Source organism: Peromyscus californicus, unplaced genomic scaffold (genome assembly GCF_007827085.1).
Source record: "Peromyscus californicus insignis strain IS unplaced genomic scaffold, ASM782708v3 Scaffold_7__1_contigs__length_154581171, whole genome shotgun sequence".
Lineage (NCBI taxonomy): Eukaryota > Metazoa > Chordata > Mammalia > Rodentia > Cricetidae > Peromyscus > Peromyscus californicus.
In genome coordinates, this window is record NW_026294595.1 from 7,480,394 (window position 1) to 7,766,806 (window position 286,413).

At 49.8% G+C, this 286,413-nt stretch overlaps 6 protein-coding genes, 1 long non-coding RNA gene and 1 pseudogene across 9 annotated transcripts; 3 read left to right on the forward strand and 5 right to left on the reverse strand.

The window, feature by feature from the left end:
* Positions 1 to 205: 205 nt before the first annotated feature.
* Positions 206 to 33,634, forward strand: Fibcd1 (fibrinogen C domain containing 1). The gene is given in 8 exon segments (XM_052725389.1): positions 206 to 420; positions 7,009 to 7,125; positions 7,127 to 7,483; positions 11,062 to 11,221; positions 11,560 to 11,696; positions 25,248 to 25,344; positions 29,749 to 29,928; positions 30,387 to 33,634. Coding segments are annotated over 8 exon segments (1,380 nt in total). The 5' UTR covers positions 206 to 348; the 3' UTR covers positions 30,647 to 33,634.
* On the forward strand, positions 32,716 to 38,130 carry Qrfp (pyroglutamylated RFamide peptide). Its single transcript, XM_052726503.1, has 3 exons — positions 32,716 to 32,841; positions 34,897 to 34,989; positions 37,729 to 38,130. Exons 1-3 carry the CDS (start codon positions 32,716 to 32,718, stop codon positions 38,128 to 38,130), a joined length of 621 nt encoding a protein of 206 aa, XP_052582463.1.
* Positions 38,131 to 42,937: 4,807 nt separating this feature from the next.
* Abl1 (ABL proto-oncogene 1, non-receptor tyrosine kinase) lies at positions 42,938 to 164,796 on the reverse strand. Of its 3 annotated transcripts, none has more exons than XM_052726602.1 (11): positions 164,107 to 164,796; positions 71,496 to 71,669; positions 70,749 to 71,044; positions 64,050 to 64,322; positions 55,567 to 55,651; positions 55,076 to 55,253; positions 53,190 to 53,374; positions 50,831 to 50,983; positions 49,494 to 49,583; positions 48,815 to 48,979; positions 42,938 to 46,184 (listed from the first exon to the last, which is right to left on the reverse strand). In XM_052726602.1, the coding sequence occupies exons 1-11, from the start codon at positions 164,240 to 164,242 to the stop codon at positions 44,494 to 44,496; spliced, it is 3,426 nt and encodes a 1,141-aa protein (XP_052582562.1). In that variant the 5' UTR covers positions 164,243 to 164,796; the 3' UTR covers positions 42,938 to 44,493. The 3 variants fall into 3 exon arrangements, with proteins under 3 accessions (XP_052582562.1, XP_052582563.1, XP_052582564.1); XM_052726603.1 differs by lacking the exon at positions 164,107 to 164,796 and adding an exon at positions 88,440 to 88,572; XM_052726604.1 differs by lacking the exons at positions 70,749 to 71,044; positions 71,496 to 71,669 and having other exon boundaries at positions 164,107 to 164,266.
* A 701-nt stretch (positions 164,797 to 165,497) lies between these two features.
* On the forward strand, positions 165,498 to 169,883 carry LOC128102649 (uncharacterized). Its single transcript, XR_008215475.1, has 2 exons — positions 165,498 to 165,613; positions 169,398 to 169,883. It is a non-coding gene; the product is annotated as an uncharacterized LOC128102649 (long non-coding RNA).
* Positions 169,884 to 171,337: 1,454 nt separating this feature from the next.
* Positions 171,338 to 183,174, reverse strand: Exosc2 (exosome component 2). Its single transcript, XM_052726605.1, has 9 exons — positions 183,038 to 183,174; positions 181,578 to 181,679; positions 179,260 to 179,305; positions 179,052 to 179,141; positions 177,354 to 177,419; positions 176,541 to 176,609; positions 174,483 to 174,659; positions 173,337 to 173,465; positions 171,338 to 172,412 (listed from the first exon to the last, which is right to left on the reverse strand). The coding sequence occupies exons 1-9, from the start codon at positions 183,157 to 183,159 to the stop codon at positions 172,332 to 172,334; spliced, it is 882 nt and encodes a 293-aa protein (XP_052582565.1). The 5' UTR covers positions 183,160 to 183,174; the 3' UTR covers positions 171,338 to 172,331.
* Positions 183,175 to 190,412: 7,238 nt separating this feature from the next.
* LOC128102602 (40S ribosomal protein S12-like) lies at positions 190,413 to 190,811 on the reverse strand (annotated as a pseudogene).
* Positions 190,812 to 196,064: 5,253 nt separating this feature from the next.
* On the reverse strand, positions 196,065 to 212,771 carry Prdm12 (PR/SET domain 12). Its single transcript, XM_052724234.1, has 5 exons — positions 211,853 to 212,771; positions 209,870 to 210,060; positions 208,334 to 208,489; positions 199,882 to 199,993; positions 196,065 to 197,678 (listed from the first exon to the last, which is right to left on the reverse strand). Exons 1-5 carry the CDS (start codon positions 212,073 to 212,075, stop codon positions 197,263 to 197,265), a joined length of 1,098 nt encoding a protein of 365 aa, XP_052580194.1. The 5' UTR covers positions 212,076 to 212,771; the 3' UTR covers positions 196,065 to 197,262.
* A 23,362-nt stretch (positions 212,772 to 236,133) lies between these two features.
* Fubp3 (far upstream element binding protein 3) lies at positions 236,134 to 283,925 on the reverse strand. Its single transcript, XM_052723086.1, is given in 20 exon segments — positions 236,134 to 236,245; positions 236,681 to 236,808; positions 237,768 to 237,839; positions 239,698 to 239,771; positions 239,894 to 239,913; positions 239,915 to 239,966; positions 240,207 to 240,280; positions 241,032 to 241,192; positions 244,522 to 244,663; positions 247,631 to 247,731; positions 248,272 to 248,374; positions 250,120 to 250,224; positions 252,557 to 252,655; positions 254,030 to 254,192; positions 256,055 to 256,112; positions 257,378 to 257,449; positions 257,786 to 257,835; positions 260,318 to 260,351; positions 269,769 to 269,874; positions 283,755 to 283,925. Coding segments are annotated over 20 exon segments (1,707 nt in total). The 5' UTR covers positions 283,839 to 283,925; the 3' UTR covers positions 236,134 to 236,236.
* Positions 283,926 to 286,413: the final 2,488 nt, after the last annotated feature.

A 286,413-nucleotide genomic window follows, 5' to 3' on the forward strand; every position in this document is an offset into this window, starting at 1 on the left:
CGCGTGCGCGTGCCCGGGAAGCCGCGGGGAGCAATAAAAGGCCCTGAGAGTCCGAGACGGAGAAGACGCGGAGACTGAGGCGGGAGGAGGAGGAGGGCGGAGGGAGGAGCGCGCGGGAGGCGCGGGAGCGGGACGCGGGGACGGCGCGGCGCGGGCGGCTCTCGGAGGCTCGCGCCCGCGCGCCCCGCGCTCACACGCGCTCACACGCAGCCTTGCTGGCGGCCGCCGCTCCCGGGCCAGCCCTGGTCCCCGGCACCAAGGGGGCCTCCCGCGCGCGGCGCACCGGGTGCACCCCGCGCCTCCCTCGCGCTCGGCCGCGCCCCGCGTCCCCGCGGGTCCTGCGGGAAGATGGTCCACGAGCGGTGGAAGACCGTGGGCGGCGCGTCCCAACTTGAGGACCGACCGCGCGACAAACCGCAGGTACCCACGGGCACGGGAACGGGTGCGGGGGCCGGAGTTTGGGGAGCTTGGGCAGGACTGGGGGGGGGCACCTGCTCTCCTCCTCCCTCAGAGGAGACTTGAACTCGGGGATCCCTGCAGGAGGCACTCGCTGCAGCCAGTCCCCACCCCCATCGGAGACCCCCGTGCTCGCTCGTGCAGAGGGAAGAGAGGACCTGTAGTTGGTTGTGGAACAGCCCTTCAGTTGGGGACAGCTGACAGATGATCCGCGTGCTGAGTCCCGTTCGCCCACAGCCACAATGGGCGTCCTCCCCACTTGCCAGGAGCCCCGCACATCCTCCCGGGCTTCAAGATCAGCCCCCCACCCAGGGCTGCCTCTCCCCCCACCCCATCTCTCTCTGTACCGAGACACCCAAACCCAAACCCAATAGGGGACCAGAAAACATTAAAATCCTGTAAGAAGCCTGAGCACTGTGCTTCTCCGACTTTAAGACCAGGAGAGCAAGGCTCAGAGAGGTCCAGCTGCCGCCTGAGGCCACGCAGCCCTGCAGGGATTTGAACCCGGGTCTGCCTGCTCCTCTCTCCCTACTGCCTCTTCCGGGACAGCGAAGTGTCCCGGCTTGGAGGGTGCCCAGGGCTGTGCACTGCACCGGCTGGGACAGAGCAGGGAGGGCCTACTGAGGGGCCGGGCGTCCCGCGTCTGAGGCAGAGGAGTGGCCGCAGGTCCTGCCCCAGGCTGAGCCATCAAGGGACTGGGATAGACAGGCATGCTGAGGAGGCCATTCGCCAAGGAGAGCAGATAATGGGGCTGCCCGTTTTAAATTTTAAATTTCTCCCAGACAGATGTCACTGGGGAAGGAACAGCGAGGGAGCCAGCGTTTGCCACCAGAGAAGGAGGGGGTGGCCAAGGCCCGCCCCTCACTCTTCAAAGCTGCAACCTGCTTTCCTTCCTGGAGTGACACTGGTCTTGCAAAGCCCTGATGCTACCTCACTTCCTAGTCAGAGGCTCTTTGCAAGTATACATTCCCACACCACAGGATCAGAGAGGTTGAGGAATATGCCCAAGCCACACAGCACGCAGGCCAGAGAGCAAGGACTCTACTGTTTCTAACCAGTCCCTTTCCATGCCCTTCCTGGGTGGTCTGTCGCCCTTCCTAACTGTATTCCTACCTTCACTGTGACCCCAGTGGCAGGGCCCTTCCTGCTGTGATCTTAAAGAAGCAGCAATAACTTCAGGCATCATCCCCAAGGCTGCCCTCCTTTGGTACCTTACTGGTCCTGGCTGCTTTTTCCCCTCCCTGGGCTCTAGCCCACTTCTAGAGCTGTGCTCTCTCATTTGATTGTCACACCAGGCCCCCAACACACTCCGATCCAGGGACACCCTACCTGTTCCACACAGGGCTGCAATGAGGCAGTTTTGTTTAAAGCATGCCCCTGGCTCTAGATCCCCCAGTGCCTGCCCTAGGTCCCCCTGCCCAGGTTGTATTCCTTCCCAGAAGCCCAGGTCCGCTGCTTGATGCTTGGCCGAGAGGAATATGGGAGAGGAGGGATGGGGACTTCTGGGGGGAGTCTGCTACAAATGGGACTTCAAGGTGTCCTGGGCCAGTGTGGCCGCCCGGGTTCTGCTGCCCCTGGGGACCGGCTTCCAGCTGCATCAGGCAGAGCTCGGCTGTCTATGCTGGGTACAGGGTATCAGATACCCCTTCCATCATCAAATAGTGAGCCAGTATGCACCAGGCTGGGTCTTGTGCCTACTGTATGCTTGGACCGGAGGCCAGGTCTTTCCTGTGAGCAACGTGGAGAGAGTCGGGGTGGAGGGAGAGAGGTGTACCTCCGCTCTCTTGGGGCCTTCTCCTCCATTCCGGCTTTATCGTGGTCTCAGACAGGCCGCACGATTCTTGCAAGGTTGCTGTTTCTCGCTGGTGCATCTGTAAAATGGGACCGACCGGCCCCCGTCCTTCCTTACCTGAGCTAACAAGGGAGTTGAGTGAACTTCTGGTGTGTTTGCACCCCTCAAGGTGCAGTGCGCCCACAAAATGGCTGGTTCCCCAGCAGCCTCCTCTTTGCTACCAGGGTGGGATCCATGCACACTGCTGTTCCCCCGGGAGGAGAGCTGACCGAGGCTGCACCCCAGCACCACACCCTTGCCTCTCACTTCTCTTCACAACACCCTAGGAGGCCAGCAGATATAATAGATGAACCACTCCTCTCCCCCCACCCCCCCACCCCCACCCCACCCCACCCCCGCCACCACCACTCCTCAGGGACCAAACCAGTGACCCGAGCAGACTGGGCAAGGTGAAGGGGAGGGGGCCTGTGTTCTTCCCTGAACCCGCTGCTCTTCAGAGCTTAGTCACTTGACTGGGGTGAGTGGTTCTCACCCTTCCTCACGTCCAGGTATGGCCACTCCTGGAGACCTCCTTGGGCCTGCTCCTCCTGGCTCTGTTCCCGAACTGTCTCCACACTGGATGTATGACCTTGGCCAGGGGACTGACTCCAGCTTCATTAGGGCGTCTTCCTGTCCCCTGCACAGGATGGGTCTTGTGTGCCTTGGGGCAGGAAGATGCTGCGGTGATGTTCAGAGAAGACTCTAGAACTGCACATTGGCTTCCGGTCCTGGAATGTCTGACAGAAGTCACCCTGAACCATCTCCTTGGAGGGAGTGGTACCTTCTTGCTGAGGGGACCCCAAGTCACCTTCCAGCAGTCAGCCTCCCAACCATGCCCAATCCTGTCTTTCAGTTATTTCAAAACTTCTAGAAACATACCAGAAAGCAAGCAAGCTATTCTGTTTGGGAAGTCTTTCCTGAGGTCTAACCTTAATCCTTGCCGAATTTAATTCACTCCATGGCTATTTATGGAGACCCTACATCACACCAGGAGATGCAGCCCACGCCTCAGGGAACATGGAGTCCCCTGGGGACAAACCCAAAAGTCAGGCACTGCCACAGGCCATGGTGACTGCCATACAAAAATGATTTCTCTTTCTTCTCATTCAGTAGAGTTTGAGAGGTCACCACATCAGATTTGGGGTGAGAGAGGAAGAGACCACTGGAGCCCCCCCCCACCTTCAACTGTCCCTTGAGTCGGCATGGCCTGCCTGAGGCTCCTGGGCCTGGCGGAGGTGGGCAGGGAGAGTCCCATAGAGCTGTTGGTGACATTTGGCTGAGAGGGGCCTGGAGGGGTGTGAGGGGCCAGTGTCCTGTCTGCTCTTTGTTCAGGCGGGGGGTGACACTCAGTGACTGAGGCAGGTGGTGAGGAGGAGGCCAGAATCTAGGGGCCCTTCACAGACACTCGTGGAAACCCCTTGCCAACAAAGTGAGAGCCAAGCCAAAGATTCCCTGGGGAGTCCAAGTTTAGGTGTCTCGAGCCTCTAGGTGGGATGGTGCAGACAGCGCCCACATCATCTCCATCACCTTGGGCACCTTCAGTGGCAGCTCCTAGGACCTTCCAGAAAGCCGGAGCACCCCAGTTCTCCAGTGCAAAGTCAGCAACATTGGTCCACCCTAATTGTAGCCACAGCCTCTGGCTGAGGCTCCCAGGACGGGAAGCAGAGTGGCTGTCTCCTGACACCCCGCCTCCCTGGCCCACGAGAGACCTCCTCATTCGGGCTGGTAGCCAAGATAAGGCTCTCTGTCTAGGACCCATGGGACTGGGCCACCAGGGAAAGCAAGACGGGGTGAGTGCCATATGCAGGGATGGGGGTTCCCAGGTCCCTTGGTATTGACTCTTTTTTCTCCAGATACCCAAGTTGTTCTCAAGGGCTGGTGACTCCAAAAAGCATACTGGACAGACAAATGTCACCTCCCAATAGAGGTGTTCTGGGAGGCTCCTGCAGGCCCCACCTAGCCTTCCATTAGACAAGCACTTAATTTTTTTTTCAATTTACTTTGTGTGGTGAGCATCAGGGTCACGTATGCCACAGCACATGTGTAGAGGTCAGAAGACAACTTTTAGGAGCCGGTTCTCTCCTTTACACGGTTCCAGGGATTGATGTCAGGCTGCCACGCTTGCCGGCGAGCGCCTTTACCTGCCGACCGCCTCACAGGCCCAGCCACTGACCCCTCTTGCAGGGGATCAAAGACATCCCTTTAGCTGGGAACATGGAGGCCTTCAACCCCATCTCCTGACTCAGGCTTCAGGTTCCTTCTAGGCACTCTTCCTTGTCCTTGGGAGGCTCTGTGCTGCCTCCCCCCACCCCCACCCTGTACGGGAGGGTTGGGGTGCACCTTGCTCTGCCTGGCCAGAGACTGATTAATAAGCTCCAGCCCGAGGCACAGCGCTGGCCGCCTGGCCCAGGCCCCCTTATTATCTTGGGCGATTTCTCTGCGAGGCACGTAAGCCGCAGCCTATAAAAGCGAACAGCTCTTCATCTTTAAAGTTGATCTCTAAAGACTAATTCTCCTCCAAGAGCGGCCTGCTCCATCGCTGAGCTCCCATGCCACACTGGCTCCAAGGGACCCTGCAACTCCCTCCACTCTCTCCATCTCTGTCCCCTCAGTCCCCACTCCCCTGGGAAGACTTGTGCCCAATCCGTCAGGATGAAGTCCTGAAGACCCACTGGGAGATGACGAGCCTCTCTCCAAGCTGAGGGACTTTAAGGCCACACAATCAGAGGACGAGGCTTGGAGATGCTCCGGGCAAGGTGTCTCCTGATGGGTCAGAAGTGAGTGTGTCGGGCACCTGGCTACCAACACAGCTTTGTCCCTGCAGCCTTGCTCAGCAGGGGAGGAACGTTGGGGGACACTCAGTCCACAGCCACCCGGCTGTCTCTAACACATTCCCCCCCAATCCTGTGTCATGCTGGGATTGGGACTTTGCTCCCTGAGCCTCAGTTTCACATCTGCACAATGAGTTGAGCAGCGGCCTTCACGGCAGGGGCTGCTGAAGGCTTCAGAGGAGGGGACATGGTGCCTGGCTGAGGGATGCTGCCGATAAGGACCTGTGGGCTGCTGGCCCGCCTGGGGTCGAGGGCTTGGTACAGCCTGGGGTTGCCTCCATTCTGTGTGTGCCCTCATAGAGAGGAGGTAGCTCTGTCTCAGAACCTAAGCTCTGCCGGGAGGTCCTGAGGCTCTGTGGTGCCAGGTGTCCCAGCTTACCCCAAAGGCATGGCCTGGCCCACCTGCTGTTTCTGCTTCTGTGTGTCCATCCACAGCACCGGTGTCCATCCACGGCACCGGCCAGGACTCAACTGTGCCAGGTGGTCAGACTGGGGCCCCGGGCGGGTTTCCTTCCCATGGCTTACCAGTCCCCGGGTCCTCAGAAACCGTGTCCTCAGCCTTTGTCAGAGATCCCAAGGGATCATGTCCCCAGAGAGGTTGAGAATTAAGTCATGGACACAAACTCCCCTGGAGGGGACATGGGCTCTGAGCAAGAGTCCCTGAGCCTGGCTCGTGGGGCTTGCTGTGAGTGGAAAGGTGATGAAATCTGTCTTGAGAAGCGCTGGGGGAGGAGCCCCTGCAGGCTGGGGGAGAGGCAATCAGGGAGGGCTTCCTGGAAACGGCCAGCCCTTCACCCCAGCCCCTGCTCCTCTCCTACCAAGAGACTCAGGAGTATTGGTGGTATTGGGATTTGTGGCAGGGAAGCAGCTGCTTCTTAGTAAATGTCTAGTAAATGCGATGGGTGTTTTCTATATGGCTAGGAAAGCAAGCCGGCAGTCAGCTACACCATAAGATCTTGCCGTGTGTGAGAAAGGGAAGGTGTCCTCCCAATGCAGAGGACACACAGAAATAACGCTCTGGGTGGAAGATAAAAACCACCTCCAGATGCTCTGTGCACATTGATCATGAGATAATAAAAGCCACTAATATTTATTGCAGAAGTGTAACGTGCTAGGCACGGCTCCAGGGCCTTTAATACACTAACTCATTTAAAGAGGCGTCTCAAATTCAGGAAGTTGAGAATGTAGGGGCAGCGTGTGTGTGAGAGTTGAAATTTGGTTATAGGAGGTGCCTAGACGATCCCACCCCCCACCCAGAAAGCAGGAGCTTGGGGCCCAATCAAAATGCTTCTAATTGGCTGTGTGACTCCGGGCAGGCCCCTTGCCGTCTCTGGGCTCCAGTTTTTCCCATGTGTAAATGCTCAGGGGCTGTGAGTGACTTGGTAGAATGAGTGAGTCTCCAAAGCATTTGTCACACAGAGTCATGGCACCATTTTTAATTACAAGTGACTCTGTGACTTTGGCCTCAGTTGTCCTTAAGTCACTGTTAGGACAGCTTGGTGTAGCAGCGACAGCCCTGAGGCCGAGATTGCCCGTTATGGGAGGCACAGTACCTGTGTTGCCTCAGCCCTTCTCCACAGTGGCCTCAGAGCTAACTGCCTGGCTGTCCTGCCCTGTCCTGCTGGGACCCTGCTCTAGGAAAAGAGGGCTCTGTGCAGGTGTGGGGAAACAGAGTTCTCCTCGGCCGCTCCCCTGCCTCAGCCTCTCTGCTTTCCCTGCCTGTCTGTCTGTCCCAGGGTTGTGTGCAGCTTTCTTCTGGGGTCTCTTCCCTCCCAGCCTCCAGAGCCTCACTGGGCAGAGTCACAGGCGTAGGCTGGCCTCTAATACTTGCCTTTCTTTCTCCTGTCTGTCTGTCTGTCTGTCTCTGTCGTGTCCTGGGCTGACCTACAGCGACCAAGCTGCAGCTACGTGCTGTGCACGGTGCTCCTGTCCCTCGCAGTACTTCTGGCCGTGGCTGTCACGGGCGCAGTTCTCTTCCTGAACCATGCCCATGCACCGGGCACGGCCCCCCCCACCCATCGTCAGCACAGGGTCTGCGGGGGCCAACAGTGCCCTGGTCACCGTGGAGAGGGCCGACAGCTCCCACCTCAGCCTCCTCATCGACCCCCGCTGCCCTGACCTCACTGACAGCTTCGCCCGCCTGGAGGGTCTGCAGACCTCCACGCTGCGGGCACTGAGTGAGCAGCAGGCACAGCCGAGGCTGGATGGTGCCTCCGAGCTGCTGGACGCACTGGCTGACCAGCTGCCCCGGCTGCTGGCCCGGGCCTCGGAGCTGCAAGCTGAATGTGCTGGGCTGCGCAAGGGACACAGCATGCTGAGCCAGGGCCTCAGCACCCTGCAGAGCGAACAGGGCCGCCTCATCCAGGTAAGAGTGGCATCTATGTATGCCTTCTGGTAGAGGATGTCTTGATTTGAGGGGTGGGGCCACCGGTCCCTGTGCTGAACATGTAATGTCTGTAATGTCGCTAAGGCTCCAGCCTGGGCCTCGTTCTTTCCAGCTGTGGAGGGCTGTGTTCTCACATCCATGACCAATATCCCAACCCAGCTTTCCTTCCACACACTTTCCTGGTAACTCTGCAGCCTTGTAGACCCAGCACTAGAGGGGCCGGCCCCCAGGCCCACTGAGAGGCTGTGAATTGCAAGTCAGGCAGGCATTGCCTCTCTGCCCACCCCCCTATCATTAGCTGCAAACGGAGGGAAGGAGGGGTGAGGCTTGCTCCCAGTCTCCTGCAGTGAGGAGCTGCACCCCTACCCTAACCCTTGTCACGGCTTTGTTCTGAGCTGCCCACGGCTTTCCAGGGATGCAGAGCCGTCGAGGGGAACTCAGACAGGCCCTTGGCCTCCCAACTCCTCCCTGCCCACCCCTACCAGGTACCCAGCCAGGTTCCTGCAAAGTTCAAGGTTTTGGCCTTGGCTCTTCCACCAGCCCCTCAGCACCAGCTAGATCTCCTGGAAGGAGGAGGGACCCGGGACCGCCTCCTTTGCGTCCCCTGGTTTCCAGAACAAAAAAATTTGCGGCTTGGAAAGCGGTTTGCTAGTGTGTCTTCAGTCCCTGCCCAGCCTCCAGCCCGAGGCCGCTTCACCTCTCCGACTCAGCCTTCGGGCTAAAGTCGACCCATCCCACTAGCCATCCCAGCTGTTTCTATGCGCCTCTCATCCAGACACCCAAGGGGACCAGGCACTTGGTCACCCATAGCTCGTGAGCGGTTACCCTCTTTCCTCCCCTTGAAGACTGCAGCTGGAGAAATTATAGCCCTTGTCACTCTGTCTGGGTGACTGACGGGGTGATGGGTCCCCTGGGTTGGGGGACATACAGCCAGCTTCCTGCTGCCCCTCCCCCGGGCCCATCAGCAGAACAGGAGATTGCCAGGCTCTGGATGACAGGAACCCGACTCTGCCTTCCCTGAACTCAGCCTTGATGAGCTGGCGACCTACGTCCCTCTGAACTGGAATGTCCCCCATGAAATGCAAGATGGATAGTATCCCCAGTCTCCAGGGCAGGAATTCATCTGGTACAGGACCATCCGAGATGTCTTCTGTCCTTCTGGATCATTCAGAGACAACCGGCCATGTCCCCTTACCCAATCTTGCAGCCCCTTCCCACAACCCTTGGTTCTGTTCCCAAAGCCGCGATTGCCAGAGGTCCGTTACTCCCAGAGGTCCGTTACTCCCAGAGGTCCGTTGCTCACTGGCCCAGCAAAGGTCAGCAGTTCTGTCTGTTGTCTTGTGGGGTCCATCTTAGCTTTGGGCGATCTTGGGGGGATCACATCCTTTCTCTAGGTAGGTTCTTCCCACCTGTAAAATGGGGGGGGGTACCAGGCCAAGCCGGAGGGGATGCCTTGTTCCTGACTGCGCAGGGCTCAGCCCGCATGTCAGCTCCATCTGTAGGCTGTTCATAGGCAGCCACCACTGAAGACCTTCTGTGAGTGGAAGTGACGGTCCACTTCCCCAGGGGCAGGTGCCTTTTTCGACCCATTCTGCAGAGGGGCAGACTGAGGCTCAGTGGTGAAGGGGCCTGGTAGAAGCTCGGTCACTGCTAAGCCTCGCTGGAAGCAGCTGCCCTGATTTCACGGCCTCTGGTCGCCGCCAGCTCCTCTCGTGATGGTTTGCGCGGCTCAGCGAGCAGAGACTGACTCCCTATTAATTCGGGGCAGGTTTATGTGTTTCAGTGGTAATCATTTGCTAGTTTAAACCGAGGTCTCCTCTGCCTGCCAGGGAGAGGGAGGGGCCAGGCCCGAGCTGCTGAATGTCATGGCCATGGTGACTCAAAAGGATGGGCTGTGCGGTGAGATTTACTGAGGGGTCTTTGCTACCCCCTCATCAAGGGCCGCCTGTGCCCCCGCAGGGGCTCCATGGAGCCTGGCCATAGGTCGCTGTGGTAAGGGCTGCAGGCTCCCCCTGTCCACTGCAGTACTCCTGGAGACCACTGAATCACCTGCTCAGCAGAGGGGAAACCAACAAGGCCTAGAGCTTCGCAGGGCCCTGCCTTCGGACGAGCCGAGAATCATATTTTGTAAACTGCTGGCTGGGTGTATTTCTTTCTCTTTCTCCGATGGGCTATTATCTGGCGAGTGACAGGTTCGGTGAGCAAGACCAGGCTCACTCCGTGCTGCCTGCTGCCCGCCCCTCCCCCTCCACTGGGCCCCATAGCCTCCTGAAGCCCAGGGTGAGGATGCAGGGGACCCCCACACCCTTCTGGCAGCCAGCACAGTGAGAGGTTCCCGAGGAACCTACGCTGCTCTGTGGAGCTCCAACCCATGGGACAGGGATGGAGGGGAGGAGGGGAGGGGCACGTGTTGCCTCACAGAGCTGTGGTGTTGTGGAGAACAGGTAGTGATGGTCCACCCCAGAATGACAGACAGGTCCCCATCCTGGTCTGCAGACAGGGTAGGGAGGGTGTCACACAGCTGATGGGGGAGCCACAACCCACTCAGGGAACACCACGGCCTGGCGCCCACCCACACCTGGGTTGGTAGTACAGTGGTTGCTCGCTCCTTTCCTGCCGTCTGCCTTGAGGAGGAGGGATGAGTCCTGGTTCCCAGGTGTTCTGGCAGGGTCTTTCTCCTTCTAGACTTCAGATTCCCTCTGGGAACATGGAGGTTACAGTCTCAAGTCCTGGCTCTCTGAAGCACGATGGGGCCCTGTGAGGTGAGGGACAGCAGGCATCTATGGAGACTCCCTGCAAATGGGGGGCGGGGAAGGCACACCGTGTTTGGGGCACCCTTGTTTGGGGCCCAGTTTGAACGCAGTGACTCATGCCCAGGCTCTCTGTCCTTCCCAAGACTCAGGCCCGTTTTCCCCAGTGCAGGGGACCACCCCTGCCTTAGCCTCCTCATGTGGCTGGAATACCCCAGGAGGGTGAAGCAAGGACCCCACTGGGGCCTGATGCCATGCTGGTGCTGTGTGTGGTCACAGGTCCCCACAGGAGCTAGGCTAGGGATGTGACGATAACTCATTTCTCTCCTGACAACCAAGGCTTGCTAGGTTGTGGAGTGTGGTTCAGTGGGTAGGGCTTGCCTGTGAAGCAGGAAGCCCCAGGCTGGGTTCCCAGCACGTATTGAGTCTGGTGTCACTTGTCCGTAATCTCCACACTGGGGAGGTGGAGGCAAGAGCCATCAGAGATTTAACGCCAGCCTGTCCACGTGACACCCTGTCTCAATGAAAGAACGAAGGCGGGTTCAGGAGGGGAGCTGGTTGGTGGGTGATCTCAGGCTGATGTCTGGGGCTGCCTTTTCCTGCACTGCCCCCATCGGCTGGGCTGGATGCAGAGAAGTGGCCAGGCCTCCACCAGTGCCCTTGACCTCTGAACCCCTTAGAGAGTGCTACTGACCCCTCAAACTGCCGTGGACGTGACCCTGAGGCCAGGGAAGCAGGGGTGGGGGAGGCTCTCCTGGCGGGGGCTCCCGGGTCTGTGTCCCCTCTGATGTCTTCTGTGCTCTGCAGCTTATTTCTGAGAGCCAAGGCCACGTGGCTCACCTGGTGAACTCCGTCAGTGATGTCCTGGAGGCTCTGCAGAGGGAGCGGGGGCTGGGCCGGCCCCGCGTCAAGGCTGACCTTCAAAGGGCCCCTTCCAGAGGAGCCCGGCCGAGAGGCTGCGCTAATGGTGAGTGGCGTGGGCTTGCTTTCTCTGGGTGGGTGGCTCTGGTGCCCAGTTCCAGGGAAGAGGGAGTTGTCTACCACCTGCCCCTTGACTCTGGTAGACAAGCTGCTGCTATAGAAACGGACTTCCTGTGGGCCAGGTGACTCAGAGCCTGACCTGTTGAGACATGAGCCCATTTTCCAGATGAGGAAAGCGAGGCCCCACGGATTCACCCGGGGCTGAGAGTTCATGCTCTCAACCTCAGGTGGACAGGGTTGTCAGAGAGAGCTGGGGACCTCTTTGGAGGGAAGAGATGACAGCGTCTGGGCCTCCGCCACGCTCACGTGACTCTCTTGTCCCAGGCTCTAGGCCCCGGGACTGCCTGGATGTTCTCTTGAGTGGACAGCAGGATGATGGTGTCTACTCGGTCTTCCCCACTCACTACCCAGCTGGCTTCCAGGTCTACTGTGACATGCGTACTGATGGCGGAGGCTGGACGGTGAGTCTGCCCTGTGCGTCCGTCTGTCTGCAGAGGCAGCCCGCCCAGCATGCTCGGCCTAGCTCTAAACTCTGTCCGCTCCCTGTAGACACCAGGGGAGTCTGCCCTCAGGGAGCAGGAACCAGGTAAGAGGCACCATGCTCCTGAGCCCTGAGCCCCCACACCTTAGTTCTCAGGGTGTGTTTCGGAGCGGGGGGTGAGGCCTTGCGATGGAGATGCCCAGGGACCTGTCACTCACGTGGACTGAGTGACGCCTCTTTATCTATCCGGGTAGGTACACATTGGGGAGGCAGGAGGGGCTCAGCCCTGTACCTCCCAATGTCCGCCTGATTGGACAGTGGAAGAATGGGATTCTACCAGGCAGCAGGGACAGTGTAGCCACAGGTACCCTGAGGCTCCTCATAGCTGGGGGAGCTGGGGCATCCCTCAAGCCTGACCACCCGGCTGCGGGAAATAGAGGCTTGGGCTCAGCAAAGGCTCTGACGTCTGCCGGAGCCACTGTCGGGGAATAAGACAAAAAGAAGCAGGGTGTGGCTTTGTCCCAATAACTGGGCTGTTCTCGATGAGATCTGAATTTCACAAATGTTCACATATTCCTCAGTACTACTCAGAGGACATCAAACAACCGGCAGCAGGCAGGCACTGTCCCGTGCACCGTGACCTGCTGTCCCGGTCTAGAGCTGAGGGTGCTGCAGGAAATGAGTTTGCAATTCCTTCCCCACGCTAGGAGGGTCGCTGGGAGGGTCGCTAGGAGGGTCGCTAGGAGGGTCGCTAGGAGGGTCGCTAGGAGGGTCGCTAGGAGGGTCGCTAGGAGGGTCGCTAGGAGGGTCGCTAGGAGGGTCGGACCGCTCAAGAGCCTCCCAGGCTCCTTTGCACCATTGACTACTGTGTGCAAATTTAAAAATGCAAATCCCACAGTTTAATCCCAGCAGAGGCAGAGGCTGGTGGATCTGTGAGTTTGAGGCCAGCCTGATCTACAGAGCTAGTTCCAGGACAGCCAGGGATACACAGAGAAGCCCTATCTCAAAAAACAAAAACAAAAACAAACAAAAAAATTAGCTTCACAATATTAGAGCTATATAAACCAAAAATAAATAAATACAATGCAAAACCCTCTTCCTTTATGCAGAATGAAGTGCTGGGCTTGGCCTGAGGAAGCCTTGCTCTGTTGCTGGGTTCTCCCGAACAGTGGGGCACCCACTGTGCATTGCGGCCCTTGCAAGTGTTGAGATGGAGAAGCCGCTGCCCTGTCCGGTCAAGGGGCTTAGCATGTGAGGGAATCAGGCTGGAAGTTGTTGTGGCAGAGGGGCAGCCTGGGGGGGCGGGGGGGGGGGGCTTTTGAGCACAGGCCATGAAGAGCAGGTGACATTCTCAGGGCACAGAGTCACCTGGGGTGTGTGGCACAAGAGGAAGTGAGGCTGAAGTCAGTGACAGGCACGGGGGGGGGGGGGGGGGGGGACGGGGGACGTGGCGGGTGCTGGGGAGGGAAGGAATGAGGCTTCAGCAGTGGTCTGACTGTGTTCTTGGGCAGAGCCGGGACACTCACTCAAGTGTCTGCAGATGTGGGTGGAGTTCAGTTGACAGGATTGCCTTCTGCTTAGGAGGCAGTGTGACCTATATATAAGTAATACTTGGGCTCCGCCATCTATTGACGGGTCTGGCAATGATGTGGCTTTTGCTGTATGATCTTAAGTAAATTGCTTCAGTTCTCTGAGCCTCGACTCTTCACAGATTTTTTTTTAATATCTTATTAATTTATTTATTTATTTTAGTTTTTCAAGACAGGGTTTCTCTGTGTAGTCCTGGCTGTCCTGGAACTGGCTTTGTAGACCAGGCTGGCCTCGAACTCACAGAGATCCGCCTGGCTTTGCCTCCCAAGTGCTGGGATTAAAGGTGTGAGCCACCTCTGCTCAGCCATTTTTTATTTTAACTCTGCACTTGTGTGTATCCATGGAGGCATGTGCATGTGAGTACAGGTGAAGATGCATCAGATCCTCTGAGTTAGAGTTACAATTGCGAGCCACCTGATGTAGGTGCTGGGACTCAGTCCTCGCAAGAGCAGTTCAGGTTCTTACCCACTGAGCCACATCTCTGGCCATAGCATTAGAGCTTTTAAAGGCACGCACCAGAGTGGCTGATAGGAGGAAAGGGATGTGCTGGAGGGAGACGGGAGCCTGGAGATGCCGGGTCAGGGTCACTCAGCCAGGAACACTTCCAGGCCAGGCTGGGCTTGGCCTGATATGAGCTCCAGTGTCCCAGGCTGCTGCCACGAGGCAGTGCTAGACACTGTGGCTTCGAAGCTGCCCAGCCCATAACTCGGAGTCACCTCCCCTGATGGGGCGGGGTCACATTGCCGCCCTGGAACCCGTGTTTAACAGTTTTAATCTGGCTGGGATTCCCCTGCACTCAAGCCAAACCTCCAAAGCTGAGGAGATACAAAGTCAGCAAAGTGCCTGCCCCGCGAGCATGAGAGCCAGCATCCATACCCAGCCCCACGTAAAAGCCGCATCTAGCCGCTCAAGCCTGTAGCCCCAGCTCTGGGGGGGTTGACAGAGTTCCCGGAGCTTGCTGCTCAGCGAGTCTTGCTATCACTGAGCTCCAAGCTCAGGGAGAGGCCTTGTCTCAAGAAAATAAGGTGGGGTGCCATTGAAGAAGACACCTGAGGTCACCCTGAAGCCTCCATAATCACAGGCACGCACACGAGCACACACACACACACACACACACACACACACACACACACACACACAGCCTTTGTTTGTTTGTTTATTTATTTATTTTATTTTTGCTTTTTGAGACAAGACAGCCGTGGCTGTCCTGGAACTCACTCTGTAGATCAGGTTGGCCTCGAACTCCCAGAGATCCGCCTGCCTCTGCCTCTCAGTGCTGGGATTAAAAGCGTGCACCTCCACGCCTGGCTCATGCATAGCTTTTTGTTAAAGAAATTGCACAGTCCACTTCTGTGTTTTTTGAGGGTAGTGAGGGTTCTGGATCAGGATGACCTGGAAGCCGGTCAGTGTCTTTACCATGGGCTGACCCTAGGGACGGCACAGGCCACCACAGTAACCCGGATGTTCAATACCACTCCACCTCACGTCAGGAAAGAAGGCTGCATGGTTCAGGGAGATACAGGCCCAGCAGCTCCCACTGTGGCCAGCCAACCTCTCTTCATGTCCCTGACCTTGGCCTCACACAGACTGCTTCCATTGCTTACCCAAGACCCTTGGCATTGCTATTTTTGGTGTTTGAGGTCTAGGCCGATGGATGGCCAAGGGGGGAGTTTAACACAGCTGAAGTTACAAAGCAGAAGGGGTGGGGACTTGCAGGAATCGGCTTTGAAAGGGGTCGGTGTCCCCAGCAGAGGGGAGATGGAGATATGGGGGCAGAGTGGGCGAAGAAGGAGCGTGGCAAAGCCTGCAATTAGGAGCCAGTCTGAGTGCAACCAGGGATCCCTGGAGACCCCGAAGATGGACATATCTCTAAACTTGTCTTCAGGCTCTAGGGGAGAGCTTTTAAATGTACCGGATCCGTGTCTGGGGTTAAAAGCTCTTTTGTTTTTCTAACTGCAAAGAGGCTGAGTTATGGCCTCTGCCTCTGGGCTCCCTAGGCAGGCCCCCGCCAGGCCCAGAAATCAGATTTAAGGGTTAGGCTGGGCTTGTGCCTGGCTGAGGCCCTGCCATGCCATGCATCCGTCTTCCACTCAGGCTGACTTGGATCCAATCTCCTGGGAAGTCAGTCAGGGTCTGGGCCTGGTAATTTCTTCGGCCTTGGCTTCAGGGACGATTAGCAGGGATGGGTGAGGAACAGTGCCTTTACTTAGACCCGATGCTTGGATGCCTGAATGGGGGCTCTGCAGGAGAGGTTGGAGCGGTCTGCAAAGTGCTTGTGTGGCTGGTAACTGTTCATATCCATTTGGCTTCCGTCAGAAGCAATCTTCCCCCAGATGCCTGCGGGCACCTGTCAGGATCACCCCCCTGCCACACAGAATCTCCTGGATGCTCAATTGTTGTTTGGGAGGGTGCTGGTCTCTCAGGCCATCCATCCCCATTAGGTTCCCCATCAAAACTGCCCAGCTTCGGGCGCCAACACTGCGTGGTCATCCCCAGCAGACTGATGCTGTGCCGGGCCCCAAGCTCCTGAGTGGACTCCTCAGTCACAGCCTGCGCTCCGGAGGCTGGAGTGGAGAGGATAGGGCTCAGTCTGAGAGGCACGTTGCAGCCAGAATACCACTTCCTGCCTGGCATTACCCTATGCCTGGAGATGGCAAGAGGTTTGCCTCTGCTACCCAGCCAGCCTAGCCAGGGAAAGTCCAAGCCTCCTGAGGCCAGTCAGCGTAATTAATTGCTACTGAACAATTAACTGAGCACCAGCCACAGGGAGCCAGCTGGAACTGAGGCAGGGTCGCTCTCAGCTGGGAGGGCAGATGGACTAGAGAGCTGGCTTGTGTCGAGGCTGAGGGTCACTGGAGAGGCCCCGATCTTAGTCTAGAGCCCTGCTGCTAGAGGGCAAAGTGGGGCTCAGTGGGAGCCGCAAGGCTTGTTCAGGGTCTAAAGCGGCCTCAGACTGCGGGCATACATGATGTAAGAGGTCTGAGTCAGGACTGTGGGTGACAGGCCATGGGGCTGCGCTCTTCCTGGGGCTCAAGTGAGTTCTCATTGTCACAGGGTTTCCACAGGGAGGGGTGCCCCTGACAGGGAAGGTGGAGAGGTACAGCGAGTGGACTAAAACTGAAGCAAGAATTCCATGGACCCTGAGTCCTTGCTTCTGGAAGTTGGGGGTGACATGTAGGAGCAATGCCACTTGGGGCTCTTTGGGGTTGGAGAGACCTCAGAGCAGATGGGTAGACGAAGTTTCAGGGTGACCTTTAGGCTCACTTGGCCCCTGACGGTGACTCAGCCTCTTTGAGCTGCCCCATGCTCACTCCGGGGGTGGGGACATGGGGTGCAACATCAAGGACACTGCTGAACTTGACACCTGCCCCTGCCCCAGAAAATGAGCAAGGGTAGCCATGGGTGATCTTGTGACCCAGATCGGAGACCTTCCTCACTAGGCCCAGACCAACCCTTGCCATGTCCTTGGAGGCCCCTCTGAGCACACCCTTCCCTGTGCCGATCACAGGGTACCACCTGCCCCTGTGCTTCCTACCCCTGTCCTGGCCAGGGCAGGAATTGTGTCCTCTCATATCACCTGGCTTGGCACAGCGCCTACACTGTCCCCACACCCTAGCACTTCTTAGACAGTGACCTTCCCCTCCCTGGGCAGAGGAGAGGGAGCTGGGAAGGGAAGGAAATCCTGGCATTGCCAAAGCCTTACCTTTGTGTAAACATGGGTGAGTGCCACATCTCCAGCAGGGACTCAGGGCACACACCCGACCTGACTATTGCACAAGTGTGCACACACACACACTACCCCACCTGACTGTTGCACAGGCACACACATACATATGCACACACACACACACACACACACACACACACACACACACACACCTGGCTGTTGCACACACACCCCACCCCACCTGGCTGTTGCACACACACACACACACACACCACCCCACCTGGCTGTTGCACACACACACACACACACACACACACACACACACACACCACCCCACCTGGCTGTTGCACACACACACACACACACACACACACACACACACACACACACACCCCACCCCACCTGGCTGTTGCACACACACACACACACACACACACCCCACCCCACCTGGCTGTTGCACACACACACACACACACACACACACACACACACACACACACACACACACGGCCGTTGCACGCTGACACCACCTGCTCTCCAACCTGCTCCACCAGGCTCCAGCCGCTTTCCCAGTGAGCGAGCGAGCGGGGTCATGGGTTCAGATATGCCTCTAATTGGCTCCATAGAAGAGGAAGCCCCCCCTTCCCCCCCCCCCCCCCCCCGTCTCTTCCCTCCTCCATGGGCTGTGGGGCAGGAGGAAAGTCCTGCCCTCCCCGTGCAACTTCAAAGGAGCCTGGCAGGCAGGCAGTGCCGAGAGAGATGAAAAGCTCCGGGGGACCCTGTGCTGGGGAGGCCAGCCCTCCTCCCCTCAGGAGAGCCAGTGACCTGCTGCGCCATCAGTGGGCCACAGAAATGTCCCCGTGCTGCTGCCCAGAGCCCACCCACCTCCATAGTGACTGGAGACTGGTGCCCGCCCCTTCCTGTTCTCTTGATCTGCCAGAGGCAGCCGCCTCCACCTGGAGCAGGTCACTTTCCCCGACTCTGGTGTCCATCAGGTAGCGCAGTGTCCGTGGGACACCACACGTGAAACGCGCAGCACAGCACTTGATAAATGGCAGCTCAGAGCAGTGTTTTGCCAGAGTTGGCAGGCAGTGGCTGCCAAGCCTGGGAAATGTGGCAGGGTGCCAAGCCCGGGGGTACCATTTCCAGTCACAAACAAGGAGTGGGTTATTTCCTTCTGGACCCAGCAGCTGATTTTGGAGAGGCAGCTGTCAGACCTACTGTGCGCCACCAGCTGGCTTGGGGGTCAGCTGTCAGACCTACTGTGTGCCACCAGCTGGCTTGGGGGGCAGCTGTCAGACCTACTGTGCGCCATCAGCTGGCTTGGGGTCAGCTGTCAGACCTACTGTGCGCCATCAGCTGACTTGGGGTCAGCTGTCAGACCTACTGTGTGCCACCAGCTGGCTGGGGGGGCAACTGTCAGACCTACTGTGCGCCACCAGCTGGCTTGGGGGGGCAGCTGTCATACCTACTGTGTGCCACCAGCTGGCTTGGGGGGCAGCTGTCAGACCTACTGTGCGCCACCAGCTGGCTTGGGGGGGCAGCTGTCATACCTACTGTGTGCCACCAGCTGGCTTGGGGGGGACAACTGTCAGACCTACTGTGCGCCATCAGCTGGCTTGGGGTCAGCTGTCAGACCTACTGTGTGCCACCAGCTGGCTTGGGGGGCAGCTGTCAGACCTACTGTGCTCCACCAGCTGGCTTGGGGGACAACTGTCAGACCTACTGTGCGCCATCAGCTGGCTTGGGGTCAGCTGTCAGACCTACTGTGTGCCACCAGCTGACTTGGGGGGCAGCTGTCAGACCTACTGTGCACCATCAGCTGACTTGGGGGGCAGCTGTCAGACCTACTGTGCGCCACCAGCTGGCTTGGGGGGGACAACTGTCAGACCTACTGTGCACCATCAGCTGGCTTGGGGTCAGCTGTCAGACCTACTGTGCGCCACCAGCTGGCTTGGGGGCAGCTGTCAGACCTACTGTGCGCCACCAGCTGGCTTGGGGTCAGCTCTCAGACCTACTGTGCACCACCAGCTGGCTTGGGGGTCAGCTCTCAGACCTACTCTGCGCCACCAGCTGGCTTGGGGGGCAGCTGTCAGACCTACTGTGTGCCATCAGGTCATGCTGACTTTGGTTCATCTTCAGGAACAAGGAAATGCCTCAAAGAGGGGAAACACGGCTTAGGAGGGTTTCAGGACTTGTCCCAAGTCAGGAAGCCCCATGATGTAGGCAGAACCTTCCGGGGAGTCAGGGCACATTTGAGGATATCCCCAAGTTCTTTGTTCTTGCAAAGTAAGAGTTGAGCTTTTCCCTGGCTCCTCCTGTCTCCGCTCCCAGAATCACCTACTGGGCAGGCCTGGGAGGCTGGCTGAGGCCCCTGCCTGTCCCCAGTCAGCAAGCCCCTCAGACCAGGAAAATGGAAAGTGCCCCCTCCTGAGGACATCTAAGGTTTAGGGACCACCGCTGCCCCAGGGTCATGGCCTGTGGGGGAGCACCCTTCCACCCTCTGCTTCTCAGTGCCAGTTTCTTCAAGCAGCCCAGTGTGCCTCCCTGAGCACAGCAGTCCCCACAGAGGGGGTTTCCAACTGCTCAGAGCGCCCCTGAGCCATGCCTGAATGCAGCACCACTCTGTGTGTATGTGTGTGTGTGTGTGTGTGTGTGTGTGTGTGTTGTTTGGTTTTGAGACAGGGTCTCATGTAGCCCAGGTTGGCCTCAAAGTTGCTGTGTAGCCAAGGATGACCTTGAACTTCTGGCCTTCTTGCTTCCAGCTCCCAAGTTTTGGGATTTCTGGAGGGCGTCCCCCTACCAGGTGCTGAAGAGGGAACCCAGGGCTTTGTGCACGCTCAGTAAGCACGCTATCAACTGAGCTGCGTCCCTGGCCTTTGAACCAGCACTCTGATTCCTCACGTAAACTTTGGGGATCGGGGCTGTCAGAATCTCCATCTAATAGATGAGGAAACTGAGGTGCAGGCCTAAGAGGTTGGATGCAGCTGTGCTGTGTCTGCAGGCCTGTGTGTGCCTGCTCTTGGAACGGACAGCTCTCTGAATGCTGTGCTCATCCACGTATGCCAGCACCCAGTGGGGTCAGTGGCAGCCATGATTCCAGGGGAGAAGCCGGGACTTGGGAAGTGACACTGAGCTGAGTCTGTAGTACTGTGGCCCCTAGGTGCCACCCTAGAATGCTCCCTGGGACTGAGAGACAGCTGGACTCACAGGTATGCAGGCTGAATTTCTCATCCACCGGGCCACAGGACATCTCCACAGGGAGTGCCCTGCCATCTTGTCTCTGGCTACGTCAGACTCCAAAGGTCACCCACACTCCCAGTTTTCATCTCACCAAGGGCTAGGTGGGAGCCCACCCCTGCATGACTGTGGTGTGAGGCCTGTTCGGTCTGCCGGGTACTTAGGATACCAGCTCTGTGCCCTCAGTACTGCTGCAGACATGGAGTGGGCCAGGCAGGGTTACTTTGCAGCGGAGACTCCACAGGCCCAGACTTGTGGAGAGGGAAGCTGGGGAGGCACCGCGGTGCTGATGTGGCCCTCTGGCTCTGCTGATGCTCACAGGACAGTCCACTGCATCAAGGGCGGGTGCTGATTCTCCTTTGAAATCGCTCAGCACTGTCTGCAGGACCATGTGGACCACACACTTCCTTGGCAGAGCCCCTGGGTGGTACTTCCAAGCTGTGCCAGTGGCGGCAGGAGGCCGGGTTTTAAGAATCCGAACCAAGAAAACATGTGCTGTCTGCCTTCCCACTCATGGCACCGGCCCAGGAGGCCTCGGCGTCGGTGAGTGTTTCTCTGTCGCCTTCCAGCCGGAAGCCAAGTGAAGCCCAGGAGCTGGGCCAACACCCACTGCAGGCCCAGAGTTGATCAATAACTACTTTGCTTCTGGCCTTGGCTTCCTCAGCCTTTGTCTACCTGGGAAGACCGGGGCCGAAGGAGGGGAATGGGCACTCCGGGCTGGTGGCTGGCATCCTCCTGCCCAGCTGATCCTTGTTCTCTAATTAAAGCCTGCATCCTGTCGTTGTTACCAAAATCCAGCTGATTTTCGGAACTCTGAAGCCACAGCTGCAGTTTGCGCTGGGCCTCAGAGTCTGACGAAACACACTCATGCGCCCAGCACCCTGGTGCTGTCCACCTGGCCTGCTGGAGCCACATGGACTTCTCAGGATGTGGCAGGCCACATAGTGTGCTGCCATGGGTGCCAGCGCGAGTTCAGGGACACTCAGGCATTCAGTGTTCGACCTGTGGCTTTCGTGGCCCTCGGCAGAACCCAGGAACCTGGCTGCAACGGTTCTTAAACTGTGGGCCTGGATCCATTGGCAGGTGGCGAAATCAATTTCCTGGGTTGCGATCAACGTAGCTTTTTTAAATCAACTAGAGTGGAGCAGGAGAGGGCACAGTGGGAAATGGCGCGGTCTACTTAGTCCCCGCAGCCTTGGTTTCCAATGTAAACTGTGCATCTGAGTGTGTGGGGGGGAAGTGGACTTCTCTGAGCCCTGGTCCAAAGATCTCCAAGTCCCATCTCCAAAGCCATGGCAGGGGTGTGTGTTGGCCCCTCAAGGGGTGGGTCATAGTGTGGCTCAGTCCAACTGCAATGCCCAGGTCGGCAAGTGCTAGGGTTTCTTTGTAAGTGTGCATGTATGTTCATGTGTGTGCAAATACATGTGCACATGTGGAGGCCGGAGAACAATGTTTGATGCTGTTCTTCAGGCTATGTGCACTTTTTTTTTCCACCATGCAGCTGTGAGTGGCCTTGAACTCACAGAGATCTGCCTGCCTCTGCCTCTGTGCTGGGATTAAAGGTGTGTGCTACCATGTCCAGTTTATAGCTTTTTTTTTTTAATTTGAGAATTTTTAAATTCAAGCTTGCCAAGCAGGAAAGATCATCCATCCAGCCCCAGGGATCCACTGTCTCTGCCTCCACAGTGTGCGTCCTCACACTTGGCTTGGCTTTGTGTATGTGTGTATGTACAAGTGCATAGTGCATTCACATGGATGTATGGGTGTGCATGCCAGTGCTTGTGATGTAGAGGCCAGAGAAGGACACTCTTGCCTCCCACATTACTGCCTCAAGGCAGGAGCCCTCACTGACCCGGAAGCTTGTTTCTCCTAGGCTGGCTGGCCACTAAGCTCCTGGAATCCACCCGTCTCTGTCCCCTCCGACACAGTGACTAAAGGGGCATAGAACTATGCCTAGTTTGTTACATGGGTGTTGGGGATTTGAACTCAGGCCCTAGGCTTGGAAGGCAAGCAACTTTGAACTGATCTATTTCCCTAGGCCAACACTATGGTTTCTTCAGGACCAAATCTAACATGAATGTTGGCCATTCTTAATTTGGTGTCTCTTTGCTGGATAGAAAAGAAGCAAGAGGCCCTGGTGGGCCCAGATGTGTGCGTCTGCCCCAGGTGACCATTCAGGTGGAGTCCATGGTGGACAGGGGAACAGCTGTCCCACAGTGGTGGGACAGTGGCTGAGGATGTGGGTGGCTACCTTGTCACGGTCTCTGCTTCCGTCTTCCATAACAGACAGAACACGGAAGAAACACAGAGCCCATCTGTGCCGGAGGAGGGATTTGGTGAACAGCAGGTGCCACGGAGGGAAATGATGGGCTCCGCACCATCTGATCTGGTGGCCTGGACACTCTTTTCTGTGCCCTTTAGGGTTCGGGAAGGGCAGGATCGGGCCAAGCTCCAGGAACTATAGCTCGGGACTCTGAGGCCCTGCAGTGTATCTGAAGAGCAGGCTGGACCCGGCCCACAGCTCCGAGCTCTTTGGGGATGGAGCGCAGAACTAGGGGGCTCCATCCAGAAACCTCAGTGGTCCCTCAGCCTTCCAGGAAGAGCTCAGCTGCCCCCCAGTGCGTTAAACTGCACTGCCTGCAGCCAGAGCTGGGCCTGGCTGCCTGTGGGAGGCGCTGTTTCCTCTCTGACGTCCCTCTCCACACCAGGCCTCTCTGTTTAGTCTCCACTAGGGTTTCATCTCCTGGGGGGAGGGGGGCTGGAAGCCTGGCGCCCCACTTCCCATTTCACATTGGGCAAAGCACTAGAAGGGTGTCCTTTGTGGAGGTTCTGGGATGCAGAGCTTTCTGTGAGGGGTAAGGAGGAAGGACAGAGCTGAACTACACAGGGCTCTGTCTCCCCTGCAGGAAGCTGTGCAGGGCCACTCTTTCTCTGCTCTGTGTCCTGTGTGTGGTGGTGGAGAGTCTCTGGCACACCAGCTCTTCTCTGAGGGCAGTCTGGACCTTGTGCCGTGGACTGAGTTTCCCCAGAGACACTGGCTGGGACTGTGTGCATGAAAGGGTGGCAGCAGGCATGTGCACAGGGGGTGGGTGGGGAGGAGACGCGGGGCTGGCTTTTGGAAGAGAGAGCAGGGTCGGAAGGAGAGGGGGCAAGGAGACCGGCCAGGCCTACAGTGCTCATGTTTATCCAGCTAGCCCCGGCTGCACAGCTGCTGGGCTCGAGGCTCAGGGGATGCTGCCAGCCCAAGCACATGTCACAGGTGACAACACAGGTTTGGAGAGGTGAAGGCTATGCTACCAGAGGTTGCTGTGCAGCAGCCAGGTTCTGGAGTCCAGACCCTTAGCAACTCAGCTCCTCCACTTGACCTGGCTGTGTCCCCCCCGGGTGGGGGCCTTAGGGCCTCGGGGAGGAGGTGGGCCTGCCAGGGGCTTCCAGCCTGCTGCTCCTGCTGATCTCCACCTCCTCCAACAGAAGCAGGTTCAGGCTGCCTGCCGCCTTCGCCTTCCGGAGGGCCTAAGCTTCTGCCAGGATTAAGCCTTTCAAAGGGCGCGTGCTCAGGGTCCCAATGTGCGGCCGTCAATACGGCTCTCCACACCGCTCAGATCTCCCCGGCCTTATCGAACTTCCTTCCATCCAGCGAGTCCCTCCTGAGGACTTGAAATTTCAGGGCAGGACCAGGTCGGGGCAGTAGAAAAAAAGTGTCATCTTCCCCCCAGCCCGTGACGTCAGAGCCGCCCAACTGCCTGTGACTGACGTGTCCCTGGGGACCTGGTGCATCTCGCGAGCAGACGCCGCTGCTCCGCCCGGGCACCCGGGCGGTTCCGAGCTGCCGGAACCGGGCTGCTTAGTAATGAAAGTGGCAGCCAGAGCTCTGACATCAGACGCAGACACAGATGGAGGCAAGTGGGCGCTGCCTCTGCAAATGAGCAGGAAAAGGCTTGTTAAACAGAAAGGCGGCGTGGGCCAGGCGGCCCCGAACGGGACTGTCAGCGATCGTGTAAATACCCGTCAGCTCGGCCGGGACCAGCACCGTACTTATTTCAAGGCAATTTAACCAATGGGACTCCACACTCCCAAATCGAGAATGTTATTAAAAAGAACAGGCGGCTGGGCGCCTGGGCGGCTGGTTGGTACCCGAGTCACACCGAAGCCTGCTCTGGGCTCCCGGGCATCCCTCGAGAAGTAGCTTGGATTCAGGGCTCCCAGGCCACACACCCCTGGGTTCTGCCAGGGGTGTGTGATCTGGGGAGAGGGGCTGTGTGAGAGGTGGGAATCTGGAGATCAAGTCTAAGGTGAGAGGTTGTTCAAAAACTTGAGAATGGACTGCACATGGTAGTGTGTGCCTATAATTCTAGCATTTGGGAGGCTGAGGCAGGAGGATTGCTATAGGCTGCATAGTGAGTTCCAGGACAGATGAATACAAAGTAAGACCCTGTCTCAAAAATAAACAAAACAAACAACAACGCCTATAAAAACCCCAAGCACGTGCCCATCCCCCCTCCCATTTCTAACTTTCTTTGAGTCTTTTAGTTGAGACAGCATTTCATGAAGCCCAAATTGACCTTGGATTTTTAGTGTAGCCACAGATGACTGAACTCCTGCTCTTCCTGCCTCCGCCTCCTAGTGCGGTGCCTGCCTGGCTTAGACAGAGACGAAACCCAGAGCTCACCCAAGCCCTCTACCAGCTGAGCCACAGCCTCAGGCTCCTGGAAGGACTCAGCCTATCCTCCCACAGCAGAAGTGGGCTGGGCCTGGGAGCTGAGCTGCCCCGCCTGCCCACCGTGGTGACTCCTTCCTGTGGGGGACATTCCAGGGCTCTGTGGTGGGTCAGTCCGTCCTGCCTCTGGCCAACGCAATCTCCTGAGACCCTGGTCTGCTCCAAGCCCCAAAGCCAGGAGCTGTTGAGGGAAGTGGAAGTCCTGGTCCCCACTTCACCCACCCCGTCCCCACGGGCAGCCTGTGGGGAAGGGCGGGAGCCCAGGGGCTGGGAGTCCGGAGGCAGTGGGCTCCCATGCTTTGCCCTTCTCCTTGCAGGTGTTTCAACGCCGGGAGGACGGCTCAGTGAACTTCTTCCGAGGCTGGGAGGCATACCGGGAGGGCTTTGGCAAGCTCACAGGGGAGCACTGGCTGGGTAAGTGTCCCCGCGCTGGGTGAGTGTCCCTGCGCTGGGTGCATTCCATGTCTGCCTTCCTTGCCTTTTTGTAAATGGGTTCCATCCCAGTCTCAGGAGGTTCAAACGATGAAGACCATGAGAATAGAGCCAACTGAAGAACGTTATACAAGTGGGTCTGTGGGCAGGAGCTGTTAAATATGACAGGGAAAGCTGGGTGGAGTGGCCCTAGCACCCAGAGGCAGGAGGACCCCGGTTCCAGGCCAGCCAGACGACATAGTTTAAGGCCAGACTGAGCTCTGTAGTTCAAGACCAGCAAGAAAAATAAAAACAAAACCTACTCATGATGGTTCATGCCTGTAACCCCAGCACTAGAGAGGCTGAGGCAGGAGGATTGCTGCAAGTTTGAGTCCAGCCTGGTGTGCATAGGATTTTCAGTCTAGATGGTGCTACATATTAAGACCCTGTCTCAAAACAATAGTAATAATAAACCAAAATGCCAGGGAGAGAAGTCAGCAGATAAAGGCACTTGCCCCCAAACCTAATAATTGTAGTTCAGTTCCCAGGACTCCCATGTGGAGGAAGAGAACTGGTCCCTCAAGTTGCCCTTTGATCTCCAAGTGCCTGCGGAGATGCAGACTAAACAAATGGGACCCTGGGATGGGGGAGAGAGAAGAGGCTGATGGGGGATGCCCAGGGTCCCCAGTCCCCTGCACACCAGTGACGCTAGGTCAGAAGCAGGGAACCCTGACCTGTCTGGGGACCATCTAGGAGCTCCCTGCAGTCTTGGGTCACTCCAGCCGTGGTGTCAGGAGGCCCGGGGATAACAGAGGCATTGCCCCACCTTCAGGGCCAGCAGTGGTCATGCTGGGGATGCTGAGTGTGCAGCCCCAGTGCATGGCCAGTCCACCCGGGGCCGAGATCCTGGGTGGAGGGTCATTGGTGCACAGCGGCTGTCACTGATGCCCCTGGGGGTGTGGAAGGCAGGCCCCATGGTGGGTTGGAGGAAGATAGGTGCTCCTAAGTCAGCAGTGTGCTGTCCTAGGGCATCAGCTAAGACCACGTTCCTTGACCGGGGGTCTAGAAGGGCAGGACCCGCCCGCCCACCCTGGTGTCATGAGGAGAGGCTCCACACCGTTTGGACCACAGTCAGAGTTTACTGAGAGCTCATGTCACACATCAGTCCCCGGGGCCTCACACCAGCTAGCAGGGCGGTCCTGTTCCCATCACCCCCTCTACAGACGATGAACCTGAAGATCAGGAGGTGGGGCCACAAGTCCCATTGGATGTGCGGGGTCTGGGGAGCCCAGGGAATGTGGCATGCTCGATGATATTTTAGGAGAAGGCGCTGTGAAGAAGGACGGTAGGAAATTCCTCCTCACCCACCCCAAGGCAGATACGTGAAGGCAACCATGGTGGCAGCCAGTTAGAGGCCCCATCCCTGCTTCCCACCCAAAAGCTTGGATCAGGGTTGGCGCCTCACTGCTCGGTGGCATCTTAATTGAAATCTATCAGCAGCTGCACAAGGTGGGGAGGAAGCATTTAAGCAAGGCTTTGATTAGCTCTGCAGACGAGAGGAGCCCTGACAAGAATGTCAACTGTGAGGTTCTCAGCCTCTCCGTGGCCTCACCTCTGCTTTCCTACCCCCTGGTCTCCGTCTCACTGGGGGCTTCCTCTGGTCCTATTGACTTACGGATGCTCTTTATATACTGTGGATACACGCCACACGTTTGCTTTCATTGATTTACCTCTTAGCTTTCTTCCACTATGGTTTATCTCCTGAAATTTTAATTTTTGTTTGTGTATGTGGAGTGGGTGTATGGATGCTGGTAAGTGTGTATATCTATGTGAAGAGTGGGTGCGTGCGTGCGTGGTGTGTGTGTGTGTGTGTGTGTTTGTGTGTGCGCGCTTGTGTGTGTGCCTCTGTGTGTGTGTGTTTGTGTGTGTGGTTGTGTGTGTGCGCGCACTTGTGTGTGTGTGCTTCTGTGTGTGTGTGGTTGTGTGTGTGTGTGTGCTAGAGGTTGACCTCAGGTATCATTCCTCAGGCACTATTTACCATGTTTTTTTTTTAATTTCATTGATTTGTTCTGTTTTGTATTTTTAATTTAATTTTATTTGTTGCCATTTATTGTGTGTGTATATGTGTGTGCACACATGTGTGTACCATGATGTGTGTGTGTGTGTAGGTCAGATGATAACTTATGGGAGTTAGTTCTCTCCGCTGTATTGAGGGATTGAATTTGGGCCGTCGGGCTTGGCGCCCAGCACCTTACCCACTGAGCCATCTACCCGGCCCTTCATGTTTTTGTGCTGTGTCTTAGATTCAGTTCTTTGAGCCTTGGAATTCCCTGGGGGTGACTGTGTGTGGCGTAGGGTCCTCTGTCACTGAGGGACAACTGGGCTGCAGGGTGGCTTCCAATCCACTGTTTAAGGATCAGAGACATGGCAGGCAGAAATCCCAGGTCGGGGAGAGCTGGAGCTTCCTAAAGATGGAAGGAGGCTGAGGAAGCGATGGGAGAGAGCGCTAAGACAGAGGAGTCTCAGAGGCCCGGGCCACTGCCAGGCAACTTGCCCAGCAGCCCCAGCACAGGCACCAGGAAGGTGCACCCAGCTCTGGTCTTTGGGACCTGGTGACCATGTAAGATGGGAACGGGCGTCTCTCAGTAACCCCTGGGGCTGTCTCCATCATACCCTATTCCTGGGACATTTCCTGGATAAGGCCTGAAGAAAAGTAAGAATCTGGGCCCTTCTGTCTGGGTTTAAATCCCAGCTCTGCTGCCTGCCTGCTGTGTGATCTGGCCAGGTGACTCCACCTCTCTGAGCCTTCCTTCTCTGCCTATCCATCAGGGGGTCACTGTGCCCGCCCGGCTGCGTCCTTCCCCAGCACCAGCAGGTTCTGGGCAGCGGGTTCAGTCACTGGCCATGCTGAGGCTCTGTAATTAATCATCTTCTGGTGTTGCCTGATTGATCACTGTGCAGGAGGTGCTTAGCATGGTGCCTGGCTTCAGGTGGGGGCGGTTGTCAGCGTCACCTGCTGCCTGCACATCTGTCCATCAGCCCTGTTCACACAACAGGTGTGCAAGCCATGCCCTGAGAGAGAGCAGCTTGCCTTGATGCTACCAGCCCTGGGGTAACAGCCCAGGCAGGGAGGCGGGATGTGGTGGGATTGCCTGTTCTCGAACCCTACATCCTCCAGGTCTCTGGGTTGAACTGAGTCGGCAGCTCTAAGTGGGGTGCAGGGGGAACAGGGATCCTGTGATGGGCTGTAGGTTGCCTAGCAGAGGAGACCAAGGCTGAGCAGGGGAGGGTCCACAAAGCTTCTGTGCACACAGTAACCCAAATACTCGCCCACGGGGAGGGGCTGATGGAACACTATAGGCTCTGCGAACCTGTGAGGCGTTTAATTAAATGCCCTCTTAATCAAGAGTTGATCGTGAAGGCAGGGAAGTGCCCTGTTTGTGTGAGACCCTGGGATGGCCCAAGGGCCAACGAGCAGGAATGTGGGAGGGAGGAATAGAGGCAGGGAGGAAGGGGTGGGGTGGTAGGGGCGTGCAGAACCAGGACCTGGGGACGGCAGGAGATGCAGTCACCACCTTCGCTCTGTGAACTGAGAAATATTTATTGAGCACATGTCATACCCGGTCCCACTGTGCCAACTGGGGTCGCAGCAAACACTGGCTGCAGAGTTGTGTTTAGGGAACTAAACTGGCAGGGAAATTCACAAGGAACCAGCCAGAACCAGAATGATGAATGTTGAGAAGAAAGGGGTGCCTGGGTCGGCATGGGAGGCCTTCCCAAGGCTGAACGGAGAGGTACCAGGTGATGAGGGATAGGTAGAGAAGTATGCAAAGGCACAAAGGCCAGGCTGAGAGAAGGGAGCCACCACCCCATCTGAACTTCAAGTTCTGAGCATCTCTCTACCAGCTGTCACCCTGAGACACCTACAGTTGGGGGGGGCTGTGGGGATGGCTCAGTCAGTAAAGAGGACCTGAATTTGGACCCCCTTCCCATGTAGAACACTAGGTGCAGTGGCATGCGCCTGTAATCCTAGCGCTGAGGAGGTAGAGACCGGGTGGGGGTCGCTGGAGCCCTCTGGCCAGGCAGCCTAGCTGAGCTCCAGGTTCAGTGAGAGAGCCTGTCCCAAATGTAAGGTGGAGAGGGACAGAGGACACTTGACACTGATACATGTGCATGAGATGCCAACACACGCTTTGCTTGGAGAGCACAGCCCGACATAAAGTGAACACAAAAAACGAGACGTGACAACTAAGTCTCCAGCTTCTGCCAAAAGCACTCCTGCAGAGGGAAGGAAGTGGCTGGGAGCACACACTTGGCAGGTGTCGGGAGCACAGGCTCTGTCTGGGCGGGAGGGGTACCCCCTGGGTCCCTTGACTTCCTCCGTCTTTTCCCCTCCCCCCTCCTCAGGGCTCAAGCGGATCCACGCCCTGACCACGCAAGCAGCCTATGAGCTTCACGTGGACCTGGAAGACTTCGACAATGGTACTGCCTATGCCCACTATGGGAGCTTTGGTGTGGGCTTGTTCTCGGTGGACCCCGAGGAGGATGGGTACCCACTCACGGTGGCCGACTACTCAGGCACTGCAGGTGAGGTTCACAGTGCAGCAGGGAGAGCTGGCCAGAGGGCTAAGCCCCTCTGACCTCTGGGGTCAGGGTCTAGGCCACAAGTCCCGTCGAGTCCTCGCCCTTGCAGCCCTATGGAGCCTGGGTAGTTTCCACGTTTCACAGAGTAAAGAGCCGAGCCCAGAGCTGGAGCCAGGGGATTCCTGGGGAATCCCTGTGGGGCCACTAAGTTGTAGATGAGACCTCTGGGCTGGCTTTCTCCTCTCCGATAAAAGAATGGGCGTGTCAGAAAGCTGGGAGGAGGGTGGAGGCCGCCTGGACACAGAACAGCAAGAAGGTATGCACATGGTTTGGGGTTGGCAGGTGAGCTGCCCGGGCCCAGGTCCACACGCACACCAGGCCCACACGGTTGGTGGACAGGGTTCTGGGGCCTGTGCACACCTCTGCCCAGGGGTTCACCCCTGTGTGCACCTGCCCTGCAGGTGACTCCCTCCTAAAGCACAGTGGGATGAGATTCACCACCAAGGACCGGGACAGCGACCACTCGGAGAACAACTGTGCTGCCTTCTACCGAGGAGCCTGGTGGTACCGCAACTGCCACACATCCAACCTCAACGGCCAGTACCTGCGTGGTCCCCATGCCTCCTATGCTGACGGCGTCGAGTGGTCCTCCTGGACTGGTTGGCAGTATTCACTCAAGTTCTCGGAGATGAAGATCCGGCCGGTCCGAGAGGACCGCTAGACTGGCACACGGCCCATCACTGGTGTCCTCTGGTTATGTCCAGTCCCCACACATCTCACCCCATGCCCGCTCCATGCCCGCTGTTGCAAGAACATTCTCTGCCCACCTGTGCATGGCCGACCTGCTCTTCTTTAGGGGTGGCTTAGGGCCAGCCCTTAAACTCAGCTCCCGGAGCCAGTGACAACCCCTTTGCAACTAGGTCCCTATTTATCAGCTGACATGATTTCGTTTCTACCAGTGGGACTAGCACCTGGCAACCCCAAATCCCACTTGCCCCAACTTTGGTCCCCATGCTGTGTCTGATGCCTCCTGGCAGGGCAGCAACCCCCCACTTTTCCTGACTTTGTGAGAACATCGAGAGTAGGGGCCAAACAGCACTCTGGACCTCTCCAGCAGATCAACGCGGAAGGCTCAGGCCTTCAGACACCTGCCTGCCCGCCCTAGCCCCACTCCCTCTGGGCCTGGAGACCCCACTTCTTATCAGACACCCCCAATAGCTGGGGCTGAGCATTGCTTGGTCTTGTCACCTTGTGGGCATCTGGCCTGAGACACAGCTGTCTACAGAGCCCCAAACCCCAAGGCTGAGGCCAGCCCCCTAGGCTGCCCTTCCCTGGGCCTCCGCAGAACTGAGAGGTTTCTGTCCTGGCTGCTTTCAAAGTTCATCTGCTTTTTCCCACTCAAGCGAGGTCTACCTGGCCTCCTGCATGGCGGCCATGGCGGCTGCCCCACTTCACGTGCCTCTGGGGCAGGGTGGGACTGGTCTAAGCCAATGAGACCCTCTTGGGGCGGGGCTACACGAGGCTACAGTGCTTTGCTAACCCCGGTGGACTGCCTCTAGATCCTCCCGGAAGCCAGAGAGTAGAAGCAAGCAAGCCCTGCCTGCGACTCAGCATGGCCCAAAGCTGCCATCTCTGCAGAGAGGCTGCCCCCTACTGGTGATGATGGGTACTGCCATCAGGACCTACCGGGGCAGGAGGCTGAGGCACCAAGCAGGTTGGGCATCGGGACCTGCACCCCACCATTGCCCCCTACAGGTGATCTCCCAGGAAGGCAGGCTGCAGCCCCAGCCCTCAGTTGTGGGAACTTTGAAAAGGCTGGAAGGTAGGATGGCAATGCCCTCTGGTAGGAGGGCAGGCAGGCAGGCAGGCAGGGACCCCGCCCTTCCTTCCGCCAGACTTGTAGCAAAGCCTGAAGCCCACTGATGGACTGTGCTACCCGCTCAGTCCCTCACGTTGGGCCTCGGGTCTCAGTGAGAGTCGAAGCCGTCCTCAGTACTGGACAAGACCAGTTGTTACTTACTTGGTCCCCAGCTGGTGGTAAGGAACGTGGTTCCAGTCCAGAGTAGCCAGGGTTCTGACGGGACAAGGGACACACAGGGAACTCTGCCACCCCCGAGGCCGCCGCCGCTGAAGTAGCTTCTGCTGCCAGCCGCCTCTGTCAGCGCGGCTCAGAAGTGCCGGATGCTTTCTGATGTGTCATCAAACAAACCCCTGTGAGTGCGATGTTAACGGATTCACAGATGCCAGTGTGCGGCAGGCGGCCTGGGCTCCGGGCCAGGGCTGGGCTGCGGAACACAGGGCCAGCTGGTGGACAGGTGAGGGGTGACATGCATTCCTGTCTGGTCACACCGGAGCCCTTCAGAGCCCAGCCACTGCTCCAGGGACACCAAGCCCTCCCCAGGCCAGGCTGGTGCTCTAGGGAGTGTGGCTCCAAGTCCCTCAGCGTGGCGAGAGGCCAGCCCGACAGCCCTGCCTTCACCTCCTGAGTGTGCACCCCCAAAGGCAGATGGGAGCCTGTCCCTGCACCCTGGGTCACAGCCTCCAGCCCTGGCTTGAGGAGTTCGCTGGTCTGATGTCTGTGCAAGATGGCTGCCATCTGTGATCAGAGTGCCCACAGGAAGCAGGAATGCTGGAAAAACTTTGGGGGGTCAGGTTAGGTCCAGACCTACTTTGGTTTGACAATGGAATTGTCAAATTGACCTGAGTGAGTCCCATGATGTCACTTGGCCAAGCCACACTGCTCTCCTTCTGGGGCAGGGTCTCCATGCCCCACACTAGGGTCTTGGCAACATGGCTCTTTCTACTTGCAAACCATCAAAACCTCTCTCCAAGCGCAAGCTGGCTCTGTGGAGTCCACCGAAGGCCTCAAAACTGGCTGCACCTGTGCCACGCCAGCGGCCAGCTAGCCAGCGTGCAGTGAGTGGACAGCGCCTTGGTTCCCTTGCGAGCCTGAGCTTGTGAGAGATCAGGTTAGAGCTGTGTGCCTCTCCCGTGACGTCAGTGGCTCATGTGAGTGGGGCACTCGTGTTGGTGGGCAGAAGTGGCGTCACCGGTGTCCATCTCTTCCCTGCCTCCTCACCCTTGTCACCTCAAGCCTGTGGGTGGAACACGGGAGTCTGTGGCCACGGTCACTGTAGGTCCTGGCCCCCAAGGAGCACTCCTGGGAGAGAGCAGGGCCTTGGATGACCAGGAAGTGTGGACAACAGTGTGACCTTCCAGCTCCAGCCCAGATGTCTTGGCCCTGGAGCAGGAGATGTGGACAAGGGGCAGGGTCAGTGACCATGGCTGCCCTGGTCCCCGTCCTGTGATCTGAGGAGCAACATCCTGGCAGAGACTCATGGAGCTCAGAACTGTGATGAAGTGACATTGAGCCAATGGTCTGGGGGCCTCGGAGAGCCTCAGTTTCTTCATCCGCCTTGGGGGAAGGCTGCCGGCTGCTGTGATGGCCCAACCATTGGAGGGATCCATAAACCCAGAGGCCTGGAGTCAGGCTGCTGTGGAACTGGGGTGGGGGAGGGGTCCAACCTGAGGCTAGCTGTGATTAGTAGGGCAGGTGTGCATGCCGGTGGGTCCAACCGGGCCCTGGGGCTGGGGAGGAGCTCTGAGGGTCAGCGAAACAGCCCCATGGGCAAATGGTGTGGGGCAGTTGGTGGTGTGCACTTGGTGACTTGTATGTCCCTGTCTCCAATAAAGTCTTGTGTTGACCCCACTCCAGCACTCCTGTAGTCCTGCCCCACCCCATGTCACAGCAGAGCTAGGAGTGTTCTGGGACCGCTCTGCTTGACTCAGGGGTGGCTCTGTGCTCTCAATGAGTTACTGGCTGAGCAGAGACAGCCAAGCCTGGCGAGCGGCGAAAGGTAAAGCCTGCTTTCTGCATCCAGCAGGGCTGGTCTGGGAGTCTGGATCTCATGGATTCACCTAGGCCGACTCGCTCTATGCATGCCACTGGTGTCTCTCGGTGGTGAATCGTCCCTACAGGGGATGGGTCCTGGGGTTCTGAGGAGTTGATACTCCGAGGAACTAATTAACAGTCATTTATTCCTCAAATCAACTTGATGCTTCAACTTGAGGCCCAAGTTATCTCAAGAAAGTGTTGATTGGAGGAAGCGCATGGATGGAGGGAGACAGCAGCCTGGGGGCAGCTGGAGAGGCATCCACCAGGTCCCACTTTCTCCACATCCTCCTCGTCCTGTCCACTAAGCAGCTCATTTTGGGTACAGGGCTGGAGGGACAGAGATGGGAGTGCCTGGAGATAGGACTCCTGAGCCAGGACACAGAAACCCACGAAGATTGTGTCCACCTGTCTCCCCGTGGGGGCACACGGTCTAGGTGGGGGCATTGCCCATCTAGCCTGTTCCCTGACACCATGAAGCCACTGTGTGATGCTTCCCTCAGCTGGACCACTCTGGCTGTGGCTCCAAGAGCCATCTGGATAGGTCATACTGACCCAGTCTCATGGAGCTTTCCAGAGCTATCAAGGGGCTTGGGGACACGCCACCAACAAGGCGCAGTGCTGAGGGAAGAGAGCTCCCCAGGGCTCTGTGAGGAGACTGGAGAGGGCCTGAGTGGTGGTGAATGCCTGCGGGGTGGGCATCCTGCTGGTCATGGCTCAGTGGGTCCACGTGACCTTCGTGACATGAGGACTGCTGGGACATTATCAACTTCAGAGGTTCCGGGCTGCCTAAGATCATAGCTGGATGGACTTCCAGGCTGGGTCCTATTCTGAGAGGAATCATGTAGCTACATTCAGATGAAGCCAAGAGCCTGAGGACTGGATCAGTGCTTGGGAGGGCACAGCCCAGAGTGGCTGCCAGGAAAATGCCCATTCACACCCAGTCCCAGCCCTCACTCTGTGAGAAGCAAGGACAGGTCCACAAGTCAGGCTGTAGGTGATCTCAGATGAGTGGGTTGGGGCTCTGTAACCCAGGGAGCCTTAGAACCTTCTGGATAGTCGCTTCCTGCTCTGCTCAGCCTCTGACCTTGGTGAGGCCTGTGCTGCTGGATGACACTTGTCTGCACCCTCAGCTCCAGCCTCCACACCACACTGCCCTGGGTATCGGGCTGGTAAGGTCCGTAATGGCAGACAGCGGCTGAAGAAACGGGGGCTCAGGAATCAGAGAGCCCAACACAGGCAAGAGCCCAGGCTGTGTGCCTGGAAAGTGCTCTGGGAGTCTGACTGGGCCTCAGAGCCAAGACTTTGACTAAATCAAACATCTGTGCTCGCTTCCTGGCCTGAGGGGCATGGCATGACATGGGAAACCAGTCTGAGCTGAGGAACAGGTTGGCCACCAGGGGACCTGTCTGCAAAGGGTTCCAACCTGCCACACAGCTGCTGAAGCCTCAACTGGAGGTAGGGGACATTGTCATTAGTCACCAGAAAAACTGCACTGAGTGGCGGCCCTGGAATGGGCAGTGGCCAGACACCCGTGGGCAGCTTCCAGAGGGTGTGTTTGGTAAAAGCAGGGTGTCATGGAGGTCACTGTGAGAACAGCACCCAGGCGTGGACTCAGCGGAACAGAACCATGGTGTGTGGTGAGGGGTTGGAGGTGACAATCGCCATGTCCTCTCAGCAGACCTCACCACCTACCCTATGCCTTTGCCAAGGTCCACGCCTGGCTACCGTGATGCCCTGTCTCCGAGCCACTGTGGCAGCTACAGGGGAGGTGGGTGTGATCACGCTCAGTTGGGGTTCGGAAGGGCGGGCCCTGTGGCTTTATGTCAGGATGGGTAGCCAAGTCTGGGGTATGGATAGACATTAGGTACAGTCCCGCCATAGGGCTGGATGGTGAGAGACAGTGCACTCTCTGTGGGACAGACTAACAGCGGTGTTAGAGCTGAAGCTAGAGAGGGGCCTGCTTAGTTCTGGGGTCTGTCCCCTGCATCCCTCTGAAGCAAAAAGTCCTGTACAGTTTCACCTCTCCTAAGGCTTCAGAGAGGCTGTCTCACACACCAGCACCTCCTACAGAGGGACTGGTATCTGTGACACTCCAGCCCCCACAGAGTGAGGAAGGTGCCTCTGTAAGCCTACCCTCTCTGGAGGGAGACCACAGGGCAGCACCATCAGGGTTCTCAAGGGTGGGCACCGATGTCTCCAGCCAGGGTCTGCCGGGTCTGTGTCCACAGCTCATGGGTAATGATGCCCTCTCCAAAGGGCAGTGCCTGCCACTTTTATCAGACCACATCCTGTTTACATTGTGTCTTTGTCCTTGGCCCACACGGCCCCCGCCTTCACCACCAGCAACCCTAAAGGAATCCTAGGCCCAGGAATGCAGAGCAATCAGGCAGGCTGGGGCCATGACATCAGGGATCTGCATAAAACAGACCCCAGGGCCATGCCTCCTGGACCAGGACCCACGCAGCTCTGCCTGGCACCGGGGCCCTCCTGAGAGCAGCCCACAGCACAGTGAGTACAGCAGGAAACTCTCCAGGTGAGCTGGGTGCAGGCAGGCACAGCAGGAACCACACAGCGGGCAGGGCGGGTTGTGGGAGACCCCCAGATTCACCCTATGGGAAAGTCCCACCAATTCAGGTCAGCCCTAGCTGCCAGCTAGGAAGCATTTATCTCCGAGGATAAAGAATATTCCTCGGTCCTCACGCACTCTGTAGGAAGAAGGGAGTGATGCTTGCCTGTCCCCTGTGGGCCTGAGGAAGCCCCCATAGCAGCAGCAGGCTGGAGGCTACTGCAGCCCCTGGGGACCAGGGGGCTTAGCAAGCTGGATTTGGGCAGGAAGCTGGGCTGCTTTTGTTGTTGTTTTTGAAGCTTTCTGGCTGGGCTCACTTCTTTGAAATGTTTTCAAGGGAGCTGTTTCTGGAAAGAACGCCTCTTCCCCTGCTCCTATTCCAGCTTCAGGGGGCTCCTCAGAGGATGAGCCAGCCCAGTCTGGCTCACCCATGGTCATTGCAAAACAGACTTCCTCTGTGAGGGAGGGGGACAGTTCCCAACAGGGCAGAGGTGAGGGGGCCCCCAGTGACAGTGGAGAGCTATGGGGATGCAGAGTAATGAGGGTACCTTGAACTCGGCCCCCTCCCTCATGAGGCAAACCCTGCGCCTCTGAGCCCGAGGAATTGAGGGTGGCGCTGTGACTGGTGGGCTGGATGGTTGCGTGCAGGAGGCAAACATTTCCTAGAGGCCTGGTACACCAAGAAGTCACATGGACATTAGATCCGAGCCCCCACTCTGTCTGGCGAGGTGCAGTTTGCTAGACAGACTACTGTGAAGATAAGCCCATTCATGTGGGTAATCTTTAGCTCAGAGCCTGTCCTGTCCAGTGAGCTCAGTGGGTGCTGGCTGTCCCCAGCCTTGTCACTGGCTCCTCCCCAGGTAGGTGACTGAATTACACAAGGACCACCAGACCCATTTCCCCCTCCCAGGAGCAACTTGTCCCCGAGTTAGGGAGACAGTGGGGTTTCCCAGCAGACCAACTAGACCTATTCATTATCAAGTTGAAAACACGACTGCTTCTCACTCTGCCCGCGGCCCCAGAGTCAATAATTATAATAGAAAATTGAACCCGAACGCACACAGCCCTCAGGGCCACCCGGGTACCTCTGCAAGCCAGCTGGCAGCCGTGGTATTCTAGTACTGAGCCACGACGGCAGGCAGCTCCTTGGCTGCAGGTGAGTGAGAATAAGCCTAATTGGTACAGCCAGCTCCTGCGGTGGCTAAGAAAGGCTGGTCTCCAAGGCTAAGCTGAACCAGCAGCTATCCCTCTGAAGGCTGCCAGGCCTTGGGAAACTTGGGGCCAGGGCCTGCATGTGACCAAATGCTGGCCACTAACCCCCTCCTCTCCTTCCTCCGCTCAGATGAGGAGCCTTCACTCTTTGCCTTACCTCCTCCTCCTGCCACTGAGTGCCTGCTTTCCCCTGCTGGACACAAGGGGACCCACAGACGTCGGTGACATCGGAGCCAGGATGAGCTGGGCCCACCTGGCTGAGGGACGCAGACCCCACTCAGTGCGAAGTCCTTCCCCGTGGCTGAGAGTACCACAGCCACAGGCCCTGTTTGTGGTGGCCAAGGAACTGCAGGCCTTACGCAGGGAGCACACCGGCTTCCGCCTAGGGAGGCAGGATGGAAGCAGCGAGGCTGCTGCGGGGTTCCTGCCCACTGACTCAGAGAAGGCCAGCGGCCCCCTGGGGACCCTGGCGGAGGAGCTCAGCAGCTATAGCAGGAGGAAGGGAGGCTTCAGCTTTCGCTTTGGCCGCTGAGGGCCTTTGTGGACTCTGCCTGTCTTTCCTCTGTTGCCACCGTGTCCCCACGTCCCCCAAACCCCAAGGACCCAGGCCTGGAGAGAGCAAAGGCCTGTCATAATGAATTAGTGGTAGATAGATGTGCGCTCGACTTTTCATTTCCAACTTTGCTAAAGTGAAAAACTTGGGTGGTGTTTAAAAAAACAAAACAAATGAACAATCACCCACCCCCCCCCCCCCCCACACACACACAGGAGAAGAGCAAACGTGTCCTGGTTAGTAAGACGAAGTGTCCTTGTCCCAACCCATGACTCAGGCTGCTCTGTCTCAGCCCCCTCTTTCCCCATGGTCTGACTGGAGCAGCCCCCGGCCCCCAGGGGCAGGGCACTGGGCTGTGAACACAACAGGTCTGGTTCTGTTGTTCATTGGAGGGCAGGTGGGCTGAGATTACAACAGGAAATCAAAGTTCTGACAGTGCCCCCAGGGACGCTGGTAGCTGACATCTGAAGTGCCACTGTGAAAGAGCACACTCCACCGTGTATAGAACGTGGGTCTGAAAGGTCCAAATGAAGGGGAAAAAATAGCCCGTCCAAACACAAACCCAAGACAGAGCGTGTGCTCTCCACCCCATTAGCACAAGATGCCTCTGGCAAGGAAGCCCTGCAGTGGGCCGCAGCGGCACCAAGCTGCCCTTCCGATGGCCTGCCCGTCCCTCGGCAGCCCGCCCCCTCTGGCGACTGGCCTCGTCCATGGTAGTGTTTGCCAAGCCAAGGGCCTCATGGGAACGGAGCTCGTGGAAGGGATGGTTTTCTGCTAAGCAAGGTTGAGTTTCAAATACTAAAAACTAGGACTGTGCTGTGTGTATCTTGAAATAAAAGTAACCACCGCAGCATCATAATGGAATGCCGGCCTCCTCCTTCCAGGTCCTCTGGGCCTCAGAAACTTTTCTTGAGTTCTTGGAGCCTTTACTTTGGGGAGATGGAAATCAGGCTGTCTGTACCCCGTATACCTCTCCTACTAGCCCCTTAATTGGCAGCTGGGTGAAGGTACAGGGAGACACGGCACAGGCTGTTTCCTCTTCACTCCCCTGTTCCTTACCTATGTTTCTTAGAATAAGGAGGGGGGGGGGCTGACATCTCCACCTGGCGGGGCGGGGGGGGGGGGGCTCAGTCTGGGCTGTGTGCAGCCTGGGGCCAGGCAGAGCATCCCTTTCAAAGGCTGCTGAGTCTCCTACATCCCATCCCAGGTCAGACACACCCGTCAGAAGCAGCTCACTCCAGGGCTGGCTGTGACTGCTGAGATGAGGACTTATATTGATGTTTCCATGGCAACATCTCCCCTCCTCCTTGCCAGTGGCGGCTTGCCCCTGTTCACAATTGAATAATTTTCCATTGAGCTGTCACAATTAATTGGTAGATTTTTATTAGCCTTTTAGAACCACACTGGGCCAGGCCCAGCTTGGCACCTCACAGTATTCCGGTGTTTTCCGTTCTATTGGTGACTTACGTCCCCAGTAGCAGCTCTCAGTCCTCAGCATCCAGGAAGCCACTTCATTAAGGCTGACAGATCGGAGCCACGAGAGAACTATGTTGACTGGGGGGCAGGGCTGGGAGGTGAGGTGAGGAGGGAGGCCACAACCAAACACCCGACATTGGTACACAGCCGTCCCCAGAGCCCACACGAGGCTCCCCTGGGCCTTGCATGTGTGTCCTAGGCTGCAGTCACAGGGACAAGGCGAGGGCCCCAGAATCTGTGAGGCACATTTCTCTGCCTTCCCCACCATCACAGGAAGACGTAACTGAGGCTGTGTCCAGCAAAGGGATGCGGCTGCTCCCTGCTAGTGTGACACACTCCCTGGGTCCGTGTCTGTGAAGACACTCCTGAGACACAGGCGACTGTGGTCCCACCCAGCTTCTGTGGGGCACTAGCCTGGCTCAATCCCTCCCCTGGCTCATCCATACACACAGGAGACAGGCTGAGACAGCCAGACCACCAGCCGGGGCAGAAGGGTCCCTGGCAGGGCCCCGGTCCTTCTCGTCACTCTTCAGGTTGTATCCTGCCCGTGAGGCCGAGGGACCTGCACACCCTCACTCTGTGGGTCGGTGCTGGCACTCCGGCTCCAGCCCTCATGCATGGTAGGCAAGCGCTCTACCAGCGAGCTGCATCCCAAGCATGGCAGGCCCTTAATTTAGCAGGATTAGATTAACCATGATGGAGAAGACTGGGATGAAGGGGGGACCTTCAAAGGAATGAATCTGCTGTCATTACCTTTAATCATTAAAAGAACCAACAAAGCTATTTTTTTTTCCAGTTTGCTTGTACATTGGAGCTCAATAGCCCTGAAAATCAGAATACTCAGACTGCTAACGCATTGATCTGCTAAACCAGCTCGCCTATATGGTGCTAAACTCCCTTTTTAACCCCCTGCCCCCAAGTTTCCCACGCTCTAGCAAGGTCTAGGCCCTCTTCTGTCCTCTTGGGAATGAGGAAATCGCTCCTCTCCAGACTGGGGAAGGAGAGGCTCCGGGAAACATCTACCCCGAGGCAGACTCAGCCCCAGGCTGCTCACCGCTGGCCTGGCATCTGACTCTCAACCCAAGAGCTGTCTGTAGCTACTCACTGTATTTATTCAAGCCACAAACAAGAGCCAGGAATGGTGCGTGCTTATAATCCCCACCCTCCGGAGGTTGAAGCTGGAGGATCAGAAGTTCAAGGCCAGTTTCGGTTCCAGAGTGAGATGGAGGCCAGCCTGGACTAATGAACAAAAAATGAAAGAAAAAGGCCAATCTTCCCTATGGGCGTGCACATCTACAGGTTATTAGCTGCTAAGATGTGTGGAAAATGTCTGTCCATATTTTTCTGTTTGGAATACTATTTAAATGCTTAAGGAAGGAAAAAAAGAGGGTTTGGGGATTTAGCTCAGTGGTAGCGCTAGGCAAGCGCAAGGCCCTGGGTTTGGTCCTCAGCTCAGGCGGGGGTAGGGGGTGGGGGTGAAGAAAGGCCAAGGACAGCTAGCTGCCGGTCCTCACTCGCTCCAGTACCAGAGACACCACAGGAGATCCACAGACCCAACCATGAGTTTCTGGTCACCCTGTGCTCATGGTCTGTAGGCACAAGTCTCAAAGCTCCCGGGGGAACAGAATCCCAGAGGTGTCTGATTGCAGAATCGACATTAGCTGGACCAGGGTCCAGGTCAAGAGGCTAGGTCAGGGATGAAGGCAGTACCAATGATGGGGTGTGGCTGGGGGTGCTTGCTCTGCCTGGCCCCACTTAGTGTCATCTGTGCAAACCCAGACTTAGAAATGGCTTCCCAGGGGGCTGATAGCGCACTAAGGTGCTTGCCATGTGAGCAGGAGGACCTGAGTTCAAATCCGCAGCACCCATATACGCTGGGTGCATGTCTCTCATCCCAGCCCTGGTTGGGGGTGGGCAGTGAATGGTAGTAACTGAAGAAGAGACAGGTCCCTGGAGGTCACTGGCCAGCTAGCCAAGCCAACTGGTGAGCCTCAGGCTCAAGGAAGACCATCGCAAAAATACACTGGTGACTAAGGAAGACACTTAACATTGACATCTGTCCTACACCCGCGCGCGCACACACACACACACACACACACACACACACACACACACACACACACACACACAAGGCGGGGTGCGGGGACGGACTTCCCTAGAACACTGGAGTGGGACGGCATTGATTTAGATCTGGGCTTGTGAGGCCAAGCCAAGCAGCTTACCTTTATAGGTCACAGCCTGGGAGGTCCTCCGCTGGGCAGGATGCAGCTATCTGCACTGTCTACAAGACTCCCTGACCTGGTGGGCACATGCAGTGTGGCCTTGGCCAAGCCGCTTCACCTCTCTGAGCCTCAGCTGCTACTCTACGTCTCAGAGGACGGTGCCAGAGCTCAGAGGGACGCTGCAAACACTGCATGTGGCAGCAAGAGCTCAGGAGGAGGACTGTCTCTGCGGCACAGACACTTCCAGAATATGCGCCTATTCCAAGTGTAGGGACAGCCAGCAGCCAGCAGCAGCTGCAGCTGAGCCTGATGTGCAGTGATCTTTCTGCACCCCAGAACCGCAATGCCAACACAGCACGGTTACGAATCTCACCTCTGTGGGCAGAAGTCTGTCACTTCCGCCTCCCTTTTGATCTTGTGTACACACTCACACGTGCACGCACATTCCCCACAGTGCACACGTGGAGGACAGCTGGCAGCAGTCGGTTTTCTCCGTCCACCACGTGGGTCCCGGGGATTGAACTCAGGGCGTCCGTCAGGCTTGGCAGCAGGTGTTTGGCCCTCGGAGCCATCTTGCTGGCATGTGCAGAGGAGCATTTCTCTGGGCCACGCACAGCTATTAGATTCCAAGGAGCACCTGTGATCTAAGGTCAAGAAGGCCAGTCTTAGAAATGACTAAGTTTCAGGTGACACATTAGGACCTTGAGAGATAGAAGTATTTTATGCCCTGGGCCGAGGTGACCTATCTCACCCGTGGCCTTACATGAAGCCCTGGGAAAACAGGCCAGTAGTACTTGCCTGAGGCCATGGGGAGGACCCTGAGATGTAGGGGCGTGCCAGGGAGGAGTCACCCTGCCAGCAAGAATCTCAGGAGCTTATGTCTCTCCTACTCTAGGCCCGACACAGGACACTGCCACCTGCTAAAGGCTGACAAGAGCTGGGCAACTATGTGCCAGGGACACAGGGTGGCCCAGACATCCTGTTCGTGGATGGCAGCCACTATACTGCTTTATGGCAGCCAAATGTGCGGTGACCCTTTGGGACATGACGGGTAGCAGGGATGAATCACAGACCAAGCAATCTGTCAATACTTCTGTAAACACGTATTTATTTAAAAAATACTACAGAGAGATTTGGATTCAAAAACACAGAGTCATATACAGAAACAAAATGTACTGACTGAGAAAAAGGGATGTCACTGGTGTGCCAAAGGGGCACAGTGGCGACCTATTTACATGTCATTTATAAGAGAGCAAGTCTATTTAAAAAAAGTGTAATACCAAAGTATAATGTAAAATATAGTGGCACATCACGTCAGCAACGACAGACTGGTACCTTGTGAACGTGGTTTCAGAGTATGGGGGTGTCTGGCTTTTCAAGGCCGATGGCAGTGTGGCACCGCCTCCCCTGGGCTGCAGAAGAGCCGCTGGAGGCGAGGAGGTGATGTGCTATGAGGATCATCATCTCTACAGAAAAATACAAGCCGAGTCTAGGTGGTTAGTGTGGGACTGGGGCCAGCACAGTGCAGCCGAGTGGAGCAGGAGTGTGGTGGTGTCTCGCCTGGCCCAGTGCAAGGCCTAGGCAGGCGCCCCGCTCTTCAGCTGGCTGCTCTGGGTCACAGTCAAGGAGACACACGCCTGTCTCTCTCTCTGCTCAGCTCTGGTCCTGGCTGCTGGGGAAGGAAGCATGCAACTTGGCTGAGCCTGCGAAGTACCCCCACCCCCGCCTGTGCTGTGGCGCGCCTCCGGGAGCACCAGGCTAAGCACTGTTTTCGGTGCTTAAGCAGCAGCAGCAGCAGTTCTGAGGAGCAGCCAGGGCTCAGGAGAGCCGCAGGCCGGTGGTCCTTCCTGCCTATTTGTGCCTAGTGGTTGCTCCTTTCTGTGCAGAGCTTTGGAATGCTCAAAATCACCAGAAAACCAGACCCTCGTCATCAAGGCAAGGACCAGAGAGGATGGGCCTGACCTCAGGAGCAGGAGAGAGGAAGAAAGACTGCTCAGAAATTCAGATCTTTGGGGGCCCCTGGAGCCCTAGCCTTGGCCTGGCCAACCAGAGACTGCCACCCATGAAACTCAAGTTGCTATCCAGGACTGCAGGGCACACCACTGAGGATCTAAACAGATGACAGACCACACTGCCCTAGCTCTGTCTCCAGTACCCACCCACCCGGGCCCTTGGTGTTAGCACCTCATGACCCTCAAATCAACAGCTTCCGTCACATGAGGAAACAGTGAGCACAGCCTCTCTGGGACAGGCCGTGAGCATAGAAGGTTCAGGGACGGCCAGCACGGGACTCCCCTGCCTTGGGGACCAGGCGCATCAGAGGATGTTCTCCTGCGAAGACATGGGAAGGACAGTCCTTCTGAGCACTCCCAGCTGGCCTCAGAGCTGGGTCTGAGGCACTGGGCAGGGAGGAGCCTGGTGGCCTGGCAGGCCAGCTACAGTCTTTGGAGCAGGAGGCCCACACACAGGCACCTGGGCTGGGGAGGAAAGGTGCAGGCCAGCTGGCGCACAGGCCCGGGCTCTGCCTGATGCTTTGTAAAGCTCCTGGGCCAAGCTGCCAGCTCCCCAGTCCTCTGTCCCCCTCCTTAAGGGCACACAAGCCCCGTGGACTGCAGCATCTCTGGCTGGCATGCACTGGCTGCTGCTACCTCCGGACGATGTCGCTGATCTCCTTCACAGAGCTAAGCAGCTTGCTGAAGTCCTGTGTGGCAGCTGGGCCGCTGGAGGCTGTCGCAGGGCAGATCTGCAACTCTCGGAGGTTGCTCTCCAGCTTGTTGATGGCCTCTCGGAAGGCAAACTTATTCCTCATCTGCTGGATGGAGTCCACGTAGCTCACGCAGAATGTGTACAGGTTCTTGCCAGCCTCCAGCACGGCACTGTGGCTGGCCATCTGCTCTGAGTTCCGGGAGATGGCGAGGCACAGGGCCTCAGTGCTGTCCAGAACCACACCCTTGGTGATGGTGCCACTGGCGATGCGCTCGGGCGGCTGGCGGGTCTTTCGCAGAGACACACGGGTTGATATGAGGGGGGTGAAGGCGGCAGAAGATGGCTGGTCCCCGGGCAGGGATGAAGGCGCCGGCGCTGTGGGGGGTGTGGGGACTGGGCTGGTGGGGGTCCCTGGAGGCTTACTAGCTGACTGAGGCTTTGGTACGGATGGGGGCACGGGCTTTCGCAGTCCTTCCCCAGGCTGGCCAGCCTTGGTGGGGTCACTGTTGGCAGCGTCCACAGCCAGACCGGTGCACTTCAGCTTTGCTGCCGCCCCGGCCTCCGCAGCCACCTCTTGGCTGGGGCTCTGCGCAGGCTTTCCGGCTTTCCCTGCCGAGGCAGGGGGAGGTGGCGGGGCAGGCTTGAGCTTGGCCAGCCGCCCCTTGTCTCTCCCCGGGGACTCTGAGCTGTGCTTGTGCCTCCTTACTCGGGTCTCCTCAGAGGAGGCCTTGTTCAGGCCCACTCTGCTGCTGGGGGGTGTCGGCTCGGCAGTGGCAGGAGTCCCCAAGGCTGTGCTCTTGGTGGCCTCTTCCTTATGAGAGAGGCCAGAGGAAGGAGAGGCAGTGACCTGTCGACGAAGGAGTTTGGGAGTCAGGCTGGGAGGGCTGGAGCCTGGGCTGGACTCCATGTCCCTGAAGACTTCATCAGCAGCCTCCTCACTCTTCTTCACCAGCCGCGGAGGGGGCGTCACTGTGCCTCTGGCCACCTGCTCAGACCTGGTCTCACTGGCACGTTTCCGAGGCAGAGCTGGCTTTTCGCTTTTGTGCCCCCCAAAGGTGGATGAGTCAAACTGCTTGCCAGCAGATGGCAGGTCCCGAGGCAGTGTGACTGACCGCCACTCCGTGTCCCTGGCTCCGTGGGGCATGCAGGAGGCTGAGCAGGAGCGCAGGAATCGCTTGCTGGAGCTGATGCCGCTCCCCTCTTCCCCAGCGGCCAGGCGGCTGCTGGTCAGCGTGCTGGACTTTTTCCACAGGTTGGGAGAACGGAAGCCCGAGCTGCCTGGCTCCCGGAAGGCTCCATTGGGGACACCAGCCCCATTGCTGGCTTTTGGAGACTTGGTGGGCTCTGCCGCATCTGAGGGGGTGAGAGCTGGCGGCCCGTTGCTGGCTTCCCGGCCATCATCCTCACCAGCCCCTCTGCGTTCTGGCTGGCCATCCATCTCGCGGAAGGAGCTGCTGCGCTTAGGGGGCGTGGGTGCCATTTTCTTCTTCTTCTTAATCAAGGCGCTGAACAAGTTGGTCTTCTTGTCCTTGGGAAGAAGGCGCTCATCTTCATTTAGGGTGCCGTCTGGGGGCCCTCGCTCTTTCCGAGGAAGCAGTGGTGATACGGCAGGCTCACTGTCCAGCACATCTGAAAGAGAGAGCGAGAGTGAGGAAGAGCTCCCTGGAAACGAGGTGCTCACTCCTGGGGGGGTCCCCACGGCTTCTGCACCTCAGCTTTCATACACAGGCACAACAAAGCTCAAGTGCTGCCGGAGGGCAGACAGAAGACAAAGCTGTGGCTCTCACCACAGCTCGGTCTCATCGTTGGTATCAGCCATGAACACTGTCACTATCAGCAGGGACACAGGTCTCTCTCCCCAAACTCAGAGGGACAAGAGCCAAATGACCCTGCCTTCCTCATTCTGAAACCAGTTAAAGCTGTGGAGTCCCTCCAATGTCACACTCTGGTCATCGAAACAATGCCAAAGGTCAGACTTGCTGAGGCTCCTGAGGTGTAACCTGGAGAAAGAGGTCAGGTACCCCGTTGGGGCCCGACAACCAGCTGCTGTGACCGACAGGAAAGATGACCTTCATGAAACTTCAGGTGGGTATTTTTAAAATACGAGCGACAGTTCACAAAAGGCCTTTGTGCTATCAGGCTGGCTGTAGGAGGCTTCCCTCAGCCTGTCGGACAGAGATGGAGGCTGCGCCTGACCTAAGACTGGCAGGGGCACACATCAGAATGAGGTGAGCAGAGGACCACTCCACACTTTAGTCCAGCTGAAGAAGATGGATGAAGAGACTCTACTGGGTCACAGAGCCACATCAAGAGCACAGATGTTGGGGACACTTCTGGCTCACCAGGAGATGACCTACCAAAACACTTCACTAATGATACTGCTGGGAAGGACACACGTGCCTGCTCATCGCCTGCTCTGCCTAAGGACATGCGGCCATGGCAGCCTCTCTTCCTCACTGTCAACGATCAGACAGCATGACAACCAGCAGGGACGAAGGGACTGCTTGGGTGCCACAGCCTCCAAAAGGGTGAGGACGATGATTCAGTGCTTCCACAATCTGGACTCTTTTTTAAAACCACACACACACACACACACACACACACACACACACACACACACACACACACACACGTGTATGCACATGCCTAGCATACAAGTAGAGGTCAGAGGGTAACCCCTCAGGTATTAGTTCTTCCTTCCAACTTGGTTGTGTGCACCAAGCTAGCTGGCCCTTACATTCTGAGGGTCTCTCTGCAGGAGAGCTGGTGGTACAGGTATGTGTTAGTACATGGATTGTGCAGACTGGACCTCAGGTCCCGGCAACTGCTCAGCAAGTGCTTTACCTCTGAGCCATATCCTCAGCCCGTATGGAAACCTTCCAAACACACACCCTGGGCACCTGTGTGCGCTGTCCCTGTGCTGGACAGTTTTATGTCAACTTGATACGAGCTAAAGTCATCTAAGAGAAGGGAACCTCAGTTAAGAAATGAATTTTCCCAGTACTCAGGAGACAGAGGCAGGTGGATCACTGTGAGTTCGAGTCCAGTCTGGTCTATAGAGTGAGTTCCAGGACAGACAGGGTTACAGAGAGAAACTTTGTCATGAAAAACAAAAAACAAAACAAAACAAACAAAAAAAAAAAGGAAAGAAAGAAAGAAGGAAAGAAAATGTCTCCATAAGATTAGGCTATAGGCAATTTTGTAGGCCATTTTCTTAGTGATTAATGGGAGAGGATCCAGGCCATTGTGGATGGTGACATCCTTGGGCAGGTGGTTGTGGGTTCTATAAGAAAGCAGGCTGAGCAAGCCATGGGGAACAAGGCAGTAAGCAGCACCCCTCCATGGCCTCTGCATCGGCTCCTGCCTCCAGGTTCCTGCCCTGTTTGAGTTCCTGCCCTGACTTCCTTCAGTGATGGACTGTGATGATGAAGTGTAAGCCTAATAAACCCTTTCCTCCCAAGTTTCTTTGGCCATGGTGTTACATGTTGTTACAGCAACAGTAACCCTTTTAGGGACTAAGACATGCCCTAAAGTACTTTATGTGTCTCGTGGGTTTGACCATTCAACTTCTCATCAGTATGAGTATAGGTTTAAAATACAACTGTTTAAAAAAAAAAAACCAAACATAACTGTGGATTCTGCTGAGTAAATATCCCTTATGAATCTCTATCAGAACCAAACTCCTGTCTGGTCCCATTCAACCAGACCCACAGTCCATTAGCCCATGCTGGGAGCCCCTGGGAGCCTTTGTGAGTTCAAGTACTAACCCCCAAAACTGACTTCAGTGGGTCTGCAGAAAGCCAGATGCTGGCCCAGTGGTTACTCAGTGCACAGCAGGCATGCAGGAAGCTCCAGACATGACTGCTAATACCATCCCTGTACATCTCTAGACACCTCCTGACCCAGCCCCATTGTCCTAGCTGAACCTAGGAAGAGTGCAAAAAGACACTCCCGAAACTACAGGGACCCCAGCTTGGTCCCAAGAAGCTCTATACTGAGTGACTCCCAGGCTGCTCTGTTTGGCTCAATGTTGTTTATTGCAATGTATGTCCTGGAAGATGCCTAGAGTGCTGTGAAGAACACACGGAAAGGTGGGTGTGCTTCTTGGCAGGCATCCCAGTTTTTGCCTGTCTAAGCAACTGCTGAATGGCTCCTTGGGGAGACTGGCAGCACTGAGGAGGTCTGCTGTTCTCTGCCAGCTCCACTGATAACTTCCTGTTCACCTACTCTGGCTTGAGGGTGAGAAGGCATGGACATACCGCTTTCTCCCAGGCCTTTCATGTGGAGAAGCTCAGGGGTGTCAGGTGTGTCTTTCTGCTCGGCAGCTCTCCTGCAGGTCCTGGTCTTGGTGGGCAGCTCTGGGGCCTGCAGCATGCTGCCAGCAGCTCCTCTCAGGCCTCGTTTCCCCAGCTCCTTTTCCACCTCTGAGGATCACACACAAACAATCCAGCAGTCATCAGCAAAGGTGCTGTCTTGAAAGGGATTCTCTTTGTTTTTTTTCTAATTTATATATATATATATATTTCTTAATTTTTTTTTTTTGTATGTGTATGGGTGTTTTGCCTGCATGTATGTCTGTGCACCACAGGGTGCAGAGGCCAGAAGAGGGTGTTGGATCCCCTGGGACTGGGGTTGTGAGCCACCAACATCTGGGTGCTGGGAACTGAGCCCGGTTCTCTTAGTCACTGAGCTGTCCCTCCAGTTTCTGGGACTCTCTTTTTCTTAAGGTCTATGCAGTTAGAGAAAAGGGACACGGATGCTGTGGAAACAGCACAGCATTTTCTAGAACTCTGTATGACTACAAAAGACACAGAACCTCCCCTGTGCCGAGTTCTGGTCTCTCACTTGGCCTGGGCACTTTTACCAGGAATGAACTGAAGGCCTGTCTAGCCCGAATCCAACCTTTCAACACACTGCATGCCCCAGGAGGTACGTTACCATCTGAGATACTGGACTCCTGGAACATGGTTTCAAAGGCTTGGTGGATTTCAGCAAAGGAGGGCCGGTCAGAGGGATTCCACTGCCAACCTGGACAGAGAAGACCCATGTCAGAGCAGTGGGAAGCACTGCTAGCAAGCCAGAACTAGCCATCCCAAGGAGCAAGCCAGGACTAGCCACCCCAAGGAACAGTCTCGACAAGATGAGGCGCTCCAAGCCTGCTAACTGCTGATGTCATGGCAAGTTAAAATGCCAAATACTACTGTTAAGCTATATGTTAAGAATTTGAAAAGAACTGGGTGGTGGTGGTGCATCCCTTTAATCCCAGCACTCAGGAGGCTGTGGCAGGTGGATCTCTAAGAATTCGAGGCCAGCCTGGTCTACAGAGTGAGTTCCAGGACAGTCAGGGCTCCACAGAGAAACCCTGTCTTGAAAAACTGAAACAAACAAACAAACTTTGCATCAACAGTCCAGCTTCTAGAAATATCGGGGTTAAGTGCCGTGACACAAGAACACTGTCCCTGCCTTGTTTACAGCAAACACAGGACCATCAAGACGGCACTTGCTGCCAAAACTGAGATCAAGTTTGATCCCCGGGATCCACATAGTGGAAAAAGAGAACCAACTCCTGCCAGCTGCATGCTGTGGAATGTACACCCTCATAAAGAAAGAAATAAAATGTATTAAAGCAAACAGCTGTGTTAAAGGTGGGGAGCAGGGTGAGGAAAATCTAGATGTATGGGTGGGGGGCAGTGTCGCTGACATATTACTAAGAAGAAAAAGGTGAGGGAGTGGTCATATGAACACAGACAATAAGACCATATGCAGACACACACCACATGTAGATGCACACACACACTCACATTATGTGCACACCACTAGAGTTACATCACCTGGAACATTTGTAGCCAGGTGTGTAAAAGCAGGACCCAGGAATCTGTCTTTTAGTAAGAACCCAGGTTTGATATTCATCTAACCCTTTCTATGCTTAAAAAAATGAAAAGAACCTGGGCATGGTGGCACATAACCTGCAACCCTAGAACTTGTGAGGTCTAAGCAGGAGAGTCACTATGAGTTCCAGACCAGCCAGGGCTACAGAGTGAGATTCTGATCCAAAACAAAAAGCAAACCCAAAACTATCCCTCTCAAAGGCAAACGACTCCTATGTATGGTATCTGTACTAAATGCACTGAAAGGCACCCCACGGCCAGACTTGGAGTGGCTCGGGAGCAAGGCAACACTGCCAAGGACCCACTGAACGGCCTGCTGCAGACACTCGCACACTGTGATTTCCTCAGTGCCCACGTGCACTTTCTGACTGGGCTGGGGAGGCTCACATGCTCGCATGAGTTCATAGACCTTCTCCGGGCAGCCTTCAGGGCGCTCCATACGGTAGTCTTTTTCCAGCAGCTCATAAACCTGCGACAGGTCAATTCCTGGGTAAGGTGACATGCCATAGGTAGCAATTTCCCAGAGCAATACTCCGAATGCTGAAAGAAAGAAGGAAGAGGAAGACATCAGGGTACGTGAGGGGTTGGCCAGTGAGATGGTTCAGTGGGTAAAGCCTCACCAGCCTAAAGACCTTTCGATCTGGGAACCAACACAAAGGGGGAAGGAGAGAAGTGACTCCACAAAGTTGTCCTCTGACATTCACACACGTGCCAAAGTATGTATGCACACATGCACGCACGCACATGCACACACATGAAAAAATGCATAAGGCTTTTCCATAGCAGTGACATTTACCAGGTTCTCCATGACAACAGCCCAGGAAAGGTAGGACAGAGCAAAACTGTTTACTCACACTATACTAAAACATGTCAAAGGAGAGAAGGGAAAGGTGACCTCCTGGGGTACAGGGTCTCCCAGGTAAGTGGCCCACGGGCTAGGAGTCAGATGCCATGTTCTGCTCACAGTTCTGTGACTATGGAGCCGCATGCCTGTCAGGCCAGCAGTTGTTTCTAGGTGGGAAAGATTATCTCCAAGGTTTCTGCCAGCTCTAAATGGTTTGCAAAAATCTTGTGAACTCTCAAAGTCTTGATGTCCTTCTTCCCACTAACAGAACTAGGGGTCCTTAGAAAAACAGGTGATTTGGACCCGGGACAGGGAAGAAGCCTGGGCCCGCTTGCCGTTCCGGACAGCACAAACAGTACGGAGGACTACATGGCTGCTGTCGGAGGACAGGGGAGGAGTTCCCACTGGCCAAAGATGAGACACTCCACTGTAAAGGAGAAGCACCACAGCACAGATCATATCAGTGTGTCAACAAAGAGCTCATAGTGACGCCACACAAGACTAGCAAGTCCAGCTGCCACCACTACAGGCCACTGGGGAAAGCAGGAGCCAGGACAGGCAGCTCACTTGAACCCATTTTGGCACCAACTCTACCACTGGGCAACCAAGCATTGCCAGGCCTTGCTTTTGTTCCGGTGGCTAACTGACTGTGGAACGAAGGAGTCGGAGAACGATCACACGGTCTGGGCTCTGGTCACTAAGAGCTGCACACCACATCCCACTAGAGCAGTGGCTCCCCTCTTCTTCCGAAGGCTGGGCCCCTTGACTACAGCTGCTCACGCTGTGGTGACCCCCAAACCCAACATCATTGGGTGGCTACTGGGTCGCTGTCATTTGCTACTGTTTTGAACTGCAATGCAGCTATCTGTGGAGGTTCGCCAAGTGGTTGAGACCTGCTGCACTGAAGGGGAAACCACGCAGATGGATCAAGCGATCTAAGAGTACGCCACCTCCTCTGTGTATTAAGGGAAAGAAAAGTCAACCCAAATGTCATCGGCTCTCGAGATCTGACTTCAGATTCTCTAAGAGGATTGAAGCCAGACGCCTGATCAGATGACAGCACAGGGCACAGAAGCGAAGTCCAGACTCTGGAAAGGTCTAAGGGAAGTGACAGAGTCTATGAACAAACAGCAGGAACCAGTCAGTGATGGAAGATACAGGCCAGAGCCACACAGGACACAGGACTAACGCAGCGAGGGAGCCGCATCCGGCTCTCAGGTCAAACTGGGAGGGTAAGCACCGGATATTTGATAATATTCAGAAATCGGTCAAGCCTGAGTGTAGCACCGTGCTATGCTATAAGAGTCATCTGTAAGAAGCAAATACTGACGTGTTTATGTGTAAAATAATATGATGTCTGGGATTTAAAATAACAGGAGGCAAAGAAGTGGGTGGGCCACAGGGCTCACTACTCAGCTCACCCTCAGCATGACACGCCTTTAACCCAGCACTCGGGAGGCAGAGGCAGGAGGATCTCCGAGTTTGAGGCCAGCCTGGTCTACAGAGTGAGTTCTAGGACAGTTGATAAAAAGACACTGTATCAAAAACAAAACAAAACAAAACTCTTGAAAAATAAACACCAGGTGGCACTTGCGCATGAAGCGCTCAGAGGTTTGCACCCCAAACCAGAGTGAATAGCTCTCCTGTGGAGAGGGCGACTCTGGGTGCCTTCGGGGTCGATGCTGCACCATCAGGTCCACAGCTAATGTGGAATGAAGACATGAACGGTGCGACTCTAGATCCTCCAGAGGTCACTTTTGCTTCATTTTGAATACAAACAGAAAACAGGATTTTAAAATAAGCCAGAAACAAGAAAAAGGGTGTAGTGATGGGGGAGAGCTGGAGGTAGAGAAGCAGAGGGGAACCCCGACTGGCAAGGACTGCCCAGGACCTGGCCCTTACCCCAGACGTCCGACTTGATGGAGAACTTGTTGTAGGCCAGGCTCTCGGGCGCAGTCCACTTGATGGGGAATTTGGCTCCAGCATGGGCTGTGTAGGTGTCCCCTGTCATCAACCTGCTCAGGCCAAAATCGGCCACCTTCACCAAATGATTTTCCCCAACCAGGCAGTTCCGAGCAGCAAGGTCTCTGAGAAAGGAAAGGGCCATCTGTATGAGCTCCTGGCTGCCTCCCCAACTCTGCGTCTGTGACACCAACACAGAAAAGTCACGGGTGGTCCGTGGAAGCTTTCAAATGCCCTCAGCAAATACTGGTCAGGCTGCCACACAGCAACACAAGCAACACAAGTGGCAATGGGGGCAGCTCCTGCCCCATGACCTGGAGCATGTTAATTGCCTTGGAACTCAGCTACCTCACCCCTAAAATGAAGACAGTAACAGGGCTGCTTTGGGCAGCTCTGTGTGATAATGGACAGTATGTGCAGCGCTTCCTCTGATGCCTGGAGAATAACAAGTGTCACCTGTGTGCTTGTGCTGCTACTGCCCCACGCCAGGCACAGGGACAGTCAGCCCAATGCTCACCTGGAGAGACTGACGGGAGTGAGTCTCTGCCTGTCCTCTCTATACTTAGCAGGAAAAGTGAAACTGAGTCTGTTGTAAAAACTCCTTACCCAAATATGTTCTCTCCTTTCCTCCGGCTTCCTGATGCCTACCCAAATGTGTCTGAGAAACTCTCAGGTATAATCCACCTCTGCTCACCTCCTGAATCTTCTAGGGAAGACGGGGTCTAATCTTTAGTTCATGGATGTTAACCATGAAATCACAAGGCAACTGGGACCGGAGGAATGAGAAGATGAGGCAGCTTAGGACGACGGCTGCATGATGCGGCTTGATCGTCAGCAATGAGAGAGAAATTAAACACAAGAGCTGTGCCTGATAGGACTTCTGGTACGGCATTTTAAGTGTGTGAATGGAGGGGACAGAGCTGGCCATGCAAGGCAAGGCAGAAGTTGGAAATCTCAATTTGCAGCATCAGAGGCTTCACTCTGCTGAGCGACAGGAGCGTTTGGATTGGGCTCTTGTGGAGCAGAAAAAATCTGTCTTCCGAGGGGCTGCCAGCATTTCACACACACTACTTATTCCTGGCTATGAAATCTCATGTCGAGGTTTCACACTTGAGTTAATTGGGTAGGAAAGGTCACCACAGTGGCGTGGAGAACATCTTGCATGACGGAGTCGGGCCAAGCCCATCAGGCTCCCTCCTGCACAGGTTGTCACTCTGCTAGGAAGCCACTTCCACCAGCAAAGCATGCAAACCCAGATAATTGTGGCACACTTGAAGGTCAAAACACTCTGGGTTTTAAAAGCAGCAAAAATGCCTAGTTCCGGCTTGCATATTCTCTGCAGTTCTACAGCCATGGAAACATCCCCAAACCCAGTGACAGCTGGTGGACAATAAGACACAGAGAAAAGGAAGAAAAGCCACACAGTGAAACTAGGCCTAGGCCCTGGCTTCTACTGTACCCAGGCAGAGAGAGGTCTTACTGACTGAGCGCTGGACTTGGGGTGCATTGTTTCCGAAGGAACTGTGGCTGTCAGGAAGGGGGAAGGCCTTTTACAGATTTCATTTAATATTCACGAAGTCCAAAAGGGCTCAGAAATGAACCACTTCTTTCCTGGGAATTAGCCGCTCCACTGGCCCAGGCCTAGGGACTGAAGGACTTAGTCCCGCCTGCTGCAAGCAGCACATAGGTCAGGCACTTGTGTTTGCCTTCGTTTCAAGGGCCAGTGAGCTGCCAACACCAAGGTTGGGAGCTGAGCCATTAGACCCCACAGCTGGGTGTTCTGAAGCAGGGGTGAGGCTGGGTGAGGCTGCTTTGGCCAGCCCTACCTGTGGATGAAGTTCTTCTTCTCCAGGTACTCCATGGCTGATGAGATCTGTGTGGCCATGTAGAGCAGTACCACAGCGCTCACCTCTTGCCGGTTACACTCTCTCAGGTAGTCCAGCAGGTTACCATAGGTCATGAACTCCGTGATGATGTAGAACGGGGGCTCCCGGGTACACACCCCTGACAACAGGACATGGGGGCTTCAGCATGTGGCCCTGCTCCCAAGGGAAGGAGCCCTAGAAACGTCCAGCCCTGAAGAAAGGGCTTCTGAGCTGGGGAGCCGGCTCAGCAAGTAAAAGCGCTTGCCACACAGGCCCGCCCCCAGAACCCAGGGAAGGTGGAAGGAGCGGACCGACTTGTCTTCTGACTTCCCATACCCCAACACACAGTTCTCTGATTAAGAAGTGATGCTTGCTCAGCGCACGGACATCTGGACCAAAGCCCTTCACAGGCAGCTGCCCACAGCCCCTCTTCAGAGTCCGTGCTTGCTTACCTAGCAGCTGTACCAGGTTAGGATGCTTGATCTCCTTCATCACTGCAGCCTCCTTCAGGAACTCCTCCACCTCCATGGTGTCCTCCTGCAGAAGGAAGTTCACGGGACAGGTCTGTTTAGCAAGGAGCGCCTGCCTACGAGGAAGGACACAGCTTCAAGGGCTAATGCAAACAGCAGTGGCAGCCTACACTCAGCCTAGGCCACTGTTTTTGGTGACCACTGGCTACACTGCCCTTGACAGGCTCCATGAGTCTTGTCCTGGTGATGTGAAGAGTCCCGTGGGGCAAAGTCTCACCCAGGACATTATGGACTGGATGTGAAATGTCACCCAGAGGCTCATGTCTTGAACAGCTGTTCCCTAGCTGTTCCCACAATGGGGCAATTGTGGAAGGCTGTGGACCCTTCAGGAGGTGGGGCTTGTCTGGAATGAGTTCTCATTATGGGCAGGTCTTTAAAGGTTAGACCCAGTCTCTGGTTCTAGACCAGCTCTTCTCTTCCTGGGCTATGACCATGGGACTTGCTTTGCCACACACTCCTGAAACGTAGATCAGGCCACTCTGCCATGCCTTCCGCACAGTGATGGACTGAAACCCTTTGACACCATGAGCCAAACTGATCTTTTCTCCCTTACTGTTTGTGTCAAGTGTCCTGGCCCAGTGAGTGAGTCAGTGGGGCCGTGGGTCAGAGCTGCTTGGCATTGCTGCCCAGATCTTGTGTGAGGTCTTAGAGATGTGGAGACACTATGGTACTGTTTCCACAAGTACTGAGTGCTTCCGAATCCAACACCCTTAACATCAGAGAAGGAACAGTGTGAAGACTTTGAAATGGAGCTGGCTCGAGTCGCATTCCCAGAGTGCCTCTCGTCAGCAGAGGTAGCGGACAGACACTGAGCTGCTTAGGTATGCGGCAGCATGAGCACCTAATGAAGCAATCACCACGGACTAGGGGGTCAATCACCCGGGTTCTACACTGATCTCACCGCAGCTCTCTGACGACTCACAGAAGCATCTGTGTAGGTCACACAGTGCGAGGCCACAGACGGGCAGGGCAGCCTGCCCCTCTCCCACCTTTCCAGCTGAGTCTGAAGGGCTGTGCTCTATGCTCCTCAGCCTCCTTGCAACCTAAGCCACTGTCCTCTGAACCAACTACCACAAACAGGAACAGGCAGTGGCAAGTGGCAGGGTCTCCTTAGCTGTAAGAACGAGGCTCTGCAGGCAAGGAAGACAGCAGGCCGCATGCGGTGTCTGCAGGGAGTCTGTCTGTGTGGTAGGGAAGAGGTTTCTTGAAAATTAGCTTCCCAGGGCAGACAGCTCCACCAGACCTTGTGCCAAGTGTGTAAGTGTCCACACTGTCCCCGTGCCAAGTGTGGAACTGGCCACAAGCTTGGCACTGTGGCTGTTCCAGTTCCTGCCCTGGCAAGGGGAGTGACACCCCAGAGGATGGCGCTTCTTTCCTTTGATCAGTCACACTGAGAAGCAAAGCATGACCAATGCTGGTGTGTTGGTCTGTTATCACTAGACACAGGTTCCAAAGGACTAGACAGATGCGATTTGCCACTCTGAAACGTGAGCCGCTCTGGTGTCACCACAGTGTGCTGGCTGTCACTGCCCAAGCTAAGCAGAGGGCACTCATGCCCATGCTACCCACTGGCTGCCGGACTCTCCACGTCCCTTCTGTTTCCCAGCTGCTCAGCGGCCAGTCTGGCTCTGGTGTGCAGCACTCATGTTAAAGTTTGAACTCAGGTGTCAACGTTGCACTAACTGGCTATGACAAAGTCACTCTCCAGTGACGCTCTCTACCATTCAAGGCTTTCTTTTCTAATTCAAGTACCACAGTGCACCACACAGGTACATCACCTCAGAAATCTCACTTCCTGTGGAGCCATCTACCCTTTTCTAAAAGACCCATGATCATGAGGCACAACATTACTCCACAGCATCTTCCTACCCCACCACACACACACGTGCACAGGGCAACCATTGCTTCTGTCTGTCCGTATGCCTGTCTCCACCCCACCACACACACATGCACGGGGCAACCATTGCTTCTGTCTGTCCGTATGCCTGTCTCCACCCCACCACACACACACATGCATGGGGCAACCATTGCTTCTGTCTGTCCGTATGCCTGTCTCCACCCCACCACACACACACATGCATGGGGCAACCATTGCTTCTGTCTGTCCGTATGCCTGTCTCCACCCCACCCCACACACATGCATGGGGCAACCATTGCTTCTGTCTGTCCGTATGCCTGTCTCCACCCCACCCCACACACATGCATGGGGCAACCATTGCTTCTGTCTGTCCGTATGCCTGTCTCCACCCCACCACACACACACACATGCACGGGGCAACCATTGCTTCTGTCTGTCCGTATGCCTGTCTCCACCTCACCCCACCACACACATGCATGGGGCAACCATTGCTTCTGTCTGTCCGTATGCCTGTCTCCACCCCACCCCACACACATGCATGGGGCAACCATTGCTTCTGTCTGTCCGTATGCCTGTCTCCACCCCACCACACACACACATGCATGGGGCAACCATTGCTTCTGTCTGTCCGTATGCCTGTCTCCACCCCACCACACACACACATGCATGGGGCAACCATTGCTTCTGTCTGTCCGTATGCCTGTCTCCACCCCACCCCACACACATGCATGGGGCAACCATTGCTTCTGTCTGTCCGTATGCCTGTCTCCACCCCACCCCACACACATGCATGGGGCAACCATTGCTTCTGTCTGTCCGTATGCCTGTCTCCACCTCACCACACACACACACATGCACGGGGCAACCATTGCTTCTGTCTGTCCGTATGCCTGTCTCCACCTCACCCCACCACACACATGCATGGGGCAACCATTGCTTCTGTCTGTCCGTATGCCTGTCTCCACCCCACCCCACACACATGCATGGGGCAACCATTGCTTCTGTCTGTCCGTATGCCTGTCTCCACCCCACCCCACACACATGCACGGGGCAACCATTGCTTGCCTTTTTTCTTTCAGAAAAATCAGTGTGAGTATGTCTCCCCCTGCTGGAATTAGACTCGATTTAATTTTTTTATTGAAACTGTAACCTAGGTTTTTAACTACTGAAATTAAAAACAAAGTAAAGCCTTAAACCTCATTCTAACTTGCGACGCTCCTCTGCTTACTTTTTCAATCCATACTATCTTTTTGGAGACACTTTTCCCCTTTGCACAATAAAACAGAACCCCAATGGGCTGGGTAGAAGAAATGCTTAGAGGTCTGAATGTTCCTTCACCTCTTTGCCCTTGTGCTTGTTGGGGAGAGAGGGGCCAACTGCTCTGTCACAGGGCCTGACTGGCTCCACCCTCTTCAGAGGAAACAGGACCTCTAAGACAGTCCCAAAGAGTGGCTAAGAGGATGGCTTGTCAGTCACGCTGGCCAGGCTCTGCTGCTACCTGAGGCCCTGGTAACCTAATGACCTGAGTCTCTGTCTGTCTCTCTGTGTCTCTGAATGATCTTCTATGACCCCCCCCCCCATTTCTTCCTTCTTTCCTTTTTTAGACAGGATCTCATCCAAGCCCTGCTCTTCCTGCTACCTCCCAGGGGCTAGGACTGCATCTGTACACAGTGCTAAGGAGTAAGATCAAGGCTCTGTGGGTACTGGACAGGCACTCTAGGAGCTGGGCTACCTGAGCGTCTGAATTGTTTTCAGTGCTGGCCAGCAGGCATCAGGGGCATGCGCTCCTACTGCTGTGGCAGTTACCTCTGGTCCTAAGAGGCGAAACAAGCACCCTGCTCGTCTGGAAGACAGATTGGTTTCTAAGGAACACTGGCTTTGCTTTCCTTGTCTTCTCATAGACACAATCACCGAGACTAACAACTATCTCTAACAGGCTTCCTGGCCTCACCCCACGTGTGGGCATTCTACAGCTTAAGAGAGGGCACAACTTTTAGAAATGGCTTTGCTCATTGGGCTCTCAGGGCACTGGAGGCTAAGAACACCCTGGGGAGACAGTGGCTCCTCACTAGCCCTTGTGGTGGGAAACAGATGTAGAAGCTGAAGTTCCACATCTGGTTTGTAACTACCTCCCACAAAGAGCCCACAAAAAAGCATCTGTTCTCGGGCTGGAGAGATGGCTTAGAGGTTAAGAGCACCGACTGCTCTTCCAGAGGTCCTGAGTTCAATTCCCAGCACCCACATGGTGGCTCACAACCATCTGTAATGAGATCTGGCGCCCTCTTCTGTGTACATAATAAATAAAGAAATCTTTAAAAAAAAAAAAAAAAAAAAAGCATCTGTTCTCAAACATCAGAGTCACACTGATCTCCATGGCCAGCAGAGCCCTATCAGGAGCGATGAACTAGCCACCACGGTACAGCAAGTTCCAGTCACATGGCCTTTCTCCCTGGCACACAGCAATATGTGGAATCTGCAGTGTGGCTGCCAAATGTCAACATTGCTGCAGAATCCCCTTCCCTTTGGCTGTTTCTAGAGTTCCCCAATAAACCATTTTTAGGAAAAAAAAATATAAAGGCAGATCTGCTGCCCCTCAGGGAGACACAAGTAGTCTCTCAATGCTGATGGGGTGCAGTTAGGACCCCAGCCACCAACTGAGGGAGGGCTCTAGGTGCTCCCCTGGGTTCAGGTACGCTGCTGTGCTTTGATTCTTCCCACGTTCAGAGGCAACAGCATTGTCACAGCTGGATCCCAAAGTAGTCTTAACTCGTTTGAAAGACGTTTGGGATGTAACTCCTTTAAAAACCCAGGCTCCTTGTACTTCATAGCTGTCTTTTTGTCTGTTTGTGTTGTGGAATTATTATTTTAACTGGACAAAGATGTGCTACATTTTTTTAATGTTGCAGAATATTACATTAACTGTGTAAAGGTGTGTTACATTTGTTTATGCTGTATTTGTTTAATTATGTAAAGATGTGTGTTTAACGATGTAAAGATGTGTTGCATTTGTTTTACCTTGCCTGCCTAAGGCATCTGATTGGTCTAATAAAGAGCTGAACAGCCAAGAGCTGGGCAGAGAAAGGATAGGTAGGGCTGGCAGGCGGAGAGAATAAATAGAAGGAGAAATCTAGGCTCGAGAGGAACAAGAGGAGGAGGAGGAAAGAATGACAGAGACGCCTGGGGCCAGAAGTCAGGCAGCCAGACAGACACAAGAAGCAGTGAAAGTAAGATATACAGAAGGAAAGGAAAGTGAAAAGGCCCAAGGCAAAAGGTAGACAAAGAGAAAGAAGCTAATTTAAGTTTAAAAAGCTAGCCAGAAATGAGCCTAAGCTAGGCCGAGCATTCATAACTAATAAGTTTCCATGTTATGATTTGGGAGCTGTTTGGTGGCTCAAAAGAAAAAAGCCTGGTCCACGTTTGTTTGGGGTTTTGTTTTTGTTTTTGGTGTGTGTGTGTGTGCAATGCATGCAGATGTGCCATGGTGCACATGCCACAGCGCACTTCTACGGGTCAGAGAACAGCTTGGGGAAGGTCTTCACCTTCCTCTCTGCTGTCTGTTGCTGCACTGTACTCCAGGCTGAGTGGCCTGCAGGCTTGCAGCACTCCCCCGTCTCTATCTTGCCACAGCAGCATTGGGTTGCAGAGACATGCTACCCTGCCTGACTTCATTAGGACCTGGGGCTCGGCACTCAGCCCTTCTGCTTGCAAGGAAATGCTTTACCCACTGTGCCGTGTGCCCAGCTTAAGAGGGTTTTTCTTCAGCACACTCTTGTGTTGGGCATGAGGACACACTGTAATGCCAAGCAATCATGAGACTGAAGCAGGAGGATTTCAAGGATTTCAGACTTAACTATGTACATAGTAGCACGAGGCTCTCAAAACCAGAGCTACACAACAGCCCAGGGGCTGCAGCCACTTGCAGAATCCCACTTTCACTTAGAGTGCAACTACAGTTTCCCACCCACAGAGGTCAGCCGAGCGCCCTTCCCTTTTCCTGCTCTCCAAAGGTAGCAACCTGCCTTCCAGGCTGAATGGGAAGGGCTGGGCACAAGCAGGCCTTGCACCCCCTGCTGGTTAGGGACGTGAGGAAGCAATGCTCTGAGAATGAAGCTGGGAAGGCCAGCAGGATTCTCTGAGTGTTTCACAACTACAGCCAGCAAGGGGAGTCGATAGGGCAATGGTTTCCCAACCTGTGGATTTCAACCCCTTTGGGGTCCTGTATTAGATATTCATCCTATCGGATATTTAGATTACAATTCATAACAGTAGCAAAATTACAGTTATGAAGTAGCAACTAAATAATTCTGTGGTTGGGTCATCACAACATGAGAAACTGTATTAAGGGGTCACAGCATCAGGAAGGTTGAGGGGAATGGGGGAGATGACAAAAGAGTTGGGCTTGGGATCTGGGGTCCTGGGTTTGAAGTCTGGCTCAGTACTCCAGCTTCCACAGCCTTAATGGTGGTTGCATTAGTGCCTGGGCCCCTCTCTCGACCCCTGTGAGCGCTGAGGAGCTGCTGGATGGACTGAGCATATGAACACACACACTACTCTGTGGGCCTGGATTAGCACAGTAACTTGGCCATTCGTTTAGTATAATTCTCCACTTCTGTAGAAGAGATAAAGAGCCCAAACACTTTACTGCTCTATCTAACAAGTGGGTAACGGACTGCAGATCCTCCTCACACATGCAGGGCTGGGCAGTGGGGATGGTTATTGAGCAGTTGCACAGCATGTGTCTTGAGGAAACACACCTCCACAGTGGGTGCATGCCTCTCCCTGGTCAGGTGCAGTGCACGATAACTCCCAGCACCTACCTAACAACCCTGTCACTCTTTACCAACTGTGGCACACATGTTAATGGGCTTCTGGGGAAACTTGCTGAGGTCTTAACAGAAAGTACTGGAACAGATCCTCCTCCCGAATCCCTTCCACCGTGGAGAACTGCAGCACCGCCCATCAACGGGGCTTCCCAGCTGTGCAATCTCTGCCTCTTTTTAAACATGGTTTTCCACATTATTTATTTACCGTGGAAGAGCTGTCGTGGCACGTGTGCTGGTTAGAGGACAGCTCTGGGGAGTTTCTGGGAACCCGTTTCTCCTTTCACCACGTGGGAAGGGACCAACCTCAGGTCGTCAGGTCTGGCATCAAGTGCATTACTTACTGAGTCACCTTGCAGGCCCCCTCTCTCTTTTGGGGGTTTTCAAATCAGCCTTCCCTCGTTGCTGAGTCTCAGGTACCTTGGGGTTCCCTCTTCCTTGCTGGCCCTCCCAGCCAGTGACACCGTGGCCGGGTGTACTGGTCGTGGATCATCAGCACTCCCCCTCATGCTTTGCAAAACGGATGGAATCAGGTTTGCCCTGAGCATCTGGCTCTCAATGGCCCCTCCTCCTCAGCTGGGGCTTCCTGCCCCTCAAAGACCCAGTGTCTCTCCTGGCCTCTGCCCTTCCTCACAGCCACGACTCATGTTCTCCTAGCCACTGCAGCCATCACTGCCGCCTCCTTGCATGGCAGAGCCTGTCCTCAGCCACTGCCCCAACCCACTGTATTGCCATCATCAGTATTCTGTCCATTTCTCATCTGATGTGGACCACCAGGTCTGAGCCCTAGGGTTTAGCCAATAAATGTGAGCAACTCCATATGTGTTAAATTTTAAAAAGGTGAATTTGGAAAATATTCAAGAGTACTCCAGGCAATCCCACCTATGCCCCTCTTCCCCCAGCACTGGTCTGCCACAGGGCCAAAGGGAGGGGAAATACTAAATAACGGTGATCGGAAAGGCGCTTTTCCTTCTTCTAGAATTAAGGGATGCAGTCTTGCTCTAAACAATTACTTATGGCAACCGAAAATTCCAGCTTCCATTCTACTGTCTTTTAGAGCAAGAGCATCTTTTACTGTCAGATGCACTGCCTGGCTGAGGTGAGACACAAGTACACACTCAGGTCTGTGTTCCTGGCAGTGGGCAGCTCCGGACCATTCCTTGTTGGCTGTGCACAGGCTGTCCTCAGAGTCTAAAACAAGCAAAGCAAGCAATGTAGACGACCAGTAGGGGGCACTCCCACCACAGGGACAAGCTCAGACCACTCGGATGCAGGGAAGGGGACCTAGCCTCAGAGACCTTCCTCGGGAAACCACCAACAAATGTGACACACTGGTCAACAGTGAAGAGGAGCGTGGCCCCGGGATGGAAGGAAGGCCACAGCCCAGTGACAAGTGCTTCTTGGAGCTGCTCCAGGAAGAACTGGCCAAGACACTCCACACTTGCCTTTTCTATCAGCCCACAAGTCCACAGAGGACTCATCTCTCATGACTCTCCTTTTCCACTTCTTAACTGTCATAAGGCAGTGGCCTCCACATCACCCAACAAGAACAGAAAACAGGCTTTGAAAGAACGCTGCCATGGAACAGGTGACTCTAGTAACTAGCCTTTCCTGACTCTCAGCCCCTGTGGAGCCACAGACGGAAGATGATCAGCCTCACAACGGCCTGGGCCCAGCTGAGTCACAGCACCCCACCCCTACATCCTTCAGCCAGGCCCCAAACTCACCTTCAAGGTCTTCACAGCCACAGTCAGGCTGTACTTCTTCCAGACACCTTCATACACCTCCCCATACTGGCCTCCACCCAACTTGTGCTTCATGGTGATGTCTGTGCGCTCCATTTCCCACTTGTCATAGTTGGGGGACACGCCGTAGATGGTGGGTTTGTTGCGCTTGGGAGCTGGATAGTGGAGCGTGGTGATGAGCCCATCGGCCACTGTGGAATGATGGTGGACTAACTCAGCCAGAGTGTTGAAGCGGCTCTCTGAGGAGACGTAGAGCTAAGGAAGACAGAGAACACCCTCATTAACAGAGCAAAAACCCAGGGGAAAGGCTCTACATACAATTTAGTCACCCTTCAAAGCTTTTTCCAGCGGGGTGGAACTTACTGACACTCAAAAGCCTGAGGCATGTGCACCTGCCTCCGCTGAGACCCCACCCAGAACCCCCCAGTTTAACCTACAATGTACTACTTTTTTCCCCTAAGTAGCCCTGGCTGTCCTGGAACTCACTCTGCAGACCAGGCTGGCCTTGAACCAATATATTAGTTTTAATTAAATCTTTTGGTTATTTTGGTTTTATGTGTATAGGTAGTTGCATATGTATGTATGTATGTGTACCATGTGCATGCCTGGTGCTCTAAGGCCAAAAGAAGGTGTTGGACTCCCTGAAACCGGAATCACAGAGAGTGGAACTGGGAGCCTTTAGAAGAGCAGCAGCCGGTGCTCTTAACTTCAAGAGTCATCTCTCTAGTCCCTACCCTCCAATGTAAATGTTTGCCTGACTGTCCAACCTGAAGCCACCACCAGGGCAGATGGCAGGCAGCATCACCTGCCTTACTTTTCTGCGTTGTACTAAGTGCTGCTAGCTCACAGGTCTGTCTCCACCCAACAGAACCTAAGCTCCATGGGAGCACAGCCCTGGGCCATCTCGTCCATCCTGTTGTCCCCATGACAAGAAACTATTGCAAAATAGGTGCTTAATAAGTCCTTGTTGATGAATGAACTTGCTGACAGGGAAAAAGAAAACAACTCATACATGTTAAACAGTGGTCACAGGGTGGGACTGACAATGAGGCATGTGTCTCCTCAGGCTGCCTACCAGCTTGGGACTTGCTTGGTGAGGCTGTTTCTGTCAGCACCTTGCAGCCTTTTTCAAGATGGGACACAGGAAGACTCTTGAGATAGGGGTGCTTTCAGGCTTTTCTGAGAGCCACAGCACAGAGGACCTCCCAGGGAGCACTCTGCAGAGTTCTCATGCGGACGGACGGCAGAGGGGGGGCAGAAAGCACAGAGTGGGAGGTGCAGCCACCTCTGTCCCCCGCTGCAGTGCATGCTCTCATCTGCATGGTACAGCTGGGCTCCAGGCATGTCACTGAGCACCCTGACTTGCCCCAGTAGCAAACCCACAGTGGGGAGGTGTTGGACTGAGCGCTGGCTGACACTTGGTGAGACATGCATAGAAAGAGATGACGAACTGAGATACAGCTGCGACATAAGAATAGTTAGGGTGGGGGAGAGCCCAAGACGTACCGCAGGCACAAGGCCTTTGGTTGGCAGTTATACTGAGCACCACTGTCACCATGCTATGCATTCCCTGGAGCAGTATGGTGAGGTGGGGAAGCTTTATAGGTGTCGTCTCAGGAGATGCACAAGGTCTTCTTGGGAGCCCAAGGATCTCTGCACCAGAGTCTTCAGAGGGTGGTTAAGAAGAAGCCAGCCTGGTCCCTCTTCTTTCTCAGGTGAAAGTCTGTTCCTGCACATGCTCAGTGGACTGAAGACTCCACCGATTCACTGCTACTGGACCATGGACCATTACCAGGCTGTACCACACTGCTTCAAAGTACAGCTTTCCGTACCAAGAGCTAAATACAGCTGTCTCTGTATTAGCTGCTTCAAGTTATTTCATTATGGTAGTAAAATGCAGACACAATTATTTTCTGAAGCTTATAGTATTAGATCATGAAAACACTTTAAAGGGAGATAATCACATGGGGGTAGCTAGGGTTCAGTAGTAGATCTATGCTCCCTTCTCTGTTTGTTGAGGATATAAACACATTTTTAAAACTTAAGCAGGCCAAATTTATATGTATAATTCTACTAAAAAGTGCAAGACAACCAAGATTTGTCTAGAAATACCCCTTTTTCCTCGTGTGACAACTGTGGCCGAGCAGCAGGACCCTCAAAGACATGTACCCGGTGCAGTGGATGGGGTGGCATCACAGCAGCCTACCGTTAGCTTGCTACCCTCACCATGCTGGTCACAGACACAGTGTACTCTGCAGGGTTTGGGGAGGCAGCCCCCAGTCTCTACCACTCCTCAGAACGCCGTGACTAAGTTCATTTGCCAACCTAAAATTTACACACCAGCACTCATTACACGTTACTATTACAGCCAGCCCCTCAAGTGCAGTGTGGCTCCATTCACAGCCACGTTCCCAGAGTCACACTGTGCACTCTGGCAGCTGCCTTTTGACTGCTCTGGTCAGGCTGAGCACTGGGAATTCATGGTGCGCTCAGAGAGGAGGTGAGGCTAGTGCCGAGTGCCTGCACCGTGCTGCGCTGCCCTGCAAACACACGGCATGCCCAGGCAGAACTCTGTCTCTCCCTGTGAGGAACTCCCGGGAGCCGTGGCCCAGGACAGTGCCGCGGCCCAGGACAGTGCCGCCGGTGCTTTAGAACTGAGCCGGGCTCTGCAGAGGCGCTCACAGAAAGCCCTCAGGTTCCCACCCAGCTGCAGCTCCTCCAAGGAATGCCCACAGAAGGCAAAGCACAGATAATCCAGAGGCCCTGGAGCCAACGCTTCCTGCCGGGGCTCCATTCCGTCAACTTGAGCCTGTCACTCTGACCATGAAAATAATGTGTCCTGGGAAACTTCAAGAAGAGGGAAGGACTGCAGGACTCTTGGGAACTGTGGGAATGCACAGCTGTGGCTTGCAGGGGTAAGAATGAAAAGCAACAGAGGCAGAATCACCTAGAAGGCAGCCCTAGTCAAAACTGCTCTGGAAAGCACAGAACACAAAGAGAGGTAAACAAGAGCCATGAGGGAGACAGAGAGATCCTTGGGCCCCCAGAAGAATCTTCTGTATCCAGTTGTCGACTGATGGGCTGATTTGGAAATAAAATAGAATCTTTATCAGGCCCAGTCTGCCCCTCCCAGCATTCTAAGTGTTCCTTTAGCAATCAGAGAGGATTGCATCAAAGCCCTGCTTTGTGGGAAGCATTCTTCAGTATCGAGCACCACTGTCCCACCAAAGCCGTGGTTCCTCCCCATCCTGACGCCTGTCTCTCCCTCTGGAGACATGATTTCACCGGACACCACCTCCTTGAATGTGACCCTCCGCAGACAGAGCCTCAGCAAGGGCTGAGAAGTCTCCAAAGTCTCTGGGTGCCTGGAGAGCTGATGGGAGAACCTTCTGGAAAGGAGCAGAGGGCAGGCTGTCAGATGAGCTGCTGACTACGGGAGTGGCCTGAGGCATACACCAGCTTTAGACAGAGGGGACTCTACACTCCTCCCCACTCTGAGTAGTACTTAGACTAAGCTCAAGCTGATGAGCTGCCCTCAGACCCCACCTGGCCCTACTGCTCTGAGGCTGCTGATTAAAGCACTCAGGGGCCAAACAGTATGGCCTTGCTTAGTGTGGACCTCAGTGGTCACTCTGAAGCAGCCTGGCTTGCTCCACACAAAGAAAACAGGGGACCAAGCTGTCATCTCCAGAAACCCAGCTCCCAGGGAAAAGGTACTCTGTAGCCTGAAGGTTCTTTCAAAGGGCCACCAGCCTGGAGTCAGCTCCAGAATATAAAGAAAGACCTAGCACCAAGCTCTACCCACTACACAGCTGAGGCAGCCTGGCTCTAACTGTGAGTTATATGACTAGCCTGCCTAAATGAGGGAACACCAAGGGTGCCACTGATGAAGCACATCTTTGGGTGTTTCTGTGAAGGAATTTCCAAAATGGATTGGGTAGGGAAGACCATCCCCAATGAATTCGGACAGTACGTCCCATGGGCTGGTGTCCTGGACGGAATAAAAGGGGATGGAGAAGCCAGGTGGTGGTGGCACACGCCTTTAATCCCAGCACTCAGGAGGTAGAAGCAGGTGGATCTCTGTGAGTTTGAGGCCAGCCTAGTCTACAGAGCGAGTTCTAGGACAGCCAAGGCTACAAAGAGAAACCCTGTCTTGAAAACTAACATAAACAAATAAAATAAAAAGGAAAGAAGTTGTTTTGTTTTGGTTTGCTATTGTCTTACAATTTTTTTTACTATGTCACGCTGTCTGGCTCCAAACTCAGCAATCGTCCTGCCTTGACTTCCCAAGTGCTGGGATTACAGGTATGAGTGAGCCACCACAGAACACTGACAGAGGCAGGTCCATGTGTGCCACTCACTGGAAAACTCTCCAAAACACGCTGGAAAGGCAAGGAGCATCAGTGTGCAGGCCTCACCTGTGTGTCTGCACCATGAGGACAGAAGTGCTGGGTAAGTCCAAAGGGGCTGACGACAGCGGGCAAGAATGAGTTAGAGACAGAATTAGGTTTTATTGTAGTTAGTCTGTCGTTTGAAACCATGCACATACACTACATACAGATAGGAACAAGGCTGTGTGTGGCACTGCACACTTAATCCTAGCAGGCAGGAGGCAAAGTCAGGAGTGTGGCCACAAGCTTAAGACAAGCCTGGACTCCACAGTGAGTTCCAGGCAAGCCAGCAGGAAACAGCAAGAAACTCTCTCAAAAACAAACAAAATGTGTGTGTGTGTGTGTGTGTGTGTGTGTGTGTGTGTGTGTGTGTGTGTGTGTATAATGTGTGTATAAAATGTGGATGCATTAGCTGGGCAGTGGTGGCACACACCTTTAATCCCAGCTTTTGGGAGGCACAGGCAGGTGGATCTCTGAGTTCCAGGAAAGTCAGGACTACACAGAGAAACTCTGTCTCTCAAAACAAAAAACAAAGAAACAAAAAAATACATGCATTAACTGCAGTTCTGCACATAGAACCCAAGGTCATATGCATGCTAGGCAAGTGCTATACCATGGAGTCAGCCCCCTTCAAAACAGTTTAGATGCTGTGGTGGTTTGAATAAGAATGGTCCTGCCGGGCGGTGGTGGCACACACCTTTAATCCCAGGCAGAGGCAGGTGGATCTCTGTGAGTTGGAGGCCAGCCTTGGTCTACAGAGTTAGTTCCAGGACAGCCAGGACTGTTTCACAGAGAAACCCTGTCTCGAAAACCGCCCCCGCCCACACACAAAAGGTCCCCATAGGCTCATATATTTGAATGCTTAGCCACAGGGAGTGACACTATTTGAAAGTATTAGAAGGATTAAGAGGTGTGGCTCACTCTTTCGAGGAAGTGTGTCACCAGCTTCTCTATCTCGGCCTACAGATCTGGATGTAGCTCTCAGCGATTTCCCCAGCACCATGACTGCCTGCCACCATGCTTCTTGCCCTATGCTCCCCACCATGATGATAATGCACTAAGCTTCTGAAACTGTACACAAGCACCCCATTAAAGGTTTCCTTTACAAGAGTCGCCTTGGTCATGTGAATCTTCACAGCAACAGAACAGTGACTAAGACAGAAAGAAGTACATGCCATCTGTACTATGCAATCTGCCAATCAATCCTGTCCTCTAACAGAACTCGGTGTCGTGGAGAGGGGGACCCCAATCTTGGACTTGAAACCTTGTCCCTCTAAGCTCCCCCTCCTCTTAATGATGCAAAAATGTGGATGTACCATCTAAGGGTGGAGGTAAGGGTTAAAGGAGAGGAACTGCAATACACTAGTACTAATTAAGCCCTTCTCTTAGTGGACATTTAAGGAACAATATTCATGCAAAGATTACAAAATAACATGTTATAACAAAATTAAAAAACACATTTTGTGCTTAGAGACCAATTGGTGTACTTTAATGTGACCTCACAGGTGTCTATACCCACACTTCACCACAGGAAGAACAAACACTGGGTGTCAGGCCAAGGAGGTGCTGTCACTGGGACCTGCAGCTTTACATAGTGAGTAACTACTGTTGAATTTCTCTCACTGAAGCTCAATCACCATCACTATAAGAATTTACAAAAAGGGCCAGCCAGGCAGTGATGGCTGGCACTCGACTTGAATCCCAGCACTGAGAGGCAAAGGCAGGTAGATCTTGGTGAGTTTGAAACCAGTCTGGTCTACAGAGCGAGTTCCAGGACAGCCCGGGATATAAAATACAGAGACTGTATCAAAAACCAAAAGAACAAACAATGGATTTATGAAAAGGAAGAGCCTTAATGTAAGAGCTTCCGTCTGAGACCCAAGAGTATCCCTGTGGTTTTCAGAGAATCCTACATACCAAGACCAAAGACCTGTAATAAAGCTGACATTGGTGACAACCAATGGTCTTTTGTGAAGCTAATGCAAACTCTTGCTATTTACTGGGAAGACTCTTGAGACACTGTCTGGTTTGTTTGTATGAAACAAGGTCTTTATATAGCCCAGGCTGGCCCTGAACTTGCTATGTAGCCAAGGATAGCTTTGAAGTACTGATCCTTCTGTCTAGGCCTCTTGAGTGCTGGATTACATGCATGAGCCACCATACTCTGCTTGAAACATCCTGAGTGAGCCTGTTGCCATACCTCAATGGTCTGGGCTACCACCTGTGTTCCCCTCTGTACCCTCCGCAGCCCATCAGCTCACTGCTGGTCCCAGTCAGGGTGGTTACCCACCTTGCCATCAGAGGCGGTGTTGATCCTGTAGTGGTACACCCTCCCTTCATATCTTAGCGAGATGGACCTCTGGCCAGGGCTACTCTCACTCTCCCGCACCAAGAAGCTGCCGTTGATCCCGCTGCTCAGCAGATACTCGGCGGCATTTCGGGACACAGGCCCGTGATACCAGGAATGTTTCTCCAGGCTGTTGACAGGGGTGATGTAGTTGCTTGGGACCCATCCTTGGCCATTTTTCGTTTGGGCTTCACACCATTCCCCATTGTGATTATAACCTAAGACCCGGAGCTTTTCACCTTAGAGAAAAGAATCAAACAGATGTGTCAGTTTTGATGCCCGGCTTTCTTCTAACCTTTCTCTAGCACATCTTATCTTCCTGTTAGTCATGAGCGCAAGGGGGATAACTCTGCCTCGGCATCTAAGACTATACAAGTTTACTCAAAAGTTTGTTCCGATTGCAAGGAAACTTTGTAAGGAAAAATGCTTTAGCTTAGTGATAAAAGCAATGAACAAAACCCCATGTTTCCAGCCTGAGATCCGGGTGTCCTCTTCTGTAGGAATGTGGGGGAGCATGTGCACAGGGCTGCTGCCCTGGAGCCTCCTAAGGGTGGGCACTGTGCTCTGTAGGCATCTCTGCCCTCTCAGGGAGCAAAGGGCAGGCCAGCCAAGACACACACACACACACACACACACACACACACATACACACACACACACACACACACCCGCTTGCTGTTTCCCCGTTACCTTTAGTGATGCTGAGAGTGTTATCACCACTGGCCACAAAATCATATAGCGCCACAAAAAGGTTGGGGTCATTTTCACTGGGCCCAGCAAGAAGGTTTTCCTTGGAGTTCCATCGAGCTGCTTCACTGAGACCCTGGGGCTCAAAGTCAGATGCCACTGGCCTCTGCAGGGCTTCTGCAAGACAGGGAGGAAAGGGCAAATGAAACTGGCAGAGAATTTGGGAGACATGGGCTGAATTGTCACTGCTTAACATCTAGATATTCTTTGTTTTCCTGAGACAGGGTTTCTCTGTGTAACAGTTCAGGCTGTGCTGGAACTCACTCTGTAGACCAGGCTGGCCTCGAACTCACAGAGATCCATCTGCCTCTGCCTCCTGAGTGCTGGGATTAAAGGTATACGCAACCACCACCACCTAGCTACACCCATATATTCTAGGTATTAAAATTTTCAGTTTGGCCGGGCGGTGGTGGCACACGCCTTTAATCCCAGCACTCGGGAGGCAGAGCCAGGCGGATCTCTGTGAGTTCGAGGCCAGCCTGGGCTACCAAGTGAGTTCCAGGAAAAGGCACAAAGCTACACAGAGAAACCCTGTCTCGAAAAACCAAAAAAAAAAAAAAATTTTCAGTTTGTCTTTATCAAGTATTATGAAAGGCACTAAGTATTTTCATTCTAACTGATAATTCCTTATGGTGGTTTAAGTAAGAATGGGCCCCACATGCTCATATATTTGAATGCTTGGTTTGGTCCCAATTAATGGAACTATTTGGCAAGAATTAGGAGGTGTGGCCTCATGAGGTTAGCTCTGCCTCCTACTTACAGACCAGGATGTGAACTCTCAGCTACTGCTCCACCATATGCCTGCCTGCCTGCCTGCTGCCATGGTCCCCGCCATGATGGTCATGTACTCTGACCCTCTGAAACCATACGCCCCAAATTAAACACTTTTTTATGAGTTGCCTGGTTCATGGTGTTCTGTCACAGCAAAAGAAAAGAAATGAAGGCATTCTTGTTCCCAAATAGTTGAAGCCTTTAAATCCAATCATCCAGGCCGGCAAGGTGACTCCGCAGGTGGAAGCAATGGCTGCCAAATCTGACAAGCGGGGTTGGATCCCCAGGACACATGTTTTGGTTGGAGAGAACAGACTCCTGTAAGTTGTTTCTGGCTTCTACACACATGCCATGGCACATGCGTGCGCGTGCGTGCGCGCACACACACACACACACACTCACTTATATACACACACACACTTATATACACACACCAAATAAATGTAATGAAGTAAAATTCATTAACTCAATACAAATGTACTCAGAAATAGACATGATCCATCTCTATAGTCTACCGCTGCCTACCATATGGAGTGCACATTCTTCAAAGCACTTTTTTTCTTTTGCTTTTTGAGACAAGGTTTCACATAACCCAAGCTGGCCTTAAACTCCTGATTCATTCTCTCAGGTGCTGGGGTGGCAAGTCTGTGCCATTACAGCTATCTTAAAACACACATATCAGTGTTGATGTAACTAGCCAAGCGCTCCCGTCCCATCCCTCTCCATGCTGGCCTGAGAGCTCTCTACCCTCTACTTTGAACTGCTGTTCTGCTCCTGCCCCAAGACAGCTGTCCCCACAGCAAACTGCTCCTCTCCACCTTCCTGCTGGCTCCCTCTCCTCTTCCCACTCAGAGAGAGCCATCATCACACGTTTTTAACTTGTAAGGACCCTAACAAACAGTCTCTCGTGTTCTGAAATAAAAAAGCCTCCCTTCTGTGCCTGTCACATCTGAGGCTGGAGGTGACCAGCACTGCCTGCACTAGGTACGGGTACTGCTCATAGACAGTTTCCTGTTCTTTCTCTTCTTTACCCTTGAACTGTACTTCAACTGTCTAGGTCATCTTTGGGATAACAATTTGCAGAAGGGCTTTTTCTCAGAAGACCAATCTCATTCAGAAGGCATGGCAGTGCAGGGTGCTATGGAGTGAAATGCCAACTCCACTTAAGTGAAACCACCTCGAGAAATCAAACTTGAGAAAGAGCTTGGCCTTGAGAAGAATGGAAGACTTAAAATGAGCCCCACACAAATGGTAACGAAACAATCATCATGCCCCAGATGGATTTAAAGCACTACCCCCACCATCACTGCCCCAACTAGCACCATTTTCTTGGGCAGTAAAACCAACCTTGGAGATGAGTCTGACGGCATTCACCTAAAATAATAACAATGAAATGCCAGAAAGCTAAATATAGTGGGCCACCTGTAGTTCCAGCATTAGGGAGGCCTGAGGCAGGAAGAGTGCCTCAAATTCAAGGCTAGCCTGGGTCATGGAGAGAGTTTGAGGCCATCCTGGGCTAAGTGAGTTCCAGGCTAGTCAGTGCTAGATAGTGAGACCCTGTCTTGAAGAATGAAGGAAGGGAGGGAGGGAGGTGAAAACTGACGCGTGTAAAGATTCAGTAAGAAGCCAGCGTAAGTAACATAGGTTTTTCAATTTCCACTCTTTCAGAAGTCTGTCCTCAGGAGTTTTTTCTACAGGACAAACCTTCACTACTGATGACTGTCACCACGCTCAGTCATTTCATCTCATGCATTGAGAGCAAAGCTCACTTCGAGTACAAGAGTCAGATCATGTGGCCACCTCCTAGCTGTGGGAACAGAGAAATCCCAGGTCAAGCCTGTCCTCTGTCCAAGCTTTCCAAGCACTCCGAGTGTTCATGTGGTCAGGGGCTAACTGACTAACTGACCAAAAAGGCTGGTTAAGGAGAGATTTATTTTTGCTTTTGCTTTTTAAACTAATACATAAGACATGCAAACTGTACATTTTAGTGGCGTAACATGCAAAGTATATGAAAGCTGAAGGCATGAAACTGTGTGTGTCGTATATTCACATGTCTATGTGGGTACAGGCCTGTGCCAGAGATGCATGTTGGGTGTCTTCCTCTATTGCTCTCCATCGTAGTTCTTTGACACAGGGGCTCTCACTGAGCCTGAAAGTTCATTATTGTGTCTAGGCTGGCTGGCCGGGGAGCTCCTAGGACCCATTCACCTCCACCCCAACACTGGGGTTCTGGGCACATGCAGCCATGCCTGGCCTTCCCATGGGTGATAGGGACTTGAACTCAGGTCTTCTTGCTTTCACAAGTGCTCTTGACTCACTGAGCCGTCTGTCCAGCCCCAGAACCACTTTTTATCAACATGTGACCCTTTCCCCAACCAAGCACTGTCCTTGGGAGTTGAGTGCTATGACTAGAGCCTAAAATCATCTCCTCTAAGTCCCACCTGGAGACCAGGGCCGAGGTCTGCTGCAGAATCTTTCTAAGGCATATGGTCCGCTGTGGTCACTGCAAGTTTTCTTCCCCTAATTCTGTAGCATTTTTTTCAGTTCTGGCCTTTAGGAGTCTTCTTGAAATGCTCATCCTAACTTCCTAAAACGACTATTTTCCATGCTGTTGTTTTGTTAGTTTTGCATTCAAACATGGTCTGAGATGCACAGGCTAGAAGGAAACACAACAGTCTTTGGTGGGGAGCAGGACGGCAGGAGCCAGCAGCACCTGTGTCCAGGAGAGCATGTTTTTCCAGAGAGGAGAGACTGTCAAGTCAGCAGGTGGGGAAGTGATGCCTGGTAGAACAGCTCCTGTGGCCTTACAGAAGTAAACTGTCTGGCAGAGGAGTTCTTTTAAAGGATGATTTAATTTCTATTTATTTATTTTTAAAAATATTTATTTGTTTATTTATTTTATGTGCATTGATGTTCTGCCTGCACATTTGTCTGTGTGAGGGTGTCAGATCCCCTGGAACTGGAGTCACAGACAGTTGTGGGCTTCCATATGGGTGCTGGGAATTGAACTCGGGTCCTCTGGAAAACCAGCCAGTGTTCTTAACCACTGAGCCATCTCTCTAGCCCCAATTTACTTTTATTTTTAATTATGTATATGCATGTGTATTTGTGTGCAGATGTATTTACAAGAGTGCAGAAGCCATGGAGGCCATAATGGGCCCAGAAGTAGGTGTTGGATACCGTGGAGCTAGAGTTACGGGTGGTTGTGCGCCACCTGATGTGAGTTCTAGGAACTGAACTGGGGTCCTCTGCAAGCGTAATACGTGCTCTAAACTGTGGAGGCATCTGTTCAGCCTCTGGTAGAATATTCTTAACACAAGAGGACTCTTACATAACAAAAGTGGCTAAAAGATAAATCCTCACTATGGAAAAAAGTGAACAAGACCCATAAACAAACAATTCATGGAAAAATAAAATCATCATTAGACATGGAAAGTGTGTAAAGCCTTGCTAGGAATCAAAGAATGCCAAGTCTTCAAATCGGCAGGCCCTTCCGGACACCAGCAGGAGTGTGGGTGAGACACCATGATGCCTGGCGTTCTTCTACAGTGCTTGCAGCAGGGTGTGCACTGTGAGGCTGAGCGTAATGCACATCACCCTCAGAGATCACAATCTTTCAACATCTTTGGCAATTTATCCCAAAATACACGAACAATGACTTGTGTGCACCAATTTTAAAGATAGCACACAAAAAAAGGAAGGTCCAAAACACCCACTGATCAAGTTAAGCCAGGCTATTCTCCATCCATAGAATAGGACACTGTAAAGGCCACCTGGGATATTTTAATGTTTTCTTTTCCCCCTGATTTTTTGGACACAGGGTTTCTCTGTGTAGCCCTGGCTGTCCTGGAACTCACTCTGACTGGCAACAAACTCACAGAGATCCTCCTGCCTCTGCCTCCCAGTGCTGGGATTAAAGGTGTGTGTCACTAGCCCCCAGCAGGAAGTTCTAGACAGGGCTCAGTGGCAGAACACTAGCCTAGAATGTGCAGGCCCTGGGTTTGATCCTCAATACCACAAATAAATAAACAAAACACCCAAAACAACAATAACAAAAAACCTCTCTAATGGCTTGGTAATATGTTTATAACACATTCATTAAATTTTATATCTTGGCATATATAGTAATATCCCAATTTTATAAAAATTGAGGGCTGGAGAGATGGCTCAGAGGTTAAGAGCACTGACTGCTCTTCCAGGGGTCCTGAGTTCAATTCCCAGCAACCACATGGTGGCTCACAACCACCTGTAATGAGATCTGGCGCCCTCTTCTGGCCTGCAGTCACATATGCTGTATACATAATAAATAAATCTTTAAAAAAAAAAAAAAAAATTGAAAAAGAACCAAACTGTGAACAGCAGCTAACATAAGGGTGTGGGAGGATTACAAGTCTTTCAGCTGTCTTTACTCTTTCTCCTATATTATGGCTCATTTGTTAAAACGGCCAGGTTATTTTTATAATCAGCTCCCAACCCCAACACTAGAATAACATGTAAATAGAAGCCAGGGATGCTTACATAACAGACAATTTAGAATGAGCAGCTCTGGGGAGGGGCCCCTCCCCTCCCACTGTCCAGAAAGAGCATTTCTGTGTTTCCCTGCATGCCCCAAGCCAGGGCCAGCAGCACAAGGCTTTGGAAGGCTGGGCCCGGACAGGAAATGAATGCTGGGTCATGCATACAGAAGTGCTTTTCTTCTCAAATGCCATTTGACCCCTTCTATCAAACATTCTGCTCCATCTGGATTTGATCAAGTTTACATAACCAGGGGAAGTGGCCTGGAAAAACACCTGGAGAAAGCAGGACACAGATCCTGTCCAGAGGTGAGGAGTGAAGCGGGTCTGTCCCCAAGGCTGGGACAGAAGCTGACAATGTAGGTAAGGGGTGAAGGCTTTGTTAGAAGAGAAAACTGTCCTGCAGCTGCCCCTGATCCAACAGAACGGCCTCCAAGCCCTCTCTCCACCCCTCCTCCACCTTCCAGTCCTGGTCCTCAAGTTAACAGCCAAAGCCCAAAGGGAAGTATTGCTCATGCATGCCTCTGGATGGAGACATCGAGTGCAGCCTCGGTTCAACAACAAAACCTTCCAGCCAATTCCCAGTCCAGGCTGATGTCAAAACTGACTCACGGTGAACCGGTGCCAAGTTCCTTTCTTCATTTCATAGCCGACTATGTTCGTCAACCATAAAGATGAACACAGCTCACAAGGCCAAAGTTGCAGAACGCACTCAAATCTGTGTTGCTCAAGACACTAACTTTCTGCCAGTCCCACTGTCAGGAAACCACCCCCATCATCACCACCAAGCCCAAAAGCTTTACTCAAAAGAATGCCTCCAAGAGCTCCTCTTCTGTTGTCTCAGCAAGTCTTTGTCGGTAGTTAACCCTTGGACAATAACCTGCAGTGTGTGCTAGGATTCATTTTCTTCCCCACCACAAGCACTTTCTGCTGTGTCCCTCTGAATCACATTTTAAATATATTTGATCTGGATGTTTAAATGTGCCTGTTGTCCCCTTTAAGACCATTTGTTCTGTTGCTGTGAGTTACTAAGCATGTCGCCGCCCATCAGTGACACTTGGCAAGAGTTGCTAATCAGCCAGTTGCAGCACCAAGGATTGGTGCCATCTAAAAACTGCCTCCAAGCGACTAGAAAGCCCTGGCTCCGCTAGGAGGGTATCAGACTATTGGAAAGTTCGATAGGAGCCCTGCTACAAAACTCCCTGGGTCTGTGCATGATTAGCTTGTTTGGACAGTACTCTAGGAAAACGGTTTGGGTCTTTCGAGTATAAGTTAAAGATCGTTTAAAAAAAAATCCTTTTCAAGGTCGTGAGTCACTGATGAAAAATGTTTACAAAAGATTCTCGGATATAGCATATCTGGTCTAGACTGCTGTGAGCAGTGAGGGGAGCGGATGCTGGCCCCTGAGTTCTAGGGGCAGGAGACTTCACTGTCCCAAGGGGAGAGGAGACTTCACCTCCAGGAAAAACATCCCTAGGAAGCTCCTGCCTTCCTTTTGGCACGGTACCCAGGTCCCGTGGAGTGCAGGGCAGCCAGCTGCACAGCACTCACTGCTATCCTCCACCTTGGGCTCTGGGAGTCACTTCCGGATGGGGGAGGGGCAGAGCAGAAATGTGTCCCTGAGCACACAGTTGTTTCCCGTGCTCAGTCCCAGGACTGAACTTTAGCTGCTTTCGTCTTATTTCCTTGGTGTCCCCTTTGAGATTTCCTCTGGCTCAAGGAATCTCTGTAATGCACAGATCTGTAAAACAGACCCTTTGCAAAGGAGAGGGCTTCATGTTTTAGCTCCTCTGTGTTCCAGCTGATGAGGTCATGCTCAGAATATTCTCAAGTCAGTCTGTAACTGCCTCAATGCACTCTTCACAATGTGAATTTGGAGAAGTATTACTCCCACAATGTGAACTTGCCGAGAGCAATTCCAACCCTTTTGTAACTCAGACCTTTACATACAGTTCAGTTAAAGACAAAAACTACAGTGAACAAAACTCAGCCTTTCTATTACCCTCACACCCAGCACCTGAAACAGCGGGTCATGGATGCAGAAGAGCTAGCGTGGAGGAGAAGGTAACAAGAACAGAGCCATTGGTGGCCTCTGGGCTGCTCCCTGGAAGAAGCAGCTGGGGAGAACTGGCAAGGCTGTAAGAGTGAACACCCAGGAGGGGCTATGTCTCTGGGATGCAGTGATAGAATAGATGGGGTCTCCTTGGGAGAGGAGACTGGAGCCAGAGGCAGCATTCAACAAAGAAGAGGATTATCTAAGGCCAGCCTGGCACCCCGATCTCAATAGAAGCATGCTGCTTTATGAATACCTTAGCTAAGAGACTCTAGGGAGTGCTGTGTGAGGCAGCCATGGTATGTGGACACCTGACTTCTGCTGGAGACTGGTACTGTCTTCTGTTTCCTGTGTTTTTAAAGAAGCAAATGGCTGGTTCCAGCTAAAGGTTAGAGAAGCAAAGATGGTCTTCCCTTGCAAGGTCATGGGACCTCTGAGCCAGGACCTTACAGAGTAACAACTTCTGCACAGGGCTGCTGAGGCACCCAATGAGACCCAGAGACCAAAACACCTACCATGAAGAAGAGTCCTCTGGAGGCTGGTGTATGCTAGTGACCAGACCATATTATGCAACTTTCTCTTAAAACAGCCCCCCCAGCCCCCGCTTCTGGGTATTATGGCACTAAATGAAATAGGTCTCTACAGAAACCCCTTTTTGAGTTATCCCAACATTTAAGCATTTTCCTTGCAATCTTTCTATTATAATACACTTACCCGGTCAATTAAAACAAAATGGAATTCTCCCTGAATCAATGATCCTGTCAAACAGCCCAAATACCAACCTTTCTGAAGATACAATCCTTGTTTCCAAAGTAAAAAACAAAGGAATTTTGCCTCACCCTTTAAGAATCTATTAGCCGGGCGGTGGTGGCGCACGCCTTTAATCCCAGCACTCAGGAGGCAGAGGCAGGCGGATCTCTGTGAGTTCGAGGCCAGCCTGGGCTACCAAGTGAGTCCCAGGAAAGGCACAAAGCTACACAGAGAAACCCTGTCTCAAAAAAACCAAAAAAAAAAAAAAAAAGAATCTATTATTGGGGCTGGAGAGATGGCTCAGCGGTTAAGAGTACTTGCTATTCTTGCAGATCTGAGTTAGGTTTCCAGCACCCACATGGCAGGGGTGGGGCTCACAGCTGTCTGTAACTATAGCTTCAGATCTGATACCCTCTCTGGTCTCTGTGGGCACCTGCACATGTGTGGCATACACATTAAAAAATAAATAAGAGTAAATCATTAAAAAATTAATCTATTGGTTTGTTTGTTTGTTTGTTTGTTTTTTAAAGACAGGGTTTCTCTGTGTAGCCCTGGCTGTAGCTCGAATCTTAAGATGGTCTTATTAATAAAAAACCCGGAGCCAGATACTGGGATAAATACTGAAAGATCAGAGAGACAAAGGGACAAGCCACAGGCCACAGTCACTTCTCACCTCGCCAACTCCACAAATCCTAACTGAATGCCTGAGTTCTCAGTCGAAAAGGCTTTAGCTCCTGTCTCTTCACGCTTTATATACTTTTCTCTGCCCACCATATCACTTCCTGTCTCAACCTTCCTAATGCTGGGATTAAAGGCTTGTGACTTCCAAAGCAAAGGCATGAGATCTCAAATGCTGGGATTAGAGATGTGTGCCACCACTGCCTGGCATCTATGTTTAATCTAGTGGCTTGTTCTGTCCTCTGACCTTCAGGCAAAGTTTATTAGGGTACACAATATATCACTACATTTCCCCTTGTCTAAAATAATGAAAGGTTATAACTAATATAAGAAAAACTATATACAATAAGTACAATAAGTATATACAATATACACAGTCAAAAATTACACTAACAACGTCCAGTTCATGAACATTTGACATATTCAGAGAAAATACTCCATATTTTATCCTATTTTGGTGAGTTCAAAGTGTTGTACCTAACTCACTTTCTATTCTAACTTGCATTACCAACCCCAGACTATCTTTTGATGTTTTTTGAACTTACACACCTGGCTGTTCTGGAACTCACTCTATAGACCAGGCTGGCCTCGAACTCACAGAGATCTGCCTGCGTCTGCCTCTTGAGTGCTGGGATTAAAGGTGTGCGCCACCACCACCCAGCTTAAAAATTAATCTATTGTTAAAGGCTATAATTTCGTGGAAATGGCTGTAACTATTACTTAATTTTAGCTTTTATGATTATTATAATTTGGAGTGGGTTCTCTCCTTTGACCTTTATGTAGGTTCTGAGGCAGAACTCAGGTCATCAGACTTGCCTGGCAAGCATTTTATCCACTCAAGTCACCTCGACAGCCTTCTAAAGACTTTTTAAAATACAGACACCACCAGCTTCCCAAACCTTTCAGAGCATCTGTCACCCATACCCCTGTCAGCACTCTCTCTCTCCTTTCTATAGCACAGTACCCATCAGCCACCCCACCTCTATACTCTAGACTACCTGCCATGGAAGAGTCCTTTTGAAATACCAATCGTACTACTTCCTGCCTGTCACTGGTCAGCCACCATTATTAAGTGTTATCCAGGCAATGTTCAGACTATCTTGTGCCTGGCAAGCTGGGTGGCTGTTGGCAGCTTTTTAGACACTGCTTGCGCTTAAGCCTGCACGGGCCTCAGAAAATGCACTGTCAGTCCTATCCATGGCAGAGAAACTTCAGGCTTCTCCAAGGCCCTTCAGAGTCTCGGTGGGGAGCTGTATTCTCCCATCTTTCCACCCAGCTTCCCAGTCCCTGCTGCCTTACCTGACTGACCCTGACGGCCACCACTCACTGCCCTGGCAGACCCTTCCCAGCCTGCAATATCCTCCCGGCCTCCCATCTGCCACTGCACCTCCCTCCTGCCTCTGTACCACTGCCTCTTTACTGCTCCCTCCCCACACCTGAGCACTTGGGCCTGCCTCTGCCATCACACGTATAGAACTTCTTGTGTCCCTGCCGTGGGTTCTGATACAGACAGGCCAGATTAAAATCTCAGAACCCTTGTATCCAAGAGGCTCCTTCCTGTGCCTGTCTCACGGACACCAACAGCTTCAGCCTGCCAGACTCTCAGGAGGGGTCAGCACAGTAGAGCTCTGCCGGGAAGCTCAGATGCAGAGCCCTCCATGCTTGTTAGGTCAAAACTGAAAAGTGCACTGAAATAATCTGTTAGCCCAAACAAAGCTAGCAGAAATAGGACAAAGTGACCTGACCAGCACAGCCCAGGGAACACCAGGAGTTGTTTTCAACGAAACATAAGCTATGGCCAAGATCCTAAACAGTGTAGGACACAAAAATACATCTCTCTGTGCTTTCAAACCAAACAAGCAGACAGTGTGGTGCAGCCATGGATGTCTCTATGGACTGTTCCAGAAGTTCCTGCATTGACTGCAGACTCCAGATGTCCACAGTGAATCTGATGACCACACAAGGGTTTTTATCCTGTCTCAGACCATGTACAGCAGACTGAGAGCCAGGAATGGTGTCTTCTGGGTCCCTTGGGACCTGACTGAACTGGACCACCCACTGGTAGCCAACTCCTCTACAAAGTCTCACTAACCATTAGCATTTCTATTGGGTCACTGAAATACACGCGTGTACACACACACACACACACACACACACACACACACACACACACACACACACACACACGAGGGATTCAGGCTCCAAAAAGCCAAGTCAATTTTAAGATGCACTGTGTAAAACGTGCTACATCTTAGGAGGGGGTAGAGGTAGTGAACGTTGAGGCTCTACAGACTCGGGTGCGAGGTCCAGCTACTCCCTGTGGTGAGCAACAACTAATGACCCACGAGGAGGACTGGCACCACAGCCGACCCTTCAGCATCACCACCTTCCAGAGGAAAGACACGGGAGCCCAGGGAGGTGACGGCACCTGCTAGACTCTCCTCCTCGAGTTCTGCCTCAGCTGGCACCTATCAGTGCACCCATTTCCAGTCTCGTCTCCGTCCCTCCTGCTGGTCATTCTCCCTGCATCTCGGCCCATGCCCAGTCTCCCTTCCCTTCCTCTTTTCCCTTTCCTCTCCTGACTTGGTTGCCTTTGTCTCCCTATCTTCTCGGCTCCCTTTCTATTCCCTTTCTTTCCTCCCCCACTCTACTTCCTACAGGTATCTCTCTCGTCTCACTTCTCCACCACCATACTCAATGGTATGTGTTAGGAAAAGGGACTTGAGCATTTGAATAACGGTTCCCACCTAAGGATAGTTATATTCTCAAAAGAAAAGGGCTGGCTGGGGAGACGACTCACTGCGTTAAGGACTTGCCATGCAGGCATGAGGACCTGAGTTTGTGAACCTGGAACACAATCTGGGGCCAGCTGGCCTGTTGTACACAGTGCTCAAACAAGGTAGAAGGCCAGGACTGACAACCAAATCTGTCCTCTGACTTCCACCAATGCAGATGTGTGCAATGTCTATGCACATCTCTATGCATACTCACTCACGCACACACGCACAAACCACAAACATATTACGTACACACACAGAAAAAAGAGCAAGTAACTCTTTCTGTCACTTCTGCAACTACGACATCACCATGCAAGGAAACAGGGCCGACCTGCTGACCACTGTTAAAAGTGGGTAATATGTGCAAGGGAGTTCTTTACTATTTGCTTTTGATAATGGCGTCGGGGAACGGCATTCCCACTGGCTTATTCCTGTAATTTCAACACTTGAGTGGCTGAGGCTGGAGGACTGCTATCAGCTTGAAGCTAGCCTAGGCTACATAAGACCCTGTCTCAAAGTAAATAAATAGAAAAAAAAAATCTAAGGATACATTTTATAAATTGTCGTTTTATGAATTATGACTTTGAAGGAAAATTCTTCCAGTATCTCATTTGATCTTTCGTTCTAATTTTGCATGATGCATGTATGTGTGTGCGTGCCTGCTGGCGTATGTATATGGTAGGTTTTGTGGGGGACTCTTGTTTTGTCTTTGAGGCAGGGTTCACTATGTTGGCTGTCCTGGAACTCACTCTGTAGACCAGGCTGGCCTCGAACTCACAGAGATCCGCCTGCCTCTGCTTCACAAGTGCTGGGACTAAAGGTGTGCCTACCAGGCCCAGTATATATGTTTGTATGTGTATGAATATGGATGTGTGTACACATGTATATATAAAGATCATCCTCATAACCTTCCTTTATCAGTCCCCACCACCACCACCCTGTGCTGGGGTTACAAGTATGAGCACTAGCCTGGCTTAGTGAAAACCTGTCTATTCCCATTTTTCCATGTCTGTCTCAGACCAGTGATTATACCAGCACAATTACAATGACTCAATTTTTAAAAGCTCTGAGCAGCACAGGATTTTAGTTTGTAAATGCCTGGGGCTGTAGAAATATTTCCTCTGCAGAAGAGAAATAAGATACTAACCAAAAATCAATGGGAATGCTTCATGTACTATTAAAATATTCACCATGGGACTAAGGAGAGGATCAAGGAAGGGAAGATATTTTTCCAACTTAAATCTAAGAAGAGAGGGCCTGGAGATGACTCAGTGTCTAAGAGCACTGGTTACTCTTCTAGAGGCCCCAGGTTCAATTCCCAGCATCCACACAGTGGCTTACAGCCATCTGTAACTCCAATTCCAGAGGATCAGATGCCCTCCTCTGGCCTCTGCAGGCACCAGGCATCACATGTGGTCCACAAACATACATGCAGACAAAACAAGTATAAGATAATAATACAATTTTTAAAAATCTAAGAGACAAAGCATAATAATGGAATTTTTAAAAATCTAAGAGACAAAGCATAAGATAATAATGGAATTTTTAAAAATCTAAGAAGACAAAGTATTAGTTTTATTCAATGTGCATTTTTAAAATTTCAAAATAATTTATTAACAAGAAAAAGTATGGGTGGGTCTAGCTCTATTCTATCATTACTTCAGCCATCAGAGAAACCAGTAAAGCCTCCATTTTAGATTGCTAAAGATCTATTTATAATAACAACAGCTTACATTTGCTGGCTCTTGCTCCGTGACAGGCTCTGGATTGAACAATTTACATGATGTCTCTCAACAATGAGGTGGAAACTACTATGAGCCTCGTTTTATAAATAAGAGCATGTCAGCTCAGAGAGCACCATGCCTAAATCATCTGAGAGGATGCCTGGCTCCAGAACTGCATGTCTACACATCAGGGACCTAGGCGGGCGGGAGAGGAAGGTCAACACAGCTGAGGGTAGGAGGAGAGGCTGCTAGGGTTCAGAGGGGGAAGCTCAATGCTCCTAGGACTTGGAAGGGAGGCCCAACAATATCTGAGGGCACCAGAGAGCAACCCCCAGTTAGCAGAAACACATGCATTTGCCTCAGCTGTTTTTAAAGTGGTCAAAAGGGTTCTCACGGGTCCTTAAGCCAGCCCACAAGCTAGAAAGAGGAAGTCTCCCTGACCCGGACAAAGGAAATGGAAGTCAGAGTCACATGGGGGAGCTTCTAACGCCAACTTCTAAGTGCTGCCACAAAAGTGATCTAGTGGCCTTCCCTTGGGACATCAACAGGGCTAGTCTGAGAACTAGTCTGGGGTCACATACTGTCACATCATAAAAGCTCAATGATATTAACACCACCCAAAATGACAAAGACTGGTCTGCTAGGTGACAGAAAGAGCCCGGGATCCGCTTGTTCCTAAACAAGGGAAGCAAGTGATGACCTCAGGAGATTATTCAGAGCCTACTTCTAAAAGCACAGCAATGTGGCTGGCACTGCAGGAGGTACTGGCTGGACGATCTCATGCTGAGGAGCTTCAGAGTGGGCTCTTCAAATAAATGAGGGAGGTCAACCAGAGTTCACTTTGCAGCCAGCACAGACCCAGAGCCCATGGACCTCCCCACACCATGTGGATGACTACAAACGCGGTCTTTCATGTGCCCAGGGTTAAGGACTTGACAAGACTGGGGTTCCAAGTGGACCAAAGACTGAAACTGCTTTGGTCATTCTGAATAGATACCGGAGAGTAAAATCCCAGCATCACAAAGCTCCTTATAAACGTAAGCTACCTCTAGAGGGGCATGCTTTTTCTTTTAGAAAAACAAAACAGGAAAAATAGTGATTGTCTCTTGGGAGAGAACAGGAGGGGCAATTACTTTTCAATAACTACTCTTTCAGGATTTCCTTACAGGTATTTTTCTGTTTGCATAAACAAATGCTAGCAGCCCTGCTGCTTTATGAAAGTAGGTGTTTACCCATGCCAGGTGCAGAAGGGAAGGACTGGTCTAGGGCAGGTACTAGCTGGGAGTTTGTGAAGATGCTGTTGAATGAAGACAGTGTGTTCCACGAGACAAATGGTTGATCCACAGTTTGGGGCTAAGAGTGGACTTTCCAGGCCAGGCACTGTGGTGCAAGCCTGTACCCTAGGTGCTCAGCAGGCTGCGGTAGAAGGATGCCAGGTTCAGGGCCTGTCTGTGTTTAGAGACTGAGTTCATGGCCTGCCTGGACAATGTGGCAAGACCCTGGCTCAAAATTCAAAAGTTGGGAGGGGCCTGTGGATGTAGTTCAAGGCCCTGGGTTCCAATGCCCCAAACTTATTTTTTTAAAGTGGATTTCTTGGAGCCAGACGGCACAAGTTCAAATCCTGGCATCATCACTTGTTAGTTCTGTCATCTCAGGGATGTCACCCAACCTTTTGGTGCCTCAGTTTCTTACCTAACAAGATGAGATATCTAGTCAGTTAGTTCGTCTGGAGTGCACACAGTGCTTGGCCCACCACAGTCACCTAACAACTACTGCTGCCCTTGTCGGCCATGCCTTCTCTGACTGCTAGGCCCAAGGAGCAGGGAGCATGCATTTGGTAATAATGGAAAACTCACCATATTCAATTCCCTCAGACGCTGAGTGGGTGTTGATGAACTGATTGATTGACTTAGGATGTTAGTAGGAAAAGAAAAGCCTGGATTATTTCTCCAGATGCTGGCAACCGCTCTCATCCCCTGAGACAGACAGCACTTCCGTCTTTAAGACATAATTACTGAGCTGGGTTGATTCTCTCAGCTACAGAACAAGAATTCCGAACACAGTGAGCAGAAAGAACTCCTGGAGAGACACTTCCTGGAAAAAGCCTTACTGTGTGGACACTTCTTTGGGGCTTGACTTTAGAATTCACTTTAAGGCTTGCTGGAATAAGACTACAGATTTTTTTTTTTCCCTCCTAAAACAATAATTAAGCCAGCCAGATCTGCACTAAATCCCATTTTACCCTCAGGAACAAGCTGATACCCAGGCAAAGCTGTGCTGTGACCTAACTGCAGTTACAAAAGTCCATTCATCTCTGCCTCCAGCAGCGGCCTCAAAATGGAGATGATAGAGCCTCACGCTAACTGGATACAGATGGGAGGGGTGTGCACAGAATGTGGAGATGATAGAGCCTCACGCTAACTGGATACAGATGGGAGGGGTGTGCACAGAATGTGGAGAGACTTGGAAAAAGTAAGCAGTGTATTAACTGAAGATGATTCTGGCTGTTCAGATGCCAATTTTGGGGGACAAATAAACCAACTCCTCCCTCCAAATGTTAGACTCTGAGCTCATGCCATCCACAAGAGGCTCTTCTAAGGGATCTATCCCCTGAAGTCCTGGAGAGGGACAGAGTCCTGAGTACGGCTGTGGCAAAGGGGAAGCACACTCCACCTGTGCTGGATACAAGTTTGCCATGGGTTATGTGGGGCCCTTCAGGCCTTTGGGTCAGAGTTGAAAAGGAAAGAAAAGCATGTTAGAGAACTGAAGGGCCTCTATTTCTCCCTCATTTCTAGAAAGAGAAAGACTAGAAAACAGTAGAAATCAAGGTTGTTCTAAAATAAACTTGCCATTTTTCCTCCTATCTGAACTCCTACATGAAACAACCAGAAGCCCAGGCACCGTGCCTGTGAGTGCCTCTGCCCTTCCTTCTGTAGAAGGCAACAGTCCCCACAAGAGGTCAACTGTGTCCTAACAGGCTTGGCCAAGGCCCAGCCCCAGCCCCCTCCACTCATCCTCTCCCATCGGTCATCCTTTCGGGTTAGAACCAAACACTCAAGACCACAGGAAGGGAATCAGAGGGCCGAGAGTAAGGCAGGCAAAAGCAGGCTCTAAGTTTATGCAAAGAACTAAACATAAGGGGCTCCCCCACCAAGCACCAAACTGGATGCTCTCAAACCTCTGGAAATACCAAGCAAAACCATTCTGTTTCCCTCCTAAAAGGAGAAACTTCCCAAGACTTCTTCTTCTTCATGGTCTGCAGAAAGGTGGGGGTGGGGGTAGAAAGTTCACACGAAATTCTGTACCCATAAATGGTAGAGCGGGATCCCTTTGTACGCGGCACTTGGTGGAGGCCCACCTTTGTGACACATAATTCCCAGTTAGCGGTACAAACGTCACAACTTGGGCTCACGAGGACTCTAAGGCCTGTGGCTCTCTGGCTTTTTCAAACTTTCTGGGCGGGAGCCGCACCATGCGCTGGGGCCTCGCCAGCACCAGAGCCACAGCTCTCAGGAAGTCCGCTTGGATCAGCGAGTGCCCGAGGTGGCCTCAGAAGGAGGCTAGGGATCGGGAGTGCGCAGGACAGTCCTGGCGGGTCCCCCGCCCGGGCAGGGGTTTACCTTCCAGGTAGCAGCTGGAGGACGAGGAGAGCCCCTTCTTGGATTTGCAGCCCACCAGCTTCAAGCAGATCTCCAACATGGTCCCACGGCCGCGACGAAGGCCCCGTTGCCCCGCCGCCCCGGGCCCCCAGCCCCGCCAGGCCGCGCTCACCGGGTTCCCAGCCCTGCCTGCGCCCGGGCCCGCCTCCCGCCTCCCGCCTAGGCCGGTAACAAAGGGCCCTGCGCCCCGCCCCGCCCGGCCCTTAACCCCCTCCTGGCCAAGGGAAGGCAACAGCCCCACGCCCTCCCCAGCTGCCGCGTGTCGGGGAAGGTCGGTGGAAAGGCAAATTCCTCCTGAGTTACCAAGACTAGTGTCGTTTATATTCGGGGAGCGACTGTGATTACGCCTAAAGTGGGTGTCTGAGGAATGTGAACAGTCAGGGCTGGAACCCACAGGAATACCGAATACCGGACGCTGCTCCAACCATTCATTTAGACCTGGAGATGTGAGTTTAAACTTAGGGAATTCCGTCTCCATAGTGAATGTTCATTGTGGGCTGGAATGGCGGCCCTTCTTGACCTCATTTTCAGGAGAACTTTCCCTCTTTTTTTGGCGCCATGGGCCATCAGTGGCGTTGAGTTCTTACACTTTCCTAAACGCTAGCTAGAGGAGGTTACCAACAAGATTTGAACTAAGCAATAATCACAGCAGTGGCCTACTGGCACAGATTCAAAATCTAGATTGATGGGAAACAAGGACCCCAAACTACAGCCAATAATTTAATAAAAAGCCACCCAAGTTCCAATGACAAAGGGAAAATAAACTTATGAAAGAATGTTACATAACTAAAAATCTGGTCCACACCCTCTAGCACATGAAGAGCCGACCTGTACCAGGATGGTCCTCTATGAGAAGGACTCCCGTGTGCCTTGTCATCCGCAGGGCATGTACACCACAATCCTGGAGGAAAGTCAGATCATCACCCTGATTCTTCATGTGAAAACAGACATTCAAGAAGTTCACATGGCAGGAGCCGGAAGACATGCACTCAGTCAGGGTTTACCTGGCTCCAAAGTTTGGCCTCCTGATCAGTGAGTTAGGCGTCCCTCTCACTAAGAACCTAGCTTTCAAGCACTGGATAGCTGGATGTGTGAGGTTGTCATGACCTGTTTCAGAGAAAGTCTTAGTTAAGGGACTCTGGTTCCAAAAGAAAGAAAAGCTGGGCAGTGGTGGCATATGCACTCAGGAGGCAGAGGCAGGCGGATCTCTGTGAGTTTGAGGCCAGCCAGAGCTACACAGGGAAACCCTCTCTCAAAAAAACAAAGAAGGGGGACAGCGGGGACAGCCTACCCTACAATGCTGAGAGCCCAGGGTGTCTGGAACACTAGGCACAGGGAAGGAAGGAGCAAGGTCTCCACTTAGGTCTGCCTAAAACAGCAGCTTTCCCCAGCAGTGCCCTGTCTGTGTCTGTCACAGGCCTCTCAGCCAGGATGTCATGCACTTTTCGGAAGTGCCCTCCCTACCCAGTGCTAATCCCCACTGCAATCTGTCTGCTGACGCCAAGGGGACCTGCTTCGCCAGCCACTAGTGCAGGTGCAGGTCAGGCCTCAGGAGCGCCCAGCGGGGCCTACAGAACTGAGGCCATGCCACCACCTGGAGACCACTAGGCAAGTACACCAACTGGATCCTTTCCTGATCCTTGGAGACCATTTTCTGTGAGAGCCCAGGTGCTGTCTAGTGTTGTCTTGAACCTTCCAACCTCCACATGATGCCAGCAGTAACACTGAGAGGTGTGCCACCAGCACAAACACAACAAATGACGCAGTATCTGTCTGTCCTGCTACCATTTTGAAAGTCCAAGGGTCTTGGATCAGACTATAATGAAGTCCGTCATACAGCATATCAGATCACAGGGTTATATTCAGATTGGCGCTTAATGCCAAGAACTACACATTAAAAGCCATTTTGAAATTCTAACACTATCCTTGAATATTGATTGCTCTTTAATATGAGTCAGACATTTATTCACATGTGCTGGACTTCATACTGGGATGTAAGCTTGTTTTTAAAAGCTAGTAACTGCTACGAATATTCTGCTCTTATGGATACAATGACCTTATCTTCTAAAATCCTCTCTAAATGAGAAATGCTTATCAATTGTCCAAACCCTTTATAATTTAGATATAAAACTATTCATCAACAGGCCTGGCACTATGCTCTAAGTGATCATGGAGGCCATTGCCAAGTTGCACACCAAAACAACAGACTGAACTCTTCTTTCCAGATAGAGCTTTTGAACTCTGGCAAGATGGGAAGAGCAATGTGTACAAGCAAACAGTCAGTCTCAGTCGTCTGAAGGAAGAAAGGCCTGAGACTGCACCTCCATCAGCCCAAAGCAGAAAGCCAATGACTGAAAAATAAACATACCAGGCATGGGGGGCATGTCTGTAATTCCAGCACTTGGGGGGCAGAGGCAGGAACATTGCCACAAGTTCAAAGCCAGCCTGGGATACAGGCAAGGGGCTCTCTCCTCATCTCCCAGATGCTATTCAGAAGGTAAACCCTGGCCAGGGTTCAAGGACCTGCCAGGACTGTCTTACCCCAGCCCTGTGTACTTCCTGTCCCTAGCCTTCTTCCTCCGAGGCCACTGTAATGCTTGTGGGTCCAGCGGACTCCCCAAGCCTCATTCACAAATGCAGTTTCCTCATCTGTGGTCATAAGAGTGGGCTGGACACTGGAAATAATGTACAGAAACCCTGACACAGAAAGTGCATGGTGAACTGCTAACATCATTTCCCAGAGGACCCTGCACCAGCAGGGAACAGCACTCTTGCATGAGCACTAGGTCTAAGTCGAGAGCACAAATGAACACTGAATCAAGAACAAATAGAAATCCCAGTGGTGGTGGCACATACCTTTAATCTCAGCCCTTGGGAGGCAGAGGTAGGTGGATCTCTGTAAGTTCGAGGCCAGCCTGGTCTACAGAGCAAGTTCCAGGACAGCCAGGGCTACACAGAGAAATTCTGTCTCAAAAAACTAAAATAATAATAATGACTGGAAAAGGCATAATCTGAGTGAGCTCTAGGAGAATGTTGGGTCCAGAGGTTATACTAAGGACAAGAGATCTGTTAACATTGTGAAGGGTAAGAGTCACTGGCCGTGGGTCAGGAGCATCAGGGTTCAAATGTCACAAAGACTAATTTTTCATCTAAAGCCAGTGTTGGGGAGTTTGGGACCCAGCCCCTCCAGCCCACATCTTCACCAGCCTCCCCTGCATATCCCAACAATGCACCTGATCGACTCCATCCCTTGGGATGTCTAGGCTGAGATTTTCAGTGAGGGCCCAGAGCAAATTCTCTTTCTAGAAAAATCTCATAATTAGGGAGGTGGAAGCAAGGGTATCAAGAGGCCAACCAGTCTAGGCTAAGTAGAGCCTGTCTCAGAAACAAAACAAAAATTTCATTTTATATACACATATATATGACTTTATTTTATAAACGGTATAGACATATTTATTCAACCAAATCTTTTAGTTTGATAAAATGAATAATATTAGTGTGCTCATGTTAATTATTTTCTTACTTTTAATCAAAGTACTATACATACTTGGTTAAAAAAAAATCAAGCAGCATGAAGATTCTTTTAATAGTCTTAAGAAAATATTAAAACTAAGCCTAGGCATGGTGGTGCTCACCTTTGATTCCAGCACTCCAGAGGGGAGGCAGGTGGAGCTCTATGAGTTCAAGGTCAGCCTGGTCACACAGGGAATTTCAGGCTAGTCAGGGCTATATACTGAAAACCTATTGAGAAAGAAGAGAGGGAGGAGGAGGGGAGAGGGAAAAGAGAGAGGAAAGAGAGACAGAGACAGAGAGCAAAAGTAGTCCTGCAGCCCACTCTGGTGTGCTCACAGAGCTGCTTCCTTTGGGTGTCTAAGCTCCACACCTGCTGCTTCTGGGCTGAGTCTACACATCACCTACCTACTCATTAGAATAGCATTACACTGTCTTCGGCCTAACCCTCCCAGCTGTGGCATCAAGAGTTTTGGTTAAATGGAGAGGTGAGGTTTGCATTAATACTGTTCCTACTCAGGCGATGAATGCTTCATTACACTTTCCTTGGTGGTATTAGTTATATCGTGTGTCTGTCTCTGTCTCTCTCTCCTTCCTCTCCCCCTCGTCTTTCCTTCTTTCTTTTAATTGTCCCTGGGCAGTGGTGGCCCATGCCTTTAATCCCAGCACTCAGGAGGCAGAGGCAGGTGGACCTCTGAGTTCAAGGCCAGTCTGACTGACAGAGGGAGTTCCAGTACAGCCAGGACTACACAGAGAAACGCTGTCTCGAAAAACAAACAAACAAACAAACAAACAAACAACAAAATTTAATTTCCTATTTCCTACTTATTACTTTCTTCCCAAATACTTCAAAGATCTGTCAAAAACTTCCCAGTACTTCCCCAAATACTGAAACACTTCAAGCCTTCTCAAAGTTGTTCTTGGGCTTACTTCCTCATTTTCCTGGAATTCATCACCCCGTGGCTTCTTGGGTAAAACAAGTCTAAAAGAGACTGGTATACTATCGTGACAGTCTAGGTGGGTATAAAATCCTAGGCTAAATGGAATGTCCCATGGAGTGGTGGTAGTGGCATACACCTTTAGTCCCAGCACTGAGGAAGCAGAAAAAAGGAAGGGGGGGGGGTAACTTCTCTGAATTTTGAAGACATTTCTCCATTGTTTTCTAAGTTTACAAGATAGTCATTTAGAGCCGGGTGGTGGTGACGCATGCCTTTAATCCCAGCACCGGGAGGCAGAGGCAGGTGGATCTCTGTGAGTTCGAGGCCAGCCTGGTCTATGGAGTGAGATCCAGGAAAGGCGCAAAGCTACACAGAGAAACCCTGTCTCGGGGGGTGGGGTGGGAATATGTATATGTATATGTATATGTATATGTATATGTATGTACACACACACACACACACACACACACACACACACACACACACACACACATATATATATCTGCCAGGCAATGGTGGTGCACATCTTCAATCCCAGCATTTGGGAGGCAGAGGCAGGCGGATCTCTGTGAGTTTGAGGCCAGCCTGTTCTACAGAGTGAGTTCCATGACAGCCAGGGCTACACAAAGTAACCCTATATCAGAAAGAAAAAAGGAAAAAAAAATAAAATAAAATCGTTAGGAGACAGTATGTGTGCCACAGCGTGCTTGTGGAGGTTGATTGACAGCTCTGTAGAGTCAGCTCTCTCTTTCCACCTCTATGTGAGTTGAAATGAACTGGGAATTGAACTCAGGCCACTAGGCTTGTGCGGTAAGCATCTTTAACTGCTGAGCTCATTTTTTTCCTTATAATTGTCTCCTAACTTCTATTTGTTGTTGTTATTACTGTTATTTAATTCCGCCGGGCGGTGGTGGTGCACGCCTTTAATCCCAGCACTTGGGAGGCAGAGCCAGGCGGATCTCTGTGAGTTCGAGGCCAGCCTGGGCTACCAAGTGAGTCCCAGGAAGGGCGCAAAGCTACACAGAGAAACCCTGTCTCGAAAAACCAAAAAAAAAAAAAAAAAGGTTTTGGGCTGGAGAGATGGCTCAGAGGTTAAGAGCACTGACTGCTCTTCCAAAGGTCCTGAGTTCAATTCCCAGCAACCACATGGTGGCTCACAACCATCTGTAATGAGATCTGGTGCCCTCTTCTGGCCTGCAGGCATACATGCTGTATACATAATAAATAAATAAATCTTTGGGCGGTGGTGGCGCACGCCTTTAATCCCAGCACTCGGGAGGCAGAGGCAGGCGGATCTCTGTGAGTTTGAGGCCAGCCTGGGCTACCAAGCGAGTCCCAGGAAAGGCACAAAGCTACACAGAGAAACCCTGTCTCGAAAAACCAAAAAACAAAAAAACAACAACTTAATTCCCCCTCTCTGGAATTCCTGCCAGATGGGCACTGATGCCCTGGGAGAGCACCTCTAACCTCCTGTCTCCCTTGTCTTCCATGTCCACGTCTCTATGTTCTACATTCTAAGGTAAGTTTGACTTCGTCTTCTGTTACATTTTAAATGGTGGTTATAATGTTTTGTTTGTTTGTTTTTTGAGACAGGCTCTCTCTACATAGCCCTAGCTGTCCTGGAACTCACTATGTGGACCAGGCTGGCCTTGAACTCACAAAGATCCACCTGCCTTTGCCTCCCAAGTGCTGGGATTAAAGACATGTATTACCATGCCCAGGCTAGGTTTTTATTAGTTAAAAAAACTGATTCTTAGGACTTCAGGGCCAGCCTCAGCTACATAGTGAGTTCAAGGCTTGCCTGGGCCATAGAAGACTCTGCTACCCAAACAACAGATCAACAACACTAACAAAAACACTAATTTCTCTCTTGGAATACGTTCTTGGAGGCTGTGCTGTCCCTGAGGACTGTGAGGAACCATTCTTTTGAACTCCTCCTGCATTGCCTCTGTGTGTCCAGTTTACTCTTCATTACCACTTGAGACTTCTCCAAAAGACAATGAAATCTGGCTGCTCACTCATTATTTACAAGGACTTACGGCTGAAGTCCTGTGTCCCAAAGGGCCCACACCTGAGGACTCAGAGGGAAGCCCCAGTGCTAGTCTCTAGAGGGTGCTTTTCTGGGGCTGTTCCTTTTCTTTTCTCCCCAGAAAGGAGTATTTCAGCCTCCTCCCAGGTAAGGCCTTGTCCAGCAGGCACTGGAAGAGGGGCTGGGAACCCACCTCTGTGTGGACTTTCAACAACAGACCCCATCCTGACCCTCTACTGTTACCAACCACAGGCTTACCTGAATCCAGGCTGCATATCAGGCTCCTGAGTGCACAGCCTCATGGGAAACTCTCCATCACATGTGGCTGAGGTGGAGTAGCTGTCACCTGACTGTGCAGGGCTGGGGAGCCCTGTGAGAACTCTGAACACCCCTCTTTCAGGTTGTCCTCTACGGTCCTAATACCTCTGATTTTGACCCTTCCTCTGTTCCCACCAGTGTGCCGGCTCAGATCTTAAGGGCTCACTCTCAGAAATCCGAGTGCAGGATCCTGCACTTTCGTAAGTCTGCTACCACTCTTGGCTGCCTCCAGTTTCCTAAAAACGTTGTCATTTTTGTTATTCACTCTTGTTTCCTTTTGGGTTCCTTTTGTCCTTACACATCTTCAGTTTAAAAAAAAAATCTATGTGGTGCATATGCTTATAAACTGAGGACTCAGGAGTCTGAGTCAGAAGACTCCATCAGTCTGAGGTCAAGCTGGACGCCATAGTGAGATTGTCTCCAAACCAACAAAATCTTCTTGCTGTCTTTTCAGTGTGTTTGGAAAAGGGATGGGGAAACATTCACTTCTCACAAATGGTTTTGTGCATCTTACAGGCAACACAGCTGTGGCTAAGGTTAAACAACTTGTATCAAGTCCACACAGCATGTTGGTAGCAGAACCAGGAATGGAACCCAAATCCCCAAATCCCCTTGTTAAGTTGTCCTCATTAGATGATGTCCACTAGATCCCATAATTAAAAGAACATGACGGGTGCCAGGTGGTGGTGGCTCACCTTTAATCCCACAGAGGTAGGCAGGTCTCTGTGAGTTTGAGGCCAGCCTGGTCTACAAAGTGAGTTCCAGGAACAGCCAAGGCTACAAAGAGAAACCCTGTCTTGAAAAACCAAAAAAAAAAAAAAAAAAAAAAAAAAAAAAAGAACATGATGGGAGTGAGGAGATAGACTAGTCATGAAAGCGCAAGGACCTGAGTGTGGACCTCTAGCACCCACCGAAAAGCTGAGCATGGTGGGAAGTCTGAGAGGTAGAGCCAGGAAGACCCTTGGGGTCTGCTGGACAGCCAATCGAGTCCAACCTGGGAGCTCCAGGCTCAGTGAGGACCCTGTCTCAAAAAATAAGATGAGAGTGACTGGAGAAGACAATGTTGGCCTGTGACCTTAACTCAAACCACACACACATGCACACACATAGAAATGTGTGGTGTATGATCAAGAAGGACACTGGGCTAAAAATTATTTAAAACCTGTTGCAGTGAACAGCTCTCAGATCTCAGCTTTGCTGATGGAGGACCATCATTCTGACCAAGTTCTTCACTCCATTCACATCTGCACCTTAAAGTTTAACTGTAAATAGGAATATCAATAACACAAATAGCATAGAACACTCTTGCTCAATCAAAAGCTCGAATTCAACTTAAAGTGATTTTTAGGCTTGCACAAATGTCTATGTTCTTGTACTTGAGTTCGTTCTGCCGTGAGGGCCAAAGAATTTTGTTTCAAATTACTAAATCTTGTTTGTTTTCTTCTGACCTGAATATTGAATAAGATTTAAGTCTTTATCGCCAATATGGTGGCACAACCCTTTAAACCCTAACATACTGAAGACTAAGGCAGGAGAATCATGAATTCTATGTCAACAGGCGCACACACACACACACACACACACACTGAAAAGGAAACATCTCTGAAATAAGATGTCTCATGGGGGAACTTAGGGGTCCAAGTAGACACTGTTACCCTATCATCCTTTTGCTTCAAGCTCAGCACTGTGCTTGGCTACCGGGGTTTGTTAACTTGGTACTGGGAAGCCAACAGTTAATGCCTTTCCTCTCTTTCCCTAAGACTAAAGGAATCTGCAGAGCAGAGGGACTGGCCTGGGAGATCACATTACTTTTGGGGGTGGGGAAGAAGGCAGCTGGAGAGGAGTGTAGAGAGAGGGCTCCAGGGAAAGAAAACAAGCTGTCCAACCCTCTCCACAGTGTAAACCCAGCAGGGAGGAGGAGGTAGAAGCGCCATATTTACCCAAGTTGTCAGCCCACAGTACCCTCGCTTGGTCTGGCAGCCTAGTGCCGTATCCGAGAAAGCAGAAGCTTGGGATCTGAGCAGTGCAGATCATGTTCGTGTCTTAAGAGTCATCAGCACTGACTGTCTCAGCAGCAGTGTTTTAGACACGCACAAGGATGGGTGGGCCCAGTCTTCCCTCCACTCAGAAAAGCAAGGACAGTGCTGAGTGAGACAGCCTGCTCTTTCTCCTTAAAGTGACAGATTGGATGCATCCATCCAGAGCTACATTATGACCAGGGAAGGAAGGGCTGCAGTTGACCCTGAAGAGACTGCTCGCCAAGGAGCACTGCACTTAGGGCCAGGAAAGGGCAGGTCTGGGCTCCTGGGTCCCTTGAAAGGAAAATACAAACTGTTCTTGCCTCCCAGAGTTCACCTGCTCACCTTTCCTACCAGCTAGCACTGAAGATCCAAACACAGCATCTCCAAGTGATTGATTTCCACATTCCCTAAGTGTGACAGTAGTAGGTTTTGTGTCAGCCAAGGTGAGGACCGTTTTAGAAGGGATCAGCCTTTGAGTTAAGGGACTGTCCTCATCCTATCAGCAGGACCTCACAAAGGCAGAAAAAGAAAGGTGACATTTGCCCTCCCTGCACCTGGCTTCTTGAACAGGACAGGATCTTCTGCCCTCCATGCTCACATTTCCAGTCCTTCAAGTCTCACACTAAGCCTGGCTCTCAGGCTTCTAAAAACACCACCAGCTTTCCTAGGTCTCTAGCTTGCAGACAGTGTGGACAGTGGGACTCCAGAGCCTCTATTCTCATGAGCCAAGACTTACGATAAATCTCTCCATAGAGCATAGGGAGAATGGTATCAGTGTGAGGAAAACAAAAGCCATGCATCTACCATGGATCTAATGAAGAACTGCATCCAAAATGCAGAGAACCCTTCCTGCCCAGTCAGTGTTCAAACTGGTTTAAAATGGGCAAAAGAGCCACTGATATGTCACCTAGAAGCAAAACAAATGGCTGATAAGCACCCAAAATGATGCTCAGGCCAGGCATGGTGCCACACACCTTTAATCGTAGCACTGGAGAGGCAGAGGCAGGTTTAAGGCCAGCCTGGTCTACATAATGAGTTCCAGACTAGTCAAGAGATACAGCATGAGACCCTGTCTCAAAAAAAAAAAAAAAAAAGCTCAGCATCAATGGCCAAGAGACAGTAACACAGTGAGCTCCCTCCCCATGCCCACTCCAGTGTGATCCCACCCCATGCCCATTCCAGAGAACTCCCACCCCATGCCCACTCCAAGGGCTACAATAATAACCCAGGTGCTAACAAAGATGCAGGGAAATGGAAATGCACAGTCCCTGGAGTTTGGCAGTTTATTAAAAAGTTGAGATAAAGCTAAGTGTGGTGGTTGGTGTACCTTTACTCAAGCACCCAAGAGTAAAGGCAGGCAGATCTCTGAGTTCAGATCTCTGTGAGTTGGAGGCCAACCTGTTCTATATATCAAGTTCCAGAATAACTAGGGCTACATAAAGAGATAATGTCTCAAACAAAAACAAAACAAAAAACAAAAGTTGAGATCAAACATTATGAGACCCAGCAATTCCATTCATCAACATAGGCATCAACTGAAGACACATGAGAGTATATCCATACAAAAACTGTATGTGAGAGTTCCCAGCAGCCTTATTCATCAAGACCCCCAATGGGAAACAATCGAAATGTCCATCAAGTGGCAAGTGACTAATCAAAAAGGGTACCTCCACAATGAACTAACTCAACTATGAGAAGAATGAGGCACTACTGCGTACGTTACTACATGGCTAAACCTCGCAAGCAAGCAGTTTAGCTATGTAGTAGACAATGGGCTGCGGCAATGGCGCAGTTAGTAAAGTGCTTGCTGCACATCAGGAGAACTTCGCCCCACCCCTACACCCTCACACAGCCAGGTGTGGCAGCATGCACTGAGAAATGCAAACAGGATGGCCTTCCTGTCAGTCAGGTGAGCTCCGGGTTCAGGAGCTGGCTCAAAACCTAAGGTAGATAGAGATAGAGGAGACACCCAGTGTTGACCTCTGCAGGCCTGCACATGCACACATGAATACACATATCATACACACTCATGCATGCTAAAAGAGGAAAGCTAATCACAAAAGAACACAAATTGCATGGAACTCTGTTATGTACAATGTATAGGAAAGACATATCCATATAAAGAAATCGCCAGGTGGTGGTGGTGCATGTCTTTAATCCCAGCACTCAGGAGGCAGGTAAGTTCCAGGCCAGCCTGGTGTACAGAGTGAGTTCCAGGACAGGCTCCAAAGCTACACAGAGAAACCCTGTCTAGAAAAAAGGAAAAAAAAAAAAATCTCGCCGGGCGGTGGTGGCGCACGCCTTTAATCCCAGCACTCGGGAGGCAGAGCCAGGCGGATCTCTGTGAGTTCGAGGCCAGCCTGGTCTCCAAAGCGAGTTCCAGGAAAGGCGCAAAGCTACACAGAGAAACCCTGTCTCGAAAAACCAAAAAAAAAAAAAAAAAAAAAAAAATCTCATCTGTTGTGCCTGGGGCTGGGGCTGGGCACAGGGCAGCCTGCAAATGGGCAGAAGGGCCTTTGGGAAAATGGAGATGCTTGAAAACTGAGTTGTGGTTATGGTGTGTGTACTATACATTGACTAGAAATGACTAACTTGCCGGGCGGTGGTGGCGCACGCCTTTAATCCCAGCACTCGGGAGGCAGAGCCAGGCGGATCTCTGTGAGTTCGAGGCCAGCCTGGACTACCAAGTGAGTTCCAGGAAAGGCGCAAAGCTACACAGAGAAACCCTGTCTCGAAAAATCAAAAAAAAAAAAAAAAAAAAAAAAAAAGAAATGACTAACTTATCCACTACTGTGAGACACTTTATGTCATAAATCACACCTCAGTGAAACTGCTAATAAATCATGGGGAAACACTGTGTTCTAGGACAGACATCTTTTTCTAGCTAAGTGTCCTACAGAAAGTCTAGAAACACCAGGGTGGATGGCTGGCTCCCTGAGGTGAAGACAGGAAGCCAAGCTATGTGTGTTGTTTGTTGCTGGTACTTGGTTCATTTCAAGACCTTCCAATGAGGCCACTGAACTCTCACTTTCCCACACTCCTGACACCTTCCAACAGCCAGCACCGACACAACAGGGGTTTCTGCCAGGGACTGGGGGAGGGGTGCTGCACACACAAATGAGGCCCTCAAGAGAGGGGAGCAGGAGACAGCGCTCAGGCTGATCACAGGAGACCCAGGGGAAGCCAGTGCCTGGTACAGCAGGGACCAGTAGGGAACAAGACTCAGAGAATGCGCCTCCCACTCAGGAGACACGGGATGCTCTCAGTGGCACCCCAGCTTCCTACACTGAGCCTTCAGAGACAGAAGGCAATGCTGACATACACCACGGTCCCAAGTGCTGACTCCCTGTGGAAACCAATCATCACACAGAATTGGATGGGGTCAAACATACATGATTAAGGTCTGCTGCAGGACAAGTTCCTAAAATGCTGAGAAGCAGCCATAACCAATTAGCTATGGGGATCAATTAACAATTAGTATTTCATGAATCACAGACTTAAAATAAACAGAGGAATTGTGAGAACCAGACAATTAGGAATCTTCAGTCCTGGTGAGGTGCTCACTGGGAAACAACAACACGTGTGCAAGTCTGGACCTGAGTTCACTCCCCAGAATTCATGTAAAGGTGGAAGAAGGGAGCTGACACCCAAGTTGTCCTCTGACCTCCACACAAGAACCGTGGTATGTGACCCGCCCCTCTTTCTCACACGTCAATAATAACAATTTTCATTACTGTTCAGCTTCTTCCCTTCCAGGCAGGCAGGGAAGAAGTGCAGAGAAGCAGAGCCCGGGTTGAGTCTGATTCGGTGCAGCCAGCTCCCTGCTCAGGGCTCACTTACCCAACTGACCTAGAGAGTGTGGCCACCTGTCCTGCACTTGATCTTCACCTGACGCAGGTCTGAGTTAAGCTTTCCTATAGACTTGTCAGAGATCTTTGGAAGATGACTCCCGACATTTCTTTTCTTTCTTCTTCTTCTTCTTCTTCTTCTTCTTCTTCTTCTTCTTCTTCTTCTTCTTCTTCTTCTTCTTCTTCTTTTTCTTTCTTTTTCTTTTTTTCTTTTTTTTTTTTTTGGTTTTTCAAGACAGGATTTCTCTCTGTGTAACAGCTCTGGCTGTCCTGGAACTCACTTTATAAACCAGGCTGGTCTCGAACTCACAGAGATCCGCCTGCTCCTGCCTCCCTGAGTGCTGGGATTAAAGGTGTGTGCCACTACCGTCTGGCTCCTGACATTTTCTTAATTAGAAAAATAAGAAGTCTGTTACCTTACAGATGCCAGCACTGTCCCCAGAGGCTGGGCTCCCCTTCCCTAGTTTATATCTATACCCCAACAATGTTTTGCAGATACTCCAGCACCCCCCCCACACACACACACACAGCTCATCACTTACATGGTGCACAGCCCAGAAGCCCTCAGGAAAAGCAGTGTCAGCAAGGTGCAGGGGAGGGCAGGAGTGGGGGCTGTATGGGTGGGTCTTCAGAGGCCAGAAGACACTAGTTCCATTGCTTAGGGGACGAAACCAGCCTTTGTCTGTCCCATGGCACCACATCATTAGTGGGATGCTGGCAGTCCCGCACGGTATAGTGTTTGCCTTTCTCATTTCCTGTTCTCAAGAGTCTCACAGGGAATCGGGCACTATTCGATAACAGCCAAAATGACAAACACATTTGCCCTCTGACCCATCACCTCTATTTTTGGAGATTTACTTTACAAACTTACCCCCCACCACACACACAGAGCACTGTTGAAATATCAAAGGTGTCATCATCAAGTTAGACTCTGACTAGCTTTCCAGTGGGGTGCATGAAGCCCCCCCCCAGAAGTGTGTGGGTATTTGTCATAAGTGAACAACTGTCAGGCCCTCAGATTCATTCATTCATTTCTTCTCTGAAACCGATTGTCAAGGTCCTGCTGGCTCCCTTTTCCAATGTGGCTTCTACTGTCTGCTTCTCAAGGAGAGGGTGCCATTGTGTCTTGATAGCTGCTAACACTCCCAGGTACCACACATACAAATGAGGCTATCAAGACAGTGGGAGCAGGAGACAGTGCTCAGGCTGACCACAGGAGAGACACTGAGAACACTTTCTGATACACTACAGAAGGAGTGTATCAGAAAGAAAAGGAATTAAAATGCCAGAAAGACGGCTCACATATAAAGGCTCTTGCCAGTAAATGCAGTGACCTGAGTTTGCTCTCCAGGACCCACATGGTGAAAGGAGAGAACTGACTCCACAGTTGTCCTCAGATCACAACACATGTGCTGTGGCACACACATGCACTGGTGCACACACACACAAAGATGCACATAACAAACATTTTTAAGTCATTAGGAAATAAACACTGAACATTCTGCAAACTTTTTTTTTTTTGAGACCCTACTAAGAACTAGTGTTCTCTAGGCTCTAGGGCAGTGGTTCTTAACCTGTGAGTCATGACCCCCTTTGGGGTCAGAAAGACCCTTTCACAGGGGTCACATGTCAGACATCCATCCTATCAGATAATTACATTACAATTCATAACAGTAGCAAAATTACAGTTATGAAGTAGCAACGAAATAATTTTATGGTTGGGGGTCACCACACCATGAGAACTGTATTAAAGGGTCACAGCACTAGGAAGGGTGAGAACCACTATTGTAGGGTCACAAGGGGTGAAAGGCCTGAGAAGAGTCCCTGGTCCCAGAGCTAACATTCAGGCTGGGAAAAGACACAATGAACTAGGAAAGTTCAGCTGTTTAAGTTTGTGGAGCTAAAATACAGAAGGAAAGGGTGTTGTACTTGGGCTGCAGGCTTAGACGAGGTGACCAGAAAAGCCGTCACTGAAGATGACAATTGAGGACAGGGAAGAGGGAAGTGTGGGACAAGTGCTGTCCTGGCAGAGAACCATGTGCAGAGGCTCTGGGCAGGGGGGAAACTGAAGGAGGCTCAAGGAAAAGCAGAGGCCAATATGGCTGGACAAGAGTCAGCAGGGAGACAGCAGACAGACGCGTGCTGGAGGCAGCAGGGAGTGGGAAGACTACAGGCCTGGCAAGTGCATGGCAGGGCTTTCGGCTTTAGTCCAAAGGATGCAGGAAGTACTGGGAGGTTTGGGGAGAGAGGAAGCAGGACAGGACCACAGGTAGAGGATTAGTCTGGCTGCAGCAGGGAGAAGAGCTGAGGAGGGGCAGCAGAGGCTAATGGGATCATTGAAATGGGAGGGGCAGGGAAAAGGGTGTGACCTGGACATGTTTGGAAGTTATGGTTAGCCAGGAGGCTTGTGTGGAGTCAGAGAGTCATGGAAGACTCTATGGTGTGAACATATACACACATATACAACACACACACCAAAAAGAGGGGCAAAGAAAGATAAAAACATGAACCAAAGAAAACCTTAATGGCATATGAAACAACCATACACTATTTGATTTTATTTTGTGGGTGTGCATGCATGTGGGGAGGGGGTGGCACGTGTACAAGCACATGAAAAACCAATATTTAAAGATAAATCTGGCAACAACAGAGACAGCAAAATACTACAGAGAGAAATTAGAAGTTCTAAATTAATGGAAAAATGACTACATTCAGGGATTAGACAACTCTAGATGTCAGGTGCGGTTAGAGTCAACACAATCCCAACCAAAGACCCGGAGGTTTCTAGTAGAAATGAACGAGCTGAGCCTAAACTTGAAATGCAAATGTGAGAATTTAAATAGACAAAGCAGCTAGCAGTAAGACAGGAGACTGACATAGTCAACTACAGGTCTCATTATAAACTAAAATAGTCAAGAAAATGTATCAGCAACTAACAGGATGGAGAGCAGGAAGTAGACCCTTACACATCCTCACCAGATTCCCAGCAGTGATGCAATCTATGGGGAGGAGGGCTTCTGTAAGCAAGGGGGTGGGGCTTACTCTGCTTCCTGACTGCCATAGCGATTTGACATAGTGATTTGACATAGTGATTTGACATAGTGATTTGACATAGTGATTTGCCTTCCTGTCCTCTCCGGAGGCGGAGTAAACCCTCTCCCCTCAGGTAGTCAGTCTGTAACAAGACCAGAGTGAGGACTCTTCTGTGGCATCTAGACAAAACTGCCCGAGGGTGTTCAGCTACTGGTTAAAGAATTACTGGGGCATGGTAGGGCGGATAGAGAGGACGAAGTGGTTAGGAGTACTTGCTGCTCTTGCAGAAGACCTAGGTTCTGTTGCCAACACCCAGGCTCAAACATCCTGTAACTCCAGGGTATCTGACACCCTCTTCTGACTTTTGAGGGCACACACAAGCATATGTGCACACACGAGTGCACATACACACACACACACACACACACACACACACACACACACACACACACACACACAGTTTTTTGTTGTTGTTTGGGTTTTTTGGATGTGTCTGTTGAGGATGCTTTAGTGGAAACTTGACATTTAAGCTGGTGGGTCCAGCAGCAGATCACCCTCTTTAATGTGATTGACTCTCCTTCAATAAACTAAAGGCCCCAAGAACGTGACCTACGATGGAATCAGGGGAATTCTTCTTGCCTGGATGCCTGGACGAGGCCCTGTGCTTCCCTCCACCTCAACTCAACTGCAGCAGCAGTTCCAACTGGGCCAAGCAGACAGCCTTCAGCCCACAACATCTCACTGATTCTCCTCTTTATATAAAGTAGGACCTTACCAACCTCAGTAATTCCAAATCCTTAATGTAAATCCTTACCATACTACTCTCATTTTTCAAGATTTGTGTCTGTGTGTGTGTTTGTGTGTGTGTGAATTGATGTGCATATGTGTATAGCTGCCTGTGAAAGCCAGAAGTGGCACTAGATCCCCTGGAGCTAGAGTTACAGTAACAGGTTGTTGTAACTCCCAAATGTAAGTGCTAGGAACTGAACATGGATCCTCTGTAAGAGCAGCAAATATTCCTAAGGGCAAAATCTTCCAGCCTCACTGCAGATCTCTTCCCACATACAAACAAGCACATTACTGAACCCAACTATTTGTGATTCTGATGAAGAAAATGAGACATTGGCCAGTACCCGTCCTTTAAAAGGCCTCCTCTAAACCATGGTATAGCCTCACATATTTCACTCCCTGAAAACTTGTTTAAGTGACATCCAGTGTACAGTATATTGATGGAGGGGAAAATTATTGGTTTTCTCTTGTGTCTAGAAACTTTTAGTAACTTTTTTTTTTTTTTCTCCAAGACAGGGTCTCAGGTAGCCCAGGCTGGTCTGGAACTTAGCATTCAGACAAAGATGACCTTGAAGTCCTGATCTTTCTGTTTTTATCTCCCATTTCCTGGGATTACAGGCATGTGCCACTACAGCAAACTACTAAATTTTAATTTTAGTTTGATAATTAAAACAAATGATTATGAAGAAATATAAGTATGTCCATAACAGGTGTGGTTTATATGTTTTTATCCTTAAAGGAAACTGTTCCACTAATGAAGGGGCAATGATGAACCCTGTCTTAATTTATTAACAATGTTGACTCAATGTTAATAGCTTTACTCTTGCAAAGGACAGCTAAATCCTTCATTGAGAACTATTAAGTAAGGCCTGGAGAGACGGCTCAGTGGGTAACAGCATTTGCTGGACAAGCATGAGAACCCCAGTTCATACTCCAGCACTCCCATTAAAAAGCTGGGTGTGGGGGCTAGAGAGATGGTTCAGAGATTAAGAGCACCAACTGCTCTTCTAGAGGTCCTGAGTTCAATTCCCAGCACCCACATGGTGGCTCACAACCATCTGTAATGAGATCTGGCACCCTCTTCTGTATACATAATAAATAAATAAATCTTAAAAAAAAAAAAAGCTGGGTGTGGCCATGCACACCTGTACCCCAGCACTATGTGGAACAGATGGGGGATTGGAGGCACTTGCCTGTTCCAAGTTCAAATTAGAGACCCTGTCTCCAAGGAATAATGTAGAAAATGATAGAGAAGGACACCGATATCCTGCTCTAGCCTCTTCAGAAACATACATGTGTGCATCCAGCACATGCATACACACACACTCTCACTCTCACATACACATACAAAGGAAAAACTACAGATGACATACAAGAAAGAGAAGCAGAATTTGAGTCCCCTGTCTGTAAAATGAGTTACTCACCTCAGATAATGAATTCCTTTCCTCTTTATCATCAAAGTGACTTACTAGCTTTCTGAGTTTTCTGGCATTATGGAACTTAAGTTCACAAAATGTTCCGTATTTTTACACAGTTGTCTTCATAATGATTTTACTTATCACGTGTTTCCAAATTACTGCCTCTCCCAGCCCTGTCTACGGCTTTGCCAGTACAGTCCCAGCCGGCAAGAATGCACAGAGAAAGCTCAGCAGCCCTGGCTTAGTGAGTCAAATGTGGAGCCAGGAAACTGGGAGTCTTGAGTGATGTAACCCTGGAAGGGAAACGCTGGGAACTGCGGTTCTCACTGCGTCTTAAGAGAAGGCTAAAAGAACCCAGAATTTCCACAATGGAACGTTAGAACATCCAGGATGCAATCAGAAATCCTGGGCACACGAAGCATCTGGAGACTAAGACCCAGTACAACCAAACAGAGCACTACCTGGTCTGGAGCGGCTCTCACAGCTGTCGCTCTGATGTACAAGAGAGGGCAAATTCCCACTGAGTAAGCTGAGATCTCACTGAGGACAGAAACCCCAGCAGGGGACAGAGACAACACAAAGAACTCAATGGAAATTCCAGAACTGAAAAATGGAATATAAGAAATGAAAATCCCACTCAATGTGCATAACAGCTGACTGGGAGAGGGAGGGCGAGGAACGGAATGCCAAGAAAGACGAGTAAGAGCAGCACAGTGGCTCACCCTGAATCCCAGCATGTGGAGGCAGTGGGACTGTGTCCTACACAGTGAGTCTCTGCCCACCTCCACAAAGGGAAAACCACTACAGACAAGAGGGAAAAGACTGAAAGAAACAAATTAACTCAGTAAGTACTAGATGATCCAGGTGGCAACATGCGGGGCCAGAGTTGCAAGAAAGCAGCAAAAGAAAGAAGAGGATTCTAAAGAACAGGGGCCCCAGACTGTCTAACGTAATGACACAAAGAAACTTGAAGCAAACCACTAAATGAACACCAAGGAGAAACAGAGCAAGCCACATACAAAAATCAAACACCCAAGCCTCTGGTGAGGTCCTGTTTTAAAGATAGAGTTCTCATGTTGCCCAGGCCAGCTTCAAAGCCGCAATCCTTCTGTGTCAGCCTTCTGGGAAGCTGAAACTGCAAGTACACAGCACCATGATCACTTGGTGATGAGCAAATACTGAAAGCAACCATGGGATGATCTAGCAAAGAAAAGGACTGCCTGACTTATCATAAACTATGATGACCAAGGAGGTTGAACGTGGAGCTACAGAAATGGTTCAGTAGTTAAGAGTGAGGATGGCTTTTGTAGGGAACCTGAGTTTGGTTCCCAGAACCCGATATCAGGTGGTTCACAGTTGCCTGTAATTCTGGCTCCAGCGACTCCTACACCCCTGGCCTCTGTGGGCACTGTACTCTCATGCTCATACCCATAAAGACACAGACACAAATACAGAGTTCAAAACAAAATAAATCTTTTTGTTTTTAAGATTTGTTTATTTATTACATATACAGTGTTCTGCCTGCATGTATCCCTGCACACCAGAAGAGGGCACCATATCCCATTATAGATGGTGTGAGCCACCATGTGCTTGCTGGGAATTGAACTCAGGACTGCTGAAAGAGCAGCCAGTGCTCCCAACCTCTGAGCCTTCTCTCCAGCCCCCAAAACAAATCTTTAAAAAAAGAAAGAACATTTTTAAAGTCTGAGGAAAGGCAGGAGACAAGCAACTAGTTAACTCACTGTTCTGGACCACTGTGCCTAGACAAGACACTCCAGGAAGGAAGGTCTGGGCTCTGGGTTGTAGCTCAGTGGGAGAGTACTTTCTCAGCATAAGCAAGACCCTGTCTTTGATCCTCAGCTCACAACAACAACAACAAAACGAAAAGATAAAGGTACAAACAAAGATGCTCAGAGAAAAAAAGGCAGGGTGCTGGAAAGATGGCTCAGCAGTTAAGAGCACTGGCTGCTCTTCTGGAGGACCTGGGTTCAATTCCCAGCGCCCACATGGCAATTCACAACTGTCTGTAACACCAGCTCCAGAGGATCTGGCACCCTCACACACATATACATGCAGGTAAAATACCAATGCACATGAAATAAAAATCAATAAACCATTAAAAAAAGAAGAAAAGGAGGTCCAGTGTAATCCATGGCAAGAGTGCTGAGACACTAAAAAGGAAGTTCCTGAGGTAGATAAAGGAGATGGGATGGAAGGTGGCACAATGACTACACAGGTCCACAGAACACAGACCCATTTCAAAAGAATACCATGTGGTCTACATGAAGCTCACATTTACATCAGGAACAGAAAACAAACAGTCCTTTTGCTGGCTTGTGTATGGACTATGAAACCCCAGATGAGATAAACCCAAAGAAGAGCACACAACTCAACACGCAAGATGAACTTGTGGCACTTCTGCAGACTGAACCTAGGGCTCCCACGAGGCAAGCACTCTATCAAGTGAGCTGTATCCCTGGCCCTGTCAAACTTCTAGAAACTAAACAGAACCCACTGGCATCAGGGAGATGATGGCATCTGGCTCACTTTTGGGAAAGCAAACAGTGGCAGTTTTTCCTCCAAAGCCACAAAGGCCACATAGCATCAAAAGATCACACATACAGCACATGTGTCCTGTAGGGATAGATAAAGTAGAAATTCAGGTATTCCCAGATGAAGGAAACTAAGAGAATCTGTCACAGCAGACCCACTGGGAGGATGGCAAAAGCTTAAGGAAAACAACAGAAAGGGTCTCGAAACACAAGGGAAGAAAAGTGACCTGGAAACAAGGTTGTGACTCAATGTGACTCGCCTCCCCAACGCCACAGTGCCCTTTACACACCTCACCAGCCCAGAGCTGGTGCCAGTGCCCTAAGCTCACCATGGTACTGCATAAGCCAGGAGTGAAGGGCCCTGGGAGCCAAACACAGCTCCAAGTATCAGCTTCAGTGAGGCATGGGCACTCATGCCCACAGCTGGATGGTCCCCAGTTCTCAACAGATTGTACAAGGTGATCGAAGAGGACATTCAGGGCCGCTATTCTGAATTCATATACATCATGAGTGATGTGTGTGTTTTTATCCTTTTCTGTTCCCTTCTTCCTTCCTCCCTCCTTCCTTCCCTTCCTTCTGTCCTTCCTCCCTCCCTCCCTTTCCTTCCTCCCTCCCTTCTTTCCTTCTTCCCTCCCTTCCTTCTTTCCTTCCTTCCTTTGTCCCTTCCTTCCTTCTTCCCCCTCCTTCCCTCCCTCCCTCCCTCCCCCTTCTTTCCTTCCTTCCTTCCTTCCTTCCTTCCTTCCTTCCTTCCTTCCTTCCTTCCTTCCATTTCTTTATCTAGTGGGGATAGAATCCAAGGCTTTGAGCATGCTAGGTAAGTGCTCAACCAAACTACAACTCTAAGACTTCCCCATTCTTTTTACAAATATCTTTTACTGTTAAGATTATAATATAGGCCAGGCGGTAGTGACACACGCCTTTAATCCCAGCACTCAGAAGGCAGAGACAGGCTGATCTCTGTGAGTTCAAGGCCAGCCTGGTCTACAAAGCAAGTTCCAGGACAGGCTCCAAAGCTACACAGAGAAACCCTGTCTTGAAATATTAAAAAAAACAAAAAGATAATATAATTACATTTCTCCCTTCCCTCTCTTCCCTCCAAATCCTCTCAAATACCCCTCCTTGCTCATTTTCAAATCCATGGCCTCTTTTCTCATTAATTGTTGTTACATGCATATATGTATATACATATATATTCCTAAATATAACCTGCTCAATCTGTGCAGTGTCACTTGCACGTATGTTTTTAGGGCTGACCATTTGCTATTGGATAACCAGTTGGTGTGTTTCTCCTGGGGAAGACTGTTTCTCCCAACCTCAGCACTCCTTAGTTGCCTGTGGTTCCTTGTGTAGGGCGGAGGCCTCGTGTCTCTGCCTCTGCACTCCTCTCCTCCACCTGGGCATGTCTATTGTTGTCCCTGTTCAGCTCCTGTGCAGGCAGTCATTTGGTGAGGCTGCATGGGTGTAACTTCTGACAGTACTAGAAGACACAGTCTCCCAGTGGACATCCTGATCCCTGGCTCTACAGTCTTTCCGCCCACTCTTCTGCAGTGTTCCCTGAGCTTTAGGTGTGGGAGTTGTGTTGTAAATGTATCCACTAGAACTCGGCTCCGCAACTCTGAATTTTGATTGGCTGTGGTTTTCTGTAATGGTCTCTGTCTATTGCAAAGAAAGGTTTCCTTGTTGAGGGGTGAGGACTACACATGACTTCCACTCTGTGAGTTCAAGGCCAGTTCAAGGTCTGCAGAGTGAGTACCAGTTCCAGGACAGACAAGGCTATGTAGAGACATCCAATCTCAAACCAAAGGTAACCACTCACTACCACCAATCAACCTGTGTTTATTCTGACCTGCAAGGGTTAAAGCAAAGGAGAGAAAGAGGAGAGGAGAACATGAGCAAGGCGGCGCGGTCTGCAGACGGAGCATGTGTGCTGTGTTCTATGGGCCAAAGACTCTGTCTGGAAAATGCCCAGGGCAACTGTCAAACACTGGCAATAGAGATGTAAATGTCAAGCAGCTACCTGTTGGGTGCTCTGTATAGTCACCATCTAATGCACAGTACACATGCACTAACACGCAAAGCATTCAGAACGGTGCTTGGCACACCAAACTGTGGTGTATGTGTAGTACCAGTGTTTGCTCTGGGTGACAAACCCCCAAAGCCCCGCTTGTCAGCATTTAGGCATCTGTACTGGCCTGCCCTTAGGATCCTGACAGGATATATCCTCAGCTGTAGCCACTAAGAACACCCCTGTATGCATTGCTACGTTTCCTTACAAAACACCTCCCATCTCTTTCTCTTTCTCTTCCTTTGCTCTTGTCCCCAGGGACTGGTCTCTACCCTCTTCTCTGTCCCTTCTCTCCCTTCCCCTCAATAAACCTCCCACAGGGGCCCTGTTGTATGGTTTGACTCTTCTGTGCCACTTTTTAAAATACAACATTTGGTGCCGTGACTCAGACTGTCCTGGCAGTCTGAGACATGCAGGGACCTTAGAACCTGGTCCTCCTGTGACAGCCCTACTTTCCCACCTAACAAATTGCTGGGACTCCCCATCCAACACCGATGATTGGTAAGCTCCCTCCTCTACCTCTGACCATTTCCAAGGATGTGAGGCTTCGTTTCTCAAGCACAGTCCTCACCTTCTGGTTTTTCTTGAAGTCCTAGTACCAGGTGACTGTGTCTCACTTGGGCTCCTGGCCCATCGGCTCCTGCTCTTTGGATGACGATCCACTGAGCAGCCTGTGCCTCCTCAAGTGGGTCCTTGCTGAATCTCTGGGATGATAGAGATTCCTGCCTGTTGGATCTTCTACCTCACTCATGGAAAATGCACCTACCTCCATATCTAACACCCAACTTAAGGGCTTGACTTATCCGCCTTTGCAGTCAGACTTGCTCCCATACTCCTTAGACACCAACCAAAATGGCCGCTTACCAGCACCCCATATCCCGGTATTTTACAGGACCTTTGCGGCTTCTGCCAGCGATCTGATAGATGGAAGAGGGCACCCTCCTTTCAAGCTTTCTCTTGTCAAGTCCCTACTCTGATGCAGCCTTTCACTCTTTGGCTCAAACCTCTGTACTAACTTCGTTGCATGTGGCATGTTTGTTTAGTGGCATACCTTGGCAGGGCCTGCCAAGGATACCCACTTCATGCTGGGACCCTAATCTTCTGCTCCACCCACAAGAGATTTATCTCTTCCACCTGTAACAAATCTGCTTTCTTGTTTACCAACAACTTTGCCTTCCATTCAATACCAACAATTGGGTCTCTGGTGGGGCTACCCACCTCTGACCAATCCCCTGGATGTGAGACTGGCCTCAGTATTCCTTGGACCAGGTGGTCAGGGAACCGAGAAAGAATTCTCCACTTTCTTTCTTTTTCTTTGCTCCAAGACCTGCTTGTGTCTGTCTGCTCTCACTCTCTAAATGTTCTGTCTGCTGCAATGTGGGAGTCAGAGATGGAGAAGCCAGCTTCGTCTTGCTCAGCATACACCAGTATGCTTTCTAATTACCCAACTCCTGTTTAATTCTGGAGTTGATTTGGATCCACCTCAAACAGCATCTGGCCAAGTCCAAGTGGTGCCAGACAGTTCCACAGAGCTTGGACAGTGAGGTCAAACAGCCAGCTACCCTAGGATGTGGCTAGCACCCCAGCTTTCACAGGTCCCCCACAGATGATCGATGCCCCCCAGGTCAGCAGGAAGCAGTCTTGAGAACACGGTGCCCTTATCCCTGCCTCACCTGCTACCCCGTTCTAACTCCTCACCTTTTTATAATAAATAAAAGGGAGGAATGTTAGCATTGAGGCATCTGTACTGCTGGCCTGCCCTTAGGGTCCTGACAGGAGATATCCTCAGCTGCAGTCACTAGGAGCACCCCCTGTGCACATTCACTATGTTTCCTTATAAAAAGGTTGGCCTTGTACACCTCCCGTCTCCTTTCTCTTTCTCTTCCTCATCCCCAGGGACCCCTCTCTCGCCTCCCCTAATAAACTTCCCACAGGGGTCCTGTTGTATGGTGTGACTCCTTCTTACCACTTTTTAAAATACAATACCAATGTTAACTGTGGACCTAGCTATGAAAGGAGTGTTGAGATGTGGCAAAGCATGGGCATGGTCCCCTGACAGGGGGCGGCCCAGAGGCCTGGAGGAGACAGCATCACACTGCTATAAAATGCAGTGAGGGCTCCAAAGACAAGAAGTCTATGAGGGAATGAAAAACTAAACGTTACACAAAAGTTCTTAATGATTACAGGTGCTTTATAACCCTCTATCTCCCATTGTTTTTAAAAGCCTTAAATAGCCAGTGGTGGTGGTACATTTTCTTTAATCCCAGCACTCAGGAGGCAGAAGCAGTGGATTTCTGATTTGAGGCCAGCCTGGTCTACAGAGTGAGTTCCAGGACAGCCAGGGCTACACAAAGAAACTCTGTCTCAAAAACTGAAAAAACAAACCAAAATAAAACAAAACCATTAAATGAAGTAAACCAGTTTCAGACCTGTAGGAGTAGAGATGAGTATCTCACTTTTTTTTTTTCATCCAGCCTTTAAAATTTAATATCTTAATCCCAATACTTTGGAGGCAGAGGCAGGTGGATCTCTGTGAGTTCAAGGCCAGCCTGGTCTACAAAGTGAGTTCCAGGGCAGCTAGGACTGTTACACAGAGAAACCCTGTCTCGAAAAATTTAAAAAAAAAATTTAGTATCACAGCACTCTATGTAATCGAATTCTTTATCTCACTTAAAAATGTGCTAACAGGTAGCCCATCTCTGGCTCTTGTTAGATTTTTCATATTTACAAAGTAAGAAATGTTCATTCTCTAACACTGTCCATTGTAGCAGGCTTTCTTTTGGGCCACCACCAACCAGCTCCCAAATCATGACACGAAAACTTATAAGTTATGAATGCTCGGCCTTAGCTTAGGCTTGTCCCACTAACGCTTATAACTTACTTTAACCTGTTTCTCTTCATCTGTGTTTTGCCTTGGGGCTTTGTACCTCTCTTTCATTCTGTATGTCCTACTCTATGTCTGTCTGGTTGGCCCCAGGCATCTCCCTATCTTTCTCCCTCATTCTCTTCTCTCTTCCTCTCTGTAGTAGGACAGGCCCATAGGCTCAAATCAGTTGTCAAGGCATGCACATAATGTACTTCCTTATGAGCCAACCTGGAATCTGCCTGAGGGCCTACTGTCAGAGTTCCTGATCACTGTCAGAGTTCCTGATCATGCAGAGTCTGCCTGAGGGCCTAGCAACAGGTGCTGAAAGAGTTCCTGATCATGTCCAGCCAATGAGGGATGACCATGCATTGCCACCAGATTGCAACACTGACTGGGTGCTGGGAGACGGTATATAAGGCCTTCCCTGTTATTAAGTAAGCGAGTCTGCTGTTTGTCTTCAACTGACTCCCTGTGTCTGTGCCTTTGATGCCGAACCTTCTCACCAGCTTCCGTGAGGGAGCTGTTAGGATCCAGCAACATCTGGTGCTTAAACATGGGGTTTCTGTTACTTTCTCTTTCCCAGCACAGGTTCTGATCGTCTCCCTCTCTTTACTCACAGTGCTTGACAGCGCCCCCAAGATGGTGTGTTTCAGTGAGAAGGCCCCTCAGTGTTGTGTTCTTTCAGTCCCTTCAGCAGGTAAGCATTGGGATCTCCATTTCTTTCCTTCTTTTGTGTTGTCTGTCATGTTTGTCTGCCTGTCCCATTAGGAGGGCACATTTTTTTCTGTTTTGGTTCGCCTGGCACCTCCACATAAGGATTTACCCTCCAGGAGGTGGAACCAAGGCTTGGCTCCCAAATGTCATCCCTTATCTGATGACACTGTGTGGGCATACGGCTATATACATAAGGGTCCAATACAAACTGTCACCCCTGTTGACTGTCATCTTTTTTGACTGTTGTTTGCTTGCTGTTTCCCTCTAAAAGATAGGTCATCTTTTCATCACCCCACCACTTCCATGTCGGATATCTCTACAGTATCTGATGATGAAGAGACAGACAGTTTGGGCCCAGAGATATGTGTCAAGGGGAATGCAGCTGTCACTAAGTCATGCACTCTACTCACCACCACCACCACCACCACCGTGGGCAACTACGCCTCTGCTGTGGTATTCTTGGGGCGATCTACTCCAGTACCCCCCACCTCAGGAGGTGGCTGCTCTCCTATAGTGCTAGGCATCTTCCAACCCTCACAGTCTGCGCCACTGTCAGTCCATAGGCCTACAGAAGCCTTCCCAGGCAATGTGGGCCCAAATGCCGATGTCCAGCCCTGGATTCCCACCCCATAGCTGAACTCTCCCTCATCCGGAAGGCAGTCAATGAGTCAGGCCCAGACTCCCCCTACTTTCAGCAGGTCCTTGATCAATGGTCCAAGTAGTTACAAACTTACTTCAATTGGTACCATTTGCTTAAGGCTGTGTTGGAGCCTGCAGGCTATGATGATCAGGCAGAATCCCAGGCCCGGGTGAACATCTTATTTAATGTCCCAGTAACCTATGATATGCTCACAGGGAGTGGAAATTATGTCCATTCTGTGCACCGGGCACAGATTAGCTTGAATGCCTATTTTCAACAGGTCTTGGACCTGCCCCTCAAGGCCCTACAAGGTGCTCAGCCCGGCCTACAAACACTGGGCACCTCTGTCAAAGAACACACCTCTGCCCCAGTGAGATGGAGAGATCCTATCGCCCTCCAATGGCAGCCACCAGCCCCCCTGCTAACCCGTGGGAGAGGGTATGATTGTGTTTTTCCTCAGAGTGCCACTACACCAATATGGGTCTCAGCAAAAGATGTGCACCTGGCCACAGATCAGCTGCTTCCACCCAGGAGGAAATCACCCAGGATGGGTAATGTGTACACTCCCCTTTCTTGTTCTCATTGACCCTCTAAAGACTGAAGACTTGTGGACCCTCGCTTTCCTCATTTTGTGTGATGCCTTCTGAGGTGAGGAATGTTAGTTTAGCAGGCCGGGAGCTAGCTAAATGTATTAAGGGCTCATGGTCAGCTAAGTTTCTATATTATTTATTACAGCTAACATATGAAATTTTCTAATTAAATCAGACAAGGGCAGAGGTTATGGCCTTTGACTATTTTTTGAAAAACTTTGGTATAATATAAAAAAAGGCTGTTTGATTCCTCCTGAATTCTCACTTGTGTTTTGATTGGTGGGGTGGTGCTTTTAATCTTTCTCCTTTTTAAGTGTCTCCTACAGCACATCCGGCAACAACAGGTGGCCACTGAGGCGACTCTACAGGTGTTAATGGCTCTTAGACATCCAACTCATAGCCCTCCACAGGAGGTTATGCATGCCTGGCTTTCTGAAATTCAAGACTACTGCCTGACCCTCCCTACTTGGGGTGACTCCCCAGGGATGGACGCTGATAGTCAATGATGGATAAGAGCTCATCTGGCAAGCCAACCTAAGACAGGCACAGTCCAGTTGCTGAGCCCCCCTGAGGCGGGGTCAACAAGACAAAGAACTCCGACTCCTACTAAGTGCCCACATAATAAAAGGGTGGATATGTAGTAAGTAGGACAGACCCATAGGGTTGAGGAAATTGGCTCAAATAAGTTGCCAAGGCATGCACATAATATACTTCCTTTTGAACCAACCTGGAGTCTGCCTGAGGGCCTAGCAACAGGTGCTGAAAGAGTTCCTGATCATGCCCAGCCAATGAGGGACGACCATGCAATGCTACCAGATTATGACAGACTGGGTGCTGGGAGATGGTATATAAGGTCTTCCCCATTATTAAATAAACAAGTCTTCTGTTTGCCTTTAACTGACTCCCAGTGTCTGTGCTGTTGATGCTGCACCTTCTCACCCCCCCCCCCCTTGAGGGAGCTGTTAGGATCCAGCAACACCTCTCAAGCCTAGATTACTCCTCCTACTTATTCTCTCTGCCCTCCAGCCCTGCCTATCCCTCCTCTGCCTAGCTATTGGCTGTTCAGCTTTTTATTAGACCAATCAGCTGCCTTGGGCAGACAAGATAAAATGGCAACACATCTTTACACAATTAAACAAATGCAGCATAAACAAATGTAACACACCTTTGCATAGTTAAAGTAACATTCCACAACAGTTCATGGTGACTTTCAGATATCAGATCTCTTTAATGGCAGGAAGGTGGGAGTACCAGGCAACCAAAGAATCTCTACAGTTTTGCAAAATAAATAAATCTAAATCTTTCAACTACTGACTGCCATAGTAATGATGACTGCAATAGTAATCAGCAGGTGGAGGCTGCACTGGCAGAGTCTTCTGGTCTGCTGTGCTTGGGCTCTTATGGTTATCATTAAGAAAACACTTTCAAAAATAAGAGCAAAGGACCAGGCTAGCTACAAGGACAGACTATTCTGAAACCACTTCCAGGAACAGGGTTTGTTTAAACAAACGCAGTAAGTGAAAGCAGCTGTTGGAGGCCAATGCATCTGAAGTAGAGTTCTAAGTTCAGCACTTCATCATGCCAGGGAATGGTTCCTTCCCAGTGCTGTGAAGGAATGAGTGGGTAGCACATAAGCTAAGACACCATATAGCAAGGAGTGATTACCCAGTGACAACAAGGACCCGTGGCAGAGGTGGACAAAATGCTCACAGGAAACCACGTGAGAAATCACTCCCCAAGCTAACTAGCTCTAAGCTTCCATCATTCTCCTAAAGACTGCTAAAGGAAAGTGAAGGGCCCAAGGGCACTGAAGAGCATGACGTGAATTCACTTCCCAAAATACTCTTGAAAGAACCATGACCAGTCAGTAAAGTCAGCAGAAGGTTAGGTGATGATGCTGTCACAGAAGCCGATGGCCAAAGTGTTCCTTGTAGGCTCCTAAAAGGCATGCTTCTTCCTGTCTGAAAGCTAACACAAGCCTCAAGGACTGTGGAACCTACATCGAAAGGTTTGAGTATAAAATCACTTTCTTTAACTTGACAACAAAAACATAAGGAGCTTGCTCCTGGGTGACCCTTGCTAAGCCCAGTCAAAACACAGCTGAGCAATCAACTATGAGTCTTCATGAAACCTGGCCTTCAGAAGAGGACTGAATAGGCCAGGAAATACACATTCCTATGGCCTCCTAGGTGTTTCAAATTGGGCCTTTGTGGGGGGAAAGTTCTTCCTAAGCTTGAGAGCAAAAGTGAAAAATTAGTCAAATAATGAGCTGGATCATAAAGCAAGACTCCTTTGTAGGACATATTCTGTACCCTTTATGGATGATGAACTTACAGCTAAAGAAACCATGCACTAACTTAGGCCTTGCAGTTTGCTGTGTTTCAAGCAATGACAGCAGTGTGCCCCCATCCAAGGTCAGCTGTGGAGAAATGACGGCTTTAGACTGAAGCTGTACTCAACAGCAGGCTGTACGTGTCTGTGCAGAAAGCAGAGCAAACTCAGGACTAAACTCAAGTCAAAGTGAGCTGTCTGAGTGCACCATGCAGCCTGCAGACTCCAGCTGTTCCTCAGAAGATGACCTCAAAGTCCTAAAAACGTTCAGAGGATCAACAAGAACCAGAGATGAGAAAAACACTCACAACAGGGGATTCCACCCAATCTGTGCAGACAGCACCACGGAAGGTCAGGCCCAGGCTGCCCATGGTCATGGGGAAGGAAAAGGAGCACACACTAAGTCACTGGAGGAACTGGGGAGCAAATACCTCTATGAGGAAAACACCTTACAGAAATTCATCCCGTGCTAGAAAGATGGTTCAGCAGTTAAGAGCACCACTGCTTTTGCAGAGGACCAAGGTTCAGTTCTCATCATGCACTCAGCAGCTTACAACTGTCTGTAACTCTAGCCCCAGGAAAGCCAACGCCTCTTCTGAACTCCTGGCACACAGCATGCATGTGGTACACAGATACACATGCAGGCAAAAGACCATACACACAAAATAATAAAATAATTAAAAAAAAGAAATTTATCTGTCCTGACAGGAATATTAAAAACAAGCCCATCCCATGTCCTTCATTTTGGCTACTCCTGGGCAGCATTTTCTTTCTTTTTTTTTTTTCCAAGGGTTTTGTTGTTTTTTTTTTTTTTTTTTTTTTTTTTTGAGACAAGGTTTCTCTGTGTACCCTTGGCTGTCCTGGAACTCACTATATAGACCAGTTGGCCTTGAATTCATAGAGATCAGTCTACCTCTGCCTCCCTAGTGCTGGGATTAAAGGCATGAGCCACTATGCCTGGCTGAGCAGCATTTTATTAGACATTTCTATGAAGAGGCAAGGTGGTAGTAGTGAAGGGAGTCTCTAACTGGTGCCCAGAATAGCCTGCCACTTTCCACCCTAATGCCAGCAGGCAAGTTCCTTACAGTCTCTGTATCTTACCAACTCCACCTACTATAAAGATAACTCCTGCCACCTCATATGACATCATCGATTTTTGCTGGAGTGCAATTTTTTCAGGTAGCACAGTGGAAACAGATCTTAGACTCTTAGACCCTCCCCCCAACTCGGCACTTCCTTCCTGTGTCCAGGAGGCCAGATGAGGAAGCATCTGGTGTCTGGCCTCTGGTGTGTTATGGAGACCAAGACAGAACTGGAGGTCTGGAAGGAGCAGCATAGACAGGAAGACACTGAAGGAAAAGGAAGAACATCAAGCTGACATGCATAGAACTGAAGAGACCTTCTCTGGAAACAACTGAGGCCTCAGACTACCATGTGGCCTGCTGAAGGGCACAAAGTTCAGTGCAAACAAAAAGACAGGACCCATTAGCAAAGACAAAGCCCCAGAGGCAGTGAGACTCAGTCCAAGGGAGGTGTGTCCTAGAAGACAGCCCAAAGGGCTCAGTGTGCTTCCTGGGTGCTGTTTGTAGCCTGATGGGAAGAAAGCATGATTATGTGTGACCTTTAGGCAAACTAACAAGTCTAGGTTCAGGGATATTCTCCCTTCCTTCTCGGGTTCACTTCCCTTGAAGTGCACCATTGAAAATGTCCTTGTGATAGGTTCTTGGCAGTAAATTCTTTTTGTTTTTATGACAACTTGTTTGTTTGTTTGAGACAGGGTCTCACCATGTAGCCCTGGTTGTCCTGGAACTCACAATGTAGACCAGGCTGGTTTCAAACTAAGAGATCTGCCTGCCTCTGCCTCCGCAGTACTGGGATTAATGGCCTGTGCCACTATGTCAGGCTTACTCTCAATCTTAAAAGGTGGTTTGATTGCTCTCCAATTCTAGGTTAAGCGTTGTTTCCCACCTGTTCTGTGTCTAGTCTATACCAGGACTTCTGTTCTCACTGCACAAAAGTCAGCACGTACCTCTGTCTTTTCTCCATAGCTATTTGTAGAATCTGTTCCATCTTCAATGTTCCACAGGCTCATGGTTAGACCTAATCCCCAGCCTTTCCTACTACTGTTTTGGAGTTTGATGAGCTTCTAAATCTGAAGATTCATATCTCTCACTCTCACCCTGGAACCTGGACCACAAGCCTTTGCCCTAGATTCCTTTACTTAAAGGACCTCAACTTTCCCACAGTGGTAGCACATGCCTTTAGTCCCAGAACTCAGGAGGCAGAGGCAGGTGGATCTCTGAGAGGACAGCCTGGAAGCCAGCCATGGCTGCATAGAGTCCCTACCACAAAACAAAACCAAGTTCTACTGCTTGTCACTGAAAGCCCACATCACTCCCGCCCTAACAGGAAAACTCCTGAAGCTATGAAATCACAGCTTCTCTTAAGCTCATCAGAGTGACATCACATGGGTACAAGGGGGTTGAATTCTATTGAGCCACAATCCCCCCAAAGAGAGATAATGTATGCAAAATATGTAACCTTCCTCAAAGCCCAGGAGGATGAGGGGACTGCCATAAATCCACACAGGAAGCAGATAGCTTAAACGTTCATGAATTCTTAAAAAGCTGGCGGGGTGGGTAGGGAGGCAACTAGACAACACTGTAGAGTTCCTGGGAGTTCCAGACACTGAGTCCCTTGCAAGGTCTTCTCTAGCAGGTACTCAGGAGTAGACTTCAAGCCTGGAGACAGCCCCTGTGGATATTGGACCAGGCTAGAACTTGACCCTTTCCAGACCTTGCTCTATGCAGTGCAAGCACTTTGACCTGAGGGGAAGGGCAAGGCCCTTCCTGCCTCTGGGACTCTGGCACGCTTGGCTGCTTCAGGGCAGCAGCAAAAGTCACTGCTTGCTGCATGCCCCACTGACTCAAGTCAGAGGTCAGCTACTGGGGGAGGAGAAGCACAGCGCAAGTTCTGTCCCATCTAAGACCTCCCACCACACACAGACATGCACAGAGAATTGAAGTGCATGGGGCTAAGAAAACCAAAGGCTGAGCTGGACAAAGCAAACCAGTAAAGTCTCTGTCTTACCAAGAGCCTAACTCCAAGAACAGAACAGCAGGCTACCAATGGGCAGTGACACAGGCAGGATGAAAGTGAAAGGAAAGGACATACCTTACTGGTATTCTAAAAACCAACCAACCAACCTGGAGGGCCAGTGTGCTGGCTAGTCTTATGTCAACTTGACACAAACTAGAGTTACCGGAGAAAAGAGAGCCTCAGTTGAGAAAATGCCTCCAGAAGATCAGGCTGCAGGCAACCCTGTAGAGCATTTTCTTAGTTAGTGACTGATGGGGGAGGGCCAGGCCCATTATGGATGGTGCCATCCCTGGGCAGGTGGTCCTGGATGCTCCAAGAAAGCAGACTGAGCAAGCTATGGGAGGCAAGGCAGTAAGCAGCACCCCTCCATGGCCTCTGCATCAGCTCCCGCCTCCAGGTTCCTGCTCTGCTTGAGTTCCTATCCAAATACCCTTTCCTCCCCAAGCTGCTTTGGTCATGGTGCTATCACAGCAGTAGTAAATCTAACCAGGACAGTCAGTGATAGACAAGACGGTTTGCAGGTAACGGCAATTGCTGCTAACCCTGAAGACTTCAGTTTGATCCTCTGAAAGCACATGACTGAAGGAGAGAACGGATTCCTACAACTGTCCTCTTACCTCCACAGGAGCACTGCAGCACACATACAATAAATAAACAGTAATTTCAGAAAAGCAGTTTAAGAAGGAAGGAAAGCTGGAGTAGTCCAGACAAAGCCCACTTTAGAACAAGAGTTCTTGGCGGGAGGACACAGCGCTGCTGCTCACAATGAAGGGCTCAGCTGAAGAAGCTGTGACAGCCCCAACACATCCGGTCACAGGGCTTTCACACACATAAACGATACAGATAAAAGCACAGTTTAGTCTCCGGATTCTGAGTAGTCATTAATTCTATTTCCTTGCATTCGTACTGGTCTGAGTTAGCTTTTCTACTTAATTACATAACAACCTTTTCAAGCTAATGACTAATTTTGAGACATGGTATATTGTTAGTGTAGCATTATTTGGCTTGGTAAAATGACTTCAGAACCCCTCTGGAACAAGCTGACCGATACATTCACTGCACAGGGCATAGGCAGAAATGACAGAAGAAAGGTCCAGCCCTTCCTAGCCATCAGAGCTCAAAAAGAAGGGAGACCAGAAGGCGAGGAGTCACCTAGCATCACCACTTCTGCAGATTAAAGAGGTGAGATGATCTCTCAGGGGCCGCACACAGACAGAAACCACACCGGTAATCCAACAGGAAGATTTCATTTAAGAGACTGGTAACTGGGGCTGGAGAGATGGTTCAGAGGTTGAGAGCACTGCCTGCCCTTCCAGAGGTCCTGAGTTCAATTCCCAGCACCCACATGGTGGCTCACAACCATCTGTAATGAGATCTAGTGCCCTCTTCTGGCCTGCAGGGATACATGCAGGCAGAACACTGTATACATAAAAAATAAATCTCTGAGTGAGAGAGAGAGAGAGAGAGAGAGAGAGAGAGAGAGAGAGAGAGAGAGAGAGAGAGAGAGAGAGAGACTGGCAACTAACAAAAAGTGGTTTCAGCTAACAGGGTGTGACTGTTTTCTTAGATTTTTACATTTGTCTTCTTGACATCCATTAGTTCCCAGGCTGAACTAACAGCCTACAATCCAGAGCCTACACTTAGCAACTGCCTCCTCATGTAAGTCACATATACAAACCCGGCATTTTCCTGCCCTATGTCACCCAGGGCAGACGTTACACAACAAAGAACAGCCAACGCCTCAGGGATACCAGAATTACCCATACCAGACAATCCTAAACTGTCTCCTCTGCCCACCTTGCCTTCCCCACACACCTGCAAGGAAGACGTTTCCTTCATTTCCTCTGTTCCTGGACAAACCTGGCACTTCCTCAAGGGGACTTGCATGGCATGGCATTCCTCCCTGTCTTCATGGAGGTTAAGAAAACCTTTCCATGCCCTTAGCCTGTCCACATCAGCACCCATCTCCATAAATACACATCTGCAAGCAGCCAAGAGACAGAGGAGGAGGAACGATGGAGGCCAGGGTGCAGAAGAATAAACAGAATCACCTACCGAGGGCACACAGTCTCCCTTCCGCCTGCAGATCTTAAGGCAAACACAACCTGCTGGTGGCAGAGGCTGAGCTGGTCCAGGGAAAAGGATGTGCTGGACAGTGAGACTGGGTAGGGCGCTGTGCATCAGCTGTCCTGCTGCTTAGTGGTCCACCTGGGCTCACACGGGAACAAGAGAAGATCCCTCCTCCCACCATGACCTAGTAGGGTCCTGTGAGCACCTCTGCTGGCAAAGCCTGGCGCCAGGCCGGCTGCACACAAGCTATGTTTACAGTTAGTGTCCTAACATCAAAGCAGGATGAAGGAGAATGGGCCGGGAGGTGAGGGGCAACAGACTGATGACTGGGACAGACAGAGGGAGCAAGGAGGAAGGAAGCCGGCAGTTAGATTGAGGGGAAAATACTGAGGCTTCGGACTTACTTCCTCACGGAAGTCCCAGAAGACCACCACCAACTTCCCACTCAACCAGCCACGCTGCCAGCTAAGGAGGGAAGAGACCGACAGCACGAGAGAGCTGGTTCTAGGCACTGGCAGTCTCCCTTCGCTTGTGTGCTGAGAAAGGAGAGCTCAAGTTCAAACTGAAAGGGTCACATCCTCCCTGGTGAACGCAGGGAAAGGGCAGGTCCTGGGCAGACACAAAAGGAAAACATCCAAACAGTGCCAACTAACCAGAACAGACATAGTAGCAGAGAAAAACACAAAAAGGAAGAGTCTCTCCAGAAGATCCCACACCCCTCAAGACACAGCTGGACACCATTTTTAACAGGGAGCCGGTGAGGGAGGAAGTATGGACACAGACTTGATAAGTAGGAGACTGAAGCACAGGCGTGGCTGCCTGCTTACTGCTCTCCCCTCAGGACAGTTCTGAGGTGAGCAGCAGTGGTACCGTTTTGTTTACTGCTGTGAATGCTCTGCACAGTTGGGAGGTGGGTATAATCTACAACCCTACTACGTTACCATGTCTCAGACAAGCACATGCCATCAAGAACGATGACTACTGAACGCACTGCTGCATTTCCAGGCTCTCCTCCTTCCTCCCTGTGTTGACTGCTATAACCACCACTGAACCATCTTAAAAAGCTGCAACTGCACATGGCTGTCCTTCACCTAAGGTGGGTTTTTGTTTAAAACAACATGCTTCCCTTCAACATGTAATACTGAAGTCCCAGTCGTAATTTTGTTAGTTTTTGTTCTTTCCTACTTATCACAGACTTTTTCTTAATTTTCAAAGAGAAAATGACAAATTTACAAGACAGAGGGATTTGAAATAATTCTAACTATGTAGTAATTATCCAGTTACAACATGACATGAAAGGATGACCAGGATTCTGGGTCAAGATGGTAGACTGGGACAAGGGCTTCAGCCTATGCCCCTTAAATCACACTAAAGGGATACAGAGGTCCCAGCCAAGTTGGGACCTGAAGGTGGAAAGATGAGCATTGCTCACAGTCAACCCAAAGGGACCACAGGTGGACAATCTGGGAGGTGAGGGTGGAGAGGGTGGAAAGGACACCCAACCCTCTGCAGATGAAGCTGGAATGTGAGGCTGACAAGTGAAGTGCCAGATGGAAGCAAGGAATGGGGTAAAAGCTGGGATCACAGATCTATGCATGTGACAGACACCAGCCAAATACACAGCCGTTATCCAGGAGGACTAATGTGTCTACTGCTCTCCCCACAGGAGTTAAGAAAACACTGGTTTTAGAATCAGCTTCTGAAAAAATACCTACAGTGTTTTCTTTGTGGACACATTTGTCTTCCTGTTAAGCACAGACTTCGAAGTGTAGACACTTGGAACATCTGAGAAGCACAGCCTCAGTTAGTGCACATGAGTGTGTCAGCCGCCTAAAAGAACAATATTCCTATATTCCAGCCTGTATTCCAACAGCTGAATAGCTCACTGAGCCAATGAAACAGAACTCATCCTTCAAAAACAAAACAAAACGGAAGCTGCACTTTGAATGTATATCTAATTTTGTTTTGTTTTAGAAAAACGTCACCACATGGTGAATGGTTTTAGTGCTCTCTCAATAGATAAGTGGATGTGTTACACTTGAGAAAGTGACAAACCACACAGCCCAGCACAACACACAATCACACACAGCTGGGGTGAAGGACATAGCAGCACCTGCCTAGCAAGTAGAAGGCCTAGAGTGTGATCCTAGCATGGTGCAGAAATGATAACAGCCACGCCTTACAAAAAACTTTACAACAGGTAACTTTTTTTTTTTTTTTTCTCTTTTTGTCCCCGAGACAGGTTTACTCTGTGTAACAGCCCTGGCTGTCCTGGAACTCACTCTGTAGACCAGGCTGGCCTCAAACTCACAGAGATCCGCCTGCCTCTGCCTCCTGAGTGCTGGGATTAAAGGCGTGCGCCACCACCGCCTGACCAGGTAATCGTTTTAAAAAGTTTTTTGTTTTGCTTTTTTAATGGGTGTAGGATTGAACTCAGGTCATCAGGCTTAATGGTAAGTGCCTTCCACCAGCTGAACTAGCTCGACCACCCAAAGTGTCCTGTTTTAATGACCAGACCTTCTTTTGTTTTTAATTGTTAAATCACTCAAAGATTTGTTTGTTTGTTTGTTTGTTTGTTATGTGTACACTGTTCAGCCTGCACATATGCCTACACACCAGAAGAGGGCACCAGATTTCATTACAGATGGTTGTGAGCCAGCATGTCATTGCTGGGGATTGAACTCAAGAACTCTGGAAGAGCAGCCAGTGCTCTTATCCTCTGAGCCATCTCTCCAACCCAATAACCAGACTTTCAAGTTCCAATTAGAGAGTCGATCTATACCCATCTGGAGGACTCTTCCTATGCTCCTCATTCCCTGTTACCTTGAGCAAAGGCACTGAACTGCCCACGGGAACCCAGGTGAACTGTAGCAGAGGAAGGTTGGGGGAGTGGTGCTCCAAGGTCAGAAACTCTGGTCTCCTGCCCTTCTCTTTTATAAAATGCAGATTTACAGACCTTGACTTTCATTTGTTTATTTATTTTTGAGACAGGGTTTCTCTGTGTAGCCCTGTATATCCTGGAACTCACTCTGTAGACCAGGCTGGCCTCAAACTCAGTGATCCACTTGCCTCTGCCTCCCAAGTGCTAGGATTAAAGGTGTGCGCCACCACCCCTCAGCACATATTATAAATCATAAATCTTAATGATCTTCTAGGATTAAAGAAATAGCTGGGCAGTGATAGCACACACCTTTGAGGCCAGCCTGGTCTACAGAGTGAGCTCTAAGATAGCCAGGGATACACAGAGAAACCCTGTCTTGGGGGAAAAAAAAAAAAGAAGAAAGAAAGAAAGAAAAAGAAAAAGACACAACTAGTTGAAATAGAGACGACAGCCAAAGCTGCCAGTCCATCCTTAAGACAAAAGCTGGTAAGCAGATGCCTGTGCTGTGCCACATCCACCTGAAAAATACAGCTCACTCCATCCCAGGGTGCTCACATGCTCACATTCACACCCCAGGGTGCTCACACACTGACATATCCACCCTAGGGTACTCAAAACTGTGTGCTATATCTACTCTAAGAAGCACAGCCCACACTGTGCCCATTCGTCCCAAGGTGTTCACACATTGTGCTCATCCACCCCAAAGTGCTCACAGATTGTGCCCGACCAGGGAGGTCACACCCTGCCACGTCCACCCTGAGAAGCACAGCTCAACCAGAGCATGGCTCACTCTGCTGAGTTAAATATGCAAGTCTCTAAAGCCACACCCATTCCCATTCTGAAAAAGGCAGAGCTACAGGGATGGATCAGTGGAGTGGAGAAAGGGATGCCCACAGAGGTCCACATGGGGAATTTTTAGGGTGATCGATAGGGTGACTGATAGGACTATCCTGTGTTTTGAATGTGGGGCAATTTCACAGCTGTCTGCATCTGTCAAACTCTACAGAGCGACACAATAAGGAGGGGTGAGATTTATGGCATGGGGATTACAGTGCAATAACCCTAAAAACTTAAAATGAAATGCAGTAGAGATTGGGGACAGCTCAGCTTTCCAAACTGAATACCCACTGTGCTTTCATAAGGTAAGGAAGTTACATTCTATAAAAGTTAAACAACAACTCATTGGGCGGCCCATGACTGTATCGGCCTACCTCAGTTAGCCTTTGGTCTTTGTGAACTTTGTAATTCCCCGTGATGCTACAGCCTACTTAGCTGGCCATGCACCAAGCTCTGCTTACTTGTCTCTTTATATTTGCTGCTGGATTTCAGTGAAAAGGACCCTGGCCTCTTGGCTGTATATACCCCATCTCAGAGAACTGTGCTGCACAGACCTTATCCACACATCTATGACCCCAGTTTCTCTGCAGCTAATGGGCTCTGCTGAGCACTGGCAACACCTTCCCATGCCACTCCCATAAAGCCACCTCCCATCAACGGCTGTACTGGGCAGGGTTGCAGAACATCAGCACCAGCACCCACGATAACTTCATTTATTCAATGCCCTTGTTCCACGTGAGGTTCCCTTGGGACTCTAATTCAATTCTCATAAGGAATCTGTAGAAGGTCAGGTATAGCTGAGCTTCCAATATAGGCATGTTAATCCATCCCTTCAGAAAGGACCCCTGAGCGAAAGACCCCGCAACCCACCTTGTCTGACCACCCTGGCCAGCACCTAACTTACTACTCTTCCTCTAGCTAGATCCAACACCCTTCATGACCATTGTGACTGGGGTTGATGAGAGGGCTCCAGGGGCCTCTGGATGGGGGCTAGGGTAGGAGCCTGGTGGGACAGAGGATGTACAATGAGTTATCACTGTTTGGGGACGTGGGGAGAGTCTCTCATCAAGCAAATTCTCCTAATAAGCTCTGTTTCTAACAGAGGCAGTTTGCTCCATGTTTTCCATAAAGTTGTTCATTTAGCAAAGTACCACTTACTTCACAGGTTCTCAAACTCCAACAACCAGGTAACCCCTCCACCTCCCTGTCCATCAAAAAAGTTCAAGGGAAAGAGGGAGGCTGGGGACAGAATGATGCTCAGTGCTTAAGAGTGCCTGATGCTCTTGCAGAGGACCAGGTTCAGTTTCCAGTACCCACGTCAGACACAACCGTCTCCAACTCCAGCTTCAGGGGAGCCGATGCCCTCCTCTGGCTTCTGTGGGCATTGCACACACATGGTACACATACAGACAAGCGAGCACACACACATGCACATAAATAAAAACCAAAAACAACTACATTTTTGAGGAGGGGCCTCTAAGTTCTCCCACTTTCAGGAAGCAGGCAGGTTCCATCGATGGGTGTCCAGGGTGCACTCTCTTGTGTTAAGAGACATGCTTGGGAGAACAGCAGCTACTCAGCTCCAACAGAGCTGCCAACCGAGGAGGAAAATCCAGTGCAGAAGACTATCATGAGCGGTCAGGACACGGGTGACTTAGTAGCACCGCACTGTCTGCACGTATGAAGCCTTAGCTCCATCCCCAGCACAGCAGAAAGAAACAGAAAGAGGAGGGGATGGTGGTGTGTCTGGTGTGTGTCTATAATCCCAGCACTGGGAGTCTGGGGCAGGAAGGTCACTTGAGCCCACAACTTTGAAGGCTTTAGCACCAGCTAGTGCCTCAAACCCCCTTAACATTACCAACAAAGAAATAAAATTGTTAGCCGGGCGGTGGTGGCGCACGCCTTTAATCCCAGCACTCGGGAGGCAGAGCCAGGCGGATCTCTGTGAGTTCGAGGCCAGCCTGGGCTACCAAGTGAGTTCCAGGAAAAGGCGCAAAGCTACACAGAGAAACCCTGTCTCGAAAAAAACCAAAAAAAAAAAAAAAAAAGAAATAAAATTGTTACAGACATTTTTAAGTTTTCTAAGTTTACTAGTTTTTCTTTTTAAAGATGGGGTCTTGTCATCTATAGTTAATTCAGCCAAGTCTTTTATTCTAGAGAGAGCTCCTTAGTATAAATTCTGATGACTGAATTGAACCTGTTAGGTGTGTTTTAATGTTTTCTTCTGTATGAAAACTATCTCTGCTCAGAAGTGCCACTCAGTTTGAGAGAGTACGCACAGCACACATAGCTGGATTTTGGAGAGCTGAGCTGTGGCTGGTTTGCGGACTCACACAAGGCTGCAAAGGGAGTGGACAAGAGGCTACAGAGCTGACACCCCTGCACCTGTTGAACGCTAGAGTCTGTGGTGGCAGCAGCTACGGTCTTTGGGAAAAAAAAGTGTCACACAACCAGTGACAGCAGGACTGGTGTGAAGTCTGGGACAGAGCAGAGGGCAGAGATGAGACTACGCTACCAGGGAAGGATAGCTGTAGTATACAGGGACAGTGAGGGCAGTGATTGGGGACAGAGACCTAGACAGAGAGGACACTGATGAAGTTTACAACGGACAAGGGGCTGCCGAAGGTGAGCTGACCCAGAGGGCAGCAGGGGAGCAGCCATGATGGCACCCTGAAGGCAGCTGTGGCTGGGGGGTTTCTTCTGCAAGGCTCACTTGCACATCAGACATGGGCATGAAAAAGGCCAGAGTAAAGGCTGGAAGCCCTGAGCACCAGCTATCAATCACCCTTTCCAGATCCTTGGCCATCAAAGGCAGACTAGCACCAGAATGTGCTGAGCAGATGAAGTGGAAACTCTCAGCCGGGAAAGGAGAGCCTGGGCACCTGAACAGCCACACTTCACTCCACAGGGCACTCTCCTCCGAGGGGTCACATCCCACAGTCACCTGGATGCCTACTTCCATGGTTCCCTGCTGCCTGACATAGTTGCCCTGGGCAAGGGCAGCTTTTCACTGCATGTTTGGCATTCCTCTCTCTGAAGCTGTCTGTGAGTGTCCTTCTCCCAAGGCCCACAGTGGGGTGCTTCCCATGCAGCCCTCATGTAAGCTGATGTTGTTCAGCATAGCCGTGAACTGCCGTGGGGAGGGGTAACAAGTGTTCTTGGTATGTGTCGGGGAATGCAATGGCCACATTCTTCCCCATGCACCAACGCACAGCACTGCCCAGGCCCAATCATAAGCTCCCAGCAGCCTGGGAAACTGGCTGTGGGCGATGACTTGTACCCACTTGGTCTCAAGCCCACAAACACAATCTGATGAACTTGCCCAACTCTTTGCTTGTTGTCCCCTCACAACTGTTTCTGTTCACAGCCTTACCCTGTTGTGTTGACAACAGTTCCTCTACCAAGCTGCTCGGGCACTTAGTGATCCAGGTTGGTCAAGGTTGGGCTCAGAAAACCTGGTAGATTACGACACCCCAGCAGAACTTTCCCAAGTTCTGTATGTATTAAATTATTAATACTATGACATAAAGAGGAGAGCAGAAAGCAGCCTGGGAGCTCAAGGAACAGACCAGAAACAGACACTGTAAGGTCCAGCCCCCAACATGACCTTCCTCCTTGTACCAAGAAGTAATTCCCAATCTGTCATTGTTACCACGGTCACAGATATCAGAGGGACAGTAAGCAAACTAGATCAAAAGCCTGTAAAAAAATGTATCTTTTTAAATGCACACCTAGAAACTTACCATTAAAAAGTAGGAGTGTACAGGAATGTACAAAAATGGATCAGAGAGGCTGGAGAGACGGCTCAGCAGTCAAGAGCACTCGTTGCTCTTGCAGAGGACCTGGGTTCGGTTCTTAGCACCTGTGTCAGGTGGCTCACGGTAATCTGTTACTCCAGTTCTAAGAGATCCAACACCCTCTTCTGGCCTATGCAGGAACTAGGCATATACATGATGCACATATAAAAATACAGAGGCAAAACAGTTATACACATAAGAAAATTTTTTGAAGATTTATCTATTTATTATGTATACAGTGTCCTGCCTGCATGCACAACAGAAGAGGGCACCAGATCTCACTACATATTGTTGTGAGCCACCATGTAGTTGCTGGGAATTGAACTCAGGTCCTCTGGAAGAGCAGCCAATGCGCTTAATCTCTGAGCCATCTCTCCAGCCCCCTAATTATTTTTTAAATGAATCACACCTTTAATCCCAGCACTCAGGAGGCAGAGGCAAATGGATCTCTTCTAGTACAAGACCAGCCTGTTCTACATACCAAGTTCCAGGACAGCCAGGGCTACATAGTAAGACCTGTCTCAAAACAAACAAACAAACAAACAAACAGATCACAGAGGAGGTTCTGAGAGAAAGACAGCAAATGGCTGCCTCACCAGTGGAGGGAGCTCAGGAAAGCAGGCCCTGTGAACTGGGAGCCATCTCCTTACAGCGCTCTACAAAAGAGGTGGAACAGCAGCAGAGTGGCCCGGGCTGCTGCCACAGCACTGTTATCACCACCAAAGTCTGTGTGCCCGTAACAAAGCCCACTGAGAAACTGCCACACTAAAAGCCATGGGGCCGCCTCACCAAAACAAGGTATCAAGCCCCAATGCCAAAAGCACAATTATGTAAATACAAAAGCTCCTTCAAATGATTTCAGGAACTTTCAAATCCAGAGGAAATGACATGGTTCATATTGAACATTCAAGAATTACCCTGAACCCGGATGTGCTGTCCTCTGACTTCCATACATACACAATGATGCACATATATTCTCTCTCTCTCTCTCTCTCTCTCTCTCTCTCTCTCTCTCTCTCTCTCACACACACACACACACACACACACACACACACACACACACACACACCCAGTAGTTAAAAAATTATGACAGCAACCTGAGCCATATGAAGAATTCCAGGCCAGTCTGACAACTTAATAAGACAAGATACTATGTTTCAACCCCCTGCCCCCCAAAAAATCATCTTCACAAGGTGTGGTGGTTTGAATAGGTAGGGCCCCCATGGACTCATGTGTTTGAATGCTTGGCCTAGGGAGTGGTACTATTAGAATGTATGACCTTGTTGGAGGAAGTGTGTCACTGTGGAGGCGGGCTTTGAGGTCTCATATGCTTAAGCTACACCCAGTGGAACAGACTCCTTCTGCTGCTTGCAGATCAAGATGTAGAACTCTCAGCTCCTTCTCCAGCATCATGTCTGCCTGCATGATGCCATGTCCCAGCATGATAATAGACTAAACCTCTGAAACTGTAAGCCACCCCAATTAAATGTTTTCTTTGTAACAGTTGCTGTGGTCATGGCATCTCTTCACAGCAATAGAAACCCTAACTAAGGCATAGGTAACAAATCCCAAATGGGCAACTCCTACCAGAAAAAGAACTGAGTAGAGAAACATCAGACTTCAGAACAGCTGGCCAATCAGCTTCTCAGACAGCAGCTTGGCACAGCACAAACAGGTCCTCTGAAAAGATAAAATCTGTTCAGACTCAGTGTCAGACCTAGAACACATGCACTTGATTCAGTCAGTAACAAGCCCAAGGAGACAAGGTGCTACCAAATCAGGGACCCCCAGATTCCAGATCACTACACTATCCATCAGAATGCAATTCCACCCCCACCCCCAACAAACTAACCCTCTAGTGCACTAAAAGGCAAAGCAAAGCCTCCTCACCCCCTCCCGAGGGAGGGGGCATGGTCTAAGCACAAGACCCAACGCTCACACACCTCCAGCAAGTGAGCAAAGAGAGCTTGCAGGGAGGGCAGATGCTTGTGTGGGAGAGAAAAGCCCTGCTCCACTCCAGCAAATGGGCTCCAATCCTCCAGCTGGAGTCAGTTTGCTATATGCCTAGAGATCAGCTCTCCCTGTCCTTCTCACACATGCTGCCCCACCTAGCACCCTCCCAGCTACGACCTTCACCTGCACCAATGCTGACTGGCATCTCACCTCACAAGAGGTTCCCAGTCCAGCCTCTTCTTAAGCTTATGATCCTCCAAGTGGCTCTGCTCCCTTGCCTCACCATTATGCTAGGTCCATTTCCCCACCTTGGCAGAGGAGTTGGGTAGGGAGGCGGGTAATAGCACAGATACAATCATAATTAAGACTTTCTGAGGGCTTACTATGTACTAGGACTTCACTCACGTTAGCATTTACTCCATGTCATGAATTAAGGATAGATGTATCATCACAAAGATCACTTTAAGGACAGCGTGGTGGCCAGCTTTCAAATGGTTCACAGTGATGTCTAATTCACTCTTAGTGAGTATCCTCCCTCACTGCTGACCTCCGTAATGAACAGGACATACCAGAGCCAAACGTGGGACTTGTGAGCCAGGTAGGAGAACACAGTATGGCTTCTGCCTTGTGTTCTCCTGGACTGCTTGCTATAGAGAAAGCCACCTATCCTGAGGATGCTCACAAGTAGCTTGCAGGGATGTGCCTGTGCTAAGAGCTCTAGGTAACCAACGGCATGGCATGCTAGCCTTGGCACAGTGACATCTGACTGCAGCCTTGTAGGCAGCCCCAAGTTGGGCTCACCCAGCCAAGGGACTGCTGAATCCCTGACCTGCACACCACAAATAATTCTGGGTTTTGTCTTTCAAGGTTTGTAGTTAGAATTTTCCTGCCTGGCCCACAGTCAGGACAAATCTCTGACACCCGCCAGTCCCACAGCCATTCAGACCCAACCAAATAAACACAGAGACTTATATTGGTTACAAACTGTATGGCCGTGGCAGGCTTCTTGCTCTAACTGTTCTTACAGCTTAAATTAATCCATTTCTATTAATCTATACCTTGCCACGCGACTTGTGGCTTACCGGTACTTTACATCTTCCTTGTCCTGATGGCGGCTGGCAGTGTCTCCCCCGCCCAAGCTTCCTGTTCTCTCAATTCTCCTCTCTGTTAGTCCTGCCTATACTTCCTGCCTGGCCACTGGCCAATCAGTGATTTATTCATTGACCAATCAGCAACACATTTGACATACAGACCATCCCACAGCAAAGGTTTTTTGTTTTGTTTTAGACAGAGTCTCACTATGTAGCCCTGGCTGGTCGAGAACTCCCTAAATAGACCAGACTGGCCTTGAACTCAAAGAGATCCATCTACCTCTGCCTCCTAAGTGCTGCCTAGAAGCCACCCTACTTTAAAATGATGTGGTATCCAAAAATGGGTATGAAGTAGTATATGTCACTAAGTTAAACACGACAGGAATTGAACAAAGACTGATAATAAAGTTAATCGTGCTCATCTGAATTCAGGGCCTAGGAGTCTTTTGTTCTGAGGCGGGGGGGGGGGGGGGGGGGGGGGGGGGGGGGAGAGAGAGAGAGAGAGAATGAGAATGTGTGTGTGTGTGTGTGTGTGTGTGTGTGTGTGTGTGTTGTAGGTCTTTATGTGCTGTGGGATGTCTTTCTGTATGCTGTGAATATGTGTTGCTCTGATTGGTTGATAAATAAAGTTGCACTGGCCTATGGCAGGGCAGGATGGAGCCAGGTGGGAAAATCCAAGAGAGATAGTGGGAGGAGAAAGGAGAGGAAGGAGACGCTAAACCACTGTCCAAAGAGCAACATGTAATGGGATGCAGGTAAAGCCATAGAACATGTGGCAATATATAGATTAATAGAAATGGTTAAGTTATAAGAGCTAGTTAGCAAGAAGCCTGCCATAGGCCATACAGTTGGTAATTAATATAAGCCTCTATCCAAAAAATTACTTTATAAGTGGCTGCAGGACCACGGGGCTGGGAGGGACTGAGAAACGTCTGGCTACATTTGTGTGCATGCACATATGTGGGGGCCAGAGGCCAATGATGTCAGGAATCTTCCCCAGTCACTCCTTAGATTTTGAGATATAGTCTTATTGACTTGGAAATCACTGATTCAGCTAGACTGGATGGCCAACAAGCTCCAGGGATCCACCTGTCCCCATCTTCCTGTACTGAGGTTTTAGATGCACACCCCTGAATCCTGGGGATCCAAGTTCAGACCCCTGTACTTTCACAGCAAGCATCTTACTGGTGGGCCATCTCCCCAGTCACCTCCTCCTCCTTTTGCTATATAGGGTCTCACTGTGTAGCCCAGGCTATCCAGGAACTCACAATGTTGCCTAGGCCAGCCTTGAACTCATAGCAACCTGTTGTGGGATAGATAATTGTACACTGTGTTAAGATATATTGCTGTGATTGGTTTAATAAAGAGCTGAACAGCCAGCAGCTGGGCAGGAAGTATAGGTGGGACTTCTGAGCAGAGAGAGGAAGAGGAGAAGGAATCTAGGCCCACAGAAGCCAGGAGACAGAGAAAACAGGAGGTGCAAGAGAGGTAATGCCACATAAGAGAACATAGATTAATAGAAGTGGGCTAATTGAAGTTATAAGAGCTAGTGGGACAAGTCTAAGCTAAGGCTGAGCTTTCACAATTAATAACAAGTCTCCGTGTCATTATCTGTGAGCAGTCCAAAGAAAAATCTGACTACAGCAATCCTCCTACCTCTGCCTCTCAAGTTCTGGGTTTAAATGTATGAGCTGCCGTGCCAGCTGGGCCTCAGCTCTTAACCATTAAAACACACAGCCCCCCTACACAGATGAAAGTCCCAGAGGCCCCCAAAGCCTTAACAAGCAAATGAAAAATTAAGAAAGAACAGTGGAGTTACTGGTGACATGTTCAATTCCAAACCTTACCAAATTCACTTTATCCAAAATACATATACTCTGTGGAGCTCATTTCATGAGTACAATTCAAACAGAACCTTGGTGTTGTGGAATAATTTTTTTGAACACTGTGAAGATGTGTATTCACCAAGACGCCTTCTGATTGGTTTAATAAAGAGCTGAATGGCCAATAGCTAGGCAGGAAGAGGTTAGGTAGGACTTCTGAGCAGAGAGAAAAGAGATGGATCTAGACATGGGGGAGATGAGAGGAAGCAAGAGGTACAAGATGGAAGAGATAAAAAGCCATGAGGCAAAACGTAGAATATAAATGGGTTAATTTAAGCTATAAGAGCTAATGGGATAAGTTTAAGCTCTAGACTGAGCTTTTATATATATATATATATATTTTTTTTTAATTTATTTTTATTTTATGTATTTTGGTCTTTTTCCATGGATATCGGGTCCCCTGGAACTGGAATTACAGACAGTTGTGAGCTGCCATGTGGGTGCTGGGACTTGAACTCGGGTCCTCTGGAAGAGCAGTCAGTGCTCTTAACCACTGAGCCATCTCTCCAGCCCCCTAGACTGAGCTTTTATAATTAATATATCTACATGTCATTTTTTTTGTGAGCTGGCAGTCCAAAGAAAAATCTGTCTACATATGGTGCCCAACATGGAGGCTCAAATATCCAAACCGGGCCTGAGAAAGTTAAGGAAAGTTCTGGACAAGAAGCCGATGTGGCTTTCTAGTCCTGCAGTCTCTCAGGTGGGCCAGTGCTAGGTGCACAGAGGCATGGCTACTGGTTGTTGCCTGTGGGCTAGAAGCAGCCACCGTGCCATGCACCAGCACCGTGTGCTAAACTGAGCCATGTGGCGGCTGACATGGCCACTTAGGATTTGTCTCATGCAGTCAGAGAATGTTGCAGGTGCTCAGTAAGGACAGATTCAGATGGGAAAAAAAAAAAACCTTCTAAACAGGTTACAGTGTGTTTAAAAAGTGTGCATAGGGTTAAAAAGAAATGAGCATAGACAGTCATAGAAAAATATAAATAGGGCTGGAGAGATGGCTCAGAGGTTAAGTGCACTGACTGATCTTCCAGAGGTCCTGAGTTCAATTCCCAGCAACCACATGGTGGCTCACAACCATCTGTAATGAGATCTGGTGCCCTCTTCTGGCCTGCAGACATACATGCAGGCAGAACACTGTATAGATAATAAATCTTAAAAAAAAAAATATATATATATATATATATATATATATAGTTTGTAAATAATAAAAATAAAGTCTTTAAAGAAAGAATAAAATAATATAAAAAGAATAAGCCATGTAAAGATGGAAAATTCACAGGGAGTCTGGATCCTGTATGGTGCTATGTTGACTTTAAATTTTTTGATCACTGATGAGTGAACGACAGCTGCTAAGAGACATGGGATTGTAAGAGAGACTGCTGAATCAAACCAACCGAGATACTTTAAGGATGTCTTAACTTTAAAATGGAATTCAGAAAATGTATTATGTTTGGGAAGAGGTTATGCTTTTGTTTCCACAGGAAATGAAAGGCTGTGGATTACTTCAAGGTTGATAGAGATCAGGTTTGATCAGGGGAGACCCCCTAAAAATCTTGACTACAGAAATAAAGAAATAAACCTAGAAAAACTACAAAGACAGGTGATGTATCTTTTACCTTTTACATAAAACAAAAAATCATCTTTAACTGACTTGTGCACATTGTACATTCCATACTTGTGTTAATACAGATATATATGTTACCTTTAAAAGTTTGTGTTTTCAGAAGGAAAAAAAAAGGACCAGACATCAATAAAAACAAACCTCTATTGTAGTGTCCTCTACATTCTGCATCCAGAACAGCTTCAAGCTGCTAGCTGAGATGGTCTAGTCTCACAGACTCCTCTAGCCAGGACCACAGATAAGCCTTGCACTTTACCATTGCACAGAGACAGGACAACAAATGTTACAGCTAGCTCTTCCAGGACTTGACCATTATCCTAATTTCCTCAGGGTCCCGAAAGATGCCATCTCCCCCAGACAGCAGGAAGCAGTCTAGAAAACACAATGCCCACATTCCCAAGGGGTGGTGGGTTATAGATATTTGTCATCATTTAGGGGGGTTGGTTACAAATTGTTACTGGTCATGGTCAGGGAGAAAGCTAAACAAAGGAAATTAAATTCAGGGATCTCTTTTTGAAGGAAAATGGGGGGGATATAGTATAAACATAATGAGATAAAGGGTGGGTTGTTGAGTCTATTTTTAAACAACCACCAGTCTCAAATATTGGTATGGATTTTTGTATAATGATACAAATTTAAGGTTATTTTTGTTATACTGTGTATGTTTCTACTTTTGTTTAAGGTATTATACCTATACAGCTTATTTAAAAATATAAAGTTTTAGTCCTTGAAAGCTATTTAGATAATAAAGACAGGTTAGTAGTCAGTCATCTTTGACAATCAAACTTACAGTCATTTTAGGTATGTTTGCAAGGTCAACAGATATATTTTAGATAGATATATGGTCTTCAACACTTCAGAGATCTACAGAATATGGCATTTAATAACATAAAACATTTATGTTTTAATAACATAAAACTTCTCATGATAGTAAGATATGTCTGTTCCTGGCAGCACCAATCTACTTCAGATAGGATAATGGGCACAGAAGAACCTCCATATGGATTGCTTTCATTTGTGACAAGGCTAGCCACTGGGCAAAAAACTGCCTTTGCCTCAACTGCTGACAATGTGCTGTCCAAGTTGGACAAGCAGGACACAAAAGAAGACAACTGCCAAACTTTGTCAAGACAGGGTAGGGCAGTCCTTCAAAATTGCTGCTTCACAGAAAAGTCTGTCAGATATTTTAGGCCCATAGGCCGAAAGATGGATGCCTCAATGTTACAGAAGAACCCTGGCGTGACTGTACAGGAAGCCAGATGTCTCTGTTGTTTCTTAGTTTTGGAAGTTACTTGCTCTGCACTTCCTGTTTACTCAGGTAATATTATATCCTTCTTGGGTCTCTGATGGAGTTGAAAATGAGATAGTTATAGTTACAGTTTTCTTTGTTACCAAATTAAAAAAAAACTGCACAAAAGAGGTATAAAATATGTAAGGTTAAGAGACATAAAAGATTAAACTTTATCTAAGAAAATGTTTTGAGGTCTAAAAAGATAGTTTTAAGATGGTAATACAAGTTATGATAGAAAGTGGTTTAGGTATAAAACTTTGTAGAGTATTTTCTCCAGAACTGCCACATACAAATGGACTGGACATTATAAATGTAATTTTTACCTAATAATTGTTCTTATTGTTTATAGTTTTACTATGTTAAGTAGGTTACTATGTTAAAAACCCTTTCCTTTTTATTTAGACAAAAAGGGGAAAATGTTTCGAGATATTTTATTACACTGTGATTGGCTTAATAAAAAGCTAAATGGCCAACAGTTAGGCAGGAGGTATAGGAGGGACTCCAGATAGAGCTCTGGGAAGAAAGAAGGAGTCACCAGCCAGATGCAAAGGAAGCACGACATGCAGAAGGAGAGATAAAAGCAATGAGTCACGTGGCAGCACATAGATTAATAGAAATGGGTTAATTTAAGTTATAAGTGTTAGTTAGAAACAAGCCTAAGCTAAGGCCGAGTTTTCATAATTAGTAAGAAATTTCCACGTCATTATTCGAGAGCTGGCTGGCAGGACAGAGAAAGACTCTTAACAGAGGAGAAAAGACAGATGGGGATTTCCAACCCAAGAACAATGATCTGGACTTGACTGGTACACCAAAAGCTGTGAATAGGTACAAAAGGCAGGGGGAAATAGAATTTCCAGGCGTGCATAGGAAGTGTCTTCCTGCAAAAAACAGAGCAGCAGCGAGCTTAGGATGCTCTGTCTGATGCCTAAGTTAAGCAGGCACCCCCCCCCCAATCTGCCCAGGCTCCGCACTGGGTCAGTGACACAGACAGTGGAAAAGATCAGGGTGAGTTATTTTCAGTCCCCGGCACACCTCAGCCAAGGGCCTGAGTGAAGAGATGAGAACCCAAACGGCCCGGCCTATGATGAGGGTAAGCATCAAGATGAACAACGGCTTCTGTCACTGGCCCACAGGGAGCAGAGAGCACTCCAGTCCTTTGTAGAGGAAGGCCCACACTGTAGGACTAACTGAGAGGAAGACCATGAGAGCAAACACCATAAAGAATGACATCCCCAAAGCAGCCTGATCTGGGGAAAGACAATGACAAACTTCACTCCAAGTAGTCTATGGCACATTTCAACCGGATGAAATCTTTCAAACTAAAGAACTACAGTGTATTCTGAAGAAGGAACGTGAGCCTTCCTGTCTGTGACAAAAGCATGGATTCCAATCCTGTCCCTGCCACTGAGACCCTAGAAGACCGCCTGTCTCTGCTGACCAGAGGAGGACTGGGAAAGCCTGTGTGTGCCCTAGAGAATGTCTAGCTCTACAGAGCGTCCGTCATCAACTGACACAGCACGCGCTGCCGTCCTGGGAGGACACGCCACATAAACACGAACTTTTGACCTTTGTGGCCTGGAGACACTTTGGATGGCAACTCCTCAGACGCCTCTGCAATGATAAATGAGATAATGTCCTTCCTAACCACCACCCAATGAAGTGGAGGGGACTGTGGCTGGGCAGGAAAGACAGGGCTGTGGACCTCTCAGGTCTGTTCTTAGCCACTCTGGCAACGCTGAAGGATAAGAAATCTGCCAAGCACCTGTGCAGTCCAGCTCAGCTGCTGTGAGGCTACTGGAAACTATAGCCAGGGCCTCTGCAAGATCAGCCAGGGCCTCTGCAAGATCAGCCAGTGCTCTTAACCACGGAGCCATCATTCCATCACTCCAGCCCCTCCATCAGTTTCTCTTGGTCCTCCCTATAGACACGAGGGAGGCAGATCATAAAGAGAAGCCTGGGGCCGGGCGGTGGTGGCGCACGCCTTTAATCCCAGCACTCGGGAGGCAGAGGCAGGCGGATTTCTGTGAGTTCGAGGCCAGCCTGGTCTCCAAAGCGAGTACCAGGAAAGGCGCAAAGCTACACAGAGAAACCCTGTCTCGAAAAACCAAAAAAAAAAAAAAAAAAGAGAAGCCTGGGTGTGCTTTATTCTCCATTAACCCTCCTACTCCATCAGAGCAAGCAATCGAGAACGAGCTAGCTCCAGAGCCAAGAGAATTCTCCAAAGGTATTTGGGTCAGCCTCCTTCCTATCATCAAACACTGAGAACTGTGGCATCTAAAATGCTCCTATATGAGTCTCAGAGAAGCCACCTGTCCTGTTCATCGTCTGTCAGAGGACGCTGGCAAATGATTTCAATGTAGCCAGCAAGGAGACTCATCTCAGAACTAGCACAGGGCAGAGTTCCCTGGGTTCCTTGAACTGGCTTAGAACAGAACAACAACGACAAACCAAGCCAACAAAGCCAGGGTGTCGCAGCCCATGCTGCCCTTGAACATCTGCTTACAGGGATGCCCAGTTTATGGGGTGCTGGGGATGGAACCCAGGGCTTCAGGATAAGCAAGCATTCTACCATTCGAGCTATATCTCCAGCCTCTTGAACTGCATTTAAATCAACGGATTTACAGAAGATATCAGGTGAATTTCCTACCCCTTCAAAACAGAGAAAGGCCCATACTGGAGCAGACACTTTAATTTGTAAGGCTTCTGTCCCTGATGAGTTCTTGTGACCCAGTAAATTCAGTGTTTGCTCCACTGGGCAATTCCAAGTTGGACTGAGAATCACACAAACTCACAGAACCCAGAAATTACCTCGAGCAAAAGCTACCCACAATGCACCAGAGCCCAGTGTGGGCTTCACAAATTCAACTTCCACACAGGCTCACAAACAAGACCTTTGGAGACTGAGAAAATGCCAGAAGAAAATGGAATTCAGTAAACAAGAGATTTAGAGATTAGATAACTCTATCCTGAAGAAGCAATGCATTCCTGGAGGGAAAGCAGGGCAGCCATCTAGTCAGAGGATGCCACCTGCCTCCACCAGAAGGAAGGCCTACAGACCCCATGAGGAAGTCTTGGGGGAAATCTCCAGAATCCCTGACTTCATGCAGCCAAGATGGAAGAAGGGCTCTACAGCTCACACCCTCCACAGGCCTGAGGAAGCAATCCACAGCAGGATCTACACGGCAAGGCACCTCTCTCATGTCACCATGGGTCCTTCCATAATCTGCAGGGTTAGAAACAACCCTGAGCCACCAAGAGCAAACAATTTGGTCACGCTCATCAGCATCCCATTCTCTCTCTTCCTCCCTACTCCATGTGGATGAGCCCCATCTTGAAAATGGAGCCACAAATCCACCCTTGCCTCATTCCCTTCCACCTGGCAAAGAAACGCAGCACAGATGTGCCCCACCTCATTTTCCTAGTGTCTGCAGTCACGCTGCTCTTAGGTGGCCAGCAGGAATGGGTTCAGAAGGCACCTGACTTCACCTTGTTCTGGCCCCAGGGAGCCAGACATGGTAGCACCTGCCAAGCAACGGGGCAGCTCTTTAAGGAGCAGCCACCCTGTTGTGAGTCTGGGAGAATAAAACCTGGGGCTGATGTGAACTGAAGGTTCCTAAAAGAAGACAGACCTTATACAGACTCCACAAGACTGACAGGATGATTAGGACCTCTACCCTGTGGAGAACTGCAATGCTGTAGGCCCACAGCCACATTTTCTTGGGCCATCTACAGACCCAGAACAGCCATTCACTGCCCGAGTTGGACCTAGCATCCTTGTGACTACTGGGTAGACCCTTTTGGAATGTCAGATATCGCTCCCAGATATCACCAACTCCAAAACTAAGAATGCCACAGACAGCACTTGAGACTTACACTAATTTCCTGGCTTTGCTGTAGCCCACCTACCTGTCGAGCCCACCAATGTGATGGTAATACCTTGATTTGGGACTTTGTTCTATTGCTATAAAAACTTTATGAAAGCTTCCATAGTTGGACGTGGTATTTGGGGGTGATCTAAATTCACTAGGCCATGGTCACTCATGTTCGGCTCCAGAATAAACTATCTCTTTATTATAAAACCAGCTGTTTTTGCATGGATAGCTGGGAAGGTCTGGCTTAACCCATGCAGTCACACCTCTGCTGTTTTGCTTATCCAGGTCTATAAGTGGCAGCTGTAGGACAAAAATCCAGGTGCTGGCAATTGAAAAGCTGCCTGGGCCACCCATTCCAACATTCGATCGATTTAAAAGACCAAACCGGGCCTAGAGGCACACACCTTTGATCCAGGTACTCACTCAGGAAGCTGAGGCAGGACAATATCTATGAATTCAAGGCCAGTCTGGCCTACACAGTGAATTCCAGGTTAGTCGGGGACACATAAGACCCTGTCTCAACAAATGAATAAAACAAAACCCTCACAATAATCTTTTTTTGTTTTTGTTTTTTGGTTGTTATTGTTTTTCAAGACAGGGTTTCTCTGTGTAGTTCTGGCTGTCCTGGAACTCACTAGGTAGACCAGGCTGGTCTCGAACTCACAGAGATCCACTTGCCTCTGCTTCTCCAGTTCTGAGATTAAAAGCATGTGCCACCACTGCCTGACAATTTTTAATATTTTTTTTTAATTTATGTTTGTGTCTCTGTGTATGTGTGCCACATGTGTGCGAGTGCCTGAGAAAGTGGAAAGAAGGTGTTGGATCCTGGAGCTATAGGTGGTTGGTTGTAAGTCTATAGAGTCTCAGGAATCCAACTCTGGCCTCTGGAAGAACAACAGCAAGCACTTTTCATCCCTTAGCCATTGCTCCAGTCCCCACACAATGACTTTTAAAGTCTTTTATAATAAAAGAGCATATGTAATTTATATATATGGGCTGGGTAAAGGTACTTCAAGTGGTACACACCCTTAGTCCCAGCACTCAGGAGGTAGAGGCACATAGTTCTCTGTGAATTTGAAGCCAGTGTGGTCTACATAGAGAGTTCCAGATCAGCCAGAGCTACATGGTGTCCTGGCTAGTTTTTTATCAACTTGACACAATCTAGAGTCATTTTGGAAGAGAGAACCTAATTAAGAAAATGACCCAACCAATTTGGCCGGTGGGCAAGCCTGTGGCGAATTTTCTTGATTGATGATTGATGAAAGGGCCCAACTCACTGGAGGTGAGGCCATCCCTGGGCTGGTCATCCTGGATGATAAGAAAGCAGGTTGAGCAAGTCATGAGGAGCAAGCCAGTAAGCAGCACCCCTCTATGGCCTCTGCAACAGTTCCTGCCTCCAGGATCCTGTCCTGACTTCCCTGGATGAGGGACTACAAGTTGTAAGATAAAATAAACCCTTTCCTCTACAAGCTGCTTTTAGTCATGGTGTTTATCACTACAAAAGAAAGAAAATTAAGTCATGCAGTGAGACCCTGTCTCAAAAAAAAAAAAAGAAAAAAAAAAGACATAGCAAATGATGAGAAGGTCACTCTGGTGACTTCCACACTAACAGTTTTTAGAAACAACATTTATACTAGTAACACATTACATAAAGATCTCAGAGGCCAGAGGGATGTGCTCAGGGACTAAGATGGAAGGGAGCAGATTAGTGGAGTGTACTGGGAGTTGCAGGGAGAAACCAGGCAGTAATGATCATGTTTCATTGTATACTTGCATGAAATTCTCAAAAATAAAGAAAGAAATTTAGTTAATTTGAAAAACAGTAACATATCACCTCTAACAAAGTGACAACTATATACCCTGGGGATACAGTTAGGACAATACAGTGGGGACAGCTAAGAATAGTGACAGGAAATAAAATTTTCTCAGTTTTCCAAAACAGAAACAAGTGTGAAAGTGGCATGAAAACTAATGACTGAAACAAATATAAATTCAAAGACTATTATATTTATGCTTACATATTTATACGCATAAAGAATACTTGTTGATTTTCTTCATAAATAGCAATCAATTTATATTGCTATTCTATCTATATCATTATTCAATGGAATCCACTCTTTATTTTTCTTCCCAAAAGAATGACAGAACACTGGGCAGTGGGGTGCAGAACGAAAGAACACCGGGCAGTGGGGTGCAGAAAGAAAGAACACTGGGCAGTGGGGTGCAGAATGGAAGAACACTGGGCAGTGGGTTGCAGAACAAAAGAACACTGGGCAGTGGGGTACAGAAGGAAAGAACACTGGGCAGTGGGGTGCAGAATGAAAGAACACTGGGCAGTGGGGTACAGAACAAACGAAAGAACACTGGGCAGTGGGGTGCAGAACGAAAGAACACTGAGCAGTGGGGTGCAGAACAAACGGAAGAACACTGGGCAGTGGGGTGTAGAAGGAAAGAACACTGGGCAGTGGGGTGCAGAAAGAAAGAACACTGGGCAGTGGGGTGCAGAACGAAAGAACACTGAGCAGTGGGGTGCAGAACAAACGAAAGAACACTGGGCAGTGGGGTGCAGAACAAACGAAAGAACACTGGGCAGTGGGGTGCACACCTTTAATTCCAAGGCCAGTGGTAGGAGGAGCTCTGTGAGTTCCAGGACAGCCAGGGCTACACAGAAAAACCCTGTCTCAAACAACCAAACCAAACCAACCAACCAAAGAACGGAGAGAGAGGAAGCTGACTGAGCAGGTGGAATGTGCTGCCGCTCTTCTGGAGCCTGGTGAGCAGTGAGGTGACCCGAACTCAACAGCTTCAGAAGGCAAAGCCAGAGGGGAGTGGACTTAGCAACTGGGCATTGCTCATTCATCCTTCCTCCTGAGGATGCTAACCTCACCCCTCAACACCCCGGGAAAAAGGCCTTGCTTTCAGACAGACTTGATCAACTCAGGATGCAAGCTCACTCTGAGCCAAAGCTGTTCCCAGGATGAAGGCATTCCCTTGCTGGCTGCATGCCAGACTCACCTGCAGTGCTAAGAAACAAGGAAAGAAGCAGTCTAGACAGGAAGCCATTGAGGAAGATCCTTGAAAATTGTGATTAAGATGCAGAAGTGTAGCTCTTCACTGTTGTTGGCTCCTAGAGGGGTTGGAGAAGGACTCAGTTATCGTTAAGGAGTTGGTCACTGGAGGTCTGACCACGCTCCAATGAGTATATGGGCAGCACAAATTGGACTTGGTGTATGTGGAGGGCAGGGAGGCAGAAGGTGGGGGTGGACCTGGGAGGGATGGGAATCAAGTGTGACTGGGATGCATTGTATGAAAGTCTCAAATAATCAATAAAAATATGTTGGAAAATAAAGAAACAACGAAAGGCCTTTGGTCAGAGCACCTTCCTATTACAATAGCCCCTACCCCAGGCAAGAAGTCTTGTGAATAGAGACTCTTCTTATTAAAACACAAGTTGGGAGAAAAACAAAGCAAAACACAAACCCAAATAAGCCAGCCCCTGGCAACCGGATCTAAAAACAAGCCTTGCCAGCTCCCAAGAGAATCTTCACAGACAGCAGGGCTGAGAGTCCAGCCAGAGCCCCCTGGACCTAGACGTGGGGGAGCTCCTTGGACGTGAGGCAGTGGAGGGGCAGAGACGAGCAGGAAGCCAGCACTGGCTCCTGCTCAATGTCCACCACACAGGGAGGCTGGAAAAGTGCACAGGGAGACAGATACCCATGTCAGCACTTACTGGGAGCTGCTGGCTAAAACCACACCAGACACTGTGTCCTGCACAACTGTTCGAGTGCACAGCCTGACAGCAGCCTGTTGCCAAGCTTTGGCAACACACACACACACACACACACACACACACACACACACACACACTACTAGTGGTGGGAGCATAAACAAGAACTTTGATGGACAGAAATTAAGGACAGGATCTAGCAATACTGCAAGCACCTATATAAGTTTCTGTCCAGTCATTAGTAGCCATCCATCTGCTAGTAGAAATGACATGTGGATTTCTTCTTATAGTTGAGAACTCCTGCTTTCAGCACTGTCTCCCACAGACGCAGCTGCACAGACATGAAACAACACATGTAAGGTTATTATTGCAGCATTGTGTGTAATAGCTAAAGACTGAAAACAACGGAAATCAAGGACTAGCAGAAAAGGCAACGATACTTCCAGGTGATGGGATACAATGCAGCCATTAGGGAAAGGAAAACAGAAGCTGAAGAGACAGCTCAGCAGTTAAAAACACTGGCTGCTCTTGCAGAGAACCAGGGATTCAGTTCCCAGCACCTACAGGATGTAAGACCAGTTCCAGGGGGAATCTGATGCCCTCTGCTGGCCACCATGAGCATTGCACACATGTGGTGCACAAGGATTACATGCAAGCAAAACACCCATATACACAATATAAAAATGAATGAAGCGCCGGGCAGTGGTGGCGCACGCCTTTAATCCCAGCACTCGGGAGGCAGAGCCAGGCGGATCTCTGTGAGTTCGAGGCCAGCCTGGACTACCAAGTGAGTTCCAGGAAAGGCGCAAAGCTACACAGAGAAACCCTGTCTCGAAAAACCAAAAAAAAAAAAAAAAAAAAAGAATGAAAATATTAAAAAATAAATAAGGAAGATGAGCCCAGAGAGTAACAGTGCTCGCTGCCCAGACTTAGAACCAATGACAGAAAGGAAAACCAACTCCCTCAAGTCATACTCTGATCCCCACATGTGTGCTATGGTACAGGCACACTCTTTCTTGCATACACAATGAATAAGTACATATTTTTTTAAAAGACCTACAGAGATGAGACAAAAGACTGGCAGTGGGGAAGAACAAGCAACTCAGAACACACATTTGTACTGTATTTGTACCTTAAGTCAGAAAATATACTGTCTATTCAAAATAGTTCAATTTGGTTTTAAAATAGAATTTCACACTGCTGTAAAGCCTGTAAAACAACAGTCTTTTAAACTACAAATCATGATCTTACAGTTATAAAATCTGGTAAAGCACATAAAATTAGACTCAGAAGAGCATAAATAGGATATATTTGTTCCACATCACGTAAGAAATCACCAAAAAGTTAGAATACTCATATTTCAACCAAAAACAAACAGCACAGAACATTACAACATGCAATCTTTCATTAAAATACAATCCCTCTCCTTCCAATGTTGTAATCATTTTCAAAAGTCCTCACTCCATCCTCAAAAAGCATGCTGGGGGTAAGGGCACACCTGCAAGCCCAGCACCCAGGAAGAGAGACAGGAAGATCAGGAAAGAGTTCTGAGTTACAGAGGCCATCAAATGGTGGGCAGGTGGCTGAACCACACTGCGGGAGGAGCAGAGGCACACCTCCACATCTGAGCAAACCTGGATGATGTCTGCCTAACCTCCTGACACTGGATGGCCACTTCTCTTTCTCATGAAAGTCAATGTGCCACAGATGACTTTTACTTCAGTAAAGATTCCCATTAGCTTAGTATCTGTTGTAAACTCACATTCACAGTTTGTGCAGAAAGCAAACTAACTATACCCAAGAGCAACCAAGACAACTGCACTCTTACAAATGGCTCCACTAAAAAGCCACTTTATTAGGATATCTACTGCCTATTTTCTTCCCCTCAAAAAGTAAACTCGGGGGAGGAGAGAGGGGAGGTTCAGCAGGTAAAAGTGCTTACCACACAAGCATGAGGACTCCAGTTTGGATCCCCAGAACCTGCAGAAAGGCTGAACGGGTGTGGCAGCCTCCCTGTGGTCCCCAGAACGTCAGGAAGTGGAAACAGAGGATCCCTGAGCAAGCTGGCTGGCTAGACTAACCAAATCAGCAAGCTCTGGGCACCAGTGAGAGACCTCGCCTTAATATATGAGGTAGAGAGTGACCAAGGAGCTCCATAGTCAGCCCCAGGCCTCCACAGGTGCATGCACAAGTACAAACAAACGTACAAGCACACCATATACACATACACACATAAAAAAGGTGAACTACTGGGGAATTCTTTATGATTTCCCAATTTAATCTCTCTATATATTTACACTTTTTGTTACTGAGATCAAAAAACAAAAACAAAACAAAACAAAAAACCCTTGAGAGCAACAATTCACTGGAGAAGAGACTGATGTTGTCTCACAGTTTCGGGGTTTCAGTCCTTGACCAGCTGTCCGAATGGAGACAGCTGGCAGCAGCGTGCAGCAGAGGACACAGACAGAAAGAAGAAGAGGTCAGGGACAGACACACCCTTCAAAGGGCATATATGAGAAACCTACTCTCTAGTCAGGCCCCACCTCCCAGAGTCTCAACCACCTCCTGAGAGTCAGGACGAATCCATCCATCATGATCCAAAGCCTGGAACACACGAGCCTTCTCAGGATGGAGCACTGCCGATTTGACCCACGACATAAACCCTGAATGCCAGTTAACCTGAGGACAGTCGGGAACGAGTCACACGCTCAGCAGAGCCACAGGGCTCCAGGGAGGACTCTCAGAGCACACCGGTCTTTGCTCCCTAAGAACGATGGCAGTGAGCAAGAGACGCTGCCTGGAGCTTCAGCTCTTGCCACCTTACGATGACTGGACCCCTGACCTGAGGCCTGTCAAGGCTGGGGAAAGGCTCCAAAACCTGCAGGCGCCCACAGGGAGGGAAAGGCTCAGGGCATCTTTCTCACTCCAGCAGCACTCCAAGCAGACAGGACAAACTGCAGTGTAGGAAACCTGGAGAAAGAACAGACTGGGAATCCTCATACGCTGAGGATGTCACTCAGCTAGCAGACCACTGCCTTGAATGGCTAAGCCCTCAACTAGGGTAAATGTGCCTGTAATCTCAGCATCCAGCAAACCATGGCAGAAGGATCAGAAGTTCAAGGTCATTCTCAGCTACCCGAACTCAAGGCCCTGTCTCAAACAAAACAACAACAACAAAACCCAAATGTGTTAGTTATTTCCAGGGAAAGAAAACAGACAAAGAAAAAGAGTTAGCCAGGTTAATTAAGTTAGAGGCCACTAGCACTCACTATCAGCAAAGATGAGACCCAAGATAAAGAAGGCACTACTGAACCAAGCAGGAGTCCGCGCTGCTCAACAATGATGATCCACTCTAGTAAGGGCCTACCTATGGAACCTAGACCAAACAGTCAAGGCAATAACCATTTTCCCAAGCAGATGAGCAATGGGGGTTCCTAGGCTAGGCAACCGTCACAAAGAGCCATCACTAGCTGACACTTTGTTCCCTGCTGTTATCCCAGACACACCCAACACAAAGTAAATTCTCATTCCATATGTATAGAGCACCTAGTCTGAAAAAAAAAAAAAGGTGGGGGTTTCTTGACTCTAGAAAATATATAATCAAGCTCTCCATCACCAAGACCAAGGATTGAATTAAAAGAAAAACAGAACATTTTAAAAAGTCAAAGATCAAGGAAGATGGACATGGAAGAAGCAGCTGAAAACCACAACAATGTACAGGGTGTTAAGCTTTCCACTAGGGAAAAGGGCTGCCCCAAGCGGCCTGCTGTTGCCAAGACGAAGTCTTTATGGTCCACTATTTATACCTAGGACCAAAGTAATCAATAAACCCAATGCAAGCCTAGAAGGAAATCTTTATGGATATTTTAATTGGATCTAGAAGTAGACAAAACTGATTCTAAAATGTGCATGGAAACACAAAAGAGCAAGCCAAGCCAACGTTAAAGAACAGAGATGAGTGCTTTAGTCGATCAGATTCTAAGATGCATTTTAAAGCCACAGGACACACACCGGTGATGTTGACGGCACAAAGGGACAAATCCTGCAGTGAGCTAACCAGACACAGAGTCCCCGACAGACCCCAGACATGGATACCAGATTCACTCAGCAGTGATGCTCTCTGCATGTGTATGTGTGTTCAGGGTGCATGCATGTGGGGGTCCGAGACTGGTGACCCCCTTCATCACTCCTTGTTCTTGCTGAGGCAGGGTCTCCCACTTGAATCCGGATCTCCACGTCTCCGTTAGTCTAGCTAGCCAGCTGGCCCAGGGATCCCTTATCTGCTTCCTGAGTGTCTGACTTACAGATGGGCTTCACTCCTATCTGACATTTCCATAGCAGATAGGTATATGAATTCCTTTCCTCACAACTGAGCAGAAAGTGCTGTCCCCACTGAGTCATCCCCAAGCCCTAGCAAGACTCTTTTCAATGACAGAGAGCGAAGTCAACATGGAAGGAGGGAAAACAAAACAAAAAACAAACCACTATCAATAAAGATCAAAATTCATCCCAAGCAAACTGTAAAATGTAAGGCAAAGGACTGGAGAGATGGCTCAGGGGTTAAGAGCGCTGACTCTTCTTCCAGAGGACCTGAGTTCAATTCCCAGCATCCACATGGCAGCTCACACCTGTATATAACTCCAGTTTCAGGGGATCCCCACGCCTGTTTGTGTTTGGCAAAAACACAAATGCACATTAAAATAAAATAAAATATATTTTAAAAAAATGTAAGGCAAAGTGTCAAAACCTCATAACCTTTGAGTAGACATTATTTTCCATGTAGACTACCCTCAAAAGATCAATAAATGAGACTATGTTAAAAATAATGATGCCATGACAATGAGCAGAAGATGGTACCCGTAGATGAAAATGCCGTCATATAAACTCCTTCAGTAAAGTGGCAGGATACAAGATCAATTCAAAAAAATCAGTAGCCTTCCTATACACAAATGATAAAAGGGCTGAGAAAGAAGTCAGAGAAACATCACCCTTTACAACAGCCACAAATAATATAAAATACCTGGGGATAACACTAACTAAACAAGTGACAGACCTTTTTGATAAGAACTTTAAATCTCTAAAGAAAGAAATTGAAGAAGATATCAGAAAATGGAAGGATCTCCCATGCTTATGGATAGGTAGGATTAACATAGTAAAAATGGCCGGGCGGTGGTGGCGCACGCCTTTAATCCCAGCACTCGGGAGGCAGAGCCAGGCCGATCTCTGTGAGTTCGAGGCCAGCCTGGGCTACCAAGTGAGTCCCAGGAAAGGTGCAAAGCTACACAGAGAAACCCTGTCTCGAAAAAAAAAAAAAAAATAGTAAAAATGGCAATCTTACCAAAAGCAATCTACAGATTCAATGCAATCCCCATCAAAATCCCAACACAATTCTTCACAGACTTGGAAAGAAAAATACTCAACTTCATATGAAAAAACAAAAGACTCAGGATAGCCAAAAGAATCCTGTATAATAAAGCAACCTCTGGAGGCATCACCATCCCTGACCTCAAGCTCTACTATAGAGCTATAGTAATAAAAACAGCTTGGTACTGGTATAAAAACCGACATACAGACCAATGGAATCGAATTGAAGACCCTGACATTAATCTATGCACATATGAACACCTAATTTTTGACAAAGAAGCCAAAACTATACAATGGAAAAAAGAAAGTATCTTCAACAAATGGTGCTGGCATAACTGGATGTCAATATGTAAAAGATTACAAATAGATCCATATCTGTCAGCATGCACAAAACTCAAGTCCAAGTGGATCAAAGACCTCAATATAAATCCAGTTACACTAAACTTAACAGAAGAGAAAGTAGGAAGTACTCTTGAACGCATTGGCACAGGAGATCACTTCCTAAATATAACACCAACAGCACAGACACTGAGCACAACAATTAATAAATGGGACCTCTTGAAACTGAGAAGCTTTTGCATTGCAGGGCAAAAGACACTGTCAATAAGACAAAAACACAGCCTCCAGAATGGGAAAAGACCTTTACCAACCCCACATCTGACAGAGGACTGATCTCCAAAGTATATAAAGCACTCAAGAAACTAGACATCAAAATACTGAACAATCCAATTAAAAAATGGGCTAAAGAGCTAAACAGAGAATTCTCAAAAGAAGAATCACAAATGGTTGAAAGACAATTAAAGAAATGCTCAACATCCTTAATCATCAGAGAAATGCAAATCAAAACGACTCTGAGATACCACCTTACACCTGTCAGAATGGCTATGACCAAAAACACTAATGACAGTCAATGTTGGAGAGGATGTGGAGCAAGGGGAACACTCCTCCACTGTTGGTGGGAATGCAAACTTGTACAACCACTGTGGAAATCAGTATGGCGGTTTCTCAGAAAATTGGGAGTCGATCTACCTCAAGACCCAGCCATACCACTCTTGGGCATATACCCAAGGAATGCTCAGTCATACCACAAAGATACATGCTCAACTATGTTCATAGCAGCACTATTCGTAATAGCCAGAACCTGGAAACAACCTAGATGCCTGTCAGCTGAAGAATGGATTAAGAAAATGTGGTACATATACACAATGGAGTACTACTCAGCAGAGAAAAACAATGACAGCATGAAATTTGCAGGCAAATGGATGGAACTAGAAAATATCATCCTGAGTGAGGTAACCCAAACCCAGAAGGACAAACATGGTATGTACTCACTCATAAGTAGATTCTATATATAAAGCAAAGAACAATCAGACTGCAACCCACAGAACCAGGGACGCTATACAGCAGGGGGGGACCCTAGGATGACTGTGGCTTATAATAAGTTTTGGTTTTACTCAATTACTGGACAAGCCTCAATGAAACATTTCACTATTAGAATAAGAATTTATACTGTATCAAGCTGATAATAGAAAAATATATAGATTACATAGATAGATAGATAGATAGATAGATAGATAAAAAGAAAATGCCATCATAAATATAGGGTAAAGGGCCAGGGAAAGAACACCTTGATCCGCAGACCAGAGCCAAGGACTCTAAATCCCACCAATCTGAGCTAGCCCCAAGATCAGGTTTACAGAATCCCTGAGCTTGACCAGATTCCTACCAATCCCTGAGCTTGCCCCAAACTCAGGACTTGAAATCCCACCAATCCCCACCCTGAAAATCTCTACCCTGGAAAGCTCCATCCTTCCTCAAGGAACCCCATAAAACCCTGCCTTCTGCTCAGTTCACTGTTCCTTCTTGCCTGCCCAAGCAGAGGCAGCCACCCTCCTAGGTTTTTCCCTCCCGATAAATCTTGTGTGAAGTCTGATGTGAGGTGTGACATTTTCACCTGAGCACAGCAAAGCTGTAACACTTTCCCTGGGGAAACCCCCACCCCACCCCAGAGCAGAGCTGTAACACTTCTATTGGGGAAGCCTTTCCCTTCATAGCTGTAACATTTACATTTTTTGTATGCTAATAATTAAAAGAATCAATGAATGAATTATTTCAAGAAAGAAAAGGTAGCTAGGAGCTGCAGAGATGGCCCAACAGTTAAGAGCACTGGCTGCTCTTCCAGAGGACCCAAGTTTGGTTCCCAGCATTCATACAGCAGTCTCAGAGGATCTGACACTCCCTTTTGGCCTCCACAGGCACTGCACACATGTGGTACACAGACATACATGCAGGCAAAACATTCATATATAAAGGGGAAATTTTTTTCTTGGTTTTGGTTTTTTTGAGACAGGGTTTCTCTGTGTAGCCCTGGCTTCCCTGGAACTCTCTCTGTAGCCCAGGCTGGCCTCAAACTCTCAGAATCTATCTGCCTCTGCCTCCCAAGTGCTGGGATTAAAGGTGTGTGCCATCACCAACCTTAGGGGGGAAATTTTTTAGAAGAAATTACAGTCATTTTATTTTAATTAGTCTTAATGTTTTTAGACCTTGAAATAAATCTTGACTACATGGGGGAAAGGGGTGGTTGTCTTTAAGATTAATACAACAGAGAAGCTAGCCAAACTCACTTTAAAGGTGAAGGAAGGAGAGAATGGAAGGGGAAGGAAAGAGAAAGATAGAATGAAAACACAAATTATTAGTATCAGGAATATGCCACAGGCATTAAGAGGATCACACGGAGGACTGGGGATGTGGCTCAGGTGGCAGAGTGCTTGCCTAGCATTCATGGAGCCCTGGGTTCTATTCGCAGCAATGAATAAACCAGGAATGATGACCCACATCTGTAACCCCAGCACCAGGGATATGGAGGCAAGAGGATCAGAAGTCCAAGGTCTGGTCTACATGGGACCTGTCTCAAAACAAACCAAACCAACAGGATAACAAGGGAGTGTTACAAACAAAAGCAAGGGGAATGATCTAAGGTGCTGAAATACAAGAGACCTGGGTTCCCTCTGAGCAGTAGGAAGGTGCTAGCCAATCGGAGCCCACAAATGGTGTGCTCACAATTCCCACTCCTCAGCCAGGACAGAGCTTCATGATTTTTTTAACTCGTGTGTGTGTGTGTGTGTGTGTGTGTGTGTGTGTGTGTGTGTGTGTGTGTTACATGTGTGCAGATAACTGCAGAAGCCAGAAGACTGTGTTGGGTCCACTGGAGCTGGAGTTACCAGGGTAGGTGCTGGGAACCAAATTCCCATCCTCTGTTGCACCATTTCTCCAACCCTTCCCCCCCAGATTTGTCTGTTTTTCAGAGTTTCTCTGTGTAGCCTTGGCTGTCCTAGAACTCACTCTGTAGGCCCAGCTACCCTGGAACTCAGAGATCAGCCTGCCTCTGCCTCCCAAGTGCCGGGATTAAAGCCATTCTCCACCACCCGAGCAAAGATTTTTTTTTAAAGATAGTCTCACTCTGTAGACCAGGCTGGCTTCAAACTCAAGACCCTCTTGTTTTAGTCTCTCAAGTACTGAGATGGTAGGTATGTGCCATCAACAGACTACCCCCAAAATTCTGGGGGAGTGTGTGTGCTCAGTGTTGTGCAGGGGTAACAGGAAATAAGGTGAACCCTGCCTCCATAGGTTTACAGTTTACTTGAGGCCCCAGCTACTCACATGAAGCTAGTAGGAAATTTTGCGAGACTGTATCCGGTTCAGAGTTCATCTGTATTACATAGAACAATGTTCAAAAAGCTACAGAAAACTGTCAGGTTCAAGAGATCCCAAACAGGGCTTTAGGAGACAGATGGGAGCAAAGTGATCAAAGATGGGGAGATTAGGAACACTAGGGACTGTTAGGTACACAAATACCAAAAAGGCTGAGACAACAGGGCACGGAGCACAGGAAATGCAGAGGAAAGTGGGCAAAGGAGGCCTGAAGGAGGGCTTCCTCTTCCAAAAGACCCAAGCAGCAGCTGGAACTTCTACCTAGATCCAGACACATCAGCATGTGCAGGCCCTTCCCATATGTCTAATTCAACTCCAGGATGGCGATGCATTCTATGCCTCCTCGAAGGAAAAATGTCTCTCTGCAACCCACCAGTGTACCCAAATTCCTTCATCAACACATGATTCCACGTTTTCTTCAGCTTCTACCACCTGCGTCTGCATCACTCAAAGGAAGCCAGACTCCTGGTTCAATTGTTTGGTGGCTTCCTCCACTTATCCCACAACAGGAAAGTGCTTCCTTCTGTACTACAAGGACCTTAGTCAGTAAAGCACTTGCTGCACAAGCTTGGGGATCAGAATTCTGATCCCCAGCACCTACATGAACACAGGCTTGATGTCACAGGACTGGAATCTTACCTCTGAACTCAGGTCCTAATTGCTTGCACAGCAACTTTTCACCTTGGGAAAAAAAATATCAACAGGCACTGAAGCTTAAGATGAGTTATTTTCAGCTGGGCATAGTGGCCCACACCTTTAACCCCAGCACTTGGGAGGTAGAGGCAGGGGGATCTCTGTGAATTCAAGGCCAGCCTGGTCTACAGAGTGAGTTCCAGGACAGCTAATACACAGAAAAACCTTGTCTCAAAAAACGCAGGGGGGGGGGGACAGAAAGAGAAAGAGCCTACTTCTTCAGGATTCCAGTGTACACTGAAGACCAGCTGAGACATCCAGGCTCATGCACTGAACAACTACTGGTTCTCAGACCTTCCATTCATAGGCAGCCATTGTTGGATTAGCTGGACCACAGCCTGAAGTCATTCTAATAACTTCTCTTTCTATACATATAGAGATGTTGTGGGATATTATTTTACAATGTGTTACATTTGTTTATGCTGTGGAACATTTGTTTAATGATGCAAAGATGTGTTGAATTCTTTTATGTTGCATTTGTTTAACTCTGTGATGCTGTGTTACTTTGTCTAAAATACCTGATGGTCTAATAAAGAACTGAAGCCAGGTGGTGGTGGCACACGCCTTTGATCCCAGCACTGGGGAGAAAGAGCCAGGCGGATCTCTGTGAGTTCGAGGCCAGCCTGGTTTACAAATCGAGTTCCAGGACAGGTTCCAAAGCTACACAGAGAAACCCTGTCTCGAAAAAACAAAAAACAAAAAAACAAAAACAAAAACAAAAAAACTGAACGGCCCAGTCCATAGTGAGGCAGGAGAAAGGATAGACAGGACTAGCAGGCAAAAAGAATAAAAAGAAGGAGAAACCTTGGAGGAAAAGAAGAAAGAGCAAGAGAACAAGGAGAGGAATAGAGGCCGGCCACCCAGCCACACAGTCAGTCATGGAGTAAGAGTGAAAGTAAGAGCCAGGCGGTGGTGGCGCACACCTTTAATCCCAGCACCCAGGAGGCAGAGGCAGGTGGATCTTTGTGAGTTTGAGGCCAGCCTGGGCTACAGAGTGAGTTCCAGGAAAGGCGCAAAGCTACACAGAGAAACCCTGTCTGGAAAACAAAAAAAAAAAAAAAAAAAAAGAGTAAAAGTAAGATATACAGAAGTAAGAAAAGGAAAAAGCCCAGAGGCAAAAGATAGATGGGATAATTTAAAGTTAAGAAAAGCTAGCAAGAAACAAGCCAAACTAAGGCTGGGCATTTATAATTAAGAATAAGCCTCCATGTGTGATTTATTTGGGAGCTGGGTGGCAGGTCCCCCAAAAGACCAAAAACAACCAACAACAGAGAGATTCATTCCGTAAATTCTGTTCCTCTAGAGAACCCTGGCTAATACACTCTGTAAAGCCCTGCCTCCTCCCTCACTTTCCCCCAGACCACCCTGTCCAGAGAGACTGGCTCAGAATATAAATCAGGACAGGTAGGTGGGTCACAACCTATCACCCAGCATTTAAGTGAGGCAGGAGGATCATGACTCCTGATCACCCTGGGCTACGACGGGTGAATTTGCCTCAAAAAAGAGGGAGGAGAAGGGAGAGGGGGAGACTATGGAGGTCCACAGTGGCTTCCTAGTGAGACCCTACTCTGGGTCAGAGAATCTGAGCTTGCTTTACCCAGCAGGGCTACATAATGGGATGATTTGGCCACTGGCGTGTTTACCAGGTGTTTTGAAGGGTCTACACTTGGCTGTATATTGTGCTTTGATCTTGAAAGGGGAAGGTCTTTTGCCTCGCTCCTTGGCATGGTACAAAAAGCCCTTTGGAATAAACCTCGAGGCGACTGGGTATAGACCCAGGGCCCTCCAGAAGCTATCCTGTGTCTCTGTCTTTCTTATTGTCTCCTATTTTTCTATCTAATACTTCCTCATTCGTCCCCATCCCCACCCCCACCCAAGAACTGAAGTTGGACTCTGGCAGACTCCCACAGGAGACTATACATTAGGTCTCATTACCCCCCTCTCAAAATTCTCCAGAACTTCCCAAACCACATGAAATGGCCCGTAAAGCCCTACTCTTCTCAGGCATTCTCCGGGCATCCCTGTGCAGCCCTCCTTTGATGTCTCCTCTCCAGCTCTTCCAACTTGGAATATGCTAAGCAATCTCTGCCTCAAGGAGTTGCATGCTGATCCCTTGAGCTGACACCCTTGGCCTGCAACAATCTGGCCACAGACCTCAGAGCTTGCTCCCCACCTCCTTTCTTACTTTATTCAAAAGTGACCTCAGCCGGGCGGTGGTGGCGCACGCCTTTAATCCCAGCACTCGGGAGGCAGAGCCAGGCGGATCTCTGTGAGTTCGAGGCCAGCCTGGGCTACCAAGTGAGTTCCAGGAAAGGCGCAAAGCTACACAGAGAAACCCTGTCTCGAAAAACCAAAAAAAAAAAAAAAAAGTGACCTCAGCGCTGGTCTAGCAGCCCCACCTGAGGTTACAGCCCCAAGAATCACTGTTACTTTTCTCTTGTCACAGTGTAAGCATCTGTACCTCCCACACTGGAGTTACTGATGGTCTGTCTGCCCTTGTCTATAGAACAAAGGTTCTAGAAGGGCAGGAGCTTCATTCTGCTCTCTATCGATGAAAATACTACCTAGCACATGTATGCTCAATAAACATTTGCAGAAGAAAAGGGAAACACAAAGGGAAAAGTTTACTGCTGAATACTTTCAATACTCTTAAAAGTGGATTTTCTTAGGCAAGTCACTAAAATTTGAAAAGAATATATGGTACATAAAAAATACTATAGAGTCCATTTTTTCCTCTCCTATACATATGACTAAACCATTTCCACCCTGAATGATCCTGGCAAAATGTTACCATCTGCTTACCCCCTGAAAATTCATCACCAACACCACCAACTACCATCATCACCATGATCACCACCATCATCTTCATCACCATCACCACAACCACTACCACCACATCACATTCTTCTTAGCTTCCAACTCTTGTCTAGCCCCATCATGTACTAGACTTCAGGTTTTTCTTTTTAAAAGATTTATTATACATGTAGTGTTCTGCCTGCATAGATGCCTGCACACCAGAAGAAGGCACCAGATCTCATTACAGATGGTTGTGAGCCACCATGTGGTTGCTGGGAATTGAACTCGGGACCTCTGGAAGCGCAGTCAGTGCTCCTAACCTCTGAGCCATCTCTCCAGCCCGACTTCAGGTTTTTCTGTCTCATCTACATAGACATAAGCTCTAGAAAACGCAGTCTATGGAGGATGAAAGAAAGTTTGGAACTAAAATCCATAGTCTTTGAGATAAAGAACCCGCAGAGTCTAAGGAAACTGATCTTCAAACAAGGCCAGCAAATGCACACAAAAAGTGTGCAACAAAGAAGTAACTATCTGAGTCTCAGTTCAGATCACAAATCTACTTATTTATTACAAAATAACAAATTTGTTGTAAAAAGACATCTGGAACATCATAAAGTTTAAGAAGGGATGGTGACTCCTGCCAGTCATGCCAGGAAGAGGCAGGAATACCGCCATGCTGGAATTCCAGGCCATGCTGGTCTATACAACAAGACCTGTCTCAAAAAAAGAAAAAGAAAAAGAAAAAAAAAAAAAGCCAAAAACCAAAACAAACAAAAACTTAAAGCTTTTTTCCTATCTCCCCTAAATCTCAATTCCCTATAAACAGCAATTTTGGTTTAAAACCTTTCCATACTTTTACATGTACAATAAATAATTGTTTGTTTTTTTAAAAAATGGGGCCAAAGCATATAGACTAACCCTCTAAATGGCTTTCTTCCACTCACTGCAACATTGGTTTTCACTGGTGGCTTTCCGACACCCACTGAAGGAGGAAAGCGAAGTGAGTATACAGACTTGTCTTCTGACTTACACATGCACATGTGACACATTCAAGCCCAAACAGAAGCACACACACACAGACAACTAAACAGAAGCATGTCTGCAGAGAACAGCCTGTGGGTCTTGAGTGGACTTCCCACAATGACAGGCCCATACATTTTATTTTAGTTTAGTTCAGGCAGGGTCCACTATGTAGCTATTGCTGTCCTGGAACTTGCTCTGTAGACCAAGCTGGCCTCAAACCCACAGAGATCTGCCTGCCTCCTGAAAGCTGGGATTAAAAGTGTGTACCACCACACTGACCGAGGTCTGTACTTTTTAATCTTAGGCCTCTTTACATTTTTAGAAAATCAATGATGGCCCAAAGACCTTTAGTTTATATGGCTTATCTCAAATACTGCCCATATTAGAAAGTATAGTTGGAAAATTCTAAATATATCCATTCATGAAAAATTAAACATTTTCATTGTTTATTTTAAAAAATAAATGTTTCCTCCCAAACAAGTTAATTTGGTTGATATCCATAGCTCTTCCCTGAGCTTCTCAAAGGCTGCCTTGCCTGCCTTGTGGAATCTGAAACCTTGACACTCTTCTCTAAAGGGGCATTGAAAACTACTTCCCTACCTTGGGGTCTGAAGGCTCCTCTCACCCTGTGCAATCATGTATCACATACTGATCCACTGACCCCTCAGAAAACGCTGGTTTCCCGACTACACCTGTAAATATCACACTTGTATGGACAACTCGATGGCAATACAAATTCTCTAAAATCATCTTGGAAAGGAAAGACAAATTTTAATCCATATAACCACAATCTATCCGTTGCAGTTTCAAGTAAAAATGACAGACCGGAAAAAAAGAAAAGTTAAGAAGCGGCTGTTCGGGTGACCATGGCAACAGCTGCTCCAGCACTGTTACTGGACACTGTCTCACTCCAGTACACAGCAAAGAGGTTTGTGCATATCCCACTCCATCTCAGAGCATCAAAAGGATACGTACACAGGCTGGCAAGATGGCCTGAAGAAGCTTGCCATGCAAGCCTGACAACCTGAGTTGACTCCTGGAACCCATGTCAAGGTAGAAAAAGACAATAGACTCTCCAAAGTTGTCCTCTGACCTACCTACACACACACATCCCAGACACACACTCCTATACACACAATAATAACAAACTGTATTTGTTTGTTTGCCTTTTGAGACAGGGTTTCTGTGTAACAGCCTTGGCTGTCCTGGAACTTGATTTATATACCAGGCTGGCCTTGAACTCACAGAGATCCTCCTGCCTCTGCCCTCCCAAGTACTGGGATTAAAGGGGTGACCAACACCTTTAATCCAATAAAGGTGTTTTTTTTTTTTAAATACTTTATTTTACGTGCATTGGTGTTTTGCCTGCATGTATGTGTGAAGGTGTTGGGTCCCCTAGAACTGGAGTTACAGACAGCTATGAGCTGCCATGTGGGTGCTGGGAATTGAACCCAGGTCTCCTGGAAGGGCAATCAGTGCTCCTAACCGCTGAGCCATCTCTCCAGCCCAATGAAGTTATTTTTACACACACACTCAAAAGGACAAAGGCAGGTTGGAAGCACCTACAATCTCAACACTTGGAAAGTGGAGACAAAAAGATCAAACAGTTCAAGGTCATTCTCTGCAGCATACTGAGTCAGAGGCCCACTCGAGCTACATTAAGACCCATCACCCCTCTGAACCCCTGAAAGGTATCAGACACCTAGGCCAGGATTCCTGGGTGTGAGTTTCCTGGGTCATTGGTAACCATGTTTTCAGTTGAGCCAGAACTTTCTGAAAGTCTCCACCAACTTTCACTATCTGAAGCTACATCATAATCACCAGATAATAATGTTTTAAGTTGTGAATTTAAAGGATCTTAACAAATTGTCACACTTGTCTACCTCACACCAATGCTAAAAAGAACTAATGATTCAAGGTAGACTAAAACCAAGTGGCCCACACTGACTTGAGTTGAGGTTGAGGTGTTCTCATATAAGAAAATGTCAGGCCAGAGTGCTGGCCCAGCAGTCAAGAGAGTGTACTGCCTTGCGGCTTCAAGGAGCTGATGTCTCTGGCCTCCACATCCCCACAGACAAACATACACATAATTAAAAACAATTAAAAGGGGGAAAAAGGAGCTGAAGAAATGGCTTATTGATTAAGAGCACTGGCTGCTCTTCCAGAAGACTGGGGTTTGATTCCGAGCAACCACATGCTGGTTCACAACCACCTGTAACTCCAGTTCCAGGGTTTCTGATGCCCTCTTCTGACCCTGCATACATGTGGTGCACAGATATACATGCAGACAAAACACATATACATAAAAAAATTTTTTTTAAAGCTGGTCAGTGGTGGTGCACGCCTTAATCCCAGCACTTGGGAGACAGAGGCAGGTGAATCTTTGTGAGTTCAAAGCTAGGCTGGTCTACAAAGCAAGTTCCAGGACAGCCAAGACTATTATAAAGGGAAATCCTATTTCAAAAAATAAAAAAATTAAAAAAAAATTTTTTTTTTAAATATGCCAAGTAGTGGTGGCATTCGCCTTTAATCCCAGTGTTCAGGAGGCAGAGGCAGATGAATCTCTGTAAATTCTAGGCCAGCCTGGTCTACAGAGCAAGTTCTAGCTAGGATAGCCAAGACTACCAAAGAAACTCTATCTTGAAAAACAAAACAAACAATAAATAGAATAAATCAAAGGAAATAAATAGATAAAAGGAAAAACTAAGCCGGACAGTAATGGTGAGCGCCTTTAATCCCAGCACTTGAGAGGCAGAGACAGGTGGATCTCAGTGAGTTCGAGGCCAGCCTGGGCTACAAAGCAAGGCTGTTCCAGGACAGCCAAGACTGTTATACAGAGAAACCCTGTCTCGAAAAATCAGAAATAAACAGATTAATTTAAAAAAAAAAAAAGGAGAAACTAACAAAAACAACAAGAGAGACAGTTCTGCAGATAAGAGCACTTGTTGCTCTTACAGAGGAACCTGTAATTCCCAGCACCTACACAGTGGCTCATGACTATCTGTAACTCCAGTTCCAGGGGATCCAACATCCTCTGCTGACCTCTGTAGGTACCAGACACTAACATGATACACATACACACAGCCAGGCAAAATACTCATACTACTAATATACTCATAAAAACTAAACCTTAAAAAAAAGAAAGCTTCAATTATCAAATGTAAGTTCACCCAAAAGCAGCCATTGTTTATAGTAGTCACCTATTGTTAAGAAGTATTTATGACTGAATTTCAAAGTATATGAGACCCTTGCATAAGCTACATTTGCTTATACAGACAGTATGATGGTTCAATAAGTACACAGTTTGAGAAATAACACTGCCACAATACAACCTGGACCCTAATTAACTAGCTCCTGGCTGGCCTCTGCAACACATTATTAGTCTAACCTGACCTTAACTGTTAGCCAACAACATGTACTGTCAGCATTATGAGCCAATCAGGTTCATAAAAATGTCAAAGCCAACTGAGCAGGGAGAGAGGAGGGTGAAGAAAGCTCCATCAATGAGGACAGGGCTATTCCTTAGAGAAAGTAACAATCCTCAGTTCAGGAGGCATACTGCTTCCACACTCAACTTTTTCCACCTTGCTCCAAAGCAAGAATTTTCAAGTCCTGCTCACAACTGAGAAGGTCAAAAGATAGTATCAATTAGGTCCTGTTTGAACCTAAAGTGGTACACAAACTACTTTAAGGATATGATACAAGTGCTCCATAGACAGGCAGAATAAGAAAAATCCATGCCCGCCTGGCAGTGGTGGCGCACAGCTTTAGCCCCAGCACTCGGGAGGCAGAGGTGGGCAGATCTCTGTGAATTCGAGGTCAGCCTGGTCTACAAAGTGAGTTCCAGGACAGCCAGGACTGTTACACTGAGAAACCCAATCTTGGAAAAACCAAACAACAACAACAAAAATTCCATTCACAATGGTAGAGTCCCAACTCTTGGTGAGAGCAGATAAGGAGAACGATGGATGCTTCAAAGCCACCTAAGTCCAGTCCCCTCCCCCACAGAATGCAGACCCCAAACAGTAAAGGGGCTTTTCCCGTGTCAACAATGAACCAGAAGTAGGCTCAGGCTAGAAACAGCAACTCAAGCAGACTGAATACAGTCATATTTTTCTTGTGCAAAGAACTGCTCCACCAGAAACTACTAACTACAGTAGCAGAGCTAGCAGGAGCCGACCCAAGTATTGTTTCAGAAAGTCCTTTGATGCTTAAGGAAAAACAAACATCAGAAACCTGGAAAGCACTCACCATGTTCCACAAACACGTTGCAGTGTGGACCCCCATGCCGTGATGAGTCCCTCTTCCCTGACCCCTTGATAAAATGCAGGGCGGGCAAACTAGGCCTTCTTTGGTCCCCAAGAACTTTTCCAGGCTGCTGCCCCATAAAGCAATGATAGGCACCCCTTTCCAGAAGAGGGTTCAAGATCTTCCAGAATGGTCCCACGTCAGTAACTGGGGTCAATCACAGAAAAGACAACTTCCATGAGAAAGGGAAACTGGGTTTGAGGTTCATACATGTAAACAGGAGTCTGGAATTCTTTTCCAAGTTAATTAATTTGAAGTCATGTAATCACAACGCTACCCAAAAGCTTCTTGACTTTAAGTCTATTTTGAGGGCTGAAGAACAATTTCCTTGCAAGAGGAAAATTTTAGATAGAAATATTCACAGGGAAGTGTGAAAAGGGTCAACCGTACTAAAAGTCATTTCAACTCCTCAGCGTGCTGGAATCGCTGAACGTCTTTGATGCTTCTCTGCAACTGTCCCTGTGGAAGTCACCAATCTGTCTCTCCCACAAATTTCCTGCCGCTCTCTCTTCCCTACCCTGCTCTCCGGAAAATGAGACGGGTCACACAGATCTCAACCAGAGCTTGCTCTCCACTCCGCCGAGAAGGAATGCATGACCAGCAACTTTTAAGTCCGCTTTTTAAAAGGCCTGTGAAACCAATCCAGACTTTTCCTTTGCATTAAAGTTTTGGGCTGCACTGAGACCAATGGGGCTGTAGGTGACATTGGAAGAAGTCAGGACATCGGAGGCCGGCGGAAGCAATCTGGGAGGACCGTGGAGATCGCTTGACAGCAGGGAGATGATTTGAATGGGGGGCTCCGTGGCCAAACTTGGGGTTGGAATCGAGCGAAGGGCGGCCTCGGGGAGAAACAGAGACTTCCCCAGGCGGGGCGCGGGCAGCTTACTCGGGGGCGACGCTCCTCCACGCCTCAGGAAACTGAGTGTCCCAGGTAGGTTGAAACTGAGACCACCCCGGGTGTCCCAGAGCCAGAGCGGAACTGGGAGGGACGAAGGACTCCCGCGGTCCCGAACCGGGAGGCGGCCACAGGGGAGGAGGCCCGGCGCCTCAGCTGCCCCGAGCTAGGGGTCTACCCGAGACACCCCTCCCCCGGCCCCGGACTCTGCCGCCGCCGCCGCCGAGCAGTCACATCCCCGACTCTGCCGAGGGACCCGGCTTCTCCAGCCACTGAGGGGTGTGCCGCGGAAGGGTTCCTTAGCCGCAGGACCCTACAGCCGGCTCCAGGTCCAGCGCCTCTCAGGGACAGACACCGACCCCCGAGGCCGCCATGATGGATTACGAGCAGCTCCACAACGAGGGCAGGCCCCGCCCCCGGGCCCGCCCCCAGCGACGCCGGAACACCCTGCGCGAGGTCTGATGGGCCGCCGGCGCTGCCCTCCTACACGGCGCCGCACCTTCGGGCTCCCGCCTCACTGCCCGCGACAGGCCGGCTCCGCACCACCTTTTAAAGGTAGGTTTTCTGAGCTCAAGGTGAGCGATAAGGAAGCGCCCGCCTCCTCTGCATTATCACTGGTCTTCCGATAACTGGAGTCTGTCCCCCTCACCGCCATCCAATTGGCTGTTGAGGGCGAAAGCGGCCAGCTAATCGTGTTCGGTGCTGCCGCGAGGCATGTTGGGACTTGTGGTCCTGGCGCCCATGGGCTGCTCGCCGAGGCCCTAGCCTCCCGCTCCTATAGCTAGAGGGCTGGTCCCGCCTCCTGGAAGCCGGTGGACTCTGGTCAGCCAACATCTTCACTGCTCGGGTTGCGAGACCGCGGGAGATTCAGAGCAAGGGGGAAACTACGGATTGGAGTTTTCCAGAACCGGAGTCGGATTACGTCTTTGAGCCTCGTTAGGGGAGAAACTTTGGCTTGCTCCTAGAAACCAAGATGACCAGTGCGTTACATCCTCATCACTTGGAAAAAGAATAAATATGGGAACCTGGGAAGAAGTATTGAGAAAGCAAGCATCATGATGCTTTGAGATAGGAAGAAGTTGAAGAAAGTGTTTGTTCAAGGTATACCAGGCGCGATCCTGCATTGTGTGTTTGCACTAGTATGAATCCTTACCATGACATTTCACAGTGAGACATGCATTCTCACAAATTCTAAGGCGATCGAGGCCAGCCTGGGCTACAGAGCGAGTTCCAGGACAGGCTCCAAAGCTACACAGAGAAACCCCGTCTCAAAAAACGAAACAAACCAAACAAAAAAACCAAATTCTAAGGCAAAAATTGTCCAGGTTATCAAATCTCAAAAGCCTGTGAAACTACCCCACACCTGTAAGCATTCATCTTCAGGCCCCCCTAGTCTTCACTATTCCTATTACCTGGACCCATTTCTTTTTGGTTTTTCGAGACATGGTTTTTCTATATTGCCCTGTCTGTCCTGGAACTCGCTCTGTAGATCAGGATGGCCCTGAACACAGACATCCTCCCACCTCTGCCTAATTCTGCTGGAATTAAAGACGTGTGCCACCACCACCCCAGCACCTGGACCCATTTCTAAAGGGACCCACTCATCACAGCACTCAGTCTGCACTTTTACATAAAGTGCTTTACCCCAATCCTTTTACCCATCAAGGCATGAAATGCTGTTTCCACTACACAGATGGGAAAGCATTCGTAGCTGGGATTGAAGTGTCACTTAAAGGTTGCTACTTCTTGCTCAGAAGCATGCCTTTTCTACCGCAGCATTCGGTACCAAGTAACTGGTGAGCTAACGTCAAGTTTTCAGATGTCACTGTGGAAGTTTGGGAATGCTGCAGTGATGTCTGTCCAGCTAAGCATTTTAGAAATCGTCTGCCAGGTTGAGAAGTGGCACTTTTTTTTTTTTTTTTTGAAAATGGCATTTTGGGGTGGAGAGATGGCTCAGAGGTTAAGAGCACTGACTGCTCTTCCAGAGGTCCTGAGTTCAATTCCCAACAACCACATGGTGGCTCACAACCATCTGTAATGAGGTCTGGTGCCCTCTTCTGGTGTGCAAGGGATACATGCAAACAGAACACTGTATACATAATAAATAAATCCATTTTTTAAAAAAATGGCATTTCAAGAGGCACACACCTTTAACCTCAGCACTCAGCAGCCAGATCTCTGAGTTCAAGGCTGGCCTGACCTATATAAAGTTCCAGGCCAGCTTGAGCAACATAGTGAGACCCTGCATTTAAAGAAACAAAGGGAGGTGGGTGTGGGGAAGAAAATGGCTTGTCACTTGAAATAGTCAATGTGAAGTAAAAGAAATCTTGTGCCCAGATTTACAAGTGGAATTTATAAATCCTAGTGAGTGAACTTTTGTTCCCTCACAGAATAATCTTGGTGGGTTGGTTCTGGTTGTTTTTTTGTTTTGTTTTGTTTTGTTTGTTTTTCGAGACAGGGTTTTTCTCTGTGTAGTTTTGCACCTTTCCTTGAACTCACAGAAATCCACCTGGCTCTGCCTCTGAGTGCTGGGATTAAAGGCCACCGCCTGGCTCTCGCAGAATAGTCTTCCTGTCATCTTGTTTTTATTGTAAGTTTGGCTGTTAACCTTTCTCCTGTCTTGCACTGCCAGTCTTCGGACGCCTTTGTTCCCCTCACTGACCCATTCTCATCCTAATCACTGCTCTTTTCTTTCTGAAGATTCTACTTTTTAATTCCTATTCATGCTTTAACCATTTCCTTTCCCCACCCACATTCTTCATTCTCTGGGTGAACTTTAAACTGAACAACCAAATCATAACTTTTTAAGAGATTTATTTTTGTGTGTTGTGTGTGTGCATGCATGAGTTTATGTGCACCACTATCGTGCCTATTGCCAACAGAGGCCAAAGAGCACCAGAGCCCCTGGAGCTGGATAGAGTGGCAGACATGGTTATGAGCTGGAAACCAAACCCAGATCCTCTGCAAAAGTAGTAAGTGCTCTTAATGACCAAGCCGCCTTCAATTGCAACTCTTCAATAAATATTTCTTGAACCAACATTCATTGGTTTTTGCTTTTGAGACAGGATTTATAGCCCAGGCTGCCCTCAAACTTTCTATGTAGCTGAGTGTTCTTTTGTACTTCTGATCTCTCTGCGACCACCTCTCAAGTGTCAGGATTACAGGTATGCGCCACTAAAACTGGTTCAAGCAATGCTAGGGATGGAACCCAGGGCTCAAGAATGCTAGGTGAGCATCCTACCAAAGCGTCTGCATCCCCAGTCCTAGCAACTAACGCATATACTAAGCACCTATTCCTGGTGCTGACATACAGCACTGAGGGAAGGTGCCATCTTACTCAAGGAATACAAAAGGAGGAACAGGCAGGCAAGCAGCAAAACAAAGTGATCCAAACAAAACTCAGTCTTGGAGCTGGAGAGATGGCTCAGTGGTTAATGCACTGGCTGCTAGTCCAGAGGACCCAGGTTCAATTCCCACCACCCACATGGCAACTCACAACCAGCTGTAACTCTAGTTCCAGGGCATCTGATGCCCTTTCTGGCCTTGGAAGATAGCTGGCACATCATGTGGCACACAGACATCCACACAGGCAAAATATCCATACACATTTAAATATAAAATCAGTCTCAAAGCCACAAACTACACTCTGGATCCATAGCCCTCCGTGGTTGATTCAACCTGTGCTCCTACATGGCTTTGGTGAGCTCCTTGCTAAAGCTGAGCTCTCTTCATTCCGTTCCCTAGAGTGCCTTCCTCACCTAAAAGCGGAGGGAGGGCATTGCTACTCATTGTTTCTGGTCATCTCGAGGTCCAACGTGACCTTGGTTTGGCAGCTCAGCTCTGCCTCACTGTCCTCACTGCAGGTCACCACCTGCAGTGATGCTGCAGCCTTCTCCCAGACCAGCAGTTTCCTTTCAGATGAGCTCAGCCATCTGAGGTTTTCTTCCCAGAGATGCACTACTACTCTTTGGATAATTTATTTGTTACTCTTAAAGACTTCTTTTTGACTGGACTCAGAAGCTCCCACTGAGACAGCCTACATCTGCTGACAGTTTGTTCCTGGTGTTTTCGCTGGTTTCTTATTCTCTTGGCCAGAAGTTTAACATGTTCTGTAGCCTCCTTGTTTTCCTTAGTGTGCTGTTTCTTCAGAGCAATATACCAACACCTGTGTTGCAGAATAATGGAGGAACGAGATGCTGAGTGGGTGCTTTGGTTCTCGGCTTTCTGACAACAGTGGACATCATCTTTCGAGAGACTAAAAAGCTAGCTCTTTTGGGTTCCAACAGCCAAGACAGTTGGAACAGTCAGTCCATGAATATCCTTTCTTTTTCTCTTACAGTAATCAAGTCGAAAACACTCAGGTTGCCATCCACATCCTCTCTCCAGTTCTCCCTGGTCTATAACAGGAATGCCCCTTACTCTACAGCAGGCACACTGTGCCATGGGTCAAGATGCCTTGCTTCATGGGAGCACCTTGTTTGTTGTTCCCACCACTGACTCTGACCACAAAACCCTCCACTCTTCATGCAAAGAAAGCATCAGCAGCTCTTCTGTGGCCACGTACTTCTAAAAAGTATGAAGCCTGTATTTATCATCCACTCCAATGAGTTTCTCACAGCCAGTGGCAGGGAAGGAAATATTCAGCTTCATCTTGATACAGCCAACTGCCTAAGAAGCACCATGAAAAGCAAGATGCACTACTTTTTAACACTAGAAGACTTTTAAGGGTTCAAACTACAGGCAAGTATCTGATAGGATGTTAAAACCAATGTCTGATGCATCCTGTATGGCTCAAAGAACTTTTATTAAAAGTGGTTCAATTCAATCTAACTTTGTCCTTACTTTCATAAAGCAAAGCTCAGTAACAAAACTTCAGCTGCTTTGTATACCTACTGTACAGTTACACTTACCAAGGGCGCCCTCTGGTGGGCCACAGAAAGCACATCCCCAGCTGAAGATGCTTTTGGACCTCTCTACTGAACTGCCCTGAAGCAGTCACTAAAAAAGCATGCTCAGCAGCTTGGGAGAAAGAGGTGAGGACAAATGATCTTGAATGGGACTTAGGCTCCTATTCCCATCCCCTTAAGAGGTGAACAACCGCCAAGCAGTGGTGGTGCTTGCCTTTAATCCCAGCACCCTGGAGACAGAGGCAGGCAGATCTCTGTGAGTTTGAGACCAGCTTGGTCAACATAGTGAGTTCCAGGACAGCCAGGGCTACACAGAAATAAATAGCCTGTCTCAAAAAAGAAAGAGGGGCCGGGCATTGGTGGCGCACGCCTTTAATCCCAGCACTCGGGAGGCAGAGCCAGGCAGATCTCTGTGAGTTCGAGGCCAGCCTGGGCTACCAAGTGAGCTCCAGGAAAGGCACAAAACTACACAGAGAAACCCTGTCTCGAAAAACCAAAAAAAAAAAAAAAAAAAAAAAGAGGGAGGGAGGGAAAGACAGACAGATAGAGGGTCCAGGAGTTGGAGGCTGGAAAAGTGGGGGGTGGATATGATCAAAATACATCATATTATACATTTATGAAATTCCCAAAGAATTTGTTTTTTGTTTTGTTTTGTTTTGTTTTTGTTTTTCGAGACAGGGTTTCTCTGTGTAGCTTTGCGCCTTTCCTGGATCTCACTTGGTAGTCCAGGCTGGCCTCGAACTCACAGAGATCCGCCTGCCTCTGCCTCCCGAGTGCTGGGATTAAAGGCGTGCGCCACCACCGCCCGGTTTGTTTTGTTTTTTTGAGACAGGATCTCTATGTAACCTTGGCTGTGTAGACCAGGCTGGCCTTGAACTCAGAGATCAACCTGCTTCTGCCTCAAGAGCGCTGGGATGAAAGGTGTTTGCCATCATACCCAGCATCCAAACAAGCCACTGCTCAGAGATGTCCTTGCCTAGTAATAAACACAAGACCCTAGGTTCCATCCCTAGCTCTGGCAAAAAATACACAAATGTTTTGGGCCAGTTTTGACTCAGTGGGTGAGGGTGCTTGTTGCCAAGCCTAGTAACCTCAGTTTGATCCCTGGAACACACATGGTAGGAGAGAATTGACTCCTACAAGTGGTTCTGATTTCCACATGCATGCACTCACATCACGCACAAAAATATATAAAGTGGGAAAAAATGTAAATCAGGGTACCATTTTTGGTTTTGTGTAGTGAGTTAGTCTCACTGTATAACCCAAGTTGGCCTCACCTCCTGCCTCTGCCTCCATGTGGAATCACCATGCTGGACCAGGGTACCCATTTTTAAACAGTCATAAGAGAAACAAAGCATAGAAACTGGCACTCTACACTGAGAACTTGTATCTTGTTTCTTCTAACTTTCCATTATTCAGAAGTTAATACATCACCACATCAATTACATAAGGCAACGGCTTGGCTTTTCACAGCTCCAGTTTGTTTTTTGTCAGAGCATCAAAAAGCACTGTGGGCCCAGAACACTCATTCTCTCAGTTATTGGCAATGGCTCGGCTCTTACAAACCACCTTCAGGCAGGCCAGGTACTACAGAGAATCCTGCCACTATCTCAGGGAACATCTCAGGCACTTCTTAAGGCCTCCAGGCCAGTTCCTGCTGGTGGACATGTAGGACCCGAGATGCTAGAGAAACAGGAGCAGCTCACACACAGAGGGAAGGAAGCCCAGGTAGAGGGTAGAGATCCCTTACCCTATCACCAGGACACACAGTAGCAACAGATTCCAACAAAGGCTGGTTCATTTTATTCTTCTATCCATCTGACCGCTGGCCTAACTCTACCACCTCTTCTCCAACTACACACTTCTGCATTAAAGGAGATGGAATGAAAGCCAAAACAGACCACTCGGCTGGCACTGCATGGTTTTTCTTTTTCTTTGGTTTTCTTTTCTCTGGGGTGGGGGTAAGGCTGGAAATTGAACCTGGGGCCTTTCACATGTTAGGAAAGTGCTCCACTGGAGCTATATCCCCAGCCCAGCATGTTTTCTACTGGAACAGTTTCATGGGGTGTTATGTGGCATGACTGTAAAACATGGATTCTCCAAGTTACTCCAAGATACATCATCATGCTGGGATACAATGCTCTGAGAGGGACCCGAGTGTCCGAAGCCATCATTCACTTCCACCCTGGCTTTGTCTCAGAACAGGAAAGAACAGGCCTGGCCCTGCTGCGCCACTGAAGGTGAGGAATGTGTTTGTCAGATCCTCCCTGGGCCACGTGTGGTGAAGACTGACCACACAGCAGACTCTTCCCCCTCCCAGAGAGGCTGCTCCAGAGAGTCACAGTCCCATCCTTCGGCACCTGGCCTCACCCCTCCTGTTCCAAAAGCCTCTGGCGTGTTTCTAGCATGATCTCCTCCATTACTTCTGGCTTTAAGATATCTTTAATCTGAAGGAAAACAGAAAAAGGTATGTGTTCATTCAGAAATAACCATAAGTAGAACATTAAGTCAACCAAAATGAGGCAAGGAAGCCTGGCTAACATACACTGTCTGCATGCTGCACTCCATCAGAGATTGAGCAAGGACACTGTTCCAGATCTAGACCCAGCTTAAAAAACAAGCCAGCAAAGTGCCCTGGGACAGCTGACAGAGACACAGTTCAGTCACTCATCAGAAGGTGCCTGAGGGGCTGGAGAGGTAGCTCAGGGGTTAAGAACGCTTGCTGTTCTTTCAGAAAACTCTGGTTCAGTTCCCAGCACCCACATGGCAGTTGATGGTAACCCGAGTTGCAAGGGATCTGAACCTGACATCCTCTTCTGGCCTCCGCAGGTACCAGGTGTGCACATGGTGCACGAACTTACTACACATGTGCAGGCAAAGCACCCATGCACATAAAATTTTTTTTTTTGTATTTTTTTTTTTTTTCTGGTTTTTTGAGACAGGGTTTCTCTGTGTAGCTTTGCACCTTTCCTGGAACTCGCTTCATAGACCAGGCAGGCTAGCCTCAAACTCACAGAGATCCGCCTGCCTCTGCCTCCCAAGTGCTGGGATTAAAAGCGTGTACCACCACCGCCTGGCATATTTTTTTAATTTAAGTCAAGAAAAAAAAAATCTTTCTACTTATTTGAAAAAACATCAAGAAGATGGGTGGATTTTGGAACAGGCAAGATGAAATGTGGAATGCTATTGTCATAAAAATATCCTTCCTACACCAAATCTATAGCAATGCTAGAAATATCTCAGGGAACATGGCAGGGACTCACTAAGGTTGTCTCCAGGCTAGTTCCTGCCATGGGGTATGGGAAGGAAAGTGGACTGCTGAAGGAACACGGGAGCAGCTCACACACGGGAAGGGAGTCTGGGTGGAGTACCTGATGTGCAAGGGAAGCCTCGTAGCAGTACAGGATGCTAGTGTCATACAGCATCATCCGCTGAGTTACCAGCAAAACTATGCAGTTCCGAAGCCGAGAGATCACCTCTCGATCACTAAGGGCTACCGGCTACACAGGGACACAAAGGGGAAGGGAAAAGACATAAATACAGGATCCAGATAAGCAAACAGCCCCAGAAGCCCCAGAAGAGAGAAATCACACTAATTTCCACCATGAAACTCCATGCCACCCTGGTGTTGGGATAATCTTTTTGCACACTGGCTGGCAGGCAAGCCCCAGGGATCCTCTTGTCAACACACACACACACACACACACACACACACACACAGCACTGGGATTACATGTGCACCAACACATCTGGCATTTGTACATGGCTTCTGGGATTTGAATTCAGGTCCTCAGGCTTAAGTACTTTACCACCTGAGCCATTCCCCGACCCTCTGTTGCTTCTTCAGTGGCTCTCTGGCTATTACCCTGTAACTTTGCCACCGTCACAAAGCTCAGGGCAGCCACTGAGTCATCTCTTCAGGGAAGACAAGTCAATCAGGTGCTCATGAACACTCTAGCTCAGACTCAGAGCATAGCAGTTTCCTCAGTCCAGACGGTGAGTGACCACACGCCGCATGAGGCATCACACAGCAGCTCACACAGACAAAACCACTGCAGTGCTGCAGCACCTTCTGAGTACACTTGCAATGCTCTACAGCGACAGAATCACCCAACGCTGCAGTTCTCAGAACACAGCCTACATGTTAAGTGCCACAAGACTATTGACATAAAGTCAAAACAGGACTCAGCAGATAAAAGCACTTGCTGAGTAGACTCCCAAAACCCACATAAAAGCTAGGCAGAGCACAAAAGTCTGTAATCCCACCACACCCATCAGGAAATCTTCAGAAGCTCATAGGCCAGCTAGCAGAGACCTTCACAAACAAGGTAGAGAAATGCATGGATCAACAGCTTGTCCTCTGACCTCTAATGTATCATGGCACATGATACCCACCATCTCTGTCTGTCTCTCTCTCTCTCTCTCTCTCTCTCTCTCTCTCTCTCTCTCTCACACACACACCAGATTCTACCTGCCACAGATACTCTCAACCAACAGCTGCAATGATGCTCACTCACCTCCAGGTTTGCAATGAAGCCTCCAGCATCCTCATCTTTGTGCTCGGGTGTAGGGTAGATCCAGATGAAACCATTGTTACCCAGAATAACCGAAGCACCACACGGCAAGTCGTGGAAATGAGTCTTCTGTCGTTTCACCAGGGAAGGAGACACCTGGACTAAAACTCCCTGACCTAGCTAGAGACAGACCATAAGGCAGGCATGGTAGCATATGCCTTTAATCCCAGCATTTGGGAGGCAGAGGCAAGCAGATCTCTGTGAGTTCAAGGCCAGCCTGGTCTACAGAGCAAGTTCCAGGATAGCCAGGGCTACACAAAACCTGTCTCAAGGCAAAACAACAACAACAAAAGAAAAAAGGAAATGGATCAGAAGCCAGGTAGGGAAGCACAGCATCTGAGAGGCTGAGGCAAGAGGCTCACTAGGCTGTCTGAGCTATCTAGTAAGACCCCATTCCCCCACAAAAAAGAGCAAGAAACAATCAGTGAGAATGAATGCAAAGTAGGTTACAGAATATATATACATCCTGACATACCTCATCATTGGCCTTCCTATGGATACTGTTGTCACCCAGTGCACACAGAGCATGCACTTTGCAGAAAACATTTCTGCCCACGGCTATTTATACATTGCAGAGAAGGTGGCAGTCAGGTTGATGAGATGGTGGTAAAGGTGCCTGCTGCCAAGCCTGACAAGCTGAGCTCAATCCCCAGAACCCACACAGTAGGAGACAACCAACTCCTATAAGATGGCCTCTGACCTCCACATGTGCCATGGCATGCACATTTTAATTAAAAGAAAGAGGTCGTCAATACTCTGTCACTTCCCTTTGCCTTCTAATCCAGAGCAGGTGTGCTGGCTATTACAGAAACTAGAGCCAATGAGGAGTCTCCCACTGCCCACATAACAGTTCCATTCCATGATCCTAGTTTGGATCTTAACCTCAAATTTCCATGCCACCCATAAGACGTGGTTCACTGGATTAGTAAACCCATGCCTGGTCTTGACTGGTCAGCTCTAGGTCCTCATACCAATAAGAAGTGTCTAGAGCAACAGGCTGTGGAGGTCCGCACACACAACAACAGGCTGTGGACCCTGTCCGCACACACACACACACAACAGCAGGCTGTGGAGGTACATACACACACACACACACACAATAGCAGGCTGTGGAGGTCCGCACACACAACAGGCTATGGAGGTACACACACACACACACACACACCCCAACAGGCTGTGGAGGTCCACACACACACACAACAGCAGGCTGTGGACCCTGTCCACACACACACACAACAGGCTGTGGAGGTACACACACACACACACACACACACACACACACACACACACACACAACAGCAGGCTGTGGAGGTCCGCACACACAACACCTCCTCTTACATCAAGAACATGGCGACAGCTGCCACTTGATTAAAGGACACAGCTCTTTGTTCCTCTTGGAAAATGGAAAGCCAACAAACAACTACACCCTATGTGTCCTAGGAAGCACGCTGTCTTTAAAATACGTGACCTCAATAATGGAACCTCACAGAAGCAGGCAAATTTCATTTAGAGGCTGGGATGGGAAATCCATCTTTGCTAGCAGTAATATCCATCAACAATAGCCATGTTGACTGCACTGCAGACATGGTTCTGCAGACATGCAGCCAGCCTCTCAATACCAGGTTGACATCTCCCAGAGGGAACAGAGCCTCACAACCCCAAGTAGAGGGGCTCTGCCAGAACAGGCTCCTCAGGAGGGAAAAGATTTAGGACATTAATCACCCTTTGTCCTGCCACAGGTAGCAGAAGCCCCCCCTCCCCCAGGCCCTGTGAGCACAGTCAGCCATTAGTCCTAATCAACTGGGTTCTGTTGTTTTTTGTTGTTTAAGATGGGGGTTGCAGGGAGAGGTTGTCTCACTGTGTAGTCAAGGATAGTTTCCAATCTTCAGCCTCCAGAGGGCTGGGATTACAGGGCTATGACACACACCCAGCTCCCTACCAGGCCTTTAGGTCAGCAATGCCAGGAAGAACTGGACTTGAAGCCTCCCAAGCCTGACTTACCTTTCCATATTTCAGGCTCCTTGTGTGCAGAGAAACAGCTCCATCTGAGAACACTGCCTGGACCTCCGCCTGCCCAGGTGATGAAGGAACAAGAGCAGCCATGGCAACCCACTCTCTGTCATCTGCATGCATCCAGCTTGCCCTCCATCACTGACAGGCCACCCTGCCTATCTTACATGACCCCAGGGGACATCACTATGACCTCACCTCTCCCCTTGGTTGGCAAGGGTATCTTGATACAATCTTTGCTACTCTCTGGGGTAAATGTTCACATCATTTAGAAAACTTGAGGGCTGGGGAGGTGGCTCAGTGGGTAAAGATACTTGCCATCAAGCCTGTGACCTGAGTTTGATTCCTCAGGATTCACATGGTGGAAGAAAAGAACCAACTCATACAAATTGTCCTCTGACCTCTACATGCACAGAATAGCAGTGATCGCACACATAAACAAATAGTAAGTGTAATCAAATATTTTTTAAGATAAAAAATGAAATGTGGGTCTAAGCCAGGAATGATGGTCTATGCCTGAATCTCAGTACTCAGGAGGCTGAGACAGCAATGTCATATTTGAGGCTAGCCTGGGGTACACAGTGAGTTCAAAGCCAGCCTGGGCTATCCTTAAAAAGGACGGAAAGACAACTGTGTCTAGCTTGCACCATGGATCACAAGTTACCAAAGCAAGGCATCGTTCTGAGCTAAGGAGCAAGGGCAAAGCTGCAGCCGAGGCCGGGACACCTGAGCCAGCTCAGACCCTGCGGTGCCTTTCCTCTGATCAGAGCACAAGCATGCTTGCAGCCCTGCAGGTCAGGATACACTGATGAGGTCTCCTTCCTGTAAGAAGCCTCTCATGGCCAGCTCGTCCTCAGCAGATCTTCTCCTCTGAAACACACAGGAGAAAGCACATGACACAAGTCTCACGCTCAGGAAGAGCTCTTTCCATCGCTGCTTTTGCTTGAGGCCTGGGAAGCCATGGTATTTTAACATGAAGAACTATGACAAGAGGAAACCTGAGTCGCTGGAGAACAAGGGAGATGATTCTGGCTCTCCAAAGAGGGACCCTCCTGAGCTAACCCAGACCCTCTGCAGCTCACTGAGTCTGTTTCCCACTCCCCCACCACACTTCTACCAGGCTGTGTCTGCTCATGTATCTCCCTTCTCAGAGTCCCTAGCCTCATCCACTCAGACTCCAGAGGCCCTCCTATGAAACCACCACTCTGCTCCCGTGTTTCTTCATCCTCCTGCCACCATATGGCTCAGCTGTCTCCTGCCCTCCACCATCTATAAGCTCTTTAAGGGACTCAGCTGTCTCCTGTCCTCCACCATCTATAGGCTCTTTAAGGGGCTTAGGTATGCCTTCTTTATTCTGGACTCTCCACAGGACGCAGCTCAGGAAGCCTCTCTGAAATATATGATGGAACTGAACCATCACTGTCTGAAATAACCAAATGTCATTCAGTCATCGAAAACTAAAGACAGCCGGGCAGTGGTGGCACACGCCTTTAATCCCAGCACTCGGCAGGCAGGTGGATTTCTGTGAGTTCAAGGCCAGCCTGGTCTACAGAGCGAGATCAGGACAGGCTCCAAAGCTACACAGAGAAATCCTGTCTCAAAAAACAAAAAACAACAAAAAGAAAAGAAAGAAAAAGAAAACTTGGGCTGGAGAGATGGCTCAGAGGTTAAGAGCACTGACTGCTCTTCCAGAGGTCCTGAGTTCAATTCCCAGCAACCACATGGTGGCTCACAACCATCTGTAATGAGATCTGGTGCCCTCTTCTGGCCTGCAGTCATACATGCTGTATACATAATAAATAAATAAATCTTAAAAAAAAAAAAAAGAAAAAGAGAACTCAAGACATGTGGGGCTCATTGGCACACGCCTTTAATCCTAGCACTCAGGAAGCAGAGGCAGGCAGATCTCTGTGAGTTCCAGGCCAGCCTGGTCTACAGAATAAGTTTCAAGATAGTCAGGACTACACAGAGAAACTCTGTCTCAACCCCAACTCCCACACCGGCAAGAAAAAAAAGAAAGCTAAGGCCAGTCCTTCATGGACATCTTCCCTATGTAATGCCGATGCACCAAGAAAAAGAAATAAGCGGGCTGGAGAGATGGCTCAGAGGTTAAGAGCACTGCTTGCTCTTCCAAAGGTCCTGAGTTCAATTCCCAGCAACCACATGGTGGCTCACAACCATCTGTAATGAGATCTGGCGCCCTCTTCTGGCCTGCAGGGATATGTGCAGACAGAACATTGTATACATAAAAAATAAATAAATCTTAAAAAAAAAAAAAAGAAATAAGCACCAAGATCCAGGGGCCTTTCTCCCCAGCTCCGTCTTGGGAGCCCACTCCACGGGTGTTTCTGGTCTTAACACACACTAGTTGCTGCCTATGTCGGGAGAGTTCACCAAGGTAGCAGACTCCATGACAAACAGTGACAGTGTAGAGCAGAGTTCTATGGTAGAGCAAAAGCCCCACAGCTCAACTGGACAGTTTCAGGGCAGGTAAGCACTTACCAGCTCCCCTCCGGGCAGGTTCATGGATGAGAGGAGCAAGACAGAATCCAGCCTGGAATTGGTCTCCACTTTCCACCTCTTCTGTTGAACCTGTATGGAAAACGTAGAGCAGCATCGCAGGGGCACCTTCTTCATACAGCGTTTCACAGAATGAAGGTCCCAGCTCTGAGCCACCAGCCTCCTGCGCTTGGGGAAACAGCAACTTTACCTCTGTGATTCTGCCCACTACAATGTCTCCTACTTCTCCATTGTACCTGCGAGAGAAAGCAGAAGGCTGTCAGTGGCCAGCGGGCTGGACAGACCATCACTGTCTGAGACTGAGTGAACAGACGGGACTCGGCAAGCATCTTATTTAGCAAACAGGTGTAACTACAATGTTTAGACCCGGGGACTTCAGAATCTCTCTGTGTATTAGCTATCCTTAAAGAAACTGCTCATTGTGAGCCGTTTGTTCCTTTAGATTGCTTGATTATGTGACAAATTAAAAACACGGAGTACTCGCCTGTGAATGGGATGAGTTCATCACCAAGCACTGGAGGAGGAAGGAGACTCTGCAACAGGTCACCATCCATGGGGCTCCAACTGCCACCTCCCTGCTGCCTGCCTGGCTCAGGAACTCTGCTGGTCCCTCACCCTGATTCCAATGGTCAAGTGCTCTTTGCTAAAGCCCAGGCATTAGACTAGGTCTCTTTCTACTCACAGTTCCCTCACTTACAGTGAGCTCACTGAGTTTTAATGGTGAGAGGCTGGGGCACATCCATAATCCCAGCTCTTGGGAGGTGGAGTTGTCAAGCTATCCAGTATCAGTAACCACACAAATGGCTCATGAGCACTTCTAAAAGTAAGGAAGTGAAGCTTGCCAGCAGCTGCTTCCCCTCTCCACAGCAACTGCTCTCTCCCATTCATCCCCGGGTCAGTAAGTGCTTACCACCACCCCCCTCATCCCCCCACCCCCAACCTCCCATGCTTAAGCCAAAACCTTGGAACATCAACCTTGATTCCTGTCCCACTCTGGGATAAGCTCAGCACAAATCCTGCTGATGTCATCTTAAAATGCACGAAGGAAACAAAGACATCCAGACTGGAAAACAGGAACTAAAACCATCTCTAGTCTGTTAACTATATATCCTTGGACACACCAATTATTGCAAGTGAGCAATGTTCCTACAGAGAGAAAACCCCAAAGAATAAAGTCCAATACCCTTTCATGTAAAGACACTCAGAAAACAAAGTACACAGAGGAACTCGCCACTACTCCTCAGTGCTGTGCTGCTACCCTCGTGCGAGCCGCCACAGCTTTGTCATTTTGTTAGATAACTACAGTTCCCTAGTCTAGCTCCCCGTCCCCCTTCAATGTCCATAGCAGCTACAGCAAGTTGATTAAGACATAAGCCAGAGCCGGGCAGCGGTGGCACACACCTTTAATCCCAACACTCAGGAGGCAGAGCCAGGCAGATCTCTCTGAGTTCGAGGCCAGCCTGGTCTACAGAGCGAGATCCAGGACAGGCACCAAAGCTACACAGAGAAACCCTGTCTGGAAAAACCAAAAAAAAAAAAAAAAAAAAAAAAAAAAAAAAGACATAAGCCAGATCACAGCTTTCTTTTGGTCAGTCCCTTCCAAGAGCTTCCCAGATCACATAACAAAGCCCAGCCATCACAGCCAGGCAGGATGTCGATCACCTGCTCAGCTCAGCCCCTGATCTCCTCTGTGACCACTCAGCTCCATCCCCACTGGCTTCCCTTCTGGACTAACCTTTATGGGCTGCTTCTAGGTACTTGGCCCTGTGTTAAGTACTTTAGTAGTTAGACATGTAGCATGTCACTGAATTCTAATGAAAATCCTGACGTGGCTATTTTCTTTACTATGCAGAAAAGGAAAGTATCCGAGGCTTGGAGGGATCGTGACCTTTGAAGCTCACACTACTACCTTTCAGGATGTCCTGGGAAGGAAAGGGTTTATTTGGCTTACAGGTTACACTCCATCATCAAGGAATGCCAAAGCAGAAACCTGGAGGGCAGAACTGAAGCAGAGACCATGGAGAAACACCACTTGCTGGATCGTTTCCTAGGCCCAGGCTCAAGCTTAGCCGGCATATTCATTCTCTCCCCTACCACTCCCCAACTTAGACAGGGTCTCTCTACATAGCCCAGGCTGTCCTGGAACTCACTCTGTAGACCAGGCTGTCCTGGAACTCACAGAGAGCCGCCTGCCTCTGCCTCCCCCAAGTGCTGGGATTAAAGGCATGCATGGTGCCTGGCTCTCCAACCAGCATTCTTACACACCCCAGGCCCACCGGCCCAGGAATGGACTGAGCCCTCCCAACAGACATGCCCACAGGCCAATCTGATGGAGTCAGTTCTTCAGTTTAGTTCCTGCTTACCAGGTAACTCTCGATTTGTGTCAAGCTGGCAGCTGAAGCTAACTATGACACACAGCTGAATTCAACACAGCAGGCCTGTAGCAGGACGGATTGTGGAGTGGGGAGAGACGGAAGAGACCTGTGCACAACTCACACTTGTCCTTACCTGGTTTTCAAGGCTTTCACACAGATCAGTTTGTTCACTCTCTCCACGGAGCCAGCCACAGACGCAATGAGCTTCTCTTCCCCCATGTATGTCCCATGGCCCCTGTTGAAGGACAGGGCCGCAAAGAAAGGATACCATGTTACACTGGAGGTGACCTCTCCCAGCTAGAAGAACCTAACGGGCTCCTCCTGCCCTGAGCCTGATGCACTCCTCAGAGTGGACATCTCCGTCATCCTAAACAGGACAGTTCAGGTGTCACTTTCCAACAACCTACCTCCAGGATCTCAGGCAACACAGGAGCCCTCCCCACTTCTGCCTCACCTATCCCATTCCCAGCCGCTCCCCTGACCCTGCCCTCCCTCATCCACTGCAGTTACAACTTTCTGATGGCATTTCCTGTTTATGTCTCCTTGCTAGATCGTAAACTCCACCAGGGCATAGATTTTCACTTCCATACCCCAACCACACAGGATATGTTGAAAATACGAAGGAATTAATCCTAAGAGTTCTACCATCCAATAACCTTAAGCTTAAAGCTGAGAGGCAACGCTATAAACGTTTTAACCTCATTTGTACCAAAAAAAGGGAAGAAAGAACTTGGTGTGGTAGTCACACCTCTGAGTCCAGAACTTGGGCGGCAGAAGCAGGGGGATCTCTGATTTCCAGGCCAGAGTGGTCTACATAGTAAGTTCCAGGACAGCCAGTGTTATAGTGAGGCCCTGTCTCAGAGTGACAGAGAGATAAAACGATGCAAAAGGGAGAGACTGGCTACCTAACAGAGTCATCTTTGGTGGTGATGCAATGCGAATCTGCTCTTCGGCCCTACTCCTTCAGTTCATATAATCCTCACTACCCTACCAACTACAGTTGTCACCGCTGTCTTCAGGGTGAGGATACCGACCTTAACAAGGTGCTACGGCTAATGATAACAGTAACGATGGCAGCTGTCCGGCTCCATAGTCTGCCCTAACTACCGCAAGATGCTGGCCTTTCCATGATAAGTTTGTACACTTGGGTGCATCTAGCACTGTGTTGGCTCAAAACCCCCAAAAGCACGGCTTCAAAACCGGGCTCCTCGCTGAGGTGACACTCAGGGAGGTGACCAAACCAGCAACGCCTACTGTCCCTTAGAGGGCTGTAAGGAGGGTCCTGCTCCCAGCTCTCCCCAGCTCTCCCTCCCCAGGAAGGCTCAAAACTCTTGTTTCAGGCTGAGGACCCAAAAGTTTCGGACGCCGTAGGTCAAATGAGAGTCAGGGCTGAGACAGGGTCACCCAAGATGAAGAGAGTCAGAAGCAAGAGGCTCGGAAAGGAGGGGGCTAGTGTGGATGCTAGGATGCGTCCCGGGTACCTCAGTAACTTAGATACAAGGGGACAGGAAGCCGGGCGTCCGGGGCAGCAGGCCACGTGCAGGGCTCTGCAGCCGCCTCCTGAGGCCTTGGGCCCCCCAAATCCTCACGTACCGCATGAATCCTGTGTCCGTGGTGATCGTGTCCCCCGGTACCACCAAGTGTTTCTTAGAGTCGCGGCCCAGGCTCTCACTGAGAGGTTTGCGAGCCTTAGGAAGCCTCATTTCCATCGCCATCTTGGCGCCAATGACTTGCGCAAGCGCAGCTCTACTCTCGGTGCAATAACTCCCGCCCACCTTCAGAGCAGTGACCAATAGAAATGCATAGTGTAGCGGCCATGTTGACTATTGGCAACTATTAAGTTAACCTGAGGGAGGGAGGAGGGCGCCAAACTGCCATATTTACTACTGGCAAGCAAGCACCCGTGGGATAATGAAGTCTCATGTGATCTGGTTTGGTGTTGAAATGCTGGTTTTGTTTTTGTTTTTGAGAAAGGGTCCCGTGTATGGCTGGCCTCAAACTCTGTGTAGCCGAGGATAACCCTGCTGAACTCTTGATCTTCCTGCCTTTACCTCCCAAGATCTGGGATTACACGAGTTTGAATAGGTTATGGTTTTGTTGTGGTTTGTGGTGGTGGTTTTCGATTTTGATTAGTTTGTTGTTTTATGTGTATAAGAGTTTTGCCTGTATGTATATCTCTGTGCTGCTTGAGTGTCTGGTGCCCACAGAGCCCAAAAAAGGGTGTTAGATCCCCTGAAATTGTTACAGATGTTTGTGAGATGTGGATGCTGGGAATCAAAACCAGGACCTCTGGAAGAGCAGCCAGTGCTCTTAACCACTGAGCCATCTCTCCAGCCCCAGGTTTAGGTGTTTTTGAGACAGGGTCTCATGTAGTCCAGGATGATCTCAAACCACCTCTGTAACCCAGGATGTCTGTGAACTCCAACTCCTCCTCCACCTCCCCAGTGCTGGAATTAACAGATGTGAATGTCATGCCAAGCTGTAGTATTAATTTTTGCCCAAACTATTCCATATTCATCATTCTATTTATTGTTGGCCAAGTCTGGAGATTGAGAAGTGAACTTTGAGTTTTTCCATCCAACTCTAACCACTATAATCTTGTGTTTTATAGGCTAGAGATCAGGACTGGGAGTGGGATTTACAGAACCCACCATCTGAGCAAAAGGTAGAGCCCTGTGAATACTGTTCCTCGAGGGCCTTGTATTCTGTGGTAGAGCTGCCCCTTAGGGGCTGGTTTGGGTCCTTGCCTGTTGCCTCGTTGGCTCTCACTGTGCTTTAGGAAGGACCTCTTCTGAGTGAGCGAGAGAGTGTTTCTTTTGAAAGGTGACTATTGGGCCAGGCGGTGGTGGCACATGCCTTTAATTCCAGCACTCGGGAGGCAGAACCAGGCAGATCTCTGTGAGTTCGAGGCCAGCCTGGTCTACAGAGTGAGATCCAGGACAGGCACCAAAACTACACGGAGAAACCCTGTCTCGAACAACCAAAAAAAAAAAAAAGAAAGAAAGAAAGAAAGGAAAAGAGAAAGAAAGAAAGGTGACTGTTGTAAAGCCAGCCACACATGGCAAGGCAAGTGTATTTGGTAGGGAGGCCACATGTACACACAACACAAAGATCTTTGTTATACTCACTTACACAGACCAAGCGCTCTCTGATTGGATGCTGTTCAGTAGTGCATGGAAGACAGGACAGATGTTTCCTGTGACTTTATCTGAGCCTCCTTTTTAACAGAAGCATTTCCCTGGTCCCTCCTTCCCACCATTCACTAATCCCGGTTTCCCCTGGCCCTGCAAAGTTTGAAGCTCACTGAATTTGTTTGTCTTTTGTTTGTTTGTTTTGAGAGAAGGCTCTCTATGTAGCCCTGCCTAGCCTAAACTTGCTAGGTAGACCAAGCTGGCCTTGAACTCACAGAGAGCTGCCTGCCTCTGCTTCTGCTGGGATTAAAAACATGCATCCGCCGGGCGGTGGTGGCGCACGCCTTTAATCCCAGCACTCGGGAGGCAGAGCCAGGCGGATCGCTGTGAGTTCGAGGCCAGCCTGGGCTACCAAGTGAGTTCCAGGAAAGGCGCAAAGCTACACAGAGAAACCCTGTCTCGAAAAACCAAAAAAAAAAAAAAAACATGCATCCCCATGCCCTGCCTCAGCACATTGAATTTCAACCTCACAGAATCAGCTACATAGTTCTCCACTCAAAAGAAATTTGAGTGGACCCTAAAGAAAATTAAACTAAATCGGGTTCTCCCTCTCCTGAAGACCCACCTGACCAATTCTTTATAGATCTCCAAAGGGTCAGCATTTCTTACCCTAACCAATGCTTACAACTACATTTATCCAGAAAGCCAACCCTGCCCGGAAGTCAATGGCATAGTCACTAAGCAGCCAGGAGGAGACCAGCGAGAGTCCAACTGTTGAGTCAGCTGTGGCCATACGAGGGCGGTGTTATCCTTTAAGACAGCCCAACCCAAGCTGCAAGGCCACAGGGAGCATCCCTAGATCAAAACACTGGTCCAGTTTCATCCTTCAGGGAAAGACATTGACTTAACTCTGCTCATCCTCATAGCACTCAGGAGCCTGTGCCAATGAGATGACATTGTGGATACCTAATTATAGAGAAGGAAATTGAGGCCCAGGAGGGATTAGAACTCACAAAGCAAAGACAGCTAGCTTCATTCAATTCCATCTGCTGCCCATTTTTTCCCAGAGCCCTTGCCATTAACCAAACATTTCCAAGTGCTCACTGATCCTGTACTGAGTCCTCATGGCCCTATGCTGAGTGCTCACTGATCCTGTGCTGAGTGCTCATGGCCCTATGCTGAGTGCTCACTGATCCTGTGCTGAGTCCTCATGGCCCTATGCTGAGTGCTCACTAGTCCTGTGCTGAGTGCTCACTGGCCCTGTGCTGAGTGCTCACTGGCCCTGTGCTGAGTGCTCACTGGTCCTGTGCTGAGTGCTCACTGGCCCTGTGCTGAGTGCTCACTGGTCCTGTGATGAGTGCTCAATGGTCCTGTGCTGAGTGCTCCACAGGCATGTTGCTTACTCCTCAGTCATCTCATTCAGGAAGAGCTCAGGCTATTTCCAGTGACCCCCAAGGACACTGAGTCCCCCAAACAAACCTAGAGCCGGGACTAGAACTCAAGACGTTCAATTTCCATCCAACTGCTCTCTGCTCCACGCTTCCCTGTCAACGGCAGTAGTGCAGTGGGCACCTGGGAACAGCCGCACATCTGGGTCAAGGGCTTCTCAAACAGGGACTAAGCTTTGCTTGGTTTTGTTTTTATTTTATTTTGCATTTTATTTGACAACTTCTGTTTGTATGTGTTCACATACACCCAGGACAACCTGCAAAGCAGGTCCTCTCCCTTCACCACTCAGGCACCTGGGATCCAGTTGTTGTCAGGCCTCACAGCCAGCACCCCACCATCTCATCAGCAAAAGTGCAGTCCAGAAGTCTGTGATTTCAATGGCAAGTCAGGTCTGCTATATTTAGTGTGCTTGTGTTTAGATATTTATATGTGGTGCACATATGTGTACAGATGTGTACATCTGTACAGAGGTCACAGGTCAACATTAGGTGCTGTCCTCTGTTATCCCCCACCTTATATTCAGACAGCAGTAAGGAGATAGACTCAGCTCCACGCCGTCACCTCAGCAGCCTGAGGACTGCCTTATTCCTTTAGGAAGCTTGACTTAGGTCAAGCAAGGGTTTGTGGCTTTGACACAGAAAATAATTTCAGGACTAGCTAGTGTGAGACAGAACTGAAGATTTTATTAAGACATTTTAATAAAGTCTATAAGCACAAGCGTTATGTTAGGAGAAAGAGATACACTCAGAAAGTGATACATGCCCGGGTGTGGGCACGGGCCCTCAATGCAGAGTCAGGGCCCGTTTGTTTAGCATTAGCTGTGTATACCATTCTCGTGGATTTCAAGTTACACGTCAAAAGGTTGTTAGGAAAACTCTCCCCTTTTTTTCTCTCTTTTGATGAGTAAAGGGTGGCTCAGATGATGCTTTGGATGGAATTATGATCTGATAAGGGGAAATCAGGAACCACTAGGATTGTACAGCAGGTTTAGGGCATGGCCTTACCCTGTAAATGGAGTTTCTGATGGAATTTCTAGAAAACTGCAAGTTTATAGCTGGGAAGAGAGAAAGGTCTGAAGCAGATTTTAACTGCCCTGGAATTCTTCCTTCTCTGTTGACAACAGGCTTCAACCAGATTCCCATGAGAGGGGCTCATTTTCCCTCTCATACCCCCATGGTTTCCCCCGCCTTTATCCTGCCAACTTGGAGCTCATCACTTCCATCAGCTACTTGTACAGCACGGGGTTACAGACACTGGCCACCACGCCGTCCTCTCATGTGGGTGCTGAGGGCCGAAACTCAGCTCTTCATGTCTGTGCAGCAAGCATTTTGCCAACAGCCAACTCCCAACACGCCCGCACACACACACAATCCAAACTATACACAGACAATAAAGAGGGAGTTTTAAAAACTGGATCAACTAGGCAGTGGCACACACCTTTAATCCCAGCACTCGGGAGACAGAGGCAGGCTGATCTCTGAGTTTGAGGTCAGCCTGGTCTACAAAGAGAGTTCCAGGACAGCCAGTGCTACACAGAGAAACCCTGTCTCTAAAATCAAACAAAAAACAAATACAAACAAACAAAACCCAGACCAGCTTAAATCATCCTCCTGCCTAACACTTTGGGCAACCTCCCTTGACACCAAGAATAAAATCCAAATGTGTCAGCTCAGCCCCTGCTTGTCTCATCCTCCATCTCCTCTGTATCCTCAGACACTCTGGCCTCCCTTGGTCCCGTGAACACCACCACTCATTGCTAGCTCAAGACCAGTTTGTTGTGGGCTCTTTCTGCATGGACCCTCTTCTTGCATGGGGTGCTTTCTTCTGACCCATGTCCATATCCTCCTAGAGAAGGTGCTCCCATCCTCCTTGCCTGGACAAACCCTCCAGCCCCTCTTTTGACACTGATCCTGGTTCATTTCTTTTTCTTTTTTTAAATTTATTTATTTACTTATTTTTAATGTATGAGTGCTCTGTCTGCTTGTACTCTGGTACGCCAGAAGAAAGCACCAGATCCCATTATAGATGGTTGTGAGCCACCATGTGAGTGCTGGAAATTGAACTCAGGGACTCTGGAAGAGCAGCCAGTGCTCCTAACCACTGAGCCATCTCTCCAGCCCGTTTCATTTCTTGACACTGAATTTTCTTGTTTGCTCATTGCAGTCTTCCCTAATTAGAAACAGACTTCTTCTGAGAATGGTCCAAACCCCAGGACTTTTTTGTTGGTTCGGTTTGGTAGTTATTTGTCTGTTTGAAGACAGGGTCTCATGTATTCAAGGCTGGCCGTGAACTTCTGATTCTCCAACCTCCACTTCCCAACTGCTGGGATTATAGGCATGTATAGCACACTCACTTTGCTCAGTGCTGGGGGTGTTAGACAGGCGCTCTCCTCACTGGCACACGGGCATCCCAGCTGAAGGACCTTTGTCTTGTTTTATTCAATATGTATCATCCATGAGCAGCAAATCTGGCCTGGAGAGGGCAGCCTTAAGGCATTTGTTGAAAAAATAAGAAATTTTTACAAATATTTGCTTCCCTATCTGCTTGTTGTCTGTCTCCCCACAACATGTGAGACAAATACTCAGTCTCAGTCTATTTGATTCACTAGACCCAGACATGACATATCCTAAGCCCTTTCATTTTTTTTAATGATTTATTCATTTATTTTATGTGCATTGATGTTTTCGCCTGCATGTATGTATGAGGTTATCCAGATCCTCTGGAACTGGAGTTACAGACAGTTGTGAGCTGCCATTGTGGATTTGTGGGTGCTGGAAATTGAACCTGGGTTCTCTGGAAGGGCAGCCAGTGCTCTTAACTGCTGAACCATCTCTCCAGGCCCTGACCTTTTATTTTCTGTATTCTGGTATTTTGACTTCTTCTTCTTCTTCTTCTTCTTCTTCTTCTTCTTCTTCTTCTTCTTCTTCTTCTTCTTCTTCTTCTTCTTCTTCTTCTTCTCCTTCTCCTTCTCTTCCTTTCTTCTTCTTTTTCAAGATAAGGTTTCTTTGTGTAGCCCTGGCTGTCCTGGATCTCACTCTGTAGCCCAGGCTGGCCTCAAACTCACAGAGATCTGCCTGACTCTGCCTCCTACGTGCTGGGATTAAAGGCGTGCGCCACCACTACCCAGCTCTCCCCCCCCCAAAGATTTATTTATTATGTATACAGGGTTCTGCCTGCATGTATTCCTGCACACCAGAAGAGGACTACAGATCTCATTATAGATGGTTGTGAGCCACCATGTGGTTGCTGGGAATTGAACTCAGAACCTCTGGAAGAGCTGCCAGTGCTCTTAACCTCTGGGCCATCTTGCTAGCCCTGTATTTTGACTTCTTTTTTTTATAATTAATTTATTTATTATGTATACGGCATGTATGACTGCAGGCTAGAAGAGGGCACCAGATCTCATTACAGATGGTTGTGAGCCACCATGTGGTTGCTGGGAATTGAACTCAGGACCTTCGGAAGAGCAGTCAGTGTTCTTAACCTCTCTCCACCCCCCCCCCCCATCTTGACTTCTTGAGGACTTGCTTAACCTAAAGGCACTCATCCCTTCCAGATTTAGCCAGTTCCTAAAGAAAAAAAAAAAAACTCACCTGAGAGCACGCTTTTCCCCAGCCCACACCCTGCTTTATGGGAGATATGTCACTCAGGTTACCATCCACCTGCCCTGCTCATCTCGGGGATGAAAACAAGATACAAAGAGACAGCCCGCATATCACAGAGCCTGCTGCAGTCTCAGTGGACAGAGTCCCTGCTGCACAAGCCTGAGGCCTGAGTTTGGATCCTGGTACCTACCTGAAAGCAGACACAGGGTGCCCAGAGACAAGTGGACCCCCAGAGTTCACTGACCAACCATCCTAGCTAATGTGTGAGTTCTGGGCTCAGTGAGAGATAGTGTCTCAAAAACTCTTGTGGAAATGAGAAAAAAAGATACTGACTTCAACCTCTGATTTCCAAACATGGCACACACATGTGCACGCACATTTCACACACAAGTGTTCATGCATGAATACATATACACATACAAATGAAAGAAAGAAAAGAAAGCCTGGCGTAGTAGTGGGGCATGTCTTTCAGGCAGATCTCTGTGAGTTCCAGGACAGCCAGAGCTACATAGTGAGATCCTGTCTCGAAAAATCAATCAAACAAACAAAATACAGGAGACCCCTTGGCACACTAGCTCCTCCTGCCTGCTGGCTGACCCTAATGCTTCTCCAGATGGTTCCATCTCCTACTTATAAAGACCTGTGAGCAGTACCTATTCCTTTCTTCTTATAGTCATTTTCATGTCTGCTTGTCTTACAACACTTGATTAAAACAATTGCTGGGGATCCTTGGAACAGTCCTCAATACATATTTGCTTTGTTTTGTTCTTGAGACAAAAGTATTTATTCATTCTTGCATTTGAAGTACTCTTCAATGACATCCTTGGCCTGAGATTCGTTGCCATAGCCCTTAACCACTGCATAATTGCAACCGATCACTTTGCATGGCTTGCCCTCTCGATCAGCTTGACAGAGACCTACCCATCCCCCTAGTTTCTTGTCATCAACCTTAATTAGGTTGATTTAGTGCTTAGCACAAAGTTCCCCCACCAACTTGACATACATAGGCTCATCACAACTGGATGCAAGCACACAGAGATGAGTTTGGCCCTTGTCTAAGGCTTTGGCAGCTTTGCGGACGCCACGTGCTGTGTTATCGTGGATGAGGGCAATCTTCAGCACCTCTTGTAAAGGAGTATTGACGTCCGTTACACCTCCAGCATCAGTGCCTTCCTTGGCCATGGTGGTGGCTGGATTATGAGTGAGACCAAATTTTTTCCCTTTTTTGGGAGAGGGGTGTTGTTGAGACAGGGTTTGTCTGTGTAGCTTTGACTGTCCTGGAACTCACTCTGTAGACCAGGCTGGCCTCGAACTCAGATCCACCTGCTTCTGCCTCCTGGGAGCTGGGACTAAAATTGTGTGCCACCATGCCTGACTGAGGCTAAATCTTTTTTTTTTAAATTTATTTAACATAATTTCTTTATTGAATCTTTTTGAATTTCACATCATGCACCCCAATTCTGCTCACCTCCCAGTCCCTCCATATCCTTCCCTCCCCACTGCAGCACCCCCTTAAGGGAAAATTTTTTAAAAAATCAAACCAAACTAAAACAAGCAAATAAACAAGCAAAAACAAAAAGAAAAATAAAAAGCAAAACAAAACAACAACAACAAAACCCTCTTGGCGCCTCCATCTTTGCCTCCTCTCCAGCATCTCTTCATTGGTCCTGGTGGCATTGGGAGTCGAGGTGTATCACACAGTATAGACCCTTTTGTCCAATGAGCTTTACTTCCAAATGCTCATTGCAATGAGTCACTGGTCTGGTTCAAGGCCTCTGGTTTCTGGTACACCATCATCACTGGACCCTCACTAAATCTCCTGTCAGCCCAGAGTCATAGAGATCCTGACAGGTTTCACAGGACCAGTCCCTTCATGAGCTCCAGCAGGTCCTAGCTGGGGTAGGTGTTAGTTAGGGTGGGCCAACCCAAGGCCCAGTGGGCCTGGGTGGTAGTTGAGCTGGTCGGTCCAGGCCACTGGGGCTGCCCCTCAGGCTAGGGGAGGAGCCAAATCCCCTACACCCATGCCATCAGGGTCAGCTCTCCCCTGCCTGTGGTAAGGGGCCAACTCTCTTGATGCCGCATCCAGCGCCGGGCAGGACCAGCTATCCCAGGGCCAGCGAAGGGCAAGGCCAGCTCAGCATAACCCTCTGATTCCATCATACATGGTTCCCATGGCCCTCTGAGGTGACTCATGCCATAGACATCAACACAGACCCCAGCTGCTGTGGGACCATGGACCCAGACTGGTCCTCAGCAGCTGCTGGGTCTGGATGTCACCATTGCCCCAGGTGGCAGTGCAGACCACTCAGATTGTCACAGCCCCCAGTGGCAGCATAGCCCTGAGACACTAACACGGCCCCAGATCTCAGACATCAACATGGTCTTCAATGGTAACAGGAACCTCGGACATCAACACCGACCCTGGCTGCAGTAGAGCCACGGACCCAGAAATGATCCTTGGTAGCAGCCCAGGTCTGGAAATCATCATGGCCCCAGTGGCTGTGCAGACCACCCAGACAAGCATGGCCCCAGTGGCAGCATAGCCCTCAGACACCAACACAGCCCCAGGGGGTGGCTCAGAATCTAGGAATCCAAATGCCCCTCTGGCAACAGGAGCCATGGACGTCAACACAAACTTTGGCTGCTGTAGGGCCAGGGATGCCCTCTGCCCCGAGCTTTCCTCAGTGTTCTTTTAAGCAGGACCATGAACATCTCACAGTTCCAGAGTTCTTCAGTCCCTCCCCTTGTATGCGCTGGACCTGTGCCTGCCTCTCTAGAGGTATATGTCTGAAACGCCTCTGTGTGACAAAGACCCAGCCCCGACAGCCCACGAAGCTTCCCCCATCCTCCTGGAATGCTCGCTTCTGAAGCTCCGGAGGCCCATGGGAGAAGCCAGACTCCCTTGAGATGGCCATGATGTAAGGAAGCAGTCAGGCATGGCAACTTGCCAACTGTTGTCGGGAACTTTCTCCACCCATGCACAGACTCGTGTCCCAGCAGGCCGGCTCCGAGGCACACTCAGGGTATCTGCTCTTCTAGTTCAGGAGATCAGAGGGTAGAATCTAGGAAAGGCTTGAAGGAGAGAGTAAATCATGATTTCTGGAGAATGTTCTAGGTGGCATTAGTGGTGGTGGTAAAGGCTACAACCCCACTCACCCATCAAAGACATCCTTGTATCTACCGAGCACCTCCTATGTGCCAGGCACACACCAATGTACTGTATTTGTTTATAGCTGTTACCTAGTAACCTCCTTAGAGCTAAATATTGCCCCCAGTTCCATGTGAGGAGACTGAGGTACAGAGTTGTTCATTCATTGCCTCAAATCGCACAGCTAATAAATGGTTAAGTAGGATTTCAAACTCAGACCATTGCCCTCTGTCTAGAATCCTCTGCTACTGGGGTTCCTAAGCAAGAAAAAAATAGAATACAGGTCAGCCTTGCAGTGATTATAACTATCCATGTGTGTGGTAACCGAGGCTTGGTCCCTATAGCTATGAAAATGAAAAGAAGAAAACATTTACCTAACACCAAAGCTTGGTTCCTCCAGAGAGAACGTGATGGGCTTGGTGGCATGTGACAGTCATCTCAAAGGAAGCAGGAGGATTGTTTTGAGTTCAAAGCCAGCCTGAACTACATAGTGAGTTCAAGACCAGCATGAGATGTCTCAAAAACCAGAAAAAGAAATAAAGCAATAAAAAGCCCTTCAAAAGCAAGGTGTTGGGTTTGAATGAGAATGTTCCTCCCATAGCTTATATATTTGAGTCCCAGTTGGTGAACTGTTGGGGAAGGATTAGGAGGTGTGGCCTTATTGAAGAGGTGTGTCACTGAGAGTGAGCTTTGAGGTTTTAAAAGCCCACACCAGGCCTGGTGTCTCTCTCTGCCTGCTGCCTGTGGATCAGGATGTAAAGCTCTCAGCTACTGCTCCTGCACCACACCTGTCTACTTCCCATCATGATGATTACGGACTAACCTTTACAACTGTCAACAAGCCCCCAATTAAATTCTTTCTTTTAGCCAGGTATGGCCACACACACTTTTAATCCCAGCACTGGGGAGGCAGAGGCAGACAGGTCTCTGTGAGTTTGAAGCCAGCCTGGTCTACACAGTGAGTTCCAGGATAGCAAGAGCCAAATAGTGAGACTCTGTCTCAAAAGACAACAAAAACAAGCAAACAAAATGCTTTCTTCTATGAGCTGACACGGTCCTGGTGTCTCTTCACAGCAATAAAACAGTAACTAAGATGTAGAGGTAGGTGGGTCTCCATGAGTCTGGGGCTAGATTGGTCTGTATAGCAAGTCCCAGGCCAGCCAGAGCTATGCAGTGAGGCTCTGTCACCAGCCTGGTCTAGAGAGGGAGTTCTAGGACAGCCAGGACTATACAGAGAAACCTTGTCTCAAATTAATTAATTAATTAATTAATTAATTAATTAATAAAGCCTAACTATAAAGAAAGAAATGAAAAATGTTTTTTGCCGGGTGGTGGTGGCACACACCTTTAATCCCAGCACTCGGGAAGCAGAGCCAGGTGGATCTCTGTGAGTTTGAGGCCAGCCTGGGCTACAAAGCAAGATCCAAGACAGACACCAAAACTACACAGAGAAACCCTGTCTCGAAAACAAGCAAACAAACAAACAAACAAACAAACAAAAGTTTTCATTCACAGACAACATGGTCATACCCAGAAATTACCCTAAGGAATACACTAGAAAGCTTACATGGGTTTCACTAGGTTTTAAGATACATGGTAGGACTAGGTGTCATTTAGTGATTGAGTGTTTGGTCTGTCATATGCAGGTCCTGGTTTCCAATGATTCCAGCTGTGTCTGCAACATTCTCTTCCCTCCAACAGATGCACCCCAATAGGCTAGTTGCAAGGGACACCCAAGTTTTTGTTCCCCATTCAAGAGATCTGAAGTTAGGGAGTATAGGACAGGTTTGGAGGGAGAGGGGTCAGTGGTGCTCTCTGGAGTGTGGAGGGGGAAGGGGGAGTCATGGGAGGGGCAGGACTGCACCACAAAAACAAGAGGTCAAAATCGATATAAAGCCAAAGTACATGGCGTCCTTGTGGGATGCAAGTAAAGCCCTTTGGACTGAATCTGCAAGTTGAGCAGGATTTTGTGGCCTGACCATCAGGATCATGACCTCTGAGGTCACCTCTGAGGTCAGACACCTGAGCTGAAACCCTGCTTTGCTGCTCCGTGGCTGACTGACACAGGCACATGATTCACTGTGTCCATATTTCACACAGACATCAAATAAAAGGGCGCTTGGAAAGCTGAGGGGAGGGAACTCAGCTCACCAGTGTGAGGAACACTCTCAGAATGCACATGTTCTAGTGCCTAACTATGGGACTAGTCCACAGAAATTGCCTCAAAACTTGCATGCCTTTGTGTGTGTGTGGGGGGGTATGCTCTTGGGGGAAGGGGCTCAAGGTTTACGCTGGGAGTGTAAGGGGTGAAACATTTCAGTGCAGTCCTCCACCCGGTGTGCAAACTCCTTGGGATCATAGTCCACATCTATTTATCTTTGCATCCCAGTCGTATAAGCAATTTTCACACCTCTGCATGCTTAGGTCTAACCTGTGCACACCCCGGAGGCACCCGTGGCTGCAATTGTAGTACATTGCCACCAGGTGGGTTCTGGAGCCCACTAGAGAACAGTTTTTGTTTAAAGACCCTGCTGATTTCTTGGAAGTTTGGCTCCAGAGCCTTCCTGTTCCTTGGCCTTCATTCCGGTGTGTGAGTGCTGACAACTTGACACTAGAGTCACCTGGGAGAGGGCATCTGAGCATGCCTGAGGGGGATCAGCATGATTGCATCAATGGAGGCAGAAGGACCAGCCTGCTGTGGGTGGCACTATTCCCTGACCCAGATCCTAGATGGAGAAAGGGACCGAGCAACATGCCTTCATTCCCTGCTCTCTCTGGCTGTGGATGTGATGTCACCAGCTGCTTGAGGCTTCCACTGGTTTAATTTCCCTGCCTCTATGTAGTATAACTTCTACCATGAGCCAAAGTCAGCGTTCTGCCTTGGGTTGCTTTCGTTGATGCTGTCACAGTACAGGAAAAGAAGCTAAGCCGTTGAGCCTGAAAATGGGTGCGGCACATCGCTTGGTGTTCCTTGTGGCCCACCCCCACTGCCTCCTTAAACCTCTCCAAGGTGGTCATGAGAACAAAATATTCTAAGTATAGGTGGGTAAATTATAGCTTGGAGAACCTGTACTGCAGTCAGCCAAACCATGAGAATTCTGTCCTGCTGCTTCAGGATTCCACACGCTCTACACTGTGGCTTCTCTTGGGGACCCTGGCTTCTCTTGGGGACCCGGGCTTCTCGTTCCAGAGGGCACAGCAGTGAATTTTAGCAGCAGTCGGTGGAACAGCCCCTCCAGCCATTTCCATTCTTTGTCTACTTTCCAAATGTCTCAGGGGCCAAACGATACATGTTCCAAGTAATTTTTATTTTAGAATACAAGAGAAGTACAAATGTATTTACAGTTGTACATATACAATCAAATAATATATATCACAGTTTCGTAAATATCATCTTAGATAAACATTTACAAAGTTAAAGTGACCGTTTTCTGGGAGTAGAACACACTTTCTTGAAAACTCTATACATTCTATACTTTTTGTTAATATTATTATAGTTTTGTGTTTGTTTTGTTTTTGTTTTTTAATTTTACAAACGCCCTGGTGTGTGGAGGGAGTGAGTGTGTTGGGAGGATTCTGGTTAATGACAAGGTTTGAGATGACACCAGAGGGCGCCCACGGTTGGAGCAGGGAAAGGCGTGGGCAGGGGCGCGTGGCAGTGTGGGCACGTGGGGACGAACCCCGGCCCCCTGCCCCAGCGCCTCAGAGGGTTTTCTGCACAGAGAAGCCAACCTCGGCTCCAGACTGCCCTGTACGGTCGATCATTCTCTTGTTTGGGTGCGTAGTAGGGTGGAGGTGAAGGTGCCTCTCCATTCCTAAACTCGAAGACAGCAGAGCTTTTGGAGCGGGGCACTGGTCTAACTCCCGCGTTCTACAGATGGGGAAATTGAGGCTCCAAAAGGGACAGGGTCTTGCCCAGGAATTATGGTGAATGTTCCTTGTGTCTCCACTCTCAACTTGCCCAACACACTTCAGAGTGTATTGGCGTCTCGTCTTTCCCTGGGAGCCGGGTGCTGGGAAAGTAGCCTGAAGGAAAGCAGGGGCCAGAAGAGCAGGTCTCTCCGGGTCTGTTCTAATCTAGCCTTTCGGCCCCGAGGCAGAGATGGGCACTGCCCGTCCCGGGCCCACCCTGGACCAAGGAGGTGATTCTCCCTTCCACTTCCAAGTACTAAGCTCTCTTTGGAGATCGTCTGTCCCTCTCCTGTCATCCACGAAAGAGATGTTCGCATGGGGGCGCGGCCCTGCAGGAAGGAGACTCCGGGATGGGGCCGGGCGTGGGGACCTGTTCCCAAGAAGAGGCCACAGGGCAGCCACACCAGCCGGGTGGCCTAGGCAAAGAGGACGTCGCCCCTCGGCATCTTCCTCTGCGAGACCGATCAGAAGTGGGTTCCGGGTAGCCCGCGCCTCGGCGGCGCGCGGCACTAGGGTCAGGTCCGCCGCAGCGGCGGTGGGGAGGCGCGTGCGCGCGGGGCGCGTGCGCGGCGCTCACAGCACCATAGCCGGCAGGTGGTGCGCCGCGGCGGCGGCGGCGGCGGCGGCGGCGAGCGCGGGGGCGTGAGCGTGGGGCGCGGGCAGCGCGGGCGAGTGTGCCTGCAGCGCGGCGCTGGGCGGCCGGTGGCGCGCGCTCTTTTGGTGTGCGCGCAGGCCGGCCAGCTGCGAGTAGGCGCTCTGGCACACCTGGCACTTGTAGGGGCGCTCGCCCGTGTGCAGGCGCACGTGGTTGCGCAGCGTGGACGACTGGCTGAAGCGGCGGTTGCAGAAGCGGCACACGAAGGGCTTGTCCAGAGTGTGGATGCGCATGTGCGAGCGCAGGTTGCTGCGCGAGTTGAAGCCACGGTGGCAGATGACGCAGCGCATGCGACCCGCGGTGCCGGTCGCGGAGTCCGCCGGGTGGAAGTCCTCTGGCAGTGCGGGCAGAACGCGGGACCCACAGCGAGGGCAGGAGGGAAAGAGAGCAGCCCGGTTAGCACCCACGGCGGCTGCGCCCGGTCCCCCCGTGTACTCACTCCCCTGGAGACCGTGGGCCACACAGCCCCAAGGGTGCCACGGCCGTGACTGTGCTTGCCGTAATAGCAGCTAGATTACAGCAGGACCCAACCTGGGAGGACTTGGCGACATGGCCCCAGGAAACCTTAGCTTTCTCATCTGAAAAATAGGAGGCGGTCGGGGGTGGGGGTGAGGGGGCAGAGGCAGGACGGTCTCTGAGTTCCAGGCCAGTAGGGCTACTTAGAGAGATCCTGTCTCACAAAGCAGTAGGCGGACCACATCAGGTGGCCTGCGGGGAGCCTGGGCTAAAGGCATTCTTTTGCGGCCAAGCCTGATGACCTGAATTGGATTACCTGGACCCCATAGTGAAGAACTGACTCCCACTAGTGTCCCCTAACCTCCACATGCGTGCAGTGGCGCACATGCCTAGATGCACACAAAAATATGTAAAAATGTAAAAATAAAATAAAGTGGGTTTTTGTTGTTGTTGTTTTGTTTTGTTTTTCCCAGACAGGGTTTCTCCGTGTAGCTTTGAGCCTTTCCTGGAACTCACTCGGTAGCCCAGGCGGCCATGAACTCACAGAGATTCACCTGCCTCTTGCCTCCTGAGTGCTGGGATTAAAGGCATGCGCCTTTTTTTTTTTTTTTTTTTAAGGTCTTGTTGGACCAGTAGGGGCTAGTGGGATTTTGCAAATTCATCAGAAAAACGAGTCACTGGAAAAATTTTCTCTATGCTTAGTTAGAATGTGAGAAATGCCTGGGTCCTAATAGGCCACGCATAAAGGATAGCAACTACAGCGACCCTAAAAAGCTCTCTCATTACTCACTTCACAAATATTCACTGAGTAATCAGTGTACCTGGGAACTACTGTTTGCCCATTTTCTCATTGCAAATGGAGGCAACAGTGGCATTCAGGGAAAAGCAGGGCTCTGTAGCCTCTGTAGCACTAGCCCATGAACCTCAGGCTGCTCCTTTCTCCCCCCCTCCCCAATATTTGGAGACAGGGTTTCCCTGTTTAGCCCTGGCTGTCCTGAAACTAGCTCTGTAGACCAGGCTAGCCTCAACCTCAGATCTGCCAGCCTCTGACTCCAGAGCGCTAGGATTAAGGCATGTGCCACCATATCCAGTTTGCTTCTCTTATAAACAAACAAACAAACAAACAAAGAATAGGGTATAATGACACACTCCTTTAATCCCAACATTGGAGGGGGAGGCAGGAGAATCAGAAGTTCAAGGTCATCCTTAGGTACATAATGAGTTTGGAGGCCAGCCTGGGATACATGACACACACTGCCTTTTTTTGTTTTGTTTTGTTTTTGTTTTTTGAGACAGGGTTTCTCTGTGTAGCTTTGCGCCTTTCCTGAAACTCACTCTGTAGCCCAGGTTGGCCTCGAACTCACAGAGATCCTCCTGGCTCTGCCTCCCAAGTGCTAGGATTAAAGATATGAGCCACCACCGCCCGGCCATACTGCCTTTTTAAAAAAAGAAAGGAAAAAAAAAGTCACCATAGTCTTGTAGGGCCAGGGAAGGTGATACTCATCAAAGGTTTCTTGTCAAATTGAGGGACTCCAGGTATCTCTGTACTAAAAAGGACTTAGGTCTGGAGCCAGTGGCTTCTACTGAGATGAGCCGTATCCCAAGACACACAGGCTCGTTCTGCCTATCTTAACACAAACTCTACAGCTACCTGACAGCAGGCCCTACACCAGGACCTGGACAGAGATAAGAGGGGACATCAAGATGCCCTCGCCCCACACCTTCTCTTTACAGATGAGGAAGTTCGGGGACAAAGCTAGTCTCAACACCATACAGTGAACTAGGAGTCAATGTGTGCCAGCTGTCCTGTCCAGCTCTCCAGCCACACCCCATCACCTTTCTGAGATTTCCTGGTCTGCACGGAGACAACGAATCTGGTCCAGAAAACAAGAGTGCCTTTCCCTTGCTCAGCCTGTGCTGTCTGCTCTGGAAGAAGTGGCCTTATTTGACCAGTAGGTCCCATGTGTATAATGCTACAGGAGGTTGAAGCAGGGTCCTCAGAGGCCAGAAGGCTCCCTGTCCCCTAGCTCTCCCCTCCCTCCGTGGGTCATTGTCACCATGACCCCATGGGGAATACCTACCATGCTTGTTTTTCTTCTGCTCCTCCTCCAGTCCCGGCACACCAGGGATGCCCAGGAAGGTATTGTGGGAATTTCCATACCACACCAGCAGCTCCTGGTCAGGAGGGATCATCTGCAGGGAGAGAGGCAAGAGGAGGTCAGGGAGGTGGCACTGCCAGCAGGAGGCAGGGGTCTCTGCACACCCAGCCCTGAGAAAGCCAAAGCTGGGACTATCCCACCGAGCTATCCCAGACAAGCTGTGTAGTCATTGAAGGCCCCAGGACATGGCCCCCTCTGTTCCCCTCTCTTTGCCCAGGTCATCTTATGATTTCTGTCTCAGCTTCACCACACAAAAGCATCTAAATTGACAGCCACAAGAAAACAAAGGAAGACGAACCCGGGGGGTGGGGGGGGTGGGGGGGGTTGGGGGGGGTGGGATGAGCAGCTCAGTTGCTAGAATGCTTGCTTAACATACACAAAGGCCTGGACTAGATCCCCAGCTCTGTGTGAAACAGTCCTGGTAGTCACTGCCACCCCAGCACTCTCAGAAGTTCAAGGTCATCCTTGGCCATGTAGACAGTTTGAGACTGACCTGTAACACATGAGACTCTGTCTCAAAAAGAATAGAGGAAGCCTCACAAGCAGAAGGAACATGGAAACCTAGAAATTTTTTCACTTTTTTTATTCAGGGGAATTAGAGACAGACAGCCCTCAGGGCCATAGGGCTGAGCCAGATGTTTCTAAGGAGTGTGGGCTGTGGGGTGCCCTATGGCTACACCCTGCCTGATAATATTCCGGGAAGAGTTGTTATCCCGGGGCCCACAGGCAGCATCCAGTCACACAAGCTTCTCTTCCCAGCACAGGACTCTCTGCAGGCCTCCATGCACATGGCGGGTGCTAAAACAGAAACCTTGGAATTGACAAACACCTACACCTCTGCAAATACCAAAACAGCCCTAAACAGAATGTTTCTCCATGTCCTAGGTCCGTCATCAAGAAACCCAGAGCAGTTGGGCAGTGGTGGCACACGCCTTTAATCCCAACACTCTGGAGGTAGAGGCAGGCTGATCTCTGTGAGGCCAGCCTGGTCTACAGAGTGAGTTCCAGGACAGCCAGGGCTACACAGAGAAACCCTGTCTCGAAAAACAAAAAACAAAACAAAACAAAAAAAGAAAGAAAGAACCCCAGAGCTGATGACCAGTCAGGCTTGGCTGCCCTCAAGAGAATGATGATGCCTACTGACCGAGTGTGGCAGTGACAACCCACGGGAGCTGGAAAGCCTGCTCTCCTGACCCCCGCCAAGAAGGACAAACAGGAGGGACAGCCAGTCTCTTTCCTGAGGCTGACCTGGCCCTCCATAACGCTAGCCACGGCTCCTGGAGGTCAGTGTGTGAGGTACCCAGAGAAACTCCAACAGTGCCTAACAAGAGCTCTGTCCTTGTGGAGGTCTCCTTCAGCGGAAGCACAGAAGATCATATGGGGATGGGGAGATAGCTCAGCTAGGAACTATTCACCTCGTAAGCTCGTGAGGGCCCAACTGAAAAGCTAGGCTTGGTGGTGTGTGCTTGTAATCCCAGTGCTGGGAGGTTAGAGCTAGACAGACCCTGGAGTTCACTGGCCAGCCAGTCTAGCCGAATTGCCAAGCCCTAAGCCGGAGAAAGATCTTGTCTCAAAAAACAACGTTTCTGAGCACCAGCGCCTGAGGTTGAAGTCTACACACTTATACACATATACACCACAAGCATACACACGCATATACACAACACAAGTATGTATATACATACACACACAACACAAGCATATACACAAGCACAAACACAACACAGGCATACACACACACACCACAAACAACCACACAGAAACACATACATATACACACGTACATACACAGAGAAATCACATGGGATTCCACCCATGAGTGTCTGGAGCCACCCCAGAGTAGTGCTCAGGGAGAGTTTCTCCCCTTCCATGTGAGCCTGAGAGTCTTGGGTCCACCATCCATAGAGAGAGCCCAAAAGACCCCCCAGACCATCCACCAGTGTCCAAAAGGAGAGAGGAGGGGAGGGCAGGAAGCTGCAGGTGTCTCGGCTGCTGTTTCTCTACTGAGACTCCGGCTAGCATCACCGTGTCCCTTCACACCAACCCATAGCCATTGGCCTCACAGCCGCCCAGGAGCGTGTGCGTGGCCAGTCCCATTGGGGAGGTGAAATACGGAAAGCAAGCACAGTTCCTAGGAAACACTAGCAAACGACGCAGGTAGCGGCTAGCGGGCAGCTTAGAATCTGGCGCTAGAGCGGAAGTCCTTCAGCATCTCCTTCCCCACCATGCTCACCGTCCAAGAGACCGCGAGGCCGGAGCTGGAGGCCTCTCCTTGAAGAGGAGGAAAGAAGAAAGGTCTGTGAACCCCTCAAACACTAGATGATGAAATTCAAGTATTTAAGATATTGATTGAGGGGTATTTGTCTGTTTTTAAGATGTGGATTAGGAAAGAGGGTACTGTTGAAGATGGATCTCATGTCACCAGGTCCCTGTGTGACCTTAGGCAGTCTCTGAGCACGTCCCCTGAAGCAGCCTCTAGGCCACTTGTACACACCCTGTAGGAGATGGGCTACAGAGGGCCCTGCTGAGCCCTGGAGTCGGGGATGCTGGGACCACTCAGGCTCTGTACCTGCCAAGCAAGCAAATAATGGCGTCGCTCGGCCTCAGGTCTCTCAGTTGTAGAAGAGAAGAGTCCCTATTTTACGGGCCTCCCTGAGAGTTGTTGGGGGACAGGACAACAGGCACGAAGTTCTCGGTACTGTGAAGCTGTGGAAGTGTTGCCCACCATTTTCCTAGCTTGCCCATCCCCCAGAGGAACCAACAGTGATCTGGGCACCTGAGTCACTGCACTAAAGCCCAGAGCCACTGGCAGGGTGAACGTCCACCTGAGACTAAGCTCGGACGTGGGGCTGGGGGCATGCCTCCACGGGTGGAGTGCTTACCCAGGGTGTATGAAGCTCTAGGTTTGGACCTCAGCTCCACTCAAGCCTGTGATCCCAGCACTGAGGAGGTCAGGGCAGGAGGATCAGAAGTTCAAGGTCATCGTTACCTAAATAGTGAATGACTGGTCTCCAGACCAGCCTGGGCTATGTGAGATTGTGTGTCTCAAAAATAAATAAGTAGGGCCTGAAATGAAGACTTAAGTACTGGCTGCTCTTGCAGAGGACCTGTGGCTAGCAAACAACCATCAGTGATTCTGGTTCCAGGGGTCTCACCCTCTCCTGGCCTCTGAGGACTACAGGCACACATGTGCACATACATACATGCATGCAAAATATACATACACATATAATACATATTTTTAAATTTTATAAATAAATACTAAAATTATTTTTATTCAACTTAAAAATCAAACCTCATGGGAATAAAGGTCTAACTATACCACAAGGTAATAATGGAAAGTTTCTCTCTTCTGCCCTGATGCCCAGCTGTTGCCTATGCCTCTCTGGGTGTTTCCCCCAAAATGAGTCATTTTGAGACTTCAAAAAATGCAGATTTTGGCTTTAAAAGAGCAATATGAAGAGACAGTGTGACCTCCGGTTTTATAAAATCTACTTTAAAATGAGCACATATTAGCTGGGCATGGTGGCGCATGCCTTTAATCCTAGCACTCCAGAGGCAGAAGCAGGCGGATCTCTGTGAGTTTGAGGCCAGCCTGGTCTACAGAGCGAGTTCTAGGACAGCCAGAGCTACACAGAGAACCCCTGTCTTGAAAAACCAAATGATCATATATCCCTTCTCTACACACACAGCAGTGACAACAATCCTAAGACTTTTCAGGAAAGGAAACCTACTGAGTAGAATGTACTGGGATTGGTAATGAAACATCCCAGACAGCTAGAGGCTATGAGCAGTAGAAGAGGCCCATGTCCCCTTCACAGAGAAACAGCAGAGGTAGGGGGTTCCAGAAACAGTTGCTTTGACCTTCAGAGCCTGGAACCCCCTACCTCTGCTCTCCACTTACTAAATACTGCAATTAATTTTATTCAACTTGAAAAGTAAAGCTCATGGACATATTATAATTGTGTTGCAGGGCAAATAATGGGGAGCTACTCTCTCTTGCTCTAGATGCCCAGTGGTTGCTGATGCTCTCTGGGTGTGTCGGCATCTACCAAAAGCCTGTGTTGGAGCCCAGGATACCCTAGAACTTGCACCCTCTTCTCTGAGACCCTGGAAGTACTGTGCATAGACCACCTCAGTGCATTGAACAGCCACAGCCCCCCGTAACCCCCTCACAGGCAGTTCCTGCCGAGTTCAGCTGGTGCAGGCTGGAAGGGCTGGGAGCCCAAACCAGCTGCTCGTTCATGTTTCTGGTTTGGGACATGCCACGAAGCAAGCAATCCCCAAAGGAACTGATCCCCATTTCATAAAATCCACTCTGCCAAGCCCAGGGAATCAGCATCGCCTGATTCCTGCTGACAAGCCTCATGACCTCTCGGCTAGTTCTGTTCGTTCGTTCCTTAACTCTGGTCCTGCCCCATTTCAATGACAGAGGGGCAGTGACAGGCTTTCAGGTTTGCTCTCCTAATACAAATTCATGACACCCCATTGAACACGCTCCCGGGAGGCTCTGACACCTGCCCCTTCCCGGAGTGACACAGAAGCATCTCTGTGTCATCTGGATGATCATTGGTTTCCATTGTGCGCAGATGTCCTGACACACCAATTAATAGAGCCCCAACAAGAAGATGCTGGCCGGGGAGGCCACACAGCACAGCCATCCATGCTCTAGCTCTGCAGCAGATGGGCTGGGGTTCAAGTCGCAGCTCCAGAGTCTCCCCAAACTTGAACCTTCATTTCTTCATCATTAAAATGGGGACAAGGGCTGCGATGAGGTTCAGCAATAGAGGACCTATTCAGTATCTATAAGGCCTTGGGTTCAGTTCATGGAACTGTGAAAAAAAAGTACCCACTACAAAAGCAAAAAGTTGCTAAGGCCCTTTGAAAACATTTTTAGTGTAGTGTCGGCGCATGAGAAATGCTCACGGTAGCATCATTTTTGTTTGTTTGTTTGTTTGTTTTGAGACAGAGTTTCTCTGTGTAACTTTGGAGCCTGTTCTGGAACGCACTTTGTAGACCAGGCTGCCGGGGGAGCATCATTAATGGTGCTGATCACTAATGACGGTAATCATCAGAGCCACTACTGAGCAAGGTCAAAAGAAAATGGTGTTTATCCTCCGAGTTGAGAAAAGAGATGAGGATCCAGGAAAAAGAAAAGGCTCAGCTGCTCTGAAACAAGAAGGAATGTGGGAGCCCACGTTTCAGGGCAACCGTTTGCCAATACAATACAACACAACACAATGAAGCAGAAGCAGGACAGGCTGGAGATCCTTCCCACTGTAAAACACTAGGTAGTAGTGTTTGGTTAGTGTGACGACAGCTCCCTCAAGCCTTCCCTTGTGGTGGTCTCTTGAGCAATTCTCTGGCATCCTGGGTGAGCCAGTTTTGTTTTCCTGGAAGAGGTGGGTCCCTGTGGACACCCTGTCACCCAGAGAAAGATTTATTATTTATACTTAGTGTACCCTTGCTTTCTGCTGGGTGCTTTCTAGAAATGCCATTTGAGGCACCTGAGGCAGGACCGAGTGAGTGTCCAGGCAGAAGCAAAGCCAGAAGGCTGCAACACACCCCAATTACCCCAACCTGGAATGCAGAATGTGTGGCAGTACTTTAGTGCTGGCCTGAGTTCCCAAATACAGTCACCTCTGTCTCCACTTAGTTATGCATGACTTCATATTTGTGGAATGTTCTAGAGCAGCAAAGTGTATTCTTCCTATTGAAGAGAGACATTTCCCCCCACGTTTTGACAAGTAACGGGTTACTGTTATAAATAGTGCTCGTGAGTGGTGGGAGACCAAGTAAACAGATCATGGCAAAGGTCCCTCTCTTTGGCTAACAGCTCCCCCTGCACACACACACAGAACAAACAGCTGATGAGTCAAAACTTCCCAGGAGCCGCCTGGGTGAGCAGAAATATGTATATAAGTGGAATTCTAACATTGCTCAAAAATGATTTGAGAGAATTACTGCTATGAAAAAATGTGCCCAAGTTCATTTATGAAAAGTAATTTTGGGCTGGGTACGGTGGTGCATGCCTTTGATCCCAGTACTCTTGAGGCTGAGCTGGGCAGATCTCTGTGAGTGTGAGGCCAGCCTGGTCTATATATATACTGAGTTCTAGGACAGTTAGGGCTATATAGTAAGACCCTGTCTCAAATTTTAAAAAACAAAATTTTGTTTTTGTTTTTGTTTTTTTCAAGACAGGATTTTTCTGTGTAGCCCTATCTGTCTTAGAACTTACTCTGTAGACCAGGCTGGCCTCGACCTCAGATCTGCCTGCTTCTGCCTCCCAAGTGCTGGAATTAAAAGTGTGTACCACCTGGCAAAATAACAAAAAAAATTTAAACAAAAGAAACAAAAGTAATTTGGAAATACGTGTTTCCTTGTACCTCACTTCAACAATCCCTTCTTAGCAGGATGATCCACTCTAAACACTACAATATCATGTGAGAGGTATGTGTATAATAGATACATATATGTGATAATCTGTGTGTTATATATAGATGTGTGTATAGCCCACTCTTTCATAAACTTAAATTTCTGATAAACATAAATGAACTTTTTCTCCTAATCATACAAATTATAATCCTCCTTTAAAACACTCCTGATCCTCCTTGTCCCCTGAATTCATACTTCTGTATAAATGGCATTCACATGTCCTGATCTGACTTCAATTCCCACCAGTCTGATGTGTCTAGTATGATGGGACTCAGGCCACCTCTCTGCCCCAGCCGGGATCCCGAGTGCCAACATGACATAGGCATTCTTGGCCAGTCTCCTGTGTCTGTGTACATGTGCATGCATGTGTGCATGTGAATGTGTGAATCTGTGTATCTATAAGTACGTGTGTACAGGTGTGTGTATGTGCATTGTGTTTGTATACATATGTGTGCACAGGTATGTCTCTGGGAGTGTGCACATATATGTGTGGGGGGGTATGTAAAGGTATATGTCTGTGTGTGTGTAAGAAAGCCAGAGAAGCCGGGCAGTTGTGGCACACGCCTTTAATCCCAGCACTCGGGAGGCAGAGCCAGGCGGATCTCTGTGAGTTCGAGGCCAGCCTGGGCTACCAAGTGAGTTCCAGGAAAGGCGCAAAGCTACACAGAGAAACCCTGTCTCGAAAAACCAAACAAAGAAAAAAAAAAAAGAAAGAAAGCCAGAGGAGTGAGAACTGAAGAGGATGCACTTTGCTAAGAGAGTTCAACTGCACCATTCTAGGAGGTGGCAATCCAGCTGGATGGTCACAGGAGTCACGCTGGTCCTGCCTGAGCTGGTACTACACTGACACCCCTCAGTCCTCCTGGCATTTCTGAATGCCAGGGCAGACCTGCCTGTCTTTCCTCACCCCCTACTCCCTGGTCTTCCGTGGGCTAATGTTCTGCTGTGACTCAGGCCCTGGCTACACAAGGCCTAGGCAGAGGTTATTCTGCTACCCCGCCCTGGTCAAAGTCCCGAGGGTCTGGTCATTCTAGAACGGTCCAAGAAGTTAGCAGGCATGGACACTCAGAAGAGTCTTGAGTTCAAGCTCAGAGTCATTGCCTGTAAATGGAGTGCAGCGAGAAAGCCCCCTTCCTTCCCCCACCAAGGGACTTCCAAAACAAGTTAGCAAAAGTGCAAGATCTAGAAAAACGCAGTGGGACATCCCTGCTACCCCTCACAGCATTTAGACAACTTCCCACATCCAGGGCAAGACACAGCCAAGCTGCATGCCGAGAGATCCTGTTCAAAGAACCCTGCTGATGTGCCCCCAGCTTGGCTACCACTGCCCCCCCCCCCCCACTCCCCTGATGCCGTCGTCTCTTCTGTGTCTGCCAGGCGTCTCCTACCTTCAGGACCGCCTCCCTTCTCTTCCCAGACCCTGGCCCTGGTTCCACTTTTGTCTACTTTGGAAGATCCCACACATCATGCATGCCCCCTAGCCTTTCTTCAGTAGGCCTGACACAATGAGCTGCTGCTGAGACAAAGCACTGACCCACACACCACGGGCCTCCATGTGTGCAGAGTGGGGGATGACACACAGCTAAACTTCCGTGACCTGTATCATACCCAAGTGCAGCCTCCAGCCTGCTTCCCTTGAGTCCCACTTTCTCTATTATTCTACTTTTTGACTTCCCCCAAACTCTCCTCTATGTCTGAGATATTCACCACAGCATCAAGTTGCAAGCCCCATCTTCTCCCAGCTATATCAGCAGGCTTCCCATACAGGGCACACTCCTGGCAATCATGGCACATGAGCCTCAGCCCTACACCCAGGCGGAGCCAGTTGGGCCAGCGCCGATGTCCTCTGTCCTCTTTGGTCACAGGATGCAGCAGCATTTGCACACCCCTCACTGTGACGCGTCTCCATCTGTCTCTATGTAACAGTACGTGCACGTACCTCTATGGCCTTGTAGAAGATGCTGGTGCCTATCTGCACTACCTCCAGGTTCTGCTCCTGTTCATTCCGGGCACACTTGATGTAGGTCATCCAGCTTCGGTGGTCTTCCTGGCTGGCATCGATGAAGTAGCGTACTGTGCCATCCTCGTTGAATACCTAGGCACAGGTGGAGCGGTGATGGGGTTAGGCAGGGCAGTGCTACATGTGTGACCCAGGCCAGACCCATCGGTAGACATTCTCCTTTCTCCAAAGAGCTCTAGAAAGTGGCTAAAGCTATTGTCATCCATGCCTTCCAGTCCAGGAAAGGGAGGTTAGGGGGCACAGTGACTCGTCTCAGGCAAGGGGCAAATAAGGAGTCCATCTTCGGGGCTCCATGGGTTCACTCCTAGAAGAAAATGTCCCCAAAAGATCCCTAAGCAGGTTAATATGCTCTTCTGCTGCCTGTCCAGGTTTGCTGCAGAGCCTCAGAGAGGAACGCAAGAGCTTGGGAGGCAAATCTAGCTCACTAGAGTCTCTTGGCCTGGCCTACGCCCCTATGTGAAGCCAGCTGCTAAGAGTCCTCAGAGCTTGAACCACACCCTAGCTTCCTAATTGGGCAACAGCTGGAAGACACCGACTAGGCCCAGGTGTCCAGGGAAGGAAGAAATCAAGGTCTGGGTTGTCTCTCTGCTCTTCCTCCAGTTCCTCTGAGCACCTGCATGGTATCACACTAGTTCCTGCCAGGTGGGGCTGCTAGGGTGACAGCGGGGGGGGCAATGAGATTGAGAAGTAGGGTGTGCCGTCTGGCTACTGTGGGTGTGCAGGGCTGTGGGGGGAAGAGCGATGGTGGAGGGCTGCTACTGGGCGAGCTTTGTCCTAAGGGGAGCCCTCCCTGGCATCCAAGGACACTGTTGGAGGTGGGGTGAGAGTCAGAAGGTCAGAAATGGAAGCCCTTCGGATACTCGTTTCCTTCTGCAACATGAGAATAAAATAATAGCCCATAGAGCTGAGGAGATGAGCTCACAGTTTGCAGGCTGGGGAACGAGACTGCTGTCTCAGCCTCTAGTCAGCTGTGATTATTTTGGAGGCCACCAGGCCTAGGATTGGGAAACGTATTCTCAAGAAACACCCGGCTTCCACTGTCCTCCATTCCAGCCACACTTCACCATAGACCAGCCTCAGAGACCCGCCCTTGCAGCCTTTAAGGCCAGGGAAAGAATGTGGGTAGCTCGGAGAAGCCCAGAGAGGCCTTCTTCCCAGCCTCTGCACCAGAACCACCACCACCACCACCAATCCCAGCTCTGTCGTCATGTGTGAAGCACGGCTAACAGCCTTGATTGGGAAGCTTGGAAGCAAGAAGGGCAGATTTTTCCTAAACAGGCAAAAGAAAAAGAACCATTGGCAAAGAAAGCTCTGGGAGAGGAGAGTGGTACCCCCAAGGTGTTCAAAGGGACATCACCCACAGCTCCAGAACTGAAGCTCGGGCAGCAGTGGATACAAGCCCGGAGGGCGCCAGCCCAGCTGGCCACCCGAATCCTTCTCCAAAGCTCGACCTACCTCCCACATCAGGTTGTTGTTCTTGCAGATGTCCACATGCTCTGGGGCAATGACGCGGCCAGTGAAGGGACCCATCTCTGTGCCTGCCTTGATCCACGTCTTGGAGAAGATGCCAAGGCCCTCGCCGGGGATGGAACTCTGAGCGATGATCACTTCCACCGGCAGCACCAGGCTGGACAACTTCTGCACCTCTGCGGGGGTTGGGGATGGGGGTTAGAGGAACCCGGTCTTTTTGCGCAAAGAAGGCCCTACCCTTCTCATCCAGGACCCGCTCTCCCTGCTCAGTGCACAGGCAGCCCCAACATGGGCGAATCTCTCCAGTGGCGCGCTATAGACCTGTGCGCAGAGGTTCAGTCTTATTTTGCAACCCAGGACCCTCTGTGCCTTCTAAAAGCAAGCGGTGTATCGTGGTTCATTTATTTTTCTTTTGAGCGGAGAGTTACTGGGGATCGAACCCTTAGCCTTGCGCATGAAGCGTTCTGCCGCCCAGCCGTATCATCAGCCCTTGGGGCTCGTTTCTACAAGTCTCTCCACAAGTTCTCCAAACATCCACAACCTTCACCGCTTTTCGTCACGGTTAAGAACCAGTGAAAACGCATTGTGTTTACAGACAGGGAAACTGAGGCCGGGTCTGGCGAAGAGGTAACGTCCAACCCGGGACTCTTCACTCAGCCTTGTTCCTGACTCTTCAGCTGGTGACTCTGGGCTCATTGCGTGTCTCCCGGACGCGGTCAGCACTGGGGACAGATCCCCAGCTTGGAAGGTGGCACCCGCGCAGAAGAAACACTGCTTCGGCAAACTAGGCTGCCAGCTCTCGGTGTCATCTCCCCTGGCACGCCGGTGGCCCTCTCTGCTTCCAGGCTCTAGGGTGCCAGGGAGGGCGGCGCCCGGATCAGGCGAGCTCTGAAGTCGCCTTAATGGGCGAGGAAGAACCAGTGGTCCCTAGTCCCCAGAGGATCCCCGGTGGGGCCTCTGCGGCAGGGGTGGGAGCGGCGAGGCGCACAGGGGCGGCCTCCTTGTCTTACAAGGTTCCCCTCTAAGCTACCTGGGAAAATACCCGGCGAGCCGGCCGGCTGAAAGGGGGGGTTAAACGGTGTCCATTGCGGAGCGGCCGGCAATTTGTCACGCTGTTAAAGTGATCGCATTCATTCGGCTCCATTCGAAAGAAATTGCTAATTCTAAATTCATTAGCCCTGGAAGAAAGCTGTAGCAGTAAATTGTATCTCAATGCGGAGGGGACTTGTTTAAAAGGGGCCGAGGAATTCTCCTTACAAAAAGGGAGGATTAGATGGTTGACATAGCGTGAATGGAAGTGGAATTAGTCTTCACGGTAAATTAAGAGAGGAACAGTAATCTTAAAGGGGAAGAGAGGGGGACGCTCAGAGACGCCAGCGCTGGGGAAAGATATTGTTTGCGGGGTGACGAATGAGGGATAAGAACTTGAGACATCTTAAAGAAAAGGAACTTTCCTCGCTCTTTCTCTCCCTCGCTCTCTTCGGCTTTTTCTCTCCGGCCTGCCCGCCCTCCGCCCCTTCCCCGGCCCCGGCTGTCTTTTACAGTTTTTGGTTTAAGTGGGAACTTTCGCGGGTCAAGCCCAAGTTAACCAAATGAATTTAAAACCCGTTCTTTTTGAGTCAACTGCTATTACACGCCCAGTAAGGCTTTTAATGCCAGGAAACCGCGAGCTCCAGGCTGGAGGGTGGGGTGGGGAGAGAAGACACAGAAGAGCCTGGCTGACCGACGCAGGTCGTCTGGGTCGCCGGGGTTCGGTTCTAGAGCGCCCCGCATTCCTAGCTGCCTCCGCTCTGCTTCTGTGTGGCTGTTCCAGCCCGGGTCTGACCCACGGAAAAACTGAGGTGCGCTGATATGGGAGAGCGTCCTGGTTGTGGCCAGGGACTCCCTATCTGGCCACCGCGCCGCTAGCCTGAGAATTGGGGGTAGCCAGGAAGAGCGAGGGAGAAGAGCCCCGACGGCGCGACTCACCTCCTGAGAAGGACTGCGCCAGGACTTCGGCGGTGAAGGCAGTCTTTGGGCTGGCGTGGTGGCTCTTGTCCTCGAGCAGCTGTTCACCTAGCACGTTGCGCCATCGGCCGTATAAGAAACTGTGCAGGATGTCGGAGGTGATGACCTCTGCCAGCGCCAGCCCCGGAGCCTTCAGCCCTGTTTTGAGCACCAGGGCCTCAGCTGGGAGCACAGAGCCCATCATGGGCGGCCAGGGGCGCGCCGGCGCAGCGGAAGGACGGCTTGGGTGGACTTCGGAGAGGTGGGCAACGAAGAGGGAGCACAGGAGTGAGAGGAGAGGAGTGCGACACAACGCGAGGGAGGAGGGGGAGGAGGAGCAGGGGGAGGATGCGCTAGGGAGTGAGTGGCAAGGGGGTGGCTGGGAGGAAAGTGAACCAGGTGGGAGAAACACGAAATCTGCAGAGATGGTAGAGGCCGCACAGAGGGCTGGAAATCCGCGGGTGGAGACAGGGGCGGGTACCAGGAGGGGAGCGGGAGAGGTGAGAGGCGGGCGGCTGCGGAGAGACACCGACCAAGGGCTCTCGGTTGCCCACTCGCCTCCTGCACATCCGGACCGTCCTCCCCTTGGCAAAATCTCAGCTCCTTTATAGGAGCCGCAGTGACCCTCCTAATTGGTTATTAATGACCCCCTGACGTCGAAGGACAGACTTGTACCGGCCAGGCTCGAAGGAGCCTTCACCAACAGCGCGAGGGGCGGGGGCAGCGCGGACCGCTCAGAATAGTCCCCCTCTGCTCCTCCCTCCCCTCCGATCCTTCCTCCTCCTCCCCCTCCTCCTCTCCCCGTGGGAAGCTCCAGGCAAGGAGGGAGGCTCAGCCCGCGGCCGGGAGAGGAGGGGTTGCAGTAGGGGCTGCGACGCAGCGAGGCTCGCCCATACTCCAGGGACTAGACTGAGCAAGAGGGGACGCATGGCTGCGAGCCCCGAGTGCCCCCGCGCCCACCTGTCCCAGGCAAGACCAGGTCCTCGCCTTCTAGCACTGTGGGCCACTCCCGGAGCTGCGGGCAGTGTGCTGCTCTCCTGAACCAAGCCAAGTACTCTGTCGGGTCCCCATCTCCCCCTCGCCCCCACCCCCTGCTCTCTTAGAGGCTTCACGCCCTTGGCTGCGACAACAACCCGGAGCCAGTGGCTCCTGCTCGTGTGATGCAGATCTCTTGCTCTGGCAGAGCTACCCACGCCGGCTTCGCTTCAAACGGGGCTCCGCAACAGCTCCGCTCGCTCAGCGCAGCGGGTGCCAAACTTGGGCCGGCACAGAGGGTTGTTGAGGCAGAACCACCGGCGTCGCCGTCGGGGCTGGATCCCACATAGGATGGCTCCCAGCCTTAGGAGCACTAAGTTGGGGTGGGGATAGTGAAGGGCTGACCCGCTTCCACGCTTGCCATCAGATTATGGCATTTGTGGGATTCCCGGGACCAGTGTAAGGTGGGAATTGCAGGGACCCAAAACCAACGCCTCGGAAATTGCAGGCAGCCCGGAACAAACCCATCTGCTGGACTGGCTTTCGAATCCAGCTACCGGGATGTGCATCCTAGGAAACCGACTAGCGTTCCTTTCCTTTTGGTCTCCTAATGATCATTCTCTTTCCTGGCTCCCTTCTCTTCCTTCCCCCTCCTTCCCGCTACCCCACCTTGCCCCAACAGTGGATTTTATAAAGTCTTTCCAAGGCACCTGGGAGCCAGTTCCCCACCTCTTCAGAAACAGTTGCTAAGTCGGGAAGACCGCGGCTTCCTCAGTACATGGAAGCCTCCTGGACAGCCTCAAGATTTCCCCCTCCAGCTCCAGAAACAACCACACTGGAGGGTCCCCGGGGACATCTCCCCCAACAGCACAAGTCCTCGGCCACCTCCCCCACCACCTGTGCCGCGGCAATTTCAGACTGTGCTATGGAAAGTTCCGCAGCCTGCAGGCTAGTGTGCGTTCTTGTCTTGGGTCTCCACTGGATAGCGAAGACTCTTCAGGCCTTCCAAGCCCTGGGACTTGGGCGTGGGTAGTGCTGCCAGCGCAGGACTGGGACTTGAACCTCGGGCAGGATCCTAACGACCCTAGGAAAAGAACCCTTTCCACCACCAGCTCGCCAGCGCTAAGCCTGCCTCGCCCCTGGCAACCATGGGATCCCAGGTCTCTATAACCCCTGGTTGGAGCCAGTGGTCTCTGGCGTCCTCAGCCCGCCAGGCGGGGACTGGAGTACCAAGGCGGCGACAGACTATCTTCAGACGCTGAACCCCTGGAGCCCAGAGGAGAGTGGGTGTACCGGGCAGGGAGAGGGACCAACGGGCAGGGCGCCAGCAGAGGGCAGCGCTGCAGAGGAGCAAGTGCCTCCGGTGGGCTGGGGTTTCTTTCAGATGCCGCCGGTGAGTTCAATCGGCTCGCGGAGGGTTCCAGTCTGACGGGGAGAATGGAATCCAATGTCTCGGTGGCAAGGGAACCTGACCGGCGCCTGGATCTTGGCTTCTGTGAAGCCTAAGTGGAGAGGAGACTGAGCTGGGCAGAAGAATGCCAGGCTGGGTGCTCAGCTTCCAACTCCGGAGCCTACCTCAGCGCTTGCGGGAGACTAAAGGGGACTGAGGACGGCAGACCATCCTGGGGACAGCCCTTCTCTTTTCTGGGCCTCTGGGCTCCTCTCGATAGTGGTTTGAGTTGGACTATGTGCTGAGGTTTCGTCCCAACTTGTCACCCTTGGGTTCCGGTGGCTCCTCCCGGAGCTGCAGAGGATTTTGAGAATTCCCTCGCTACACTGTACTGTGAAAAGCTCCCAGGTCCAAGGGTCCTTCATGCCTGGGGCGAATTTGCGTTCCAGTCCCAAGATGGAAGTCTAAAGACAAAAGGACCACAGGCTCAGGCTGCGACCGGGGCGTCCCATTGCTTTCCTTAGGATCCCCAGAACCTGGGGAGAGTATGCTGGAGGAGGGACAGGAGCCAAAGCAACCTAGCTGGGGCGCCTACGGGACCTGGCGTGTAGTCGCTGCATTTTGAGCTTCTGGCTTAGTGGTCGTTCCCACCTGGCCCCATGCTCTCCCCAAATCAAACCCTGTAGGGAAGACAGCCCACTGGGGTCGGACAGCAAAGCCCCTGAGCTCGCATCTGCTTGAGTGGAGACTTCGAGGGGGGGAAACGCTGTGAGTTCACAGTGGATGAAGCGCGTCTCTGGGATCCAGGCTCCGAGTGTGCCTGCGCGAAGACCCCTCCCCTGGACCCCGCAGGGTCGGAGCTCCAAGGCGCCGCCCCCGCCCCCTCGATCGCGCCCGCGGGCTGCCGCTCGGCGATCTCTTTAATATTCATGGGCGTTAATAGAGAGGCCCCCAGTATATCGGCCCATTGTGGGCGGCTCGTAGGGCTTGAATAGACCCTGGCCCTCTTTCTTCGCAGAGGCTTCCCGAGGGGCCGGGCCAGGAGTGAATGGCCCTGCTTCCCGCTCCTCACCCACCCCCACCCCCTTTTCAGGGACAACATCTTTATCCCCGCTGCCGCCGCCGCCGCCGCCGCCCGAGCCCCATTCACTCGGCCCAGGCTTCGGGCGGAACGAATCAATCTGCCGCGGCTCTTCGGAGGTCATCCCGGCCGCCCGTGCCCCACCCCCAAGTCCACCGGAGTGGGGACAAGAGAGGCAGCAGCCGACCATCAGACCCAAGAGCGAAGGGACCCCAAATGGGGAGTGGAAGGACAGGGCAGGATCGGGTGGGACGGATCAGAAGAGGTGGCTGGCCCAAGGTACACCAAGAGGGTCTCAGGACCCAGCAGCCGGCAGGGCCCGTCTAATTCCAACTTGTTGCCTCTGGCAGAGAGCCCAGGGGACCTGGACAGTGGTGCGAGCCGGGAGATGAGTCCCGCGCCTCCTCCAGAAGCCAGCACGCATCCCTTCGGGTTCAGCATCAGCAACCGCGAGACCAGGAGCGCAGGGAGCAGCCCACCGCTCTGGTCCAGCCCGAAGGGCACGTCGGTTCCTCTCGGTGCAACTGGGCTTTGCTCCTGGGCGCCCAGATTGGATCAGTTCTTTGCATCCGCACCAAGGCAGCGTAGGCCGAGTTCCAGCTCCTGAGCCAGCGCTGGGCGTCCCGGCCCTAGTGCCCAGGGCGTGAGTCGGTCAGGCAGGCCAACTAGATGGGTCCCCGCCCCTCCCGTCCCGGAGGCCCTAGGAGAAAAGAAGCCCACTGTCCACAGAGAAATACATTTTGGGGGCCCCCGAGAGAAAGCTCCTGTTTTGAACTTTAGAAGAAAGTCTTCTGCCCTTGCCCCTCGCAGGGAGAGATTTGTCGTCGCCCCCCCCTCCCCGCCCCCAACCCCCGGCCTCGGAGCACCGCCTTCTCCCAAAACATCTGCCGGGGGAAAATCCACCCTGGAGGGCAGATCGCGCTGGCTTTAAGCCCTGAGAACTCATTAAAAAGATATTAGCGGCGGGGGCAGGTCCCGCGCAGGTATCGATCGGCCGGAATGAGCCCGAGGGTGGGTGGGTGGAGGGGGACAAGAAAGCGAAGAATGCGGCGGATCTGTGTCCGGAACCCCCACCTGGGCCCAGCCTTGTGCTCTCCGGCCCTGCGGCTGGAGACTGGCCCCTGGCTCTGCGCTGAGGAGCCTCTTGCTGCTCCCGGGTTGCCTCCGGCCATCCCAGCCACCCTAGCCTCGTCAGCTCCTGCTAGCTCCAGTTGTAGCTGGTGGCTCGAGGCACTCCCTCACTCTGTCACTCTGTCGTGCGTCTCCGCTTCATCCCAGCCTCCCGGTCGCTGTCTCGCACCGCGCTCCCGCCTTTCTCAAACCTTCTAGGTTCACACCGCCCCCCCCCCCCCCAGGTTTCTTTCTTGCTCTCTAAGTCTCCATTTGTCTCCTCTCCATCCCCACCGTGGCCCAGAAAATGCTCTCTTTATAGGGACCCAAGTGTACCCCCACCCCCGGCTCCGGTAGCTCCAGGGCGCCCCCGCGGGCGAGGACAAAGGCGCGGCGGGCTGCCCAAACCGGGTAGGAGCCCTTGCTGCGGGGCTGTCTTTAACAGACGGGACTGGAGCAAGCTGGGCCTGGCCGGCTGAGTGTCCGCTGTGGCCCGGCAGAACAAAAGTGGTGGTCCCTCTTCCAGCCCCATCTCTGTCCTAACTAATTAGCCTCTGAGGCCAGTGAAAGACAAAGACGCGCTCCGGGGCACCCACATCAGAGCTGGCGCCCAGGCAGACAGGTGCCTGGCATGAGAGCCCAGAACTAGATGGCTCTCAAATGACTTTCCCAGAGCGTCCTGACCCCCATACCCCATCACCCACGCCCCAGCCCTCTTAAGCCACCATCCTGAGAAGCAATGACAGATTGACACAGGCTCCTGGAAGCAGGGGGCACAAAGGTGGAGAGAAAGAGAAACTGAGGCAGAGAGGGGCAGAGATGGAAGGATACCAACAAAATGAACAGCAGAGAGATGGGGACACCCGACTAGATGAAGGAAGCAAAGGTGGGATTGCCAGAAACGCAAGACTAAGACCTCGGGGGTCGGAGGTGTTGCTGAGAAGGAATAGGAACTTTAGACACCGAAGGGAGGAAGAGGGCAGACTGGAGGCCCTGGCATCAAGGTGGCAGCTGCCCTTCTGGTAGCTCACTCACACCCCTTTCCCCTAGAGTCCCTTTTACACACACACACACACACACACACACACACACACACACTACCTCAACCTTCCTGGTTTTTCTTCAGTACCTTCCCTGAAGGGCTTCCGGTTTCTAGGCCAGCCTTCTTGCAGTTGCCCAGCCCCAGAGCAGAAGGCAGGGAAGAAGGGACTGCTCCTGTGCCCATACCATCACCTGCTCCCTGGGAATCCTGGAGGCCTCGGGTTAGTTCTCTGTATGTCAGGTCCTGGGCAGCCTGGAGCTTCCAGGTAGAACCAGTCCTTGGTCCCTCAGAATAGCTTACAGGAAAGTGTACCCTGGTGAACCGGAAGTGATGACAGCCCATCCTAGGCTACTCTTGGGGTCCTTCTGAGTCTTCAGGGTCTGACACATACTAGGTGTTGTGTCCATGGATGACAGATGGCTCTGTCTGAGTGGAAACAATAAATTCCCTTTCATGAAGGCTCCGGTGCTCAGGACCAAGCTTAGGCTCCAACTACACAGAGGACATTGAAGAGATGCCCAAGCTGTTTTTCCTAATATTTCTCTCCTCTCCAAAGATCCTTTGGGACCTATCAGGAAATGCCCAGGGCATTTCAGGTGTGCCTCCAAGTCTGGCTCTTGCAGATTCTACATTAAAAGAAACAAGCCACCCACTTTCCCTCTCCTGCCTCAGTGTCTTCATCTGCAAAATGGGGATAGTGAAAGAATCTCTATCTGAAAACAGAAAAACGATAAATAAAGAGTGGTCGGAATGAAAAAACAGCCACAGCAATAATATAAGTATTATCTGGTAAGTACCTGGTGCCTCACCCCAGCACTCCAAAGTAACCAATGGCTGTGGCAAGGCACAGTAGACAATGTATTTCTGAAATACTTCACACATGGAGAATATCAGCAACTGTGTTACACCAAATCAGCAATGACAAATGCTGGGAGATGACTCAACCAGAAAGGGAACCTGCAGCCAAGCCTGACGACGTGAGCTGGACCCCTGGGACCCACACGGTGTTAGGAGGAAAACGACTTCCTCAGGTCATCCTCTGGCACACACTCATACACTAACACACAGAATAAACATTTCATTTTATTTAAAATATTTTTATTATTTTAAAGTGTGTGTGTGTGCCTGCTGAGTGGTACATGCCTTTACTCACAGAACTCAGGAGGCAGAGGCAGTTCTGTGAGTTTGAGGCCAGCCTGGTCTACAGAGTGAGCTCAGGACAACAACAGAAAGCTGTATTATATAGAGAGACCCTGTCTTAGTTGGAGTTTTTATTGCTGTGAAGAGACACCATGACCATGGCAACTCTAATAAAGAAAACATTTAACTGTGGTGGCTCGCTTAGAGTTCAGAGGTTCAGGCCATCATGCTGGGGAGCATGGCGGCCTGCAGGCAGATGTGGTGCTGGGGCTGAGACTTGACTCAGAGGCAACAGGAAGTCGACTGACTGTCACACTGAGTGAAACCTGAGAAAAAGACTTCAAAGCCCGCCCCCACAGTGACACATTTCCAACAGAAGGTGCGGCCCAGATTCAAGGTGAGCCCTGCAGCCTCCTCCGACAAGAGCACACTTCCTCCGGTAAGGCCACGCCTCCTACTAGTGCCACTCCCTATGCGCTGATGGGATTCTGGCGGCCAAACACATTCAAACTACCACAGACCCTATCTCAAACAAACAAAGAGATTGATCTTTTCATTAGTTTTACTTATGCACACATGTGCACGTCTCTGTGTGAGTGTGTGCACACGAGTGTAAGTGCCGGTGGAAGCCAAGGCAGGGGACTCCTTGGGGGCTCAGTTACAGGTGCTTGTAAGCTGAACTGAATAGGGATCCTTCGCAACTGCAGTAAAAGCACTAAGCCAGTGGCCTGAGCACAATCCTCAGACCCCAAGGCAGGAGAAAGCCGAAAGTTTGGAAAGTTGTGCTCTAACTTGCACATGCACACACCTCATGGCCTGTTCACATTTTCACACACATATGCACACATGTCATACACACTCAGGCACATCATATATGCACAATACATATACATCATACACACATGCACTTACATCACACACACACACACACACACACACACACATCTTACACACACCAAGGCCCGAAGATACCCATTTGCACATACATCACACACACACACCAAGGCCCACAGATACCCATCTGCACATACATCACACACACACCAAGGCCCACAGATACCCATCTGCACATACATCACACACACATCAAGGCCCACAGATACCCATCTACACATACATCATACACACACAAAATATACATACATCATACACCACAGATATCCACCTACTTTTACACTCTGTGATACGAGAAAATTAACCCCTTGTTTGCAGTAGCCACTGAGATTAAGTTGCTTGAGGGCCAGAACAGTCCCTAGTGAGATCTTTAAGAGATCTGTGACTCAGTTTCCATTCTCTGAGGTAGAAACTGTCATTATAGTGGCTACTTCTGTGTGTGTGGGTGAGGATATTTGAGACAAGCCCTGTCAAGTGTAGGTGTTACACTCCCTACGGGAGTGCCTGCCAGGTATTGTGCTAGCATCGCTGGGGCCCTTTTTCATTCCAGCCTCTTATTTTTTCATTTTCATGAACGTATGCACGTTTGCATGTGTGTGGGTGCATATGCACATGTGTGGACGTGTGGGTGGAGGAGAGAGGTCCATGTTTGGAATCAGCCTAGATCACTCTTCCAGTCTCCCTACCCAGCTCGCTCGGGGAGTACCCCATCTGTCTCTGCCGTCCCAGGCTGGAATGAGTCAGAATGCCACACCCACTTCACATCCGTGTGGGTTCTGGGGATCCACACTTTGGCCGCCACACTTGGGGGCAAATGCTTTGCTAACTGTCTCCGCAGCCTGGACTGTGGCATCTTCTTACCACCTTCCTTTCCCTCCATCTCCACTCAGGGCCTCAGACATTCCCGAATCCTGCCTCCAGCCTCTGCCTGCTTCAGGCTGTGAGAGCAGCAGCTTTCTAGTCTCCACCTGCTTCCCAGGATAGCCCAGCGGGGCGCTGCTCTCCGAGGGAAGTCTCGCCAGCACCCCGCTTACACAAGAGGAAATTGCAGCTTGGCCAGGAACGCCCTCCCAACCTGAGCCCCCGCCCTGTGGTGCCCGTTTGACCCCCGAGACAGTCTAGAGAATACCTCCAACCCACTCCCGAGTCTAATGCTCTCAACTATTGAGTCATCAGAAAGTAAGTGTCAAACTGGCCTAGATAGAGATACTGATTGATTGACTGACTGACTGATTGATTGTCCTTCAGCACCACGGAGCAAATTCAGGGCCCTCTATGTGCTCACTCAGGGCCTCCTACTGACTCTCATCCTCAGTTGCCATTGAACTCCCAATGTCCAGGAAGACACAAGTTAATTCCAGAACCGTCTGACTATTCCAGACTCTGCATGCATCATTAATTTGTCTTAATTATGTAATTGGTGTTGCATAGCCACATTGCACACGGGGCTGCTTGGGAGACACGGAGCCAGGACAAGGTATTCCCATCAACCTGGCAGCTTCTGAGAGTCTTGGTCAGTCTTCTACCTCATTCAAGGATGCAGGGTCAGTCGGTTGGTCAAGCTCACTCATAAGGCTAATTTCACCAGCCAGCTTGCTCTAGAGACCGCCAGGAAAGTGTGGATCTACTGAGAACTTCTACTGAATTTGCCCTGTCCAGGCTCCAGATGGTAAAGAGGACCCCTTGGGCTGGTTCTGGAGGTCCTGAGGCCATAAGGACATGTGCAGTGCCCGGGGAGGGCTGAGGCAGCTTGCCTGGCTCTGAGAACCCACATGGAATGCCTTTTTCTTTTTATGAACGTGTGTGTGTGTGTGTGTGTGTGTGTGTGTGTGTGTGTGTGTGTGTGTGTGTGTTTGCATACACTTGTGGGGTGTTTTGTTTTATTTGTTTATTTTGGAGACAGGATTTCTTTGTGTAACAGCTCTGGAACTCAGCTTTCCTGTGTGCATTTTTACCATGTTTATGTGTGGGCTTAGGTGCACGTGTACGTGCAAGTGGGTGTGGTAACCGAAGGTAAAAGTTGGGTGTTGTTCCTCAGTCACAGCTATGCTCCTTTTGGATTATTGGTTTTATTCTTTGGGGTTTTTGTTGTTTTGGTTTTTTGAGACAGGGTTTCTCTATGTAGTCCTGGCTGTCCTGGAACTCACTCTCTAGCCCAGGCTGTCCTGAAACTCACTCTCTAGCCCAGGCTGGCCTGGAACTCGCTCTCTAGCCAGGCTGGCCTGGAACTCGCTCTCTAGCCAGGCTGGCCTGGAACTCGCTCTCTAGCCAGGCTGGCCTGGAACTCGCTCTCTAGCCCAGGCTGGCCTGGAACTCGCTCTCTAGCCCAGGCTGGCCTGGAACTCGCTCTCTAGCCCAGGCTGGCCTGGAACTCGCTCTCTAGCCCAGGCTGGCCTGGAACTCGCTCTCTAGCCCAGGCTGGCCTGGAACTCGATCTCTAGCCCAGGCTGGCCTGGAACTCGCTCTCTAGCCCAGGCTGGCCTGGAACTCGCTCTCTAGCCCAGGCTGGCCTGGAACTCGCTCTCTAGCCCAGGCTGGCCTGGAACTCGCTCTCTAGCCCAGGCTGGCCTGGAACTCGCTCTCTAGCCCAGGCTGGCCTGGAACTCGCTCTCTAGCCCAGGCTGGGCTCAAACTCACAAAGTCATCTTTTTTTTTTTTTTTTTTAAACTTTCATCTGCATTTATTTTATGCTGCGTTTATTCCCATGCCATAAGTTTTGTTTCTTCTGGGATCTTCTTCTTCTGTGCATCTTCCTTTCTGGCTTTGGAACAGTTCATTCCTGTCTGGTGAGGATCATCTCGATGTGGCAGGGGAGCTCAAGTACGGGTTAGCCCAGCCATGAGCTCTGTAAGTCCGTCCGCACATCTCAGGCGCTCTCTTCACCTGGACGTGTTCAACAGACTAGAGAAGCTGCATCTAAACCCTTCAGTTCAGCATTTCTCTGCATTTTAAAGCATGTTCTGCAAAAAAACCAGCACTCTTTTTTGGCCACCGACCCTGTCCAGCCCCAGTTTCCCTGGCCGCATCTGCCGACTCCGCCACTATTCTGCCGGAATGGCACACATTGCTTCGTGACATCTTTCAGATACTTAGTGGCTTTTTGGATATGCATACCCTTGATGGCCTGGGCAGTTTCACGGGTGTTCTTGAAGTGAACCCGAAGACTTGAACCTCTTGATTTGCATGATTTTGTAGGGTTTTCTGGGTCAAGAGAGTAGCGGACCTTCTTCACAGGTCACTTCAGGCCACTTACAGGAAGAGTGCCATCTTTTTTTTTTTTTTTTTTGGAGACAAGATCTCTCACTGGCTTGGAGCTCACCAATTAGGTTAGACTGACTGACCAGTGAGCCTAGGGATCCTCCTGCCTCCACTTCAAAAGTACTGAGATTATAACATGCACCCCAAATGCTTTGCAAAAAAAATTATTACATTTATTAACTCAGTGTGTTAGCATGTGTGCCAATGTGCAGACCTGCAGCATATGAATGTCAGAGGACAACGTCCAGGAGGGAAGCAACAATTCTTTCCTTCCATCATGCCTATCCCCAGGACCAAACCCAAGTTGTCAGGTAAAGCGGCTTCACCCCCTGAGCCGTCTCCCTGTGCCCACCCCTATGGGGTTTCACAGGAGTTCTGGAAACTGAACTTAGGTCTTCATTCTATATATATATGAAGAGTCTCCCCCAAAGGCTCATGTGTTTAAGGCTGCCTTCCCAGTAAAGAACCCAGAGGGGGCTTTAGGGAAGTGATCAGATCACAATGGTGATAACCTCATCCGTAGACTGATGCATTGATGAGCTCCCCGCCCCCACCACCAGACAGGGTTTCTCTGTGTAGCCCTGGCCGTCCTGGAACTCACTTTGTAGACCTGGCTGGCCTCGAACTCACAGAGATTTGTGAGTGCTGGATTGAAGGTGTGTGCCACTGCACCCTGCTCTGAAGGACACATGTACCCAGGCCCTCCCTCTATGTGGTTCTGCTCCCCACCTCCAATGACTTCAACAGTCCCGCCCACCATGCGCTTCCACTGTTATGCTTCTGCCATACCTCAGACCTGAAAGCAATGGCACCAGCAACCGTGGGGGAACCCTTGAGAGTGTGACCCCAGAAACCGTGAGGGAACCCTTGAGAGTGTGACCCCAGAAACCGTGAGGGAACCCTCTGAGAGTGTGACTCCAGCAACCGTGGGGGAACCCTTGAGAGTGTGACTCCAGCAACCGTGGGGGAACCCTTGAGAGTGTGACTCCAGCAACCGTGGGGGAACCCTCTGAGAGTGTGACTCCAGTAACTGTGGGGGAATCCTCTGAGAGTGTGACCCCAGAAACTGTGGGGGAACCCTCTGAGAGTGTGACTCCAGCAACAGTGGGGGAACCCTCTGAGAGTGTGACTCCAGCAACTGTGGGGGAACCCTCTGAGAGTGTGACCCCAGCAACAGTGGGGGAACCCTCTGAGAGTGTGACCCCAGCAACAGTGGGGGAACCCTCTGAGAGTGTGACCCCAGCAACAGTGGGGGAACCCTCTGAGAGTGTGACCCCAGCAACAGTGGGGGAACCCTCTGAGAGTGTGACCCCAGAAACTGTGGGGGAACCCTGTGAGAGTGTAACTCCAAATCAAACTTTCTTCCTCTGGTTTTTTTTTTTGTGTGGAAGGTTTTGTCCCAGGAAAAACTCACACCCAACCCAGAGCGAGTGCAGAACCTGGGGGGTGGTGACCTGCTTCCTTCAGACAAAGTCTTGTGGGAAACACACACTGGGGGCCCAGTCTTTGCTCCAGACACAAAAAGGGCTGGATGCCCAGTGGTCCCCTCTCAGAGCAAGCAGGAATGGAAAACCATCCTTTTTTCCAGACTGACCAGACTGAGTTTGTGGGACAAATGCTAGCCTGGGACATCCAGGGACAGGGAGTCCAGACAAACTCAGCTGCTATTCTTATTTCCTTTCCTTTTTTTTTGTTTGTTTGTTCTGAGACAGATTCTCACTATATAGCTCTGGCTGTCCTGGAACTTGCTCGGTAGCCCAGGCTGGCCTCAAACTCACAGAGATCTGCCTGTCTCTGCCTCCCAAGTGCTGGGATTGAAGGCGTGCCCTACCACACCTGACAAAAGCTACTTTCTTTTAAAAAACAGATCATTTTATTATTTTATTGAGTGTTTTGCTACATGCACGTAGGTGCACCACATGCACATACACCCCCGCTGTCAGAAGAGGGTGTTGGATGCCTGGAACTGGAGTCATAGGCCATTGTGAGACATCATATAGGTGCTGGGAATCAATCCCAGGTCCTCTGCAGGAGCAACAAGTGCTCTTAGCCACTGAGCCATCTCTCCAGTCCCTCTGGGGCTTCTTGTTGGGAACATGTGAACTGTAAACCCAGGAGCCAGTTGGTCCAGTTGGTGGTAGTTCTGGCAATGGGGCCCAGGGCCTTGCATCTGTTTGGCAAGTTCTCTACCACCAAGCTGCCGCTCTAGCCTTTTTTCTTATTATGTGTTTATTTTATTTTTGAGACAAGGTCTTGCTACATTCCCCAGGCTGGCCTTAAACTGATGTATGTAGCCCAGATATAAACCTTAATTTTCAACCCTCCTGTCTCAGTCTCTGAAGTAGGCTGAGGGTGGAACCTATCAGGTTCTATCTGAGGAAGATCACCTCTGAAGGAGAGGCGGTCCTTGTGAAATAGAGCTAGAGAAAGCAGGAGAGAAGCAGAGGGAAGTCATTATCGCTACCCCCCACCCCCACTGCCCAGGTCTTCCCAAAAGATGGCTATTTCACCCGAAGATAGAGGAAGGCCCCCATCTCTCCATGTCCCCAGCACACTAACCCAACTGCGGTGTCATCCAAGAGAGAGCTGAAAAAGCTTTGGACAGACTCTGAGGAGGATGCACGAATCACTAGGAATGCAAGGGAGACAAGTTCGTGGTGGGAGAGAGACTGAGTTAGACCTCAGCACCCTCAGGCACAGCCCAGGGGCCAGCCCAGCATTCAACCAGATAAACACAGGTCACCTGGAAAAGGCTTAGTGACTTCAGCTCTGAGTACCTGAAACACCAGGTCTGGTCCTCAAAAGAACTGCAAGGTGCGCCAAAAGGGAGGGGGAAACCAGAAACAAAGACAACTCACGCAGTCTGAGGAGACAAAGCCGCCATGGGCCTCTGCCCCAGATGCGTGGATGCTGGAGGTAGCAGGCAGGGATTCTAAGATAACCATGATGGCTATGGGGAGGGATCCACTGGAGGATGTGGGTGGAAGAGGAAAGTCTGATCCCCAGGCAGGATCGGAAGCAAGCTTAGGGAGCCTTTCCAGAGGAGCTTTGGTGCAGCAGACCCTGGTGGGGGGTGGGGAGCGCCACTGGGGTCATGTCAACAGAAATAGTCACAGGAGAGGTACAGGGGAAGTAAGAGGAGACTGAAGGAACCCAGGAACAAAGGGGTGAGTTCTGAAGAAACAGCAGCGTGTGTGAGAACATTCGAAGGAGGGTGAGGATGGATAGAGCTGGAGTCAGTGTCAGGCACAGTGGGCCAAGCCTGTAATCCCAGCACTTGGGAGAGAGAGGCAGGAGGCTCAGGAGTTCAGAACCAACCTAGCTTACACAAGGTGTTTGAAGCCAGTCTGGGCTGCACGAAATAAAAAAGAAAATAGGCAGTGATGGTGGCGCACACCTTTAATCCTGGCACTCCTGAGACAGAGGCAGGGGGATCTCTGTGAGTTCGAGGACAGCCTGGTCTACAAAGTGAGTTCCAGAACAGCCAGGGCTGCACAGAGAAACCCTGTCTCGAGAAAGCAATAAACAAACAAATAGATAAATAAATAAAAAAGAAGAAAATGAGGCTGAGGTGAGGAAGATGGTAGTGTGCTTGTCTAGCACGCAAGAAATTCTGGGTTCCATGCCAGCACCGCACAGGTCATCTGTGGTGGTGCACACCTGCTATCCCACCCAGCACTAGGGAAGTAGAGGTAGGAGGATCAGAAGTTCAAGGTTATTGGTGGCTACATGGAGAATTTGAGAATAGCCCAAAGGGAAGTGGGAAGGAAGAAAGGAAGGGTAAGAGCCCAAGTAATCCTGAAATGATGGCTGAAAACTTACAAATTTAATGACAGACAGCAAAGCACAAATCTTGGAAACTCAGAGGAACAACAAAATTCCAGGAATGGCTGGGTTCCTTTAATCCCAGCACTCTGGAGGCATAGGCAGGTGGATCTCTGTACTTGAGGCCAATCTGTTCTACATGGCAAGTTCCAGGCCAGCCAGGGCTTCACAGAGAGAACCTGTCTCAAAAAACCAAAGGTGAGGAAAAAAGATAGAGGCTAAGCAGGTGACCTGGGACAGGGGTGAGGCATGAGCCTCAGCATACATGTTACCTCACAGTACAGCTCAGTGTGGTTCCCATTCTGAGCAGAGAGGCAAGCAGTGCCCTCCCTGACAACATTGTGTGGGTTGCTTACCTTGCTGCCTTGGCAACCCCAATGAAACTGATCCCAAACACTCACCTGTGTGGGAGGAACTTGTTCAAAGCTGAATGTCTAACTAAGCACTGCCAGGTTTAAACAGGTCCCTCCGTCAGGGGTATAATGGGCGGATGGCTTTGTCCTTCCTGTCCCTTAGGGTTGAGAACAGTGCCTGAGAGACACCTGCAATCCTGGCTGTGGCTGTCACCACACAATGACCAATGGCTGCCGTGAGACGCTCACCTCCTCCCCAAGGCCTTGCCTGGCATTTCACTGGCCGTGGGATTCAGTGATGAACCTTTGGGTGCAGCTTTACTAACACAGGTGAGTGGGTGCTCCATAAAACATTAGCAAATCCCAATATTTATATGGTAGAAAGGGGATAGAGAAAACATGATGAACACTGGGAGGCTTATTCTAGGAATGCAAGGCCGGTTTAACCCTCGAAAAGCAATGTCATTAATATCCACATATTCCAGTGGAAAGGGAGACACATCATATGATGACCTCTCTAGATGGAGAAAAAGCATTTGAAAAATTTGACAAAGATTTATGATAAAACTCTTGGCAGTTGGCAGACGAGAAACATCAGGGAACTTCTTATCTGATGAAAGGGATGTGCAGGCATCCTAGAGCAGGCGTAATTAATGGTGATTACTGAGAGCAGTCTTCCGAGAGCACGGACGAGCCCAGGCTGCCCACTCTCAACACTCCAATCGACCACGTGCTGGAGGGCTTGGCCGGTGCAATCCAGTGTGACAAGAGAGATGCCAGAAAGATGCAGGACAATATGACTGCGAATGTAGAAGAGATGTTGGCTTTCGTTTTAATCCCTATCACCGGCCACAAGAAGCGTCTCCGATGAGGCTGAGAGATGCACTGATTTATGGGTATAAAGACAAAGGCTTAGGGGGCAGTTTACTACCATGTCCCTTGAATAAAACAATAATAGTAAGGTCTCCCCTGGGTGTGGCCATACCCTAAGTGTGGGACCAGGGTTTAAAACCCAGCTCTTTATGCTTGAAGACCTTCACTTGCTTTTACAACCATTATGCCTGTTAGTGTCTGACTTTCTTAAATTAAAAATTGGGTATGGGGGAGACAGCAAGGATAAGAGACCATGGAGTGCTCAGCTCTAAATGGGACATCTACATCCCAGCGTCTCCCCTAAAGACGCAGGGATCATGGTGGAAGAATGGGCATGATTGTAAAAGCCAGAGCAAGTGAATGTCTGTAGAGGAACAGTATCTCCTGGACATGACAGGGCAGTGACACACATGAACTAACTCAGTGGCTGGAACCCAACAAACATTTGCTCCAATCAAGCCAACTGAGGTGCCAGTGCGGGTGGGGGAGGGGCTCATGAAGTCCCACCTATCTGAGGAACTATTGGCAATGGTGACCTGCAGTACTCGCGCCCTAAGGGGCTGCCTGTGCTCCAGGATGTGGTCCGACACCCGTGCACACACAGGCTGCACTATGTGAGTATTGAGAGAGAGAAAGAGAGAGAGAGAGAGAGAGAGAGAGAGAGAGAGAGAGGTGGGGAGGCAAGAGCTCATGAATTTGGAGGGGAACCACAGTGGCAGTGTTGGGGGCGTGGTTTGAATAAGAATGGCCTCCATAGGCTCATAGGTTTGAATGCTTGGTCATTAGGAGATGGTGCTACTTGACAGGGATTAGGCAGTGTGGCCTTGTTGGAGTAGGTGTGGCCTTGGAGTAGGTGTGGCCTTGTTGGAGTGGGTGTGGCCTTGGAGTGGGTGTGGCCTTGGAGTGGGTGTGGCCTTGTTGGAGTGGGTGTGGCCTTTGTTGGAGTAGGTGTGGCCTTGTTGAAGAAAATGTGTCACTGGGATTTTAAATGCTCCAGTCAGGTTCCGTGTCACTCTCTCTTCCTGCTGCCTGCCAATCCGGATGTAGATCTCTCAGTTACTCCTCCAGCACCACGTCTCCCTGCATGCTGCCACGCTTCCCGCCATGATAATGGACTAAACTCTGAAATGGTAAGCCAGCCCCAATGAAATGTTTTCCTTTATTTATTAATTTTTTCCCGGAGCTGAGGACCGAACCCAGGGCCTTTCGCTTGCTAGGCGAGCGCTCTGCCACTGAGCTAAATCCCCAACCCATGTTTTCCTTTATAAGAGTTGCCATGGTCATGGTTTTGTCACAGTGATAGAAACCCAAACTAAGACAGGGTGTAGAGGATGAATTGGAGAGGAGTAAACTGGGGTGGGTGGATCAAAGCATGTTATAATCAGGTATGAATATAAAATCAAACATTTAATTAAAAAGGGGGTAATTAAAAGGAGAGATGGGGGTTGGGGATTTAGCTCAGTGGTAGAGCGCTTGCCTAGCAAGTGCAAGGCCCTGGGTTCAGTCCTCAGCTCTGGAAAAAAAAAAAAAATAAAAGAAGAGATGGCTCGGTGGTTAAGAGCACGTGCTGCTTTTCCCGAGGACCTGAGTGTGGGTCCCAATCCCCACATCACATGCCTGTTATGTGATGCTCCAGGGGGTTTGACCCTTTCAAAGTACCTTTGGTCTCCACAGGTACTTGCGGTCATGTGCACACACGCACACACAGACACATAATTAAAAATAAAAAATTAAATTAAAAAGCCAGGCACAGCCCTGGGTGTTTGTAACCCGAGGCCCAGGGCAGGCAGAGACAGGAAGATTCCTGGAGTTTGTTGGCCCATCTTAGCCAGGGGGCTCCAGTTTCAGTGAGTGACACTGTCCTCTGTCTTTTTTTTTTTTTCTTCTTTCTTTTTTGTTTTTTTGAGAGAGGGTTTCTCTGTGCAGCCCTGGCTGTCCTGGAACTCGCTCTGTAGCCCAGGCTGGCCTCGAACTCACAGAGATCTGCCTGCCTCTGCCTCCTGAGTACTGGGGTTAAAGGCCTGTGCCACCACCACCCAACCAGAGTGACCCTGTCTTAATTAAGAAAAACAAAAAAGGCGGAGAGCAACTGGGGAAGACAACCCAAGTGTCTGTGTCTTATACACACACCCCCTCTCCTTCACACACGCAAATATGTGTGCCTGTACACACCACTGCCCCACATACAAACAACAAAAGCTCACAACTCAAAATTAAACCAAACGCCTATGCATCTATAGATGCCTCACGGAGCCTAATGAGATTTGGATCATGAGCGTGGCCCAGATCCAAGCAAGGGACCTGCAATGAGCAGGTTTGACCTTCTCCAATCACAGGGCAAATCCCCACTGGAGTGAGGATGTAGCTCAGGCCCCTCTTGATCGAAAAGGAGGCAGGGTAGGGAGGAGTCTAAAATATCCATCTAAAGCTGAGTGTGGTGGTACATGCCAACGGTCCCCACCACGCGGGAGGTGGAGGCAGGAGGATCTAGAGGCCAAGGCCATCCTCCGCTGTAGAACAAAATTGAGGCCAGGCTGAGCTACATGAGACACTGTCTCAAAAACAAATCAAAATTACAAATCAAACAACCACAAAACCCCAAACAAACAAAAAAACCCAACCCCAAACCAAAAAACCAAAACCAGCCCTGCAGGAAACGTTTAGACAGATGACCCAGCTGTCCTGAGCACGCAGCCACATCCTTCCTGTTCACCTGCCCACCTGAGGGATGGAGGTTTGCTAGGAACGCAGTGGCAGATGACAGAGCTGCGAGGGAGCTTCAGTTCTGGACCATGGTGCAGCTTCCCAGGGAAGGGATGGATGGTCAGAAAATCTGACACAAGTGGCGTTGCAGTACCTCCGACTTGTTAGCAACCAGCCAGAAGTGAGATTTCCGGAAACGTCGGTGTGTGGGTCAGAATGAAGCGGCCTTGACTAGACCAGCCGCCACCCACTTTACCTTGGGGGTGGGTCTGGCTGTCTGCAGAGCTCCTTCTTGTCCTGGCTGCTCTCTCCCAGGGACTGGCTGCAGGACTGTGGGGCCGGGGGGGGGGGGGGGGGGGGGGGGGGATAGCGGGGTGCTGTGATCAGATCAGTTTGCGCCCCCCCCCCCCCCCCCCCCCCCCCCCCCCCGCTGCTCTTGCAGGAAGTCATCATGGTGGTCAGAAGTCATTACTCAGTCATTACTGAAGGCTGCCACTTCCCATGGTGACCTTAGGTTATCGCCACCTGCTGTGAGGGGCGGAGGGGGAACAGGGTGGTCACACAGAGGCCAGGGAGTGTGTCACTTGTCTTCTCCTCACTGTGACTCAACACCTGAGAAAGTGACTTACAGAAGGCCGGAAGCCTGAAGGGACAGTCCACCATGGTGGGCAGGATGTGGAGGCAGGAGTGACTGCGTCTGCAGTTTCTGCTGGTCTGCAGCTGCAGCTCACTGCCTCCTTTTCCTTCGGTCTGGGACCCCAGTTGTAAGATGGTGCTGCCACATCCAGCCTGAGTCTGTTCCCATAATTAAACCTCTCTGGAAGTGCCCTTTCCCACATCCACCCAGGGGTGTGTTTCCATGGTGATTCCAAACTCAGTCAAGTTGACACTGAAGATGCCCCTCACAAGGAGTGAGGCAGGGTTCTGAGGCAAGGCCAAGGTCCGCTTGTTCACACCCTGCACTCGACTGCTTCGGTGGACTGACCTGCTGGGCCCCTCTGGAACCACCTTAGGCATCCCTCAAGCACAGGCTCTTTTCTGTCTACATCAAATGGACAGGGCAATGCTCTTGCATGCCACGACAAGATCTCTCTAGGGCTGAGTGCAGCACTTCCCTCAAAGGGAACCACGCACTGGATTCTCCTATGGTAAATACGGAACTCTTACTCTGAGGGCGGGGTCACATTTTCTGTTGCTAACAATAGAATGCTTGAGGCTGGGCGAGGCAGAATGACTGGTTTTGCATAAAGACCCTGCATCTAGATTATAGAGCCAAGAGTTTGGCTAACAGGCCCGTGGAAGAGAGAACAGGAGGCCCCGTGACCCGCCATGGAGAGAGCACACCCTCTCCACACAGAAAAGCATGTATTCCTCTTAGGCCACTGCTGGTGGTTACACGACCACTCGGGTTTCAGAGGGGTTAAACCATGTGCAAGCTACAGCAGTGACTACTTTTGACTTCCGGGAGCCAGTGTAGAGCAGGCCGTCAGTGCACAGCATGCTTCCAGCCCGTTTCTATACTTAATGTATGCGCATTTGTCTGTATGTTGTGTGCATGGGAGGCGGTTTCTGTATGTGCGCTTACAGATGTGTCTATATTTACAGGTGCATGTGTGTATCGATTTCGATCCACCAACTTCCATCTCATGGCCACAGCACTAACTCAGGCTGGCACACAGCCTGGTGTCTTCACCTACTGCCTAAAGGTCCACCCCAGCTCCCTGTGCTCAGTTACCAAACGGCCCTTGCTGGCTTATCCTGCATGGGTTTAACAGCAAAATCACCAACAACAAGAACATGGTGGCATATACTTTTAGTCCCAGCACTCGGGAGGCAGAGGCAGGTGGAGGCCAGCCTGGTCTACAGAGTGAGTTCCAGGACAGCCAGAGCTACATAGAGAAACACTGTCTCGGGCTTGGGGATTTAGCTCAGTGGTAGAGCGCTTGCCTAGTAAGCTCAAGGCCTTGGGTTCGATCCTCAGCTAAAAAAAAAAAAAAAAAAAAAAAAAAAAAAAAAAAAAAAAAAAAGAGAGAGAGAGAGAGAGAAACAGTCTCGAAAAACCACAAAAAGAATTTAGGAAGGCCACACAATACTGTCTGGCTAAACTCAGCGGGGATGGCACAGAACAGTAACACTGACTTTGGTCCATGAGTGACTGCAAAGGTATGGTTTGGGGTTTCAGACATCTTGGTGAGGTGAACGGCAAGTGACTGATGTGCCTTGGGGCTTGCCCATGGCTGCTGCTCAGCTCCCTCTTAGGACAGCCTCTCCTCCTCATCTACTTCACTGGGTAACTGTCCAGAGACCACCAGCTCTATGATGGGCAGTCTTGGCCCTCCTGCAGAAGACCTGGCTGATGGGGAGCAGACAACACAGCACCTGCCCCTCTACCTCCCAGGCCTGGGTCCAGTGTAGAAAGGGCGAGCACTTCCTTAGAGAAGTTGGAGAAAGGTTCAAGACAAAAAGCCCAAGATAACCACTGCTTGAAGCCGTTTGGGATGTCTTCGCTTCCTCTTGCAAGCACCCTGGCCCAGCAGCCCCCTGCGGAATTGTCAGGCCACTTTCGGGCCATTAATCCGGAGTCCTTCAGGAGCAGTTGCATTAGCCCACCCTAAACCCCAGCTGGGCCCTGGAGGGCTGGAAGTGGGCCTGGGAAAGAGCAGTGCCGGAGCCAGCTGGAGCTGGGGCTCCAGGGTGTCCAGTGCACCTTGGTCTGGGCACTGCAGCATACCATCTGTGCTCCTGTGGGGCTGTAGGACAGATACATGGATGGTCACCACGTGAGAGGGCCCACTAATGGATAAGACTGCCTCCTGCTTGAGAGGCCAGGGCAGGGAAGGAGGTGCATCCCATGGAGGATGGAGAACTCCTCACTCCAGTTTCAGTTTGGGTGGGGCTAGGTCAGTTCAGCAGGGGTCCTACTGAATCCTGTCTGTGGGCAGAGCCACTGTGGGTGTGGGGCAAGCCCTTGAAGACAGACCAGGCACTGCCCTCCATGATGACCATGCAGCTTTCTTAATGGAACACAACCGCTGAACTTGGTACATTTCAAGCACTTTAGCCTTCCAGGACAGCAGACTGCTGATGGAACCCATCTTCAGAGGGCGGGCGCCATGTTAATGAGAGGCCAAATTTCATATGCTTGCAAACTTTCCCCCCTGCGGCCTGCTGCTCTGCACACCCCACCCCCCAACAGAAGACTGCATCAGAGGGAAAGAGAGATTTCCATAATTTATAGTACGGCATTTCACTGGGGACAAACGCTAATCTGTACTTACCGATACATTTAAGAAAATGCATCCTCCCGCAAGCCTGCGCCATTTACGACTCTTGGCACAAACCGCAATGCTCAGTCTTCAATTAAGGGACACCTTAGGGTTCATTATCACACAATTGCTCCCTGTGAACCATGCCAAATGCTGTTTTGGCACTGAGCTTGGAAGATGAATTAGAAGGAAGTCTTCCCTGTAATGCCCTCTCCAACTCCCATTACCGCCATCAGCGCTGATGCCCCCTTGGCCGGCCCTCCCCTCCCCGAGTGGCTTTCACTATTCAATTTCTCAACGTCAAACTCGATTCTCTAGAGGTGTAGTTAAAGATGCCACATCTCCTTTTTGTCTTCCGGCTCTCAACAGGCCTCAGTGTGGCCCAGATGGGACACTCTCCCCCACCCCCTTTTGGGCTAAAGGATCCACAGATGTGTCTTTCACTCCTGTGTGGTGCATGCGTGCATACGCCCTCCCCACAAGAGGTTCTCAGCAAGGACTAATGGGCCTGTTGTCTATACTGAGACAATCCCACAGCATAGAGGTACAAGGTGAAGGCTGGGCCATGTAGATGCCCTGGCAAAAAAACTGAATTTCAAGCCAGTTGCCTCCAAAAGGTGATAGAAAACAGCCAGCAAAGCTGCCTTTACCCCATCAGGTCCTGTGGTCAGGCCCGCAGTGGGACTAGAGTGGGTGCGGGTAGTACCCTTCTGTTTTCAACAAAAGGCCTGCATCTGCTGCTGTCCCACCTGAGACAGCAGAGCACAGGTGAGTGGGTCTGGAGTATGCAGCAGCCAGGGAAAAGAACCCAAGAGCGCACACACGGCAGGGTCTGTGTGTGTTTAGGTGAGTGCATGCCTGGCTATGGGGCTGGAGGGCGTCAGGCTCAGGATGGGGTGCAGCCCACTGGATCCCTCCGACAGACACCACACCCTCCCAGGCCCAGGCAGGACTGTTCACTCATTTGCTATGACAGGGAAGCCTCGTTCTTACTGTGGCCCTTAATCAAAAGGTCTTGTGTAAAGCTACACCTAAACACCAGATTGGCTTCAGAAGTCACTGTGCACCAACAGGTCAGGCTGATGCAGGCAAGGTGACCTCAGCTAGGAAGTGCAAGAGCCAGGGTCCAGCAAACAGAACAGACAGAGAACACTTTGCCCACAAGGTATCTTGTGGAAATTTTATTATATAGAGTGTAAAATGAATTGTCAGTCAAATAAAAAGAACACCTTAAAAAAACAAAACAAACGAACATGCATAACATTTCCACTGCCTTTTTAATAGTTAGACATTTCAAGCATTGTAAGGAAAACGAGAGGACTGGAAACTGTAACTTGAGCACATTTCAAACGGAATGTTCCTCGGGGTCAATTCAAAATGCAAGAAAAAATAGCTTCAATTCCGTTTTTTTTTTCTTTAAAAATACATGTTATCTGTACAAGATACACTACAGTAAACATTGGAAATCATATTATCCCTTTTATTAAATCAAAATTATTTAACTCATACTGTGGTTAATACTAGATTTATTTATTTATCTAGTTAATTTGACAAATATTAAGAAAATATTTAAAAGAAAAAAGCAAAAAACACCTTGGAATTAAAAAATAGTTACTACATTTTTATATGGTTTAATGTCCACAGTGTTTGTTAAAAGTTATATTGAATTTCTTTTAATATTAAAAATAACAGTATTTATATTTCTGAGAATAGAGAAAGGCTTTTTGTTTTTAAAACCAGCTTGGAGGTCTAGACATACAACTGCACCAGGTGACGGAGACGGGCAGCTTACATGAAGGTGGACTGCGTCTCTGCGCTACCCTCAGAACGCTAGAAATGACACAACCCACAAACGCCCCTCCCGCACACAAGGACCCGTCTCAGCTCACAATTCACATCATTAATTACAATACATAATAGTTCAGCTTAAAAAAAAAAACCGCAATAAAACTGGACAGCCAAGATACAAGAAATTAGAGGTGAAACACTTAATGAATTTACATTTACGAATATTTAAATACTGCTTAAATTTTTTTAAAGAATTTGTTACAATACCACCTAAGACTTCCAAGCCATTTTTTCTGTTGCAACAGAAAACAGAAACAAACAAACAAAAAAAACTGTAAATAAAAAGACACAAAAATAAAACAAACCCATTATTTGATGAAATGTCGAGACTCTGAGGAGAATTCGGGCACCTGAGCTCGCAGGCTTTGCTCCGAAAGAACCCCAGAGCTTACACATTTGAAGTAACAAAGAAATCATGACACAGAAATTACCAGCAATGTTTAGTAACTAATTTTCCCGATTTTTAGAAAAATTCTGTTAATCTAAATATAGTGTTTCACAGAACAAAACAAAAGTTCTTCATTGAAAGGTTTGCAAATCTAAAAATCTCTGTAACAAACAGGTTTTTCTCACACTGATTTCGGGGAAGAGCCGCTGCAGACGCCCATCTACTGCTCCTGTGGGGGGGAGGGAGAGGGTCAGGCCCAGCACCCGTCCACCTGATGCGGGAGTCTCAGCAGGCCAGGACACTGGGAAGGGTTTCTCCTGAGTCACCAGCCCAACACCAGCTTCCCACAAGGCCTGAAGGCATCAGGTCCCCAGGAAGGTGCCTTGTGGGAGCACCAGGCCCTTCCCCCTTGAACAAAGGCCACAGCCCTTCAGGGGCAACTATTGGAGTGGCCCTGGAGTTCCCTGCAGGCGCAGGGAAAGTCCAGCACTTACTTATAGTTGGGCTACTAAGGCCCGGAGCTGGAGAGAGAGCAGCACCCGAGCAAGCCCAAGGCTGGGACAGAGGGAGACAGAGGAGATCCCCACAGGCCAGTGAGCTCACCCTGGGACTAGGCAAGCACAAAGGCTGGGTGGCATCACGGCACTGGGGACTGGCTACAGACCTGGCTGTGGGCCTGAGCCTGCCCTAAAGTCTGCCCGTAGAAGGCGGCCTGCTGCCTGTAGTACTCGGCCCAGGCCATCGTGTAGTCCGGTGGGGAGCTGGTCTGTGGAGCAGCACTGGTGCTGTGACCTGGATGACAAAGGACAGCAGAGTTGAAGAAAGGGGAGGAATAGAAGGCCCTTTTTCTAGGGCCTTGAGGCATCTGCTTCCCCCTGGATCATTGCTGCCATTTGGAATGCAAAGGTGCTTGCCATATAAAGTGCTGTGGCCTTCTGTTGCCAGCCTCTGCCACAGCCCACCTAGAAGCTACACTTCTACCGGTCTCCCATACACCAACTGCCGGCCCAGCAACTCTGGGTGCCAGAGAATAAACACAGTCACAGTGGGGAGACAGTGCAGTGTGGCACTCAGATGGGGATGGGGGGGGGGTTGGTGTTAAATAGGCCCTGGGTACCCGGAGTGCAGGTTAATAAGTTGTGGGGGGACAGGCACCTGAACTCCCCCACACCCCCAGTAAGGAGACCACCTGACACCTGCCTGTCCAGTCACCAGAGGAGCTAGTGGCCCAGAGAGAACTCTGCCTCCAAGTCCAAGCAGCTTCTGACAGCCTTAACCTGGGCCTTCCAATTGGCCACGTGATTGTTCTAGGCGCAAGCTATTGCGGGGGTGGGGGGGGGGGTGGGGGGGGGGTAAGCCCTACATCAGACCCAGAACTGGCTTCAACTGGAATAAGCCCAGGCCCTTTTTCTTTGACAATCACTCAGGGGACATTTCGGTGTTGGCATCCCTCAAGCCTGACTTGGTTCCTGGTGTTGTAAAGAGAATGGACTTCCACAGGAAAGACAAGCCACCAGCACCCAGGGAAGGCAGCTCCCTTTCCTGCACTGTGACCTCTTGCCTGCCCTGACATGGCCCCCGGGAGACTGTGAGGACAATACAACCAGCAGCCATTGGCCATATCTGGCTTCCTCTGACAGGGCATGGGAGAGAGATCAGGAGGGCACCCAGATGCAGTCCCAGAGGGGTGTAAACCAGGTGACACTGGACAGCAAAGCCACAGCCGGGCAGCGTGCGGTGGCTGCACTCACTCTGCTTTTTGTAATAGTCCTCCCAGGCCTTGCTGTAGTCGGGCTGGCTGCTCTGTGGCTGGCTCTGCTGGCCTATGCAGAGAAGAGAGAGCAGTCAGGCCTTGTTCGTGGACTCCCATCCTGGCTCACGGGCTCCAGCTGGGAAGTACAGTTATCACTGAGCAAGGCTGCAACCAAGGTTATGAGGAGGCGGGGCTGGAAGCCGGTCTTCTTAGACCCGCTGGGCCTAGTTCCCAAGGGACAGTCAGGCCCCCAGGCTCCACCACCGCTCTGGACAAGGAAGGTGACAGGAAGGTGACGGGTGGGAACTCCCTGTGGCATGAAGGCACAGGTCTGGGGTTTGAAGCCAGAGACACACTGTGCATATGCCAGGGGCAGAAGCAACAGGCACCCAACTGGGATCTTGCCTAGCCTTTCTTCATGGGAACAGCACAGAACCCACCCTAGGCACCTTCTTCTCCGTGCTGGCAGGGGAGGCAGGCATGAGGAGATCCCCAGTGTCAAGGAAGGCAGCATTAGGCTCAGGGGCAGGTAAGCAGAGGGATAAGGCAGTGAGGCCAGGGGCAGCGCCTTTGGTGTTGAAGGGTTCACCAAAGCCCTTCACCTCTTTTCAGAATCAGTCTAAGGCAGACAGAGGAATGTGAAGAATGTGCCCCTCAACACAGCTCAGCAGGGTGTCTTTTTTTGTTGTTTTTGTTTTTCGAGACAGGGTTTCTCTGTGTAGCTTTGGTGCCTTTCCTGGAACTCACTCTGTAGCCCAGGCTGGTCTCAAATTCAGAGATCCTCCTGCCTCTGCCTCCCACATGCTGGGATTAAAGGCGTGCGCCACCACTGCCCGGCAGTGTGTCTTATTTTTGCCATGCCAATGAACTGCAGCCCAATGGCAGGGGAAGGTCCACTTGCTGACCTGCAGGGGAGGAACAGCTTCTGTGTTCTTTCCTGCAATGTGGGGCTATGCACAGGACTGCTTCCTGACCTGACTATACACAGGCAGAGCTCAGGCAGACAGGTGGAAGTTGCCAGCCTTTCTTCCTTCCTCCTGCTCACCACCCACACCAAGGACAACCCACCGGGCGTCAGGTTCTGCTGACCCTGACCCTAGTGCTCCTTTTGGGGGCACGGGGAGAAGCAGCTTTCCTCTCAGGGCTTATTTTGGGAACAACAGGGCAGATGGGATCACAATCCTGCCATCCTCCTGCCTGGGGGGAATGTACAGAGCACAACAGTATTGACAGCCCAGCACTGTGAGGACACCAGTTCCGCAAGGCAAGGAGAAAGCAGAGTGCTGGAGAAGATGAGAACCAGGAACCCAGTGCGACAGAGGGTAGGCACTGTCAGGGGCACCTGCTGACAGGGAAGCACTGCCAGAGTCTGAGAACATCAGAGCACATCTGGATGTGGAGATGCGGAGGGAGAGGGCTGAGCACTGCACAAGCCTCCTCTTTTCAGTAGCTTCCTTGGCCAGGTAGCCCTTAGCAGAGACAACTGTGTTGGTTTCCGCAGAAGTCCAGGTGACAGAAAAAGCCCTTTTTCTAAGTCACTGGTGAGAAGTAAGGTCACCTTGACAAAGAAGACTGAGGGAGAGGGGTCCTCAGCAGGGCAGGAGGCTGCTTAGGAGAGCAGAGCCCAGGGAAGTTCTAGGCTGCAGATTCGCCCTCAGAAGAAAATGGAGACAGGAGAGACTCTTATCAAACCACACCCACCATCACTTCCGCCCCTGCCCCAAGCTCTGAGGAGGTCCTGTGACCCAGGGAAAGCAGCCTCACCTTCCTGTGCATTCCCACATGCTAGGCCTGCTGGGCCCCCTTCTCTGGGGAGGAGCTAAACCAAGAGCGAGGCAGCAGAGCACCTCATACCCCCAGTTCCCTGGATCTGTGAGCCTCAGGATGCCACCTTGGCGCACACCCTCACCCTCTTGTGAGTCACTTACTTGGGACTTGTGTGGGCTGCTGCCAAGCCTGGTAAGTGCTGCCCCAGCCCTGGGTCAGAAAAGCTGGAGGGCCACTGTGGATGACAGAAGAGTCCTTTGTGACAGCATGGGTCACACACCCTCCCCCTGCTTTCCGATCATCCTCTTTCCCGACTCCCTCACCCTCCTACTGGCAGAAGGACAGGTAATCACCTACCTCACAGGGGTGCTGTGGGGGGTTCCCGTTAACTTTAGCAGCGATGTTGGGGAAGCCCCTGGGAGGAAAGGCGCTGTAGGCAAGGGAAGAGCATTGTTGATTTGCAGGAAGGGCGGCCCTTTCAACACCCTCCCCTCTACCCAGGCAGTGTGCTCCCTTGGGAAGATGGAGCTCTGAGGCTTTACCCTGTCTGGTCAGTGAGAGAATACAGTGCTGTCCCTGCCCAGGACTTGAATAAGCACTTCTGAGGAGCAGGACAGAGGAGGTTAGAAAGGTAATGGGCCTTCCATCAAGATGGAGGCAGAGGACTCACTTTTGATGTGGCGCAGCTGGTGGCTGGCTGAAGGGGCTCTGTCCGAAGGCTGCAGGGGCTCCGAGGCCGGCACCCTGTGTGAGCACAGAGGAGCTCTCACCCCAGTCACCACGCCACTGTGCCCTCTGCCCAGGCCCGCCCAGGGAAGCCCACTATGGGAGGGAGGCAAGTCAAGTGAAGGAGACAGTTCTGCGCTCACACTAGCTTCCTTCCCCCAGCAGACGGTGTCTGCAGTGGTGGCTCTGCCCCTCAAATGACCAAGACCACCACACAGCCAGTCCTGGCACCACCACGATTGCCCTGGCATGTCACCCTGGGGGAGGACCAACCTGCTTGACTCTCCCGTCAATTTAGGCTGGCCCAGGGCTCTTTCTGCCATTCTACGTCCCCATTGAGGTGAGCAGTGGCCCATCTGTCCTCCATCAACACTCCCTTTCTTTATCTGCTTTGAGGTGCCTGAAACTAAAGCCAGAGTCAATGAAAGCTGCCTGCAGGGCTGGTGGCCAGGGTGACGCCTGAGGGAGCCGGGGGGCAGTGCTGGGGGAAGACTGCTGTCCGGCTGCTCATCTATGCCTGCAAGGACATGCTCGAAGGGCTGACTGCTGGGGCCTTGGCCAGTCACGCCACGGGCTTCTTTGATTGCATCTGAGCCTGGCATTCCCTGAGCCTTGGACTTTCCCTTTGGCAGAGGAGAGGCTGCCCCCATGTGATGCAAGGATGGAAAGGCACAGGACGCACAAGGTTCTGGGGGAAAACAGGTACCTTGGACATCCAAAAGCAAATCCAGCTAGTATAAGCCAGGTGGGGAAAGGCCCGTGTACGTACGCCAACTTTCTCATCTATGAGATGCCTGGCCACCTCGATCTGCTGAGGAGCGCCCCTGATGGTAAATATCCGCAGGTTGGGGTCGGTGTTAGGAGGGGGGTTCCGCTGAAGCTCCACATGCGCACCTGATTGCTGGTTGATGTTTTTTATGTTCTCGCCCCCTGCAGGCAAGAGATATAGTTGATTGGCTCTGAGTGCGTGGCCTATGTTTCGGGGAGGCTGGGAGGTGCATGCTAACTCTTGCCCACAGATAGCCACTTTCTTCTGCTTACTGCACAAGGGCCCTGACAAAATTCAGGGCTTCTTGTTCACAACACTAGCTATTTGGAATGAAGATGACCGTTTGGAACTGGACTGAGGCCTGTGGCCACAGGGCCCTATAGAAGGGTCTGGGCCCAAGGCCCTTGGATCTGCCTTGAAATCCACCCAGAGTCACTGTGAGAATGGAGACCTGATGGCCCTACCATACACAATGGGGCCTTCAGCCTAGGCAGGGGCTGCCCTCCCTCCACAGGTCAAATGGGCGGCTACAGGCCCCACCAATGCCTGGAACCCACTCTGGCCGTCAATACCACACCCTGTTCCCTCTCAGGTCCCTCTGCCTTGGTGGGGGATGGGTCCAGACAGAAGCAGTAGAGAGGGGAGGAGGCGGGCACAGGACCTAGATGGAGCAGGGTGACGGGAAGTTCGTTGTTCTCTCTGAAAACCGGCAAGTCTCAGTCTCTTAACCAAACTCCACCAGCCAGGGAACAATGACCCAATTCTTGTGAAATTTCACAGAACTTACAGGTCCACTACATCAACTCTGTGGGAGCGGCGTATAGCCAGAACACAAGGAAAACCTGGAGCACAATCTTACAAAACTGAAGAAGATAAAACGCTGAAGGTCTGGTGGTGTACAAGAGCAGGGAGTCCACGTGTCAAAAGCAAAGCCCACGGGCTGCTGTGTGTGTTGGGTTGCCCCTGCCCACTCCAATGCAACCCAGCTTGAAACGACATGTGTAACAACACACTCCAACCTTCCCTACTGCCTTAGCAGATCAAAGGTCATCTAAGCATATCACCAAGCGAATGTGAGGTGGCTGTGGAGGAGAGAGAGAGAGAGAGCAAGGACGAGCTTTGTCTTTATTTCAGCCCGCAAGGGTCATGGAACAAAGATGGAGGTGAGTCTCAGGGAGCCTTCCTGAAGGCGGAGCAGCCAGGCTCGCGGAGGACAGACTAGGAGCTGATAGCTGAGTGTTTGCTGCATGCCCAGTAGAGCTCCTGGGTCCTTTTCTCAGAGGCTGGCACCCTTCATCATCTCTGCCCCATGAAGAGGGAGCAGCTTTGTTCCCAATCAAGTTTTGGAGACTCGACGAGGACAAAGAAGCAGCAGAGACCACGACCACAGGCACCCGCACCAGCCTGACCTCAGATGGCCCCTGGCCAGCAGGCAAGAGCAAGTGTGCCCGAGACTGAGGGCTGGCAGACTCCAAACAGCAGCACACCCCCCCAGCAGCCCACCTTAGCCAGGCCAGCAGCCCAGGATGCTCTGCTGGGACCTCAGGAGCATGCTAATCGGTATGGAGGCACTGCCAAACTGCACGGGGCCAGAAGGAGTTAATTTAAGTTCATCGTCCTTCAACATGAGGTCACTAGTTTGGCACATGGTGGCTGTCTTGAACTCAGTCAGCAGCCTGCTCCTTTCTTCCACCTGATGGGGGGCAGAAGTGACCCACCAGCGGCTGGCTGGATGTGAAATCGTAAAGCAATTAATCAAAGCTGCTAAAAGGCCTGGCTGACAAGGGCAGGGCTGGCCAGACTATCTGTCAATGTTGCTGTGTTTATCATGGAAATCCAGCAGGGGCCCGGGAGGCTGTCCAAGGGCAGAAGCTGGGAGAGCTCTGCCTGGTTGCCTGGACTCTCTCCTCCAGCCACATGCTTTTCCCAAGAAAAGGAAACCGCTCACATGAAAGATCCTCTCCATGGCCACCTTAGCTTGTAGTGGGTCCCAGATTGTTAGTGAACACAGGGACAGGGTGCCAGCCACCACTTCACTCTGTTATCACTGTCCTCTAGGCCCTACTTGGGTGGCTCTGTGGAGGATGGACAATGATACCACACACACGCACACACAGAGACGGGGTGCTTCTGCCAGGGTTTGTTTTGCTGAGACACACTCAAATGAAAATACCACTGACAAGATGGTTTTCAAAAGGTCAAGACCCCTATATCTGATCCCCTATCTATAGGTATCAGGTAAATGTGATCTCTTAGTACGTCAACGGGCTGGGTGGGGTGTGGGAGGGGTGTGAGAATGTCTACAATTCTAAGTAGCTAGCAGGATCAATGATACATTTAGCAGCATGTACCAGAGAACAAAAACAAACTACTCCATTTGTCACCATGCTGCAATTTCAGCAAGAGTAGAAGAGGTTCTCAACCTGTTGGTTATGATCCCCAACAGGGGTCACATATCAAATATCCTGCATATCAGATATTATCACTATGATTCATAACAGTAGCTATGAAGTAGCAATGAAATCATTTTATGGTTAGGATCATTACCACATTAGGAAATTAAAGGGTCACAGTGCTAGGAAGGTGGAGAACCATTGACCTAGAGGCTGAGACAGGAGGGTCACAAGGCAGAGGCAGTCTGGTCTCAAACCAAAACCCTCCTTCATTATTCCTACCATCCAATAATCTGAAAGACATAGATACAAGAGAGTAATATCTTGAAAGAGCACAAACACTCCCCCAAAGAGTGGTAACTACAGATCTGGGGGGGGGGGGGGGGTCCTGTGGTGGTATTACCCACTTAAGCTCCCAAGGTCACAGGGGCAGGGTTAAGATCTGCTGGTGGAGACAGCCCAAGTCACATTCCCTGTAGTAAGAAATCGGAGGGACTCTGGGGAGAAGCCATTTTCTCCCTATGCTGTCAAATGAATAATGAAGGAAAACACAAAAGCCAATGTCAAACAGAAGTCCTGTCGGTAGTAAAGTTCAGCTCAGTGCTCGCAGGGAGACCAGCCAAGTCTAGGTGGTCCATGGCCTACTCTGCCTGCTCCCTCCTGGCTGACAGGGAGGACGGCATTGTGCAGGCTAGAATGAGGCATTCCACCCAATGCTCCAAACTGCCCCCAAATGTCTAGGATCAGCTAGCAAGCCAATCTCTACTCCTCTCACAGGTTGTCTGCATTGCTGAAAGCCTCCTAGGCTGTCCACGAAGACCCAGCGGCCAAATCCAGTGAGGGAAAGGTGACATCCATGTCAGAAAGCACTCTGTGGAAGGCATGAGTGTTGGTGACTTCTCAGGGCCACGTTCATTCCAGTCTACAGACAAGGCCCTCACTCAAACAGGTGCTTTGCTTTTTTTTTTTTTTTTGTCACTCCATTGTGACAAGCCAAGTCAGGGACCCCAGAGGATGCCATGAATACAGGCCTGAGAGTTGGCTTCCCTTTCCTTGAGCAGCTGCAGGGGACAGAAACCCTGACAGTTGCCTCTTACCTTTGCCAATTACAAGGCCACATTTATCAGCTGGCACTGTGTATGTAATTTCCTGGACACTACCAGGAGTGCCCAAACTCCAGTCCCCACGGCCACGGCCTCTTCCTCTAGCTACCGCCAGGCCTCCAAGGCCATCTCTTTCCTGGTAAGGAAAAAAGGTGACAGTGAGGACGTCTGCCACTGCCATCAGCATATCTCCCCTCTCTGGTGAGAAGGCAAATGACAGGGTACACCAACACCACACACCGGACCCTCAGCACTTCAGACTTGGAGGCTCGAATCCAGAACAGAATTAACCAACACCTTGTTATAAAAAGATACCTGTGGGCACACACAGCATCCACATACCTCCCTAAAACCGGAAGCTAGAAACTCTGGGCTGAAGCCTGGGACTGTCTACTTTTCATTACAAGGCCCTCAAGATTAGGCTTTACTCAAAGTTGAGGCTAACTCATGGTGGGTCTGTCGGAGCAGATAATGGATACCAAAGAGCTACCGGTAGCATCTGAGAGGGGCTGGAGGGGCAGTGTGTGACTCAACTTCTCCACAAGGCTGTCATAGAGGACAATGGCCAGCAGAAAGGATCAAAGGACTTAAGGAAAAAGTTCTTGGTCTGGTGGGATAGCTCAGTGGTAAAGACTGCTGTCCTGAGCTTAACCCCTGAGACTCACTTGGCGGAAGGGGAGACCCAAATCCTCCAAGTTGTCCTTCAACTTTCACACATAGGCCACGGCATGCGAACATGAACATGTAATAAGTACAAATGTAATTAAAAAAAAAAAAAAAAAAAAAAAGGCGGTCTTATTACCAAGAAGGCGTAGAAAGATCCTCAAGAGTGATTTCTTAGGAAGGATGGTGGCAGGTGTCCATAACCCCAGAGAATTAGGGGGACAGACTGAGGCAGGGGGACTGTGAGTTGGAAAGCCAGCCTGTCTTTAAGACTGAGGGACAGAGGACTAGAATGGCTGGCCCAAGGCTGGTGTGTCGGGAATAACGGGAGCGGCAGCAATGGCAACAGGAGACATCAGGCCTCACTCCGGTGTCCGGGAAGCAGCTCCCGCACCGTGAAGAAGCACCTGCTGACTAGGAAGCATGGCTTCCTGAGGGTTTCTGCTCGGACTCTGGCATGGGCAGCCAGCTTTCCCAAGACAGACAGAGGAAAAAGGTGCTCTTCAGCTTTCAAACTTAGAAAAGGTGTTACATGTTCAACCCTAAGAAACTACCAGGGTTCTGGTTAAAACCCAAGCCCTACCTGGTGATCATGGACTGAACAGGAGGTACACATTTACAACTGAGAAGTAGTCCTTCACCCCTGAGGCTGCTGGCAGGAGCCTCCAGGCACCTCAGAACTTGCCAGAGGTCATGAGCTAATGGACAAGTAGGTAAGATGAATTCCCAAACTCTGCCCAGTCCTTTGTCTCTAGTTACTGATATGTCTTCACCCTTGTAGTCCTGGAGGACGTGCTAATCTACCACATGTGCTCCCTACCACAAGTCCTCAGGTTAACAGATGCTACCGACAACATAAAAACTCACCTACATTCTAAAGGCAAGCTTGGAACAAGTATAAGAGCAGGATTAGGGGAACATATCTCTAATCAATACTTGTGAGAGGCTGAGGCAGGTGATCCTTATGAAGGATCACCATAAATTCCAGGCCAGCCTGTGCTACAGGGCTAGGCCCTGAATCAAAATGGCCCCCAAAACATCAACAACAGCCGGGCGGTGGTGGTGGCACACGCCTTTAATCCCAGCACTCGGGAGGCAGAGCCAGGTGGATCTCTGTGAGTTCGAGGCCAGCCTGGTCTACAGAGCAAGATCCAGGACAAGCAACAAAATTAAACAGAGAAACCCTGTCTCGAAAAACCAAAAAAAGAAAAAGAAAGGAAGGAAGGAAGGAAGGAAGGAAGGAAGGAAGGAAGGAAGGAAGGAAGGAAGGAAGGAAAAACCCATCATCAACAAAACCCAGGTGTATGAAGACATGGTGCCATCAGGGGTAGAACAGGTTCTGCTCTATGTCCTGGATTCATTCCATGTTGGTTTTATGTCAAATACACCTGACTGTTGGAAACAGGCACTCTGCCATGACACTGTCATCTACCAAGCTCATGCTTCAGAACCACATAACTGGGGATGGAAAGATGCTCAGAGGACCCAGGTTCAGTTCTCAGCACCCATGCCAGATGGCTTACAACTACCTGTAACTCTAGTTGCAGAGGATCCAACATCCTCTTTCAGCCTCCATGAGTACTACATACACGTGGTACACACACATGCAAGCAAACACTCATACACATGAAGTAAATATAATTACCCAAACAAAACAAAGTTAAAAACAAATTTAAAAATCTCAAAAGCGCCGGGCGGTGGTGGCGCACGCCTTTAATCCCAGCACTCGGGAGGCAGAGGCAGGTGGATCTCTGTGAGTTCGAGGCCAGCCTGGTCTACCAAGTGAGTTCCAGGAAAGGCGCAAAGCTACACAGAGAAACCCTGTCTTGAAAAAAAAGAAAAAAAAAAAAAACAAAACTCAAAAGCTTTATGTAAAGTTGCAATTCTAACAGCTGAGTTTGATCCTCAGGACACACATGATGGGGTCTCCAGAGAACTGACTGCCACTTCCATGCCATACCATGTACACATCACATATACGAATAAATGCATGTGCGCGCACGCACGCACGCGCACACACACGCGCACACACACGCGCGCACACACACACACACACACACACACACACACACACAATAAATGTGTAGTGAAAACCTAGATTCTGGTCAATAAAGGCAGGGGGTAAAAAATCAGCAAAGAGCCGGGCGGTGGTGGCGCACGCCTTTAATCCCAGCACTCGGGAGGCAGAGCCAGGCGGATCTCTGTGAGTTCGAGGCCAGCCTGGGCTACCAAGTGAGTTCCAGGAAAAGGCGCAAAGCTACACAGAGAAACCCTGTCTCGAAAAACCAAAAAAAAAAAAAAAATCAGCAAAGAAAAGCACTGAGGCAGGAAGAGGCAGATGTGGAAAAGTCTCCAATTAAGGAGACTGAGTGGTCAGAGCACCATGGTGCAGCACTGTGTGTTTCTGGGTGGGCTCTGAGACCCAGAGTTCTGGACCCACCTGCGCTGTGAGAATGAGCTCATTGATGATGTGCGCTGCATGCTGACACCGATCTGGAGGGCCCATGACCTGTGCTGCTCTTTCTGGACTAATCCCATCGTCTGTGGAACCAAATGAGAGAGAGTAAGGAAAAGTCCGAGATCAAACAGAAAATAAAATCTCATCTCACAGTCTGAACTCTTGGAGCAGTGTGAGGAGGACTGTGTATGAGTGTGCCTTTTTCACACGTGTCAGAGTAACACCCAGTCACTGTGCAAGCACAGATGACCCAGCCCTTGGGAGGTTGAAGCAGGCCAATAACGAGCTCAAGACCAGCTTAAGCAACATAGTAAGATCTTTGGCCCTTCCATGAAAGGTTTATCCTTCTTTGTGATATTAAATTGTTTCTGATTTGTATAAAATCAAAATGGTGCATTTTGTAAAGGAATCTTCACTTAGCAAAATTACAAACTGAAAATGCTTCATAGTTTATGTGTGTGTGTGTGTGTGTCTGTGTCTGTGTGTGCTAGAAACCACAGGCCAGAAAGATCAAGCCAGTACACAACCAAGGAAGGGCACGATGACTAGGAAGGAAGATTGCCAAAGAGAAAGAAAATACACACAGCTAACACAGCCCTGGGTAGATCTAACACCAAACTAACCTGGTTTGAATTGGATCCTCACACCAGCATCATTCTGGATCTTTTTGATCATTTCTCCATTTCTTCCTATGACAATCCCAACAGCAAACCTAGGCACAGACACCTAGACAGACAGACAAAACCATCAGAGCTTCTGCACATATGGCTTTGTAAAGACTTAAATTCTTAAAAATTCATTTATTCTAATTTTATGTGTGCTGATGTTTTGCCTGCATGTATGTCTGTGTGAGGACATCAGATCTTGGGAGTCAGAGACAGCGGTGAGCTGACAGGTGGGTGCTGGGAACTGAACTCAGGACCTCTGGAAGACCAGTCAGTGCTCTTAGCTGCTGAGCCATCTCTCCTGATCCAATTTACAATTTTTAATTGTGTATGTGTATGTCTTGTATGCATACAAGTACAAGTACCTACAGAGACAGTGTGGAGCTAGTTACAGGTGTCTGTGAGCTGTTGTGTGGGTGCTGGGATCTGAATCCAGGTCCTCTGCAAGAGCAGCTAGCATTCTTTTTTTTTTTTTAAAGATTTATTTATTTATTATGTATACAGTGTACTGTTTTGCATGTATCCCTGCAGGCCAGAAGAGAGCACCAGATCTCATTACAGATGGCTGTGAGCCACCTTGTGGGTGCTGGGAATTGAACTCAGGACCTCTGGAAGAACAGCCAGTGTTCTTAACCTCTGAGCCATCTCTCCAGCCCCGCAGCTAGCATTCTTAACTGCTGAACCACCTCTCCAGTCCCTGGCCTTTTCTTTTAAAAGGAAAGACTTTAAATAAACCACTTAGTTTTTATTACAGTGCAATTTTGGAATTAAAATAATAAAGCATTTTTTCCTTATAGAACAATTTCTGTGATTGATGATTATGAGTCTGTGAAACTGCATACAAATATATGCCATTGGCTCTACCTGTGGCCATTTACAGTCTTGTTCTTTATCTGTAACTGTGGTAAAATGCACAGGCCATAGCACCCGCTACTCAGTCATTCAGAAGTGCAGAGCCCAGTGGCCTCAGTGGAGCCATGATGCTGTGGAGTGACCAGCAGCACCATCTAGACCCAGGGCCTACTGGTGACCACAGGAACTCTACCACTGAACACCACCACTTGCTTCTACTATGTTCTCCGCTTGACTTCACCTTGTCCAGAGTGGTCACTTGGCCACTGTGAATCTAGCTGAAGGCACTAGGTGTGATGTTTGCACGGTGTGGCATAAAGGACAATTGCAGGACAGATTTTGATAGCATTTCATCTCATCAATAAAACAAGATTCCAGGTTTGATATAATCATAACACATTATCGCTGTGAAAACTTGGATTTTGGCTCCTATTTAGACATAAACGTAACCTTTAAAGCAAAACTGTGAAAACCAGAGGAATGACCTGCCCTGTAAAAGCAGCTGGTTTTCCATGCTTGTTTCTTCTTTATACCCTTGAGCAGTGTGTGTACTCTTGAGTTTTGAAGATGAGAAAAACTACATAACCAGTTTGAGGCTAAGGAGCTGAGAGAAGTGTGACCAGTGGTTTTAGTGACATTTTTTTTTTTTAAAGATTTATTTATTTATTATGTATACAGTGTTCTGCTTGCATGTATGCCTGCAGGCCAGAAGAGGGCACCAGATCTCATTACGGATGGTTGTGAGCCACCATATGGGTGCTGGGAATTGAACTCAGGACCTCTGGAAGAGCAGCCAGTGCTCTTAACCGCTGAGCCATCTCTCCAGCCCGACATTCTTTTTTTTGAGACAGGATCATATCACTATGTAGCCCTGGCTGGCCTGGGCTTGTTATGTAAACCAGGCTGGCTTTGAACTCAGCCTTGCTTGCCCACTGACCTGTGGGTCCAGCTCACCTCTATACTACCTCCTCCTGCTCTGGAGGTGAAATCGCCACGCACACCCCGAAAGTCAGCCTGGTCTTTCTCTCGGATGATCTCTAGGACCATTTCTCTTGCTTGCTGCACAAACAAAAACAGAAAGTACCAATGGGGAAAATTCTGGAAAAAGACAGCACAGGATGAAAAGCCAGGATCAGGGTCAGGATCAGTGTGATCCAAGACTGTGAAGGCGCTCACTGCTGACAAGGATGAGAGACTTAGGGGACATACTCCAGCTACTCTAAGGTTCAAACTCTAAGAGTCACCTACTCTACCTGCAGCTGGGTCAACACAGCTAAGGTGAGTGGAAACCCTTCCAGTGGCCCCAAGTGTTTCCAGCAGAGGCTCCTTGAGCCAGAGGACAGACAGGAACAGGCAGCACAGGTCACAGACACAGCTCCTGCCCTCAGAACTCTTAGATCTTTGCTTTTATACATGAAGTACTACTAGGGGTGGAACCTAGGACTATGCACCATCGTAGGCACATGGTATATGACTGAGCCACACCCTAGGCCCAGCTGAACTGCAGCAGGTACCGACCTCTGATTAAGATGGCATCATAGGCCAGGTGGTGGTGGTGACGGTGGTGACGGTGGCGGCGCATGCCTTTAATCCCAGCACTCAGGAGGCAGAGCCAGGCAGATCTCCGTGAGTTCGAGGCCAGCCTGGTCTAAAGAGAGAGATCCAGGACAGGCACCAAAACTACAGAGAAACCCTGTCTCAAAAAAAAATAAAAAGAAAGAAAGAAAAAAGAAAAAAGATGGCATCATAGACCTGAAAGCACGAGGCAGACCCTACTGTCCTCTCCCAAAGGTACGTGCATCTGCTCACACCTGTTTTTAATAACAAATGGACTGACTCTGTGCTTGCTTACCCTGCCTAGGACCTCAGGTTCAATGCCTAGGACTGCAACCAAACAAAAGGAAAAGAGAAATGAAGACCTTAAAATCACAATTATTTCCCTGCAGATTTATGAAGAAAGATCAATAAAATAGGGTTGTTTTCCTGAAGAAGACACTTTCCAAGAGGCTGGGGATGTACATGTGTGTGGAGCTCTAGGTTCAACCTCTAGCACTGTGTCAGCTGTGACACAGAGGCTGGGTACACCTGGAAACTTGAGTGATACAAAGACAAGATGTAATCGGATCGTGTACCCATCTATGGCTTGTGTTGGCAGGAGGAACTGTACACTGTGATTTTTAAGAGAGGGTCTCTCACTGGCCTTGAGGTCTCCAAGTAGGCCAGGCTGGCTGACCAGAGAGTTCCCAGGATCCACCTCTCTCTACTTCCCTGAGCTGAGATTAACAAGTGCCATCCACACCTAGCTGCTTCTTTTCTTTGGGGATCGAACTCAGGTCCTCATTCTTGCTTGCAAGGCAGTCAATCACTTTATCCATTAGATCATTTCCCCAACCCAGTAATCTTATTTTAAAGAAGGCTGGAAGCTCTGGGGAGGAAGGGCCACTGGGAGCAGCTGGCCTGAAGGGAGGGAGGAGCTACATACAGCACCGCCAGCCTTCCACCTAGCTTTCACTGGTGCCACCCTGTGCAGCGAGAGCAGCTGAAGGAGAGGGGAGTGAAACGGAGGGACTGGCCAACTTCACTGGGCCAAAGTCCAGTGCTTTTTGTTTTGGTTTTTCGAGACAGGTTTTTCTCTGTGTAGCCCTGGCTGTCCTGGAGGCTCAGAGATCTGCCTGCCTCTGTCTCCTGAGTGCTGGGATTAATGGCGTGCACCACCACTGCCCAGCTCCAGTGCTCTTAAAGAAGCACGACAGGTTAGATGCAGTAAGGAGACGGGCTGCAGATAACAGAACACCAGCATTAACCTGACAACATATACCCACAGACACTTACATTTCTGTCCCAGTCAGAGGGAGTGTGCAGCCACAGGCTGAACCCTGCTTTCCCGCCCAGGAAGCTGTGCTGAGGGCAAACACGCCTGGCACTTGTTTTCATCTGCACCTCCAGCTGGCCTGGATTTAAGCTGACCACGGCACAGCAAGGCTAACAGTATACTTAATCTGGGTTACCCAGTATCCTCTGCAATGTGAAAACTAGCGCATGCACTGTCCCCACCTAGAAATTACATCTCAATCACATTTCCCCAAAGATGTACCACCAGCTATCAACAACCACTTGGGGTAGACCAGCAATTCTCAACCTGTAGATCGAGATCCCCTTGGATGGTGGTGGTATTGAATGACCCTTTCATAAGGGTCGCCTAAGACCACCAGAAAACACAGATATTTACATTACCATTTATAACAGCAGCAAAATTACTGTTATGAAGTAACCACGAAAATAATTTTTGGTTGGGGGTCGCCAGAACATGAAGAACTGTATTAAAGGGTCACAGCATTAGGAAGATGAGAACCACTGGGCTAGACAAATCTAACCCACAAGTTCTTCTTACCTGTACTTTAAACGGGTCTCCAGTGATGCGGAGAGGCTTGTCTGCTCCTGTGGGCAGTGGGCCATCCTGGATCATGACCATTTTCACACCTGTCCGCTCCTGTTGGGGAACATGCAAGCACACAACCCTCAATGTCATGGGGAAAACGCACGATGCCTCAAGAAGCAGGACTGGGCCAGTTCATCCTAAGTCTACGCCACACTTCCCATAAGGTAATGCCTTCTCCCCTGGACGGGCTCTGGGACAAAACTCCAATGTGCCCCTCCTCTTTACCCATGTCTGGAGTATTTGAACTCTAGGGTGCTGTTCCTACTGAGAGCTACACATTAAGTGTGTGTTCTGCTTATCAAGAGCTGATGACAACCTGTGCCCACCATGCAACCAAGTGCTGCTGCCTCCCAGGCACCGGTGAGACGGGTTCTCAAACCACCCAGGGGTCCAGGGCTAACCAGCTGATATGTGGGTTCTATGACATCAAATCCTAAGCTTTTACAATTTACCCGAGGTTTTAGGAGGCCTTCTACAAGGCTTGGGGTATAACACACAGGCCATCACCTACAGCTGTCAAGTCCCAGAGTTCTGAAGTCGGCTTAGAACTCAGTAGAACATGCACTCAAATGAGTAGCTAACCATTCTCGGGTCAGTGTGGCTGCGCATATTTGGCTGGGGACATATACACTGCCTTAGCTGGACATGTTCAATCTCAAACATTCTTGACTAGAGGTGTCTCAGTTTATATAAAAGGGTTCTGCAGCTGAGAGCGGCCTCTTTATTGTGACTCACAGAAACGGGAATGAGTACCTCCCCAGCTCTGACTACAGTAAGGCGGTCACTCCTCTTTCTATAGACAAGGATCGTGAGTACTTGAAAAGTAAATGAGCACTTTTGGGCTTTTTGTTTGTTTAAGGTCTCTTACTGTAGCCCTGGGTAGCCTGGAACCCACAGAGGTCTACCTGTTTCAGCCTCCTGAGTGCTGCTGGGATGTTGGGGGAAGGTGTGCACCACAACTGGGTTTTTACAGTTGTCTGTTCGACTATATAATTTTTGAGATAGGGTCTTACTATACATAGCCCAAACCAGCTTCCAACATACATTCTTCCCACTCAAGCCTCCTAAGTGCTGAGACTCCAGGCCTGTGTCACCATACTTAGCTATAAATGAACCCTTCCCCCAAGCCAGGGTCTCATGAAGCCAAGGATGCCCTCAAACTCATTATATAACCTAGGCTGGTCTTGAACTCCTGATCCTTCTGCCCTCAGCCCCTCAGGTGCTGAAATTCCAGGTATGTGCCCCTTGTCTGTCTAAACAAGTATGTTTAAGAGCACAGAATCAATGCTAACAAGGAGCAGATTTCAAGAGTCCCAACTCCAGGCTGTCCCATGGTGTCTCTCCTGCCCCATATGAGGAGGGGCTTGGAGGGAGCCATGGCTCTGCTCATGAGGCCAGCCCAGCTCAGCACATGGTATCACACACCTGCAGCTGCTTGATTGTCTCCCCTCCTTTGCCGATGACCAGACCCACTTTAGATGCAGGGATGAGAAGCTCCTGGATTGTGCTGTTGCTATCTATGTCATTGTGAAAGCCAGGGCCATTCCGACAGCGGTCCACAATCTGCCCCAGGAGCCGTTTGGCTTGTCTTTGGGAGGGAGAAAAAAAATCACAAGAGACCCAGCATTAAATGGATGTTTAAGGTCTTCTGGGAAGGGAGATGGTGCCGGGAGAAACACGAAGGAGTCAAGGCAGCCCTCCATCCAGCTCCAGCTCCTGCCTCACAACCTGGGGGTCTGAACCATTCGCCATGCTACAGAACTACAACTCAAAAGCAACACACACCGTGCCACATCACTGCAGTTTCCATGTGGAGCGTCAAGGAGCAGGCCGCTGTCGGACCCCATCCCTACATGTCCTGCCTCCTACTTTCAATGTCAGCAGCTCTGGTGGCAGAAACCTCCTATTCCTGTGTTCGTCTCTGTTCCCCAGCCCAGCACGACCCTCACAGGGAAACACTCCGCACACTTGTTAACCAGGGTGAGGGAGAGAAAGAGCGATGAGAAAGACGGAAGAAAGCAAGGGTTAGTAGCCACGCTTGAGCTCCTCAACTCCAATGTCTCCCTGTGGCCAGCAACACTGCTTTAGGACTTCCAGTTAAGCCCACAACACCTCCAGTGTAGTTTTGGGGCACAAGGGGCAGTGTCCTGCTGCAGCTGTACTCCAGGGAGCACCTGACTGGTGCACCCCGCAGGGACTTTGTGCTTCACACCCCACTCTCTGTCTTCATCTCTGCAATGTGGCAACAGTACAACCCAGCCTACCAATGTCATATGTTGGGATGATTCCCTTTTCTGCACCAGAATCTTCCCTGGCTGTTATTTGCAGAATTTATTCTTTAAATCATGCACCATCTATTTTTTGGTTCCTCTGATAGAAACAGATTCAGCAACCAGACAGGCTGGATGAGTTGAAGAAAAAGATTCCTCTTAAAGCTTAATTCTCAAGCCTCAACTCCTCGGGTAGATACAAAGTAGGAACGCTTAGAAGAGTAGGAAGGACATGCCGTCTTTTGCAGTCTTGAGCCTTTGTGTAGAATCATCTTGTGGGCTCTCAGCTGCAGCAGCTTTTTAGTATTTTGCTAGTGTACTAGATTAACCTGTGCTGGAAAAAAAATGCCGCTACTCCAGCAAAACCATCCAGCTTGCCCTATAATGCACACCTGCCAGTGATATTTATTCTGGTTCACTGCTTGCAATGTTACAGCAGAACAAGAGAATTTAAACCCATCTAGGCTCCCTGAGAAATGGAAACAATAAAACAACCCTACCTATTGAGTCAGACATAATCTCAGCTTCCCCATCCCTAGTGAAGCACCACTGTACAGATCCAAAGAGGGAAGCGGACCACTCCAGCCCGCACGGTCTCCCTCCTTAGGAGGTACTTGGGTTATGAGTCTGTGTTTGGTACAGGGCTCTGAGCAAGCATGTACCAGGATAGGAGATCAAGGCAGATTATCAGGGCTCTTGCCAAGAGCCTCCAAAGCCAAGGCATCTGCTGGTTCACAAGGCTCTGTGAGTGGAGCAAAGGCCACAAAGAGTGGATTCACTTGGTTCACAAATACCAGAAGGGTAAACAGATCAATCAGCCCAGGAAAAAGTCCTGGTGCCCGGTTCTCTGTTGCTCACAGTGATCCATTCCTCTGACCCAGGCCTGTTCGGTATGGGAGGTGTTAACAAGGAGGTGGCTGGCCAGAATGAGTGTCCACTGAAGTCCCTGGTTTATGGAGAGGCCACGACAGCTGGAAGGCATTCTAGGCTTGTGTGTCTGAGGTAACAGAAGAGCTCTCCTGGCATGGCACCCTCCCAGGCCTTCCTCCTACTGGAGGTGTGCTGTGGGGCAGACTCAGCACAGACCGACAGTCTGCAGCAACAGTTTGCCCTTCCATCTCTCCTCACTTGGGGAAGGAGGAAGAAGAGTAAAAGGAAAAAGTAAATAAAACAAACTTACTCAATACTTTCTGGGGTTCCGGTAAGTACACAGGGCCTCTCTGGAATCCCAGAACTCTCTATAAGAAGAATCAAGAAGATGAGGTGTGTTGGTGGGCAGCAGGCAACCGTGTGCCTTTGCCTCTGTGTATAGACTATCTCTCTGGGGCTGGTTCCTACACCACCCCCACCGAAGCACAGTCTCCCAAAAAGACCAGTTGGCTTTGCTGGGGAACAGAACTTTAGTTCTCAATGTAGAGACTGAGCCCCACAGGGGAGCCAGGAGGACACGGCAGAGCTCTGAGAGTTGGTCCTAATTACCAAGCTCTACTCACTCTGACCTGCCCAGATGCTCTGTAGCATCTGAGTCACTTCATTCTGCTTCCCTCGCTATGTCTGCAGAGCGGTCTCATGGACACAGGTCTGCAGACTGCTCTGAGGGGTGCTAGTAAGGACTTCATAAGCACATCAGAATTAGAGCAGCTACTGTATCCATAGCCCAAGAAATTGGCAGCAGGGATGCAGCATAGGTCCTGGACCATTTGACACAGAGGAAAATCTTTGTTTCCAACACCCACATGTTTTAGACTGACCCTAAAAACTCCTTAAAAAAATCCGTCCTCAAAAAGTGGAAGGAGGGAACTGGGGACATAGCATTGTCCTAGCCTATGTGAGGCTCTGTTTGCAGTCCCCCGCACTGGAAAAAACGAGCGAACAAAATTCTCAATAGCTAACAATAGCTAACAGCAATTACTGCCTTCAAGATATGGCAGTGAGTATCTTATAAATGACAAACAGCTTCTACCACAATGTTTCCAGACCCTTCCTCTCAAACAGAAAGAAGACACACTCAGATGACATAATAAAACTACAAATAAAATAAAAACTCTTCTTCAATCTGTGTCTTTCAACATCGCATGATCAACACTGACCGTGTTGTGAGAGGTCCTGAAAGGTGTCTGATAGACACTCAATTAGCTAGGACCCCCGCTGTCCTCTCTCCACAAAGTGGAAGGGTGGTTGTACAGGGAAGCTGGGTGCAGGCCCCACCATGCCTGGCATCACATTCTGGTGCAGAAAACATAGGTACTAGCCCAGCCGGCAGGTATCAGAAGAGGCCATGCTGGCCAGAGTTGAGTGTTGCCCTAAAAGGCAGGAGAGAACCTCATCTCCAGGCTGGCTTCTGCTCTGGTGCTCAGGTGGGGTCCAACTCCACAAGTGTAAAACAGACGGCAACCACATATACTTACCCTAGCCTCTACCAAAAAAGGAAAGACACCGAATCTGGAAAATGTGTGGAACACTGATTTCTACTAAAGAAATCTATGAGAAAAACAGCCCTTACCTGAGGCAATCTGAATTTTGCAACCAGATTCTGCTTGAATTCGTGAAATCTGCTCACCTCCCCTGCCAATAACTGCAACAAAATGAGCAGGGTCAGAAAGTACCTCCCCTTCCACACTTAATCATGCGGATAGCTTAATTAACCCAACAGACATTTAATACTCTGCTCCCAACTCACTGGAAGCTGATCTCTGGGGAGCCCATCAACTCCTGGGCATCACAGCAGCAGAAGCTACATGTGAGATCAGCAGGTAATGGTACCTTAGCTGAGGTGACCTTAGCTAGGGGTGGCCAGGCACAAATGCTCTGACTCTATTGACTCCAGTGCCCGACACACTCCCACAGGCAACATGCTCATAAGAGATGATAACAGACCAGGATTAAGGGAAAAGACAATGCAGATACTTACTAAATCCAACCATTTTATCAGGCACTTTGAATTCTTCTGTTATTACTGCCCTAAAAACAATGATTTTTAAGAAAAAGTCAGAATTCAAAATTCTGCAACCACCTTAGATCCCCAAGATAAAAGCTTACAACAAATCATGCTGATTTGGCCCTTCCCAGGCACTCAGAGAGTGTCATTTCCATGCCTCTTTGGTCAAGCATGCCTCAAGAACACCAAAGCTTCTCCCCCTCTAGTCAGAAGAAAAACATCCTGATCCTTAAACCAACTCCTTCCTTAGCTGCCTGTTCTACATACAGCTGTGCTCTTATAGGAGGGCCTAACAGATGGGCTGTCAACCCCAGGACAGTTAAAGATCTGCTAGGGTTTAGAAAGAGGTTCAGACACCTATTAGAGTGTGCCCTCTAGATTAAAACAGAGACAACTTTTTGGATTTCCTGATCTCTTTGTTTCCTAGCCCCCCTCCAATATACCTACGTCTTCTAAGGTGGTATATGCCCACGAAAACAAGCACCCCGCATAGCCTAATCAGTGTTGGCCAGGCCAGTATAATCGCCTCACTCATGCTGTGAGAGACTCTTGTTAAATATGATCCTGTCCATCAGGTGCCTTCAAAAACAAAAAAAAAAGACTCCACTGGCTCTTTCAAACAAACTTTAAAATGTAGCATGCAGTGTATTGTGGACAATATCCAATTGCCCAGCACCCTGGAAAGCAATTAAATCTAAACATTTACCTTAGGGTATGCTAAATACAAGTAGTTTATATATAAAAAAAAGCATACATTGATAAGCATCTCCCACACAGCTGGATTTTTACCCATCATGGAAAGGATCGAATACAGTCATGTTTTCAGGGGAGTGCAGCACTTAGAAGAAATCTAACAGCATAAACAGCACTGTCATCACATCACTGTGACAGGAGCCACCTCAGCCTGTGTACATGGGGACCTTTCCTCATTTCTCTCCCGTCTCAAGCAATACAAGCATTCACCCAATCCTAATGGGGCCAATTTCTGGCATCCCACAGCCCTCAAGGCCTAACACTCCCCAGAATCGCAGAGCCCTCATGGCCTAATACCACCTGGCATCCCACAGCCCTCAAGACCTAACACCCCCTGGCATCCCACAGCCCTCAAGACCTAACACCCCCTGGCATCCCACAGTCCTCAAGACCTAACACCCCCTGGCAAAGAGACCAGGCCCGTCAGGATGTGCTTCAGCACATCTGTCAAGGCTGTGACATCTTGTACATAGGGCTGAGCACTGTGCCTGCTTATGTAGCACAGGCTGTCCACAGGAACTGGCTAGAGTGCCTTCTACACTAGCACAGTGGGACACCCTGTATGGGGTGCTCACCTAGCATGCTTGCTGGCAGTCCTAACTCATCCCCAGCACCAAGAACAAAAGCAATCCCACCAAGATCCCTAAAACAACACACACAATAGAGAATACCACAGGGCTGGGCAATCCCTCAGCTCTCATAAATAACACTGGCAATCAATCTCTAACTCCCCTCGATGTACCTCTAGCTGCCCTGGAACTTCCTATGTCAGACCAGGCTAGCCTTGGACTCAAAGACATCCCATCTATGCCTCACAAGTACAGTGACAGTCCTACGACACCACACCCAGTTCAAAGGCTCTCTTCTGAAGGCAAGGCTGAAACTGGTCTAAGGCACTAAGAATAGGCATTCTGGAAAAGAAACATGTTAATTACAGTTTAACAGGAAATGCTCATCAGCATTTCATACTAACAACCTCACGTGAATACAATGCAAACAAGAAAATCAGGCTAAACCTTCCATTTAACTGACTCTTAGTGATGTTTAGAAACCCCCAGCATTCACGTAGAACATGGAGGGCAGAATTGTGTCACCGGCAGTGCAGATTAAGGACACAACTGACAGTCACAGTCTGCAGAGGAGAAGCAGCATAGTTTCCTGGGCACTTTCCCCTTCCTGTAGGTGATGTTATGACCAGATGCTCTTATCTTACAGATGGGCTCTTTTAAAGCCTAGGGTCTTTGTCTCTAAATCCTCAACTTAATGGAAGGCTATGGGGGAAGAGGGAGAGAAGAAACTAAGGCACTAAGGCACTAAGAAACTAAACATTGTTCAACAAATCCCCAATCCCAGGCACATCCTGCTTCTGAAGCCCCATACACTCTGTTCACCCAAGAACTGCATTCTTCTTCTGTGAAGAGGCTGAAGATCCTGAGGCACTGGGAGATTCACAGAACCAGCAGGACAATGCACTCCCTCCTTTCAAATTTAATCTACAGTGGAAGAGAGCAACTCCACCATTGTGAGAGTCTCTTGAGGCCCAACAGGGGCTGGCTTAGTGCCTCATGTCAGTCTGCTCCTCTGGCCGACACTGTTTTGGAGAGGGCTGGCAGAAACCATGGGTCTTAAGGAAATCTAGCCCCTGGCTTCCCACACTCCCAACCTCTGACTTGCTAACACTCCAGTGCAGATGGTGGATCAATAAACAATTAGAAATGATCAATAAATAATAAAACATAACCCACTGCTTACCTTTGATGTACCAAGGCCCCTAACTGGTTACCTACTGTGGCAAAGAGAAAGAGAAAAGAAAAATCAAAGCATTAGCACGGATAAACTAACTTCATCCTTACCCGCATTCTTACTGTTCAGGGGTGGGCGGGAGACAGAAAGAAAGCAAACAGTAATTTAGGCTCAGTGGCTGAAATGAATGCGTTATGTGATATGAAACAGGAGGGGACGTCTTGTTCAACAGTCTCTATCCCAGTGTCCAGCTGAACGAAGGATAAGAAATTGATCTGTGTGTCCACATGCTGAGAGGCCTAGGAAGGAAGCCTGTCTGTCTAAATCCTGCCCACTCCCTCCTGCTTGGCATCCAAACCCAACGTAGATACACCGGGTCCTTCCTACTCTTTTAAAACCAAATGAGAAGATTCATCTCCTTGGAAGCACTGCTGAGGACTGCTCCATGGCAGCTGCAGTCACTAAGAACACGCACATATGTCCCTGTTCTGTAACCCCCCACCTCACCCAGTACAGCACCAGAAAGGACCAGGATCCTACTCCTGCAGCAGCGTCTCTAGTCCATTTCCCAGAGCTGAGCCAACAGGCTCTCACTTTAGAACAGACTCTGCAAACCGCATTTCCAGCGTGGCTCTGCCAGGCCCCCTGGTCTACTTTCTGTCTCTCAGCTATTGATGTACCCTCCTTCACCAGCCATCAGCAGAAATGGCTCTGTGCTGTTTCTCTTCTGGAAAATGCAGTTCAAGAAATACAGTCAGTGGACAAAGGGAGACTATAAACTCAAGAACTGAATGGACCTTTCGAGATGCTAAAAGAGCATTCAAAAATATGTCTCTGGGGAAAGCGGGAAAGCATCAGCCACACGAATGTCTGGGAAAGTGAGAAGGCCAACTGCTGTTTCCTGTCCAGTTCCCCTGCCATCCCCTGGACAGTAGAGGTCCGTGAAGAGACCAACAAAAGCGAACCAGACCATGGCACCCTCAACGGAGAGAAAGCAGAGGAACAATATAGCCCAAAGTAAACTACTGAGTTCACCGAAGCTATTGATCCAGAAAAAATACTCTATTCCATCTGGATCAATAGCAAGCTGACAGTCTGCAGCCAAAGCAGAGACACTGTACACTGCTAATCGCTCATCTCAGGGGAAGAGAGTTGTTTTTAATCGACTCCTAGAACTTTCTTTGCCCTTCCCCAGTGCTCGATTCCCATTCGCATGAAAACTGGACACTCTCCAGCTTAGCAGAGGAATCCCCATCATGGGCTTTGCCCAAAAACTGTCCACCACCGAGGGGACAAAACAAAATGCCAAAGAGAAGGGCAAGGGCAGAGGCTTGTGGGGCTGCACAGCAGTTCTACCCTGTAATTCCAGCACTCAAGAGGTTGAGCCAGCCTTAGTCACACACACAGATTTCAAGGCAGCCTGGGTTATACTGAACCCTGTCTCAAAAGAAAGTTTAGCTTCCTCAATTTCCATCAGAATCCTCTATTAGAGGATGAAGAGTCCACTGAATACAGGAAGAACTAAACACCCGCAAGTGAATGCAGGCCTCAGTGAGAGAAGCTCGGCAGACTGCAGCCCCCTGGCTCAGAGAAGCCACAGGAACACAGCAAAGGGCAACTTGGCCACAAAGAACCCTGTGAAACTCACCGAAACACTCAAGGCTTTCTGTTCAACACCATTCAATGACAGCCTGTGTTCACGGCAACAGAAATTCCTTTTTGATGGCAAGGTACACGTCACTGGCCATGCACATGGCATAGTTCTGTCTCCCAGACACTCAGAACCGAACACTGGAACCAAACTGCACACACCATCACTACTAAATACACAGCCTTCAAGGGCCATGACACCAAAGGACAAAACCAGATTCCACCAAGTCAGTATTGGGCCTCAGGCAGGCTGAGAAGCCCAAATTCTCCCCTCTCTCCATGCAAGCACAACACATGGTACACATGTGTGGCTCCATGCATCTATCTTATTGGGTGCCTAAAAATGGAACCAACAGAAAGGACACTGGGTACTGTGCATGCAACTACAATGCTCCTCTTGGGTCCCCCTGTCCTCCTGGTGGGAGGGTTACACTAAGGAAGCATCTCACTTCCTGAGTCCCCTTAGCTCAATTCCAGCATACCTGCACTCACAGGGTGGTTCTCACTGACCCTCCACACCAAACAATGGAAACTGCCTGGGATGTTGAGGGAGAATGAACTTTTCAGATATGCGGCAGCTGACAATATAAAAAATTACTTCTGAGGAGTAACACTCTGCAAAATTTCAGCAATAATCTTTAAAAAAAAAAAAAGTATAGGGCCAAACATATTCTTTCTCATGAGGGAAAAAAAATTACCTTGTTTTTGTTCATTGCAAAGAAATGCTAGCAAAGTATCACTGGCCAATTAGCCCAACTTTCTAAGAAGCTGCAACTTTAATAATCATCTGCCCCTGCCCCCCAGACACCAGGTGCTTGGGTAGATACCAGAGTGCAGCTCCAGCAGGGAGAAAAAGGGCAGGATTTTTATGCTCAGCAACAACAAAACCAATTTCCTCTTCAGATTCTTGTTTTAAGTCTGGATTTGTGTCCAAGAGCACCTTCATGTGTAGTGCAGGCTTCATGGAAGTTCAGGTCACTGCTGCACACTCCAAGCTAACAGGCTCGAAGCTCCCGAGGAGTGCTGGGATTGCAGACACTGCACACTGATTTATTTTATTTTATTTTATTTTATTTTATTTTTTTTTTTAAAGATTTATTTATTTATTATGTATATAGTGTCCTGCCTGCATGTATGCCTGCAGGCCAGAAGAGGGCACCAGATCTCATTACAGATGGTTGTGAGCCACCATATGGTTGCTGGGAATTGAACTCAGGACCTCTGGAAGAGCAGCCAGTGCTCTTAACCTCTGAGCCATCTCTCCAGCCCCTGCACACTGATTTATATGAACTCTGGGGACAAGACCTTGGGGCTGTCATGCTCTCACACAAGTGCTTTACCCCGAGCCATCTCCCCAGTCCTCCTCTTCAGTCTCAACACTCCCCCGAAACCCAAGCGCCCCCCCCCCCCCACTTCTGAATATAATTGGCCCTTTCCTGGTCTCAGTTAAGGTCAGTGATACCCAGGTGGCTGAGGGGGACATAAAGGCTTCCTGTGTCCTATACAGCAGCTCCTGTCCCAGACCACAGAGTGCTCCTTTGCTGAAGGGCCTTTAGGGCAAGTGATCCATTACTAATTTTGCCAATTATTTTTTTTGTTTGCCTTGTTTTTTGAGACAGGGTCTCTCTGTATAGTCCTGGCTGTCCTAGAACTCTCTCTGTAGACCAGGCAGATTTTGAACTCACAGAGATTCACCTGCCCCTGCCTCCCTAGTCCTGGAATTAAAGGTGTGTTCTACCACCACCTGGCCTCCATTTTTTTTTTTTTTTTTTGGTTTGGTTTTTTGTTTGGTTTTTTTTTGAGACCGGGTTTCTCTGTGTAGCTTTGGAGCATGTTCTGGAACTCGCTCTGTAGACCAGGCTGGCCTTCAACTCACAGAGCTCTGCCTGCCTCTGCTTCCTGAGTGCTGGGATTAAAGGTGTGTGCCACCACTGCCCGGCCTCCAATTACTTATTTTTGAGAACTGAGAGAAGGGAGGTAGAGACAGGAGGACTGAGGGTTCCAGGCTAGCCTGTGTACTTGGTGATACTCTCAACAAAGAAAAAACAGGCAACTGCTTGAGGGTGTTCCTCACTACTAAACCTGCCTTCTTTCCTGAGTCCTAAATCAGCAGGTGTAGGTTCTGCTCAGCCCTCAATCCCTTCTTTGGCTACTGACCAAATCCTGAGCATGCCTGTCCTGATCCTCAGCTTTCTCATTCTTTTTCTGAAGACACTCTCACACTCCATGCAACTGCTTTCCAACTTCCATGGAATATGTTATTTTTTTTCTGGACCCTAACTAAAAAGGCAGGGTGCTTTCTTCTTCCTCCTAGCAGCTTTGAGGGTTATAGCCTGTATGCACTGCAGACTGGAACAAACTGGTCTGCAATCCTCAAACAAAATAGGAAATGACAATGAGTTCACTTAGGAGGTAAAGAAAGAATCAGGAGTCTGAAGCCATCATAAAGAAGTGCAAGTTCAAGTTTGTTTCAATGTCACTCCTGCTTGCTCCTGAGCAGAAAAGACCAGCAGCAGCAGCTACACGTGGCACTGCCCCTGCCACACCTGCTTTCCCCACTACCAGGGAGCTGCTGTCATTAGCAGCCTTCTAAGGCAGAGCACAGGACACCTGCACACTCACTCCAGTTGCCTGGATCCACATGGGCTCTGCACGTAGCTCTGCCATTATCCGGGCACTTTTGGATCATTGTTTAGGAGGTGCTGAGGATGGAACCCAGACTTTACTGCACACTAGGCCAGTATACGACCACTGAGCTGCACCCTCCTCCTGTAATATTATTTCTGTTACTCCTCAGCCACCACATCAGGCCATTTGGGTGCATAAGGGTCCAGTGTACACTAACTCAACTGGAGGATCAAGATGAATCAAAACCTGTACCCCTCCACCAGAACACCCTTAAAGCCAAGGCCTGACCCGGAAGCAACAAAGTAACAGTGAGTGAACAGTAGTGCTCTGAGGCCATCAGCACAGTACTAAGCCTTCCTCCCATGATAAATATGGGGGCCAAGATTTCTTAAGACTCAATTTACCACATAGTGAAGGTTTATATTTCATAAGCCTTTATTTCAGTTTTGTGTGTTTTTTAAGGTGTATACTAACTAGTTCTGATGGAAACAGGATTTAACTCATTCATGAGTGATAGTTTTAAAAGTAAAAGCACTTCCTTTCTTATTTGTGGCAGTCCTGAGGATTGAATTTAGGGCCTCAGCCTAGCTCTATCTACTACTGAGCTACAGTCTCAGCTCTAAAAAACATCTTGCTACAGCCCTCATGGATAGTCTCATGACAGAGCTGTCACTGACTACAACTCATCCAGCTCCCCAACACTAGGGGCTAAGCCTGGATGAAGACTATTTCTAGAAGGAAGTCACATCAACCTAGCAATCTAACACCACGTAGGAAAGCACGGGCCGAGGCTGGGGGTCTAGATATAGACAGAACAGAGAAGCAGCAGTTAATCAGGCTGCTGCAAAAGCAGAGGTGGACAGCCAGGCCAGGAGGATCTAGAGCATAGGAGAGAACCTTAACAAGCCAGACAGCTCTGGGAGCTGTACACCTCAGCATGTACAAAAGTCTGACAGGAAAGCACTACAGTTGAGAGCAAGGATTTCCAAACTGATGCAATGTCAAAGGTGTATCCCCAAAGATGGAGAACATGTGGATATCGGCATTCAGAGGTGAAGGGTTTGAGAGTCTGGGACCATGGTTCATTGAGACGGTTCTGTGGGTAAAAGCGCTTGCCATAAAGCCTGATGACCTGAATTTGACACATGGAACCCACAAACAAGTGTAAGGAGAGTCCTCTGACCTCTGCACACAACCACAAGTATACCAGACAGACTATAAAAAGAGTGATGAGTATAACTGCTTGAGCTACATGATGAGCCTGACTCCTGCCTCTGTCTGAAGGAGACTAAAAGGCTGGGGAAGAGCACTGAGCAGGCCTGGTGAGCTGAGCTGCTGTCCTCCTGCAGGACTAAGAGGCTAGAGAAGCCATCTCAGGGACTGGAGAGTTGGTTCAGAGGCTACGAGCACTGGCTGATCTTCCAGAGGACCCAGGTTCAATCCCAGCATCCACATGGCAGTTTAAAACTGTCAGTGGACTCCAGTTCCAGGGGATCTGACACCCTCATACACATATACATGCAGGCAAAACACCAATGGATGTAAATTTTTTTTAAAAAATCATTAAGAAACAAACAAAAAGAAGCCATCTGAGGGAGTGCTCACAACTGCCTAGGGTGCCACTGACTTGTTCCTTTCCATACAGGACACTTCTCAAGGCAGCACTGCCCTGCATCTGCTTAGCTCTCTCCTCCACAGAACACAGCTCCCCTGATTCTGGCCCAGTGACCTTACTCCCAGTGGCCAGGGAGGGAGAAGACGATGCTGAGGCCGAAACTAGGCCCCATTTCCAGGGTTCCTCCTCTGTTCAACAGAAAACCCAAATTCCAAACTTGGAGAGCAGGAGGAAAGAAACAATTTTCATAAGGTATTTAACAAAGAGGTTTACTTGATCAAAATGTGCTGCACAGTGCAGAGTGCCTGAGGGTAATGTCTGCTTCCTCCAGTACAGTGGGTCGCCATGAGACAAGTGTGCAGAGATCCGGGAGACCCAGCAGCATGCAGCTGCACTCTCCCTGGTACTCTCTCACTACGAAAGCACACCGCGGAAAGGAAAGGAAGCTATACTGAGGAGCTGTCTGTCTTTAAGGACAGACAGACACAGAGTGTGTATTTCAAAAAGAGGTAACAAGGCAGACACGGTAGTAGAGTCTGTAGTCCCAGTCCTTGGGAAGTAGAGACAGCGGGGTTAGGAAAGACTTCACCCTGGCTTATATGACAGTTTGGAGGCCAGTGTATGCTATCCTTAAAGTGGGCACGGTAGCACTTCCCTTTGATCTCAGCACTCAGGAGGCAAAGGCAGGTGGATCTCTCTGAGTTTCCAGGACAGCCAGGGCTCCACAGTGAGACCCTGTCTCATAATTCAAACCAAAGCAACAAAAGAAAAGAAGTAAAAATGCATGCATTATAACAAGGACTTGGGATTTTAGGTGAGATTCTGGTGTTCCCTTCAGAGTGTTGTCTCTGGCACCCATATCTGCTTGTTATTCTGTGCTTTTTATCGATAAATTCAGAATGTTTTACTGATTTCTTTCAAACAGGATAAAAACATCTTTTTTTGGGGGGAGGGGGGTCTGAGACAGGGTTTCTCTGTGTAACCCTGGCTGTCCTGGAAATTACTGTAGACCAGGCTGGCCTGGAACTCACTGAGATCCGCCTACTTCTGCTTCCCGAGTGCTGGGATAAAAGGCGTGTGCTACCACTGCTCATCGAGAAAAATATCTTAAAAGTGCCAGAGGGTTTTACTAACAAATATTTAGGTATACCCTATGCAAAAGACAGCATGGCCCAACTTTTCACACTTCGAATCTACAGGCTGAATTGCTCGACAGGACTGGGTAAACTGTAAAGTGATTGATCGTGATTTCTGGGAACACTACACTAGAAAGATACCATCCATTAAGAAGACCTGTGCTCAGAGCCAGACAACTCCATTTTATTTCTATATTGACGTCCTGCAGGAACAAACAAAGCGCAAGGCCCTGGAAAGAGAAAGAGATTTCTCTGAGTCACTGCTCCTCACTTGTGCAAAACTGCCCTTAGCACACTCAACCATACTAGGTCTAAGAAATCACTCTACAAAAACCGAGAGACCATAGGGTACACTTAGCAGCAGCAATTTAAACGGTTACCTGCATTTTGACAACCTTGAGGTGAATTTCTGTATGAGATCACAAACAGTTTGGGTTTTTTTTTGTTGATGTTTTTTGAGACAGAATTTCTCTGTGTAACAGTCCTGGCTGTCCTGAATTCACTCTGTAGACCAGGCTGGCCTCGAACTCACAGAGATCCACCTTCCTCTGCCTCCCAAGTACTGGAATTAAAGGCATGCAGCACCACTGCCCATCTTGTGATTGTTTTTTTTTTAATGTATTTTGTATGCATGCATGCACAGATGCATTGTGGAGTTCAGAGGACAAATTGTGGCAATCAGTTCTCTCCTTCCATGAATTGAACTCAGGTGCTGAACTATCTCCAAAGTCCATGAATAATTTTTTTTTTTTTTTTTTTTTTTTTTTGGTTTTTCGAGACAAGGTTTCTCTGTGTAGCTTTGCGCCTTTCCTGGGACTCACTTGGTAGCCCAGGCTGGCCTCGAACTCACAGAGATCCGCCTGGCTCTGCCTCCTGAGTGCTGGGATTAAAGGCGTGCGCCACCACCGCCCGGCCATGAATAATTTTTTTAAATAGACAAGAAATTTCACTCTCAAAATCCTTATTGTCCCTTATACTCAGAATCCAATTATTCTTTAGAAAAAAAAAAAAATCTGCCAGGTGAATCTGTGAGATTCAAGACAGGCACCAAAACTACACACACAAACTCTGTCTCGAAAAACAAAACAAAACAAAACAAAATCTTGCCAGGCACACACCTTTAATCTCAGCATTCAGGAGACAGAGGCAAGCAGATCTCTGTGAGTTCGAGGCCAGCCTGGTCTACAGAGTGAGTTCCAGGATAGCCAGGGCTGTTACAGAGAAACCCTGTCTTAAGAAAGCCAAAACAAACAAACAAACAAACAAACAAACAAACACTCAAGTCAGGCATAGTCGCTTATGCCTTTAATCTCAAGACTCAATAGGCAGAGGCAAGTACACCTCTGAGTTCAAGGCCAGCCCAGTCTGCATAGTGAGTTCTTGGCCAGCCAAGAGCTATGTAGAAAGAACCTGTCCCAAACAAACAAAAACCACACACTCTTTTGAAAAGGAGATTACACAACACATACAATTCTAAACCTTGGTGGTTTTTCCTCTTAACAACATATCACAGAAGCGTCTATACACAACTGGCTATGTACCCAGAGCAACAGGAAGGTAAGAAGAAAAGACACCGTCTCCCCAGCTATATGCAGACCCATGTGAAACTCTGTTCACTTCCCACCCTCAGTGTGCTCCCAAGCAGGAGGGACAAAGCCAGTGTGAACTCTGTGACAACACAAGGCTGGAGCACTGGTGACAGGTACTCTGAGTGTCCCCAAATTCCTTTAGAGATGGAGTTGGAAATAGAAATCAACAAACTAATAAATGAATGAATGAAAATGGATGCTTCTACAAAGAGCCTGTCACACATGAAAGTATATGGAGACTATTAGGGAAGATGACGGATCAGGGATGGGAGAGGGCGACAGAAGGGAGAATGGTCCAAGTATGTAACATGCATATCTAAAAATGTCATCATGGAATCCAGTAGTGCATATAAATAGTACATGCTGATTTTGAAAAAAAAATTCAACAACAAACCATGCCAGACACAAATGGAAATGGTGAAAGCTGGCAGGGACTGGAAAGGTCACCAATCTGTCCTTTCTTAGAGGTCAGCTAACTACAGTTTCCCCAGGACTTGCACCAAATCTTAGGATTTCACAAAAGTACTAACTTCAATTCCCATGCAAGTGCCAGAGGGACTGAGAACTAAATCAAACACAATTCTCAAATGGGTCAAATTACTTCCAAGTGGACGCTGAGGCCAAGTCTTTACCGTGGAGCCCAGCTGAAAAGATTCCTGTATTATCAAGGCAAATAGGAACTCAAATGCCAGCCAATTGCTAAGAAAAATCATCCTAACTACTTCCTCTTCAGCATCCTCTAAGAGTGTGATGCTGGAGAACTGCTCAGAAATGGCTGACAGACTCAAAATAACCGGCAGGTTCACTGCCATCAAAAAGGTGAGCCGTTTACAGCAACTTACCTCCATCATCCAGGGGCCGTTTCTGTACTCCATATCCGTACACCGAGGGGTCCACCAAGGGTGTGGAATTATTCAAGTGAGGAATTGAATCAATTTTAGCAGCAATCTACAGAAAGAATCAAATTTAAATACTTGGTAGCAAGTCATAGTTTTATCCCAGGAGGGAAGACATCGTCTTCTTTAAGGGGCTGTGACCCCATTTCTCCCACCTAGAGCATTTTCTCTGGAAGGGCAAACATTTAACCTGTTGAGTTTTCTTTGGTCTTGCCGCTTTAGAAATTAACTCCCCGAATGTTGTCTTTTAAAAATTTAATTCAGGGGGAAAAGAGGTGTATGTGGAGGACAACCTATGATTGTTGGTTTTCTTTTTCTACCTCTTGAAGTCCACGGTTCAAATTCACATTGCCTTTACCTGCTAAGCCATCTCATCACCCCCTAAGAAAACCAGAATTTTTAGTCACTTAATATATATGTATGCCACATCTTCCAGAGTCCTCTGACTAACTCATAGGGTCTTGTTTTAGACAAGATCTTACTAGATACCTTCAAACTAAGGGTAGCTCTCTGCCTCAGCCTCCTGACTGCTGCTATTATAAGCATGAATGGCAGACCTGGCTCTGGGCCACCTTAATTTTAAGAGCAGCCTCAAACATTCTCAGCACATAGTAAAAATGACCCCAAAATGGGTTGGCAGGAGAGCTTAAAAGGTAAAGGGCTTGCTACCCAAGCCTGACTATCTAAATTTGACCCGCAGAACCCACATGAATGTGAGAAAACATTCCATAAACTGTCCTCTGACTTCCACATGTGTACACACAGCACACACATGCACAAAATTATTCTTATTTTATGCTTATGGGTGTTTCGCCTACACATATATCCATGTACCAAGAGTGCCTGGTGCCCTCAGAGGCCACAAGAGGGTGTCAGCTGCCCTGGGACTGGAGTTACAGATGGTTGTGAGGAGCAATGTGGGTGTTGGGAATGCAGCCAGTGCTCTCAGCAGTCAAGCCCAGCCCATAATAACTTTTACAAGACTTGAGGGGCTGGAAGGAGAACTCCGTGGAGAGCTTCCTGGGCCTGCAGAAAAGTGGGTTGCCAGCACTCATGGCAGGTGGCTTACAATGATGTCCTGTAACTCCAACTCCAACAGAAGGAAATCTGACCCCTTCTTCTGGCTTTGGGGGACACACCCATGTGGCATATATTCACAGATATCTTTTAAAACATCAACTTTAAAATGACTCCCAGCCAGGTGGCAATGGAGCACGCTTTTAATCCCGGCACTTGGGAGGCAGAGGCAGGTGGCTCTCTGTGAGTTTGAGGCCAGCCTGGTCTACAGAGTGAGTTCCAGGACAGCCAGGGCTACACAGAGAAACCTTGCTCAGAATAAAAAAAAATCCCACAAATAAACAAATAAAATGACCTCCCCCAAAGAGGTAAAGGGATTCAAACAGTCAATGAGCAGCCTGAATACAGACAGGATCCAACCACAAGTCTGTACCTTAGGCAGGTTATTTCCATTCCCTTTGGAAGATGCCTTCTGGTTTCCAGATTTTTGTTTGCTTGAGACAAGGTCTGCCTCGGCCTCCAAGTGCTGGGTTGCAGGTGTTTACCACCACACCTGGCCATTGTTTTTTGAGTCAGGGTCTCATGTAATTCAGGCTGGCCTGGAACTCACAATACAGCCCAGCTAAACTCCTACCTCTTGAGTGCTGGGATTGCGGATGTGCACTACTATGCCCAGCCTCCTTCCTTATCTGTTGGTCTTACAAGTAGCTGGAATGAGTGTTACGATGGTTTCCTATTGTTCATTTTATTGAATCAACAAGTATCCTTCTAAACTGTAATGGAAGTTTTTGCATCCGTTCTAAATTTATGATTGTTTTCATTGTCTATAATTTGAGAAATTACCACTGAGATGGAGTAACATAGAATATATGTGGAGGTCTGAATGAGAATGGCCCCAAGAGGCTAATATATTTGAATGCCTGGTCACTAGGGAGTGGCACTATTTGAAGAGATTAGAAGGATTAAGGGGTGTGTCCTTATTTGATTAGGTGGGACTTTGTTGGACGAAATCTATCACTGGGGATGGGCTTTGAGCTTTCTCTCTTTCTTTTTTTCTGAGACTGGGCTTCTTTGTGTCGCCCTGGCTGTCCTGGATCTCCCTTTGTAGACAAGGCTGGCCTTGAACTCAAGAGCTCTGTCTGCCTCTGCCTCCTAAGTGCTGAAATTAAAGGCATGGGCCACCAATGCCCATCTGGCTTTGAGTTTTCAAAAGGCCATGCTAGGCCCAATCTCTCTCTGCCTATGGATCAAGATGTAGCTCCTAACCATTTCTCCAGCACCATGCTGCCATGTTCCCTACCATGAAGATAATGGACTAAACCTCTAAAATTATAAGCAAGCCCCCAATTAAATGCTTTCTTTTTATGAGTTGCCTTGGTCATAGTGTCTCTTCACAACAATAAAACAATGACTAAGACAACATTATGTATATAGTATATAGTATATGGTAGTATGAGATAACAGTTAAATAGACTACAGCCAAGTACGGTAGTTCATGTCTGTAATCCCAGCACTAGGAAGGCTGAAGTCAGGAGTTCTAGGCGAGCCTGAGTTACATTGTGAGACACTGTCTCAAAACAAACAAGTAAGCAAGCAAACAAATAAAATCAGGTTGGAAAGATGGCACATCACTTAAGAGCTCTGACAGAGGACCTAAGTTTGGTTCCTCAGCACCAATGGTGGGTGGCTTACAATCACCTGGGGATCTGACACCTCTTGCCTCCGAGGACACCTATATGCATGTACACAAACCCACACACAGATACAAATGCATATACGTAATTAAAAATAAATCATTTTACAACAACAAAAATGCAAGACAACAAACAAATAACAACAAAAAAACCTGCCATAGGTCAAAACAGGAAGATTGCAAATTCAAGGCCAACTGGGACTATAGAAAGGAGACCCTGACTCAGTCACACTCAGGTCTTTCTTTGCACATGTGAGGCAAGTACTCTCTCACTGAGCCATATTCCCAGCTCTAAGGAGACCTTGTCTCAAAAACAACCCCAAACAAAATTTATAGAACAAGACACACTAGCTCTAAAGCAGTCTGAACTTGAATCCTGGCTATACAAATGCTTGTTACAATGTATCATTTATATTCTAGTGTACATTTTATTATGTTACAGCATAAAGAAACAATGTTTTTCTTTATCACACAAATGCAACCTTGTGGGCAGTGGTGGCACAAGCCTTTAATCCCAAGCACTCAGGAGGCAGAGGCAGGCAGATTCTCTGTGAGTTCAAGGCAAGCCTGGTCTACAGAGCAAGTTCCAGAACAGCTAGGGTTACACAGAGAGACCCTGTCTTGATGGTTCGGCGGGTTAGAGTGCTCAGCTTTGCAAGCATGAGGGCCAGGCTCATACCCATGTAAAAAGCTGGGTATAGTCACAAATGCCTGTAATTCTAATGCTGTAGGGAGGAGACAGATGGATTGCTGGGCTTTACTAGCTGAGGGTTCAGTGAAAGAGTAGAACACCCAACAGCCCTCTCCTATCTAGCTTCTGCAAGCACACACATTCGAATACAGAGCTCAGAATGCATGACTGTGAGTAAGGTGGCAAGGTTCTTTTCCTTGATGCTTCCTCCAACAGGTACACAAGGCTGTTCTGGTGGTTTCAGGATCCATGCTTTCAGGACCACACACACACTGTTCTTAGTTCCCTTATATGCACAGCTAAGTCTCCCATTTGGGACAGTGATGCTCTTCCCTTTTATTATTTCAAGGCCAGGCTCAATGGATAAAGCATTTGCGACGGAAGCCTGAGGATCTGAGCCTCTTGCATCCACATAAAAAAAGCCAGACAAGTATGGTGGCCCACCTGCAATCTCAACACTTAGGTGGCAGAGCCAAGAGAGTCCCTGGGGCAAGCTCAGTGAGCTTGGGTTCATTGAGAGATTCTGTCTCAGTAAATTAAATGGGAAGCAACTGAGGAAGACACAGATGTCAACCTCTGGACTCAAAACATACTTGCAGAGTGCTCCCACATATGCAAATAAGAATATGCATGTTGCTTTAATCCTAGCACTCAGGAGGCAGAGGCAGGCAGATCTCTGAGTTCTAGGTCAGCCTAGTCTATAGAGTGAGTTCAAGGACAGCCAGGACTACACAGAGAAACCCTGTCTTGAAAAACAAAACAAGAATATACATGCATGTATGCATACATACAATATACATTAGCAAAAAAAGAAAAAGGAAAAACTATTTTAAACTGGAACCACACAAAGTAACTCATGACTGTAATGGTAGCACTCAAGAAGCTGAAGTAGAAGGATTGCCGTAAGTTCCAGGCCAGCCTGAATTTCAGGTCAGCCTAGAATGTTGCATGAGACACTGTCTCAAAACAAACAAAAACAAGTATTTTCAATCCAATGTGGTTGACATGAACCTATTATCACAGATCCTGGAATACTGAAGCAGGAGGACTTCAAATGCACTTCCTTGCAAAAGGATTACTCAACTGGGCTCCTTAACTGTTTATACCCCATCATGGAGGGTTGGAGAGCCATGAGACTCTCACCTTAGTAACCAACCACTTTCCCACCACCTCCCTGTGGCATGTAACTCTGCCTTAACTTCAGGAAGCCTTGGGGAAGGGGTAGACTATATAAAGGGACAGGGACCCCATCTGGGGGGGCGGGGGCTCACTGCTGCTGGGTAGCTGTTTTTCAGGTGTGACCTTTTAAAGGGAAGAACCCTCACCTATGCTCTGTGAAGTCCAATAAACTCATCAGTTCCATGGTGGAATTATGCAGTTTGTTGCTGGGATCTTAGGAAAAGGGGCAGACATTGCTCCCCTGGAAAGGAATTCCAGCAACACACAGTGAGAGAGACCCTAATCCCCAAAATAAAACAAAGTGAAAACAGTAAACAAACAATGTACTAAGACTTCATAAACACTGCAGAAGTCATAAAGGAGTCACAGTAAATCACTGTCACTAGGACACGGCACTTGCTATTCGAAGAACACTCAAGATTGAGACTACAGGCTAAAAGCCATGACAGCTCATCTTGAAAACCCAAACGGGAAGCTGGAGTCCACCAATTTATCCTTAGAAACATACAGAACAGCTAAATAAATGCTAGGCAGCCACCCACACAATATGTAGGCTTCAATAGCCCTAGTAACCCTGCCTGGGGGAATATGAGGCTGGACTGGCACACTCTGCTCCCTGTACTAACTAGCAGGAAACAGCAGCCAGGGCCATAGACCCAGTGCCAGGGTCTGGAGCCACAAGCCACAGGGCCATGTCCTGGTCCTGCATTCCATATCCAAGTACATCACAGAGAAAGTGACACATCAGATTCAGATTCCCTACACACCAACAGATGTCTGCAGTGCTTCATTCCTTTATAAAGTCCTCAGGGATCTTATAAAGAGCTTCCTGTGAGGAGGGGGTTACCTGGAGACAACAATGTAACAAATGCAAAGTACCCCGATCAGCCTGGCACACAGTACTAGGAACCAGAAATGGCCACTTGAACCTTTTATGGAAGCTTAACAGTAACAAAGAAAAGCCAGAACCTCTAGCACCCAGATAGAAAACAACATTGGGCTAGGGGTGTGGCTTGGAAGCAGAACCTGCACACAGCATTTTACCAAGCCTAGATGGAGTTCAATCCAGACCTAAAAGAAACAATGTTTCTCTGCCTAGGAACCCCTATTCAGGACCCCTTCCCATCACTCACGGGTTCCCTCCCAATATCATCTATTTTTAAGAAAATTATTACCATTAAGAATTTCCACTTCACAGATTTTGAAAAACCAAGGCTTAAATAAGAGTTAAATAAGCCAGGCATGGTAGCACATGCCTATAACCCAAGTACTGCGAAAGCTGAGACACTTGGCTGACCAGTGAGACATCACCCAAGAGGAAAACAGAAAAAAGACTTTGTCAAAGTCTCCTTATTGCTTAGTGGGATGATCTGTTTCCACAGCATGGATCAGAATCACATCATGTCACTACCACCCACTGGGGGACCTTATGACCATCAAATGAGTTGACATATCTAAGAACTCTTGCCTGGCACCCAGCACAATATGGATACTGTCAATAGAAGGTATTGCCACCAGCGATGTTGCCCCTGGCTGATCCTGCTCTATTTACTGGCATTAAGCAAAAGGAATTCTGACTGTAGAGATGTCAGTTCCCAGCTTTCTCTAGCCACTCACTGCATCCACAAGGGCAGACTGAAACTCTCCTCCATCTGTAGCACTTCACAAACTCACAGTGGCACAAGCTCACAATGAGGCAGTTAAACTGCCTCCTTATAACTATGGGTGCTCTGGGGGAACATGTCTGCCCCAGTCACTGTGGTCCCCTGGAGCACCTGTTAACTGGGTGCTCTAGGATTCGCCTACAGAGGAATCCTAAACTTAATAAAATTGAAATATTTCTGGGGAGAAGTTCAGCTGTTAGGAGTCTTAAAAGGGTCTAAGTTCTGCCAGAGTTAAAGCAGACCTTCCCTGATGGGGGACGTCATGCTTGGCATGTGGCATGTATTCAATAAACACCTGCAGAAGGCAAAGCAGGTATGGAGAAGTCCACTTGAAAGGATCATCCTGAGACACGGGGCTAACAGGTGGGGCTGATATGGAATGCCTCTTGGCATCTTCCTCTCCATCCTGCTCCACAAGCATCCCTTCACTAACTACTGGGTCAGAGAGCTGCAGTCACCTCACTGAGGGGGAAAATGATCCAATGAACTGGACAGAAGAATCAAGTCCTGCTTAGAATTCCAGACCCAGCCCCAAAGCCACAGCATATACAGTATTAACTACTTGTGCACATGGGCCTGTGTGCGTGTGCGTGTGCGCGTGCGTGCGTGTACACACCCGCGGGAAGCCAGAGGACATGTCTTCATCAGTCACCCACCCCATTTTGTAAGTCAAGGTCTCTCATCGAACCTGGAATTCATAAACTCAGCTAGGTGGGCTGACCAGTGAGCTCCTCCTGTCTCTACCGCCCCAGCACTGGGATTAGATACAAACCACTGCACCTAGGGACCGGAACTCAGGTCCTCATGATTGTGTGGCAAGTATTTCAGCATCTGGGCTATCTCCCAAGACCCCTGTGCGCCCTTTTGAGAAAAACTGCTCTATCTCCTCTGGCTTATTTTCAAATATGAAATACGAATTCTAGCCCAGCCCTGCATCTAACTCCACAGGAAAATGAAAAGTAACCACCAATGTGTCTGATTTATCTCTCCACTGGCCCAGCCCTTGGAAAGAGGCCTTGGACATGGCAACTCCTCAACTCTTCAAATAATGGCAAGTGACTTGCCACTATCTATTCTCACAGTACAACCAGTTTGTGCCCGCAGAAGCAGACTGGCTGTTCTTCCCAGTCTCTTATAAAACTCCAAATGCAGCTGATTGTGGCAATGCACACCTTAGTTCCACCATTTGTGATGTGGATGAAGGATCAGGAATGTGAGGACTACATTTAGAGACTCTGAACTAGCCTGGGCCTACATGAGACTATTCTAAAAGACCAAAATTATTCTTTTCAATTGGGATGATTCACAGGTGAAACAGAGTAAGGCAGTGGGGCATGGTGGTGCACACTTTTAATCCCAGCACTTGGGAGGTAGAGACGGAGGTAGAGGTGGAGGCAGGCAGAGGTCTGAGTACAAAGCCAGCCTGGGCTACATAGATCAAAACAGCCAGAGCTACATACAGAGACCCTGTCTCAAAAAAATAAAGTAAAGGAAGGCAGAAGAGTGCGAACAAATACCTATTCTGTTAGAAAGCAGAGAGAGCACAATAAATGCGGCCATGTTTTCTAGCTGCAGCTAGGGGAGTTCTGCATGTTCATGGATGTGAAAGGGCTGCTGAGGGTACCTGGAGTTTGATCCACAGAATTAACTTGTTTCCATAAAGTGACATAACACTCTCTACCCTGGTAGGAGTTACTACACATAGCTATTAGACGCAGAGGAAGTCCTGCAGCAAGGAGGTGGCTCTATCTTTATTTAACCCTACCCACAAATTCTTTGTTCTTTTCCATCAAAGACCTAGTAACAGTGTGCAGCACAAACGCGATAGTCAAGGCCTGGCAGCTACTTGTAAAAGACTTGGGCCTCTTTATGGGCACCCAATTTGGAAAAGGATGGGAGAAAAACTATCAGTCAGGGTCCTAATGGGCAGTATAAACAGCAGCAGCAAGGTGGCAGGAATGAAGGCAGCCCAGAGTGTCATGGCAGCAGCTACTGTTGAAAGCAGTGGAAGACAATGACGGCTGTGACAGACATCGAAAGGCAGTCAGCTTTCCTGGAAAAACTAGAGCCCTAGATCTGTATGTGAAGCCACACTGGCTTCTAAGTGTTACAGCGCGGGTAAGACAAGACATAGCTGCAGGTTTCCTGGAGTCTTCTCCAGCCCACGAGGCACTAGCTGAAGAGCTGTGGTCAAGGTATTAACTACACAGCTGGGACTTCAAAAGACAGCAAAATGTGGTAACATAAGCGAGCTATCAAACCTGAAGATAATGATAAATCCCACTGGAAGTCTTTGAAGTATACCATGGAATGCAGTTAATTTACTATCTACTTTTCAATACCAAGTAAGTTTCCAACTTCTCCCAACCTTCCTAATGAGAGTTTGCCACACACCCCTCATGTTGTGATGACCCCAACCATAAAACTATTTTGTTGCTACTTCATAACTGTAATTTGCTACTATTATGAATTGTAATGTAAATATCTGATATGCAAGATAAATGGTATGTGACCCCCAAAGGGGATGCAACTCACAGGTTGAGAACTGCTTGTAGTGATACGTGGCAGCCACCAACCAAAAACAAAACCCTCACAGGTGAACTCACTCCAAGGGTTCAACACTGCCCCATCAGAGCAAAGCCTCAGGAGCAGGTCAGGAATTCCCCATAGACACTGGCTTTCCCCAACTGTCTGAGAAAGCTGAAAGGAGTATATAAACACAAGGCAGTATTTCAGTAGAACACAACTTCATTCTGTTCAGCATTCAGCAGCTCATCTGAGCCATGAATCAGACCCACATATTAAATGAGCAAAGGCATGAGCTGTCAAGGTGCATCCAACAGCCAGTGAACAGAGCTTTTGCTAACAGCAGGCACACTCTGTTCTTTTAAAGGAAATCTGCTGCTTATGCCAATATCATGTTACTGAAGCCCCATATTAGCCCAGGGAATAGGACACTTACCCCCAAGCAATCTACTCTCAGTCTCAAAAGTAGGAAATGGAGCACCACAAGGAGGCTGAACTTCTAAGGCCACACACTAATCAATATTTCCCCCACAAAGGTGCCAGTAGTGATTAGATTTCCAGGCCTACAAAATTCCTCAAAGGAATTAAGCTATTTTGCTAGCCTTCTCGATTTTATAATGGCTTGGTCACTTTTATTTGGGTGCAAGGCATGGTGCCCAACTCCTTGAAGAGCCATCTATATTGCACTCTATATGAGTACATACTATGGAGCTGGGTAATGCATAGGGCCTCAATGGGGTTAAGACAAAACTCCTTAGCAAGGTGTGTATGATGGTGCATGCCCATAATCCCAGCTCTTAGGAGACTAAGGCATGAGGAACATGAGCTTGAGACAATTCTGAACTACACAGCAAAACCCTGCCTCAACAAAACTACCTCCACAACAAATAGGAACATAAAGTCCTAAAGAACACTGACTTTGGCAAAATAACCTATCTTCAGGAAAGCTAGTGGGAGGCTGTTGGTAGTTTGTAACACTGTGATGGTACAAGACTCTGTTAACAAGTTACTGTCTTTACGGGATGACCAATGCTAATAGACTTTCTGGAAACATTTTTCTTTTTGGATAGGTTCTCATGTAGCCCAGGCTGGACTCAAACTTGCTATACTCCCTATGTAGCTAAGGACAACCTTGAACTTCCTAATCAGCCTACTTCGATCTCTCAAGTGCTGAGATTATATACATATGTGTGCTACCATGTTTAGTTTATATGGCACTGGGGACTGAATCCAGTACTATATATATGCATACTAGGCAAGCACTCTACCAACTAAGCTATGTCCTTAGCCAGGGAATATTTTTAATCATTCTCAGAAAAACTTTTTATTTTTTTTGGTTTTTTGAGACAGGGTTTCTCTGTGTAGTTTTGGTGCATGTCCTGGATCTCACTCTATAGACTAGGCTGGCCTCGAACTCACAGAGATCCGCCTGGCTCTGCCTCTCTAGTGCTGGGATTAAAGGCGTGCGCCATCACTGCCCGGCCAGAAAAACTTTTAAAAGCAAAACAGACTAGTGTCCACTGGTCCCTCTTGTAACCCAAAGTCAGGGCACAGGTGCAGAATGTGACCCTGGAAGATGACTTTCTTTGGCTCTGAGCCCACACTCCTAACATCCAGTCCTCTCTAAGCTAATGAAGGAACATTTGAACTTGCTAAGCAGCCAATGACTTGAAGAACTAGCCATGATGCTCTGGGAATATCTAGCTGTCGTAGACTTTATCAGTAGTCCCAAATCAGATCCTATTTCCACTGCCCTTCAGAACAGATGTGCATTTCTTTTATCTGCCACACAGTAATCCACTGGACCCCCTACTCTGGAAATTTTTTTAAGTTTTATGCGTATATTCAGAGATTCCCTTTGAGTTTAAGAATTCCATACTCGCCGGGCGGTGGTGGCGCACGCCTTTAATCCCAGCACTCGGGAGGCAGAGGCAGGCAGATCTCTGTGAGTTCGAGGCCAGCCTGGACTACCAAGTGAGTTCCAGGAAAGGCACAAAGCTACACAGAGAAACCCTGTCTCGAAAAAAACCAAAAAAAAAAAACAAAAAAAAAAAAAAAAGAATTCCATACTCAAGTACACTAACACCAACCATTGTTGTTATGAGCCTGGAGACACTCATATAAAGATGCTTCAAGATAGCACCAGGAAGGAAGCCCAGTGGCTTAAATGACAGAGCTATGCAACAGGCTTAAGAGACTGAATTCCAGCAGGGCCATCTCATACTACTAGAACTTGCTATGTTAACTGAACACAAGACAACTCGTTACTCTGAAAAACTACAGGCCTTACTGTTGCTAATATTTATGAGACCATCCAAGAAGGGAGAAAGCTCTATGCTTATTAAAATGAAGAAATATGGGGCTGGAGAGATGGCTCAGTGGTTAAGAACACTGACTGCTCTCCCAGAGGACCCTGGTTGACCCACATGGCAGCTCACAACTGTCTGTAACTCCAGTTCCAGGGCACCCAACGCCCATGGCAAAACACCAATGCACATAAAATTAAAATAAGTAAGTTTAAAAAAAAAGATAAAAATGAAGAAATATAGTTAAGTCAAGACTAGGAGGTCAGGCCTGTGATCCCAGCTATGTGGGTAGCTGATGCAGAAGCCTGAGTTCAAGGCCAGCCTAGGCCTCTTAATGATACCTCAAAATTTTTTCACTGTGTGTTGAAAGGCTTGCTTAGCATGTACAAGGTCCTGGGTTCAATCCCCAGTACAAACAAGACAAAACAAAACCCTTACTTCCATTTACTGGGGTGAGGGAGGCATCTCATCCTGGCAGCACTCTCTGTATGTGATGGAGACACAGAACCTTGACTATCCAGAAACAAACAGGATCTCCTTTGCCAAGCTTTATCATATGCATATAATGCAGATTTTTTTAAAAGATAATTTTACTTTGTGTGTAGGTATTTTGCCTACATGCATGCATGTCTGTGCACAACCTGTGTGTGGTGCCAGAAGAAGACATTAGATCCCCTGGAACTGGAGCTACCAATTTGTTAGCCACCATGTGGGTGCTAGGAATACAATTCAGGTCCTCTCCAAGAGTAGAGCTCTACAATGCAGATTTCTAATGTTCAGTCTTACCCAATGAAATCTACTAATAAACGCCCAAATTACCAGCAAATCTTTTGTTTCCTGGGTTCTTTTGTGTGTGTGTGTGTGTGTGTGTGTGTGTGTTAAAGACAGGGTCTCATTATGTAGCTCTGGCAGTCCCGGAACTCGTTCTGTAGACCAGGCTGGACTCAAACTTACAGAGATCCACCTGCCTCTGCCTCTGAATGCTGGGATTAAAGGTGCACACTACTTATACCAAGCTCTCTCTCTCTTTTTTAATCCCCTTCAAATCTTTAAAGGTTGTATGGACCTCCAGCTGTTGCCACTCAGCAGCAACACCCCCATCTCCAATGGGCTTCACTACCGATCCAGGCATCAGATCAGTGTGCTTCAGAAATAAGAACAATGCTGATGAAGTTTTCCTTCTCCAGCGCTCCACATTAAGGCAGCATTTAACAGAAGGCATCCACCTCGAGCAAGTTAAGAGATGGAGTCTTAGGGCCGGGCGGTGGTGGCGCACGCCTTTAATCCCAGCACTTGGGAGGCAGAGCCAGGCGGATCTCTGTGAGTTCGAGGCCAGCCTGGTCTCCAAAGCGAGTTCCAGGAAAGGCGCAAAGCTACACAGAGAAACCCTGTCTCGAAAAAAACCAAAAAAAAAAAAAAAAAAAAATTCATTTTTCCACTCTGTAGGTAGAGACAGGCAGATCTCTAAGTTCAAGGACAACCTGGTCTACAGAGCGAGTTCCAGGACAGCCAAGGGGATACACAGAGAAACCATCTCAAAAAACAAAACAGAAAGAGAGAGAGAGAGAAAGAAATTAATTCATTTTATATTCAACTAAAGGGCTACAGACAAAGGACCTGAGCTTTCTAAACCAGCGACTATAATTGTTAGTGGTCACAGAAAGCCAACACGATGACTTTGACACTCTAGCATAGAGGAAAATCCAGTAGATAGTACCAACTAGTGCGAAACAGGGTTCAGGACTCTGTCTGGCAGAAGAAAATACTAGTGAGCACAGTGGTGGAAGAGGAGCTGGGTGGCATGTTCATCCGTTACAAGTGTGTAACTGAGTAACTCTGTAGTGGAATATGGATGGATACTCACTATTGTACTGGCTGGCCTAGGCAGTAACAAACAATTCATCAGAGAAAACTTAGGGTGAGCCCAACATTTGGGAAGTGTCAGGCTCCAAGATAATGTCTACAGAACCATCAGCATTAAATGCAAACTACAGGGGAGACAGGTAGGGTTCCCTCGCAGGACTCCTGGAAAGTGATGCAAAGGCCCCATTTTCACGTGCACAGGTGAGGACGAATCCTGTGGCATTCTGCTGGGAATCAGTCATTAGTTACGGCCCAGCTTTCAAAGAACCAGCGAGCTTACAGAGTCAGGGAAGATAATAAACATCACTGAACAGAGGGAAGTGTGAGCGTCAGGGTATCTTGTCACTAAGTTTCAGGCAAGAGACAAGGACAATTCTGTTCTAGGCACTATGCCAGGAGCCAAAGAGGTCCCATATTCATTCTCCAGGGAAGCTCAAGCCCTCTAAAAAGCCAGTTTCACTGACAAAACGCACGATATTGCCAGATGGTAAAGTTTCACGGTCGGAGCGAGCCCATCCCACACTCTTCCCAGCAGAGCAGGACTAATCGCCAGAAGGAACTTTTGGGGACCACCCACCTAACACCTCCCCTTCTCCTTTCTGCAAAAAAAAAAAAAAAAAAAAAAAAACAAACCCAAAAAACAAAACCAAAAACATTCTTAAATATAAAATGTCTTCGAATTTCTTCCAATCCGCTTGAAATGCAGCAAGTGGAAGATGAGGTTTCCCACGGCTGCAGAAGCCACGTCTAGGGAGTGAGATGGATGCCCGGGGTCTACACCCGAGTGCCCACCAGGAGCTGTAGGGATTTGAACCCCGACTGGCAGGCCTATGGGTGCAGCCGGGCGCGCAGGCGCCAGAAGCGCTCGGCTAAGGCTTGCTCCGGGCCCGGGGCGCCTGAGGGAACCGCCCGGGCCTCCCGTGTCCCAGTTGCCCACCCGAGGCGTCGGCGAGGCGGCCTCCCGCCCCCGGCCCGGGCCTCCCGCGCCCGTACCTGCCGGACCCGGTGCAGGGCGTCCACGAAGCCCTCAGCCTTCATGCCCACCGGAGCGTTCTGCCCCTGCACCAGCTCCGCCATGGCCGACCCCGCCGCCGCCGCCGCCGCCGTCGCTCCGCTTCCCCGGTCCGGCCTCCCGCTCCGCTCCGGGACCCGTAGCCGGAAAGGGAAAGTCGCCCCACTTCCGGCGGAAGGGAAGCCGAGGGAAGGCACTGCCCGCTCAGTGAGACATAGGTTGGGGAAAAGCCGCGTCTGTGAGGCGGGGTCTCAAGGCACGTGACCGCTGTCCGGCCGGAAGTGGGGGCGTGGCCGCTGCGCGAGGGGGCCTGCCCAGCGCACGAGGCTGCTGTCCGTCAAGAAGGCCCGGTCGCGACCCCGCCCTCTGAAGGGGTCTTGGGCCCCGGACCTTTATCGTCTGGGTGACGGCCGCTGAGCCGCAGGTGTGGCTGCCAAGTGTCCGCTGTCAGATTTTGGTACCTGACGGAAGAGAGACGTGGCTCTTCCAACACCTCACCGTCGAGATGCAGCCCACCCACCACCCCCGTAATAGCCGCGGTGTGCAGCATTGACTGTGATTGAGCACCTTTACATGGTACTAGGAGGCTCAGTACTCCAGAATGTCCCAGGACTGGCCATCAATCAGTTTGCCAAGGATGGGTTTGATGACACCGCTCAAGAAGGCCACCTTGGCTGTAAAGCCAGCCTGGTGTCCTCTTTCACATTCTTTCACTGGGGGAACAGGAAATACCATAGGACCATCATTGCCTCCGAGCCTGCTGAGGCACGAGGCATGTGGAATGTTTGAATGCTTGAGGGGGAAAAGCTAACAGTGATGTTTCAGAGAAAGGATTGAAGGCAGCACGACTTTGGAATATGCTGCTTCTGCCTTCAATCCTGTTAGAACAGAAAGTCACACCTCACTTTGCCAACACATTTGGGAGGTGGATTAGCACAAGAGGATCAGAAGTTCAAGATCATCTTGAGGTCTTTCTTCCTCCCTTCCTCCCTCCCTCCCTCTATCCCTCCCTCCCTTCCTTCCTTCCTTTCTTCCTTCTTTGTGTGCATGTATGAATGTGTTGCCACATGCATGTGGCGGTCAGAGGGCATTTGATCGAGTTGGTTCTCTCCTTTCATGGTGGGTCCCAGGATTCAAACTCAAGCCATTAGTCTTGACAGCAAGCCCTTATACCTGCTGAGGCACCTCACCACCCTAGAGGCTCTTGTTTCGACCTGTATTCATAGAGTTTGGCACATAGTAGGTGCTTAGGAAACTAATTTTAAATTGAATAATGTTGAAGCCGAATAATTCTTAGATTATGGCAAAATAAAAGAATAGCCAAATTACAAAATTGAAATTGATCACTTTTAGACAGATCATTTCAAAACCTGTCGGGAAGCATGCTTGGGTAGTATGGGCGTTACTGAGCACTAGCCATCTGGAAGCAGGAGGCAGCACTCTGGATGGCTGAGTGTTTTCACTGTATATGATGGAAAAAATCAACCATAGAGTTTCAGCTACAGATAGGCATGGTTCTACTTGACATGCTCAGTGATGCTCCTGTTTTTACTGTTTCTACCTTTGAGGAAAGAATGCTCACTCATCCCTATTGCTGCTGACTCTCCCTGTAAGTAGAAATGGGATAGAGAGATGAACTGCCAGAAGGTTTGCATCGCAAAGCCACAGGACGCTTAGCTGGGATGACCAGGTTCTGGCCCACCCTCTTTTTCTGGTTGAGTAACTCTAGGCTGGTCAGTTATCTCTGGGGGGACCAGACGAGGAAGATGACTCTAACCTGGTCAGGCCACTGTGGAATGTTCTACTGTCCTGGGCTTCATTATCTAATACTTACTACAAATCCCCTGAAGCGTAAACCTAATTAGTCTTATTAAATAAAAACCTGGAGCAGATGTTAGCAGGTTGAAAGCTGAAAGATCAGAGAAGCAGAGCAGCTAGCCACTAGAGAGGTTTTTTGTTTTTTTGTTTTTTGGGTTTTTTTTTGTTCTGGCTGTTTTGGAACTTGCTTTGTAGACCAGGCTGGCCTCGAACTCACAGAGAACTGCTTGCCTCTGCCTCCCAAGTGCTGGGATTAAAGGCTCATGCCACCACCGCCTGGCATCTGTGGTTAACTAATGGCTAGCTCCACCCTCTAATCTCCAGGCAACCTTTATTTGTCAGAACACAAACAAAGCATTATACAACAGTCCCCTGTTGCATTTGCTTGGCTCTTAGTTCAACGAATACAGGAAAAGAGTTTTGGCCAAAGAGCACAGAGAAAAAGAGTCTTAGACATTAAATGCAGAAGCCCAGTGGATGCCGTGCTGGAATCCCAGCACTTGAGAGGCAGAGGCAGGAAGTTAAGGAGTTCAGGTCACTGTTGGCTAGACAATGAGGTCCAGCCTGTGATAGACCCTGTCTCAAAATTACAAACAAAACCCATACACACTGTGGTTGTAGGTGGCTTTGTCTCTAAGACTGTCACTTAAACTCTTCCTTTGGCTGGAGAGTCGGCTCAGCCAGGAAGGTAAATGCTTGCTGCACAAATATGAGGCCCAAAGCTAGTCTTCAGAAACTACATGGTTCTGGGCATAGAGCTGGAGAGATGACTCATCCATTAAGAGCTCTTGCTGCTCTTGCAGAGAACCCAAGTTTGGCTCC

Coding starts and splice junctions, on each gene's coding strand:
- Prdm12 (XM_052724234.1), bottom strand. CDS start 212,075: ATGATGGGCTCTGTGCTCCCAGCTGAGGCCCTGGTGCTCAAAACAGGG. Junction 208,490..209,869: donor ACAACAACCTGATGTGGGAG/GTAGGTCGAGCT, acceptor ACCTGTGCCTAG/GTATTCAACGAGGATGGCAC. Junction 199,994..208,333: donor TCTTCTACAAGGCCATAGAG/GTACGTGCACGT, acceptor CTCTCCCTGCAG/ATGATCCCTCCTGACCAGGA.
- Qrfp (XM_052726503.1), top strand. CDS start 32,716: ATGGCTCTTTCTACTTGCAAACCATCAAAACCTCTCTCCAAGCGCAAG. Junction 32,842..34,896: donor GGCCAGCTAGCCAGCGTGCA/GTGAGTGGACAG, acceptor TGCTCTGCTCAG/CCTCTGACCTTGGTGAGGCC. Junction 34,990..37,728: donor CTGCCCTGGGTATCGGGCTG/GTAAGGTCCGTA, acceptor TCCTCCGCTCAG/ATGAGGAGCCTTCACTCTTT.
- Abl1 (XM_052726602.1), bottom strand. CDS start 164,242: ATGGGGCAGCAGCCTGGAAAAGTTCTTGGGGACCAAAGAAGGCCTAGT. Junction 50,984..53,189: donor CATCAAGTCGGACGTCTGGG/GTAAGGGCCAGG, acceptor TCTTTCTTTCAG/CATTCGGAGTATTGCTCTGG. Junction 46,185..48,814: donor GAAAGGCCTGGGAGAAAGCG/GTATGTCCATGC, acceptor TCTCTCTTTCAG/ATGTGCTGGACAGTGAGCCT.
- Exosc2 (XM_052726605.1), bottom strand. CDS start 183,159: ATGGCGATGGAAATGAGGCTTCCTAAGGCTCGCAAACCTCTCAGTGAG. Junction 177,420..179,051: donor ACCTGCCCGGAGGGGAGCTG/GTAAGTGCTTAC, acceptor TGTGTGTTTCAG/AGGAGAAGATCTGCTGAGGA. Junction 174,660..176,540: donor GGAGCCTGAAATATGGAAAG/GTAAGTCAGGCT, acceptor GTCTGTCTCTAG/CTAGGTCAGGGAGTTTTAGT.